We start from the raw sequence: 288,358 nt of genomic DNA, 5'->3' as shown, positions 1-288,358 counted from the left end.
CGCTCTCCATGCATCTCAATGGACCCTTTCACACTGAGTCCTGCAAGCAGCATCTTTGGAGCAGTTTTGGGCGCTGAAAAAAAACGCTCCAAAAACGCCCCTCTCCATTGAAATGAATTGAAAAGCGCTGTAAAAACGCCTTACCCTTTCACACCGAGGCATTGCAAAAACGCCCTAAAACGTTAGGGTCCTAGCGGTGCTTTACGAGGACATTGGGATTGCAGATGAGGCTTCACTCGAATAACACTCTAATAACGCTCGAAAAATGCTTGAATAACGCTTGAAAGACGCTTGGAAAGGGGCCTTAATCTGTTAGGTGTTGGTTATTTATTTTTTATTATTATTTTTTTTATTTACATTTTTCAAAATAGTATAAGAATGATGCGTGTCAACACACACAAAAAAAAACAAAAACAAAAAAAAATAATGAGTCATACATTAGCACATATTTTTATTGCAACTTCTTAAGTTCCCCTCTGATGTGATGTGTTCATCTTAAAAAAATAAATACAAATAAATTGCTATTACACAACAAAACAACAACAATAAAAACAAAAAAACAAAAGCCGTTTAAAAAAAAATATTTTTTGAAAATTATTTTTATTCAATTTTTTTAAATAGTTTAAGCATGACAAATGTCAAGTAAGTGACAAAAGAGAGAAAAAATACAAAACATAAGTGAGTCATAAAGTATTTTTATTGCAACTTCTAAAATTCCTCTCAGATGTGACGGGTTCATCTAAAAAAAAAAAAAAATATCTATTACACAAAAAAACAACAACAATAAAAACAAAAGCAGTTTCAATGCTTTTATTTCTAAAGTTCAGTCATATACAATAGGAAGTAGACCCAGGGTGTGTTTATCTTTCTAATAAAGAGTCAGAGATTTACTTTAATCTGTTAGGTGGTGAGAATTTTTTTTTTTTTTTTTTAAATTCCATTTATTTAAATTTTTTAAATAGTATAAGCATGACAGGTGTCAAGTAGCAACACACACACAAAAAAAGAGAAAGGCACAAAACATAAATGGGCCAGATTCACAGAAAAAGTACGCCGGAGTATCTGCTGATACTCCGGCGTACTTTCAAATTTGCCGCGTTGTATCTTTATTTGTAATTCACAAACCAAGATACGACGGATTTTGGCTAAGATCCGACAGGCTTACGGCTTCGTACGCCTTTGGATCTTAGGATGCAATACTTCGGAGACCGCTGGGTGGAGTTTGCGTCGTTTTCCGCGTGGGGTATGCAAATTAGCTGTTTACGGCGATCCACGAAGGTACGCGTGTTCGTCGCATTCTCTTACGTCGTCGCTAGTCGGTTTTTCCCGTCGCAAACGTAAGCCTGCTATTTCATGGCTTAGATTTAGACCAGCCATGTTAAAGTATGGCCGTCGTTCCCGTGTCGAATTTCAATTTTTTTTTTTTTGCGTAAGACGTCCGGGAATATGAAAGGACGTAACGCACGTCGCCGTTCAAAAAACACGTCGGGGCGCCGTAATTTCGCGCAAAGCACGTTGGGAAATTTCCTAACGGAGCATGCGCAGAACGTTCGGCGCGGGAGCGCGCCTAATTTAAATGGTACACGCCCCATTTGAATTAGGCGGGCTTGCGCCGGACGTCTTCACGTTACTCCGCCGCAAGTTTATACTCAAGTGCTTTGTGAATCAAGCACTTACAAGGAAAACTTGCGGCGGTGTAACGTAAGGACGATGCGTTAAGCCGCCGCATTTGTACCTGAACCTGGCCCTCAGAGATTTACTTTAATCTGTTAGGTGGTGAGAATTTTTTATTTTTTGTGAAAATTCCATTTATTTAAATTTTTAAAATAGTATAAGCATGACAGGTGTCAAGTAGCAACACACACACAAAAAAAGAGAAAGGCACAAAACATAAATGAGTCATTCATCAGCACACTATTTTTATAGCAAATTCTTAAGCTCCTCTCGGGTTTATCTTAAAAAAAATTGCAATTACACAAAAAAACTACAATTAAAACAAAAGCAGTTTCAATGCTTTTATTACTAAAGTTTAGCAATATACAATAGGGAGTAGATCCAGTGCATGTTTATTTTTCTAATAAAGAGTCAGAGTTTTACTTTAAAGCGGGAGTTCACCCAATTCGTTTTTTTTTTCTATATCCCCCGTAGCTCCCTGCTTGTTTTGTCTAGGGGAATCGGCTAGTTGTTTTAGAATATGAGCCGTACTTACCCGTTTTCGAGATGCGTCTTCTCCGTCGCTTCCGGGTATGGGTCTTCGGGAGCGGGCGTTCCTTCTTGATTGACAGTCTTCCGAGAGGCTTCCGACGGTCGCATCCATCCCGTCACTAGTAGCCGAAAGAAGACGAACGTCGGTGCGGCTCTATACTGCGCCTGCGCACCGACGTTCGGCTTCTTTCGGAAAATCGTGACGCGATGGATGCGACCGTCGGAAGCCTCTCGGAAGACTGTCAATCAAGAAGGAACGCCCAGTCCCGCAGCCCATACCCGGAAGCGGCGGAGAAGATGCATCTCGTAAACGGTGAGTACGGATCATATTTTAAAACAAATAGCCGATTCCCCTAGACAAAACGAGCATTAATCTAAGGGGAAAAAGTGCCCTCTAAGGCCCCATACTCACGAGCAAACATGTCTGCTGAAACTGGCCCGCAGGCCAGTTTCAGCAGACATGTTTGGTCGTGTGTGGGCGCGAGCGGGCCGAATTCCAGCAAACATTTGCCCGCCGGGCCTTTTCCCAGCAGACAAATATTCCTGGACTTGTTTTAAAACAGCCCGCTGGAATTCTGCCCGCTCGGACATGTACGGTCGTCAGTACAGACCTACCGTACATGTCCAGGCGCCCGCCGTCCCTCGCATGCGTCGAATGACTTCGACGCATGCGTGGAAGCATTTTAAAGGCGGGCCGCCCACATCGCCGCGTCATTGTCGCGGCGACACCGCGTCATCGACGCGGCGACACCGCGGACACGCCCCGCGTATTGTTTACGCGCGGACTTCTGTACGATGGTGTGTACAACCATCGTACAGAAGCCCTCTGGCAGACATGTATGGTGAAAACGGTCCGACGGACCGCTTTCACCATACATGTTTGTCCGTGTGTACCCGGCCTAAGGGTGAACCCCCGCTTTAATCTATTAGGTGGTGGTGAGTATTTATTTTATTTTATTTTATTTTTTTTTAAATTATTTTTATTTACATTTTCTAAATAGTTTAAGCATGACACATGACACATGTCAAGTAAACAAAAAAATAAAAAAAATAATAATAAATAAAAAAAATGATAAAAAACACAAAACATAAATTGAATCTGTTAGGTGGTGAGAATTTATTTTTCTATTTTTTTGAAAATTCCTTTTACTAAAAATAAAAAAATAGTAAAAGCATGACAGGTGTCAAGCAGCAACACAAAAAAAGAGAAAGACACAAAACATAAATGAGTCATACATCAGCACAGTATTTTTATAGCAAATTCTTAAGTTCCTTTCAGATGTGACGGGTTCATCTTAAAAAAAATAAAAATAAAAAAAAACATTGCTAATACACAAAAAAACAACAACAATAAAAGCAGTTTATTCTTCTAATAAAGAGTCAGGGTTTTACTTTAATCTGCTGGGTGGTGAGTATTTTGAAGTTCCTCTCGGATGTGATGGGTTCATCTGAAAGAAGAAGAAAAGAGACGATTACACACAACACACAACACGAACGTAAACAAAAGCTGTTTCAAAGTCGATGCCTTTATCCTACTACGCCGTGTAAAAACAATCCTCTTGGCATTCCTCCCGGGTTGTTATTGTAGTAATCAGCGTGAGGATGACTAATAAAATGATCACCCTGGTAAATAACACAGGAGGGCACTGGAGATGTGAAAACAGATCTTCCAGAAGAAATCTAGAACAGAAAAAAGTCCCCGAATATCCGCACAATGTACACCTGCTGGTCTGAAAGAACAACACTCTAATTAAAGCGGTGTTCCAGCTGATTTCTTTTTTTTTTTTTTAAGTCAGCAGCTACAAACACTGTAGCTGCTGACTTTTTATAACCTGTCCAGGGAGCCAGCGATGTCGCCCCCCCCGAGGGCCGTTCCGTCCATCGGATCGTGTGCCGGCACCGCCATTGTGACTAAGTGAAAAGACAGTGGAGCCTTGAGGCTTCACTCCCCTTTACCTACTGCGCATGCGCGAGTCGCGTGGCGGCTCCTGAATGGACGGCTGTCTTCTGGGACACACACAGTCAGTCACCAGCTCTCTGCCTTGCCGCCCTCACTGGATCGCTGGGCTGTGGAGGGGGCCTGCTCAGGCTCTCAGTGCTTTGCTGGGAGGCTGAGCCAGGTGCCGCTCCAGGCATGTGGGTGGATCCCGATCATATGGTCACAATCTTTTCCCAGCCTAGACCGGCTCTGTGATGTCAGCCGACAGCGGGCTTCAGCCTGCAGTCTCCTAAAAACGGGTCCAAGGAGTGAAGAATGAACTGCACTCTTGTGATCCACAGGAGAAGTACAGCCAAACGAGCTTCAGCTGTACTTCTCCTTTAAGGACCTTCGTCCTAAGGTTGTACTTAAGTTGATCCACCGATGTTGGATTTTTTGCATGCGATTATTGCCAGCGGATATAGCTGCTACAGTAATCAGTGTGTTCTGCCGGCAGGGAAAGCTCCCTGCCAGCAGAACACAATTGCGCTGCAGCAGGGATTCCTCCATCAACACTGACTGGTTGCAGGAAAGAAACTTGCATCATCTATGGCTTTGCTTAAATATCCCTTTCCTCCGAAGCCCGATCTGTGTACAGATCACACTTCAGAGGCTACTGAAAGGCTGTGAGGAGGCCTGTTTTACCCCAACAAACAGGACCATCTTTAATATTGATTGGACCCGGGGGAAACACTTTCTTGGGTCCCCCTGAATTCACTTATCAATTATTTGCTGGCTCAAGGGGCAGCTGCTTTGGGCCCCACAACAATGACTGGGCTTGGGGCAGCTGCCCTATTTGCCTGTGTTAAATAAGGCCCTGCCGTAGGCATTATATGTGGTTGCAGGGCGTTTGCAACGCTTCCCCATTTGCTTGAATGCATATCCTTTGTCAGACTTGCTGCCCGCCGATCGCTGCATGTTGGGTAAACGTTGCCACGGGGACAAAGCATCGCAACAGCGTCATGTAAGCACCCCCATCCGCTACCTCTTGCAGCTTAAAGTGGAACTTCACCCTCCAGGGCATGCTGCCTCCCATCCACCACTCCTCTCCTCCGCTGCAGCAATTGTCCTATTTTTATTTGGTGTAAAAACCACCTGGCCCACCCTCCTGTGCACATCACTCCTCGGGATGAATGGCATGCACTTTACCCGCATCGCCTCCTGGGATATGTACATTTCATATCTTAGGGGGGCATAGTCCTTCATTGGAAAAAGGCGGAGGGGGCGGGGCCAGGTGGTGCATCAATGGTGAAGCCATCAGCTTAAAGCGGTGGTTCACCCTAAAATCGACTTCCCCCTATTACACTGCCCCCCCGCATTACAATAGGATTATGCCTTTAATTTTTTTTTTGCTGCTGTACATACCTGGGTACAGCTATTCACCCGTGTCCTCCGGGTTGCGAGTCCCGCGGGAGTGGGCGTTCCTAACATGGCGGTGATTGACGTTTTGACTAAAAAATTAGCTCCCCCCCGTCGCGTAAGCCGCGTCACGACTGGCGAAAGGAGCCGAACTGCGATGCGCAGGCGCAGTATAGCGCCGACTCGCCGTTCGGCTCCTTCCGCCAATCACAGTGGTCAAATGATCGTAAAGTCTGTCCCGGCCCCAGGGAGTAAAGACTCCCTGGGGGCGGGAGTTTGCTTTAGATCTATAATAAGGATCTTATCTTATCTTATTGGGGAAAACACATCGCTCACTATTTGCTTTACAGTGGCCCAACTTTCATGGACGTCACCCGGGTGTTTATTTCCTCCGAGTGGCGGTGTTGCAATGTCACATTGCTTCTGTGTGTGTTTTTTTTTTCTGAATTCCTGTCTAATTATCTTGTGATTATGTGTGGTAATGGTTGCACAATGTGATACAAGGGAACACGGCACTTGGTGTTCCTGCTTAGGTGAAACAATTATTATAAGGACTCATTCTTGCTGGAGGTTACAGAGTTGCTGGAGTCCTTGGGAAGTTCAAACTTTCCCATCGCCGGCACTTAATATACCGGCTGTAACCGACGTAGGAAATAGTATTAGGGTTTCCAAATATTGTCCTTCTTCCTCCAATTCTTCTGTGCTCATCTCCTCTTCTCCCCTCTGGTCTTCTATTCTCATCTTCTCTTCTCCCCTCTGGTCTTCTATTCTCATCTTCTCTTCTCCCCTCTGGTCTTCTATTCTCATCTTCTCTTCTCCCCTCTGGTCTTCTATTCTCATCTTCTCTTCTCCCCTCTGATCTTCTATTCTCATCTCCTCTTCTCCCCTCTGGTCTTCTATTCTCATCTTCTCTTCTCCCCTCTGGTCTTCTATTCTCATCTTCTCTTCTCTTCTCCTCTCTGGTCAATTCTCATCTCCTCTTCTCCCCTCTGGTCTTCTATTCTCATCTTCTCTTCTCCCCTCTGGTCTATTCTCATCTTCTCTTCTCCCCTCTGGTCTTCTATTCTCATCCCCTTATCTCCCCTCTGGTCTTCTATTCTCATCTTCTCTTCTCTTCTCCTCTCTGGTCTATTCTCATCTTCTCTTCTCCCCTCTGGTCAATTCTCATCTCCTCTTCTCCCCTCTGGTCTTCTATTCTCATCTTCTCTTCTCCCCTCTGGTCTTCTATTCTCATCTTCTCTTCTCCCCTCTGATCTTCTATTCTCATCTCCTCTTCTCCCCTCTGGTCTATTCTCATCTTCTCTTCTCCCCTCGGGTCTATTCTCATCTTCTCTTCTCCCCTCTGGTCTTCTATTCTCATCTTATCTTCTCTTCTCCTCTCTGGTCAATTCTCATCTCCTCTTCTCCCCTCTGGTCTTCTATTCTCATCTTCTCTTCTCCCCTCTGGTCTATTCTCATCTTCTCTTCTCCCCTCTGGTCTTCTATTCTCATCCCCTTATCTCCCCTCTGGTCTTCTATTCTCATCTTCTCTTCTCTTCTCCTCTCTGGTCTATTCTCATCTTCTCTTCTCCCCTCTGGTCAATTCTCATCTCCTCTTCTCCCCTCTGGTCTTCTATTCTCATCTTCTCTTCTCCCCTCTGGTCTTCTATTCTCATCTCCTCTTCTCCCCTCTGGTCTTCTATTCTCATCTTCTCTTCTCTTCTCTTCTCCTCTCTGGTCAATTCTCATCTCCTCTTCTCCCCTCTGGTCTTCTATTCTCATCTTCTCTTCTCCCCCCAGGTCTATTCTCATATTCTCTTCTCCCCTCTGGTCTTCTATTCTCATCTCCTCTTCTCCCCTCTGGTCTATTCTCATCTTCTCTTCTCCCCTCGGGTCTATTCTCATCTTCTCTTCTCCCCTCTGGTCTTCTATTCTCATCTTCTCTTCTCTTCTCCTCTCTGGTCAATTCTCAACTCCTCTTCTCCCCTCTGGTCTTCTATTCTCATCTTCTCTTCTCCCCTCTGGTGTATTCTCATCTTCTCTTCTCCCCTCTGGTCTTCTATTCTCATCCCCTTATCTCCCCTCTGGTCTTCTATTCTCATCTTCTCTTCTCCTCTCTGGTCTATTCTCATATTCTCTTCTCCCCTCTGGTCAATTCTCATCTCCTCTTCTCCCCTCTGGTCAATTCTCATCTCCTCTTCTCACCTCTGGTCTTCTATTCTCATCTTCTCTTCTCCCCTCTGGTCTATTCTCATCTTCTCTTCTCCCCTCTGGTCTTCTATTCTCATCCCCTTATCTCCCCTCTGGTCTTCTATTCTCATCTTCTCTTTTCCTCTCTGGTCTATTCTCATCTTCTCTTCTCCCCTCTGGTCAATTCTCATCTCATCTTCTCCCCTCTGGTCTTCTATTCTCATCTTCTCTTCTCCACTCTGGTCTATTCTCATCTTCTCTTCTCCTCTCTGGTCTTCTATTCTCATCTTCTCTTCTGCCCTCTGGTCTCCTATTCTCATCTTCTCTTCTCCCCTCTGGTCTATTCTCATCTTCTCTTCTCCCCTCTGGTCTATTCTTAGATATTCTAAGATACCAGCAATACAGACCATTCACCAAGTAAATACAATGCGTTACAGAGTATGCAAGACACAAGTTACACAAACAGCAGTATAACCAGGATAGGAACATCAATCCAGATATATGAGAAAAATAAAGAATTGACGGAACTCAGCCAATGAACCCCCCCAACTCCGAGAGTGAGAAGAAAGGAGAGCAGGGGGAAAGAAGGGGAAAAGGGAGGAAGTGAGAAGAAGGGGGCGAGGGAAAGAGAGAGGAGGGACCACAACAAACCACAGTTAGAATGATCAGTGCTCAGTCCATGGCAACCAGGCCTTATCATACTTCCAAGGACAACCATGGCTGATGTACGTTAAGTTATACATGGGCAGAGCTGCGTTGACTTTGCTTTCCCAGGAGGACACAGAGGAGAGGATAGAGGAGGTCCACCTGCCTAAAATTTATTTTTAGGCAGAAGATATAGAAGATAGCTATAGAAGATACAGAAGATATAAAATTAGTAACTTGCTTTAATGGGACCGTTGCATCAATGACACCCAACAAAGCCAGTGTGGGTGTCACGGGGACCGAAAGCTCCAGGCGAACATTCAAGTCATCAAAAACACCCAACCAAAAGGGGAACAGAGCAGGGCACGTCCAAAACATATGCAGGAAAGTGCCCTGGTCCGTCCGGCACCGCGGGCACTGTGGGTCCCTATCAGGATAAATCCGGGGGAGAGGCGTTCTGGGGTAAAATAAACTCTGTGCAAAAATGTTGTCTGTACGAGCTTATCACCCGCAGAAATAACCAGTTTGGGAGCATGCTCCAAAAAATCCTCCCAGTCCTCCATCTCTAAAGCCGGTATATCCGACTTCCAGGAGTCCCAGAGCCTGTTCAGTTTGAGAGAATCAATGGGGAGTAACACACTATGGAGGGCAGAGAGAGGTTTTAGCAGGTCGCCACCGGACAAGAGGTTCTCCACCGGGTCCGACCTAAGTTCCAGAGGAGTGGGAAACTGGGCCCTAGCGGCGTGGCGGACAGAGCCAATCCTAGGCAGGGTGCATTGCACCCAGGCGCCTGCAGAGGTGGGGGCGCCAAACATCTGACAGACTCTCTAACAGAAGCCCTTTCTGTGTCCTTTTCCTGTATTTTGTTTATTGTTAAGAGATCATGTAAGGATCCCAGGTTAATGAAGACTTTGTGGGGGAGCATCTCTGTGGTTGAGTCATTGCCATAGAAACATTTGTAAAGGGGAGGAGTTAGTAACATGACGATGCCCATGTGGGGGCGCCAGAAATATTTCTGCACCCAGGCGCCTGTGACCCTAAGATCGGCCCTGGTAGCGGAGCTGGGCATACCGGAAAAACATCCAGCCAGGCAGCTCATAAGTTTGGGTCAGTTGCGAGAATGACAGCAGGGTGCCCGAAGGCATAATATCTTTCAAAGTCTTTATACCGAATCTTGCCCAGACCTGTGGGTCGGGTATGGACCGAAAGTGAGGTAGGTTAGGATTCCCCCATAAAGGTTGGGCCGGAGAACAGCACCCCTCCCGAAAAAAAAATCTACGGCGCACCGCCACCCACACCCTAAATGTCGCCCTGGTCGGGAAGGACTTGTTCTTGCTGGTAGTTAGAATCTTGAATATTTGCAAACAAAATTAAGGTTTCCTATTTAGAATAATAAGCTGCCAGGTTAGTAAAACAACGATATCGGGACTGATTCAATCATACAGTTTGTAGTGTACATAGATTTGCAAAACAATGCCCCCTTAAAGGAGAATTAACAAAAAAAAAAGGTTAATTAAATCCAGAAGGACTTTTCTTTACCACTACTATTCCTTTATATTGGCTTTTAAAATGTACAAATGCAGTCATTTGGAATTTGGATGAAAAGTTTAGCACTGAGAAACACTTTTTGAAAGATAAAGGGCCAGATCCACGAAGCAGTTACGCTGGCGTATCTATTGATGCGCCGCGTAACTTCTAGGATGCTCCGGCGTATCTTTGTTTTGTATCCACAAAACAAGATACGCCTGAATGGGGGCTAGATCCGACTGGCGTATGTCTTAGTACGCCGTCGGATCTAAGGTGCACATTTACGATGGCCGCTAGGTGGCGCTTCCGTCGATTTCCGCGTTGAGTATGCAAATTAGCTAGATACGCCAATCCACAAACGTACGTCCGGCCGGCAAATTTTTTTACGTCGTTTCCGTAAGGCTTTTTCCGGCGTAAAGTTACCCCTGGGTCTATGAGGCTTACGCAATGTTAAGTATGGACGTCGGGCCAGCGTTGAATTTTCCGTTGTTTGCGTAAAACGTTCGCGAATAGGGCTTTGCGTAGAATGACGTTCACGTCGAAAGCATTGGCTTGTTGCGGGTTAATTTCGAGCATGCGCACTGGGATACCCCCACGGGCAGCGCATGCGCCGTTAAAAAAAACCTTTGATTACGTCGGGTCAATAGGAATTACCATAAAACACGCCCCCATCTCATCCATTTGAATTGCGCGCCCCTACGCCGACACAGTTACACTACGCCGCCGTAACTTACGGCGCAAATTCTTTGAGGATACGGAAATTATGCTGTAAGTTACGGCGCGTAGTGTATCTGAGATACGCTACGCCGGACGTATAGATGCGCCGAGGTACGTAGATCTGACACAAAAAGTGCATTTTATGAGGGGGGAAGAGGGACATTGCTCCAAATCAGGGACAGTCCCTCAAAATCAGGGACAGTTGGGAGCTATGCTCCTGTTAAATTGTGTGAATGCATCAATGCAGTGCCTGTTATCTCAGCTTGGATTCATTGAATGGGTTTACCAAAAATGTAAATATTGCAGAATATACAGCCTCATGTTACATGACTAAGCTCCATTTCATGCTGAATAAACTACATTTTTAATGTATCTGAAATAGTAAACTATCATTAGATACATTTTTACTCCAAAAGCATTTTATGAAGATAAATTTAATAAAAATAAAAAAAAATTGCTTTAAGTAAACAAAAACTGATTTGTTTTATTTATTTTTAAAAAATCATTGATTTTTATGCAAAACAGATTGCAGCACCTTCTTCAATCTGCAGTCCTGTGAGCTGAACGTTGTTTTTGCTTTTCTTTTTTTGGTTCATTTTGGAAGGCGACATCTCGGTAGCGTGTGTTATGAAAAGGCTTGACCCAGTTAGTCGGATGAATCAGGAGAACCATTCGCTGACTCATGCTGCGTGACTCAGCTTTCTTCTGTCGTGCGGAGTCATTATTGGGGGCTGCGGGGATGAGATGTGATCCGTGCCGCGTGCGTGGCTCATGTGAGATAGACAACAGCACTCTCCCTTCGCCGACGTCACCGCGCCTTTGTCATCTTATCTCTCGTGCGACACATCGCAATCTGGAGCCTCCGCCTGATACCGGCCCTCCTGCTTTGTCAGGTTTTTTTTTTTTCTTTTATTATTCTATCAGACGCCTTCAATTCACAAAAATGACATCTCGCCGTGCCGCCTTTTCAGCGATTCCTAAAAACACTCCGCGGTCCATCGAACGAGTATTTACAATAACACAGAGGTGTCACACAATCCACATATTCTACAACTTTTGTCTGACGCTGTTTCTATGCCAGGGGTATTTAACCGTTTGCTGACCAGCCGCCGCAGTTTTACTGTGGCAGGTCGGCTCTGCTGGGCGAGAGCACGTAGATCTACGTCATCTTTGCAAGCAGCCAATAGGTGGTGCGCGCGCGCCGTCGGAGGCGCGCACACGCGCCCCCCGCTCGCCCATACCTCCCAACTTTCTGAGATGGGAATGAGGGACACCTATCAGCAAAAGTATGCAGGCATAGGACACACCCCTTGCCACGCCCCCTTAAAGGAGAATTGTACAAAATAAGATTGGTTAAACCCACAAGTGCTTTTTTTACCACCACTATTCCTTTATATTGGCTTTTGAAATTTACAAATGCAGCAATTTATATAGATCAGACCAAAATGAGGGACAACTGAGGAGAAGGAGGGACAGAGGGACATTGCTCCAAATCAGGGACAGTCCCTCGAAATCAGGGACAGTTGGGAGGTATGCGCTTGCCCCTGACTCCCGCGTGCGGGCGCGTTCGAGGCCGGGCACCCGCGATCGCTCGTTACAGAGCGAGGACCAGGAGCTGTGTGTGTAAACACACAGCTCCCGGTCCTGTCAGGGGGGAAATGACCTATCGTCTGTTCATACAATGTATGAACAGCGATTTGTCATTTCCCCCAGTCAGTCCCATCCCCCCTCCTACAGTTAGAACACACCCAGGGAACATACTTAACCCCTTCCTCTACCCCTAGTGTTAACCCCTTCCCTGCCAGTGGCATTTTTATAGTAATCAATGCATTTTTATAGCACTGATCACTATAAAAATGCCAATGGTCCCAAAAATGTGTCAAAAGTATCCGATGTGTCCGCCATAATGTCGCAGTTCCGAAAAAAATCGCTGATTGCCGCCATTACTAGTAAAAAAAAAATATTAATAAAAATGCCATAAAACTACCCCCTATTTTGTAGACGCTATAACTTTTGGGCAAGCCAATCAATAAACGCTTATTGCGATTTTTTTTAATGAAAAATAGGTAGAAGAATACGTATCGGCCTAAACTGAGAAAAAAAAAATATTTTTTTTATATATTTTTTGGGGATATTTATTATAGCAAAAAGTAAAAAATATTCATTTTTTTCCCCCAAAATTGTCGCTCTATTTTTGTTTATAGCGCAAAAAATAAAAACCGCAGAGGTGATCAAATACCACCAAAAGAAAGCTCTATTTGTGGGAAAAAAAGGACGCCAATTTTGTTTGGGAGCCACGTCGCACGACCGCGCAATTGTCAGTTAAAGCGACGCAGTGCCGAATCGCAAAAAAGGGGCACGGTCATTGAGCAGCAATATGGTCCGGGGCTGAAGTGGTTAAAGCTGAACTCCAGGCAGATATAAAGGACGTATTAATGCTGCTCTGTATTCGTTATCACTAGAGGTGAGCCGAACGTTCCTGGGTGTGAATCTGGGCAGGTTTGACTAAAAGTCGGGTGTCGAACCCGAACTGCGCGTTCAAAAATGGAACGCGCAAAAACGCGCACGCACATTCCGGTGTGAACCAGCCCCCCGACGTTAAACTGAACAGAAATTTTGACTTTGGCGCGGCGGTCTCGGTATTCTCTGCCTGACACAAGCAGTTTACCGATCGGCGTTAGTCATCGCCTGAGGTTACTGTAATCTTCCCACCAAGGAAAATACAGCTTAGCTGAGAAATTCTGCAGAAGGCTCCCCACCCATCCCCAACCTATATCCCCCCCCCTTCCAAATATTTAACGTGGGTGAAGAATGTGTCATTTGGCGTGGCTTGGCGCTATCCCAGCGAATGATAACCGCCGGCTGTCAGAATGAATTTATTGCGGCTCTGCGCGGCCGTAGAGAGCGGCTCTGCGCGTCATGTCCTGGCCGGTCTGTGTGTTTGACATCTGAATGATAACTCGCTTATCGTTTTTGCAGAGAGGGATTAAAAACGCTCCCAATCAAAGCCATATGATAGGCTGCAGGAGGCGTGGGATCGCTTTTCTTTTTTTCCCGCGTTCCCCTTTGTCCTTAGTTGGCCTCCGCTCAGGAGAAATGTATGAGTATCGCCTTTCTTTCAATGCCAGCGTAGAGGGAGTTTAAAAGTGCACAGGATGGGGAAAGCATTTTGGCACGCGCGCCCCTGAATATCTACGGAGAGTGGGAAGGCGGGATTTAACCCTTTTATGGCTCATTAACCAACAGGCCGAGCTCGTTATACTCAAGGCCGGCGAACAACAGCTGAAGTTTATTCTGCTTATATATAGTCTTTTCTAGTCTCCGCCCCCCCACCACTTCATCAACATGCGTTCTCATTACATACCTTCATTTACACACAGTGGCCCAGATTCAGTAAGATTTGCGCAGAAATTACAGAGGCACAGGGCAACGATTTTGCCCTGCGCCCCCGCAAATTTGCGCCACTGCCCTCGATTCACGGAGCAGTAGCTCCGTAAATTGCGAGGGCGCGCCGGCAAAATTGCCCGGCGTAAGCGCGCGCAATTTAAATGATCCCGCAGGGGGCGGGAATCATTTAAATTAGGCGCGTTTCTGCGCCGATCGTAAAGCGCATGCGCCGTCGGGAAACTTTCCCGACGTGCATTGCGGCAAATGACGTCGCAAGGACGTCATTTGCTTCAAAGTGAACGTGAATGGCGTCCAGCGCCATTCACGAATCACTTACGCAAACGACGTGAAATTCAAATTTCACGACGCGGGAACGGCGGGTATACTTTAGCATTGGCTGCCCCTACTATTAGAAGGGGCAGCCTTACGCTAAAGACGCCGTACGGAAACTCTGTAACTTGCGTACGCAGGGCCCGCGCAACATTGTGAATCGGTGTTAGTATGCAATTTGCATACTATACGCTGACCACAATGGGAACGCCCCCTAGCGGTCATCGCAAGAATGCAGCCTAAAATCTGCGTGGCATAAGAGCCTTATGCCACGCAGATTTTAGGCTGCAGTCGGCGTTACGATGTTCCTGAATCAGGAGCATTCGTAACGCCGGCGCAAGCCAGCAATTGCACTGCGTAACTATGGTTACGCAGGCGCAATTGCTCTCTGAATCCGGGCCAGTGATGTCATCACAGGTCTCTGTGCTTCTCTAAGCAATGCAAAATGTCAAACCCGGCAGAATATCGAAGCGACGTGGAATCAGCTGTTGCAGAAAGCCACACGCACTGCGCACCACGTCATCTGCGCATGCGCAGTGCTTCATCACAGTGATGTCATCACAGGGTCCCTGTGCTTCTCTAAACAATGCAGGTGTTCTGACAAAATGTCAAACCCGGCAGAATATCGAACCACATCACTTCCTGTGACGTGGAATCAGCTGTTGCAGAAAACCACAAGCAATGCGCAAGCGCACCACGGCGTCTGCGCATGCGCAGTGCTTCATCACAGTGATGTCATCACAGGGTCCCTGTGCTTCTCTAAACAATGCAGGTGTTCTGACAAAATGTCAAACCCGGCAGAATATCGAACCACATCACTTCCTGTGACGTGGAATCAGCTGTTGCAGAAAACCACAAGCAATGCGCAAGCGCACCACGGCGTCTGCGCATGCGCAGTGCGTCATCGCTGATGTCAGGACACTGCATATCAAATTTGTCGACCAACGGCCATCTTGCTACACCCCGCACTCGGCTGTACTGAGCAGGTGTTTCATCAGATTTGGCGACCCCTCAGAATTTCTAAACGCCATTGAGGTGCAAATGTGATGCGATTTGAGCCAAACAGAATGCAAGAATCAAATTGCACCGCAGTTACATTTTATAAAGAAAAAATCACAGTTTTTGATACATTGTAGACGACTGTTAAAAAAAAAGAATATTAAAATAAAATCCAGCTGCCCCGACTCTCGGCCATGAAGGCGTTAATAAGAAATTTCCTGCTGGTAAATCCGGAGATATCCTGGGGAAAAATGGAAACACATGGCAGCCGAAAACACATGGCTACGTTTTTTTCCCCGCGGAGCGTACGAGCGTTCCATGCGCTGCGGATTCCCCGTCCGACATCAAAGCCCACTGATTGGCACTGCTGGCTTATCACTGAGCCTCAGATAGTAAACACACAGAGCCAGCCAATGGCCTTTCCCCCGTCGCTGACAGACGAGCGCTCTTTGATGCCGCTACTGTGACTGTGATCACTGCCGCCACACCCGCATACTGTGCATACTCAGAGCCTGGCATCATACCATGGAACGGGAGGACGGGGAGGGAAGGCTGGCATCATCCCATAGAGCGGGAGGACAGGGAGGAAGGCTGGCATCCTCCCATAGAGCGGGAGGATGGGGAGGGAAGGCTGGCATCATACCATGAAGCGGGAGGACAGGGAGGGAAGGCTGGCATCATACCATAGAGCGGGAGGACAGGGAGGGAAGGCTGGCATCCTCCCATAGAGCAGGAGGACAGGGAGGAAAGGCTGGCATCATACCATGGAACGGGAGGACAGGGAGGGAAGGCTGGCATCATACCATGGAACGGGAGGACAGGGAGGGAAGGCTGGCATCATACCATGGAACAGGAGGACGGGGAGGGAAGGCTGGCATCATACCATGGAACGGGAGGACAGGGAAGGAAGGCTGGCATCATACCATGGAACGGGAGGACAGGGAGGGAAGGCTGGCATCATACCATGGAGCGGGAGGATGGGGACGGAAGGCTGGCATCATACCATAGAGCGGGAGGACAGGGAGGGAAGGCTGGCATCATACCATGGAATGGGAGGATGGGGAGGGAAGGCTGGCATCATACCATGGAACGGGAGGACGGGGAGGGAAGGCTGGCATCATACCATAGAGCAGGAGGACAGGGAGGGAAGGCTGGCATCATACCATGGTATGGGAGGACAGGGAGGGAAGGCTGGCATCATACCATGGAACAGGAGGACAGGGAGGGAAGGCTGGCATCATACCATGGAACGGGAGGACAGGGAGGGAAGGCTGGCATCATACCATGGAACGGGGGACAGGGAGGGAAGGCTGGCATCATACCATGGAACGGGAAAACAGGGAGGGAAGGCTGGCATCATACCATGGAACGGGAGGACGGGGAGGGAAGGCTGGCATCATACCATGGAAGGGGAGAACAGGGAGGGAAGGCTGGCATCATACCATGGAACGGGAGGGCAGGGAGGGAAGGCTGGCATCATACCATGGAACGGGAGGATGGGGAGGGAAGGCTGGCATCATACCATGGAACGGGAGGACGGGGAGGGAAGGCTGGCATCATACCATGGAACGGGAGGACAGGGAGGGAAGGCTGGCATCATACCATAGAGCGGGAGGATGGGGAGGGAAGGCTGGCATCATACCATGAAGCGGGAGGACAGGGAGGGAAGGCTGGCATCATACCATAGAGCGGGAGGACAGGGAGGGAAGGCTGGCATCCTCCCATAGAGCAGGAGGACAGGGAGGGAAGGCTGGCATCATACCATGGAATGGGAGGACAGGGAGGGAAGGCTGGCATCATACCATGGAACAGGAGGACAGGGAGGGAAGGCTGGCATCATACCATGGAACGGGAGGACAGGGAGGGAAGGCTGGCATCATACCATGGAACGGGGGACAGGGAGGGAAGGCTGGCATCATACCATGGAACGGGGGGACAGGGAGGGAAGGCTGGCATCATACCATGGAACGGGAGGAGGGAGGGAAGGCTGGCATCATACCATGGAGCGGGAGGACAGAGAGGGAAGGCTGGCATCATACCATGGATGGGGAGGACAGGGAGGGAAGGCTGGCATCATACCATGGAGCGGGAGGACAGGGAGGGAAGGCTGGCATCATACCATGGAACGGGAGGACAGGGAGGGAAGGCTGGAATCATACCATGGAACGGGAGGACAGGGTGGGAAGGCTGGCATCATACCATGGAGCGGGAGGACGGGGAGGGAAGGCTGGCATCATACCATGGAACGGGAGGACAGGGAGGGAAGGCTGGCATCATACCATGGAACGGGGGACAGGGAGGGAAGGCTGGCATCATACCATGGAACGGGGGGACAGGGAGGGAAGGCTGGCATCATACCATGGAACGGGAGGAGGGAGGGAAGGCTGGCATCATACCATGGAGCGGGAGGACAGGGAGGGAAGGCTGGCATCATACCATGGATGGGGAGGACAGGGAGGGAAGGCTGGCATCATACCATGGAGCGGGAGGACAGGGAGGGAAGGCTGGCATCATACCATGGAATGGGGGGACAGGGAGGGAAGGCTGGCATCATACCATGGAGCGGGAGGACAGAGAGGGAAGGCTGGCATCATACCATGGATGGGGAGGACAGGGAGGGAAGGCTGGCATCATACCATGGAGCGGGAGGACAGGGAGGGAAGGCTGGCATCATACCATGGAACGGGAGGACAGGGAGGGAAGGCTGGAATCATACCATGGAACGGGAGGACAGGGTGGGAAGGCTGGCATCATACCATGGAGCGGGAGGACGGGGAGGGAAGGCTGGCATCATACCATGGAACGGGAGGACAGGGAGGGAAGGCTGGCATCATACCATGGAACGGGGGACAGGGAGGGAAGGCTGGCATCATACCATGGAACGGGGGGACAGGGAGGGAAGGCTGGCATCATACCATGGAACGGGAGGAGGGAGGGAAGGCTGGCATCATACCATGGAGCGGGAGGACAGAGAGGGAAGGCTGGCATCATACCATGGATGGGGAGGACAGGGAGGGAAGGCTGGCATCATACCATGGAGCGGGAGGACAGGGAGGGAAGGCTGGCATCATACCATGGAACGGGAGGACAGGGAGGGAAGGCTGGAATCATACCATGGAACGGGAGGACAGGGAGGGAAGGCTGGAATCATACCATGGAACGGGAGGACGGGGAGGGAAGGCTGGCATCATACCATGGATGGGGAGGACAGGGAGGGAAGGCTGGCATCATACCATGGAGCGGGAGGACAGGGAGGGAAGGCTGGCATCATACCATGGAACGGGAGGACAGGGAGGGAAGGCTGGAATCATACCATGGAACGGGAGGACAGGGAGGGAAGGCTGGAATCATACCATGGAACGGGAGGACGGGGAGGGAAGGCTGGCATCATACCATGGAGCGGGAGGACAGGGAGGGAAGGCTGGCATCATACCATGGAACGGGAGGACAGGGAGGGAAGGCTGGAATCATACCATGGAACGGGAGGACAGGGAGGGAAGGCTGGAATCATACCATGGAACGGGAGGACAGGGAGGGAAGGCTGGAATCATACCATGGAGCGGGAGGACAGGGAGGGAAGGCTGGAATCATACCATGGAACGGGAGGACGGGGAGGGAAGGCTGGCATCATACCATGGAGCGGGAGGACAGGGAGGGAAGGCTGGCATCATACCATGGAACGGGAGGACAGGGAGGGAAGGCTGGAATCATACCATGGAACGGGAGGACAGGGAGGGAAGGCTGGAATCATACCATGGAACGGGAGGACGGGGAGGGAAGGCTGGCATCATACCATGGAACGGGAGGACAGGGTGGGAAGGCTGGCATCATACCATGGATGTGAAGGCATCAAAATCTCATAGAAGCTTTAACATGTTAATGTAATTTCAGAAGCCATTTTCGGGGGTTATTCACACAAACATCTCCATCAGTACTATGGGGATCGATGGGACCGCACACACCGCTGTGTACACATGTGCAGAAAGAAATAATATTTTTGTTTCCATTCGTTGTTTACATAAATGAGCTTAGATAAATTGGCTAAATTCGTTTTCAGAATTTGTTTAGTTTATTCCACTTCGAAACGATTCAAATTTTCTGAATTCAGTCGAAATGAATTCAATTCGGAAAAATTCGAATTGATTTAAATTCCATTAGTTGTTTTTTTCTCTTCTATTATTTTCTTTTCTTTTATATTCTATTCTATTGTTATAGTCTTTCTATTCTATTCTGTTGTTTTTCCTATTCTATTATTTACTTTTCTATTCTATTCTTTTCTATTCTATTTAAAATTCTTAAAAGTTTTTCGAATTTGTTTTGTTTATTCGAGTTTGAAATGATAAAAATGTTCTGAATTCAGTCAAATTGAACTCAATTCGACCAAATTCTGAAAATTCGAATTGATTTGTGCACTGACACTGACTGCACTGACACTGATTTCACTGACGGTACTAACTACACTGTACTGACACTGACTGTCCTGACAGTGACTGCACTGACACTGATTTCACTGACTGTACAAACCACACTGCACTGACACTGACTGCACTGATACTGACTGCACTGACACTGACTGTCCGGACACTGATTTCACTGACTGTACTAACCACATTGTACTGACACTGACTGCACTGACACTGATTTCACTAACTGTACTAACCACACTGCACTGATACTGACTGTACTGACAACGACTGTCCTGACACTGATTTCACTGACTGTACTAACCACACTGTACTGACTCTGACTGCACTGATACTGACTGCACTGACACTGACTGCACTGACTCTGACTGCACTGATACTGACTGCACTGACACTGACTGCACTGACACTGACTGCACTAATACTGACTGCACTGACACTGACTGTCCTGACACTGATTTCACAGACTGTACTAACCACATTGTACTGACACTGTCTGCACTGACACTGACTTCACTGACACTGATTGCACTGACTTTACTAACTACACTGCAGTGACACTGACTGTACTAACTACACTGTACTGACACTCACTGTCCTGACTGCACTGACACTGACTGTCCTGACACTGACTTCACTGACACTGATTTCACTGACTGTACTAACTACACTGTACTGATACTGACTGCACTGATACTAACTGTACTGACACTGATGGCACTGACTTTACTAACTACACTGTACTGACACTGACTATACTAACTACACTGTACTGACACTGACACTCACTGTCCTGACTGCACTGAAACTGACTGTACTAACTACACTGTACTGACACTGACACTCACTGTCCTGACACTGGTGGTACTAACTACACTGACTGCACAGACACTGATTGCACTGACTCTACTAACTACACTGCACTGACACTGACTGTCCTGACTGCACTGACACTGATGACTGTACCTGGACCAGCTGCAGAACATCACGGAGGAAATAAACAATTTCCAGCTCACACAGCAGAATGATAAGAGGCCGCAGATGTTCCGGAACAATTATCTGCATTTCTTATAATCTGGACTTCAAACAAAACCAAACTGGTGAATGATCCGGCCGAGACCCGGAACGCCTGAGACGGCTGACAACCTTTTTATACTGTTTCCAGGAATGCCCTTAGGGCCACGGAACATGTTGCCAGCAATACTTGAATCCGGACCTAAATAGTCACTCCGAATAATTTGAGTCTAAGATTCAGTTTCTTCACAAACATTAATTGGGTACAAAACCCAACGCGTTTCGGTGCCATCAGGACTTATAGAGACGTGGGGTCAAAATGTGAGGACCAGAGCGGTGATTGGTGGGAGCAAACCGGCTGCTGAACACATAGGCCCGGATTCACGTAGCACTTACACCGACGTATCCCGAGATACGCCGCGTAAGTGTAAATATGCGCCATCGTATTTATGCGCCGGACCCATAGAACTAGATACGCCTGAAAATAGGCTTCATCCGACCGACGTAACTTTCCTACTCCGGCGTATCGTGGGCGCATTTTTACGCTGGCCGCAAGGGACGCTCCCATTGATTTACGATTCGAATATGCAAATGGCTGAGATACGCCGATTCACGAACGTACTTGCACCAGGCTCAGTAATATACGCTGTTTACGTAAGTCGTACGTCCGGCGTAAAGTTAAGCCTCATAAAGCAGGGGTAAGTCATGTTAAGGTATGGACCAGGGAACAGCCGTCGTATTTTAAGTCGTTTATGTAGTAGTACGTGAATACGGCTGGGCGTAGGTTACGTTCACGTTGTAGGCAGTGATTCGACGTATCTTAGGGAGCATTTCCAACGTGATTCTGAGCATGCGCACTGGGATGCGTCCACGGGACGACGCATGCGCCGTTCGTTCGGCCCATCATTTGCATGGGGTCACGCTTCATTTAAATGGATCACGCCCACCTTCCACCTACTTTGAATTAGGCGGGCTTATGCCGACGAATTTACGTTACGCCGGCGCAACGTTGGGAGCAAGTGCTTTGTGAATACTGTGCTTGCCTCTCTGAGTTACGTTGGCGTAGCGCATATGAGATGCGCTACGCCGGCATAAAGATGCGCTCAGGTATGTGAATCCGGGCCTTAGTGTGTTGATGTGACCACAGACTATTTTTAATTACGTTTCTTCAAAAACATTAATTGGGTACAAAAGCCAACGCGTTTCAGACGTCGCCCCTTCATCAGGGCTTATGGGGTGAAAATGTGAGGACCAGAGCAGTGACTGGTGGGATCAAACCGGCTGCTGAACATTTCTATGTTGCTGCGATAACAGATTATTTTCAGAGGATAGGTCGCTGTTTGAGCCCTCACATTTAGAGCCCACATCTCCCTCAGCCCTGATGAAGGGGGTGACGTCTGGCCCCCGAAATGCGTTGTTCTTAATTGATATTTATAATAAGCTTCATTTCAGTCTCAATTATTTCAGTGTGGCAATCCTTTGGTGCCCAGGACCGACCTACCTACCATCCAGATGCCCCAAAGGGACGGGACATATTCTTCCCCCCACTGGCCACAGACTGGCTCCCCTAAAGTTTAAAGGACAGTAAACTGGCCCTTTGTGTAGAAAGTCTGGAGACCCCTTGTCTAGGCAATGTCAAGGATGGCTTCAGGGCCACCATCAGGGGTGTACAGGCAGTACACCTGTAAGGGACCCGGAAGCCCTCAGGGCCCCAGATGGCAACCCCCTTTTTTTAAAAAATATATATATATTTTTAATATATTTGTATTTTATTTTTTATTAAAGTGCCAATTTTTTTTTAGAGGTCCAGAGTTCCCCAGGGCCCCAGATGGCAACCCCCTTTTTTTATAATTTTTTTAATATATTTTTTTTATATTGTTATATATATATATATATATATATATATATATATATATATATATATATATATTATTATATATTATTATTATAATATTATATATATATTATTATTAAAGGGCCTCGATGGCAACCCCCTTTTTTTTATAAAAAAAAAATATTTTTTTAAATTATTTTATTTCTTTTTTTTTCTTATTCCTTTTTATATATATATTATTAAAGGGCTCAGAGGTCCCCAGGGCCCCATGTGGCAAACCCCCTTTTTTTTTAAATGTTTATTTATTTTTTTGTTTATATATTTTTTTATTTTTTTTAATTAAAGGGCCCAGAGGTCCCCAGGGCCCTGGATGGCAACCCTTTTCTTTTTTTTTTAATAAATGTTTATTTATTTTTTATATATATATATATATATATATATATATATATATATATATATATATATATATATGTATATTTTTTTTTTATTAAAGGGCCCAGAGGTCGCGGATGGCAACCCCCTTTTTTTTGTAATTTATTTTCATATAAAAAAAAATTATTAAAGGGCCCAGAGGTCCCCAGGGCCCCAAATGGAAACCCCCCCCTTTTAAAAACAAAAAAATATATTTTTTTTATATATTTTCTATTTCTTTTTTTCTTTTTATTAATATAATTTTCTTTCTTTGTCCTTTTTTTTTGTAAAGGGCCCCCCCGCTTCTCAATTCGCGGCAGTACCCCCCCCCCCCCCCCCCCCCGCTTCTCAATTTCAGGCGACAGCCATTTTTATAGCACTTTTTTCTGTGAAAATGACAATGGTCCCAAAAATGTGTCAAAATTGACCGAAGTGTCCGCCATAATGTCGCAGTCACGAAAAAAATCGCTGATCGCCGCCATTAGTAGTAAAAAAAAAATTATTGATAAAAATGCAATAAAACTCTCCCCTATTTTGAAAACGCTATAAATTTTGCGCAAACCAATCGATAAACGCTTATTGCGATTTTTTTTACCAAAAATATGTAGAAGAACTGAGGAAAACATGTTTTTTTATATAATTTTTGGGGGATATTTATTATAGCAAAAAGTAAAAAATATTGCATTTTTTTTTCAAAATTGTCGCTCTATTTTTTTTTATAGCGCAAAAACTAATAACCGCAGAGGTGATCAAATACCACCAAAAGAAAGCTCTATTTGTGGGGAAAAAAAGGACGCCAATTTTGTTTGGGAGCCACGTCGCACGACCGCGCAATTGTCAGTTAAAGCGATGCAGTGCCGAAATCGCAAAAAGGGGCACGGTCCTTTACCTGCATAATGGTCCGGGTCTTAAGTGGTTGAATAAAAAAATGTTGTGCCCGGAGTTCAGCTTTAATGATAGAAGGCGGAGCTTTCCTAAGAAATGACGTTTTGTGACAAGTCAGGAATTTACTAAAAGTTCCACTTTTTACTTTTCCCAGCATCGGTTTTGGGTGGAATGACCTTTGAGACCCCCCCCAACCCCACCCCCGGGGGGGCTGCCCCCTCTGCGTTCTTTCCCATAATCCCCTGTAACTGTCAATATTGAGTTAGTGGTTCCATACTGTGGGTTGGACTATTGAGATCAACTGCCCCCCCCCCCCCCGGGGGCCCCTGAAGATTTCCACTGTCCAGTCTGCGTGACGCGTCGCGGATTACACGAGGCCGGCCAGATCTGGATGAGATTGCGTCTTTATCACACTCCATGGTGTAAATATTAATCTTCATCCCATTATCCTGATCCTCTCTCAGCCCTGCTGGCAGGTCATGGCCTATCGCCTCCGCAGCCCATATTTCTATGAACTTTCTCCTGTATTGCGGGATAAAGTTCAGATCTGGCTCAGGATTCCTGTAAACTCCTCTGCATCAAAACATCATCAGCCCCCCCCCCCCCCCCCCCCCCGCGCCCTTTGATCTTGGACTGTACACAGGATTGTTTTCCTGCAGTTGTGAGATCTGGACTACTACGAGTCTCTGCATAGGGACATTTTTTTTAAATGGTTAAATTAGGTAATAAAATGTTTCTTTTTATAACACTCTCAGATAAAATAAAAAAAAAACATCTTGGCTGTGTTCACGAATGTCGGACACAGATCAGCCCCTGCTGCACCCACCCACTGTACAAAGTTTTAATGTACATTCTAACCATTGGAGAGACAGGAGACTGAGGAAATGCCTGCAGAAGACTGATGGCAAAGGACGGCTTTTTGATGATGAGGTGGAAGAACTTTTTTGAAAAATGATAGTTTTTTGTATACTGTACATGCGTGGAGTTTTTTCTTACAGAAGTGTAAAGTTACTGATTGGTCAATTTGAACACTCGGCCTCTGTTTACCAACTCCAAAGCTGGCCCTGATGTGTGGGGGGGGGGGGGGGGACTCTGATGAGGACCCTGCTGTAAGGAAGGGGCTCTGACAGGGACCCTGATGTAAGGGGGGGGGGCTCTTATGGGGACCCTGATGTAAGGGGAGGGGGACTCTGATGAGGACCCTGATGTAAGGGGACCTCTAATGGGGAGCTCTGACGGGGTCACGGATGTACGGGGGGGGGCTCTTATGGGGACCCTGATGAAAGGAGGGGGGGCTCTCATAGGGACCCTGTAGTTTTCTTAAGGGGAGAAAATTATTAGGACTTTGATGTAAGTGGGACCCCTGAGCAAATTTCTGATGAGGGGCTCTGATGTAAGTGGGGCTTTGTTGGGGTTCCTGATTTAAGGGGGTCTCTGATGTAAGTGGGACCCCCTAAGGGGGACCCTGATGTAAGTAGGGACTCTGATGGGGAACCAGATGTAAGGGGGGACACTGATGTAAATGGGAGCTCTGGCAGGGACCCTGATGTAAGAGGGGGGGGCTCTGATGGGGACCCTGATATAAGGGGTAAGGGGGATTCTGATAGGGACCCTGATGTAAATGGGAGCTCTGATGGGGACCCTGAGGCAAGGGGGGGGGGCACTAATGGGGACTGTGATCTAAGGGGGACTCTGATGGGGACCCTGATGTAAGGGGGACACTAATGGGGACCGTGATGTAAGGGGGACTCTGATGGGAACCCTGATGTAAGGGTGGGGGCTCTGATGGGGGACCCTGATATAAGGGGGGTTCTGATAGGGACTCTGATGTAAATGGGAGCTCTGACAGGGACCCTGATGTAAGGGAGGGGGGCTCTGATGGGGACCCTGATATAAGGGAGGTTCTGATAGGGACCCTGATGTAAATGGGAGCTCTGATGGGGACCCTGATGTAAGGGGGGCTCTGATGGGGACCCTGATGTAAGGGGGACTCTGATAGGGACCCTGATGAAAATGGGAGCTCTGATGGAGACCCTGATGTAAGAGGGGGGCTCTGAAGGGGACCTTGATGTAAGGGGGGACGCTGATGGGGACCCTGATGTAAGGGGGGCTCTGATAAGGACTCTGATGTAAATGAGAGCTTTAATGGGGACACTGATGTATGGGGGGGGGGCTCTGATAGGGACCCTGGTGTATGGGGGGGGGCTCTGATAGGGACCCTGGTGTATGGGGGGGGGGGCTCTGATGGGTACCCTGATGTAAATGGGAGCTCTGATAGGGACCCTGATGTAAGGAGGGGGGGCTCTGAAAGGGACCCCAATGTAAGTCTGAATTCTTCATTCATTTATAATTCATTAATTGATAAAACTGATTTTTCTTCCTGTGAATATTTGTATTTGTATTTTTACAGTTACATTACAATTTGGTACAAGAGGAAACATTAGAGCTTACAATCTAAAAATATACAATGTGTCCCTCGTACTGAAAATGTTTGGAGACCCCTTTACTATAGAATGTGTGTAGAATCTCCTTTATATTTACCATAAGTATATAAAAAGAGGACAGACCTAAACAATCCACTCAATGGCCCAGATTCAGGTAGATCCGCGCAATATTTGCGTGGGCAAAGGGCAACGATTTTTGCTCTGCGCCCACGCAAATATTTCGATTTGCCCGCGATTCACGGAGCAGTAGCTCCGTAAATTGCGTGGGCGCTATGCTAATTAGCCCTGCGTAAGGGCGCCTAATGTAAATGATCCCGCCGGGGGCGGGAATCATTTAAATTAGGCGCGCTCCCGCGCCGAGCGAACAGCGCATGCTCCGTCGGGAAACTTTCCCGACGTGCATTGCAGCAAATGACGTCGCAAGGACGTCATTTGCTTCTAAGTGAACGTGAATGGCGTCCAGCGCCATTCACGATTCACTTACGTAAACGACGTGAAATTTAAATTTCACGAGCGGGAAGGGCGGCTATACTTTAGCATTGGCTGCTCCTACTATTAGCAGGAGCAGCCTTACGCTAAAGTCGCCGTACGGAAACTCCGTACCTTGCGTGCGCAGGGCCCGATCACAATGGCCGCGCCCCCTAGCGGCCAACGCAAGAATGCAGCCTGAGATATGAAGGCATAAGGAGGCTTATGTCTGTCATATCCTAGGCTGCAGTCCGCGTAGCGATGTTCCTGAATCAGGGGCATTCGCTACGCGGGAGCAAAACAGCTATTGCGCCGCGCAACCTATGGTTGCGCGGGCGCAATAGCTTCTTGAATCTGGGCCAATGTGTGTCCAATGAGACAGGCCCGTGCACTACAGGTTGGCAGATCTATAGGAGATTGTACAGTGTATGGCGGATGGTACAGAGTTTTCCGTACAGTGTATGGCGTATGGTACAGAGTTTTCCGTACAGTGTACGGCCACCTTTAGGACATGTGATTTTCCCCCTCACTATGAAGCTTGCACAATCTATCTTTTTTCCGTATGAAGTGATGCGATCTCTCTGACCGTGAAATAGACCCGACGCTGACTGTCTGAAGCTGGGAGCTTATAGAATTTCCACCGTCTGCGTTCCTCCAGAATGACATTATCCATACAATTCATTCTCGGGGCAAACCGGGGAAGAAAGCGGAGAATGACAAGCAATGGAGATTTGTCTGGCTGTATATTGATCTCCGGGGGGGGGTGAGCTCCTCGGCTCAGGAATGGCGACTTTCCATCGCCACCGGCCCCGACCTCGATGGAAACAGCTGTTTCTGCTACAAAATCCTCTCCCCGACTCCCTGTAAGGTGGGTGATGTCAGCCGCAGACAGACATGAGACGGGAATGAGGGGAACATCTGGACTTCAAAGGACGTGGAAGTCCTCCATCAATACAACCGACCCTCCTTCACTTGTTACAATGTATCGCACATCACTGTATCTAATGAACGCTTGAATGTGTATCTAACATCAAATACGGGAATGAAACATATTGCAACAGCGACTTTACAAGGTTGTGCCATGTACAGGGTGCAGATTCCAGGCGTGTGCTATGTACAGGGTGCAGATTCCAGGCGTGTGCTATGTACAGGGTGCAGATTTCAGACGTGTGCTATGTACAGGGTGCAGATTCCAGGCGTGTGCTATGTACAGGGTGCAGATTCCAGGCGAGTGCTATGTACAGGGTGCAGATTTCAGACGTGTGCTATGTACAGGGTGCAGATTCCAGGCGTGTGCTATGTACAAGGTGCAGATTTCAGACGTGTGCTTTGTACAGGGTGCAGATTCCAGGCGTGTGCTATGTACAGGGTGCAGATTCCAGGCGTGTGCTATGTACAGGGTGCAGATTCCAGGCGTGTGCTATGTACAGGGTGCAGATTTTAGACGTGTGCTATGTACAGGGTGCAGATTCCAGGCGTGTGCTATGTACAGGGTGCAGATTCCAGGCGTGTGCTATGTACAGGGTGCAGATTTCAGACGTGTGCTATGTACAGGGTGCAGATTCCAGGCGTGTGCTATGTACAAGGTGCAGAATCCAGGCGTGTGCTTTGTACAGGGTGCAGAATCCAGGCGTGTGCTATGTACAGGGTGCAGAATCCAGGCGTGTACAACCCATGCGCACGCCTATGGTGGACACCTTGCTGATCCCTGATTCCAGGGGGGGGGGCGCTTGCCCCCCCTTGCCCCTATATGCAGACGCCCGTGTAAGAGGGCCCTGATCATCAGAGTTTACAATCTAATAGGATCTACATGATATCTCCTTCAGTTAGTGATGCTTTGTCTTTGTGACAGGCAGCCGAGTGAGTTGAAGAAGAGATTACAATCCCGTCTGTTGCTTTCAAAGAATATTTTTTTTCTTGCCAACATCGTCTTTAAGTGCAACATGGTATCGCCCAAGCGTTTGTCGGAAGGGGTGGCGGCTGTGAAGTGTTTTTCCCCGCACTGGACATAACAATCGCTGACGTGGAATCCGTCGTCTGTCTGGCTTGTGCCGAGCCGGCGTGTCGGTTTTACTAAAAATACGGAGAATTGAGCTGTCTTAATTCGAAAACCAGCGAGAGACTAAACATCTGTGAAAAGCCATGAAATGTAAGCCATTGTTTGGGTCTGGTAACCTTTCAGAGGGAGTGCGTCAGAATATAAACAGAATGAGGACATTTCCTGCCTGGGCCCAGGCGAGGCAAAACAAGCCGGGGAGGTATTGCGGGCCGATATCGGATCTGGGTTATGGTCAGTTCAGGTTATGGCCCCGATCCACATTTCATGGTGAAAAAAAAAATGTTTACACATATTTTATAAATCCTTATTATTCTCCGGCGTTCAGCTGGAATCAAACTTGTGCAATACACATGAAAACCGCATTTTTACCGCTTACTGCGGCACAAAAACCCTCACTGCCTATGTGTGCAGTGCCATACCGCTTAATGACCGCCCTATAGCAGTTTTACTGTTACAGGGTGGCAGCTGTGTGCCAGATCACATACACACTATGGCCCGGATTCAGATAGAACTTACGGCGGCGTATTTCCAGATACGCCGCCGTAATTTCAAATCTGCGCCATCATATCTTTACACCGATTCTCAAAGGCAGATACGTTGAAAAAATAGGCTTCCTCCACCGACGTAACTAGCATACGCCGGCGTATAATTGTGTGCAATTTTACGCTGGCCGCTAGGTAGCGCTTCCGTTAATTTCCGCCTTGAATATGCAAATTAGCGAGATACGCCGATTCAGAAACGTACGTCCGCCCGGCGCATTTTTTTACGTCGTTTACGTAAGGCTTTTTCCGGCGTAAAGGTACCCCTGCTCTATGAGGCGTAGCCAATGTTAAGTATGGACGTCAGGCCAGCGTCGAATTTTGCGTCGTTTGCGTAAGTCGTAGGCAATAGGGCTGTGCGTAAGTTACGTTCACGTCTAAAGCATTGACTATTTGCGGCATAATTTGGAGCATGCGCACTGGGATATTTTCACGGACGGCGCATGCGCCGTTCAATAAGAACGTTAATTACGTGGGGTCACGGCTAATTGGCATACAACACGCCCCCTACCAGCCTTTTTTGAATTAGGCGGGCTTACGCCGGCCAATATACGCTACGCCACCGTAACTTTAGGCGCAAGTTCTTTCTGAATACAGGACTTGCCTCTCAAAGTTACGGCGGCATAGCATATATGAGATACTCTGCGGCCGCCTAAAGATAGGCAGATGTTTCTGAATCCGGGCCATGAACTTTAATGGCATCCCAGTCTTAGTCCCCCAGGCATCCCCTCAACGAAAGAAAACAGCGGCTGCATTTGATGGGCACAGTGGCTTCAATTGATGGGCACAGTGGCTGCATATGATGGGCACAGTGGCTGCAATTTTTTGGGCACAGTGGCTGCAATTGTAGGGGAATAATACAACAAAAATCTCCTGCTCTCTGGTGTTTTCGCTAAAGGGTGATGTAGTCCAATCCTAGGGCAAGGTCTAGAGTCTTGCAGCCCTTCTCAGAACCATGGGCTTCACAATGCCCACAAGCAAAATGGAAAATGGCAAGATCGTTTTTTAAAAGTTAATATTTTATACGAAAACGGACAGGGGATGATTTACAGCGCCAAAGTGATTACTAAGATGTAATCTGGAACACCATTGAATAAACAGAAAGAAAAAAAGAAAACGATGGACCGCGGAACCTCTGCTTTAAACTCCTAGGTGACCACCTGCAATTGTAGGGGCACAGTGGCTGCATATGATAGGCACAGAGGCTGCATATGATGGGCGCAGTGGCTGAATTTCATGGTCACAGTGGCTGCATTTCATGGGCACAGAGGCTGCATATGATGGGCACATTGGCTACAATTGATGGGCACAGTGGCTGCATTTCATGGTCACAGTGGCTGCATTTCATGGGCACAGAGGCTGCATATGATGGGCACATTGGCTACAATTGATGAGCACAGTGGCTGCATTTCATGGGCACAGTAGCTGCAATTGATGGGCACAGTGGCTGCATATGATGGGCACAGTGGCTGCAATTGATGAGCACAGTGGCTGCATTTCATGGGCACAGTAGCTGCAATTGATGGCACAGTGGCTGCATATGATGGGCACAGTGGCTGCAATTAATGGGCACAGTGGCTGCATTTCATGGTCACAGTGGCTGCATATGATGGGCACAGTGGCTGCATATGATGTTTTTGTTTTAGTATTTTTCAGAATTTTTTAAATTGTCTTCTCCCCCTCCAATTTTGTTTTATCCCGGGGTTAATATGGGGGAGACGGCATCCAAATGTGATTTTCCATGAATCAATACTAAATCACTTTTTTATTTTGTATAATAAAGCATCTTATTTGTAGAACAAACTGCAAGTCTTGAATTCCATTATGGGACCTAAAGCCCCCCCTAGACCTGGGCTATATATCAATCTGTATAGACTGGTGGCCGCACGAGACGCGATAGCGGCACACCGCGCTGTCATGCATTATCGGGGCATTATACACTGCGTATTAAATTTCCTTTCCGGACAAATTCTACCTTTTGTACTGTGGAAAAAAATGCCGGCAGATGATTCCCTCGGAGGGTCTGTCTGTGATAATATAAAGCAGGTGGTGAGTTCTATATGTCAGGCCATACATCACAAAAGACGTCAATGTCAGGCGCACGAGTGGGGCCCAATGGAAAGAGGGGCTTTGTATCTTTCACAAGTATGAATGTTCCAATGCTCGCCTCTCCTATAAAAAAATACATAAATTCCAAACCGTCACAAAGGGGATCGGGGGATACACAGACGCTAACCCGGTGCCCTCCGCAGCGTACCGAAGCCGCCGACAACGGCAGAGGCGATTGGCTCCTCTCACGTCAGTGGCCTGGAGACGAGTAAGGGGTAGATGGTCCCCACCCGTCTCCATACCACTGTAGGGCGGAAGCAACGTCAATACGTCACTTCTGCCCAATGCTCTTAACCATCTAGGCAATTGACAAAAGACGGCCACAAGGTGTCTCTCAATTGCCGGGAGGACGTCTTTGGACGGTCTCCGCTCCCCAGCCACTGGGGGGGGGCGCGCGAGCGCCGCCGGCGACGCGCACGCCCCCTTCTCATAACTTGCTTCTGAGCAAGCGCGTTTTTTTCCCCCGTCGTTAAAGCCTATACACGACCATTTTTCACGTCGAGAAAAACGACGACGTGAAAAAATAGAGCAGGTTCTACATTTTTAATGCCCATTTTTCTCGACGAGAAAAATGATCTGGAGCAAACACACGATTGTTTTTAACGACCAATTAAAAAAAAAAAAAATTTTCTCATCATGAAAAACGGTCGCGTGCACACGGCTTCACAGTACAAGGGATGTTTACATTCCTTGTAATAGGAATAAAAGTGATCCATTTTTTTTTAAAAAAAACAGTGTCAAAATAAAAAAAATAAAGTAAAACAAATAAGAAAAAAAATATATATATATTTTTTTAAAGTGCCCCGTTCCGACGAGCTCGCGTGCAGAAGAGAATGCATACATGAGCAGCGTAAACAGAAACCACACACGTGAGGTATCGCCGCGATCGTTAGGGCGAGAGCAATCATTCTAGCCCTAGATCTCCTCTGTAACTCAAAACATGCAACCTGTAGAATTTTTTAAACGTTGCCTATGGAGATTTTTAAGGGTAAAAGTTTGTCGCCATCCCAACTTTGAAGAGTGACATGTTGGGTATCAATTTACTCTGTGTATCATTATCTTTTACAATATAAAAAAAAAAAAATTGGGCTAACTTTACTGTTGTCTTATTTTTTTATGAAAAAAAAAATTGTTTTATGAAAAAAAATGTTTTTTTTTTCCAAAAAAAGTGCGCTTGTAGGACAAAATGTATTGCAACGACCGCCATTTTATTCTCTAGGATGTTAGAAAAAAAATATATATATAATGTTTGGGGGTTCTAAGTAATTTTCTAGCAAAAAAAATGTTTTTAACTTGTAAACACCAAGCTATATGCATTGCTTGAAAGCAGAAAGTAGGGATCTGGAGTAGGAACAGAGAAGGGCTGGAGCTACAGAAGAGGTGTGAGGGCCACATGAAATGGCCTGGAGGGCTGGATTTGGCCCCTAGGCCTTGTGTTTGACACCTATGTTCTAATGCAGGGTCTCCAAACTTTTCAAACAAAGGGCCAGTTTGTTGTCCTTTTTGAGGCGGGCCGGATTGTGGCCAGCAAAGGCAGAAAATGGCCCAGGCCCAGCATTGGTGAAAATAAATATGGCCTTAGGGTCGGTGGTCAATAGGAGGAGGAGTAGTACCCCGTTAGTAGGAGGAATAGTATCCCCTTGGGGATATCGTGGAAGATATAGTGCCCCATTGTTGGTGTCAGTGGGAGTAATAGTGCCCCAAGGGCCGGATAAAAGGTAGCAAAGGGTCACATCTGGCCCTCGGGCCGCAATTTGGAGACCCCTGCTCTAATGCAATAGGCTGCGCACACCTATGCCTAAATTATTGATCATGCTTGTTGCATTTTAAGCATGCATAATCAGGTCATACAAAAAATACGATCGAATTAATGAACAATGGCCCGGATTCAAAGAGATCTGCGCTCTATTTGCAGAGGCGCAGGGCAACGATTTTGCCCTGCACCCCCGCAAATATTTTGCGCTGCCCTCGATTCACGGAGCAGTAGCTCCGTAAATTGCGAGGGCGCGCCGGCAAAATTGCCCGGCGTAAGCGTGCGCAATGTAAATGTTCCCGACGTGCATTGCGGCAAATGACGTCGCAAGGACGTCATTTGCTTCAAAGTGAACGTGAATGGCGTCCAGCGCCATTCACGTATCACTTACGCAAACGGCGTGAAATTCAAATTTCACGACGCGGGAACGGAGGGTATATTTTAGCATTGGCTGCCCCTACTATTAGAAGGGGCAGCCTTACACTAAAGACACCGTACGGAAACTCCGTAACTTGCGTACGCAGGGCCCGCGCAACATTGTGAATCGGCGTAAGTATGCAATTTGCATACTATACGCTGACCACAATGGGAGCGCCCCCTAGCGGTCAACGCAAGAATGCAGCCTAAAATCTGCGTGGCATAAGAGCCTTATGCCACGCAGATTTTAGGCTGCAGTCGGCGTAACGAGTTCTCTCAATCAGGAGAACTCGTTACGCCGGCGCAAGTCAGCAATTGCGCTGCGTAACTATGGTTACGCAGGCGCAATTGCTTACTGAATCGGGGCCAATGCATCTAAGTGCCCCGATCGATAATTTTCCACCCTTGCCAATCACCTTTTTTTATTTTTATTTGATCGAGTTTGATCGAGTCCAATCTAAATTGATAGGAAGGGAAGTTATCACTAATCAATTGTTTACCAATACGGATCGATCGAATGAAAAAACAAATCGAAGCGCGTATGGCCACCATTACATGGGTGAATAAGCCCGAAATGGCGTCACTGTTTGGCAACTATCAGTGACATCATTAGCATCCACTAATGCCACATAACTGTCGCCATACTTCAGCGCGCATTCCTCTGTCCCCTTTCGCCGTCTGTTTATGCGATCGCAGTGTAATAATATCCTTTCCTCGGGGCCCGGTGACTGATGTCAGGCCAGGAAGACGCAGCTGTTGGAGCCTTTGTTGTTTTATCATCCCCCCCCCCCCCAACAAGGGCAACTCTACTCCTTCTTTCCCCTGATAAATATCATCCAACAGGTGTACCCTGACCCCCCCCCTGCCAACCTTCCCCCCCCTGTGGCCCATGTCACCGTCACCCTCGGAGAGAGGCAGATGTCACCTCCCGCTCTGCCCACCCTCCCGCCGTGCAACAGTTTCATCATTGTTGACAAGACGCATCTCCCGGCCGTTGCATCATTTTGTTTTGGATGGCAGGTGGAGGAGGAGGGGTGCACCTGGACTCAGATCTGGGAACGTCCTCCCTGTTTTCTCGGCGCGGTGACAAACTCTGCGCTTATTTTGGATATGTAGTAAAAGCAGGTGGTTTATTTTTTTTTTTATTTTTTTTTTGGCAGCAGCTGCGTTTCAGGAGGGGGCCGTAGGCTGGAGCGAGGGATCTGAGCAGAGATTAGGCGCACCGAGGTGATCGAGACATTGCTAAAATGATTTTACCTTCAATTTCTAATTGCTTGGCAAGACAAATTTTATAGAATTTATATGATTATTGGTATTACCTGGAGCCCGGCTCTCCGGACATTTCAGTACGACGGACACATTTATTTATTTCAGGTACTTATATAGCGCTGTCAATTTACGCAGTGCTTTACATATACATTGTACATTCACATCAGTCCCTACCTTCAAGGAGCTTACACTCTAAGGTCCCTAACTTGCAATCATACATACAGACAGTGGCGGCTGGTGCTCAACATTTCTTTTTGGGGGGCGGGGGGGGGGGGCGCAAACAAACAAAAAAAAAAAAAAATCAATTGCAGCCTCACTGTGCCCATCAATTGTTGCCAATGTGCCATCAAACACAGCCACTGTGCCATCAATTGTCGCCACTGTGCCCATCAAACGCAGCCACTGTGCCATTAATTGTCTCCACTGTGCCATTATTTGTCGCCCCCTTGCCATTAATTGTCGCCACTGTGCCATCAAACGCAGCCACTGTGCCATCAAACACAGCCACTGTGCCATCAAACGCAGCCACTGTGCCATCAATTGTCACCAATTTGCCCATCAAACGCAGCCACTGTGCCATCAAATGCAGTCACTGTGCCATCAATTGTCGCCACCGTGCCATCAATTGTCACCTATGTGCCATCAAACGCAGCCACTGTGCCATTAATTGTCGCCGCTGTGCCATCAATTGTTGCCACTGTGCCATCAAACGCAGCCACTGTGCCATCAAACACAGCCACTGTGCCACCATCAATTGTCGCCACTGTGCCATCATACGCAGCCACTGTGCCATCAATTGTCACCACTGTGCCATCAAATGCAGCCACTGTGTCATTAATTGTCGCCACTGTGCATTGTTGCCACTGTGCCATTAATTGTCGCCACTGTGCCAATAATTGTTGCCACTGTGTCATCAAACACAGCCACTGTTTCATCAATTGTCGCCACCAGTTTTCCCCTTAGAATGCTGCCAGTAGTGGGCGGCAGCGGCGACAATGCATAGATTGCATCTATGTATTGTTGAGTGACGGGTGCAGGAGAGAGGGAGCGGCGCTCCTGCGCCCACTATGTGGGCACCGCCACTGCATACAGATACTAGGGCCAATTTAGACAGGATCCAATTAACCTACCAACATGTCTTTGGAGTGTGGGAGGAAACCGGAGTACCCGGAGGAAACCCACGCAGACACAGGGAGAACATGCAAACTCCAGGCAGGTAGTGTCTCACAAATCTCACAAAAGTCAGTACACCCCTCACACTTTTGTAAACATTTTATTATCTTTTCATGTGACAACACTGAGGAAATTACACTTTGCTACAATGTAAAGAAGTGAGTGTACAGCTTGTATAAAAGCGGAGGTTCCGCCAATTTTTTTTTTTAAAAAGCCAGCAGCTACAAATACTGCAGCTGCTGACTTTTAAAATATGGACACTTACCTGTCCAGGGTGTCCGCGATGTCGGCAGCCGAGGCCGAGCTATCGCTCCTCCCTCGGCTGCACCCGCCGCCATCCTCGGTGAGCGAATCGGGAAGTGAAGCGCTGCGGCCTTTACTGCCAGGTTCCCTACTGCGCATGCCCGAGTAGTGCGGCGCGCCGTCACTGGTCTCCGCTCTCTTCTGGGAACAGTGGCCCGGATTCAGAGAGAATTTACGCCTGCGTATCCATAGATACGCCGCGTAAATTCAAATCTGCGCCGGCGTATCTTCTTTCTGTATTCAGAAAGCAAGATACGCCGACATTAGCCTAAGATACGACTGGCATAAGTCTCTTACGCCGTCGTATCTTAGGGTGCATTCTCACGCTGGCCGCTAGGTGGCGCTCCCGTCGTTTTCAGCGTAGAGTATGCAAATTACCTATTTACACCGATTCACAAATGTACATGCGCCCTTCGGTAGTTTTTTTCGTAGTTTGCATAAGTCGTTTCCGTCGTAACGTTGCTCCTGCTATTAGGAGGCGCAGCCAATGTTAAGTATGGACGTCGTTCCCGCTTCGAAATTTGAATTTTTTACGTCGTTTGCGTAAGTCGTTCGCGAATAGGGCTGGACGTAATTTACGTTCACGCCGAAACCAATACGTCGTTGCGCCGTACTTGGGAGCAATGCACACTGGGATATGTACACGGACGGCTCATGCGCCGTCTGTACAAAACGTCAATCACGTCAGGTCATCATATATTTACATAAAACACGCCCCCTCATCCACATTTGAATTACACGCGCTTACGCTGGCCCCATTTACGCTACGCAGCCGCAACTTACGGAGCAAGTGCTTTGTGAATACAGCACTTGCTCCTGTAAGTTACGGCGGCGTAGCGTAAATACGATACGCTGTGCCGCCGTATAATTGCGCGCCCCTACCTGAATCTACCCCAGTGTGTTTCCCAGAACACAGCGGGGGGTGCGAGAAGGGGCGTGACAGTGGCAGGAGTGTATTGACGGAAGTGGGTGCAAATACCTGTCTTACACAGGTATCTGCACCCCCTCCCCAATGAAAGGTGCCAAATGTGACACCGGAGGGGGGAGGGTTCCGAAAAGCGGAAGTCCCATTTTTGGGTGGAACTCCACTTTAAGGCCCATACACATGATCTGACTTTTTGAAAACAAACTTCAAAATGAGCAGGTTTTTCAAAAAATCCGACCGTGTGTACGCTCCATCGGGCAAACTTTTCCGGTTTTCATCGGACAAAAGTTTGCTGTGCAAACGGACAAACTTTCCGGCAACAAAAGTCCTACGGAGCAAAGTCCCGCCGTGTGTACAAAAATCCATCGGACTTAAGTCCAAAGTACAAACACGCATGCTCAGAACCAATGCAAAAGATCAGACAACAATACAGAAGTCAACCAAAGGGTGGCGATAAAGAGCTGAAAAACCACCTGATTTTGGGAAAGTTTGCTGAAAAAGTCCTGCCGTGTGTATGCATACCAAGTTCACGCCCAACGCCCTTCGGACAAAAATCCACGGAAAAGTCAGATCGTGTGTATGAGGCTTAACAGTGTAAATTTGCTGTCCCCTCAAAATAACTCAACACACAGCCATTAATGTCTAAACCGCTGGCAACAAAAGTGAGTACACCCCTAAGTGAAAATGTCGAAATCCCCAAAAATTATTATAAGAAATACAATTGAAAATAACAATTTTAAAAAGTAAAAATATAAACTACTGACTCCGTCTACTGCTTAACTGACAGCAATTTCTGCCCTACTGACACCATCCACTGCTATATTGACACTGTGGGCCGGATTCAGAAAGAGATACGACGGCGTATCTCCTGATACGCCGTCGTATCTCTGCGTTCCGCCGGTCGTATCTATGCGACTGATTCAGAGAATCAGTTACGCATAGATATCCCTAAGATCCGACAGGTGTAAGTGTCTTACACCGTCGGATCTTAGGCTGCAATTCCAGGCTGGCCGCTAGGTGGCGCTTCCGTATTTTTACGTGAGGAATATGCAAATGAGGATTTACGCCGATTCAGAAACAAACGACCGCCCGGCGCTTTTTTTTTACGTCGTTTGCGTTCGGCTTTTTCCGGCGTATAGTTACCCCTGCTATATGAGGGGTAGCTAATGTTAAGTATGGCCGTCGTTCCCGCGCCGGGTTTTGGAATTTTACGTCGTTTGCATAAGTCGTTCGCGAATACGGCTATTGTGCGACGTCATTTAGAGCAATGTACACTGGGATATTTAACGGACAGCGCATGCGCCGTTCAAATAATACGTCAAAAACGCGGGGTCAAGTTAGATTTAAATAATACACGCCCCCAACATCCCCATTTGAATTACGCGGCCTTACGCCGCAACACATACGTTACGCCGCTGTAACTAAGGGCGCAAGTTCTTTCTAAATAAAGAACTTGCGCCCAAAGTTAGAGCGGCGTAACATATCGGAGATATGTTACGCGGGCCGGACAGATACGCTCAGGTATCTGAATCCGTCCCTGTCAGTATATATATATATATACACAACACATACACATGTGTCTTTGAGCTTTGGGGTGCACAGCCTAATGCAATAGACAGTCTGTGCGCACCGATGGGCTCAGTCCCTATGCTGAAGGCCCTTTCCTGGCCCTCTCTGTGTGGTCTGCACGTACATGTGCCGGTCTCGCTCGTGCGGTCCCGCCAAGAGAGGTGGGCGGGCCTATTGCCCACACACTGCGCTCTTTGATGGGTTGCAGCCATGTGCGAGGGACACATCGAGCCATTGAGTGATCTTCAGAGTGTCATGGGCCACCTCTGGATCGTTGCCCAGAACGTGTACAGAAGCCGTGATTACGGCGTAACATTCTGTTCCAGGCCAGGGGACGATAGGATTGGAAGATCTCGTGCTTTTCTTCCATGCTGAGCTCCATGCTGTAATCCTGCAGGCCTTTTGTGGAAACATTCCCGAACCGTATTTATCTCTCCTTCCATTAAATGAAGAATGCTGCCAGACCCTTGATGCTTTGGCTCCGGGGTCTTAAAGCTATACTCCAGGTAAAAAAGCTGAATAGACCATTAAAATACATACACATCATTTCCAAAAGTATTGGGACGCCTGCCTTTACACACACATGGACTTTAATGGCGTCCCAGTCTTAGTCTGTAGGGTTCAATACAGGGATGGACTGGGACAGAAATTTGGCCCTGGACTTCATCCAGACCGGCCCACTTTGACAGGTCTCTCCCATGGCGGCCGGACAACTCCCGCACCCCCCCCCCCCCATGCCACCAAAGCCCCCTCTCCCCCTTCACTAGCCACTAGCCATTCTACTTTATTAGAGTAGAAGGGCTGGTACTGCTCCCCTTATAGGCAGTACCAGTGGGGAAGCTGAAATGCCGAAACCGTATTTTTCCAAAAGCTGGAGGGCCTCCAGTTTGAAACCCCTGCTTTGGGGTCATCACAGAGGACAAGGGGGCACTCTTTACTTCTACAGGAAAAAAAAGATTTAGGCCCAGATTTTCGTAGAGCGGCTCATAGTTATGCCGGCGTAGCGTATCGAATATACTCTACGCCGACGTATAGCAGAGCGGCAAGCACAGTATTCACAAAGCACTCGCTCCCAACGTTGCGCTGGCGTAACGTAAATTCCTCGGCGTAAGCCCGCCTAATTCAAAGTAGGTGGAAGGTGGGCGTGATCCATTTAAATGAAGCGTGACCCCATGCAAATGATGGGCCGAACGAACGGCGCATGCGCCGTCCCGTGGACGCATCCCAGTACGCATGCGTCAGAATCACGTCGTAAATACTCCATAAGATACTTCGAATCACTGCCTACGACGTGACGTAACCTACACCCAGCCCTATTCACGAACTACTACGTAAACGACGTAAAATACGACGGCTGTTCCCTGGTCCATACCTTAACATGACTTACCCCTGCTTTATGAGGCTTAACTTTACGCCGGACGTACGACTTACGTAAACAGCGTATATTAATGCGCCGGGCGCAAGTACGTTTGTGAAACAGCGTATCTCACTCATTTGCATATGGGAATCGAATTTCCCATATGCCTCCAGCGTAAATATGCGCCCAATATACGCCGGCGTAGGCAAGTTACGTTGGTCGTAAGAAGCCTTTTTTCAGGCGTATCTAGTTCTATGGGCACAGCGCACAGATACGACGGCGCATCGTTACACTTATCTCGAGATACGTCGGCGTAAGTGCTACGTGAATCCGGGCCTTAATCTCCAAATACGGAAAGGTTTCTTCACAGTAAGAGCCATGAAAATGTGGAATAGACTCCCTCCAGAGGTGGTTCTGGCCAACTCAGAAGATTTCTTTTTTGTTTGTTTGTTTGTTTTTGTTTTTCCTTTTATTGGTTGAACTAGATGGACTTGTATCTTTTTTTCAGACTGACTACTATGTAACTATTTGTAACTAATAAATAGTAAATAGTAAAATCTAAATCTTTTTCGCTCAACATTCTTCTACAGAAAACCACCCTCATGTGAGCAAACCCCGAACAATGCAAATAAAGAAGAACCGCATTCCTGTGTACAACTCAACGAGTCCAACCAACGTGCTGGAATTTATTAACGCCTTGAGTGTAACATACCCAGCATACAAGAGGGGTTTCCATCTCCACAATATACAATACCCCTCAATTTTTTTTTTGCAAGGAGCAACGAGCCATAAAAAAGTGACTCGTCCAAGGATCGGGCCCTTCCTCATTATTGACCGAGCAGATAGCCGGGGCCTATAGATATGTTATCAGGTCATGGTTATGACATCAATAATTCCCAGGAATGCGGCGGATAACTTCAGAGGAGGGACCTTTCACCTACTTTATTTTGCATGACTCCACGTGGACTGTATGTTTGGACTGTTGCAACGCAATAATGCAAGAAAGCATTAAAGATGAACTCTGCTCCCCAATGTCCACCAGATCCCTCTGACCCTTCTGGACGGCTTCTTCTGGGTTTAGGATCTTCATCAGGACCATGTAATACACAACACAGTATGGAGTGAAGGGGTCCGGACTATGCAGGGCAGGACTTAGGGTGGTGGGGGCCCCTGAGCTTAATAATCGAAGGTGCCCCCTGGAGCAGAGAAGCTGTTACCGCCAACCGATCATAGTTGTTGAGGGGGGGGGGGCTGGATCCCGCGACCGACCTATCGAAGAGCGGGTGGGGGCTTGCAGTGCGCCAACCGATCATACTTCGCTGGACGGAGGGCGCGCCGCCTTCAGTAATTTTGGGGCCCCTTACACACCTGCATCAAAGTTGTTGAGCGGGGGGGGCTGGCAAGAATTACATCCATCCGCTGAAGTTGTTGAAGCGGGGGGGGGGGGGGGGCGAGGATTACATGCATCCGCCGAAGTTCTAAGTTGTTAAGCGAGGGGGCGGTGCCGCAATTGCTGCAAAAAACAGGGGATTGAGGCGAAATTGCAGGAAGGGATTGCCGCAAAATTTCGGGAGGGGATTGCCGCGAAATTGTGGGAGGGGGTTGCCGCGATTGCCGCAAACGGGGGGTTGCTGCGATTGGGCCCGGGGCCCCCTATTGGCCCAATGGTAAGTCCGGCCCTGGGACTATGTAATAGGTGAGAAACACATGGTGAGAAACAATAATACCCAGTGGGGGGGATGGGAGAACAGCAGTGCCCAGTGTGCGTGTGCAGGGCCATCTTAACAGCATCATGGGCCCCTGGGCAAAGTAATACAATGGAGCCACAATTTTTGCATCAGTACTGCCAATCTGTGCCGCCTATCAGTGCCCTTCAGTGCTGCCTATTCGTGCCCATCAGTGCTGCAAATCAGTGATGCCAATAAGTGCCACATATCAGTGCCCATCAGTACCGCCTATCAGTGCCGCCTATTCGTGCCCATCAGTACTGCTGATCAGTGCCCATCAGTACTGCCAATCAGTGCCGCCTATTCGTGCCCATCAGTACTGCAAATCAGTGATGCCTATCAGTGCTGCATATCAGTGCCGCCTCATCAGTGTCGATCAGTGAAGGAGAAAAATTACCTGTTTGCAAAATGTTATAACAGAAACTAACTTTATTTTAAATGTCTGTCTTTTTTCATTTGTTTAGCAAAAAATAAAAAAACTCAAAGTGTGACAGCGCTGAAAGCTGAAAACCGGCCTGGGCAGGAAGGGGGGTAAAAGTGTCCTGACACACAGTAAGAAACGGAGAAGTCAATCATTTCTCAGCTCTGCGTTTCCTTTGTGCGTTTCGCTGTCTGGTTCTTCATCAGAGGGACCTTTCCTCTTCTCTTCCACTTTCTGTCATTTCTCAGCGCGGAGGGCGTTTCCTTACGGAGGTGTGAAAAACACAAACATTCCGGGGGCGGGGCTTTGACAACGCAAACGCGCTCATCAATATCATTGGAAGAACCCCTGGGGGGTACCGCGCCCTTTTCCCGACACTGATCGCCATCTTCCGTATAACACCGGGTGCCAGGAGACACAATCCTGCCAATTGGTTACAAAAGAAATCTGCAGCTGCCAACATCTCCCTGCGGCGTTTCACGTCGCAGAGCAGAAAAGCGCCTGCGCATGTATCAATATCTGCATGCGATCGATCGATCATTTGATGCGAGCATCAAGAAGAATAAGGCTGCTTTCACACTCATGCAATTGTGCTGCGTTTTTACAGTGCTGGAAACGCAATCCCTTTAAATCCGATGGGACTCCTCCCACCGTTGCACGGCGGAAACATGTCAAAAACGCATCAAAAACGCACCCGTGTTGTATTGTTGGTACGGTTTTTTAGTCACATTTCCAGGTCTCACAGGTGCATGCTGGGTAATAGGCACATTTGCTTCGCTCAAAATTATGAAAAGTAAATTTTTAAGCCAGTAGGGGGAGCTCAGAGATCCTTTTCACATATTTACCAGGCCACTCTTAGCTGCTTTGCTCAAAATAGCGAAAGTACAATAAAATCATCAGATTTTCACAGAAATATCAGGGAAATTAAGCTCTCAATTTTCCTTAGCCCCCTAGGTTGTATGTCTCTTAGGGACTCCAGTGTCAAGATTCTCACCCACCTCTTCCCCAGAATTCAGAATACCCAGTAGGTGGAGCTCAAAGATCCTTTTCACATATTTCCAAACAATGGGCCAGATTCACAGCGGAGATACGACGGAGTATCTCTCAGAGTATCTATGCGACTGATTCATAGGTATACGCATAGACAGCCCTAAGATCCGACAGGTGTAATTGTTTTACACTGTCGGATCTTAAGATGCAATACCGCGGCCGCCGCTGGGGGGAGTTCGCGTCGTAAACCAGCGTGGGGTTTGCAAATTAGCAGTTACGGCGATCCACGGCGGTTTTTCGCGTTCGCTACGTCGCCGCTACTCTAGTTTCCCGTCGCAATTTTAGTCGTCGTTTGACCTGCCCTAACTTTACACAGCAATCGTATTGCTGTATAAAGTATGGCCGTCGTTTGCGTAACGCGTCCGTGAATACGGAAGTACGCTACGCGCGTCGCCGTTCGAAAAAATGACGTCACTTCGCGCAAAGCACAGCGGGAGTTACGAAACGGAGCATGCGCAGTAGGTCCAGCGCGGGAGCGCGCCTAATTTAAATTGTACCCGCCCATTCGATTTGGACCGCCTTGCGTCGGACGTATTTACGATACACCGCCGCAAGTTTCCATGTAAGTGCTTTGTGGATCGGGCACTAAAACTGAAAACTTGCGGCGGTGTAACGTAAACGGGTTACGTTACACCGCCGCAATTGTACGAGAATCTGGCCCAAAAAGCCACTTTTGGCTGCTATGCTCAATATAGCCAGTAGGTGGAGCTCTAAGATTCTTTTCACATAGTTACCAGGCCACTCTTAGCTGCTTTGCTCAAAATGGTGAAATGACACTAAAATCTGATTTTCACAGAAATATTAGGGAAATTAAGCTCTCAATTTTCCTTAGCCCCCCTAGGTTGTATGTCTCTTAGGGACTCCGTTGTCAAGATTCTCAACCACCTCTCCCGTACAATTCAGAATACCCAGTAGGTGGAGCTCTAAGATCCTTTTCACATATTTACAAGGCCACTCTTGTCTGCTATGCTCAATGTAGCCAGTAGGTGGCGCTCTAAGATCCTTTTCACACAGTTACCAGGCCACTCTTAGCTGCTTTGCTCAATATAGCCAGTAGGTGGAGCTCTAGGATCCTTTTCACATAATTACCAGGCCACTCTTAGCTGCTTTGCTCAAAATGGTGAAATGACACTAAAATCTGATTTTCACAGAAATATTAGGGAAATTAAGCTCTCAATTTTCCTTAGCCCCCCAGGTTGTATGTCTCTTAGGGACTCCGTTGTCAAGATCCCCACCCACCTCTCCCGTAGAATTCAGAATACCCAGTAGGTGGAGCTCTAAGATCCTTTTCACATATTTACAAGGCCACTCTTGGCTGCTATGCTCAATATAGCCAGTAGGTGGCGCTCTAGGATCCTTTTCACATGTTTACCAGGCCACTCTTAGCTGCTTTCCTCAAAATGGTGAAAGTACACAAAAATATTTCCGATTTTCATGGAAATGTTAGGGAAATGAGGCTCTCATGATCTTTGCTTAGCCCTGGGGTTCATGTCTTAGAGACTCCAATGTCAACCCCCCCCCCCTTTTCCACAGCATGCAGCCAATTAAAAGCCTCTACCCAATCAGTCTCAGAGGGTTGACCATCATTCGGCCGGCTGCATCTAATCACATTTTGGTTCTATATTTATTGATACTGCTCAGTTGCTGTAAATGTTTTTTTTTCTCTTATTTTTAATTTTATATTTTGACTTCTGTAGGGTTCCCCCGATCGGTGATACACTCTGCATGGAGGAGGTATACACTCTGCATGGAGGAGGAGGAGGTATCATAACTTTGCACTGGGATGAAACATTCCTCTTGTCGTTTTGTATATCACAGCACCACCCGGTGACAGCTGCTGGTAATGCGTTCTCCCTGGAATAAAATGAAAGCAGAAGCATAGCGGGAGCTGTTTACTTTTGAACTATCTGATTCTGACCTGCTTTCAGATCATCGCATACAATGTAACCAGGGGGTTGTCACTGACCACAGAAGGGGAATCAAGGTCTTGTTTACACGGCGTGGCAAAGTGACGGTAAAAAAAAATGGTGAATCCACGTTTTTACTGCCCCCCCCAACTAGGGTGACCACGTGTCCCGGATTGCCCGGGACAGTCCCGCATTTTGCAGGTCTGTCCCGGGCACCTTCTTTCCAGGACAATACAGTGTCCCGGAATGAAACTGACACAGCCCCCCCCCCCCCGGCCAATCTGATGCCCCCAAAAATGTCCGCCACATCACCGCTTTACTCACTGACAGTACTTGTCCTGGCCGGGAATACCTGGAGGAGCACAATCCCGCCCCCTGCTTGTGATTGGAGAAATCATAAATCCCGCCTCTTGTGTCCAATCACTGTACTGTGATTCGTTACAGCACAAGCTGATTTTTGGGAGGGGGGGGGGGGGGGGTGTCCCTGAATGGTAGTTTGGAAATGTGGTCACCCTATTCCCCAACTGGCCACCTAAAACATACCGTGGCATGCTGTGGCTTTAACATAGCTCCCAACTGTCCCTGATTTGGAGCAATGTCCCTCATTCCTCCTCATTTGGGGCACAATTCCTCCCAATGACACCAATGATGAGGCACAGTTTCTCCCAATGACGGGGCACAGTTTCTCCCAATGACACCAAAAATGGGGCACTATTCCTCCCAATGACACCCATGATGGGGCACAATTCCTCCCAATGACACCAATGATGGGGCACACTTTTCCCCAATGACACCAATGATGGGGCACACTTTTCCCCAATGACACCAATGATGGGGCACAATTCCTCCCAATGACACCAAAGATGGGGCACACTTTTCCCCAATGACACCAATGATGGGGCACAATTCCTCCCGATGACACCAATGGTGGGGCACAGTTTCTCCCAATGATTTGGCACAATTCCTCCCAATGACACCAATGATGGGGCATAATTTCTCCTGATGACACCAACAATGGGGCACAATTCCTCCCAATGACACCAATGATGGGGCACAATTCCTCCCAATGACAGGGCACAATTTCTCCCGATGACACCAATGATGGGGCACAATTCCTCCCAATGATGGGGCACAATTCCTCCCAATGACGCCAATGATGGGGCACAATTCCTCCCAATGATGGGGCACAATTCCTCCCAATGATGGGACACTATTCCTTCCAATGACATCAATGATGAGGCACAATTCCTCCCAATGACATCAATGATGAGGCACAGTTTCTCCCAATGACACCAATGATGGGGTACATTTCTCTTTCGTTCATAGACGGACACAGCATTCATTGACCTTAGGAAGAAGCATAACCCTAAGGTCAATGAAGGCTGTGTCCGTCTATGAACTCAGAGAAATGGATTTTACGGTGAGTACAAAAATCCTTTTTTTCCCCCAATGAAAGCAATGATGGGGCACAATTCCTCCTAAAGACACCAAAGATGGGGCACAATTCCTCCCAATGACACCAAAGATGGGGCACAATTCCTCCCAATGACGGGGCACAATTCCTCCCAATGACACCAATGATGGGGCACAATTTCTCCCGATGATACCAATGATGGGGCATAAATCCTCCCAAAAGCCAGCCCACTGCTTACATCAGGACTCTTGAGAGGAGTACTGAGAAAGAGGGCTGTGATGTTTTCAGGAAACCCTGTGCAGCCCCTTGCCGTCTCCACCCACCATCCATGATCTGCCTGCATTGCATAGAGGAGCACAGAGACGTGACGACATCATTGGGACTAAAATACATTTTTTTATGAAAACAGAACAATTTGTAAAAATAATCATTTGAATGTTGCTGAAAGGGAAAAAGTGGAAAGCAAAATATAAGCGAAAAATAATAATTTATCGAAATTCGGTCTCCACTGAGAACACAATTTTCTTTTAAAAACTTGAAAAACTGTTACGCAGGTAACAAAAAAAAATATGAGCACAACAGAGCGGCGATGCCATTGGTGCCCGCTGCCAAGCCGCCCGACGTCCAGGCTCCTCGGGGTGCCAAGACAATGACTGCGGAACGGAGAGGAGCATTCACAATTGTTCTCCTGGAAAAACAGAACGTTATGAGGGACGGCGCTCGCCGTATTTAGCAGCGCGGTATAATAGGCTTAGCGCCGAGAGGTGTCAGGGCGGGCGGCTCTCACTTTTTGGCCCTATCTGTTTTTTCCTCTCTCTCTTTTTTTATTGGCATATTTGAGTCTCCCTCCCCCCCCCCCGGGGATTACAGTCATGGATCTGGCGCCCTGTGAGTTGGCTTCACTAACAGTCACTTCCCAAAAACAACTCTCCTTTTCCCTTTGTTGTGCCGGAGAGAGCGGCGGAGGGAGGCAGCTGCCAAAACATTGCGTCCTGCATTGTACTGGGGGGGGGGGCGCCATTGTCAGGAGCGATAACGAAAACAAGTCACCCGGCCCCAGACACACTCCATGGAAGTGCCAATGAGGCTTTGTGACATTAAAGGGGACTTTCATATAATTCAACATGTCTAGAGGAGAGCAACAACAATGGTGAAAGGTCTGAGCTAGAAAATGTATCTCTCTTTAGAGCAGGGGTCTCCAAACTTTCTAAACAAAGGGCCAGATTACTGTCCTACTGACTTTAAGGGGCCGGACTGTGGCCATCGGGAGTACAAAATCCCCCATCATTGGTGTCATTGGACCTCATCATTGGTGTCATTGAGAGAAATTCTGCCCCATCACTGGGAGGAATTCTGCCCCATCATTGGGAGGAATTCTGCCCCATCATTGGGAGGAATTCTGCCCCATCATTGGTGTCATTGGGAGGAATTCTGCCCTATCATTGGGAGGAATTCTGCCCCATCATTGGGAGGAATTCTGCCCCATCATTGGGAGGAATTCTGCCCCATCATTGGGAGGAATTCTGCCCCATCATTGGTGTCATTGGGAGGAATTCTGCCCCATCATTGGTGTCATTGGGAGGAATTCTGCCCTATCATTGGGAGGAATTCTGCCCTATCATTGGTTTCATTGGGAGGAATTCTGCCCCATCATTGGGAGGAATTCTGCCCCATCATTGGTGTCATTGGGAGGAATTCTGCCCCATCAATGGGAGGAATTCTGCCCCATCATTGGGAGGAATTCTGCCCCATCATTGGTGTCATTGGGAGGAATTCTGCTCCATCATTGGGAGGAATTCTGCCCCATCATTGGGAGGAATTCTGCCCTATCATTGGTTTCATTGGGAGGAATTCTGCCCCATCATTGGTGTCATTGGGAGGAATTCTGCCCCATCAGTGGGAGGAATTCTGCCCCATCATTGGGAGGAATTCTGCCCCATCATTGGTGTCATTGGAAGGAATTCTGCCCCATCATTGGTTTCATTGGGAGGAATTCTGCCCCATCATTGGTGTCATTGGGAGGAATTCTGCCCTATCATTGGTTTCATTGGGAGGAATTCTGCCCCATCATTGGGAGGAATTCTGCCCCATCATTGGGAGGAATTCTGCCCCATCATTGGTGTCATTGGGAGGAATTCTGCCCTATCATTGGGAGGAATTCTGCCCTATCATTGGTTTCATTGGGAGGAATTCTGCCCCATCATTGGGAGGAATTCTGCCCCATCATTGGTGTCATTGGGAGGAATTCTGCCCCATCAATGGGAGGAATTCTGCCCCATCATTGGGAGGAATTCTGCCCCATCATTGGGAGGAATTCTGCCCCATCATTGGTGTCATTGGGAGGAATTCTGCCCTATCATTGGGAGGAATTCTGCCCCATCATTGGGAGGAATTCTGCCCCATCATTGGGAGGAATTCTGCCCCATCATTGGGAGGAATTCTGCCCCATCATTGGTGTCATTGGGAGGAATTCTGCCCCATCATTGGTGTCATTGGGAGGAATTCTGCCCCATCATTGGGAGGAATTCTGCCCTATCATTGGTTTCATTGGGAGGAATTCTGCCCCATCATTGGGAGGAATTCTGCCCCATCATTGGTGTCATTGGGAGGAATTCTGCCCCATCAATGGGAGGAATTCTGCCCCATCATTGGGAGGAATTCTGCCCCATCATTGGTGTCATTGGGAGGAATTCTGCTCCATCATTGGGAGGAATTCTGCCCCATCATTGGGAGGAATTCTGCCCTATCATTGGTTTCATTGGGAGGAATTCTGCCCCATCATTGGTGTCATTGGGAGGAATTCTGCCCCATCAGTGGGAGGAATTCTGCCCCATCAGTGGGAGGAATTCTGCCCCATCATTGGGAGGAATTCTGCCCCATCATTGGTGTCATTGGAAGGAATTCTGCCCCATCATTGGTTTCATTGGGAGGAATTCTGCCCCATCATTGGTGTCATTGGGAGGAATTCTGCCCTATCATTGGTTTCATTGGGAGGAATTCTGCCCCATCATTGGGAGGAATTCTGCCCCATCATTGGGAGGAATTCTGCCCCATCATTGGTGTCATTGGGAGGAATTCTGCCCTATCATTGGGAGGAATTCTGCCCTATCATTGGTTTCATTGGGAGGAATTCTGCCCCATCATTGGGAGGAATTCTGCCCCATCATTGGTGTCATTGGGAGGAATTCTGCCCCATCAATGGGAGGAATTCTGCCCCATCATTGGGAGGAATTCTGCCCCATCATTGGGAGGAATTCTGCCCCATCATTGGTGTCATTGGGAGGAATTCTGCCCTATCATTGGGAGGAATTCTGCCCCATCATTGGGAGGAATTCTGCCCCATCATTGGGAGGAATTCTGCCCCATCATTGGGAGGAATTCTGCCCCATCATTGGTGTCATTGGGAGGAATTCTGCCCCATCATTGGTGTCATTGGGAGGAATTCTGCCCTATCATTGGGAGGAATTCTGCCCTATCATTGGTTTCATTGGGAGGAATTCTGCCCCATCATTGGGAGGAATTCTGCCCCATCATTGGTGTCATTGGGAGGAATTCTGCCCCATCAATGGGAGGAATTCTGCCCCATCATTGGGAGGAATTCTGCCCCATCATTGGTGTCATTGGGAGGAATTCTGCTCCATCATTGGGAGGAATTCTGCCCCATCATTGGGAGGAATTCTGCCCTATCATTGGTTTCATTGGGAGGAATTCTGCCCCATCATTGGTGTCATTGGGAGGAATTCTGCCCTATCATTGGGAGGAATTCTGCCCCATCATTCGGAGGAATTCTGCCCCATCATTCGGAGGAATTCTGCCCAATCATTGATGTCATTGGGAGGAATTGTGCCCCATCATTGGGAAGAATTCTGCCCCATCATTGGTGCCAAGGAATAAAAAAGCACCCCAAGGGCCGAATAAAAGCAAGCAAAGGGCCACATCTGGCCCCCGGGCCGCAGTTTGGAGACCTCTGCTTTAGAGAGACTAAAGAATAAAACATTTAAGGAGAGACTACAGAATATCAGGAGAGACTACAGAATATCAGGAGAGACTACAGAATATCAGGAGAGACTACAGAATATCAGGAGAGACTGCAGGATAAAATGTATCAGGAGAGACTACATGATGTAATAGATCAGGAGAAACTACAGGATAAAATATAACAGGAGAGACTACAGGATATCAGGAGAGACTACAGGATAAAACATTTTAGGAGAGACTACAGGATAAAACGTATGAGGAGAGACGACAGGATATCAGGAGAGACTACAGGATAAAACGTATGAGGAGAGACGACAGGATATCAGGAGAGACTACAGGATAAAACGTATGAGGAGAGACGACAGGATATCAGGAGAGACTACAGGATAAAATATATCAGGAGAGACTACAGGATAAAATATATCAGGAGAGACTACAGGATAAAATATATCAGGAGAGACTACAGGATCAAATATAACAGGATAGACTACAGGTTATCAGGAAAAGACTACAGGAAGAAATGTATCAGGAGAGATTACAGGATAGTGGATGCTCTGGAGGGGTCCCACATGTTTCACACCGGCAGACATTTGGCATAAATCTGCCACAAATCTGTGAATTTCATACTGAGCCGACTGTCAGGTAGCTGCGTGCCACAGGTGCCATGGAGGGGTTTGATTCCCCCATCCCCCTCCTTATCTACGCCCTTGCAGCTCATCCCACTTATGTCACACCACAGTCATCTAACATAACTTTGTCAGAAATCTGTGCAATTCAAACTGAGCTTGGAGGATGAAATCTGAAGGCGATAAGATGCTTGTGAACATGATCGGTAGATTCACACACAGGGGCAGCTGAACTTGTACACAGATCTTGACTCGTCCTGGAGAATCAGAGCTGAACCACCCATCCTCTCTAATATCCTATCCCGGCCCTCACCTATTGGCTCGTTAATCTAACAGGTGACATATCTGACCAATTGGTAGCCTTGGGAGGTGGGACAAGACTGTACTATGTTCTGCCTTTGCAGAAAAAGTCAGGATTTGCTCGAAACCAGGAATTATGGGGCCCCTTCAGGCATGGGCCCCCTGGAGCAGAGAACCTGGAGGGGGGGGGGGCGGGGGGGGGGGTTCTGCCGCCTCAAATTGAGAAGTGGGGGGGCTGCCGCGGGGGGGTTGTGAATTGAGAAGCGGGGGGCTTCGGGTGCTGACGTAAAAAAAGAAGAAGGGGGGGTTGCCCTGGGGACCTCTGGGCCCCTTACAAAATTATATATATATATATAAAAAAAAATTATAAAAAAAGGGGGTAGCCATCTGGGGGGCCCTGGGGACCTCTGGGCCCTTTAATAAATTTTTTTTATAAAAAATATATATAAATAAAAAAAAAAGCCACACGGGCCTCTGGGGACCTCTGGGCCCTTTAATAAAAACAAAACAAAAAAAAATATATATAAAAAAAAAAGGGGGGGTTACCATCTGGGGCCCTGGGAACCTATGGGCCCTGTAATAAAAACAAAATAAATAAAAAATATGTAAAAAAAAAAAAAAAAAAAAAGGGGGGTTGCCATCTGGGGCCCTGGGGACCTCCGGGCCCCTTACAAAAAATATATATATATATATATATATATATATATATATATATTAAAAAATATAAAAAAAGGGGGGTAGCCATCTGGGGGCCCTTTAAAAAAAATTAATAAAAAAAAGGAATAAAAAATATATATAAATAATATAAAAAAAAAGCCACACAGGCCTCTGGGGACCTCTGGGCCCTTTAACCACTTGCTTACTGTGCACATATACCCCCCTCCTGCCCAGGTGAAATTTCAGCTTCCAGCACTGCGTCGCTTTAACTGACAATTGCGCGGTCGTGCGAATTGGCTCCCAAACAAAATTTGCGTCCTTTTTTCCCCCACAAATAGAGCTTTATATTAGTGGTATTTGATCACCTCTGCGGTTTTTATTTTTTGTGCTATAAACAAAAAAGAGCGACAATTTTGAAAAAAAATACAATATTTTTTACTTGTTGCTATAATAAATATCCCAATTTAAAAAAAAAAATGTCAGTCTAGGCCGATATGTATTCTTCTACATATTTTTGGTAAAAAAAAATCGCAATAAGCGACTGGTTTGCGCAAAAGTTATAGCGCCTACAAAATAGGGGACAGAATTATTATTTTTTTTTATTATTTTTTTACTAGTAATGGCGGCGATCTGCGATTTTTATTGCGACTGCGACATTATGGCGGACACATCGGACACTTTTGACACATTTTTGGCACCATTCACATTTATACAGCGATCAGTGCTATAAATATGCACTGTTGCTGTATAAATGTGACTGGCAGGGAAGGGGTTAACACTAGGGGGTGAGGAAGGGGTTAAATGTGTACCCTATATAGTGTTCTATCTGTGGGGGGAGGGGGGTGACTGGGGGAGGTGACCGATCTGTGTCCCTATGTACAAGAGACACAGATCGGTCTCCTCTCTCCCTGACGGGACGCTGTCATTGTGAGAGCCGGCAATGAGAAATGATCTCATATGTTTACATATGAGATCATCTCTCATTGGCCGCACAGATCGCCTACCAAACGGCCACTCCGATTGGCCGTTCACGGCGATCTGTGATTGGCTGTGTCCAAGGGACACGGCCAGCACAGAAGTTCCCCGCTGCGCGCTCGGGAGCGCGCACGGGGAACAAGGAAAGGGGCGGCCGTAAAAAGACAGCGTCCCAGAGAAGTAGAACCACCCTGCGGCCGTATATAGTTGTACGGCCGTCGGGAAGTGGTTAATAAAAACAAACAAAAATAAAATATATAAAAAAAAAATAATTTTATTTAAAAAAAAAGGGGGGGGGGTTACCATCTAGGACCCTGGGGACCTCTGGGCCCCTTACCGGTGTACTGCTCGAAACTTCAGCTTCCTTTATATTCGGATCTAGCGATGTTCCTGATCGCAGCCTCTGCGCCATTCTTTTTATGATGTGCTCGGGCTTGTAACAGTTTTACTGTAATCATAAAATAAAATAGTTTTTTTCCCACATAAGCCAAAGGTAAATATCTGTTCTCCATACAAGACACACATTTGGATTTTAGGCCGGAGTTAGTTGTTAAATGACAACATCCTGGGATTGGTGGCGCCGGGGTAAAGTGTCGTATTATCTGCGCTCAGACGCGGCGGCCTCTCCCTCGGAAGGGCTCTACTCCCTGCCCCAGTTTCTTTGCCAACGAAGACAGAAGCTGCTATTTCTGTATTGTGGAGTAACAAAGGAAACAAGATAATTGCTTGGCTCAGTGAATCCTTGAACCTCGACTTATTTTTAGATTTCATTCTGCGGCTTCCTAAAAATAATCACGCTGGAGATGAACTCCTGTGCAAGCAACTTGTAAGGAGACAAATATCGCAGCTTTACATTGTCTCCCTCTAGTGGAAACACTGAGAAACGCAGCGGCTGCCTCCACACTCCTGCCTTGCAGCACTGGGGTCCTTGGTTCAAATACCAATCAGAATACAGTCTGCATGGAGTTTGCATGTTCTTCCTGTGCTCGGGGGGGGGGGGGGGGTTCTTCCCAAACTCCAAAGAGGGTAGGTTAATTGGCTCCTGTATTAGCCCTATTATGTGTACGTATCAGGGCCGATCCGCCCTATAGGCTCACTATGCAAGCCGCTTAGGGCCCCCGCAAAGCTGCGGAGGGCCCCCCAAATTACTAGAGGCCCGCCTGATGAGTAGTCATTTTCGGCCCCTCACCCCACTTCTCAACTCACTGGCTGCATGGGAGAAGAGGTAAGAAGTCAGCAAGTGAGTGCGCACAGGGTGTGCCAGGTGTGCCTGGGCACACCCTAATCACCCAGTGCAGCACAGCTTCCCCTTACTGCCCTGGCCCCCCCCCATGCAGCGCTTCCGGCTTCCTACCTTTCTTCTACTACTGACTGACTGCTGCTGCGGGCACACACAAGGGGGTGTTTGAGAATGAGTGGGGGAAGGGGATGGTAAATATGTAATTTACCGGCCTCTTCCCCTTTCTGAATGAACACAGTGAGTGATCGGTACAATTGTGTTTGAGCTTCGGAATGCACACCCTAATGCAATAGGCTGCGCACACCTATGACTAAGAAAATGATCATATAGATCTGCGGTGGTATATTTTTTGGGGGTGTGGCAAACAATCCCCCCGGTCGGTTGGTCACCAGCCCCGCACTTACCCCCATAGCTCCCAACTGTCCCTGATTTGGAGGGACTGTCCCTGATTTGGAGCAATGTCCCTCTGTCCCTCATTCCTTCTCATTTGTCCCTATAAAGGAATAGTAGTGGTAAAAAAAAGCCCTTGTGGGTGTGATACATTTTTTGGGGTTAATTCTCCTTTAAGGGGGTGTGGCAGGGGGCGTGTCCTATGACTACATACGTTTTGTAGTAGGTGCCCCTCATTCCCATCTCAAAATGTTGGGAGGTATGCTTACCCCATCCATGTCGCGGACTCCTTTGGGCGGCTTCTCCTACTCCTGGTGCTTCACGTCGGCTTCCCCTGCGTCTTCTCCCTCCTCCTCCTCAGGGGCCAATAGGATCACTTTCCTCTCGGCCAGTCGGGTGACGGCTCACTTTCTGATTGGCCGGGAAGAGAATCAGGAAGACAATAGCGAGTATTCATTTGTTATTGTCACACAACTGGGTGGGCTCGGGGCACAGTGCTCTGCGCCCCGAGCCCACCCTTTTTTTAAGCCTATTAGAACCTCTAGGCTCTAGTCATGTGCTTCTAAAAAAAAAAAAAACATTGGAATCTATGCGTCCGGCGCCCCGCATTACGGGCCGTCACTGGTTTAGATGATCTGTACACAGAGGCATAATGGCTAGTACTTCTACCTTGTACCACTAGGGTCCTCAGATCCCAGCTAAGACACGATATGCATGGAGTTTGCATGTTCTCCTTGTGCTTGCGTGGATTTCCTCCCACATGCTAAAGACATACTGGTAGGTTAATTGGGCCCTGACCAAATTGGCCCTAGCACTGCAGACCTGCAGGGGTTGCCATAGCGACCCTGCCCATGTTCCAGCGGGCCTGTGCAGGCTTCTTGTGGTATTAGCTTTTGGCAGCAACCCATCAATCATGATCTACCCGTCGATTGCAGCCAGATGAGGGGTAGATCGTGTCCCTTCCTTGCCAACTCCCAGAATCTGGACAGGAGGCGTGGAGGGGGTGGCATTACCTGGAAACATTCCCCTCTATTTTTCTCCCGTAAGCTGGCTTCTCCTCCTCTACCCACTGCCGACATTCAGCTGCCGCAGGGGGAAAGTAGAGGGGATCAGTTTCAGTAAATGCCACCCCCGCCGCTACTCCTGTCCAGGTTCCCCTTCCTTCTTTTGCCTGACCCCCCCCCCATGTGCTCCCTTGGCCCCCCTCCCCACCTCCTTTATAATTCTCCCGGCTTCCCCTCCTCTCTTCTCCTCTCCCGCAGGCTGCTGCAGTAGGTCGTTTCAGGATGGAGAGCTGGGGAAGCATCCTGTATACATGACATTTACCGACCCTTCCTTTTCTGAATGAACATATACGTTACGCCGCTGTAACTTTGGGCGCAAGTTCTGTATTCAGAAAGAACTTGCGCCCTAAGTTACGGCGGCGTAACGTATGCGTTGCGGCGTAAGGCCGCGTAATTTAAATGGGGATGTTGGGGGCGTGTTTTAAATTTTGCTTGACCCCGCGTATTTGACGTTTTTTTTTTGTACGGCGCATGCGCCGTTCGTGAAAACATCCCAGTGGGCATGCTCTAAAATCCGCCGCAAAACGTCATTGCTTTCGACGTGAACGTAAATTACGTCCAGTTGTATTCGCAAACGACTTACGCAAACGACGTAAAAAAAATTCAAAACTCGGCGCGAACGACGGCCATACTTAACATAGGATACGCCGCACATACCCCTCCTATAGCAGGGGTAACTTTACGCCGGAAAAAGCCGAATGCAAACTACGTAAAAAAAAAAAGCCCCGGGCGGTCGTTCTTTTCAGAATCGACGTAAATAGTCATTTGCATATTCCTCGCGTGAACAAACGGAAGCGCCACCTAGCCGCCAGCGTAAATATGCAGCCTAAGATCCGACGGTGTAAGACACTTACACCTGCCGGATCTTAGGGATATCTATGCGTAACCTGATTCTATGAATCAGTTTTGCACAGAGTGGCCCCGATCCTCCTCTTCTGGGGTCCTACGGCAGCTCTCGTGGCTCCTCCCCGCAAGGGCTAAAGTTTGATGGAAGTCTGATCGTGTGTATGAGGCTTTACAGGATTTCTTGCTCTGTATTTGGCCCATCAACTCTGACCAGCTTCCCTGTCTCTGCTGAAGAAAAACATCCCCACCACATGATGCTGCCACCACCATGTTTCACGGTGGGGATGGTGTGTTCAGGGTGATGTGCAGTGTTATTTTTCCACCAATTAAATTTTGGTCTCATCTGACCAGAGCACCTTCTTCCACATGTTTGCTGTGTCCCCTCCCCCACATGGCTTCTCACAAACTGCAAACAGGACTTCTTATCACTCTTCCATAAAGGTCAGATTTGTGGAGAGACCACTAATAGTTGTCCTGTGGACAGATTCTCCCCCCTGAGCTGTGGATCTCTGCAGCTCCTCCAGAGTTACCACGGGCCTCTTGGCTGCTTCTCTGATGAATGCTCTCCTTGCCCGGCCCGGTCAGTTTAGGTGGACGGCCATGTCTTGGTAGGTTTGCAGTTGTGCCATACTCTTTCCATTTTCGGATGATGGATGATGGATTGAACAGAGCTCCGTGAGATCTTCAAAGCTAGGGATATTTTTTTATAACCTTACCCTGCTTTATACTTCTCCACAACTTTATCCCTGACCTGTCCGGTGTGTTCCTTGGGCCTTCATGATGCTGTTTGTTCACTAAGGTGCTCTAACAAACCTCTGAGGGCTCCACAGAACAGCTGTATTTATACTGAGATTAAATGACACACAGGTGGACTATATTTACTAATTAGGTGACTTCTGAAGGCAATTGGTTCCTCTAGATTTTAGTTGGGGGTATCAGAGTAACGGGGGCTGAATATAAATGTACCCCCCCCACACTTTTCACCTATTTATTCGTAAGAATAAAAAAAAAAACATTTATAATTTTCCTTCCACTTCACAATTGTGTGTCACTTTGTGAGGGTCTATCACATAAAATACATTTACGTTTTTGGTTGTGACATGACAAAACGTGGAGAATTTCAAGGGGTATGAATACTTTTTCAGGGCGCTGTCTATGTTGTGGGATCAGTTGAAGTTTCTGTAGATGATTTAGAAGTTCGTTGGATGACTTGTCGCTCGTCGCTCGCAGTCACGCAGTCTCCCGCTGTCTGGGCCCCGCTTGAAAAATAATCAAATAATCTGTACAGACCGTCTATGTTTTTGTTTTGATTCAATTCCGCCGCTCTACAGTCAGACTCCGCCCCCCCTCCCTCCGCGCTCCCAGTTTTACACCGCGCCGCGGCGTGACCGCCGGTGACCTCCTTCCTTTGTTCCATGGAATACCTCCACAGAAAAACATGTTGTTTGAATTCTTGGCAGACAATCCGACATTCCTCGGCAATGCTCTAATTGTTCTCCTTCTTGTCACTTCCCTCTCTTCTCCCCTCCTGTCTGCCGACTTCCTGTGGAAAAGGAAAGATTACAATACTATACTATGTGATACAATGTAATACTCTACAATACTATGTGATACAATGTAATACTCTACAATACTATGTGATACAATGTAATACTCTACAATACTATGTGATGATACAATGTAATACTCTACAATACTATGTGATACAATGTAATACTCTACAATACTATACTATGTGATACAATGTAATACTCTACAATACTATGTGATACAATGTAATACTCTACAATACTATGTGATACAATGTAATACTCTACAATACTATGTGATACAATGTAATACTCTACAATACTATGTGATACAATGTAATACTATACAATACTATGTGATACAATGTAATACTCTACAATACTATGTGATACAATGTAATACTCTACAATACTATGTGATACAATGTAATACTCTACAATACTATGTGATACAATGTAATACTCTACAATACTATGTGATGATACAATGTAATACTCTACAATACTATGTGATACAATGTAATACAATACTATGTGATACAATGTATTACTCTACAATACTATGTGATACAATGTAATACAATACAATACTATGTGATACAATGTAATACTCTACAATACTATGTGATGATACAATGTAATGCTCTACAATACTATGTGATACAATGTAATACTCTACAATACTATGTGATACAATGTAATACTCTACAATACTATGTGATACAATGTAATACTCTACAATACTATGTGATACAATGTAATACTCTACAATACACTGTGATACAATGTAATACTCTACAATACTATGTGATACAATGTAATACTCTACAATACTATGTGATACAATGTAATACTATACAATACTATGTGATACAATGTAATACTCTACAATACTATGTGATACAATGTAATACTCTACAATACTATGTGATACAATGTAATGCTCTACAATACTATGTGATACAATGTAATACTCTACAATACTATGTGATACAATGTAATACTCTACATTACTATGTGATACAATGTAATACTCTACAATACTATGTGATACAATGTAATACTCTACAATACTATGTGATACAATGTAATACTATACAATACTATGTGATGATACAATGTAATACTCTACAATACACTGTGATACAATGTAATACTCTACAATAATATGTGATACAATGTAATACTCTACAATACTATGTGATACAATGTAATACTCTACAATACTATGTGATACAATGTAATACTCTACAATACTATGTGATACAATGTAATACTCTACAATACTATGTGATACAATGTAATACTCTACAATACTATGTGATACAATGTAATACTCTACAATACTATGTGATACAATGTAATACTCTACAATACTATGTGATACAATGTAATACTCTACAATACTATGTGATACAATGTAATACTCTACAATACTATGTGATACAATGTAATGCTCTACAATACTATGTGATACAATGTAATACTCTACAATACTATGTGATACAATGTAATACTCTACAATACTATGTGATACAATGTAATACTCTACATTACTATGTGATACAATGTAATACTCTACAATACTATGTGATACAATGTAATACTCTACAATACTATGTGATACAATGTAATACTATACAATACTATGTGATGATACAATGTAATACTCTACACTACTATGTGATACAATGTAATACTCTACAATACTATGTGATACAATGTAATACTCTACAATACTATGTGATACAATGTAATACTCTACAATACTATGTGATACAATGTAATACTCTACAATACTATGTGATACAATGTAATACTCTACAATACTATGTGATACAATGTAATACTCTACAATACTATGTGATACAATGTAATACTGTACAATACTATGTGATACAATGTAATACTATACAATACTATGTGATACAATGTAATACTGTACAATACTATGTGATGATACAATGTGATACTCTACACTACTATGTGATACAATGTAATACTCTACAATACTATGTGATACAATGTAATACTCTACAATACTATGTGATACAATGTAATACTCTACAATACTATGTGATACAATGTAATACTATACAATACTATGTGATGATACAATGTAATACTATACAATACTATGTGATGATACAATGTAATACTCTACAATACTATGTGATACAATGTAATACTCTACAATACTATGTGATACAATGTAATACTCTACAATACTATGTGATACAATGTAATACTCTACAATACTATGTGATACAATGTAATACTCTACAATACTATGTGATACAATGTAATACTCTACAATACTATGTGATACAATGTAATACTCTACAATACTATGTGATACAATGTAATACTCTACAATACTATGTGATACAATGTAATACTCTACAATACTATGTGATACAATGTAATACTCTACAATACCAGTCACAGCTCCGCATTCATTAATACATCATTACTTTTATTTCTTCCTAGGTACCTGTATTGGACCTGGTATCCGCTCCCATCAATTGCAGCCTCTGTGCCCATCAAATGCAGCCACTGCATTCATCAAAGGCAGCCTCTGTGCCCATCAAATGCAGCCTCTGTGCCCATCAAATGCAGCTTCTGTGCCCATCAATTGCAGCCACTGTGCCCATCAAATGCAGCCACTGTGCCCATCAAATGCAGCCACTGTGCCCATCAAATGCAGCCACTGTGCCCATCAAATGCAGCCTCTGTGTTCATCAAATTCAGCCTCTGTGTTCATCAAATGCAGCCACTGTGCCCATCAAATGCAGCCACTGTGCCCATCAATTGCAGCCACTGTTCCAATCAAATGCAGCCACTGTGCCCATCAAATGCAGCCACTGTGCCCATCAAATGCAGCCACTGTGTTCATCATATGCAGCCACTGTACCCATAAATTGCTGCCACTGTGTCATCATATGCAGCTACTGTATCCATCAAATGCCGCCACTAATCCCTCACTCAGTAGAAACCCCCAGCTCTGCTGATCCCCCACTCAATAGTAACCCCCAGCTCTGCTGATCCCCCACTCAATAGTAACCCCCAGCTCTGCTGATCCCCCACTCAATTGTCAAACAGGCATTTTGGCCGCGTTTTTTCCACTCTCTGAACACCCAGCAATGTAATCTACAATGGATAATTGGGACAGCGGAGAGCAGAGCTGTTCACGTTTGAAAAACATGTAGGGTTTGCATCACTGCGCGGCAAAAATGAAGCTCTAAATTGTCATATTTTGTTACAATCGCCGGCTGCTGGAGGAAAATGATCTGCAAGGAGTACGGCCCCCGGGATGATCATCCCCCATAGAGGTATTTTGTCCAGTGGAGGTTTTATTGTTTCCATTTTTATTTAGTTCAGGTTGCACCTTTTTACTTTTATTTTTCCCTACATGTCTGTGTAGTACCCTTTTCGTTGTACCTTGCCTTGAAGGTTTACTTTTATTTTGTGCAAACAATGGGCCGGATTCACAGAGAGTGGGCGCACATTATGCCGCCGTAGCACAAATAATATACGCTATGCCGACGCAGCGCAGAGAGGCAAGCACTGAATTCACAAAGCCAGTGCTGCCAAAACTGCGCTGGGTTTCCTAGGCGTAAACCGGCGTAGATGGAAGTGGGCGTGAGCCATGCAAATGAGGCGTGACCCCATGCAAATGATGGGCTGAGTGTCAGACAGATACTTAAAACGAATGGAGCATGCGCCGTCCCGTGGACGCATCCCAGTGCGCATGCTCAGAATCACGTCGGAACAACTGCCTAAGATACGTCGGATCACTGCCTACGGCGTGAACGTAACTTACGCCTAGTCACATTTACGTCCAACGTAAACTACGTAAAATACGCCGGCTTGTGTTCCCTGGTGCAGCCCTTTGCATGGATGCTGCTGAGTTACACCTCCTTTATGGGGCATAACTTTATGCCGGACGTATAACTTTACGCGCACTGCGTCGGACGCATGTACGATCGTGAATCGCCGTATCTCCCTCTTTTGCATATTTGAATAGAAAATCAATGGGAGCGCCAAATACGTCCAGCGTAAATATGCGCCCACTCTACGCCGGCGTAGGCAAGTTACGTCGGTGGGATGAAGCCCTTTTTTTACGCGTATCTTAGTTTGTGAGTCCGGCGCAAAGATACGACGGCGCATATTTGCACTTACGCGGCGTATCTGGAGATACGTCGGTGCAAGTGCTTTGTGAATCCGGGCCTATGTATTGTACTGTACTGTTTATGTTCATCTGTTGTTATCTCAATAAAATTCTATTTGATTGAAAAAAAAAAAAGTGTATTGTATTTGTACTGTCCACCCTCAAGTTGTAAAGCGATGTGTAAACTGTTGGCGCTATATAAATCCTGTAGTATAATAATAATAAAAGGTGTTGATTTCAGGAAGAAGTGAGAGTTATTTATCTTGAGGACACATTTATTTTTTTCCATTAACTTTTTGTGATGACCTAGTTTAACTATAAACCATGTTGCAGTTCCGTCTGACCAGTTCTGGGATTGCCTGCTGATTGCCTACCCTCAGGTATTAACTGGAGATAATAACAAAAAAGTAATTATCTTGGGTGACAGTCACAGTGAAGTAGAATTATTGGCCTGGGGAGTGCCAGCATGTGCCTGTAGGCTAAACAGTTCCTATTGAAGTGTAGTACCCATTTTCTTCCACATGATGGCAGCAAAGAACCATTTATGTAGCCCTAATGTTAGCTATGATTTGATGTACAGTCTTATGTCGCGTACAGACGGTCGTTTTATGCGATGTAAAAAAACGAAGTTTTCTGTGAAGTAAAAAACGACGTTTTTGAAACTTAAATTTTCAAAAACGACGTTGCCTACACACCATCGTTTTTTCACAATGCTCTAGCAAAGCGAGGTTACGTTCACCACTTTTTTTCCATTGAAGCTTGCTTCATAAGTAGCTTCTGGGCATGCGCGGGTTCAAAAACGTTGTTTTAAACGTCGTTTTTTGCTACACACGGTCAATTTCTGTGACACAAAAAACAACGTTTTGAAAAACGACACATAAAATTGAAGCATGCTTCAATTTTTTTTGTAGTTTTTTACAAGACATAAATCAACGTTTTCCCCCACACACGGTCAATGAAATTGACGTTTTTAAAAACGTCGTTTTTTTACATCGCATAAAACGACCGTCTGTACGCGGCATTACTCTGTACCATCCATCCATCATCCACCCACCCCTCTCTCTATCCATCTTTCCAACATTCATCCATCCATATCCGATGCCGCGTACACACGATCATTTTTCGGCATGAAAAAAAACGACGTTTTAAAAAAATGTCATTTAAAATGATGGTGTGTGGGCTTCACGTCATTTTTCGGGTTCTGAAAAACGCCAATTTTTTTCGAACATGCTGCATTTTTTAACGACGTTTTAAAAAAATGTCGTTTTTCGGGCTGTAAAAAATTATCGCGTGTGGGCTAAAACGACGTTAAAAACCAGCGCATGCTCAGAAGCAAGTTATGAGACGGGAGCGCTCGTTCTGGTAAAACTACCATTTTTTTCAACATGCTGAAAAACAATACAATGTTTTGATGAGGTACGCGGCGCCCACTGTGCAAACTGTACTTGATCCTGGGAGAATATATTCGATAGGCTTCATTTAGACATGTTGTTGAAAAACAAAAGAAATAAAAAAATATCTAAAAAATAAATAAAAAAAAGGGGGGTTGCCATCTGGGGCCCTGTGGGCCTCCGGGCCCCTGGGAACCTCTGGAACCCTTAAAGGGGGTTGCCATCCGGGCCCCTTACAGGTGTACTGCCTGTACCCCCCTGATGGCGGCCCTGCATCTAACCTTACCCTTTTGATAAAACAATAAACATCACTGAAGCTAAAAGAATACAGGAAACTTTTCTGTTGGGAATGAATAAGCGAATGAGTGATCAGCTTAGATAGATGAGCCCAGCCCCCGAATGGCGCTGGACGTTGGGGTAGAATATTGGTAAGCAGCCACCCCCCCTCCCTCCCTGTCACCCCGAATGACGTTTCAGTACATCTTCCTCCTCCTTATTGTCCTCTTTTCATGTCTGATGGATCCGCAGGGATTTTAAAGACACAAAGCGTTGCAATTTACAATTTTCTCTTATCTCCCCGCCGACGTCCATCTCTGCGGCTTTTCTTGTCTCCTTTCTTTACTTAACATCAATTCAAAAGCGACGGGCGGATTGTACCGTCGCCGGCACAGAGCCCTCATTAACATAAGCCTCAGCGGAAAAATGAAACATTGTGATGTGTTAGCGAACGTTTCCATCAACGACTGATGGGAAACCGGCAACGCTCAGATCTGCTTGTGTCATCGGGTATATACCGACTCTCCTAGAGAGGAAACCTTTGGGATGTAACCCCCTTGTGACCGGAGAGCAAAGATCTGCACCCGGATTTGTGCCACATGTTGCAGCAGATCTATAGTAGTAGAAGATCTACTGGAAACCTTTTCAGTTTGAAGCAGAACAGTTTGTTTTGGATGGAGTGAAGAAAGAACAGAAAATGAACCCCCTGCCATGTTTTTATTGCTAGAAATAAGAAGACGTGTAACGTGCGTTAGACCAAAAATGAGTCCCAGAAAGCTTTAATCATTTATTGGATGGTTCAATACAACAGTCGACGCGTTTCATTGTCTTCGTCAGGACTGTCATGGATGTGCAGTAGTCTGTCAGCTTACCTGTTTCCATCTGTTCATTAGAGGCCTGACTCTGTTCTGGTTCCCTTTTTATCACTTCCTCTTCCTGTATGGCCCCACCCAGGCCATCCCAGGAAGTCTATATTAACTGTTGCACTACAGGTCTGCAGTGCTGTTCAACAGTGTTGCTTTGCTTAAGTTCCTGTCTGCAGTGTGCTACGATTACCTTCCTGTGTACCGTTTTTGGCCTGTCCATGACTTCTCCTGTTTGCCTGTGCCCCTGACCTTTTTGCCTGTCTCTTGGTTACCCCTGTCTGCCTGTTGCCCTGACCTCGGCCTACCCATCACTACCGTTTGTCCTGCCTGCTGCTTCCCCTCTCTCCCTGCGGAATGTGACCTAGGGGATCCCAGGGGTCGCGACCTGGATCCAGCTGCGGCGAAGGCCATCCTCACCACTAGAGGCTCTGGTGAACACAAAGCTGGGTCTTAGACTTCGCGCCCTGGGTGATCTTGGGTTCACGCTTCCTCTCTGATAGCAGCAGTCGGCTATAGGGTTCACTACCCTGAGGTGCATCCCTGACCCCAACGGGGTGCACTTGTCGCCTGGCTACGGGTGACCTGACAAGGACTTGGACATTAAATGTATACTTAAAGGGGTTGTAAAGGTACAATTTTTTTCCTTAAATAACTTCCTTTACCTTAGTGCAGTCCTCCTTCACTTACCTCATCCTTCCATTTTGCATTTAAATGTCTTTATTTCTTCTGAGAAATCCTCACTTCCTGTTCTTCTATCTGTAACTCCACACAGTAATGCAAGGCTTTCTCCCTGGTGTGGAGTGTCGTGCTCGCCCCCCTCCCTTGGACTACAGGAGAGTCAGGACGCCCACTAACACACAGCTCCTTTCTCTATCTGCAACGTAGAGAGTGTCCTGACTCTCCTGTACGGGGGCGCAGAAGCCGAGCAGAGACGAAAATAAGCCTGCAGTACCTCATTTGGCCTGATGTACGGGGGCGCAGGAGCCGAGAAAAGCCGAACATTGGCCTGCAGTACCTCATTTGGCCTGAGGTACGGGAGCGCAGGAAACTAGCCAAAGTGTCCTCGGACCTTTTCGGCCCTTTCGTCCGTTTTCGGTGCTCTCTGGCGCCCCCCCCCACCTCTGGCCACATTCGGTATTGCATGCCATAGAAGTCAATGCGGAACAAATGATTTTCCTTTCTATGGGGAAACTCGCTTTTATATGCGAGTGCTTTGGATTATGAGCCTTCTCCTGGAACGGATTGTACTCATAATCTGAGGTTCCACTGTACATTTTAAGGAAAGACTCCAGAAGGAGTGAAGGGGTGAGCATCTGGCAGTGGGGGGGGGGGGGGGATGGGGGGATGGGGGTTGCACCCGCCTGTAGTGTGTTAAATCGTTCTGCGTCTTGCTGCTTTTATTCTGTATGAATTCTCTTACGCACCGGCCTGACGAAACGATCGACGTTCCCATCCCAGCAATTTGCAGCCTGTTAGTAATTAGGAGGTGACAAAGGGAATAAAGAATACCAGGCTTATTATAGCGAATAGTAATAACGATCACGCCGCCATTGAATCGCGAGCCGCTGAGGAGTCGGTATTGATTGTACATTGCCGGCTTCTCAGGAATAACAGAGGAAAGTCTTCCCAGCGACATCTATTGTGCTTTTGCTTCCATTCCTTTCATAGAACTAGAAGCACCTCGTGTATTTAAAGGCCCCATCCCCCCCATGCACATGATGGGCGGAATCGGTAAGATTCCAAATCGCCGCAAAATGCCCGACGCGCGCTGGGGTGTAATCATTCTCTTCATGGCACCCCCCAAACGCAGTGCGATTTTTGCTGCGATCGTCCCGCGAGTTGCGCGGCAATCGTGGCAAAGCTCTAGTTTAAAATTTGCGCAAAGCCGCTCAAAAAAGGGTGCGGTTTGGGTGACAAACGTGCATAGGGCAGCCCATTCACTTTAATGCGCAATATGCGGAAACGTGTTATACCAATTGCCGACCAGTCGCAAATCCCCGTTCGTGCAGCCGAGCCAACCTGCCGCAGTGTACCGGTACGGCTGTCTCTTTATTGGCAATAGCAGGCGCGTGCGCTCCGCAGAGAGAGCCAGAACGGGGATTTGTCAATGTAAACAAACAGATCCCCGTTCTGACACGGGAGGAGAGAGAGATCGTCTGTTCCTAGTGATCAGGAACAGCGATCTCTCTCGACTCCCAGTCAGTCCCCTCCCCCCAGGGCCGCCATCAGGGGGGGTACAGGCAGTACACCTATAAGGGGCCCTGAACCCCCAGGGGCCTGGATGGCAACCCCCTTTTTTGTAAGGGGCCCGGTGGTCCCCAGGGCCCTGGATGGCAACCCCCCTTTTTTTTATATAATTTTTTTTTTTTTTATATATATATACTGTATATATATATATATATATATATATATATATTTTCTATTAAAGGGCCCAGAGATCCCCCGAGGCCTGGAGGTCCCCAGGGCTCCGGATGGCAACCCCCCCCTTTTTTTTATAAAAACAAAATGTAAAAAAAAATGTATATATATTTTTTTATTTCTTTTTTTTCGTTTTCCTTTTTATTAAAGGGACCAGAGGTCCCCAGGGCCCCGGACGGCAACCCCCCTTTTTTTTATGAAATTTTTTTTATATATATTTTTTTTCTTTCTTTTTTATTAAAGGGCCCAGAGGTCCCCAGGATGGCTACCCCCCTTTTTTTATGAATTTTTTTTATATATATATTTTTTTCTTTCTTTTTTTTTCTTTTTTTTTTTTTATTAAAGGGCCCAGAGGTCCCCAGCACCCTGGATGGCTACCCCCTTTTTTTTGTATATATTTTTTTTATTTCTTTTTTTTTTTGTAAGGGGCCCAGAGGTCCTCCCAGGGCAACCCCCCCAATTCGTGACACCCCCCACGCTTCTCAACTTTCTCAATTAGCGGCGGCACCCCCCCGCTTCTCAATTGCCGGCAGCCCCCCGCTTCTCAATTTGAGGTGGCACCCCCCCCCCCCGCCGGTTTTTCTCTGCTCCAGGCCCATGCCTGAAGCTGTGTAAGGGGCCCCATAATTCCATAATTCGGCCCTACTGGTGGTCACCTTAAGCAGCGGGAATTACCACTTTTAATTTATATTGCATGTAATGTTTTAATAATTGTACAATATCTTCAACATGTTGGATTTTTCTATGAATCTTTTTCTATAATGTTTCTATTTCGTAATAAAATTCCTTTACAAAAGTTAATTTTTTCAAAACTTTTTTCTCGGCTCCTGCGCCCCCGTACCTCTGGCCAATTCAGGTACTGCAGGCCTATTTTTGTCTCTGCTCGGCTTCTGCGCCCCCCGTACCTCAGGCCAAATGAGGTACTGCAGGCCTAATTTCAGCTCTGCTCGGCTTCTGCGCCCCCGTACCTCATGCCAAATGAGGTACTGCAGGCCTAATTTCGGCTCTGCTCGGCTTCTGCGCCCCCATACCTCTGGCCAAATGAGGTACTGCAGGCCTATTTTCGGCTCTGCTCGGCTTCTGCGCCCCCATACCTCTGGCCAAATGAGGTACTGCAGGCCTATTTTCGGCTCTGCTCGGCTTCTGCGCCCCCGTACCTCATGCCAAATGAGGTACTGCAGGCCTAATTTCAGCTCTGCTCGGCTTCTGCGCCCCCGTACCTCATGCCAAATGAGGTACTGCAGGCCTAATTTCGGCTCTGCTCGGCTTCTGCGCCCCCATACCTCTGGCCAAATGAGGTACTGCAGGCCTATTTTCGGCTCTGCTCGGCTTCTGCGCCCCCATACCTCTGGCCAAATGAGGTACTGCAGGCCTATTTTCGGCTCTGCTCGGCTTCTGCGCCCCCATACCTCAGGCCAAATGAGGTACTGCAGGCCTATTTTTGGCTCTGTTCGGCTTCTGCGCCCCCGTACCTCAGGCCAAATGTGGTACTGCAGGCCTATTTAGCTTGAATTACGCTCGTCTTGCGAGTCAACACTCGCAAACTGAGTCAGAATTAAAAAAAAAAAAAAGTTGCTCGCAAATCAAAACGCTCTCAAACCAAGTTACTCTTAAACCAAGGTTCCACTGTATTACTTTCAGTGATTATTCTGAGATATATTATGTTTGTATACTCAACATGGTGTGTCAGAGGGGCTGAGGTTCTTGAGAAGGTCCAGACAAAGAACAGAGGACCCATCCTACGGCGGTAGCGCTACGTAAGTGAAGTCTTTGCAGAGATGGAAAGAATTTGTCATCATTATCACAAGCTGTCTGTGGTAATAAAGAATGAGAGGATGCAACTTGCCTGACCCCCTCTCACAGATTCATAATTGAACTTAATTTTATTGCCGGTCCTCGATGGCGGTTCCCACCGCGGCTCCCGTCATAGCGCCTTAATTTATTGACGAGATTCTTCCCAGATAATCCTTCTCTCCGGGAGAGTCGTGTGAATCTCGACATTTCCTGTATATTCATAACAACATATGGCCGTCCGCACTGCCGCGCCGGATATCAGCCACCGAAAAGTGGACCCCCCCCCTGTGGTCAGATTCCATGTTTTATACTCCCGGGTCAGGTTGGGGAACGGAATGTGGAATGCGATTGGCTGCTTTTGTGGAAGAACGCTACTTCTGCTCTGCGCCCAATTCTGGCGGGACCCAGGGCTGCGTGTTGCATGTTCCTGTGCGATTCGGGGCCCCATTCACACCTGCAGGGCCGCCATAAAGAATTATGGGGCCCCTTACACAGCTTCAGGCATGGGCCCCCTGGAGAACTGAGGGGGGGGGGGGGAGTGGGTGGATGCTACTGTCTGAAATTGAGAAGCGGGGGGGGCTGCCGCAAATTGAGAAAAAAAAAGGGGGGTAGCCATCCGGGGGCCTTGGGAAAACTCTGGTCCCTTTAATAAAAAGAAAAATATATATATATATATATATATATATATATATATATATATTTTTTTTTTAAAAGGGGGGGCTGCCATCCGGGGCCCCGAGGACCTCTGGGCCCTTTAATAATAAAAAAAAAAAGAAAAAAAAAGAAACCTCTGGGCCCTTTAATAAAAAATAAATTAAAAAGAAATATATAAAAAAATAAAAATTTATAAAAAAGTAAAAAAAAGGGGGGGGGGGGTTGCCACATGGGGCCCTGGGGACCTCTGACCCCTTTAATAAATATATATATATATATATATATATATATATATATATATATATATATATATATATATATATATATATATATAAAATAAAAATAAAAATAAAAAAATAAAACAATATATAAAAAAAATTAAATTTTTTTATATAAAAAAAGGGGGATTGCCATCCGGGGCCCTGGGGACCTCTGGGCCCTTTAATAATAATAATAATAATAATAATAAAAAAAGAAAAAAAAAATATATATATATACACCTCTGGACCCTTTAATAAAAAATAAAATAAAAATATATAAAAAAAAAAGTTTGGATGTAGAGAAGAGAAGACTGCAGATAAACAGGTACACCTTTTGTAGAGGATTTGTTTCATCTCTGTGTATCACCGGAGGCCGGTCACTTCACTGGGTATATGGGAGGTTTTACAAACACTTTAACTTCCTTGTTCTAAAGAAAAGTATTTGTGTTGCCCAAAGCGACGGGTTAACCGCCAACCGCCGTTTTCCCAGCGCCGGGTCTGAGCGTGGAAAGGATCCAGCTGGAATCCGTCGCCGTCTTCTTGTTTAAAGCCTTCGCACGCCGGAAACAAACACACACTGCGGAAAATAAACTGGAAGCTTTATTGTAGTCTCCAGCTGTTACCCTTCCCATATCTAAGAAACGAAGTGTCCGAAAAGCGCACGTCTCTATAAAATGTGCGCCGCCCATCCGCCGTCACCGGAGCGTCAGAACAGCAGCGCGGCGTCCCAACATTTCTGGAACCGCCGGGAAAATGAAAGTGCCGGACCTTTCCCTTCAAAATGAAAGCTGTCAGGATAGATAGGACAGACAATCGTTTCCTTTGCAGGACAAGCACTCTGATAATAAAGGCGAATCAAGCCGCTTCCCCCAACATTCACCATTTCCCAAACCAACATTCACCATTTCCCAAACCAACATTCACCATTTCCCAAACCAACATTCACCATTTCCCAAACCAACATTCACCATTTCCCAAACCAACATTCACCATTTCCCAAACCGACATTCACCATTTCCCAAACCGACATTCACCATTTCCCAAACCAACATTCACCATTTCCCAAACCAACACTCACCATTTCCCAAACCGACATTCACCATTTCCCAAACCGACATTCACCATTTCCCAAACCAACATTCACCATTTCCCAAACCAACATTCACCATTTCCCAAACCAACATTCACCATTTCCCAAACCAACATTCACCATTTCCCAAACCAACATTCACCATTTCCCAAACCAACATTCACCATTTCCCAAACCAACATTCACCATTTCCCAAACCAACATTCACCATTTCCCAAACCAACATTCACCATTTCCCAAACCAACATTCACCATTTCCCAAACCAACATTCACCATTACCCAAACCAACATTCACCATTTCCCAAACCGACATTCACCATTTCCCAAACTAACATTCACCATTTCCCCAACCAACATTCACCATTTCCCAAACCGACATTCACCATTTCCCAAACTAACATTCACCATTTCCCCAACCAACATTCACCATTTCCCAAACCGACATTCACCATTATCCCTGAGGTCTTCCCATACAGGTTTGTAGGAAAACAAATCCCCCTCCTAGCACAAATCATACCCCCAAATTTCCCCTCTTATCACAAATTCCCCCCAGTCTTCCCTACTAGCACAACCCCCCCCCTTCCTAGCACATCCCCTCAAAATACCCCCCTTAGCTTAAATCCTTTCCCTCCCCAAGTCCCCCCTCCTAGAATAAATCCTTCATCCCTCAAATTAACCCTCTGAGCATAAATCCTCCCAAATTTCCCCTCCTAGCACAAATCATACCCCCCTAATTTCCCTTCCTATTACAAATCCCCCCCCCCCCAGGCATCCCTACCAACACAAATCCTCCCCTCAAAATCACCCCCCCCTCCCACCACCACAAATCCTGTCCCCCAATTTTGCCCCTTAAAACAAATCTTGTGTCACTTCCGTCCCCAAATTACTCTTCTCAGAACAAAAATCCCCTCCCCCTCAATCCTCCCCCCATACACATATCCCCCCCCCAACTTCATAGCGCTAATCTTCTTCTCCTCCCCCTTTCTAGCAAAAATACTCTCATACCCAGCATAAGTCCCCCCCCCCCCCTGCAATGCTCCCCCCTCAATCACACAGACCTCAGATGCAGCGCAGCAAATACCTGTGAGATGTCCTTCCTCCCAGGTTCTTCCCAGGCTCCTCCATGGCTCCTTCCAGGTTCTTCCCAGGCTCCTCCCAGGTGTTTCCCAGGCTCCTCCCTAGCTCCTCCCAGGTTCTTCCCAGGCTCCTCCCAGGTTTTTCCCAGGCTCCTCCCTAGCTCCTCCCAGATTCTTCCCAGGCTCCTCCCTAGCTCCTCCCAGGTTTTTCCCAGGCTCCTCCCAGGTTCTTCCCAGGCTCCTCCATGGCTCCTCCCAGGTTCTTCCCAGGCTCCTCCCAGGTTCTTCCCAGGCTCCTCCCTGGCTCCTCACAGGTTCTTCCCAGGTTCCTCTCTGGCTCCTCCCAGGTTCTTCCCAGGCTCCTCCCAGGTTCTTCCCAGGCTCCTCCCAGGTTCTTCCCAGGCTCCTCCCTGGCTCCTCCCAGGCTCCTCTTAGGTTCTTCCCAGGCTCCTCCCTGGCTCCTCCCAGGTTCCTCCCTGGCTCCTCCCAGACTCCTGAGGCGCGATCTCTGGGAGTTTTTCATCCAGGTTTCAGGAGGTACGTAAATTGCCGGAACCCATAGCAAAGGCAATAGTCAACCTTGGCCAGAGCTGAACAGTTTGTTCTTTTTTTCTACAGACACCACTTACCTGCAGAGGCAGTTTTTTCTTTGGGGGGGGGGGGGGGAAGGTGAACTATGCCTTTAAGCCACTGGCAGCTTTTTTATTTTATGTAGAAATAACCAACGAGCAAAATCAACTACCAACCAACCAAATCTTGTTTTATTGGCATGATTACAGTGAAATAAAATCGTATTGGTCGTTGTCACTTATTAGGGACGTTTATTTAGTCTTTCATTAGTAAAGCAGGGAGCAATGTGCAAACCAATCGTACGTCACCGTTCTTCGACCTGACCGCTCTGGACTGCCGAAAAACTCTTTCCTCTGATCTTAAATAGGCCACTTAAAGGGACAGTCCACACCAGAAGCAATGCTGCAGCTTTTTCCTACATTGATTGATAGAAAAGGCCACATAAACGGAAGCTGCCACCTATCAAATGTATGGCTTTGTATGTTCCTTTGCTCCCCCTACCTCCCTATATGTGCCCTCTTCCACCCTTCACTCACCTGACACCTTACAGAGGCGGCTCTTTAATTAGGCAAATTGGGACGGTCGCCTAAGGCCTCGCACTCACAGGGGCCTCGCGGCCGCCCAATTTGCCTCTGCTCAAAATTCATTATTATTAAGTTACTCCCGAAATTCGTTTCAATAAAAAATGCAATCGTCCGAAAATCCGAATGAATTAACCACTTGCCGACCCCCGCACACCTTTTTACGTCGACAGAATGACACGGCTGGCCGAATGGGCGTATATAGACGTTCCCTTTTCCGCCGCGTGGTCGCGGCCCTGTCGCAAGCTCCTAGCCCGCGGGACCCGTGGGCTCGATGTCCGCCGGGGTCCCCTAATCGGGTCACAGAGCTGAAGAACGGGGAGATGTCAGTGTAAACACAACGGGCTAGATTCAGGTAGGGAGCGCGTATTTGTGTGCGGACGTAGCGTATCCTATTTACGCTACGCCTCCGCAACTTTGACAGGCAAGTGCAGTATTCTCAAAGCACTTACTCCGAAAGTAAATTGGCCGGCGTAAGCCCGCCTAATTCAAATCTGGAAGAGGTGGGCGTGTTTTATTTAAATGTATTGTGACCCCACGTAAATGACGCTTTTTACGAACGGCGCATGCGCTGTCCGTGAACGTATCCCAGTGCGCATGCTCCAAATTAACCCGCAAAAATTCAATGCTTTTGACGTGAACGTAAATTCCGCACAGCCCTATTCGCGAACGACTTACGCAAACGACGTAATCGACGAAAAAATTCTATGCGGTCCCGACGTCCATACTTAACATTGGCTGCGCCTCATATAGCAGGGGTAACTTTACGACGGAAAAAGCCTTATGTAAACGGCGTATCTGTACTGCGACGGCCGGGCGTACGTTTGTGAATAGGCGTATCTAGCTGATTTACATATTCTAGGCGTAAATCAGCGTACACGCCCCTAGCGGCCAGCGTAAATATGCAGTTAAGATACGACGGCGTAGGAGACTTACGCCGGTCGTACCTTAGCAACATTTAAGCGTATCTCAGTTTGAGCATACGCTTAAAGTTGCGACGGCGCGGATTCGGACTTGCGACGGCGTAGGTCTTTCTGAATCCGGGCCAACATTTCCCCGTTCTTCCTAGTGACATGTCACTGATCGCCGGTTCCCTCTCATCGGGAACAGCGATCAGTGATGTGTCACTCGTAGCCACGCCCCTAACAGTTAGAATCACTCCCTAGGACACACTTAACCCCTTCAGCGCCCCCTACTGGTTAACCCCTTCCCTGCCAGTGTCATTTTTACAGCAACCAGTGCATTTTTATAGCACTGATCGCTGTAAAAATGACAATGACAATGGTCCCAAAATGGCTTTAAAAGTGTCAGATGTGTCCGCCACAATGTCGTAGTCACGATAAAAATTGCAGATCGCCCCCATTACTAGTAATGCCTCCCTAAATGTGCCCTTTTCCACCCTTCAGTCAAGGGTTGCCTTTCTGTATTTGGCTTTTCCACCTTTCACTCAAGAGTTACCTGACTAATTGTGCCCTTTTCCCTGCTTCACTGAACATTCTATTTAACATTGCATGTGGATACATGGCTTTTTTTTTAACAATTGGCTCAAGGGATGGCTCTCTGAATGTGCCCTTGTCCCCCCTTTAGCCATTGATGGCTCTCTGAATGTGCCCTTGTCCACCCTTTAGCCATTGATGGCTCTCAATAAGTGGCCTTTCCACCTTTCACTCATGGTTTGCCTCGCTTTACGTGCCCTTTACCACCCTTCACTCAAGTAAAACTTCATTTTACATTCTATTTATTGTTGCCTCTGGATACATGCCCTGTTCCAGGACTGACTCTCGAAATGTGCCCTTGTCTACCCTTCAATCAATGGATGCCTCTCCATATGCATTTCTTCCACCTTTCACCCAATGGTTGTCTTACTATATGTACATTTTTCTGCCCTTTATTTAAGTGAAGCTTCACTTTAAATTCACTTTAGGTTCTATTTAACATTGCCTTTGGATATGTGCCCTGTTCCACTAAAGGGGTGCCTCTCTAAATGTACCCTTGCCCATTATTTAGTCAAGGGATGTACAGTATGTGTACTGTCCACCTTTAGCCCAAGGGTTGCCTTGCCTTACCCCTTTCCACCCTTCACTCAAGTGAAGCTTCACTTTACATTCTATTTACCAAAGCCTTAGAATGTGTGCCCTGTTCCTCAATTCACTTAAGGGATGCCTCCTTAAATGTGCCCTTGTCCACTCTTCAGTCAAAGGATGTAATGTATGCGGCCTTTCTACATTTCACACAAAGTTTGCCTTACTATACGTACCTCTTTCCACCCTTCACTCAAGTGAAGCTTCACTTTACATTCTGTTTACCAATGACCCTGGATATGTGCCCTGTTCCACAATTCACTGCCTCTCTAAATGTGCCCCTGTCCACCTTTCAGTCAAATGATGCCTGTCTGTATGTGGCCCTTTCACCTTTCACTCAAAGGTTGACTTACTATATGTGTTCTGTTCCATAGTTCCATCAAGGGCTACCTCTCTAAGTGTGCCCTTGTCTACCCTTCAGTCAAGGGATGCCTGTCTGTATGTGGCCCTTTCACCTTTCACTCAAAGGTTGACTTACTATATGTGTTCTGTTCCACAGTTCCATCAAAGGTTACCTTTCTAAGTGTGCCCTTGTCCACCCTTCAGTCAAGGGATGCCTGTCTGTAGATGGCCCTTCCACAGTTCACTCAAAGGTTGACTTACTATATGTGTTCTGTTCCACGGATCAGTCAAGGGTTACCCTTCCAAGTGTGCCCATGTCCACCCTTCAGTCAAGGGATGCCTGTCTGTATGTGGCCCTTACACCTTTCACTCAAAGGTAGAACTACTATATGTGTTCTGTTCCACAGATCAGTCAAGGGCTACCTCTCTAGGTGTGTCCTTGTCCACCCTTCATTCAAGGGATGCCTGTCTGTAGGTGGCCCTTCCACCTTTCACTCAAAGGTTGACTTACTATATGTGTTCTGTTCCACAGTTCCATCAAAGGTTACCTTTCTAAGTGTGTCCTTGTCCACCCTTCAGTCAAGGGATGCCTGTCTGTAGGTGGCCCTTCCACCTTTCACTCAAAGGTTGACTTACTATATGTGTTCTGTTCCACAGATCAGTCAAGGGTTACCCTTCCAAGTGTGCCCTTGTCCACCCTTCAGTTACGGGATGCCTGTCTGTATGTGGCCTCTCCACCTTTCACTCAAAGGTAGAACTACTATATGTGTTCTGTTCCACAGATCAGTCAAGGGCTACCTTTCTAAGTGTGCCCTTGTCCACCCTTCAGTCAAGGGATGCCTGTCTGTATGTGGCCCTTCCACCTTTCACTCAAGTGAAGCTTCATTTTACATTCTATTTAACAATGCCCCTGAAAACGTGACCCTACTTGTGCCCTTTACCACTTTTCAAAAAAGCAATGCCTTCTAAACTGTTCCCGTTTCCAGCCATGTTCCTGTTAGTGAATTGGCAGCCTGCGTGGCGCACAACATGGGTTTCCAGGGCCCGTTCACATGTTAAGCTGTGAAGGGATCGGATCCCTCAGCCTCTGTCAAGTTCCCTTGCATTGTGTTATTTTTTTTTTGCACCGACATTGTCATTATATTGCCGACAAATACATCCTATTGTGCTTTAATGAGCCGACTATCTTCTACAGACGTACCACGTGGATGAAACGTACAGCGTACCATTCACAATGTCAGAACTGCATCCTTTGCGTGTTGCAGAAAACCTGGTGCAAATTGCCACTGGCTCTAATATGAATTGCCTCAATAAAATGGAAGGTTACATTTATTAGTTTTGTTTGTTTCTTTTTTTTTTTTTTTAAGAAAAGTGGAAGAATACATTGACTATCTGTAGTGGATTTAAAATATGTGCAAACTAACGCACAATTACTAAAGTGTCCCTAGGGAGGCTTATGCCTTTTATAGCCAGACTGAATATTTAGACACCACACTCTCTCTCTCTCTCTCTCTCTCTCTCTCTCTCTCTCTCTCTCTCTATATATATATATATATATATATATATATATATATATATATATATCTATATATATATATATATATATATATATCTATATCTATATATATATATATCTATATATATATATATATATATATATATATATATATATATATCTATATATATATCTATATATATATATATCTATATATATTCTTTTTAAAACTATAAAACAAATATTGTTGATATATTTTTTTTCTTTTTACAGTCCTAAATTTACAGTTCTTGGCTGCGGCGATGTTAAAATCAAATATATTATCCGTAGAAAAATACGGGTTCTTTAAGAAGTTCCTGTTTCTTTGATGTGTGTCCATTTTTATTAACTTGAAAGAACAAATTTCTGTCCTAGGATGATTCTTTGTCACATCGAGGCATGCGGTTCTACTCACTATAAAAACTTCTAGATTCTCGATTTGCCAGGTTTTGGACAAAAATCGACTCAACGGTGACTTCGAAAATTCACTGCAGCCGCCCCTACATACGGGGTACAGATCACCTGGATTATCCACCCTACATCGGATGGGTTGAATGGACTTGTGGCGAGCCAAGCCACAGAGGTAACATGGCAGTGCTTTAAAAATGGAGCTAGGCTATAGTTTTTTTGGGCTACAACCGATAGAATATACTGCTCCTCGATCATATAAAGGTTGAGAGTTGGAAAAATAAAAATAAAATTGTGCACTTGTATCCGCCATTAATCCCTCTGTCATAAGAGTCTTGTAACACCAGCTTCTAACCAGATAGGATCATTCCTTCACGGCATCTGTAAGACATCGGTCGGTCCCTTCGCTACACTCCAACTTTGCTTTCCTCCCCTTTTTGGGCTCTATCCAAGAGTTGTGTATCACTGTCCCCCCAGGAGCGGGGTCTACTTGCAACACTGAAACCACTCTCTTCTTCATCTTATTTTTCAAGACATTGCGGAATTTCTGGCGAGTGAAGGCATACACCAGAGGGTGGAAAATGGTTGTGCCGTAGGCCATGGTGATAAAGCAGATTCGCAGTTTTACCATGAAATCACTGGGCCCCAGACAGAGGATAAGTAGGTTCACAATAGATATGGGGGCCCAGCAGAGCAGGAAGGTGGTGATGATAATGAGAGACATCCTAAAGACACGTTTCTGGCGTTCTCTGCGATCCCGGTGGCGTTTCACTGCGCGCCTTAAGGCGATGATAACAGACACAGAAGCCTGTACCCTCATTGGCGGGTTTGGGCCAGCAGGAGGAGGAGCCAGTCTCTTGGTTTCCGCCATGGTGCTTTGGTCCGAAGATTTCCTTTTCTTCTTCTTCTTGGTTTTCCGACGTTGGCTCCTCTTAAAATGGTTGCCGATCCTAATGTTGAGGGCCTGAAGGATTTTGGAATAGGTGACCAGCATAACAGCCACCGCTGCAAAGAAGATGGGTATCTGGATGACAAGGTGGTAGTACATACCCACCCCTGTGTGATACTCATTGACACTTACGCAGAGTAAAGTCCGGTTCTGCCAGGTAGCAATGTGATCTGGGTCACCAAAAAATTCCACCTCGAAGAAAGGAATGAAGAAGACCATGAGCGAGACGAACCAGACACAGGACAGGAGTAGCACCATCCTGCTGGGGGTGAGAACCCGATTCGCGGGTCTCACGGAGATATCGTACCTGTCCAGACTGATGACAAGGACATTGATGGCTGTTGCGATGCTACTGAAGGTGACACAGGCCTCATGGAAGCAGCAAACCAGAGCTATGTTCTGCTCTAGAGGAATCAAGATGATGACTATTGTCAGTGGGACACAGATCACACAGATGATGACGTCCAAAACGTGAAGGTTCATGGTCACCATGTTGCTGACTGAATCCACAAGGTTGGACTGCATGCAGTAAAGCACGAGGACTGTCAAGTTGCTGCTAAAACCCAATACAATTTCCAACATGAGGAAGCTGGTGAGGGACACCTGGAAGCCCAGCGGGTACGGAAAGTACCAGCTGGCATCGGAACTAGATCCATCGTTAGTTTCCAAGATGGCGTCGTACATATCTGTCTCCTTGGCTGACACCATTCTGTCCTCTGCATAGTCCTAGGAATGAGGAATTTCTTCAGTACATTCCCCTGTAAGCAAAAGAAAATAAGTAAACCAATCAGTATATTGATAAATAACATCATTTCAAAAGTTTTCATTGCTATACCCTTCACCTCCCTGGTGGTATGATTATTTCAGATTTTAGGTGCTGAAAGCGGTACCATTATTTTGCAAGAAAATTTGTCGTTTTACATTGTAGACCTGTACCGTATTTATCGGCGTATACCACGCACTTTTTTGCCCTGAAAGTCAGGGCAAAATCGTGGTTGCGCGATATACGCCGATACCCGCTTCCCATGCCGAGTTTGAACCACTGCGCCGGCATATACCGAGGGCAGTACACTCGGGTATAGTCGGGCAGGCTCGGCTCCTCTCGCGGTCACATCCTGGACGTACAGGATGCACAGGACGTGACCGCGAGAGGAGCCGAGCCTGCCCGACTATACCCGAGTGTACTGCGTTTGGTATATGCCGGCGCAGTGGTTCAAACTCAGCGCGGGAAGCGGGGATCGAGCGGTTAGGACACCGCAGAAGGACGCCAGACCCGACGAGGCCGCCGATGGACGCCGCGCAAGACACCAAAACTGTAAGTACTAAAATGTTTTTTTTTACAGGAATGCGGGTACACTTTAGGGGTGCGTGCTATACGCCGGAGCGTGCAATACCCCGATAAATACGGTAATTCTTAGAAATAACTCACTTAAATCTGTCCAAACAATAGTCTAGTAGACATCCCGGGTATGATAAAGTTTGAAAAACAAAATCATAAATTATAATATAATAAATAACTATAAATAATTATAACAAATAATAATATAATTATAATAAAAGTTTATCCCGAGCCGCTGCTCTGCATATCCATTCACACACAGAGCTCTGGCTCCGCCACTTGATGGGGCAAACTGGCGGCAATTGATGGGGCACACTGGAGGCAATTGATGGGGCACACTGGCGGCAACTGATGGGGCAAACTGGCAGCTACTGATGGGGCAAACTGGAGGCCATTGATGGGGCACACTTGCGGCAATTAATGGTTACAGTAGCTGCATTTAATGGGCACAGTGGTGGCAATTTATGGGTACAGTGGCTGAGTTTGATGGCACAGTGGCTGCGTTTGATGGCACAGTGGCTGCGTTTGATGGCACAGTGGCTGCATTTGATGGGCACAGTGGGGCAATTGATGGGCACAGTGGCTGCAATTGATGTTTTTTTTTTTAGTTTGTTTGCGACCCCCCCCAACAAAAAATTTGAGCACCAGCCGCCACTGGACCCAAGGAAAAGACAATTGGGGCGGAAGGAGGGGACTGGGGTCCAGCTGTGGAATCTAAGTAAGCTTCTCCTTGAATTCTCTAATGCTGGGACTATAAACTTGTACTGAGAAGATCCAATAATAGGATGGTAAGGTGGTACTTTGAAGCGTTCTCCAACGCTCTGGCGTCTGAGCCTGCTGAGAGTGGGCGTCTTTTCGCTGTATCGTGCAAGGGAACAATACGCAGGAAGCCCACAGCGGCACGTGCTCCGGTGCTGGATCTTCTCATTAGCCGGAGCCGGTTTGGATTCAGAGCATGCCTCGCATGGAGAAGTCTGCGGCAAAGCTGGATGAATAGACAAACAAAGTGGATTTCAGGTGGGAATAATCTCTGGCACACGGTGAATCATCCCGCTGTATGACTGATGGCACGATGCAGCGCTCAATGTATATTGATGAGGAGGGGCTGAGATGAAAGGATGGGGGGGGGTGGAGGGGGGGGGAAGGGCCACGCAAGCCAACAAAAAGTTAAAGTAAATCTAAACCCCAAATGGAAATTTAATTTGCTAAAGCACTGCGTGTTATAAACAATCGCCTTTTTTATTTTAGAAAATACTGGATGGACATAAATACAAATCCTTTGGCAGGTGAAGCATTGAAAGGAGGTCGGCTCCACTTCAGATGTTTTTGTACATAGAAGGGAGGAGTGGAGTGCGCACAGCGAAGGGCTCTTGTATGGTGAAAGAACAGCGAAGTGCCGAGTTCAATAAGTAGAGTGATGGATTGCAGCTATGAACGCTGATGAAGTTCTAATAGAGAGACCCGACGTTTCATTACATCTCATTGTGCTGTGGATGGGGGAGATGGAGAAACGTATCACTGTGTGCTCTGCTAAGTGTACCTGTCAGAGAATTCCACTCCAAGGAAGGACCGGGGGCTTTAAAGTGACACTGATCACCAATGAAAGGAACATTCTTCCCAATGATCACCAATGTAAGGGACATTCTTCCCACTGATCACCAATGTAAGGAACATTCTTCCCACTGATCACCAATGTAAGGAACATTCTTCCCACTGACCACCAATGTAAGGAACATTCTTCCCACTGATCACCAATGTAAGGAACATTCTTCCCACTGATCACCAATGTAAGGAACATTCTTCTCACTGATCACCAATGTAAGGAACATTCTTCCCACTGATCACCAATGTAAGGGACATTCTTCTCACTGATCACCAATGTAAGGAACATTCTTCTCACTGATCACCAATGTAAGGGACATTCTTCCCACTGATCACCAATGTAAGGAACATTCTTCCCACTGATCACCAATGTAAGGAATATTCTTCCCACTGATCACCAATGTAAGGAACATTCTTCCCACTGATCACCAATGTAAGGAACATTCTTCCCACTGATCACCAATGTAAGGAACATTCTTCCCACTGATCACCAATGTAAGGGACATTCTTCTCACTGATCACCAATGTAAGGAACATTCTTCCCACTGATCACCAATGTAAGGAACATTCTTCCCACTGATCACCAATGTAAGGAATATTCTTCCCACTGATCACCAATGTAAGGAACATTCTTCTATTTTTATCAGAAGTTCCCCCGAGACCTGAACGTTACTGTCAGAGTTCCTTTGGGGTAAAAAGTGTGAGGAAGGATGTTTTAGCTCTATACACACATTAGGAAATGAGGATTTTGCAGAATCACTTGAGGAGTAAATGTGTATTCTGAAAATATAAAGCACTATCACAGTGGTTCTCAACCTGGGGTCGGGACCCCCTCGGGGGTCAATTGATGATTTGCCAGGGGTCACCAAATCCTGGGCTGTTCCTGAAGTCCTCACCACTCTCCCAGCCTTTTTGCGACTGCCCAGCAGGGCTGTTTATGGAGCCTGTGACCACCCAGCTGGACTGTTCCTGGAGCCCACGGCCACCGACCCAGCCTCTTTGCAGCCGCCCATTCAGTTCACGGCATGGCTGGGGGGCAGAGACTAGAGGTCCGCTGACAGGTGAGGATTGTGAGGTGGGAGGGGCTGGAAGAGACCCTATCTCCTGACTTCAGCATAGGTGGCACTGCTACGAGACACCACAAAGTTGGAGACACAGTGAGTAACACTACCTGTGGTCAATCACAGGTAGTGTTACTCACTGTGTCTCCGACTTTGTGGTGTCTCGTAGCAGTGCCACCTATGCTGAAGTCAGGAGATAGGGTCTCCTCCAGCCCCTCCCACCTTCATCAAGAGCACCTAAGTTGGCTGATCAGAACTCCCCCCACCACTGCCACTCATTCCACCCCCCCCCCCCCTTCAAGAAGTAAGAGAATGAATAAAAATAGAGAATACATGGAAGGGAGAGGAAAAGAGGGGGAGGAAAAAAGTAAAATGAGAGAAAGAATAAGAGAAAGAACAAGAAAGATGGCTAGAGAGAGGGATGGGGAAAAATAAATAAATAAATTAGGATAGAGAGGGATAAAAGGGCAAGAAAGGAGAAAAAAGAGAGAGTGGTACATTCTAAAATGTACCATAAGAGGTTTTAATACTGTACGAGTGGAAGGGACTCAGGGAGCGCTAAATGTCCATGGATTGGGGGTGCAAATTACTTGTCTTGCCTTGGGAGCTGACAACCCACGCTATGAAAAGAATTTTACTGTTAGGGGTCCCCACAACTTGGGAAATTTTATCAGGGGGCCACAGCACTAGAGAGGTTGAGAACCACTGCACTATCATAATCCCCGGGACTGATGAGGTCCCTGAGGTTTACTCTAAGGACCGCCGTTTTGAAATCTGTACTAAATGATTATCTTTCTGGTGACCCCGGGGTTACCCGACACACATAGAGAAGATGAACTCATTTCAATAAAATCGATTCTCTCTGCTGACTGAGGGGCCACGAGGGGCATCTACCGAGATCTGAGGGACCGTGTGATGCTCTTTGGTGATATTGTACACAGCGAGCATCACTCATTGACCAATCCAGTCATTCATTTATGCAGATAGACATCGTCTAGAAGATTTTGTTAGAATTTGAAAAATGAGAACAATAATAATAAAAAAAAATGGTTGCCATTAATAGATGTTTGTTTTGCAGCCTGTACATCTAGGCCCCGTTCACATCTGTACATCCTGTGATAGTGAAGGGAAATGCATGTTTCTGCCCAAAAGAATCTGGACAAACCAAGCGATGCCCATTACAAGAACCTCTATGACCAGAGTGATGCTCATTACAAGAACCTCTATGACCAGAGTGATGCCCATTACAAGAACCTCTATGACCAGAGTGATGCCCATTACAAGAACCTCTATGACCAGAGTGATGCCCATTACAAGAATCTCTATGACCAGAGTGATGCCCATTACAAGAACCTCTATGACCAGAGTGATGCCCATTACAAGAATCTCTATGACCAGAGTGATGCCCATTACAAGAACCTCTACGACCTCCAGAAATATTTATTACAAGAATCTCTAATGTGATGCCCATTACAAGAACCTCCATGACCCCCGTAGTGCCCATTACAAGAACCTCTATGACCCCAGTGATGCCCATTACAAGAACCTCTACGACCTCCAGAAATGTCCATTACAAGAATCTCTAATGTGATGCCCATTACAAGAACCTCCATGACCCCTGTGGTGCCCATTACAAGAACCTCTATGACCCCAGTGATGCCCATTACAAGAACCTCCATGACCCCAGTGATGCCCATTACAAGAACCTCCATGACCCCAGTGATGCCCATTACAAGAACCTCTATGACCCCAGTAATCTCCATTACAAGAATGCCCATTACAAGAACCTCTATGACCAGAGTGATGCCCATTACAAGAACCTCTACGACCTCCAGAAATGTCCATTACAAGAATCTCTAATGTGATGCCCATTACAAGAACCTCCATGACCCCTGTGTTGCCCATTACAAGAACCTCTATGACCCCAATGATGCCCATTACAAGAACCTCTACGAACTCCAGAAATGTCCATTACAAGAATCTCTAATGTGATGGCCATTACAAGAACCTCCATGACCCCAGTGATGCCCATTACAAGAACATCCATGACCCCAGTGATGCCCATTACAAGAACCTCCATGACCCCAGTGATGCCCATTACAAGAACCTCCATGACCCCAGTGATGCCCATTACAAGAACCTCTATGACCCCAGTAATCTCCATTACAAGAATGCCCATTACAAGAACCTTTACAACCAGAGTGATGCCCATTGCAAAAAAATCCATGACCCTCATGATGTCCATTACAAGAACCTATATGACCCCTGTGATGCACATTACATGAACCTCTACAACACGGGTGTCAAACTCAATTTCATTGTGGGACGCATCATCAGCATTAAGATTGCCCTGAAAAGGGCCGGTTGTATCTGTAAGATTAGATGTCCAGCGCATCCCCTCCCCTTACATTAGATGTCAAGAGCCCCCCCAACCATCAGAAGTTGAGTCCCCCACTCTCCCTTACATCACAGTGCACCCCCCTTTCCTTATGCTGCTGCTGGGAAGAAGCTGGATGCATTGCTTAAAAGCAAACAGTAGTGGTCTTGAGAGGAGGACCAGAGGAGGGCTGGAGCTCTCCTGCAGCTGCAGGAAAGGTGCGAGGGCCACATGATATGGCCTGGAGGGCCGTATTCAGCCCGCGGGCCTTGAGTTTGACACCTGTGCTCTACAACCTCCAGTAATGTCCACTACAAGAACCTCTAATTTGATGCCCATTACAAGAACCTCTATGACCCCAGTGATGCCCATTACAAGAACCTTTATTACCCCCATAATGCCAATTACAAGAACCTCTATAACCCTAGTAATGCCCATTACAAGAACCTCTACGCCCCTTCATAATACCCATTACAAGAACCTCTACGCCCCTTCATAATGCCCATTACAAGAACCTTTATGACTTAACTCCAGTGATGCCCATTACAAGAACTTCTAAGGCCCCTTTGATGCCCATTTTAAGGACCTCTATAATTTCCCCAGCGATGCTCATTACAAGAACCTCCATGACTCTTGCGGTGCCCACGGATCTTGAAGATGGCTTCCAAAAATCATATCAAAGCGATCGCATCACTGAAGTGAAATCGGAAATTTCAGTGTCATGCACCCTTCATCAGGCTTGTGATGAAGGCGTCCTCCCTAATGAAGGGGTCCTGCATGCCCCCCCCCCCTGAAACTGTATTGTGATCGCTCAATACATTTTTGGATGTTATCTTGAAGACCCTTAGTGTGCTTCAACATTTCAGAGCCACACAGGACCCCTTTGTCAGGCATGTGATGCCATCACATGCCTGATGAAGGGGTCCTGCGTGGCTCCAAGCGGGCACCATTGAATATAATGGGAATCTTAATGTTGAGTATTGATGTTCTTTGGTAAACTCACTTCAAATGAACGGGTCTAAATGGGGCCTTATAGTCCTGTGAGCAGGCCAGAGGTGAAGCAGAGACACCACGGAGGTGTCGCCCTCCTCCTATATGTTGTGATGGAACATGTGATCACAGGTACAGTGGAATCTCGGATTGCGGGTAACGTGGTTAACAAGCGTTTCGCAATACGAGCGCTGTATTTTTATAAATCCTAACTCGGTTTGCGAGTGTTGTCTCGCAAAATGAGCAGGATTCAAGCCAAAGCGGTGTGCAGTACCGCGTTTGATCTGAGGTGGGGGGGGGGACGCCGATCGGTGCCGTTCGGAAATGCTCAGAAAGACTGGGAAATACTCCGTTCCCGAGCATTTGCAAGGTTTGTCGAGGTCAGCCGAGCTGTCCTTGGGCCTTTCCGGGTGTCTCCAAAGCTCTCCGGCGCCCCCCCCCACCTCTGGCCACATGCGGTATTGCATGTCATAGAAGTCAATGAACAAATTATTTTCGTTTCCATTGACTTCAATGGGGAAACTCGCTTTGATATGTGAGTACTTTGCAGTGGCGTCACTAGGGTTGGTGTCACCCCCCCACCAACTATAGTCCCCCCTCAGTACAGACCCCCCCTCCCGCTGTACAGACCCCCCCATCAGTACAGACACCCCCCCCTAGTGCAGACCCCCCCAGCATTACAGACCCCCCTCAGTACAGACACCCTTCCCAGTGCAGACCCCCCAGCATTACAGACCCCCCTCAGTGCAGACCCCCCAGCAGTATAGATGCCCCCCCTTACATACCTCAGAACAGCGCTGACAGATATACACACACTGTGTGTCCCTCGAGCGCAGGCTCCTCCTCCACTGTGGATGTAAATAGAAAGGAGGAAGCGGCTTCGGTCCGCGCCACTGTGTACCGCTAATCAGGGCAGCGGTTGTGTTAGTGGTGCTGCTAGCCACGGGGTGTCACCCGGGTGCGGCCTGCCCCCCCGCGCACCCACCTGGTACTTTGGATTCCGAGCATTCTCCTGGAACGAATTATGCTCGTAATCTGAGGTTCCACTGTATGTGCCCCAGCCGTGTATTTAGCGGTTTGGTGGAAGCCACCTTGAAGGACGGCCTATCAGAGTGCACGCGGCTCTTCTGCAGCAGATAGAGAAATAAAAAGAGAGACGAAAAAGAAAATCTTCATCTCTTCCCTGAAGCAATTGGAAGTGACGTCTCGAGTGGCCCGCAGTTCAGCAAGGATTTCTATGAAGTGGTTGAGACGGCACATCTGTGAGCAGAACGGCAATCTGCATTACATCAACGCGACTTATTTCATTTCTGACATTTAACTCGATTCCTGCCAGACGAGACGCAAGAGCTCAGGAGACGCAATCACCAGCTTCTATTCCCTTTCATTTCATTGGCCCCCCTGCGGCTCTCCGGCGCAGGAAGAACACGAATTCTATGATGCCTGTTTTTTAAAGGGGTGTTCTCCTTTATTCCAAAAATGGACCCATCAGACCCTCGGTGTTCCGGCACAGAGACCCCTCCAGCGCCTTCCTGATCCTCCCTTAATTTGCTTTGCTGCTGGATCAAGAATTTGAATGTGAAACTTCTAAATAAAGGGCCAGATTCACAAAGAGATACGACGGTGTATCTACAGATACACCATCGTATCTCTGACTTACACTGGTCCTATCTATGCGCCTGATTCATAGAATCAGATACGCATAGATAGGACTAAGATCTGACAGTGTTACACTGTGTTACACTGTCGGATCTTTTTTTCAATTTAAAAATGGCGCCGGGGGCGTTCCCGCTGATTTACGATAAATAATATGTAAATCAGCGAGATACGCAAATTCACGAACCTACGCGGACCCGACGCAGTCTTCTTACGACGCTTCCGTAGCGGCTTTCCCGGCGTATACTTACCCCTTCTTTTATCAGGCGCAGCCAATGTTAAGTATAGCCGGCGTTCCCGCGTCGAATTTGAATTTTTTAACGTCGTTTGCGTAAGTCGTTCTCGAATACGGACGGACGTCGTTTACGTAAGCGTCGAAACCACTGACGTCCTAGCGACGTCAGCGGGAGCAATGCACGGCGGGAAAACTTCGCGGACGGCGCCTGCGCATTTAAATCGGTGCGGGCGCCGAATTCCGCCGGGGGATTTAGGATCCGCCGTCGCAAGTTTGGAGGTAAGTGGTTTGTGAATTTGCCACTTGCCTCCTAAACTTGCGGGAGCGGATCTTAATTCACGTAGATCGAGCGGATCTATAGATCCGCTGAGCTACGTGAATCTGGCACAAAGAGTGAGACCTGCATGCCTGCTTGCCTCCCTTGCGCTACGCCGACGTAACTTAGGAGGCAAGTGCTTTGTGAATACAGTACTTGCCTCACTATGTTACGTCGGCGTAGTGCAAATGGGATGCGCTACGCCAAACTAAAGATGTGCCGCTCTACCTGAATCCGGCTATATACTGTGTATATATATATATATATATATATATTAGCATAGACCCTAGAGATAAAATAAAATTGCGGTCGTTTTAATATTTTATGTCACACTGTAGTTGCGCAGCGGGCTTTCAAACGCAATTCTTTTGGATTTTTTTTTATTAATTAAAAACAAAAAAACAGTAAAATTAGCCCAATTTTTTTTGTATAATGTGAAAGATGATGGCTGTGTGTTGAGTTATTTTGAGGGGACAGCAAATTTACACTGTTATACAAGCTGTACACTCACTACACAACATTGTAGCAAAGTGTCATTTCCTCAGTGCTGTCACATGAAAAGATGGAATAAAAATGTGAGGGGTGTACTTACTTTTGTGAGATACTGTACACACACATATATATATATATATATATATATATATATATATATACCGTATTTATCGGCGTATATCACGCACTATTTTCCCCTTAAAATAAGGGGAAAATCGTGGGTGCGCAATATACGCCAATAGCCGCTTCCCACGCTCAGTTTGAAATCCTGCGCCGACATATACCGAGTGCAGTACACTCGGGTACATTCGGCTAGTCTCGGCTTCGCTCGTGCTCACGCATAAACGTCACAGAGCGTGAGCGCAAGCGAAGCCGAGCCTTCCAGAATGTACCCGAGTGTACTGCACTCGGTATATGTCGGCGGAGGCGTTCGAACTGAGCACGGGAAGTGGGGACTCGACTTGGGGCGCGCGCTGGAGAAGCCGGGAGGACACCATCGAGGCCACAGACGGACGCTGGACCGGACGATGGACGCTGGGAAGACACCAAAACTGTAAGTAATGAAATCATATAACTTTTTTTTTTACAGGAATTTCGGGGGGCAACTTTAGGGGTGCGCGGTATACGCGGGAGCGCGTTATACCGCGATAAATACGGTATATATATACATACACACACACACACATGTGAGTTTGAGCTTTGGGATGCACACCCTAAGGCAATAGGCAGCGCACACCTATGACTCGGTAACATAAATAGGTTTTGGCTTTAGATATACTTTAAGTAAAATCTGATGCCCCGTACACACGATCATTTTTCGGGTTGTAAAAAACAAAGTTTTTTAAAAATGTAATTTAAAACGATCGTGTGTGGGCTTCAGAGCATTTTTCGGGTTCTTATTTTTTTGGGTTGTAAAAAATGGTCGTGTGTGGGCTTTAACGACGTGAAAAAACCTGCGCATGCTCAGAAGCAAGTTATGAGACGGGAGCGCTCGTTCTGGTAAAACTACCGTTCATAATGGAGTAAGCACATTCATCACGCTGTAACAGACAGAAAAGAGCGAATCGTCTTTTACTAACACGGAATCAGCTAAAGCAGCCCCAAGGGTGGCGCCATCCGCATGGAACTTCCCCTTTAGAGCGCCGTCGTACGTGTTGTATGTCACAGCGCTTTGCTAGAGCATTTTTTTTTCATGATCGTGTGTAGGCAAGGCCGTTTTAATGATGAAGTTGAAAAAAACGTTTTTTTCTAGAGCCTGAAAAACGTATTTTTTTACAACCCGAAAAATGATCGTGTGTACGCGGCATGAGATTCAACATACTTGTATGTCATACCCAAAGATTGCCAAGAGGTGGCGCTGGTCATTTTCATTTGACAATCTTCTGAATGAAGCAATCATTGCAATGTAAATTGGGACCTTTATATGGATTAGCAGAAGATGCCAAAGGTTGGGGTGAAATTGTGCAGAAAAAGATTTGATGTACATGAAATAAATGAATGTCGCTACAAAGTTACATGGAATGAAGTAGCCATGATCTACAGTATAACGCCCTCTCTGCAAAGCTTTGTGGAGTTCATTTGTTTCTCTGTACCGGGGAATAGTTTTTGTTTTATACTTCCTTACTAAGTTACTATACTGATGTTTTATATAAAACTAACATTATTGCTATAACTTCCTTATTTTACAAATATTTAAGGCCCATTAGACTTATCCATAGCTCCCAACTGTCCCTGATTTCGAGGGACTGTCCCTGATTTGGAATAATGTCCCTCTGTCCCTCATTCTCCTCATTTGTCCCTCATTTTGGTCTCATCTGTATAGTTGTACATAGGGGTGCAACGGATCACAGTTGATCCGTGATCCGAACGGGTCACCCCCTTCGGATCGGAACACACTGTGATCCGCGGATTGCCACGGCTCTGGAGCTACAATGAAGCCGCGGCCTTTCCTAATGTTACGGCCGCGGCTCCGGAGCTAGGCCGAAGCCGCGGCCTTTCCTAATGTTATGGCCACGGCTTCGGCCTAGCTCCGGAGCCACGACCATACAGCTAGGAAAGGCTGCGGCTTCGGCCTAGCTCTGGAGCCGCAGGAATAACATTAGGAAAGCCCGCGGCTTCGGCCTAGCTCCGGAGCCGCGGCCATCTTGGTACACCCGGCGGCGGCCCTCCTCTGTTTACACTCGTGGGACACACCGCTCGGGGAGTGACTGTACTACCTGAGGGGGGGGGGTGTCTTGCCCGAGTGGGGGGGGAGTGTCTGTCGGTACTACCTGGAGGGGTGGGTCAATGTACTGAGAGGAGGGGGGGGGGGGTCTCTGTACTGAGAGGAGGGGGGTCTCTGTACTGAGAGGAGGGGGGGTCTCTGTACTGAGAGGAGGGGGGGGGTGTCTGCAACGAGGGGGTACTATAGTTGGTGTGGGGGGGGGGGGGGATGTGGATATTACAGTGGGGGAGATTTTTTTTTTGCTGATCCGAAAAATGATCCGATTCGTGACTCCTGATCCGAGGAACGATCCGAACCGTGAGTTTTTTGATCCGTTGCACCCCTAGTTGTACATAAAGTGCACTTTTTATCTATCAAAAAGTGTTTCCCAGCGCTAAACCTTTCATCTGATCAGAGGCGGCTCTTTAATTATGCAAATTAGGCAGTCGCCTAAGGCCTCGCGGCCCCCTAACTTACCCAATGCATTACCTAAGTTTTGAGCTGTGCACAGGCAGCGTTAAGAGCCCCGACTCAGGAACGGGGCTGCCAGCATCCCTAACAGCCATCGAATATCGGTGACCCCATCCCTTGTGACGTCAATGACCCAGCATGCCCTCAGTCAATGATGTCACAAGGGGGCGGGTTCACCAGGTGACATCACCGGGTGGCCCCTGCCCCTTAGTTATTAAAGAGCAGGATTTGGAGGCCGTCTTGTTAAGGGGGGCTTTTAGATTCCGATAAGCCCCCCTGCCCGAAGACCCCCCACAACCACCGGCCAGGGTTGTGTGGAAGAGGCTCTTGTCCTTGAATTATTTTTCCCATCATGGGTGTGAGTGTGGCCCCATGTCAAGTTTTGCCTAAGGCCTCACAAAGCCTAGAGCCGCCTCTGCATCTGATTTCTAAATTTCTGCATTTCTAAATTCCAAAAGCCAATATAAAGTGAGTGAATAACTTGTATGGCGCTGCAAATGCGAACTAAATCGCCTCAAGTGTTTCGCTCTGCCCACCGGAACTTCATCAGGACAGGTGACCAGCATCATTCAATCCACTTCTTCATATCCCAGGTCATCCTGGACCCACCCAAGGCTATGTCTGGGCGGTGAAAGGAGAAGTAGCACAGTGACCTGTGGTTGGGCCAGAGGAAGGGCTGTCTGTAGCGGGCTCGTCCCTGTGTGAACGTCGTCTACATGTTTCACTCTGCCCACCGGAACTTCATCAGGACAGGTGGCCAGCATCATTCAATCCACTTCTTCATATCCCAGGTCATCCTGGACCCGTCCAAGGCTATGTCTGGGCGGTGAAAGGAGAAGTAGCACAGTGACCTGTGGTTGGGCCAGAGGAAGGGCTGTCTGTAGCGGGCTCGTCCCTGTGTGAACGTCGTCTACATGTTTCGCTCTGCCCACCGGAACTTCATCAGGACAGGTGGCCAGCATCACTTAATCCACTTCTTCATATCCCAGGTCATCCTGGACCCACCCCAGGCTATGTGACAAGCTCATCTCCTTATCACTTTACTCTCTCCTCCTATCTGCATTCTTTTTGTCAGCACAAGAACTGATTGGCTCCCTGTGCTGCTTCTTCCTCTCACACTCCAGCTGTGCTATACAGGGATTCTGATACCAGGTCAGGTTCATGTACACACTGCATACTTTTTATAAATACACCTAATGACGTCTCAATGATTACAGAGCCGCGTTTATTATGAATCTGTCATGTCGGGTCCTTTGGAAGGATCACTAACACGCTTCGTTTTTTTTTCCGTTACCGTTTGTTTTTATTGGCTTAGCCAGACACTGTTTTCATCTCTCATCATTTTTCCTCCTTTAGGATATGAGGTCATATTTTCCACCTGGTGCTAAGCCTCTTTCTCTGGAGAGATAAGGCCGTCGCTTTCCCGCGTGGCGCGCGGCCCTCAGGGCACAACCTACAGTTTTCCAGCAATCTGCAGTAAATATGTAGATTTATTTCGCAATACTCTTCTGTTCTACGCTGGAGACGCGTCGTCTGATTTTTTTTTCCGTTCAGGAATAGAGATGATTATAGAAAAATTAATTCGGGGGGAATGTGATGGAAGTTTAGTGATCATTTTTTGCCCTTTTTTATTGTGCGTTTGTTTGTTTTTTTGTTACGTACCGTATTTATTGGGGTATAGCGCGCTCCCGCGTATAGCGCGCACCCCTAAAGTTGGCCAGAATTCCTGTGGAAAAATGGATTTTGTACTTACAGTTTTGGTGTCTTGCGCGGCGTCCATCGGCGGCCTCGTCGGGTCCGGCGTCCGTCTGCGGCTTCGGGTGTCCTCTTCGTCGGGTCCGGCGTCCTTCTGCGGCATCCTCCTCGCTCGTTTCCCGCTTTCCCGCGCTGAGTTTGAATACTGCCGCGCTCACGTCCTGTACGTCCAGGACGTTAGCGCGGGAGGAGCCGAGACTGCCCGACTATACACGAGTGTACTGCGCTCGGTATATGCCGGTGCAGTATTCAAACTCGGCGCGGGAAACCGGGTATCGGCGTATATCGCGCACCCACGATTTTGCCCTGATTTTCAGGGCAAAAAAGTGCGCGGTATACGCCGATAAATACGGTAATTAACCACTGAGCTCCGGAAGGTTTTACTGACTTTTATGACCAGGCCGTTTTTTTGCTATTCAGCGCTGCGCTACTTTAAATGGTAATTGCGCACTCATGTAACGTTGTACGCAAATTACATTTACCGTGCCTTGAAAAAGTATTCATACCCCTTGACATTCTCCACATGCTGTCAAGTTACAACCAAAAACGTAAATGTATTTTATTGGGATTTTATGTGATAGACCAACACAAAGTGGCACATCATTGTGAAGTGGAAGGAAAATGATAAATGGTTTTCATATTCTTTTACAAATAAATATGTGAAAAGTGTGAGGGCTGCATTTGTATTCAGCCCCATACCCCTAACTAAAATCTAGAGGAACCAATTGCCTTCAGAAGTCACCTATTAGTAAATAGAGTCCACCTGTGTGTAATTTAATCTCAGTATAAATACAGCTGTTCTGTGAAGCCCTCAGAGGTTTGTTAGAGAACCTTAGTGAACAAACAGCATCATGAAGGCCAAGGAACACACCAGACGGGTCAGGGATAAAGTTGTGGAGAAGTATAAAGCAGGGTTAGGTTATAAAAAAACAATCCCAAACTTTGAACATCTCACGGAGCTTCTGTTCAATCCATCATCCGAAAATGGAAAGAGTATGGCACAACTGACAACCTACCAAGACATGGCCGTCCACCTAAACTGACCAGGCCGGGTAAGGAGAGCATTCATCAGAGAAGCAGCCAAGAGGCCCATGGTAACTCTGGAGGAGCTGCAGAGATCCACAGCTCAGGGGGGAGAATCTGTCCACAGGACAACTATTAGTGGTCTCTCCACAAATCTGGCCTTTATGGAAGAGTGACAAGAAGGAAGACATTGGTGAAAGAAAGCCAATTTGTAGCCCACATTTATAATAGTGATCCCAACACCAAATGAGACTTGTAGTTCTTCCACCACAGCTGCTCAATGGAAAGGTGGCAACTCACCACAGGTGTTTGACCACTTTTTAGGGTAGGTGTAATTGCACATTTAAAATACCAAAAGGATTCCTACTGCCAACCACGGCATGAGTTTTGACACCCTGGCTCCACCCCTGACTCCACCCCCTTTACCCTGCCAATGTATACCCCACCTTTTTAATGAAACCCCCATCAATGCAGCCTCACCAGCGCCTATCAATGCAGCCCCACCAGCGCCCATCAATGCAGCCTAACCAGTGCCCATCAAATGTAGCCTCACCGGCTCCCATCAAATGCAGCCTACCAGCCCCCATCAAATGCAGCCTACCAGCGCCCATCAAAGGCAGCCTCATCAGCGCCCATCAAATGCAGCCTCACCAGCGCCCATCAAATTCAGCTTCATCAGCGCCCATCAATGCAGCCTCACCAGCGCCCATCAAATGCAGCATCACCAGCTTCCATCAATGAATGTTTGCTTGCTTTCATTCATGCTGGAGTCGAAACAATGGAACCAATGGCCCCCCCGCACAAAGCTAAGGCAAAAAAATTTACTCTGACAGGACTCCCGTTACCCACTCCCAAAAAAAGGGTAATGAGGGGGGGCGTGCGTAACGTCGGTTTTTCCCGTCGCAAAGTTAAGCAATCTTTTTCATTGCTTAACTTTACACAAGCCATGTTAAAGTATGGCCGTCGTTCCCGCGTCAAATGGAAAAAATATTTTTTTTGGCGTAAGTACGGCACGTCGCCATTCACAAACACGTCGGGCCGCCGTAAATTCGCGCAAAGCATGTCGGGAAATTTACGAACGGAGCATGCGCAGAACGTTCAGCGCGGGAGCGCGCCTAATTTAAATGGTACACGCCCCATTTGAATTAGGCGGGCTTGCGCCGGACGTGTTTACGATACACCGCCGCAAGTTTACAGGTAAGTGCTTTGTGAATCAGGCACTTACGCTGAAAACTTGCGGCGGTGTAACGTAAACGGGATACGTTACGCTGCGGCGCAGGTACCTGAATCTGGCCCACTGTTTTTACACCTATATGTTTTTAGCGCCACCTTCTATTTTTATTTCAGCAATATAATGTTTGCTTTTGGGTTTAATACTCCAGTAATGCATAGAAAAATAAGAACACTGCAATTGGCTGATGCCCCATTTCCTTTTTCGGGAATTTTTTTTTTCTTATTTTTACTCGCGTTCTACAAATACGATTTTCTGTATTTCCAGGTCGGTTTGTAGCTTTTATGTCGGAGCGAAAGAAAAAGAGCGGGATTTTCAGGACACGCAAAGCAAGTCGAGCAAAAAATAGATCTGCCCAATGTCCTAAGTCGCTCTTGAGCATGCAAAATGTTCATCAGCTCGGAGTCTGCGGCGATCGAATGACCTATATTCCAGTACGGCGTGCTGTTCACTTACAGCCGGGGTTGGCGCAGAGGAGAAGCGACACCAAAAAAAAATCCCCAAGGGGGAAAGGACCAGCGCGCCGGATTCAGATGTATTATTATGTTTAATTATTTGTATTCATTTTTAATTACATTTTGTTTTTTATTATTGTCATTTACCATGGGGGGGGGGGGGGGGATAGTTTTTGCGCTGGATATTTTGTGCAGAGGAGAAGCGGTCGCCCCCCCCCCCCCCCGCCAGGGTTAGTCAAAGTCAGAGGCAGCGGTGGCTTTCCTCCCCCATTGGGGTTAATATCTTCTCCGCACAATGTGTGCCGAGTCTGTGAACCGTGATTCAACATTGATGCCCCTTGTGCCAGGCTGGGTACATCGCCGCCCCCCCCCCCCCTCCAATTGGTGGGTGACTAATCATACTTGCCGCCGGCTGCTTATGCTCACTATGCCGAATTTTCCTCCTCAGTTCCCTAAACATAATGGCCCAGATTCTCGCAAATGCCTCACTGTGCCCATGCCTCACTGTGCCCATGCCTCACTGTGTCCATGCCTCACGGTGCCCAAGCCTCACTGTGCCCTTGACTAGACTGACGTTTAACATGGGAGTCTATGGAAGGGGTGCCCGCCTTTGAAAAATGCCTCATTTGCATACATTTTGTCAGATTTCCGGGGCTTGAGAAAAACCTGACCTTTAAAAGCGACAAATATTGTGTACTGTGAGCAAAGCCGTATGTCACCGCAAAGAAAACCCCGCTGTAGTCTTGCCTTGACTCTGGTAGAAATTCATATAATGTATCTTGTCCATACAAGAAGAACAGCTGAAGAGGGCAGGAGGAGTGGCCCGGCCGCGCTCCGCACATTTATTGTGAAGGCAAAGCGACCATCTGGCACTAAGACTTCTGTTCTGCGCTCGGGATTACTGTCATCCGTCTGCACACACCTGACAGCGGCAGGCGAGGATCGCTGGGAAATCACCCCTCCTGTTGTTGGTCTATTTATACAGATTTGCTGATCGAAAATATTAACACATAGGTGTCCATCCTGACCAACACTGCATGCCTGGAAAATACTGGAGAGCCAATACATTGGTATCGTTTATAACAGTGGTCTCCAAATGCGGCCCATGGGGCACTGTCTGTATGCGGCCCATGGGGCACTGTCTGTATGCAGCCCATGGGGCACAGTCTGTATGCGGCCAATGGGGCACTGTCTGTATGCCGCACATGGGGCACTGTCTGTATGCGGCCCATGGGGTACTGTCTGTATGCGGCCCATGGGGCACTGTCTGTATGCGGCCCATGGGGCACTGTCTGTATGCGGCCCATGGGGTACTGTCTGTATGCGGCCCATGGGGCACTGTCTGTATGCGGCCCATGGGGCACTGTCTGTATGCGGCCCATGGGGCACTGTCTGTATGCGGCCCATGGGGTACTGTCTGTATGCGGCCCATGGGGCACTGTCTGTATGCGGCCCATGGGGCACTGTCTGTATGCGGCCCATGGGGTACTGTCTGTATGCGGCCCATGGGGCACTGACTGTATGCGGCCCATGGGGCACTGTTCCTTATACTGATACGGGGGACTATTCCTTCCAATGACACCAATGAATGGGGAACTATTCCTCTCACTGACAAGTGTAATCTCTTCTCTCCTGACGCACGATAATAAGCGGGGTAGGGGGGCACTTACAGGTGTAATGCAAAAAAAAAAAAATGGGAGGGGGGCCGGCCAGGTCTGGAAGGGGCCCATGGGGAACTGTCTGTATGAGGCCCTTGATGCACTGTCTGTATGCGGCCCATGGGGCACTGTCTGTATGCGGCCCATGGGGCACTGTCTGTATGCGGCCCATGGGGTACTGTCTGTATGCGGCCCATGGGGTACTGTCTGTATGCGGCCCATGGGGTACTGTCTGTATGCGGCCCATGGGGCACTGTCTGTATGCGGTCCTTGGGGCACTGTCTGTATGCGGTGCTTGGGGCACTGTCTGTATGCAGCCCATGGGGTACTGTCTGTATGCGGCCCATGGGGCACTGTCTGTATGCGGCCCATGGGGCACTGTCTGTATGCGGCCCTTGGGGCACTGTCTGTATGCGGGCCCATGGGGCACTGTCTGTATGCGGCCCTTGGGGTACTGCCTGTATGCGGCCCATGGCGCACTGTCTGTATGCGGCCCATGGGGCACTGTCTGTATGCGGCCTATGGGGTACTGTCTGTATGCGGCCCATGGGGTACTGTCTGTATGCGGCCCATGGGGCACTGTCTGTATGCGGCCCATGGGGAACTGTCTGTATGCGGCCCATGGGGCACTGTCTGTATGCGTCCCATGGGGCACTGTCTGTATGCGGCATATGGGGCACTGTCTGTATGCGGCCCATGGGGCACTGTCTGTATGCGGCCCATGGCGCACTGTCTGTATGCAGCCCATGGCGCACTGTCTGTATGCAGCCCATGGGGCACTGTCTGTATGCAGCCCATGGCGCACTGTCTGTATGCAGCCCATGGGGCACTGTCTGTATGCAGCCCATGGCGCACTGTCTGTATGCGGCATATGGGGAACTGTCTGTATGCGGCCCATGGGGCACTGTCTGTATATGGCCCATGGGGAACTGTCTGTATGCGGCCCATGGGGCATTGTCTGTATGCGGCCCATGGGGCACTGTTCCTTATACTGATACGGGGGACTATTCCTTCCAATGACACCAATGATGGGGAACTATTCTTTCCGCTGACACCAATGAAGGGGCCCTATTCCTCTCACTGACAAGTGTAATCTCTTCTCTCCTGACGCACGATAATAAGCGGGGGTAGGGGGGCACTTACAGGTGTAATGCAAAAAAAAATGGGAGGGGGGCCGGCCAGGCCTGGAAGGGGCCCTGGGAACCATTGGGCCCCTTACAGGTGTAATGCAAAAAAAAAAACCCGGAGGGGGGCCAGCCGGGCCCCTTATAGGTGTAATGCCTGTACCCCCTGATGGCAGCACTGAGCGTACAGGTACGTTGCTTTGCCTGCCCGTGCCATTCTGCCGACGTGTATCTATGTTTGGCAGTTGGCAAGTGGTTAAAAAGAAAAAATGATGTTTCTTTTTATATTTTTTCACACATAATAGCAATATTTGGTGTTTTTATTATAAACCCGTCTGGGGACAGATTCTTGTCATTTCATAACTGCCATCCCAGATACAACCCCCCCCCCCCCCCTAGAATAATACGGGGCTTTTACTTCTCTCCGCGGTCGGAGAAATGAACATTTTATGAAAAGACCTTTTGATGTCCCATAAGCCTTCCTGTCATTTATTCTCCTCCATGGAGAAGGAATACATATAGAAAACATGCATTTATTTTCATGTCTTTTCTTATGAAAAAGAATGAGCAATTTGGCGAATAGCCGGGGGCATCGCACGCGCTCCTCGGTGCACGCTGCGCACTTCCTATATCTCTGCGAAGAAACAATTTCTGCTTCTGATTTTAAGCCCGGATTAGACCTGACCTAAATTTCTCTGGCACTCCAAAGGCGAGAGACGCACTTGGGTTTGGTGCGTTAGACGGTTTGCATCTCCGTGTATCGTTCTCAAGAAATGCTCTGGCATGGATAAACAAAAGAGCGAGCGCAAAAATACACGCCATATTGGGGAGTTATTGTAGGATGACCATATTGGGGGGCGATAACTTTTTGAATGAATTTGAATACATTTTTTTTTAACAGTTTATATGTCTGTTCTATCTATATATATATATTTTTTTTTTTTTGGTGTATAAATTATGTATTTAACTGGTTGAGGACCGCCGCAGGACGATATACGTCGACAAAATGGCACGGCTGGGCACAAGGGCGTACATGTTTGTCCCCCTTAAGATCCCAGCCGTGGGTCGCGAGCGCAGCGACTGGGATCTTAAAGGGGACGAACATGTACGCCCTTGTGCCCAGCCGTGCCATTTTGTCGACGTCCTCAACCGTTTAAATACAGTGACCCCGATTCAGATCAATTTTCGTATCTATCGGCGGGCGTATCGTATCTCAGATACACTACGCCGCCGTAACTTAGGGCGCAAGTTTCGTATTCAGAAAGAACTCGTGCCCTAAGTTACGGCGGCGTAGTGTAAATGTGTCAGCGTAAGCCCGCCTAATTCAAATGTGGATGATGTGGGCGTGTTTTATTTAAATTACTTGTGACCCCACGTAATTGACGTTTCTTACGAACGGCGCAAGTGTGAAAGGGGCCTAAGCGTATAATGCCAAATCCACAGTGACCAATAGGAATCTTTCTTTCACTTGTCTGCTGATAACAAAGTGGACTCCAGTTGCTCATTGGTGTATACTGCACTCAGCAATTGTATCACTTGGCGTCTTTCCCACTCATTGGCTAAGCCCGGGTATTTCTTACAGATGTTACAGTAAAAGGGGCGCATCCAACTCACTGTGTGTGCTTCAGCTTTTGCTGGGTGTCTGGCTCTTCCTGATTGGCTGTATAGGGGATTGCTGTTGTTTAGGCCTGGGGCACGTCTGCAGCTCCATCACTGGGCCTGAGCAGAACCCATGTTGTGGCTCCTAATTGCCCCTGTGCAGAAAGAAACAAAAGAACATCAGACGATGTCAGTTCTGAACAGTGCAGATATCTGGAGATCATTGGATGAGCAAGCATGGATTTTGGACGTGTGCAATTCGTTTCGTTCTAATTTTTTGGACGCCGGAGCCGATGTGTGCGGCCGCAGTGTCCGCCGGCAACCCGCGATCGCTCCTCAGAGAGCCAGAACGGGAATCTGTCAATCAATGTAAACAGACAGATCCCCGTTCTGTCAGGGAAGTAGAGAGAGATCTGCTGTTCCTAGTGATCAGGAACAGCATTCTCTCTCCTCCTCCAGTCAGTCCCCTCCCCCCACAGTTAGAATCACCTCCCAAGGGAACACATTTAACCCCTTGATCGCTCACCTAGTGTTAACCCCTTCCCTGTCAGTGCCATTTATACAGTAATCAGTGGCTATTTTTTAGCTCTGATCGCTGTATAAATGTCAGTGATCCCAATAAAGTGTCAAAAGTGTCCGATGTGTCCACCACAATGTCGCAGTCCTGCTAAAAATCACTGCCATTACTAGTAAAAAAAAATATAAGAAAAATGGCATCTATCCCCTATTTTGTAGACGCTATGGCCCAGATTCTCAAAGACTTACGACGGCGTATCTCCAGATACGCCGTCGTAAGTTCGAATGGCCGCCGTCGTATCTATGCGCCTGATTCATAGAATCAGTTACGCATAGATTTGGCCAAGATACGAGCGGCGTAAGTCTCCTACGCCGTCGTATCTTGGGGTGCATATTTACGCTGGCCGCTAGGTGGCGCTTCCGTTGATTTCCGCGTTGAATATGTAAATGAGCAAGATATGCCGATTCACGAAAGTACGTACGCCCGTCGCAATTAGTTACGCCGTTTACGTAAGACATACACCGGCATAAAGATAAAGCTGGTCTCTAGGTGGCGCAGCCCATGCAAGGTATGGACGTTGGAACAAGCGTATATCTTTTTACGTTGTTTACGTAAGTAGTACGTGAATGGGGCTGTACGTAGGTTACGTTCACGTCACAGGCATTGAGCCGGCGTATTTTTGGGCGTAAATACGACGTTATACTGAGTGCCGTTCGTTCGGCCATGCATGTACATGGGGTCACGCTTAATTTAAATACAACACGCCCACGACCTGCCTACTTTAAATTACGCGCACTTACGCCGGCCGATTTACGCTACCCCGCCATAAATTAGGACGCAAGTGCTTTGTGAATACAGCACTTGCCTCTCTAAGTAGCGGCGGCGTAGCGTAAATAAGATACGCTACGCCCGCACAACGTTATGCCGCCCTACGTGAATCTAGGCCTATAACTTTTGCGCTAACCAATCAATATAATTGATTGAGATTTTTTTTTCTTTACCAAAAACATGTAGAAGAATACATATTGGCCTAAACTGATGAAGAAATATTTTTTTTAATTTTTTGGAGGGATATTTTTATAGCAAAAAGTAAAAAAAAATAAAAAAATTTCTTCAAAATTTTCGCTTTTTTTTATTTATAGCACAACAAATAAGCAGAGGTGATCAAATACCACCAAAAGAAAGCTCTATTTGTGGGGAAAAAAGGACGCCAATTTTGTTTGGGTGCCACGTCGCACAAGCGTGCAATTGTCAGTTAAATTGACGCAGTGCCGAATCGCAAAAAATGGCCTGGTCAGGAAGGGGGTAAATCCTTCTGGGGCTGAAGTGGTTACGTTTATTTTCTATCTGAGGGGAGGAGCTAGTTAAATACCGGGCCTTGCAATTTCATGGAAGGTCGACTCTAATGTTTTTGGGACCCCACTTCAAAGTCAGAATTTTGTCCGATTCCATCCATAACTAGCCGTATGATAAATATAATAAATTGTATATCTCGGTATAAAGAGAACATCTTTGCCCCTTCAGAATGCGTCACGCAGAATGTTGCATGCGTTCTCTGCAGAATCTGGCAATCAGTCAAACGCATTTCTTTTAGAACATCACCGGGGACTCCACCAGCTTTCATGTGAAGATAAAAGGAAGAAAACTGAATGGTTATTAAGCCGTAAATCCAGGCGGGGCCGTCGTATGACTAGGACAGAGGAGGCGTTTAATTAATGCCACCGCCGGGTGAAAAAGGCATCTTTTGGTCATTACTGTAAAACTTGAAGATTTCTACTTTTTTATTTTCTCAGAAAAATCCTGCCTTAGGCCCGGTTCGCATCTAATGTTTTTTTTTTTTTTTGCAGAAACACACTAGAGTCCATATAACATGGTTTCCCATGGGACACGTTCACATCTATGCGTTTTTGGAAATGGTCAGTGACTTAAACGCAAAAACGCTGCATTTTTGGTTCAATCGACTTCAATGGAGAAGCTGCAGAAAAGCATTTAGTGCATTTTTTTGCCAAAAGCCCTAAATATATATATAAAAACAACTGACCCCTTGTGTATAGATTTCAATGTATTTTATAAAATTGTCCCAGTATCGAAAATGATACCCTTAGCACTTGTCTTCTGCACATACTGCCCACTGTCCTACCCTCCATACCCCTCTCCTGCACATACTGCCCACTGTCATACCCTCCATACCCCTCTCCTGCACATACTGCCCACTGTCCTACCCTCCATACCCCTCTCCTGCACATACTGCCCACTGTCATACCCTCCATACCCCTCTCCTCCACATACTGCCCACTGTCATACCCACCATACCCCTCTCCTGCACATACTGCCCACTGTCATACCCTCCACACTCCTCTCCTGCACATACTGCCCACTGTCATACCCTCCATACCCCTCTCCTGCACATACTGCCCACTGTCATACCCTCCACACTCCTCTCCTGCACATACTGCCCACTGTCATACCTCCATACCCCTCTCCTGCACATACTGCCCACTGTCATACCCTCCATACCCCTCTCCTGGACATACTGCCCACTGTCATACCCACCATACCCCTCTCCTGCACATACTGCCCACTGTCATACCCTCCATACCCCTCTCCTGCACTTACTACCCACTGTCATACCCTCCATACCCCTCTCCTGCACATACTGCCCACTGTCATACCCTCCATACCCCTCTCCTGCACATACTGCCCACTGTCCTACCCTCCATACCCCTCTCCTGCACTTACTGCCCACTGTCATACCCTCCATACCCCTCTCCTGCACTTACTGCCCACTGTCATACCCTCCATACCCCTCTCCTGCACTTACTGCCCACTGTCATACCCTCCATACCCCTCTCCTGCACACACTGCCCACTGTCATACTCTCCATACCCCTCTCCTGCACATACCCTCACATACGCCTGTCGTACCCTTCACACTTCCCCCCCCCCTACAATACTCCTCCTGTTCACATACTGCCCACTCTCATACCCACCATACGCCTTATCCTGCACATACTGCCCACTGTCATACCCTCCACAATATTCTCCTGCACATACTGCCCACTGTGATACCCTCCACACTACTCTCCTGCACATACTGTCCACTGTCATACCCACCATACCCCTCTCCTGCACATACTGCCCACTGTAATGCCTTCCAAACTCCTCTCCTGCACATACTGCCCACTGTCATACCCAACATACTCTCTCTCATGCACATACTGCCTACTGTCATACCCTCCATACTCCTCTCTTGCAAATACTGCCCACTGTCATACCCAACATACTTTCTCTCCTGTACATACTGTCTACTGTCATACCCTCCATACTCCTCTTCTGAACATACTGCCTACTGTCATACCCTCCATACTCCTCTCTTACACATACTGCCAGGGATGGACCATTGGCCATTGGGACAATAGGGAGTTTCCCGGTGGGCCGATGGCTCAGTGGGCCAGCTTTAGTGACAGCGGACCGCCGCCCCTCTCCGCTCCTCTGTCTCTCCCTCCCCACAGAGCTCACCTTCTCTCCCTCCCCGCAGCGCTCACCAACGGGGGCGGAACAGAGAATCAGGGGGAGGACCAAAGGAGCAGGGGGGACGACAGAGGAGCAGGGGGGAGGGGACAGACAGCTGACTCAACAGCTATGGCCTGGGAGTTTCTCACTTCTGCCTAAACTTTCCCCCGGGTGAAATAATGTCTAACTTCCCCACTGGTACTGCCTATAAGAGTACCAGTACCAACCGTTCTTCTCTAATAAAGTAGAATGGCTAGTGGCTAGTGAAGGGGGAGAGGGGGCTTGGGTGGCCTGGGGGGGGGGGGTTGTTGGGTTGCGGGAGTTGTCCGGCCGCCATAAGAGAGACATATCAAAGTGGGCCAGTCTGGATGAAGTCCAGGGCCAAATTTTTGTCCCAGTCCAGCACTGCATACTGCCCACTGTCATACCCAACATACTCTCTCTCCTGCACATACTGCCCACTGTCATACCCTCTACACTACTCTCTAGCTCATACTGCCCACTGTCATACCCTCCACACTCCTCTCCTGCACATACTGCCCACTGTCATACCCTCCACACTCCTCTCCTGCACATACTGCCTACTGTCATACCCTCCACACTACTCTCTAGCTCATACTGCCCACTGTCATACCCTCCACACTCCTCTCCTGCACATACTGCCCACTGTCATACCTTCCACACTCCTCTCCAGCACATACTGCCTATTGTCATACTCTCCATACTCCTCTCATGTACATACTGCCCACTGTCATACCCTCCACACTCCTCTTCTGCACATACTGCCTACTGTCATACCCTCCACACTCTCTCTCCTGCACATACTGCCCACTGTCATACCCTCCACACTCCTCTCCTGCACATACTGCCCACTGTCATGCCCTCCATACTCCTCTCATGTACATACTGCCCACTGTCATACCCTCCACACTCCTCTCCTGCACATACTGCCTACTGTCATACCCTCCACACTCCTCTCCTGCACATACTGCCCACTGTCATACCCTCCACACTCCTCTCCTGCACATACTGCCCACTGTCATACCCTCCACACTCCTCTCCTGCACATACTGCTTGTTCTCATACACACTGCACTCACATCTTACCAACACTTCTTCAACAATGTATTATCGCCAACCTTGCCTGTTCTGTAATTGGTACTCTTTTGGTAGTTCACCTATAGGAAAAAAGGGCCAGATTCACAAAGGGGATACGACGGCGTTTCTCCTGATACGCCGTCGTATCTCTGTTTCTATCTATGCGACTGATTCATAGAACCAGTTACGCATAGATATCCATAAAATCCGACAGGTGTAATTGTTTTACACTGTCAGATCTTAGGATGCAGTACCGCGGCCGCCGCTGGGGGGAGTTTGCGTCGTAAACCAGCGTTGGGTATGCAAATTAGGAGTTACGGCGATCCACGATGGATTTTCGCGATCGCTACGTCGCCGCTAGTCTAGTTTTCCGTTGCAAATTTAGTTGTCGTTTTGGGTGCCCTAACTTTAGTCAGCAATCGTATTGCTGTCTAAAGTATGGCCGTCGTTCCCGCATCGAAATTTAAAATTTAACGTCGTTTGCGTAACACGTCCGGGAATACGGAAGTACGCTACGCGCGTCGCCATTCGAAAAAATTACGTCACGGTGCGCAAAGCACGACGGGAATTGCGAAACAGAGCATGCGCAGTAGGTCTGGCACGGGAGCGCGCCTAATTTAAATGGCACACGGCCATTTGAATTGGCCCGCCTTGCGCCGGAGGCCGCCGGCGTAGTTTTCACCGCAAGTGCTTTGTGAATCAGGCACTTGCGATGAAAACTTGCGGCGGTGTAACGATACGTTACGCCGCCGCGATTCTACGTGAATCTGGCCCAAAACACCCATAGTAAGCAGTATGGCAGGTGTGTTTTATTCCTCCTGCTTTGACTCTGATAATGAATTTCATCAAAATCTCACAGTTTTCGCTGAAAATGTGGCCAATACCTGAACCCAAAATTGTACTCATGCCTAGTCAGAGAAGAGTCCACTAGACTTACCTGAAGGTTTAGACACATTCATAGGTCTGGAGAGCAGATTCTGGGGAGGAGGAAGCTGGGTGAAAGGCTGTGTATCGGTGCACACGGTAGACATGGAGGAGATCCCACCTTCCGACACCCATCAGCCGGCAATGGAGACATGGGACAGACCCGTAGGACGGCCAATGAACTTGTGAGCCTGCAAAACAGAGAACCCGGCGTTAGGAGACGTGGGATGGCTTGCCAACATCGCAGGTTGGTGCTTTCAGCAAATTCTGCATTGTGTTTGTGATATTTACATAGCGTGGCGCGTATAATCACCGCATACAATATTTATGAAGCCTGTTCTAGCTCCATGAAGATACCAGCTTGCCTCATAATGTGATTGGAATGGCTCATAATAAGCAGAATGATGTGGGGTTTTTTTTTCTTTCTCATAAATATCAGTCGATTTTGAAAATAGAAGCTTTGAAAAGCACACCGCTTGCTCTGGACTGATAGATACGGGATATCGCTGCTTTTGAATTTAATGCCAGAATGAGTTCTTTTACAAAGGTGGAGAATGAGTGAGCAGTGCAGGCTAAACCTTGTTCCGGCCTTTGGGCTGCTTCCGCCCTGATAGTCTCAAAAGAGGGCATACAGTAAGTAGAAAGCTTTAAGGTGAGCGTGAGGAGATCCTAATGCAAAACTTCATGATACGGCAATTTTAGTCCAGGTAATCCCCCGAAACGCGTTGGTCTATCCTAATACTATCAATACAAATTTGATATACACTGCTTTTGTTCTCCCCTTCCCCCTTTTTAAAAGGGTGTTTATGCCTCCATCTTTAGCATTTTTTTTAATAAGAATACATTTTTTATATTTTATATATATATATATATATATATATATAAAAAATATAATTCATTTCTCTCTCCCTATATATATATATATATATATATATATATATATATATAGTATATCTATAGATATATATATCTATATAGATAATAGATAGATAGAAAATATCTCTCTCTCTCTCTCTCTCTCTATATATATATATATATATATATATATATATATATATATATATATATATATTGATATTGATATTGATATATATATATATATATATATATATATATATATATATATATATATATATATATATATATATATCTATATTGAGATATATATATATATATATATATATATATAGATATAGATATAGATATAGATATAGATATATATATATATATATATATATATTTTTTTTATTTTTTTTTATTTTACATGGTAAGAATTATGCATGTTTTTTTTTGTAGATTTATATGTATTTTTATTATTGGGCGCTTTATGATGATAACAAGCTATTTTTAATTTGTTGTTTCTCTGTGTTATTATTTTATTATTATTATTACATTATATAAATATATATATATATATATATATATATATATATATATATATATATATATATATATATATATATATATATATATATATATATATATATTTATTTAGTTATATTTATTAATGTATGCATTTATTTATGTATTTGTGTATTATGTTTAAATATATGCTTAAATATGTTTAAATATAATAAACTAAGATAGATGTGTATATATATATATATATATATATATATACACACACACATAAACACATCTATCTTATTTTATTATATTTAAACATAATACAACAAATACATATATAAATGCATACATTATTAAATATAATAAAATAATATAATAATAAAAATATAACAAACTATTCAAGCATATGAAGCAAAAAAAAAAAAAAAAAAATATATATATATATATATATATATATATATACAGTATATATATATATATATATATATATATATATATATATATATATATATATATATATATATACATAGGTGTGCGCAGCCTATTACATTAGGTGTAAAAGCTCAAACACACATGCGTATATATATATATATATATATATATATATATATATATATATATATATATATATATATATATATATGGGGCAGTTGGGCAATGGACAGTGTCAGTAGAACAGTGGATGGTGGCAGTGGGCAGGGACTGTTGTCAGTAGTTTCTTTTTATTATTTTTTTATTATTACTTTTTTTTACAATATTCTTTTACAATAACTTTTTTCTGGTTGCTACCCCTAGGAGGTGAGGGGAGGCAGAGGAGAGGAGGAAAACTATTACATCTCCTTTAATAAATATGAAAGTGAATAGGATCTGAGGAATAGAGAAGCCAAAAAAAAGGCCAGTCATTAGCACTGATGTAAAAAAAAGTAAAATGTAAAAAAAGAGATGGATGAAAAACAACTCAGCAAAATGCTCCAAGAGGCAGGAAAACACAAACTGTGAACGTTCTCCGTAGTGTGGGAACTTCCCTGCAAGCTGCCAAGACGATGCCGCTTGTTTGATGTATATTGAATCGTAATTAGCAAAGTCGTGAACGCGGTTCCCCAGACAAAACTGGTGAAAGAACTGCTCTAATTTATAGCATTCCCACTAATCCATTCTGTTTTTTTTTTCTAAGTGGGAATTCCTTTATTACTCCTAATGGGGTTAAGCTTTTAAGCAGAAGGGTTTCAGACCACAGCCAATCAAAATGCAGCTGTTATGTTTCTATTCACTGTTCAAATTTCGGAATTTTCAGAAATTCAGGGCCAGATCCACGAAGCGTGGCGCTTCTCTCCGTCCGGCGTAGTGTATCTCAGATACACTACGCCGCCGTAACTTACTTTTTTTTTTTGTATCCTCAAAGATTTCCCGCCGTAAGTTACGGCGGCGTAGTGTAACTTAGGCGGCGTAAGGGCGCGCAATTCAAATGGCTGTGATGGGGGCGTGTTTTATGTTAATACGTCGTGACCCGACGTAAATTACGTTTTTTTTTAAACGGCGCACGCGCCGTCCGTGGTGGTATCCCAGTGCGCATGCTCGAAATTAAACCGGAACAAGCCAATGCTTACGACGGTGACGTCATTCCACGCAAAGCCCTATTCGCGAACGACTTACGCAAGCGACGTAACATTTTCAAAATTCGACGCGGGAACGACGGCCATACTTAACATGGGATACGCCTAATATAGCAGGGGTAACTATACGCCGGAAAAAGCCGAACGCAAACGACCGAAAAAATGCTCCGGCCGGACGTACTTTCGTGGATCGCCGTATCTAGCTAATTTGCATACTCGACGCGGAATTCGATGGAAACGCCACCTAGCGACCAGCGTAAATATGCACCTACGATCCGACGGCGTACTAAGACGTACGCCTGTCGGATCGAGCCCAGATTCCGTCGTATCTTGTTTTGTGGATACAAAACAGAGATACGACGGGGGAACTTTGAAATTACGCCGCGTATCCATAGATACGCCGGCGTAATTCGTTTGAGGATTCGTTTTGTATGGAACTCCGAAGGAGAAAAAAAACATGCATGCTCAGAATCAATCCGACGCATGCTCGGAAGCATTGAACTTCATTTTTTCTCGGCTCGTCGTAGTGTTGTACGTCACCGCGTTCTTGGCGGTCGAAATTTAGTGTGACCGTGTGTATGCAAGACAGGCTTGAACGGAATTCCGTCTGAAAAATCCGTCTGAGTTTATCCCGATGGAAATTCCGATCGCGTGTACGGGGCATTAGCTTATTTTGTTCCCGCAATTTTTTTTCTCATTTAGAAGCAGGGGGGTAGATTCAGTAACAATTACACATTTTTTACGTAGGCGCAGGGCACCGTTTTCGCCCTGCGCCCCCGCAAATTGACTGCGCTACCCGCGATTCACGGAGCAGTAGCTCCGTAAATTGCGTGTGCGCTCTTTAAAATTGCCTGGCGTAAGCGTGCGCAATTTAAATGATACTGTAGGGGGCGGGAATCATTTAAATTAGGCGCGTTCCCGCGCCGATCGTAGAGCGCATGCTCCGTCTGGAAACTTTCCCGACGTGCATTGCAGCAAATGACGTCTCAAGGACGTCATTTGCTTCAAAGTGAACGTGAATGGCGTCCAGCGCCATTCACGAATCACTTACGCAAACTACGTAAAGTTCAAATTTTGCGACGCGGGAAACGACGGGAATACGTAACAGGGGCAGCCTTACGCGAAAACCGCCGTACGCAAACGACGTAAACTGCGTACGCAGGGCTCGCGTAACGTTGTGAATCGGCGTTAGTATGCAATTTGCATACTATACGCTGAGCACAACGGGAACGCCACCTAGCGGCCATCGCAAGAATGCAGCCTAAGATATGCGGGCATAAGAGCCTTATGCCACGCATATCTTAGGCTGCAGTCGGCGTAACGAGGTTCCTGAATCAGGAGCATTCGTTACGCTGGCGCAAGTAAGCAATTGCTCTCTGAATCCGGGCCAGGATTAGTATAATTCTTAACCAAGATTAGTATTTGCGGCGGAGTTTTTATTTACACACTTGTCCCACGATGCAAGCTTGTATTAACAATTAGGTTTTATATGAAATTATTTTGTCTCTTGCAGCCATTTAATCTTAATTCCGTAGCATGCTGCGAGCCGCGCCTGGGCTTAATGCACCGATGAGAGAAAGAGAGGCAAGGATGGCAAGGTAATTAAATTACAAACAAAATATAAGAAAGATAAAGACTGTAATGAAAGTGTTCCAGTGAATAATTCCTTCTGCTTACAGATCTCGCCATATTAATCAGTCTGGGAGGTGAACGCAGTACATTACGGCTTAATACAGGAAGGGAAAAACATATGTTTTCGCCTATAACTGACGCGTTTCATCTCAGGAAGCTGGGGGTATAGGGTGGGGTGGAAGGGGTGTGTTGGAGTGGCCATAGATGGATATAGACAGTACTTTCTGGAGAACTACCAGTCCAGAAAATAATACTTTTTGGCCAACATTCTGCTTTAGTAGAATTTATCGGCGACCGGTCCATTAGGGGTGTAGGGGCACCGCCCCCCTAATCCATAAACCCAACCCCTAATCTACATGCAGAGCGCAGGGGCACTGCCCACTAATCCATGAGCCAGGCCCCTAATCTACATGCAGGGCGCAGGGGCACCACCCCCTAATCCATGAGCCCGCGCCTAATCTACATGCAGAGCGCAGGGGCACTGTTCACTAATCTATGAGCCCAGCCCCTAATCTACATGCAGGGTGCAGGGGCACCGTCCCCCTAATCCATGAGCCCGGCCCCTAATCTACATGCAGAGCGCAGGGGCACTGCCCACTAATCCATGAGCCCGCCCCTAATCTACATGCAGGGTGCAGGGGCACCGTCCCCCTAATCCATGAGCCCGGCCCCTAATCTACATGCAGAGCGCAGGGGCACTGCCCACTAATCCATGAGCCCGCCCCTAATCTACATGCAGGGTGCAGGGGCACCGTCCCCCTAATCCATGAGCCCGGTCCCTAATCTACATGCAGAGTGCAGGGGCACCGTCCCCCTAATCCATGAGCCCAGCACCTAATCTACATGCAGGGCACAGGGGCACCTCCCCCCAATCCATGAGCCCAGCCCCTAATCTACATGCAGAGCGCAGGGGCACTGTTCACGAATCCATGAGCCTGGCCCATAATCTACATGCAGGGCGCAGGGGCACCGTCCCCCTAATTCATGAGCCCAGCACCTAATCTACATGCAGAGCGCAGGGGCACTGGCCACTAATACATGAGCCCGCCCCTAATCTACATGCAGGGTGCAGGGGCGCCGACCCCCAATCCATGAGCCCAGCCCCTAATCTGCATGCAGGGCACAGGGGCGCCGCCCCCCCAATCCATGAGCCCAGCCCCTAATCTACATGCAGGGCGCAGGGGCACCACCCCCCCAATCCATGCGCCTGCCCCTAATCTACATGCAGAGCGCAGGGGCACAGTCCCCCTAATTCATGAGCCCGGCCCCTAATCTACAATTAATATTTGCTATTATCTTCCTGCTATGTAACAATAAAACTCTATAATGTAACCATATAACTATATAACTATGTAACCATATAACTATGTAACTATATAACTCTATAATGTAACTATATAACTATATAACTATGTAACCATATAACTATGTAACTATAAAACTCTATAATGTAACCATATAACAATGTAACATATAGTTATGTGATTGGTCTGTGATATGATGGTGTGATTGGCTCTCCCTCATGACTCTCTCGGCCACTAATCTCAGACAGGGAGCCGCCCAATGGAAAGATGGAAGTTCTGCGTTCTAATGAGCAGGAAAGTAATTTGCTGCTTTGAATGAAGAGCGAGCGCAGCGCATTGTACTCAGCGAAGCACAGAGCAGGGCGCTGGTCCCGGCTCCCACCCACAATTCCCTGCACACTAATTACGCCTCGGCCGGCTTCCATGAGGCCGCGTTCATTAATTGGTTTCGGGGGCGCCGGCACGTCGGGGACAAGGTCAGCGGCTGGCTGGAGCGGCTGATTTCGCCGTTTAACGCGCTGGATGCGAAGCAGCGGCCTTTTGTTTCCGCCGGCGTCGGGCGGGTGGATTCGGCGGGAATGATTAGTGATCGGGTTGTGGGAAGGAAGATTAATGGGAGTTTTTGGCTTTTTAAAACCATTGGGCCCGGCGGTAACCTTGTCACCGCCGGAGGGGCGGGGCTCCGTACCGCGCCGATGATTCAGGATCAGAGCGCCCTTTATGAAGGTGAACCTGACTTCTCTTCTGTACTTTTCAGAAGATTTCACATTCTAAAGGACACCCAGCAATGATACATGTTGTCATGGTAAGGTGCATGCATGCACTCCCAGGTATTTATTACCCACAGACTCTAGGAAGACGGCACCCTCTTTGTTCAGGCGTCATCCAGGGTCACCGTCTACTTCCTGAACTGAGATGGAAACAGTCATTTAAATCCTGAAGCCTGGGCAGTTGTGTTCACAAATGTTAGACACAGATCAGCCCCAGCTGCAGTGACTTGCTACAAAGATACAATGTAGCGGTCTGAGGCGTGCGCCCGCGACCCGGTCCGAAGCTCCGTGACCGGGACAGCTTCCCCGTTCTTCACTGTGGCGGCGGCATTGATCGTGTGATCCCTTTTATAGGGATACACAATCGATGACGTCACACCTACAGCCACACCCCCCTACAGTTGTAAACACAAATGAGGTCACACATAACCCCTTCAGCGCCCCCTAGTGGTTAACTCCCAAACTGCAATTGTCATTTTCACAGTAAACAATGCATTTTTTGCTGTGAAAATGACAATAGTCCCAACAATGTGTCAAAATTGTCCGAAGTGTCCGCCATAATGTCGCAGTCACGAAAAAAATCGCTGATCGCCGCCATTAGTAGTAAAAAAATAAATAAATAATAAAAATGCAATAAAACTATCCCCTATGTTGTAAACGCTATGGGCCAGATTCACATCTGAAATACACCGGCGTATCTACTTATACGCCGGCGTATTTTCAAATTTGCCGCGTCGTATCTTTAGTTTGAATTCTCAAACCAAGATACGACGGCTTTTGGCTTCGATCCGACAGGAGTACGGCTTCGTACGCCTTCGGATCGTAGGTGTAATACTTTGGCGCTGGGTGGAGTTCGCTTCGTTTTCCGCGTCGGGTATGCTAATTAGCTGTTTACGGCCATCCACGAAGGTACGCGCGTTCGTCGCATTCTCTTACGTCGTCGCTAGTCGGCTTTTCCCGGCATATAGTTACGGCTGCTATTTCATGGCTTATATTTAGACTTGCCATGTTAAAGTATGGCCGTCGTTCCCGCGTCAAATTAACATTTTTTTTTTTTTGCGTAAGTCGTCCGTGAATAGGAAAGGACGTAGCGCACGTCGCCGTTAAAAAAATTACGTCGGTGCGACGTCATTTCGCGCAAAGCACGGCGGGAAATTTCAAAATGGAGCATGCGCAGTACGTTCGGCACGGGAACGCGCCTAATTTAAATGATACACGCCCCATTTGAATTAGGCGGGCTTGCGCCGGACGGATTTACGCTACGCCGCCGCAAGTTTACAGGCAAGTGCATTGTGAATCAAGCACTTCCCCGTAAAACTTGCGGCGGTGTAACGTAAATGTGATACGTTACGCCGCCGCGGATTTACGCAATTCTACCTGAATCTGGCCCTATAAATTTTGCGCAAACCAACCGATAAACGCTAATTGCGATTTTTTTTTTAACCAAAAATAGGTAGAAGAATACGTATCGGCCTAAACTGAGGACATTTTTTTTCAAAATTGTCGCTCTATGTTTGTTTATAGCGCACAAGTAAAAACCGCAGAGCTGATCAAATACCACCAAAAGAAAGCTCTATTTGTGGGAAAAAAAGGACGCCAATTTTGTTTGGGAGCCACGTCGCACGACCGCGCAATTGTCAGTTAAAGCGACGCAGCGCCGAATCGCAAAACCTGGCCGGGTCCTTTTGCTGCCTAAAGGTCCGGGTCTTAAGTGGTTAAACAGCGACAGCGCTGAAAACTGAAAATTGGCTTGGGCAGGAAGGGGCGTAAGTGCCCGGTATGGAAGTGGTTAAATAAATAATAATAATAAAAAAAAAACCTTGGTTATAAAGGGGTTAAATCCCGGACTCTACTTGTGTTAGGCACCCGGCGCGGCACAACTGACCCCAAATCTCTCGCTAATAAGTCGGCACTTATGTATTACCAATGTGATTACAGTACTTTGTATGGCAGATAGGATGTGCGTGAAATGAAACATTACCCTTCCTCCTGGAAGATTACAAGTGGTCAAAGAAAAGTTAATCTGGCGTGGCGCTTTCTGCGCAACTACTTTATTACATTAATTAGTTTAAAGGCTCCGAGTCGCCTCCTGTACTGGGCTTAATGGGCGCATGTAAAGCCTCACGCGCGATCGGATTTTCTGCGGACAAAGCGTAGGACTTTTGTTCCGAAGGGCGTTGGCCAGGAACTTGTCTTGCGTACAAACGGCAAAGAATTGTCAGGCCAACAAACACAAAACTGTGGCTCAGATTCTCATATCTGGGCGTAAAACTGCGGCAGCGTAACGTATGTCATTTACGTTACGCCGCCGCAAGTTTTACAGGCAAGTGCTTTATTCACAAAGAACTTGCCTGCAAAGTTGCGGCGGCGTAGCGTAAATCCCCCGGCGCAAGCCTGCCTAATTCCCGGGTAGGGGGCGTGGATCATTTAAATTAGGCGCGTTCCCGCGCCGAACGTACTGCGCATGCGACGTCCCTAAAATTTCCCGACGTGCATTGCGCTAAATGACGTCGCAAAGACGTCATTGGTTTCGACGTGAACGTAAATGGCGTCCAGCCCCATTTACGACTTACGCAAACAACGTACATTTTTAAATTTCGACGCAGGAACGACGGCCATACTTAACATTGGTTGCCCCTCATATAGCAGGGGCAACTTTACGCGTCGCAAATCTAACTAAAAACTTCGTATTTTCACTGCGTCGACCGCGCGTACGTTTGGGAATTCGTGTATTTTGCTAATTTGCATACTCGACGGGGAAAACGACGGAGGCGACACCTAGCGGCGAAAAAAAAAAATTGCATTTAAGATCCGACAGCGTAAGAGCCTTACGCCTGTCGGATCTAATGGTTATCTATGCGTAACTGATTCTAAGAATCAGTCGCATAGATACGACGGCCCAGATTGGGACTTACGACGGCGCACATTGCGTTGCGCCGTCGTAAGCCCTTTGAGAATCTGGGCCTGTGTGTTTTTTCAGCTCTTTAGCGCCACCCTTTGGGCAACTTCTGCTAATGTTGTGTTATGGTGAGCATTGCTTCTGAGCATGCGTGTTTGTTCTTTGGAGTGTACACACGATCGGAAAATCCGACAACACGCATTTGTTGTCGGAAAATTTTAAAGCTTGCTGTCCCACCTTTGTTGGCGGAAAATCCGACAACAGTTGTCCGATGGAGCGTACGGACGGTTGGATTTTCCGACAACGGCCCGTCATCACACAATTCCCGTCGGAAAATCCGATCGTGTGTACGAGGCTTGAGATTAGCATGGTCAGGGCCTGGCGGGGAAACTGGCTGACCAAGAGGACTGTCCACACAGAAACGGTTCAACCCAGCAAGGGCAGAAGAGAACCAATCACTATCAAAGCTAAACTACAGGCACAAAAAGGATGTGAACAAGGCATCTCCCTGTCCTGCCTAGTGACAGGACACTGATCGTCTGCTCCCTCTCATCGGGAGCAGTGATCAGTGTTGTGTCACTGCTAGCCCATCCCCCCACACAGTTAGAATCACTCCCTAGGATTCACTTAACCCCTTCATCGCCCCCTAGTGGTTAACCCCTTCCCTGCCAGTGTCATTTACACAGTAATCGGTGCATTCTTCCTAGTGACAGGACACTGATCACAGCTCCCTGTCATCGGGAGCAGTGATCAGTGTCGTGACACACGTAGCCACACCCCCTACAGTTAGAAGCACTCCCTAGGACACACTTAACCCCTTCATCGCCCCCCTAGTGGTTAACCCCTTCCCTGCCAGTGTCATTTACACAGTAATCAGTGCATTTTTATAGCACTGATCGCTGTATAAATGTGAAGGGTCTCAAAATAGTATCACAAGTGTCCGATGTGTCCGCCATAATGTCGCAGTCACAATAAAAATCGCTGATCGCCGCCATTACTAGTAAAAAAAAAAAAATATGAATAAAAATGCCATAAAACTATCCCCTATTTTGTAGACGTTATAACTTTTGCGCAAAGCAATCAATAAAACGCTTCCTGCGATTTTTTTTTTTTTTACGAAAAAATATGTAGAAGAATACGTATCGGCCTAAACTGAGGAAAAAAAAGTTTTTTTATATATTTTTGGGGGGATATTTATTATAGTAAAAAGTTCAAAATATATATATTTTTTTCAAAATTGTCGCTCTATTTTTGTTTATAGCGCAAAAAATAAAAACCGCAGAGGTGATCAAATACCACCAAAAGAAAGCTCTATTTGTGGGGGAAAAAGGACGTCAGTTTTGTTCGGGTGCATCGTCGCACGACCGCGCAATTGTCAGTTAAAGCGGTGCAGTGCCAAATCGCAAATCTCTGGTAAGGAAGGGGGGTAAATTCTTCCCGGGGCTGAAGTGGTTAAGATACCCCGCAGACCGAAGGCCTGGCGGCTGTGGGCTTAGTTAGTGTTATCTTTCATTATCTCAGCTGTCGAGGCCCTGCTGTGCATTGTGGGTAATATAAACGTATCAGCCGATGACGGCGAGATCTAATAGCGGACGGGCAGAAATCTCTGCAGGTGCCTTCCGCGTAACGAAAGAGCTTCCGTAAACACAAACAGGAAGGTATCCGGAGAGGAGCAACTAAGTGGTGCCAGCTGAGCAGAGATGAAACGCGTAGGAAGAGCGGAGGTAAAATGACGCAAAGCCTTCAATCATACGAATTAAGAGAAATTTAGATTAATCTACGGAATGTATTTGCAGAGCGTTCCTTGCTTCCTCTGGATACGTCTCTGGTCTACGCAAATCTCTTCTATACATTCTAGTGACATCGCTCGCTAGGCTTATAAATACAACCATAGGATGGAGTGCCGGTGACTTGTCGTTAAGGTTCCCCTATCGAGATGGTTCCTGTAAAGACTGCGCAGGCGCAATCCTTGCCGACGGAAATCTCCGAACCTTGGCCGGCATCCAGGCTCATTCCTTAACATCCCCGTGGATTGGAGGTTAAAAAAAAGAGCCAGGAGGCCGAGCGAGCGAAGCGACTGGCCACTTTCCTCAAATTGGCATCCATTGCGGGCACTGATTGGCATCCATTATTTCTGTCATCCCTGGTGGTCTAGTGTGTTTTGCATCCCTGGTGGTCTAGTGGCATCCCTGGTGGTCCAGTGTGGGCATCCTGGGGGGGCTGTGATGATAATCGATCAGCACAAACCCCCCCTGTCAGAGGAGCAGCCAATCGGTTCTCCTCTACTCGCGTCTGACAGACGCGAGTGAGGAAAAGCCGATTACCGGCTTTTCCTGTTTACATCGTGATCAGCCATGATTGGACACGGCTGATCACGTGGTAAAGAGTCTCCGTCGGAGACTCTTTACCTAGATCGGTGTTGCGGGGTGTCAGACTGACATCCTGCAACAACGATCGGCGGATGACGTCATATGACGTCCACTCAGGATATTGAAACCACTTTGCCGACGTCAATCTGCAATTGGTGGGCGGTAAGTGGTTAAATACCATTTGTTGGGCACTGTCATTGAATTATTTGAATATATGAGTTGAGAACAGTTTGATAAGCCCTCCCACAACTGCTAACGTGAACAAGCCCTGTCTCCACACCCCTGATGAAGAGAGAACCGATTTAGGGCCGAAACACGTTGTATCGTGTTTATCATTAAATACCATTTGTTGGGTACTGTCATTGAATTATATGGACATATGAGTTGAGAACAGTTTGATAAGCACTTCCACACCCGCTAATGTGAACAAGCCCTGTCTCCACACCCCTGATGAAGAGAGAACAGATTTAGGGCTGAAACACGTTGTATCATGTTTATCATTAAATACCATTTCTTGGGTTCCTGTCATTGAATTATATGAATATATGAGTTGAGAACAGTTTGATAAGCCCTTCCACAACCATTGGTGTGAACAAGCCCTGTCTCTAAACCCCTGATGAAGGAAGAACTTATTTAGGGCTGAAACATGTTGTATCATGTTTATCATTAAATACCATTTGTTGGGCACTGTCATTGAATTATATGGACATATGAGTTGAGAACAGTTTGATAAGCCCTTCCACACCCGCTAATGTGAACAAGCCTTGTCTCTAAACCCCTGATGAAGGGAGAACTTATTTAGGGCCGAAACACGTTGTATCATGTTTATCATTAAATACCAATTCTTGAGTACTGTCATTGAATTATATGGACATATGAGTTGAGAACAGTTTGATAAGCCCTTCCATACCCGCTAATGTGAACAAGTACTTTCTCTAAACCCCTGATGAAGGGAGAATGTATTTGGGCCGAAACGCATTGAACTATATGGAGAAATGAATTGTGAACAGCTTGATTAGCCTTTTCCAAAGGCTGCTCTGTTCTAAACATTACAGATAAGGAATAAAGCTTTTCTGAATTCCTTCCAGGACAAACTATAATTTCTGCTTCCTGTATAGAGACCCTGCAGCCCGGTGGCTCCCCACCCGCCCGTCACCCGCCCGTCACCCGCTCTTCACCCGCCCGTCACCCGCTCTTCACCCGCCCGCCATCCAACCCACCTCAATGACAACTGCAAACGAGAACTTTTCAAGAGCACTTGTAAAGAATGTAAAGACGTGAAGGACCCCAATCAATAATCTCCCAGTTCCGGGGATCTAAGGGCCCCTTTGTGATCAGCGCGGTGCGTGTGCCGCGGCGGCCCTAACCGGAGAATTAGTAACCGTACGGCGCAATCAGCAGCGCTTATGCTTTCATCTCGGCTCACTTCTCCTCCGAGGCTCGCAGGCAGCTGGAAACTTGTGTGGGTGTGGGGGAGGGAGGCGCTGCTTGTGTACCGGAGATGATAAGTACGTGTCAATTGTAGTACGCATTTTATGTCACCGCGACGTCTCCCCCCAACGCGCGCCTGCTTTTCCCAAGGCTCTTTTATGCTCTTTTTTCATTACATGGAACAATTTGTAACTTTATTTATTTATTTTTTATGTTTCAGCTTTGTGTGTTCCGTGCCTTTTTATTAGGCGTATACTGCGGTATTAACCACTTTGCCTGCCGGGCACTTTCACCCCCTTCCTGCCCAGGCCGATCTTCAGCTTTCAGCGCTGTCGCAATCTGAATGACAATTGCGCGGTCGTGTGACACTGTACACAAACAAACATTTTATCTTTTTTTTATTTTCACACAAATACAACTTTAATGACCAATAATTAACAAAAAAAATGGGCGGCACCATAGCTGAGAACTGGTCAAAGCTGATCCTTTCCACTCTTCCCCATCCCAACCCCACTGCCGCTTCTGCGTCCCTTTGCTCCAGTGTTCCTCAACCCTACTAAGAGCAGCTCGGTAAGTTCTTCCAAAATCTTCTTATCCCCAACAATAGAAGAAAAACGAAAGGCTGAAGTCTCTGCACCAAGCTAGGGAGGGTTGCAGAGAGACCACTGCTTCCACACACAGAAAAGAGCGAGATATACCTGCCAATATTTCCAACTAGGGTTGAGTGGAGTGATAACAGCAAGGGGCACAAGTAGTGCTGACTTCAGAGCTATAGGCCTGGCTCAGCAATGAAGTGCCAGACCTCTGCAGAGCAGTGTTGCCAACCGTCCGTATTTTTACGGACAGTCCGTAAAAACGGGCACTTTTTTCCCCCCGTTCGTAAATGTCTGTAGTTGCGGGAATGTGCCAGTAAAAATAGCCGAGATCGGTTCGGCTTGGAACTGCGCATGGAGATTGGAGGCAGGGGGTGATTGGAGGCAGGGGGTGATGGTGGCTGCGGTGGCACCGCAAAGGTGGATGGAGGCAGGGGGTGTTAGTGGCAACGCAGAGGGTGGAGGATGGAGACAGGGGTTGTTGGTTGCACCGCAGAGGGGGATGGAGGCAGGGGGCCTGGGGGAGATTGGAGGCAGGGGGTGATTGGAGGCAGGGAGTGTTTGTGGCACCGCAGTGGGGGATGGTGGCACCGCAGAGGGTGGGGATAGAGACAGGGGTTGTTGGTGGCACCGCAGTGGGGGATGGTGGCACCGCAGAGGGTGGGGATAGAGACAGGGGTTGTTGGTGGCACCACAGAGGGGGATGGAGGCAGGGGACAATGGAGGCAGGGGGTGATTGGAGGCAGGGGGCCTTGGGGAGATTGGAGGCAGGGGGAGATTGTGGCACCGCAGAGGGGGGTGAAGGCTGGTGGTGTTGGTGGCAGAGGGGGATGGAGGCAGGGGGTGATGTGACTGAATAATTTGCCCTTATTATATCGAAAATAACAAAAATGTGTTTTTTTACCTTAATATCTACCTTAAATCTCATTCCTTTTTGCCTAGTGTACTTGTTTGTAGCCTAAATATTGGAATTTGCACCTAAAAATGTAATTTAGTAACTTTTGTGAAATGCCAGTAAAAACGTGGCTGCGCCAGTAAATTTCAGGTGTCGTGCCAGTAAATTTCAATCTGGTAGGTTGGCAACACTGCTGCAGAGAGACCACTGCTTCCACACAGAGAGCAAAGGTCTTTCCCTGCAGGATGCTGGCAGAGGGAAGGCTTTTCTACTCAGGATGTGGCTACTTACTAAAGAAAGCAAACTGTAAGACTTGGCACAACTTTTTTTTTCTTTTTTTTATAGCATGGAATGCATTTCGATGATTTAAACTGAGAGTTCAATTGGGCATTAAAAAGGCAATTATTCCCTTTTACCAAATCCATCAGTTGAAGAAATTATTTATATTATATATTCCTCAATGTTGCCAAAATAAGAAATGTAACCCCCAGCACAGGGTCTAATGGCGTTTTGGCGAGCTTCCTGCCGCGCCGCCGATGACCTTGCAGTGATAATATACAATGAGCCGCGTTGTCTGTTCCAATCACAATGTAATTTCCATATCATACAGTTCCTGGAACTGACCTTCCCGCTGGTCTTAATAAACAGCCTCAGGTCCTATAAAAGCCCCGTAGAGTGATCTACAACCGAGTGATCTCAATCCTCCTACAAGCACAGTGCCCGGGGGGGACATTCATCGTGGGGTAAATTCAGATAGATCAGCGGATCTTTAGATCCGCGTAATCTATCTTATTTACGATCCGCCAGCGCAAGTTTTTGAGGCAAGTGCTGTATTCAGAAAGCACATGGGTCAGATTCAGATAGAGATACGACGGCGTATCTCCTGATACGCCGTCGTATCTCTGAGTTCCGTCAGATCTATGCGGCTGATTCATAGAATCAGGTTCCGCATAGATCTCCCTAAGATTCGACAGGTGTAAGTGTCTTACACCGTCGGATCTTAGGCTGCAATCTCCCGCTGGCCGCTAGGTGGCGTTTCGTTTTTTGTACGCGACGAATATGCAAATGAGGAGATACGCCGATTCGGAAACGAACGCCCGCCCGTCGCTTTTTTTTTTTACGTCGTTTGCGTTCGGCTTTTTCCGGCGGATAGTTACCCCTGCTATATGCGGCGTATCCTTTGTTAAGTATGGCCGTCGTTCCCGCACCGAGTTTTGAATTTTTTTACGTCGTTAGCGTAAGTCGTTCGCCAATACGGATGGACGTAATTTACGTACACATCGAAACCAATGACGTCCTAGCGACGTCAATTGGAGCAATGCGCGCTGGGAAATTTAGCCGGCGGCGCATGCGCAGTACGATCGGCGCGGGGACGCGCCTGATTTAAATAGTAAACTCCCCCTAGCCGCGGAATTTGAATTCCGCCAGGGGATTTATGATCCGCCGGCGCAACTATGAAAAACCCTCATTCAGTGCTATATACCGGAGTGTGCATACTCACAAAGCCACTAAAGCATTCGTTTTGTGTAGAGTGAAATATACCTGATTGATCCTGCCAAGGCTGTGGATAAGGGGGTAGTTCAGGGCCCTGGCCAGCAGGGGGGGTGGGGGGCCCAGAGGCTGGCATTTTTCTGAAGCCAGGAGCCCCTCCCCTGAGCAGCAGTAAATCTTTAGTCTGTCAGCAGATCGGCCTCTACAAATTAGTGCCTAAAATGGGGAGAAATTGAGCATGTGCAGAGCAGGATGAGGCAGCGTATTACTGTATAGGCACTTATTTTTAATGTTTTACATAGCTATACCTGCAAAAGGAGCCAGCCTGAAGTGATTTAGCAAAAAGTCCAATAGAAAAAAAAAAAATGAATTCTGGAGGTGGGAGAATCGCCTCCTGAACGCCTGTATGAAAAACACTTTTTTGTATTGCCAAAAACCTGCATAGCGAAATATAAAGCTACTTTTTATAATAAAGTTCTTTCTCTTCCAATGCCCAAAGCCAACTTGATCCCTATCTTCCAGAAAAGATCTCATAAGTGTACTTTGCTTCTAGCTGACTCTCCACACAGCGACAAGGGTACCGCGCTTTGTGCCGCCATGCAGGGGCGGACTGACAACTCATGGGGGCCCCGGGCAATAGAAGATTATGGGGCCCCCGGGCTTACAGATGGCCACCACGCCAGGAGGCAGTGCAGAGGCGGAGCAGCTAAAATCTCTGGATTTTCACATCAAAAGCATGTCGGTTTCGGACATATTAGGGACAGATGTAAAAAAAAACACAGATTTTTACATATCGGGCCGGATTCAGATACTTGCGGCGGCGTATCGTAAATCCCCCGGCGAAATTCAAATTCCGTGGCTAGGGGGCGTCTACAATTTAAATCAGGCGCGTCCCCGCTCCGATCGAACAGCGCATGCACCGTCCGCAAATTTTTCCAGCGTGCATTGCTCCAAATGACGTCGCTAGGACGTCCTTGGTTTCGGCGTGAGCGTAACTTGCGTCCAGCTCTTTTCTGAATCGACTTACGCAAACGACGTAAAAATTCAAAACTCGGCGTGGGAACGATGGCCATACTTAACATAGGATACCCCTCACATAGCAGGGGTAACTATACGCCGGAAAAAGCCGAACGCAAGCGACGTAAAAAAAAAGCGACGGGCGGGCGTTCGTTTCTGAATCGGCGGAAATCCTCATTTGCATATTGTCGTGTGTAAAAAACGAAACACCACCTAGCGGCCGGCCTGGAATTGCAGCCTAAGATCCGACGGTGTAAGTCACTTACACCTGTCGGATCTTAGGGAGATCTATGCGGAACTGATTCTCTGAATCAGGCACATAGATACGACGGACGGAACTCAGAGATACGACGGCGTATCAGGAGATACACCGTTGTATCTCTATCTGAATCCGGGTCACTGTCCCTGGTTTTACTGAGCCTGGCAACACTGATGGGGCCCCCTAGTGGCATGGGGCCCTCGGGCAGTGCCCAAGTGACTCAATGGTCAGTCCGCCCTCCGCCGCCATGTCACCAGCAGAAGGAAAGTGTTTTTGTTCCATCCTGTCCTCGAGCCTCTCTGCCTCGTGTCGTATGCTTAGAAGCTCTCAAAATGGACATCTGCGGCAAGATCGGAAAATACACGACCGTCTAATGGAATACCAGGAAGAGTCACGAGGATGCACTTTATACATTAAGGAATATGACATTTAGATTAGTGTGTAACTAGAATGTTCGGGATTTCAGTGGAGGAGTTCAGTCCTAGACGTGGGTTAGGCAACCTTTTGAGCCGAGTGTGCTGTAAACGTTTGTGAGAAATTGAGAGCACCTGACAGGGCTGCCATTAGAAATCATGGGGCCCCTCGTACACACCCTACTTGACAAAGCCCCCCGATCCTCCCAACTGTCTGCCTATACACTTTAACATCTTTCAGTGTCTCCCACAACCTTTCAGACACCCATCATACCTCCAAACTTTAGAACTTGAGAAAGAGGGACCCCTGACCTCGAGAAGGACCGTCGCTGCAAAAAGTGAACATGGTTTGATTACTCTGAATATTGGACAAGGCGTAATTGAGCTTACTTGTATACACCACACGCATTTAGCCCAATCCTTGTACACACAAAATACTCCTTAATTGCAGCGGCACAAATAAGAGTCTTACAGACACACATAAACCTCAGCACAAAGGAAAACTATTTTAAATTGAAACTCTTCCGTTACTCCTCCTAGTGGCTCCCAAGAGGGCCTCTATCTTGTGTAATGGCAGCAATGTTTTTTTATGGAGATAAAACTCTGAGCCTATTTAGCTCCTTCCCTGACCCTATGGGGTCCCTTTGGCAGGGTAAATCATGTTTGGGGGTCTTTTTGACTTTGGGTAGAGCATTTTGGCTCCTCAGATCATGGCAGCTGTTAAATGGAGGGAGCTAAGCTCTTGGGATGAAGGGGTAACTTTCCATGGCAGCTACGAAGTAAAGGAAACTGAGCTCTGGGGTGGAATTGGTTACATTAATTGGGGGGTTTACTAGATGGCCTGGGAGCCAGTGTCAGGTCCTTAGAGTCTCCTACAATAGATAAGAGTCTTACAGACACACATAAACCTCAGCACAAAGGAGAACTATTTCAAATTGAAACTTTTCCATTACTCCTCCTAGTGGCCCCCAAGAGGGCCTCTATCTTGTGTAATGGCAGCAATGCTTTTTTATTAAGATAAAACTCTGAGCCTATTTAGCTCCTTCCCTGACCCTATGGGGTCCATTTGGCAGGGTAAATCATGTTTGGGGGTCTTTTTGACCTTGGGTAGAGCATTTTGTTTCCTTAGATCGTGGCAGCTGTTGAGTGGAGGGAGCTAAGCTCTTGGGATGAAGGGGTAACTTTCCATGGCAGCTACGAAGTAAAGGAAACTGAGCTTTGAGGTGGAATTGGTTATATTATTTGGGGGGCTACTAGATGACCTGGGGGCCAGTGTCAGGTCCTTAGACTCTCCTGCAATAGATCTCAGCTGTATGCAGTGAAACTTGGACTGGAAAGGATGTGTGTATGTCAGAGAAGAGTGTTGGGAAAGACTAGGGCAGTGGTTCTCAACCACTAGGCCATGGCCCCCTGCTGGTCTGTGGCCTCCCTCCTCCCAGGCCTCCAGCAAGCTGAAGATTCCCTAACCAGCTCTCATAGTGCCACCAAAACATCCCATAGTGGCCTTCAGTGTCCCTCAACCTCTCACACTGCCGCAGGCCCTCTAAGAGCCCTCAGTTCCCACAGTGCCTGTCAACCTACCACAGTGTTTCCCCGCTCCCCCTGTTTAGCCCCCTACCTTGCTGCAGAACCTGTGACACCCAGTGACACCACAGTGACACCCAGCCCCCCGGAATGCCCTTCCCTCCCAGTAGTGTCCTGCAATGCCCTCCAGTCAGAAACCCCAATCTTTCACAGGTTTCCCCCAGCTCCCTCTAGAAGCTTCATCTCCTATAGCACAGGTGTCAAACACAAGGCCCGCGGGCCGAATCCGGCCCTCCAGGTCATTTTATGTGGCCCTCGCACCTCTTCTGCAGCTGCAGGAGAGCTCCAGCCCTCCTCTGGTCCTCCTTCTACTTTCTACTTTTAAGCAATGAATCCTTCTTCTTCCCAGCAGCAACATAAGGTAAGGGGGGTTCACTGTGATGTAAGGGAGAGGGGGGGTTTTAACCTCTGATGGTGGGGTGGCTCTTGACATCTAATGTAAGGGGAGGGACATCTAATCTTACAGATACAACCGGCCCTTTTGAGGACAATCATAATGCCGATGCGGCCCACAATGAAATTGAGTTTGACACCCCTGTCCTACAGGGTCAACAAGTGTGCTGCACAGTCCCTTAACCCCCTCTAGAACCTTCCTCCACCACAGTGACACCCAGCCCCATCCAAAGCCTTCCAGAGTTTCAACACATATTTTGTATTCAAATAGAATAGAGGAGTACAATGGCCAACCATGGCATACAAACTTTGGTAGACTCTCTAATTCCTCGTTTCCACTGAGCGGATCGGTTCGGTTCGGTTCGCTATTTTGGGTGTTTCCATTATGAAAGTGTGCCATAAACCCGAACCGTACCGGACCATTCTGGGTCCTGCTTCAGATGTGGGGCCATAGAAAATGGAACGGTTCCATTAGGGCGGAGATGCAATACATTCCACTGATTGGTGGACACGCTAGGCCTTTTTTCTAAATCCTGTATGGTCCCCGACGGTCCGATTTGCAGTGGAAACGCTCACCAGAATAGACCGGACCATTCTAAACCGTTCCAAACTTACTGACCCGAACCGTTCCGTTCAGTGGAAACAAGGCATAAGTAAGCCTCATGAAATGTATTCATCTTATTACTCTTGATGGCCAACAATATGTAGAAAAGTTCCATCTCTGAAACTCACGGAAAAGAACCGGAACGCGGCACATCAGATTACATGTGAGCATAGCTGTGATGCAAACCCTGCGTCACGTTAGTCTCAGTATTCTGCGGTCTCCGCTGCGGTCCCGCGTCACTCATCACAGAGACGGACATCAAGCTACAAATAGAAACAGTTTTGTTTACAACAAACGACGTTGGATGCGATCATTATGTGGCGTCACACAATGGGGGCGACATTGGAAATGAATGTCTAATGTGCAATTTAGCGGGATGACTGTCTCGTGTTACTATTGTTGGGCCATTTCCAAGGTATTAATTATTAGGCTTAATGGCAAGTAATTCTTTATAGCGAGCTCGGAGCGCGGTGACGGGCGCTTCAGCCATGACGGATGAAACCTGACACTGAAAGGAATGCGGCATAATGAACAGCCCGCTGCTCTTTGGCTGATGAAGAAGTAAAAAGTCCCAGCATGCTTTGCGGGCGACTGAATCTGCAGGTGGGGGTCCAGCATCGCGATTCTCTGAAATCCACTTCAATGGCATTTTGCAGGGTAGGATATTTTAAATGTTTTTAATCCAATTGTAAGGTGTATGACGGTGAAAACGTTTTTCTTTCTTTTTCAGTTTCGGAGTTAACCACTTCAGCCCCCTGGAAGAATTTACCCCCTTCCTGACCAGAGCACTTTTTGTGATTCGGCACTGCGTCGCTTTAACTGACAATTGCACGGTCGTGCGACGTAGCACCCAAACAAAATTGACGTCCTTTTTCCCCCACAAATCTCTTCTGATGGGGGCCGTTCTCTTGTGATGGGGGCTGTTCTCTTGTGATAGGGGCCGTTCTCTTCTGATGGGGGCTGTTCTTTTGTGATGGGGGCCGTTCTCTTGTGATGGGGGCTGTTCACTTGTGATGGGGCTGTTCTCTTGTGATGGGGGCCGTTCTCTTGTGATGGGGGCCGTTCTCTTGTGATGGGGGCCGTTCTCTTGTGATGGGGCTGTTCTCTTGTGATGGGGGCTGTTCTCTTGTGATGGGGGCCGTTCTCTTGTGATAGGGGCCGTTCTCTTGTGATGGGGGCCGTTCTCTTGTGATGGGGGCCGTTCTCTTGTGATAGGGGCCGTTCTCTTGTGATGGGGGCCGTTCTCTTGTGATGGGGGCCGTTCACTTGTGATAGGGGCCGTTCTCTTGTGATGGGGGCCATTCTCTTGTGATAGGGGCCGTTCTCTTGTGATATGGGCCATTCTCTTGTGATGGGGGCCATTCTCTTGTGATAGGGGCCGTTCTCTTGTGATGGGGGCCGTTCTCTTGTGATGGGGGCCGTTCTCTTGTGATCGGGACCATTATCTTGTGATCGGGACCGTTCTCTTGTGATGGGGCCATTCTCTTGTGACAGGGGGCCGTTTTCTTGTGATGGGGGCTGTTCTCTTGAGACGGGGGCCATTCTCTTGTGATGGGGGCCGTTCTCTTGTGATGGGGGCCGTTCTCTTGTGATGGGGGCCGTTCTCTTGTGATGGGGGCCGTTCTCTTGTGACGGGGGCCATTCTCTTGTGACGGGGGCCATTCTCTTGTGACGGGGGCCATTCTCTTGTGATGGGGGCTGTTCTCTTGTGACGGGGCCATTCTCTTGTGATGGGGGCCGTTCTCTTGTGATGGGGGCCGTTCTCTTATGATGGGGGCCGTTCTCTTGTGATGGGGGCCGTTCTCTTGTGATGGGGCTGTTCTCGTGACGGGGCCCATTCTCTTGTGATGGGAGCCGTTCTCTTGTGATGGGGGCTGTTCTCTTGTGATGGGGGCCATTCTCTTGTGATAGGGGCCGTTCTCTTGTGATGGGGGGCCGTTCTCTTGTGATGGGGGCCATTCTCTTGTGACAGGGGGACCGTTCTCTTGTGATGGGGGCCGTTCTCTTGTGATAGGGGCCATTCTCTTGTGACAGGGGGACCGTTCTCTTGTGATGGGGGCCGTTCTCTTGTGATGGGGGCCATTCTCTTGTGACAGGGGGACCGTTCTCTTGTGATGGGGGCCGTTCTCTTGTGATAGGGGCCGTTCTCTTGTGATAGGGGCCGTTCTCTTGTGATGGGGCTGTTCTCTTGTGACGGGAGCCATTCTCTTGTGATGGGAGCCGTTCTCTTGTGATGGGGGCCGTTCTCTTGTGATGGGGGCCATTCTCTTGTGATGGGGGCCGTTCTCTTGTGATGGGGCCTGTTCTCTTGTGATGGGGGCTGTTCTCTTGTGACGGGGGCCGTTCTCTTGTGATGGGGCTGTTCTCTTGTGACGGGAGCCATTCTCTTGTGATGGGAGCCGTTCTCTTGTGATAGGGGCCATTCTCTTGTGATGGGGGCCGTTCTCTTGTGATGGGGCCTGTTCTCTTGTGATGGGGGCTGTTCTCTTGTGACGGGGGCCGTTCTCTTGTGATGGGGCCGTTCTCTTGTGATAGGGGCCATTCTCTTGTAATGGGAGCCGTTCTCTTGTGATAGGGGCCGTTCTCTTGTGATGGGGCTGTTCTCTTGTGACGGGAGCCATTCTCTTGTGATGGGAGCCGTTCTCTTGTGATAGGGGCCATTCTCTTGTGATGGGGGCCGTTCTCTTGTGATGGGGCCTGTTCTCTTGTGATGGGGGCTGTTCTCTTGTGACGGGGGCCGTTCTCTTGTGATGGGGCCGTTCTCTTGTGATAGGGGCCATTCTCTTGTGATGGGGGCCGTTCTCTTGTGATGGGGACTGTTCTCTTGTGATGGGGGCCGTTCTCTTGTGATGGGGGCCGTTCTCTTGTGATGGGGCCTGTTCTCTTGTGATGGGGGCTGTTCTCTTGTGACGGGGGCCGTTCTCTTGTGATGGGGCTGTTCTCTTGTGACGGGGGCCATTCTCTTGTGATGGGGCTGTTCTCTTGTGACGGGGGCCATTCTCTTGTGATGGGGGCCGTTCTCTTGTGATGGGGGCCGTTCTCTTGTGTCCTCGCCGTACCGGAGAATTAGGATCAGGCTAACACACCAATATTTTGCTCATTAACAGATGATGGCCTTGTGCGGAGTTCCCTCCCGCTGAACGTGTGGCAGGCTGGGAAACTGCCGGTCGGGGGTCTGGGATGAACTAGTAATGAGCAACAGCGGGGGTCAAATGTAGGCAATTAAACTCTGCGAGCACGTGAATTCGGAGGCTGCAGCCCCGGCGCATGCGATGCTGACTCTCATTTACAAACCAGCAGACCGTGGCGCAGAGACGCATTGTGCATATTAAAGACCAGAGTGCGCTATTTTGAATCTGGCCAAGCGACTAAAGAAACAGGTAAAATACATGTACAGTACAGGAGGTGCTTTACCTGCACTATATATATATATATATATATATATATATATATACACACAGGGCTTTTTGTCAGCAGGAAAGTGGGGAAATGCAGTTTAGGTCTGGAGACATGCTTGGCCAGTCCATCACCTTTACCCTCAGCTTCTATAGCATGGCAGTGGTCGTCCTGGAGGTGTGTTTGGGGGTCGTTATCATGTTGGAATACTGCCCTGCGGTCCAGTCTCTGAAGGGAGGGGATCATGCTCTGCTTCAGTATGTCACAGTACATGTTGGCATTCATGGTTCCCTCAATGATCTGTAGCTCCCCAGTGCCGGCAGCACTCATGCAGCCCCAGACCATGACACTCCCACCACCATGCTGGACTGTAGGCAAGACACACTTGTCTTTGTCCTCCTCACCTTGTTGCCGCCACACACGCCTGACACCATCTGATTCAAATAAGTTTATCTTGGTCTCATCAGATCACAAGACATGGTTCCAGTAATCCATGTCCTTAGTCTGCTTGTCTTCAGCAAACTGTTTGGCGGCTTTCTTGTGCATCATCTTTAGAAGAGGCTTTCTTCTGGGACGACATCCATGAAGAACAATTTGATGCAGTGTGCGGCGTATGGTTTGAGCACTAACAGGCTGACCCCCACCCCTTCAACCTCTGCAGCAATGCTGGCAGCACTCATACGTCTATTTCACAAAAAAGAAAACCCCTGGATCTGACGCTGAGCATGTGCACTTAACTTCTTTGGTGGACCATGGCGAGGCCTGTTCTGAGGGGAACCTCTCCTGTTTTACCGCTGTATGGTCTTGGCCACCATGCTGCAGCTCAGTTTCAGGGTCTTGGCAATCTTCTTATAGCCTAGGCCATCTTTATGTAGAGCAACAATTCTTTTTTTCAGATCCTCAGAGAGTTCTTTGCCATGAGGTGCCATGTTAAACTTCCAGTGATCAATATAAGAGAGTGAGAGCGTTGACACCAGATTTAACACACCTGCTCCCCATTCACACCTGAGACCTTGTAACACTAACGAATCACAAGACATTTTGGAGGGAAAATGACTAATTGGGCCCAATTTGGACATTTTCACTTAGGGGTGTACTCACTTTCGTTGCCAGCGGTTTAGACATTGATGGCTGTGTGTTGAGTTATTTTGAAGGGACAGCAAATTTACACCGTTATACAAGCTGTACACTCACTACACAACATTGTAGCAAAGTGTCATTTCTTCAGTGTTGTCACATGAAAAGATAGAATAAAATATTTACAAAAATGTGAGGGGTGTACTCACTTTTGTGAGATACTGTTTATACAGTGGAACCTTGGATTACGAGCATAATCTGTTCCAGGAGAATGCTCGTAATCCAAAGCACTCACATATCAACATGAGATTCCCCATAGAAGTCAATGGAAATTAAAATAATTTGTTTCTCATTGACTTCTATGGCCTGCAATACCGCATGTGACCAGAGGTGGGGGGGGGGGGGGTGCCCGGGAGCCTTGTAAATACTCGGGGACAGCTTGGCTGAACTCGGAAAGGCTCAGGAACGGAGTATTTCCCAACGGCTTCACTCAGCTCCCATCGGCTCCGGCGCCACCGTACCTCTGGCCAAATGCGGTACTGCACACCGCTGTGGCTTGAATCCTGCTTGCAAACCGAGTCTGCATTTTAAAAAAAATAATCGTACTGCGAAACGCTCGTTAACCGCGTTACTCGCAATCCGAGGTTTCGCTGTATATATATATATATATATATATATATATATACACACACTACATATATTTATATATAAAATACAGAAACAATAATCATCTTGCTGAACCCTCCCATACATTTGGTCTGTTAATACATGGGGGAGGCACCAGCCACGTCTCGGCGCCCCCCGTACCTTCAGGCAGGTAAAGTGTTGATGCTGGTTGGGGCAGAAGGCCGAGCTGCATCATTCCGCCTCAGTTGGGGGAAGACGTCTCTTTCCATCCATCTTCCCGTCTCACACATACACATGATCAATCTGGAGCATCAACATGGATCAGAGGAAATCAGATGTACACTTTGGGGACGTTTGCCGGAGTCGTACAGAGATACGGAAAAGTGAAGAGGCGGACGGCTGCTAGGGGCCCGGCGCTGCACCCAGAATAGGCATTACACATGGCTGGATCTGCACAATCAATCTCCATTATGCCAGAGGTGCCTTTACCTCACCCCACACATCCTTCCTTGTAAATGCTTCAGTCCCTGCACTGAGGAGCGCCGCGCATCAATGAGGCTGAAAGTCAAAATCTGTCTTGTATCACAGCAGTCCTTAGTCCGGTGCAATCATAAAAGTCCAACTAAAAATGACCTCGGAGTCCTTCCTTTAATCACACAAATTAGTTTTTTTCTTACACAAAAAAGCTTTTTTTTTTTTAAAAGGCATTATAAACCTTCCTACCTGTACCATGTGTTCTTCATCTGTATAAGATGTGCATTGATCATGTAGTTTCATGGTGTCATTTATTGCCCTGTATGCACATCCTATAGTAGAGTAAATGATTACATTCCTGTGTCAGAAGTTTCTGTTCGTATTCAAACATGCACAGATTAATGTATGACCTCTGTCTGTAGTGTGAGAACTAACACTTCCTGTGAAGAAACTACTTGTCCCACACTTCCTGAATCTCTCAGTCTAGTGCTCTGCAGGTGAGAGATATACAGTAATCAGATCTGATATAGACACAAGCAGGCAGAGCAATGACGGAAAGAGATGTGTTTTCATCACATTAACACTATATTCGGCCAGGCTCGGCTTCTCATGCATAAACGTCACAGAGCGTGACTACGGGTGAAGCCGAGCCTCGGTATATTGCGGCGCAGGCATTCAAACTTAGGCGCGGGAAGCGGGTATCGGCATATATCGCGCACCCACGATTTTGCCCTGAATTTCAGGGCAAAAAAGTGCGCGATAAATGCCGATAAATACGGTATATACTGTTATACATTTTTCTTATAGAAAACTTGTAGTTAATGTTATATGCTGATTGCAGTAGTTCCTCCATTTACTTGATTTTATTACTGACTAATTACCCAATTCTTGGCAAGATTCTCTTGCCGGCCGAGTGTACACACAGGCCATTCAAAAGAACCGCCGTTCTCTTTAATGGCACAAACGCGGTGAAGTCATCGAGTTCGAAGAGCATGCGCTCGTCACATTCGATGCCGTCGCCGCCATCTTGCTTCACCCTACCTATTCCTTGGAAGCTACCGCGCATGCGTCAAAGTCATTTCGAGCATGCGCGGATTTCCATGGAGAGGTACGTATACACACTTTTGGGTTTCTCGGCAGGAAAACACTGCCGAGAATCTCACGACGAGAAAACAGAGAGCAGGTTCTCTATTTTTCACGTCGAGATTCTGGGCAGTTTTCTTGACCAGTAACCTCAAAGCCTCGTACACACGCTCGGTTTACTCGGCAAGAAAGCTCTGCCAGCAGTTTTCTTGCCAAGAAAACCGTGCGTGTGTACGAGGCTTTAGTGAAGGTTCTGGTTCTCTTATTTTCCTTTAGGTTTAGTGCAATACCCTGCTTGGGGGGGGGGCATTTTCCCATAACCTCCCCTCAAAATAGGGCAGGGCTCGACAAATCCCGGGTGCCAGGTCGCCATGGCGACTAGAAATAGTGTCCTGGCGCCATCTGGTGGTGAGCCGTTGGTATTACAAGTTATTACCACCAGATGTGAGCTGGCGCCATCTGGTGGTGGCCGTTGGTATTTCAAGTTAAGCATTACAAGTTAAACAGCAATTCTAATGTAATTTTTCACTATTTTCACTGCCATCTTGTTCCCTCTAATTAGAACCCCCAAACATTATATATAATTTTTATCCTAACACCCTAGAGAATAAGGAGACAAGTAAATAATGCGCATAGGTACACATAAACCTTGGGTGTCAGATACAGCATAAACACAGCATGGTAATAAAAATCAGAATGTGACAGTTTTGGATAAACTGATCAAGAAGTCTGTGTTAAAAATTGAGATGGGTAAAATACTTCCAGGGCTGCCATCAGAGGGGAACAGAGACCATGTTCCAATTTCTAGAAAAAAGGCAAGGAGAGAGGCGCCTCTGGGTGTAGTAGCTTAAAAACAATTTAATGGTTAAAAAACAAATACATGTGGTTGTTGCACTCACATTTGAGCAGTATGGAACAGGCACGTAAAGGTTTCTTTTAGGCTGGGTGAGCAGTCATCCGAGGAGGTAAGTTCCTTTTCCAGTCAGAGGGAGCGCTGTGCGGGGAGGTCACTATTTCATCCGAAGGATGGCATCCATGGGGATGTAGATGGTTCTCAACCCGAGGTCTGGAGCGCACGTGGAAGGCTGGCGAGGGCGGATGACGTCACTGGTATGCGACGCGTTTCAGAGTCTCAAAAACAGCTGATGGATTTTGCTGCTTACACTCCTTTCTCAAGCATGCTTGAGAAAGGAGTGTAAGCAGCAAAATCCATCAGCTGTTTTTGAGACTCTGAAACGCGTCGCATACCAGTGACGTCATCCGCCCTCGCCAGCCTTCCACGTGCGCTCCAGACCTCGGGTTGAGAACCATCTACATCCCCATGGATGCCATCCTTCGGATGAAATAGTGACCTCCCCGCACAGCGCTCCCTCTGACTGGAAAAGGAACTTACCTCCTCGGATGACTGCTCACCCAGCCTAAAAGAAACCTTTACGTGCCTGTTCCATACTGCTCAAATGTGAGTGCAACAACCACATGTATTTGTTTTTTAACCATTAAATTGTTTTTAAGCTACTACACCCAGAGGCGCCTCTCTCCTTGCCTTTTTTTTTACCCTAGAGAATAAAATGGCGATCGTTGCAATACTTTCTGTCACGCCGTATTTGCGCAGCAGCCTTACAAGCGCACTTTTTTGGGAAAAAATGTTATTAAAAAATAAGACAACAGTAAAGTTATCCCCATTTTTTTTAATATTATGAAAGATAATGTTACGCCGAGTAAATTCATACCCAACATGTCACGCTTCAAAATTGCGTCCGCTCGTGGAATGCCGACAAACTTTTACCCTTTAAAATCTTCATAGGCGACGTTTAAAAAAATCTACAGGTTGCATGTTTTGAGTTACAGAGAAGGTCTAGGGCTAGAATTATTGCTCTCGCTCTACCAATCGCGGCGATACCTCACATGTGTGGTTTGAACACCGTTTACATATGCGGGCGCTGCTCACATATGTGTTCGCTTCTGCGCGCAAGCTCGTCGGGACGGGGGGCGTTTTCTGGCTCCTAACTTTTTTAGCTGGCTCCTAGATTCCAAGCAAATTTGTCAAACCCTGAATTAGGGCTTCACTTGCTTGGCCAGTTTAGCTGCTAGGCGGAGTTCCACTTTTATACCACCTAGCCAAACAGAGAATACGATCCTGTAAATAAGCGGCGGATCAATATTCTACAAGCATTGCCGGCTATAATTGGATTGTTTGACACTGACAGGCAGTGACTGATGACGGGGCACATTAATATTTGCAGGTGCGTTGTTCGTCACCCGATTCCACAGATTACCGCCATAGCACAAAAAAAAGAAAGATCATTTTTTTTTTTTTTTCGTTTTAAGGAAAGTTTGAATCATTTGCGGCTTTTGTGTCCCAGAAAGCAATTCTAATGTAATTTTGACTTTTTATTGTCTTCCCTCTAAATTTAGGTCAGTGATGTCATGAATTAATTTTCTATTATGTCTTCCAAATTACTTTTGCAGGGAAGGGATTTCAGAGAAGCAGCAGGGGAGAGGGTGACAACGTTACTGCTCATTATTTTAGACGTCTGTGCAGCAAGACCAATGTGTTCTGAAGGCTTTGACGTGAGACCACAGCTTTCATTGAATATATACTGTATTGAATATATATATATATGTATAGTACTGTGCAGGTGTAAAGAAATGCTGTAAAGTAAGAAAGCTTTTAAAAATATATATAAAAAAAATCTATTTTTATCAATTTACAAAATACAATGTAAGCAAACGGAAGAAAAATCTAAATCAAATTAATATTTGGTGTGACCGCACTTTTAGGTAGATTTAGTAAGAGTGAGGCCTCGTACACACGACAGAGTTTCTCGGCAGAATTCGGCGAGAAACTCGGTCAGAGCCTGATTCTGCCGAGAAACTCTGTCGTCTGTACACTTTCGGCCCGATGGAGCCGCCGAGGAACTCGTCGAGAAAATAGAGAACATGTTCTCTATTTTCTCGTTGTTCTATGGAAGCTCTCGGCCCGCCGAGCTCCTCGGCGGCTTCAGGGCTGAACTCGCCGAGGAACTCGACGTGTTTGGCACGTCGAGTTCCTCGGCCGTGTGTACGAGGCCTTAGGCCGACTTATCAGTAGATAAGCCGGCCTAACTCAGAATCTACGCCGACTTATGTTTAAGCGTATGCTCAAACAGAGATACGCTTAAACATATCTAAGCAATTTTTCGGATGGCCATTAGGTGGCACTTCCATTGCGGTCGGCGTAGAATATGTAAATGAGTAGATACGCTGATTCACGAACGTACGCCCGGCCGCCGCAGTCGATTTACGCCGTTTCCGTAAGGCCTTAGGCGGCCTAAAGTTATTCCACCTATGAGGTGGAATAACAATGTTAAGGTATGGCCGCCGTTCCTGCCGCGAGGTTCGAATTTTTTACGCCGTTTGCGTAAGTCGTCCGCGAATCGGGAGTTACGTCGTTTACGTCCACGTCAAAATCAATAGGCCCGTACGGCGTACTTAGCCGCAATGCGCACTGGGAAATGTAGGCGCCCTGCGCATGTGCAGTACCCAAAAAACATCAAAAACGTGAGGTCAAGCCTCATTACCATTAAACATGCCCCCCTCCAACCCATTTGAATTAGGCGCCCTTACGCCCGCCGCGTTTACACTACGCCGCCCTAAGTAAGGAGGCAAGTACTTTGTGAATCATGTACTTGATTCTCTTACTTAAGGAAGCGTAGTGTAAACACGCTAGGCTACGCCGCCGCAAATTAGCGCGCCCCTACCTAAATCTACCCATTTGGCTTCAAACTAACATCAGTTCTTAGGCTCGATTCATACCTATGCATGTTGCTTTTGAGCGTTTTTGCAATGCTTTTTGCGGTGCTTGCTGTGTTTTTTGATGTGCGTTTTTACCGCGATTTGCGTTTTGCATTTTTTTTTTTTTGCCAGGAATATTTTTTTTTTACATTTCCTTTAACAACCAGCTATAAACAGGTAAAAAAAACGCAAATCGCGGCACTTGCGTTTTTGGATGCGATTCCATTGAATTCTATTGCATGCAAAACGCTGCTTTTTGCAGGAAAAAAAGTCCCTGACCCTTTCCAAAAACGCAGAGGCACAAAAAAGCATTGATGTGAACATGTTCCCTAGGAAACCATGTTAAAAAATTTCCCTGCATTCCTGCAAAATGCATCAAAAAAAGCATTAGTGTGAATGGAGTCTACTTGCACAAAGTCAGGGATTCTGTAGGATTAGAGTCAAATGTATGATTAATCAATTATAATAAGCAGGAGCTAATGATCGTCAATTTCATATGTAGGTTGAAACATACTCAATAACTTAAACAGAAACAGCTGTGTAGGAGGCATAAACCTGGGTAAGGAACAGGCAAACTCTGCTATTAAGGTGAGGTTGTGGTAGACCGTTTTATGTCACAGGTCATACACCATGGCAAGACTGAACACAGCAACAAGACACAAGCAGTGGCGGGCGTTCCATCAGGAGCGCAGGGACACTGCCCCGTTAATCCATGCGCCCCGGTCCCTAATCTCCATGCAGGGCGCTGGATGCATGGATTTCAATTTTATTTTGAAGCACATGATTAGAGCATGAGGCTCTAATTGGCTTAAAAAAAGGCTGGGCTTGGGGCACAGAGCACTGCACCCTAAACCTTCCCATTTTTGTGATGTAAATATTTGCTAATGTCTTCCCGCTTTTCTTCCTGGCCCATAAGAAAGCGGGTCCAGAGACTAGATTGGCCTGGGAGTCTTAGGACTTTCAGGTTTCAGGACCCACTTCCTGTTCGGCCGGGAGGAGAAGCATTGGCCCCCGGCTCTTCCCTCGGCAAGTTGGAACAAGGAGCAGTGGCAGCAACAGATGCTTCAAGGAGCCCTATTGCGGATCCAGCACCACCTTGTAATCAGAAGGTAAGGCCACAGATCGCCACACCCCCCCCCCCCCAAAATATTGAGCACCAGCCGCCACTGAACACAATGTATTTGTACTGCATCAGCAAGGTCTCTCCCAGGCAAATAATTCAAAGCAGATGTGCTGTTAAAGTTATTTTGAAAAAGTATAAAGAAACGGGCAACGCTAAGAACCGTAGACTTAGTGGTCGGCCAAGGAAGCTTAATGCAGCCGATGAAAGACACGTTATGTTATTTCCCTTCAACGTCAGAAGATGTCCAGCAGACCCATCGGCACAGAACTGGGGGAAACCAGTGGGACCCAGGTATACCCATCTACTGTCCGGAGAAGTCTGGCCAGAAGTGGAAACGACCTGGAAACAAGTCGGCCGCCAACCTGGAAAAAACTCCTCAACATCATGCTAATGTCTGCCCTCACCAACCCAACTTAAACTTATCTCAATGGTATGCTACCAATTTTCACAATCTGCTTTTTTTCTTTGCATCCGTCGCAATGTAGCGTGGAAAGGGGAATAAACCTCTCCTACGGTAAAATACATACGTGCATACATGCGATGCATACTAGCCTATTATGCCTTTACTTTGCAGGGAAGAAGAAAGGAAGAAAAACCAACCAGGGTTTACTTCCCCTTTAACCACTGTCTACCTGACACCGCACTGGGACTATTCCAATTGACCAGTTTAGAGTCAAACAGTTCTTGTATTTGTGTATGTGAGTAAATATATATCTTGCCATATCTGTTTCAAACTAGCTACGACTAAGGCTATTGCCGAAACGCGTCAGTATTATTGTTTTATTGTTACTCTGATGTACCAATAAACGACACTTCAAGGATTACAGTCTTCCCGGCTGTTCTTACTACCAGTGTGTTCTGAGACATGATTGGGAGTCCTAAGACTTCTCTGGCCAATCAGGTCTCAGGAACTGCTTCCTGATTGGCCGGGTGGGGAATCAGGAAGACGATAGCCAATTTTAAGTCGCTATTGTCACACAAGTGGATGGACTCGGGGCCCAGAGCTCTGCGCCCTGAGCCCACCCATTATTGAAGCCAATTAGAGCATCAGGCTCTAATCACATGGCTTCATTAATATTCACAATTGTCTTCCTGATTCGTCTCCCGGCCAATCAAGAAGACAATAGTGAATACTAATTCGCTATTGTCACACAAGTAAGTGGGCTGGGAGCGCCGTATTCTGTGCCCCAAGCCCAATTAGAGCCTCAAGCTCTAATAACGTGCTTCGAAAATAAATAAAAAAAACTTTGAAATACATGCGTCCAGTGTAGGGTGCCCACCTGTCCCGGATTGCCCGGGACTGTCCCGCAATTGACATGTCTGTCCCGGGTCCCGGGCACCTTCAGTCTGGGACAATACAATGTCCTGGAATGAAATGGAGAACACAGCCACCCCTACTAACTAATCAATACATTTCCGGAACTGGTTGCTAGAGTCGGTGCTGCCTGGCATCTTGCAACCAGTGACAATTTACTCTCAGACAGTTAGAGCGAGGCCTGTGCCTAGTGCAGCACTGCTGTCCCCACCCACCTTGGCATCTCCTCCTTCTCCGGCACCCAGCGGCAAGCAGCAGGGACTGGTGTGATCTTCACTCTCCAGATAGTGACACCACTCCTTTCCTTCTACGCACGTGGCTCATGCAGAGGGAGTGAGAGCAGCACTGCATCTGGTGGCAGGCTATGGGTGGCAAGCGGCACTGCATCTGGTGGCAAGTGGCACATTCACCTGACAAATAACCCACGCCAAATTCCCCATCAACCCCGAGACTACACCCCCCTCATTTTTTTGGGGGGGGGAAGGTGAGAGAGGGGGTGTGTCCCTGAATGGCAGTTTGGAAATGTGGCCACCCTAGTCCAGTGCCCTGCATGTAGAGTAGGACCCGGGGTGCATGGATTAGGGGGTCGGCCCCTGTGCCCCGTATGGACAGGGCACTAATGGAACAGTCACCAACATAAATTTAAGTACCCTGCCGGGGATGTCTGTAATCTGACCTCAAGCTCTGTGCATACTTCTGGGAAAGGAGGGGAGCCAATTACAGGAGCATGAGAATTCTGGGCAAATTCCGTCTACAAAAATCTGGATGAGCTTTGTGTATTTGTTCCAGATCTGTGCAGTAATCCAGTGTGAGACTTCCTGTAATAAAGACCGCTCACTGCTGCTCTCTCTCCTTGTGCAGGGTGACTGGTCTTGTCTCCGCCCCCTCCTGTAGTTTTCTGCAGGCTGTTTGTAGTGGGTGGAACCTGCTGGGCCCCTCCTACAGATCTGTCCCTCCGTGTGCAGGGAGACTGGTCTTGCCCAGTGCTCTGCTGCTCCCCCCCCCCGCCGCGCCTACCCTTTATTGAAGCCAATTAGAGCCTCAGGCCCTAATCACATGTTTCAACAAAAAACATTGGAATCCATGCATCCGGCGCCTTGTATGTAGATTAGGGGGATGAACATATGGATTAGGGGGGCATCACGCCCCGTATGGAGGGGCCGCCACTGTTAGCGCAGATCTTCTTTAAGGATAATATAAAGAGTGATGCTGGAAGGTGGGGGGGGAGGGGGGGTGACAAGTCTAAATCATTTAATTTCATATCTAATGAATGTTTAAGTCATTGTGAACTGCAGAAGTTTTGTAATTTAATGGCTGCTGGTTCTGTTGAATATGACCCGCGCCGCGTCTATTGTCCGCGACGGCCAGCCCAAACGCCTTATCGCAGAAGCTACAATCTATGAAATTGTTGCGAGGAAAAGCCGTTTTGGAAGTAATTGCAGCACCTCTGTCTTATTGTTCTCAATCCCTTTTCTGTGTGCCGCAGGAGATTGGAGCGCAGAGCTGGGACATTGCTCGTCTAAGTAACAAAAATATCCTTTTCAGGCCACGTCTGAGCCGTGATTAATGACTTGCTTACAATGCCTACGCGTTTTGGAGAAGTGCTGATGCGCCGCGCTTATTACCCAACTATTGTACGCGGCTTGATGAGCACAGAATGTTTTTTCTTTAATTCAAACGTTCAAGGTGTGTGTTGAGACAAAAAAAATAAAAAAGTTATTCAGGGCATATCTCCAAAACGGACACATTTCCCATATTTTATCACTTTGAAAATGCAGTAACAGAGACGTAACAAGAACCTTCAGAGCCCCGACCACTGGGGCCCTTTCCTCTGGTACCGGGGCCTTTCCTACCGATCCCGGTGGGCCTCAGTGGCGGCTGGTGCTCCAAATTTTTGGGGGGGCGCAAATGATGTCATGCCATCAAACACAGCCACTGTGCCATCAATTATCACCACTGTGCCATGCCATCAAATGCAGTCACTATGCCATCAATTGGCACCACTGTGCCATGCCAAACGCAGTCACTGTGCCATGCCATCAAACGCAGCCACTGTGCCATGCCAACAAACACAGCCACTGTGCCATCAATTGTCACCACTGTGCCATGCCATCAAACGCAGCCACTGTGCCCCTCAATTGTCGCCACTGTGCCAAATGTCGCCACTGTGCCAATTGTCACCACTGTGCCCTTTAATTTTCTCCACTGTGCCCTTTAATTGTCGCCACTGATGGCAACTCCTGCATCTCTGGGCATAGCACCCCCTGTGTCACCTCCAGGGGGCTTTCTGCACTTAGCTTAGCGGGAACGACGTCCATACTTAACATTGGGTGCGCCTCATAGAAGCAGGAACAACGTTACGCCGAAAAAGCCTTACGCAAACGACGTAAACAACTACCGCCGGGCGCACGTACGTTTGTGAATCGGCGTAACTAGGTAATTTGCATACTCTACGCCGAAAACAACGGAAGCGCCCCTAGCGGCCAACGTAAGAATTCACACAATTATATGCTGCCGTATTCAAGTTACGTTGGCGGAGGAAGCCGATTTTTTCGACGTATCTGTCTTGGAGAATCGGCGTAAAGATACGCCAGCGCAGATTTGAAATTACGGCGGCGTATCTGGAGATACGCCGCCGTAATTGCTACCTGAATCTAGCCCTCTGAGATTTATTGACTCTGTAATGTTAGAGTCCCATCTCTGTCCTCACCAACCTTAAAATGATGTTGCCGTCCTTTCCACATGGTCTACGTTCAGTTTCTTGGCTGAAGTCCATTAAGATGAAGCATGTTGCCGATGGAGATTGGGGGGGGAGGGGGGAAGCTAGGACATAGACTGTCCTTACTCATAGGGCAGACAACAGCAGCACCTCAGAGGGAATTTGACAAGATTTATGGGTTTCCTCCGAGCATTTCAGTGTTGACTCTTCATTCATGTCCTCCTCGCAGGTCGGAATGGCTCATCTTATCCATCATGTTGGCAGCAGCTCTAATAACCCAACTTCATAAGAGGTGACTGTTGATCAGAGTTGCCTCTTAAAGGAATCTTCCGTGAGAAAAACACGGAGGTTGTCTCCTGAAAATGTTACTTGCCTGGCTGTCATGCTGCTCTTCTTGCATCACGACTTTGAATTACGGACTTAGGATAAATATGCAGGTTCTGACTTTTCGATGACTTTCAAGATTTACATACTTGTCCTTCATAAGTGACTCGGCAACTACTGAAACCTAAACAGCCAGGCAACTATCATTTTCGGAGAATGGCACCCACCCCGCCATATTGCTCTCATGATGGGTTTCCTTCAATAACAGTATATGATGAGATGTCACCCACCTACAAGGCATATACGTTAGGTTCATTGTAGCTGCTGTCTATCTCTGAAGGAAGCCAAACCCCAGGTGGGAAGAGGGTAGGGGCCAGTGGCGGCGCGTCCATAGAGGGCGCAGGAGCGCCGCCCCCTCTCTCCTGCACCCATCAATTAACAATAGATAGATTCATGCATTGCATCCCCCTTTGAATTCCGCCGGGGGATTTACGATACGCCGCCGCAACTTTAGAGGCAAGTGCTTATTGAATCAAGCACTTGCCTCAAAAACTTGCGCCGGCGTAACGTAAATCAGAAAGATCCACTGACCTATCTGAATCTGGCCCTCTGTTTTTACTGAGGCTGGCAACCCTGATGGGGCCCCCTAGTGGCATGGGGCCCTCGGGCAGTGCCCGAATGGTCAGTCCGCCCCTGCCCACAGTTATTACCTTTAGTTCCACTTGACCCTCCTTTCTAAATTGTAAGCTCTAACGGGCCCTCTGATTCCTCTTATTTGTATTGTAATTGTACTGTCTGCCCCCCATGTTGTAAAGCGCTGCGCAAACTGTTGGCGCTATATAAATCCTGTATAATAATAATAGTATACATGTGTATGTGAGGTAGGGAGGGACCTTAGATTGTAAGCTCCTTGACACCAGAAACTGATAGGAAAGTACAATGTGTAAAGCGCGGTATAAAGTGTTGGCACGATATGAATAAATTAATCTCTCCACTATGAGTGTTCCAGCAGTAAGGGGCCGTGTGATCCCCCAGCCTGTGTATACATCCTCCATGCGTTTCCCCCCGTAGATCGGCTTCCGTCGTCTCCCGCAGAGCGCGCTCACAATGACTTCATGGCGTCTATTGTTTTTAGGAGGAAATTGCGTAAGCGAATAGGGTATTCTTCAGACGCGGCGAGCGCGCCTCCATTGTGCGGCCTGTCAGACAGCCCCAGATGCACATTGTGCGGAAGAGAGGAAAATTAGAGAATAAAAACAATGTTTCCTATTATTAAAGCCGAATCTGCGGCGGCTGGTTGGTAAACAGATCTCGGGAGAGATAATGAGCTTAATTAATTTCTGATTGATGATTGTGCTCCTGGATATTATCACAGGCTGAGAGAATCTCAACCAATCAGTCATTTCCACTTCATTATATTATATATTATACGCTCGTTTTACTACATGATGTAAGATTTACCCCTCCAGCTGTTGCGGAACTACAAGTCCCATCATGCCTCTGCCTGTGGGAGTCTCATGCTTGTAACTATCAGCCTTGCAATGCCTCATGGGACTTGTAGTTTTGTAACAGCTGGAGGGCCGCCATTTAGAGACACCTGGTTTAGAATGTTTGGAGACCCCTGCTGTAGATGATATAACGTTCACATGAACCAATCAATTTACGCTTTTTGGGATTTTTTTTTTTTTTTTATACCAAAAATATGTATCAGAATACATATTGGCCTAAATTTATGAAGAAATTCGATTTTTTTATTTTTTTGTAGCAGAATGTAAAATATATATATATATATTTTTTTTTTAATTGATGTTTTTTTTTAATTGTAGCGCAAAAAAATAAAAAACACAGTGATGAACAAACACCACCAAAATAAATCTTTATCTGTGGGAAAAAAGGGGTCATCAATTTTTTTTTTTTTGGGCTACAGCATCACACAACCGCGCAATTGTCAGTTAAAGTAATGCAGCGCCGTATTGCGAAAAATGGCCTGGTCGTGAAGGGGGGTAAATCTTTTCGGAGATCAAGTGAATTGATATGAATTTTGAAAGTGAATTGCATATTATTTATTAGACATGTGCATTAGTTTTCGTCTGAATTTCTGTTTTTTTCGTTATCGTTTTAACCACTTAAGGACCGCCTCCTGCACATATACGTCGGCAGAATGGCACGGCTGGGCACATGTACGTACAGGTACGTGCTGTGCTATTGTCCAGCCGTGGGTTGCGACCCGGTCTGAAGCTCCGTGGCCGCGGGACCCGCGGACCCGATCGCCGCTGGAGTCCCGCGATCGGTCCCCGGAGCTGAAGAACGGGGAGAGCCGTGTGTAAACACAGTTTCCCCGTTCTTCACTGTGGCGGCGGCATCGATCGTGTGTTCCCTTTTATAGGGGGAAACAATCAATGACGTCACACCTACAGCCACACCCCCCTACAGTTGTAAACACACATGAGGTCACACATAACTCCTTCAGCGCCCCCTTCTGGTTAACTCCCAAACTGCAATTGACATTTCCACAGTAAACAATGCAGTTTTATAGCATTTTTTGCTGTGAAAATGCCAATGGTCCCAAAAATGTGTCAAAAGTGTCCGAAAAAAACGATGATCGCCGCCATTAGTAGTAAAAAAAAAAGAATTAATAAAAATGCAGTAAAACTATCCCCTATTTTGTAAACGCTATAAATTTTGCGCAAACCAACGGATAAACGCTTATTGCGATTTTTTTTTACCAAAAATAGGTAGAAGAATACATATTGGCCTAAACTGAGGAAAAAAAATGTTTTTTTTATATATTTTTTGGGGGATATTTATTATAGAAAAAAGTAAAAAATATTGAATTTTTTTCAAAATTGTCGCTCTATTTTTGTTTATAGCGCAAAAAAATAAAAACCGCAGAGGTGATCAAATACCACCAAAAGAAAGCTCTATTTGTGGGGAAAAAAGGATGCCAATTTTGTTTGGGAGCCACGTCGCACGAGCGCGCAATTGTCTGTTAAAGCGACGCAGTGCCGAATTGTAAAAACGCCTTTGGGCATTTAGCAGCATATTGGTCCGGGGCTTAAGTGGTTAAATTGATGAATTCAACAGAAGCTTTTTTGATGTTGAAAATAATGAATGAATTTTGATGGCCCCTTTTCCACTCATTCCCGATGCTTCGAGAAAACGTGGAAAATAAGTCCCTGACATCTGTAGCGGAGAACCGAGCCCGAAGCCTCTCATCACATAACCCGGCCAATAGCCCTCTAGTGTAAAATTCCTGAACCGGTGAGCTGTTGAACCTTTTTTTTTTGGGTGGATTATTATTTTTTTCTCTTTTAATGGAAGACGGAGGATGAGAGTCTCTCTTGTTGATTCTCAAGCCTGCCAGCAGTATAAAAATACAGTCCGAGACAAATCCTTGGGCACCTGTTATGTCTGGAAGGAAGTGAATGGTTTCATTAAGTGTTGGTATCTCCAGTATCTAGAAGCAATAAATACGAGGGGCCAAAGCGCCGTTTTATGGGCGAGAAGATAAACAAGCGTATTAAACTTACAAGGACGAACACGTTTAATTCCATGCATTTTTAAAGGCCAGATGATAATAAAAAAAAAAACACAGTTGTCTTTCTACCTCGTGTCTCTATTTTTACCCCTGCGCCGTCTTCCAGGACCATAGATATATTTTATAACATCTGCTCGGTGCCGCTGTTCCGTGTGACGGGGCATTGTAAATGTAGACAATTACACAATACATGGTGTGGTCTGGATTCCTTATCTATAATGGCTGATCCTGTATACTGGAAGTCTGCCAGAACCATTCGCCGCTCCTTCTGATTTTATACTCAGCTCAGGAAACGATCGTGCGTCTTTAGACACGGTACAGGCACTGACCTACAACTTTTACAGCTGAAACTGACCACCCAACACGGACCTCTTTGGAGGTTCACTAGGGTTATCCTGAGATAAGGCCAACTATGGGATACTGTAGGTTTCTTAGAGCCTAAATATCCACGACCGCGCAATTGTCAGTTAAAGGGGTTGTAAAGTTTCCATTTTGTTCACCTTAAGGTGAAAAAACATCCCCCAGCCCCCCCCCCCTTACTTACCTGAGCCCTCAAAAGTCCAGCGGCGTGAACGCGCTGGCTTCTCGGCCCTTTATTGGATAGATTGATAGCAGCGCAGCCACTGGCTCGTGCAGCTGTCAATCAACTCCAATGACGAGAGGGCCGGGGGCAGTGTTGCCAACCTATCAGATTGAAATTTACTGGCACGACACCCGAAATTTACTGGCGCAGCCACGTTTTTACTGGCATTTCACAAAATTACATTTTTAGGTGCAAATTTCAGTATTTAGGCTACAAACAAGTACGCTAGGCAAATAGCAATGTGATTTAAGGTAGATTAAGGTAAAAAAAACATATTTTTGCTATTTTCGATATAAAATCAGGGCAAATTATTTAGTCACATCACCCCCTGCCTCCATCCCCCTCTGCCACCAACACCCCCTGCCTTCATCCCCCTCTGCGGTGCCACAATCACCCCGGCCTCCAATCTCCCCCTGCCTCCAATCACCCCCGGCCTCCAATCTCCCCCTGCCTCCAATCACCCCCTGCCTCCAATCACCCCCTGCCTCCAATCTCCCCCAGGCCCCCTGCCTCCAATCACCCCCTGCCTCCATCTTCCTTTGCGGCGCCACCAACAACCCCTGTCTCCATCCCCCACCCTCTGTGGTGCAACCATCTCCCTCTGCGGTGCCACCAACACCCCCTGCCTCCAATCACCCCCTGCCACTAACACCCTCTGCCTCCAATCTCCCCCAGGCCCCCTGCCTCCAATCACCCCCTGCCTCCATCGTCCCCTGCCTCCACCCCCCTCTGCGGTGCCACCAACACCCCCTGCCTCCTACCCCCTGCCACTAACACCCCCTGCCTCCAATTTCCCCCAGGCCCCCTGCCTCCAATCACCCCCTGCCTCCATCCCCCTCTGTGGTGCCACCAACACCCCCTGCCTCCAATCACTCCCTGCCACTAACTCCCCCTGCCTCCATTGCCCCCTGCCTCCATCCCCCTCTTGCTTTGCCACCGCAGCCACCATCACCCCCTGCCTCCAATCTCCCCCTGCCTCCAATAACCCCCTGCCTCCATCGGATGCCCCTCTGCCACCATCACCTGATGTCACTGTCGGCTGGGCTGTCTGTCACTCTGTCCGTCCCCGACTCCCCTGTGAACTTTCTATTGCCTGGATGCAGCAGGCTCCTGCATTCCGCTGCCGCGTGCTGCTCAGCCTCCGAGTCCTGACTCCTGCTCCAGTGCTGTGCTCCTCCGGCCTTCTGGTTAGTTACAGATTTAAAATTCTAGCGCGCGCGCGCCTGGCGGGATGTCCTAATACATCACTCGCCGGGCGCTGCGCGGCACAGCCTCTGAAATCCGCCCCCCGACGACCGAATACAGCATATGCTCGGCAAGCTCCGGAACTGCGCAAACGCAGTTCCAAGCCGAACCGACCTTGGCTATTTTTACTGGCACATTCTCGCAACCACTGACATTTACGGACGGGGAAAAAGGTGCCCTTTTTTACCAACTGTCCGTAAAAATACGGACGGTTGGCAACACTGGCCGGGGGGCGGGACCGAGTCCTGTAGTTGGCGACTATGGACGCCGAATACAGGACTCGCGAGCGTGCCTGCAAGGTAACCCCCTTGAGAATGCACTTTCCAGGGGGGTTAGCTGAGGCCAGGAGGAGCCGAGACACCCGCCGTGGGACCCCAGAATTAGAGAATCGGGGCTACTTTGTGCAAAACGAGCTGCACAGTGAAGGTAAATATGACATGTTTGTTATTTTTTTTATTCAAACCTTTAGTAACCCTTTAAAGTAACGCAAAAAGCAAAAAAATGGCCTGGTCATGAAGGGGGGGGGGTAAATCTTCTGGAGGTCAGGTGGGTAAAGGTGTTCCCCATGTAAAAATATAAATGGCATGGAGTCACCCCAAAACGCCATACCAAACCTTCACCTGAGCATACAGCCTGGCTGGCCAGAAATGGTTGCACCCCCATTCATGAACCATATGAGTCAACATGAGGTAGGTACCTTGTTGGGGATACTTATCCCTATTATACAGGTTCTTTTTAATTCAGTCTAAAAGAACTTTGCGGATAAACAGCCTTTATTTATATTTTTCCCGTACCGCTTACAAGCAGCATCGAGAGGCGCGATGAACACCAGCTGCTGTATCAGCTTTTACTTTCACTCCCATGAAAAAGGCGCCATGGGATCCATACAATGCAACGCTCAGCCGCGCACATTGTCTAGCGAGGAGTCCATTGCTCCCGAAGAATAAGAAGCTTTATTCTGACAAATACTCATCTTTTCCATTTGCGGTGTCTAGGGTCCTCCTACGATGGTGTACATTAGAATGGATCCCGCCATCATCTTTCACCGACGATGCAAATATCAGTCCTAAGCAAAACCGCGGAGCGCCGAGCCTAGAAATATAACCATAACGTACTCCGTGACGTCTTTATTGCTCGGCTATAGGATTAGTTGCCTGGAGTAAAGAGGAGGCCGGCCTGGGACATAAATAATACATGGCTGCAAATACTCGGAAATGTAAGACGCGTTTTCTGCCGCGCCGGAGTCAACTAGTCAATGAAGGTAAATGGGAATGGAAGAGTAATCGCCAGCTAAGCGTGGTGGAAGAGGCTGTCTGGTCACGACTGGGAAGACTTAAACGCATAAACAAAAATGGCACCCAGAGAGGCTGGAAGGGGCAACTGCTGAACAGAAATGTAGGTATTTATAGCAGTGGCGGCTGGTGCTCAAATTATTTTGGGGGGCCGCAGACAAATTCTGAAAAAAGAACCATCAAATGCAGCCTCAGGTGCCCATCAAATCCAGCCACTGTGCCCATCAAATCCAGCCACTGTGCCCATCAAATCCAGCCACTGTGCCCATCAAACGCCGACACTGTGCCCAATCAAATGCCGCCACTGTGCCCATCAAACGCCGCCACTGTGCCCATCAAACGCTGCCACTGTGCCATAAAACACTGCCACTGTGCCATCAAACGCCCCCACTGTGCCATCAATGCAGCCACTGTGCCCATCAAACGTTGCCACTGTGCCATCAGTGGACGTGTCAGTAGGGCAGGGGATGGTGTCAGTAGCACAGTGGACCCTGTCAGTAGGGCAGAGGGTGGTGTAAAAAAAAAAAACATCATTTGCAGCCTCAATGTGCCCATCATATGCAGCCACTGTAGCTAAGCGCGGTTGAAGAGGCCGTCTGGTCACAACTGGGAAGACTCAAATGCAAAAACAAAAATGGCGGCCAGAGAGACTGGAAGGAGCAACTGCTGAACAGAAATGTATTTCTAACAGTGGCGGCTGGTGCTCAATATTTTTTTGTGGGGGGGGGGTACAAACAAACTAAAGAATTCTGAAAAAAAAACATAAATTGCAGCCTCACTGTGCCCATCAAACGCAGCCACTGTGCCATCAAACGCAGCCACTCTGTCCATCAAAAGTTTCCACTGTGCCATCAGTGGATGGTGTCAGTAGGGCAATGGATGGTGTCAGTAGCACAGTGGACCGTCTCAGTAGGGCAGAGGGCGGTGTAAAAAAAAAACATTATTTGCAGCCTCACTGTGCCCAGCAAATGCAACCACTGTACCATCAAACGCTGCCATTGTGCCCATCAAACGTTGCCACTGTGCCATCAAACGTTGCCACTGTGCCATCAAACGTTGCCACTGTGCCATCAGTGAACGGTGTCAGTAGGGCAGAGGGCAGTGTCAGTAGAGCAGTGTCAGTAGGGCAAAGGACAGTGTCAGTAGAGCAGAGGACGGTGTCAGTACGGCAGAGGATGGTGTCAGGGCAAAGGACAGTGTCAGTAGAGCAGAGGACGGTGTCAGTACGGCAGAGGATGGTGTCTGTACGGCAGAGGATGGTGTCAGTACGGCAGAGGATGGTGTCAGGGCAGAGGACGGTGTCAGTAGAGCAGAGGACCGCCTCAGTACGGCAGAGGACGGTGTCAGTAGGGAGTAGGATGGTGTCAGTAGCACAGTGGGTGGTGTCAGTAGGGCAGAGGACGGTGTCAGTAGGGCAGAGGACGGTGTCAGAAGAGCAGAGGACGGTGTCAGTAGGGCAAAGGATGGTGTCAGTAGGGAGTAGGATGGTGTCAGTAGCACAGTGGATGGTGTCAGGGCAGAGGACGGTGTCAGTAGAGCAGAGGACGGTGTCAGTAGCACAATGGACCGCGTCAGTACGGTAGAGGACGGTGTCAGGGCAGAGGATGGTGTTAGTAGGGAGTAGGATGGTGTCAGTAGAGCAGTGGATGGTGTCAGTAGAGCAGTGGACGGTGTCAGTAGGGAGTAGGATGGTGTCAGTAGGGAGTAGGATGGTGTCAGTAGCACAGTGGATGGTGTCAGGGCAGAGGACGGTGTCAGTAGGGAGTAGGATGGTGTCAGTAGGGAGTAGGATGGTGTCAGTAGCACAGTGGATGGTGTCAGGGCAGAGGACGGTGTCAGTAGGGAGTAGGATGGTGTCAGTAGGGTAGAGGACGTTGTCAGTAGGGAAGGGAACAGTGGCAGTAGGACAGTAGATAGTGCCAGTAGTTTTTTAATAATTTAATTTAACCTAATTTTATTATTATTTTTTGCAATTTTTTTTCCAGGGGTTAGGCAAGGAAGATTCACGGTCTACATGTCACCTACCCGTGATTGGTGGGTAGATAATGATCAGCCCTGGATTAGGGTGTGCCCAGGCACCTGGCACACCCTATACGCATGCCTATGCCTGCTAGAAAGTGCAAAAAGTATGGCTGGGGCGACTTTTAAAAACCTGCGGCGCCAAACCCCACGGTACTGCGGCTCCATGCAGTTTGGTGGACGCAACACACACGTGCATTTGTAAGGTGCATTAGGGATGCCATTTCCAATGAATGGAGGCCGCACACTCCTAACAAGGGTAGTGCATTCCCACCGGAAATGGAAATGCGCGTTTCCCGCACCGCAATCGGTGCGAACGGGGCCCTTAGGCTGGCCAGGGGTCGCTAGCAGGGCTCGGTGGTGTAAGAGTTAAAGATGCGTTACTTGGGGAAGGGTACAGTATCCGCGTCTTCTATGTGATCAATAAGAGGACGGGAAGAAGGATTGATTGGAAGACGGATGGATCGGCTGGCCGGGTAATGTGATCTTATGCGCACGTCCTTCATTAAGTAAATGTATTTGCATTGAGCAGCACGGCGTGTTCCTGTCACTCAGCTCTCTGTACATGGAGGGAGGGGGGGGATGGAATTCAAGCGTCGTATTATATTCGCCATCTGGGCGGTCCGGATCGGCAATCCTCGCTTATTGAGTTCTATAGCACGTTCCAGCCAGCAGGAAGGCCCTGTCACCACGGGCGCCGCCAGGAATAGGCACAAGGAAGAGAGAGACCGGCACTATGCGACACTGCATGGCGAACGCGGAACCGTCCTTTAACCACTTCACATCCGGGGCCAATTCTGGCACTTCACTCCTACATGTAAAAATCATAATTGTTTTGCTAGAAAATTACATAGAACCCCCAAACGTTATGTATGTTTTTATTAGCAGAGACCCTAGAGAATACAATGGCGGTCATTGCAACTTTTTATATTGCACAGTATTTGCGCAGCAATTTTTCCAACACACGGTTTTTTTTGGGGGGGGGGGGGGACAGTTTCATGCTTTAAAAAAAAAAAATATTAAAAGTTATCCCAATTTTTTTGCATAACATGAAAGATGAAGTTACGCCGAGTAAATAGATACCCAACACTCATGCTTCACACGCTCGTGAAATGGCGCAAAATTCAGTACTTAAAAATCCTCATGGGCGACACTTTAATTTTTTTTACTGTTCACATGTTTTGAGTTATAGAAGAGGTCTGGGGCTAGAATTATTGCTCTCGCTCTAACGTTCGCGGCGACACCTCACATGTGCGGTTTGAACACTGTTTTCATGTGTGGGCGGGACTTACGTATGCGTTCGCTTCTGCGTGCGAGCTCACAGGGACAGGGGCACTTTCAATTTTTTTTTTTTTGTTGTTAATTTTACTTAAATTTTTTTAGTTTGACACTTTAAAAAAAGAAAAAAAAATTGATCACTTTTATTCCTATGACAAGAAATGTAAACAACCCCGGTAATAGGAATATGACATGACAGGACCTCTTTACAGTGAGATATGGGGGGGGTCAATAAGACCCCACATCTCACCACTGATGTGATACAGTGTCTTGTCATGAGGTCATTTACAAGGGCGTGTTTAGGGGCGGGGCAGGGTAGGGGTTGGGTGGGGCAAATGGCAGACGAATAACTCTCAAGGCCTGACCAGTAGCTCAGGACTTGAAGTTTTGAGCCCTGGACTATGGGATATGTAGTGCGCATGGAGCACTGTACATGACCGCAACTAACATGCACCGCTCGGTCCAAACAAGTGGAGGTGGGGAGGGAAAAAGGAGAGGTTCGGGAGCTCACTGAGGACATTACAAGGAGGCAGAAAAACGCAGTAGGAAAGGATTTCATGAAAAAAGAGATTGCAGGGCCAGTAGAAGGATGTGTGTGGATTATTGTTTAGTGTCACTTTAACCACTTAAGGACCCCCTATCGACGATATACGTCGGCAGAATGGCACGGCTGGGCACATCCAGGTACATGTACGTGGCTCTTTAAGCCCAGCTGTGGGGTCGCATGCGCGCACCACAGGTGCGCGCACGCGACCCCGTCCGAAGCTCCGTGGCCGCGGGAGTCCCGCGATCGGTCCCCGGAGCTGAAGAACGGGGAGAGCTGTTAGTAAACACACCTTCCCCGTTCTTCACTGTGGCGGCGTCATAGATCGTGTGATTCCTTTTATATGGAATCACAATCGATGACGTCACACCTACAGCCACACCCCCCTACAGTTGTAAACACAAATGAGGTCACACACAACCACTTCAGCGCCCCCTTGTGGTTAACTCCCAAACTGCAATTGTCATTTTCACAGTAAACAATGCATTTTAAATGCATTTCTTGCTGTGAAAATGACAATGGTCCGAAAAATGTGTCAAAATTGTCCGAAGTGTCCGCCATAATGTCGCAGTCACGAAAAAAATCGCTGATCGCCGGCATTAGTAGTAAAAAAAAAAAAAATTATAAAAATGCAAGAAAACTATCCCCTTTTTTGTAAACGCTATAAATTTTTCCAAAAATAGGTAGAAGAATACGTATCGGCCTAAACTGAGGGAAAAAAAAATGTTTTATATATTTTTGGGGGATATTTATTGTAGCAAAAAGTAAAAAATATTGATTTTTTTTCAAAATTGTCGCTCTATTTTTGTTTATAGCGCAAAAAAATAAAAACCGCAGAGGTGATCAAATACCACCAAAAGAAAGCTCTATTTGTGGGAAATAAACGATGCCAATTTTGTCTGAGAGCCACGTCGCACGACCGCGCAATTGTCAGTTAAAGCGACGCAGTGCCAAATCGCAAAAGCTGGCCGGGTCCTTTAGCTGCCTAAAGGTCCGGGTCGTAAGTTGTTAAGCTCACAACTCGGTGTAGAAATCATAAATCAGCAGCGGGATGATTCACCGGCATCCACAAATAAACATGAAACTTCTCCCCTTCCTACCACTTCTGTCTATGTAGCAGAATGAAGAGTTCCTTCCATCGGCCGCCATCCAACAATTACACCCGACCGCGGCAGACGTCACCGCCGCCAATCACCCCACATTATCTGAAGTCATTAAGATCTGCTCTAATTAACATGTCGCTCTACAGCCCGCTTGGCGCGCGCTAAGCGGGTCAGACCCGCGGGCTCCTCTTGCAGCTCAGGGGGGTCAATGGCGTCAATGTCAGTCTGTGACTTAAAAGTGTATCAAAATCCAAAACCGAAAATGTGACATATTGCAGTTTACAGTCATTAAATGTGATGGCTGCATTTGTTTTCTTTTTTTTTTCACCACTTCCTGTTCTAAGGTGACAACGCTCGCTCACTGTGCTGAACCTATAGAGGTGCAGCTTTGTCAGCTTCCTGATCTGTACTACGAACATCTCCATTACCTTAGGAGGAGGGGTTGTATCGTTCAGAGAAGATGGCTGGGAAAGCTGGTAACATTGTTTGAGATTTAAAGTGTTACTAAACCCAGGAGCCTGCATTCACTATACAGTGAAACCTTGGATTACGAGTATAATCCGTTCCAGGAGAATGCTTGTAATCCAAAGCACTCTCATATCAAAGCGAGTTTCCCCATAGAAGTCAATGGAAACTAAAATAATTTGTTCCACATTGACTTATACGGCATGCAATACCGCATGTGGCCAGAGGTGGGGGGGGGGCGCCGGAGAGACTCAGAAATACTCAGAGATCGTTCGTCTGCCCTCGGAAACACTCGGGAACGGAGTACTTCCGAGTGTTCGGCGCCCCCTCACCTCTGGCCAAATGCGGTACTGCACACCGCAGAGGCTTGAATCCTTTTTTGATTTGCGAAACAACACTCCAAGTCAGGATTTTAAAAATAATAATAACTGGTATTGCGAAACGCTCGTTAACCGCGTTACTCGCAATCCGAGGTTCCACTATATCTGGTCCCCCACAGTACACCGAACATGGAAATGCAATTATTTTAGTAAATAAAAACTGCTCAATACCTTTTCTCATCAGCAGTGTATAGCAGTCTTGTGACTTCTATCAGTGTCTGGTCAAAGCTTGTAGGAGGAGTTTTCATTCTCCTCTGACTGTCCTATGAGGCTGCAGGACCCTTGACCCTCTGTCTGGACAGTGCTGATTGGCCCTCTGCTGATCATATGCACTCTCCCATGAAAACCTCTAGCAGTACACACCAAACTGAGCATGTGCAGAGTGACTCCTAATGCTCTGTCTTACCAGGAGATGGATAGGGGACAGTGGAAGAAGCGGAGGATCAGAGAAGGCAGGATCAAACAGCCTTTTTACACAATGTGGGTCACGAGTACATTTTTTCCCAGGGGTGAAAACGCATGTAAAACTTATTATGCGGTGCATCACATTGTTAACCACTTGCCGACCGTATGACTTAGCTATACGGCAGCCAAGAGGCGCGCCTGCGCCGGATCATGTAGCTACGTGATCTAACACTTCTGGGTCTGGGGCGTGCATGCGTGCCGCCTGAGGCTCAGTCCCGCCTTAATCACACACAGCGGGAGCCCAGCAGCACTCACCGATTCTTCAGTACACAGGCAGAATGCCAATCTGCATATGTAAACGCGGCAGATCGCCATTCTGCCAGTAGGGAAGGCATGGATCCTGTGTTCCTGCAAAGCAAGGACACGGATCTCTGCCTTCCCTTAGTAGGGATGAGCTTCGTGTTGAACCCATGTTCGACTGTTTGTCGAATTACGAACGTTATGGGTGGCGTGTCACGGCCCATAATTCACTGCGGCATCGCAGTGCATTGCTGGCTGATAATTGGCCAAGCATGCACTATGACCCACATGCTTGGCCAATCACAGCTTGCAAAAAACGGAGAGCCAAAATTGGGTGGCTTTGGCTAATTATGGCTCAGGGGGTTTAGTAAACACCCCACACTATATAAGACCGCCTGGAAGTCGGCCTTTTGTAGTGTGTTGGTGGTTTGGTGGAATCACGTAGAATGGCGTATCTTTGTGCGGGCGTAACGTATCCTATTTACGTTACACCTCCGCAACTTTTACAGGCAAGTGCCGTATTCTCAAACGAAAGTTGCGGCGGCGTAGCGTAAATAGGCCGGCGTAAGCCCGCCTAATTCAAATGTGGTAGATGTGGGCGTGTGTTATGTAAATATTATGTGACCCCACATAAATGACGCTTTTTACGAACGGCGCATGCGCCGTCTGTGAAAGTATCCCAGTGCGCATGCTCCAAATTTACCCGCAAGAAGCCAATGCTTTTGACGTTAACGTAAATGACGCCCAGCCCTATTCGCGAACGACTTACGCAAACGACGTAAAATTTTCTAAATTCGACGCAGAAACAACGTCTATACTTAACATTGGTACGCCGCATGTACGCCTCATATAGCAAGGGTAACTTTACGCCGGGAAAAGCCTATCGGGAAACGGCGTATCTGTACTGCGTCGGCCGGGCGTACGTTCGTGAATTTGCGTATCTAGCTGATTTACATATTTCTAGGCGTAAATCAGCGTACACGCCACTAGCGGCCAGCGTAAATATGCAGTTAAGATACGACGGCGTAAGAGATTTACGCCGGTCGGATCTAATACAAATCTATGCGTAACTGATTCTAAGAATCAGGCGCATAGATACGACGGCTCAGACTCTGGAGATACGCCGGCGTAACTCGTATGAGAATCCGGGCCAGAGAATTACAGTGTGTAGAGGATATATATGCATCCCCGGTGTTGTATATATATTTATACTCTGTATTGAGTTTAGCTAGATCCGCTCTTCCTAAGATACTTTCAAAATTGTCGCTCTATTTTTGTTTATAGCGCAAAAAATAAAAAACGCAGAGGTGATCACATACCACCAAAAGAAAGCTCTATTTGTGGGGAAAAAAGGACGTCAATTTTGTTTGGGAGCAACGTCGCACGACCGTGCAATTGTCAGTTAAAGCGACGCAGTGCCGAATCGCAAAAAAAGTGGCCTGGGTCATTTGGCAGCCAAATCCTCCGGGGCTGAAGTGGTTAAGCAACACATTAAAAAACGCATAACGTGTTTTACAACTAGTGAGACTGGGCCCTACTGGTTGATTCTATAGAACAGAAACGCAAATAAATAATCGCAAAATTAGGGTTTGTCTGGTGCCAGATTAGTTGATTTTTTTATTTATTGGATGTGTTTTATAGCAGAAAGTAAAAAAAATATATATGGGCTAGATTCACATACCTTTAGGTGGGGGTAGCGTATCTCCTATACGCTACGCCGCCATAACTTTGAGAGGCGAGTATGGTATTTTCAAAGATTTTGCAGCTGAAGTTACGGTGGCGTAGCGCATTAAGGCCGGCGTAAGCCCGCCTAATTCAAATGTTGAAGCTGTGGGCGTGTTTTATGTATATTAGGTGTGACCCCCACGTAAATGACGTTTTGATCGTACGGCGCATGCGCCGTCCGTGGACGTATCCCAGTGCGCATGCTCCAAATGACGTCGGCAAATCGTCAATGCTTTCGACGTGAACGTAAATTACGGCCAGCCCCATTCACGGACGAGTTACGCAAACAACGTAAAATTTGAAAAATTCGACGCGGTTCCGACGTCCATACTTAATATTGGCTGCGCCATCTTTTTGGTGGTTTATCTTTACGCCTGAAAACCCCTTATGTGAACGGCGTATCTTTACTGCGACGGCCGGGCGTACGTTCGTGAATAGGCGTATCTAGCTGATTTACATATTCTAGGCGTAAATCAGCGTACACGCCCCTAGCGGCCAGCGTAAATATGCAGTTAAGATACGACGGTGTAGGAGACTTACGCCGGCCGTATCTTAGTAACATTTAAGCGTATCTCAGTTTGAGCATGCGCTTAAAGTTGCGACGGCGCGGTTTCGGACTTACGACGGCGTATCTACTGATAAGCCCGTCGTAAGTCTACCTGAATCTGGCCCATATATATTTATTTTCAAATTGTTGGTCTTTTTTTTTGTTTATTGCACAAAAAAAACCTTATTGGATATGTTTTATAGCAGAAAGTAAAATATATATATATATTTTTCAAAATAGTCACTCTTTTTTTTGTTTATTGCGCAAAAAAATAAAAACCGCAGAGGTGATCAAATACCACTAAATTAAAGCTCTTTTTTGGGGGGGGGGGGCATCAATTTTACAGCGTTGCATGACAATTGTCACTTAAAGAAACGCTGTGCCATATCGCAAAAAAAAGGCCTGGTCGCGAAGGGGTTAAGCAACGCATTAAAACCGCATAACGCGTTTTACAGCACACAAGTGTGAATGGACCCTAAGCCCCCTTTCACACTTGTAGGACTTCAAAGTCGCGCGATTTTACTGCGATTTTGCGGCCGCGATTTTACCGCGATTCGCGGCCACGATTTCAATGAATGCCTGTGTAAGTGGCATCAAAATCGGACCAAAGTAGTGCAAGGACTACTTTGAAGTAGGCACAACTCATGATAAAAATCACAGATCGCAAATCACAGATCGCAAATCGCAGATCGCGGCCATTACTAGTAAAAAAAAATGCCATAAAACTATTCCCTATTTTGTAGACGCTATAACTTTTGAGAAAACCAATCAATAAACACTTATTGCGATTTTTTTTTTACCAAGAATATTTAGAAGAATACGTATCGGCCTAAACTGAGGAAATTTTTTTATTTTTATTTTTTTATATATTTTTGTGGGATATTTATTATAGCAAAAAGTAAAAAATATTGCTTTTTTTTCAAAATTGTCGCTCTATTTTTGTTTATAGCGCAAAAAATAAAAACCGCAGAGGTGATCAAATACCACCAAAAGAAAGCTCTATTTTTTGGGGGGGAAATCAATTTTACAGCGTTGCATGACAATTGTCACTTAAAGAAATGCAGTGCCATATCGCAAAAAAATTACCTGGTCGTGAAGGGGTTAAGCAACGCATTAAAACCGCATAACGCGTTTTACAGCACACAAGTGTGAATGGACCCTAACGGTTGAATCTTTACAACAGAAACGCAAAAAATAAAATAAATAACCGTAAAATTATCTAGTCTAATTCTCTTCTGGCGCCAGATTTGTCGCACTCCTTCGCGGGCTAACAAAGCGAAAAGCCGCACACGTTCAAACTTCCCGGCGCGTTCGCCGCTCAAGGTAAAAGGGTGACCTTGCCTGCCTGCTCAGTCATCAGCTTTCCGCAGATAATTCATCGGCTCTCCTGACCCGCGTTACGATAATGCGGGGAGGTCTGGTAGAAAATATTCGCGCAGCCATCACACCGGCTGCCAGGAATAGAGAGGGGTCAGTGTCGGAGAGATCGGAGACTGCAGCATTGTGTTGTGATGTTTCCAGGAATGAGAAAAAAAAAAAAGATTGTCTTCCAGGATTTTTTTTTTCTCCTCTCCCCTCCTCTAATTTCACTCAAGGGCACCTGAAGGGCAATTTCTCAAGCTGTCCCTTTCGCTGTCTCCGCACATCGCCTGCCGTCATTAGGATGCACTGCGGCACAGGCCTTTTACCTCTCTGGCTCCCGGTTCTAACGAAGGCAAAGGATGTGAAGTGACTAGGAATGAATCCGGGGGGGATGGGGGGGATGGAAAAGAGAAAGATGTTTCTGGACTGCGGGGCAATCATCAAAGGGAAACAGCATGTATTCCATTATGAAATCAGGGTGATTTTTTTTATTTTTATGGTAAGAGGACCCCCAGGCAACAAAATTAATCAGCCGGTGCAATGCAGGGAGAGCCGCAGCTGTGCTAAAGTTGGAAAAGCCAATGATTGCCTGCTGCCATATTTAGTGGGTTTCGCATTGGCGCTTCTGAGTGAGAGATCTGCAGCCTCTCGTTGCATGATTCTCTGCTGTTCAGCCACCCTCCTTTCACCCTCACAGGTGTCGCTGAATGACCTCATGTTCTATGGTGGCTTCATAGTTCTAGGCAGGGCCGGGACCAGGGGCGGACTGACCATTTGGGCACTCGGGCACTGCCCGAGGGCCCTATGCCACTAGGGGGCCCCATGAGGGTTGCCAGCCTCAGTAAAACCAGGGACAGTATGTAAAAATCTGTGTTTTTAAAAAAATCCCAAGATTATAACTGCCCCGAATCTCCAGTACCCTTTCAGTGTGTGTGTGTGTATTCTGTGTGTATATACTGTGTATGTGTATTCTGTGTGTGTATACTGTGTATGTATACTGTGTGTGTGTGTGTATACTGTGTATGTATACTGTGTATGTATACTATGTGTGTGTGCGTGTGTGTATACTGTGTGACCCCATAATCTATTGCCTGGGGCCCCATAATCTCCTATTGTCCGGGGGCCCCATAATCTAAAATTCCCCGGGGGTCCCATAATCTCCTATTGCCCGGGGGCACAATAATCTCCTATTGTTCGGGGGCCCCATAATCTCCTATTGCCCGGGGACCCCATGAGTTGTCAGTCCGCCCCTGGTCGGGGCAATAGGTGGGCTGGAGGGGAAGCTGCCCCGGGCACTGTGGTATCATGTGAGGTGGGGGGGGGTGCAAGAACAAGGGGTGGCTGCCCCAGGCACTGTGGTATCATGTGAGGTGGGGAGCGCCAGGACAAGGGGTGGGAAGAGGGTGGCTGCCCCGGGCATTGTGGTATCATGTGAGGTGGGGGCCGCCAGAACAAGGGGTGGCTGCTCCGGGCACTGTGGTATCATGTGAGGTGGGGAGCGCCAGGACAAGGGGTGGGAAGAGGGTGGCTGCCCCGGGCATTGTGGTATCATGTGAGGTGGGGGCCGCCAGAACAAGGGGTTAGAGTCTGTAAAAGACTTGAGACTGCGGCGGAGGTTTACCTTCCAGCAGGACAATGACCCTAAATATACAGCCGGAGCTACAATGGAATGGTTTAGATAAAAGCCTATTCATGTGTTAGAACGGCCCAGTCACAGTCCAGACCTAAATCCCATTGAGAATCTGTGGCAAGACTTGAAAATTGCTGATCACAGACGCTCTCCATCCAATCTGACAGAACTTGAGATATTTTGCAAAGAAGAAGAATGGGCAGAAATATCCCTCTAGATGTGCAAAGCTGGTAGAGACACCCCCAAAAAGACTTGTAGAGAAAGGGGGTTCTACAAAGTGAGGGGCGCCATACAAATGTACCCCACACCTTTTTTTTATAAATTCTTTATTTATTTAACTTTTTTCCATATATCAAAACAGTATCATATCAAAAATGAATTCATACTACATAACACACCAGTTATATATATATTTTTCTTATTTTTTTTTTTCTTATCTTAATCTTAGGGCCAGATTCACAAAGAGTTACGTCGGCGTATCAGTAGATACGCCGTCGTAAGTCAGAATCTGCGCTGTCGTATATTTAAGCGTATTCTGGAAACCAGATACGCTTAAATTAGGCTAAGATACGAGCGGCGTAAGTCTCCTACGCCGTCGTATCTTAGGGTGCATATTTACGCTGGCCGCTAGGTGGCGCTTCCGTTGTTTTCCGCGTCGAATATGCAAATGAGCCAGATACAAACGTACGTACGCCCGTCGCAATTAGTTACGCAGTTTACGTAAGACATACGCCGGCGTAAAGATAAAGCTGCTCTCTAGGTGGCGCAGCCCATGCAAAGTATGGACGTCGGAACAAGCGTATCTTTTTACGTCGTTTGCGTTAGTCGTACGCGAATAGGGATGTGCGTAAGTTATGTTCACGTCGTAGGCAGTGTTCGACGTATCTTAGGCATTCTATCCGACGCATGCGCACTGGGATACGTCCACGGACGACGCATGCGCCGTACGTTCAAAACGTCAATTACGTGGGGTCATGCTTTATTAACATAAAACACTCCCACGGTCCCACCTCTTCCCAATTTGAATTAGGTGCGCTTACGCCGGCACATTTACGCTACACCGCCGTAACTTAGGACGCAAGTGCTTTGTGAATACAGCACTTGCCTCTCTAACTTGCGGCGGCGTAGCGTAAATACGATACGCTACGCCGGCTCAAACATACGCCGCCCTACGTGAATCGAGGCCTTAGTTAACATTAATTATCTACACCACACTTTTCACATATTTATTTGTAAAAAAAATGTTGACAACCATTTATCATTTTCCTTTCACTTCACAATTATGCGCCACTTTGTGTTGGTCTCTCACATAAAATCCCAATAAAATACATTTTACGTTTTTGGTCGTAACATGACGAAATGTGGGAAATGTCGAGGGGTATGAATACTTTTTCAAGGCACTGTATGTGAATTGAGAATTAGAGCCAGAGAGCAGGCTTGATGGGAAAATGTCATGCATGGTTGGCGTCTTGGTACCCAATAACTCCTAGCCATGGAAAGGGTTAATTGGTTTTTAAAGGGTTTTTGGTTTCCTTACTAAAAATAGAATACGTTGTCTATAAAAAAAAAAAATAAAAAAAAAACTCTCAAACAATAAAATTGATCGGTCCCGATCCAGAGGCAGCTTGTCAGCGCACAGAGCAGTTTACGTCAAGCTGCAGCCCATGATGTGTGAACTTCCCTCAGGCAGAGTTCTATATCCATTCCAATGTCCCAGAGCTTACAGAAGATTTTCCTAACAGACTGACACTTCACTGTCACAGCCCCCGAGACCCGAGTGACACCGCGCCCCGGACACACAGCCTTCACCGACAAGCAACATATATATATACTTCATGGGCCAGATCCACAAAGAAGTTACGTCGGCGTATCTATTGATACGCCGCATAACTTCTAGGATGCTCCGGCGTATCTTTGTTTTGTATCCACAAACCAAGATACGCCTGAATGGGGGCTAGATCCAAATGACGTACGTCTTAGTACGTTGTCGGATCTTAGGTGAATATTTACGCTGGCCGCTAGGTGGCACTTCCGTTGATTTCCGCGTAGAGTATGCAAATTAGCTAGATACGCCGATTCTCAGAACGTACGTCCGGCCGGCGCATTTTTTTACGTCGTTTACGTAAGGCTTTTTTCGGCGTAACGTTACCCCTGCCTCTATGAGGCGTACGCAATGTTAAGTATGGACGTCGGGCCAGCGTCGAAATTTCCGTCGCTTACGTCGTTTGTGTAAAACGTTTGCGAATAGGGCTTTGCGTAAGTTACGTTACGTAAGAAAGCATTGACTATTTGCGACGTGATTTCGAGCATGCGCACTTGATATATGGAAAAAAGTAAAATAAATAAAGAATTAAAAAAAATAAAAAAAAAGGTGTATGGCGCCCCTCACTTTGTAGAACCCCCTTTCTCTACAAGTCTTTTTGGGGATGTCTCTACCCCACGGACGGCGCATGCGCCGTTCATAAAAAACGTCATTTACGTGGGGTCAAGTAAAAACACGCCCACATCTTTGTCATTTGAATTCCGCGCCCTTACGCCGACACATTTACACTTACGCCGCCGTAACTTACGGCGCAAATTCTATGTGGATAAGGAACCTCCGCACTAGATTACGGCGGCGTAGTGTACCTGAGATACGCTACGCCCGCTTATATTTACGCCGAGGTACGTGGATCTGGCCCCCTCTCACAAAAGTGAGTACACCCCTCACATTTTTGTAAATATTTTCTTCTATCTTTTCATGTGACAACACTGAAGAAATGACACTTTGCTACAATGTTGTGTAGTGAGTGTACCGCTTGTATAACAGTGTAAATTTGCTGTCCTCTCAAAATAACTCAACGCACAGCCATTAATGTCTAAACTGCTGGTAACAAAAGTGAGTACACCCCTAAGTGAAAATTTCCAAATTGGGCCCAATTAGCCATTTTCCCTCCCCAATGTCATGTGACTCGTTAGTGTTACAAGGTCTCAGGTGTGAATGGGGAGCAGGTGTGTTAAATTTGGTGTTATCGCTCTCACTCTCTCATACTGATCACTGGAAGTACAACATGGCACCTCATGGCAAAGAACTCTCTGAGGATCTGAAAAAAAAGAATTGTTGCTCTACGTAAAGATGGCCTAGGCTATAAGAAGATTGCCAATACCCTGAAACTGAGCTGCAGCACGGTGGCCAAGACCATACAGCGGTATAACAGGACGGGTTCCACTCAGGACAGGCCTCACAATGGCTGATCAAAGAAGTTGAGGTCACATGCTCAGCGTCATATCCAGAGGTTGTCTTTGGGAAATAGACGTATGAGTGCTGCCAGCATTGCTGCAGAGGTTGAAGGGGTGGGTGGTCAGCCTGTCAGTGCTCATACCATACGCCGCACACTGCATCAAATTGGTCTTCATGGATGTCGTCCCAGAAGGAAGCCTCTTCTAAAGATGATGCACAAGAAAGCCCGCAAACAGTTTACTGAAGACAAGCAGACTAAGGAAATTACTGGAACCATGTACTGTGGTCTGATGAGACCAAGATAAAGTTATTTGGTGTCAGATGGTGTCAGGCGCTTGTGGCGGCAACCAGGTAAGGGGTACAAAGACAAGTGTGTCTTGCCTACAGTCAGGCATGGTGGTGGGAGTGTCATGGTCTGGGGCTGCATGAGTGCTGCCGGCACTGGGGGGCTACAGATCATTGAGGGGACCATGAATGCCAACATGTACTGTGACATACTGAAGTAGAACATGATCCCCTCCCTTCAGAGACTGGGACGCAGGGCAGTATTCCAACATGATAACGACCCCAAACACACCTCCAGGACGACCACTGCCTTGCTAAAGAAGCTGAGGGTAAAGGTGATGGACCGGCCAAGCATGTCTCCAGACCTAAACCCTATTGATCATCTATCTAGGCAACTGTGAGGCGTATCTGATTCTATCCGACGGCCCGCATTCGGAGTTACGACGGCGTATCTGGAGATACGCCGTTGTAACTTCTTTCTGAATCCGGGCCTAAGTTTATCTGCGTGTAAAGGCAGGTGTCCCAATACTTTTGACAATATAGTTTAGAAGTTGATTGCAGATTTCCCTATTTAATATTACCGCCCCCCCCCCCCCATTCTTCTAATGAACACCTCCAGCCGCTCTCGCATTATATTAATGTTTTGCGTCGCACTAGTTAATACTTTCACAACTGTTTGATGTTTAAACGATTACTCGTCGCTCACTAATATCCCCAGGCGGCGTCTTCGCCATGCCGAGAAAATGTTTGGCTACAGAAAAGAAAAAGATTACTTTTCACAAATGAGAATGCTAAATACAGAGATATTTTCCTCTTTTCTCTCAAATCACCTTCTGTGTAATTTTATGGAAATGTTGATCGGCATTATTCAAAAAACGATAGACTCTCCGCAGGAGGCGCCATTTAAATACGTGAATACAAGTATCATTGAATGAGGGTTTTTGTTAGCGCCCGCCTTAGCCAGCAATCTCCCCCCCACGGCAGTCGGAGCCTGGCACGGGACTTTTGATCTCGCTGACAACTGGGAAGCCTGCCGAAGCGTCCGTGGATGACTTGGGATGGAGCGCGGGGCGCCTGTACGCCCGGGCTAGCTGAGCAACCGAATTCGTCTTTTCAGATGCAGCTGGCACGCTGCCTGGGCACCTTTCTGTGCCAACGGGCAAGCTTTAGAGGCGGCCTGCGACCAGTAAGGACCCAGGTGTGCATTGCTGCCTGTCGGCGTTAGCAAACTCGCTTGAGATTGGCTGCGGCTTTTATCTTTGCATCCTGAGTTTTAGGTTGGATGAGAAGGTAGAACTGCAGTCGCCTCTCCAGGAGACGCGGAGCTTTGCAGATTTAATAGACGTAAGTGAAGGTGCTCTGTCTGGCCCATATTCTCTCTAAATGTCCGCGGGCGGCGCGTAAGGCATTTACACTCCGCCGCCCCAAACTACAGGAGCAAGTGCTGTATTCCCCAAACACTTGCTCCGTAGTTTGGGGCGGCGGAGTGTAAATGGCCCGGCGTAGCCACGCGTATCTTCAAGGGGGCGGCTTCTATTCAAATTAAGCGCGCCCCCGATTCTAAGTAACTGTGCATGCGCCGGGCTTAAAAAAGCCCAGTGCGCATGCTCCAGTTCTCGGCCGAAAACGTCAATGACGCCGACGTGTGCGTCATTGACGTAAAGTCGTGTTCAAGAACGACTTAGGGAAACGACGTAGCCGACGGAAAAACACGACGCGGACCCGACGCTATCCGTAACATGGCCTACGTGGCACATGCGGAAACTTACTCCTCATATAGCAGGAGTAAGTTTCCGCTTACGCAAACGACGTTAGCGACGGGTACGCGACGCGAAATCGTTCGGGAATCGGCGTAGCAGGCTCATTTGCATAAACAAATGAGACCTTCAAGTAAATGCCATCTAGCGGCGGGCGGCGTAATTACATTTAAGATCCGACAGTGTAAGTGACTTACACATGGCGGATCTTAAGTGTATCTATGCGAAAATGATTCTAAGAATCAGTCGCATAGATACACTGGCCAAAAAAGAGAGATACGATGGAGTATCCTGAGATACTCCATCGTAACTTCTCTCAGAATATGGCCCTCTGTCTTCAACAGAGAACCGGGCCAAAGGGTGGGCAGGAGAGGATAGTGCCCTGGGCACTGTATCATGTGGGGGGGGGGGGCGTGAGGAAATTGGGGGGAGCGCATTTATGTTGGGAGGGGGAATTTTGGGGGCAGCAGGGGGTAAGAATTTTTCTAGGAGGCGGAAATTAGTGGGATGTGCTATGAAAGGTGGAATGGGGTGGTTGTGTTTTTAGGGGGATTGGGGGAGGAGGATTTGTGTTAAAAATTTTGTTTTTCGGGTAGTAAAAAATTATCGTGTGTGGGCTAAAACGACGTTTTAAACCCGCGCATGCTCAGAAGCAAGTTATGAGATGGGAGCGCTCGTTTAGGTAAAACTACCGTTCATAATGGAGTAAGCACATTCATCACGCTGTAACAGACAGAAAAGCGCGAATCGTCTTTTACTAACACGGAATCAGCTAAAGAAGCCCCAAGGCGAATAGAACTTCCCCTTTGTACTGACGTAGTACGTGTTGTACGTCACCGCGCTTTTTTCATAATTTTTTAAAAACAATGGTGTGTGGGCAACGTAGTTTTTAATGATGAAGTTGGAAAAACAACGTTTTTTTTTCATGCCGAAAAATGATCGTGTGTACGCGGCATAAGACTTTTTCAGCCATTGTCGTCTGTGCTAATTGACCCTGCGATTGGATGAAGGAGTTCTGTGTTGATATGTAAGATAATGTGTATTGTAGTTAGGGAGTTAGGAGACAGCCAGGCTAGGAACTCAAGCGTCATCTAGGCTGTCAAAAGGGATTAGTTAATGAGCTCATGTTAATTAGGTTTCTGGTCACAGGTGTATTTCCAGAGTAAAACTAGCACTAACTCCACTTTTGACTGTGTATAAAACTTGTATTGCTTTCAATAAAGATATATTCCTGCTTGACCCCCAAGACAGAGCTTCCCCTCGTATTTGGGGGATAATTATTCGTATGGGTTTCTTGTTCGGCTAGTTGGAGGGTTCGGTCTGCCTTTGTGTTCGGTAATGGAATGTCCTAAATGACTTTAACCCCTTTTTATACTTAGGGTGTCGTTACAGAGGGGAAGGGGGGATTTGTTATAGTAGCGATGATCAGGGGAGAGGAATTTGTGCTAGGAGGGGAAATGTGGGGGGGGGGTGGAGAAGGATTTTGGCTAGGAGGGGGGATTGGGGGGGGGGTTGTGCTGTGAGTTTTTTTTGCAGGGGGGGATTTGAAGAGAGAGAGAATTTCAGCTTGGAGGGGGGGATGGGTGGCAAAGATTTGTGCTGGGAGGGGGCATTTCAGTCGAGAGGGAATTTATGCTTAAGAGGTAAGCATTCTGACATATACTGTTCATACATTTGGGGGGGGGGGGGGGTAGCGCAGCTTGTGGTGTTTGCCCTAGGCTCTAGATGACCTTGTCTCTACACCATCCTAGATAACCTACAAGCTATGTTTTATTACAATGTATAAAAAAGTGATACAAAAACAAAGAACATGGTTAAAAATACAGGCCCGGATCCAGAAAGGAGATACGACGGCGTATCTCCGGATACGCCGTCGTAACTCTGAGTTGCGGGGTCGTATCTATGCGCCTGATTCATAGAATCAGTTACGCATAGATTTCCCTAAGATCCGACCGGCGTAAGTGTCTTACACCGTCGTATCTTAGGCTGCATATTTCCGCTGGCCGCTAGGTGGCGCTTCCGTATATTTACGAGATGAATATGCTAATTAGGTAGATACACCGATTCAGAAACGTACGTCCGCCCGGCGCATTTTTTTACGTCGTTTACGTTAGGCTTTTTCCGGCGTAAAGTTACCCCTGCTATTTTAGGGGTATCCTATGTTAAGTATGGACGTCGTTCCCGCGTCGAGTTTTGAAAATTTTACGGCGTTTGCGTAAGTCGTTCGCGAATAGGGCTGTACGTAAGTTACGTTCACGTCTAAAGCAATGACGATTTGCGGCGTAATTTCGAGCATGCGCACTGGGATTATTTCACGAACGGCGCATGCACCGTTCGTAAAAAGGTAAAATATGCGGGGTCACTATTCATTTAAATAAAACACGCCCACATCATCCCCATTTGAATTAGGCGGGCTTACGCCGCTACTCAGACGTTACGCCGCCGTAACTTAGGGCGCAAGTTCTTTCTGAATACGGAACTTGCGCCCTATTTTCCGGCGGCGTAACGTATCTGAGATACGTTACGCCCGCCAAAAGATACACCAATGTATCTGAATCCGGGCCACAGAGTTTATGTATATATCCAGTTGGATGGTATTTGGCATCTAGAACCAACGCGTTTCGCTAAAGACTCACTAAAGGATCTACGCCTTTTCTATATACAATAAATAGAACAGAGTGAACTAAACAAACATGTTTTTTTTTTATATCTATACAAAATTGTTTTGATTTCTATTTTGAACTGAATGGGTTATCATGGGTTATCATTTACAACCCCTTTAAGGCAGCCCATGCAATGCGTTGGGATGCCATTCACAATAAATGGCACCGCAACGCACCATACATAGAGGAGGTGCCTTGCCATGTGTTGTGGCAAAGTCCATTTTAGTGCATGGTGCCACAACGCACAAGTATGAATGGACCCCCCCTCCCCCATGGAGAATATGTCATGCATTGTACATAGAAGCATTGACAGCACTCCCTCTCGCTCACGGGAGCTCACTATCTACGGCCGCCATTACCGCCATGGCACATCGAAGAACTAAAGCCCTTTGCACAGGAATGTCAGGCTGTGACTGTTGGCTGAGAATTTCCAGCAGCGTGTAATTAATTAAGGTTACAATTCTTTAATTAAAGTAGATGATGACGGGCGATACACGGAAGTGTTCTCATCAAACTGATTGATGGCTTTTAGAGCGAAAGCTGACGGTTTTATGAATAAATGACACAATGAATGGCGTTCAGGCTCAGAACTGTACAGGAGAGATTTGGGCTCCGTGTCACCAGCTAAACGGGGTCCAGCCGAAGGGCGTACGACTGCCAGTCCGTCTTTGTGTCATTTAGATATGTAAATACATTTGATCAGTGTAAGTAATACATTTCACTTTTTAAAGCCCAACTCCAGATTTGTTTTTGTTTTTTTGTTTTTTTTATAGCTTTGAGAAGAGTTTAAAACAATTTTTTAGAGTGTTTTTATAACCTAATTTCCTGTCCATGTGTCACCAGAACAAGAAATTAGGGTAGCGTGACCCAGGGGAGGGCTGGCACGGGGGGCAGGGTGGAAATCTCCCCCCCCCCCCCGGGCTGGTGACACTATGCACAGCCACCGGCCACCACTACCAAATGCTTTTTTTGCAGAGCACAAATATGCCTGCTGGAGCTCTTTTAACACAGGGCACGGCCGCTGCTCACCTCCCACTGTGCAGCCGTGCCTGTGTCAGCTCCAAGGTAGATGGCTGCAGAGTTGAGCTATGTCTCGTCTCACACATAGCTCAGCCTCAGCGCACACCAGCGCTGACATCCCCTTCTCTCTCTGCACAGACACGAGAAGAGACAGAGCTCATCTGCTCCTCCTCCTTCTGAGTCTGCCCTGCCCACACTTCCCGGGCATGTGTGGGCACTGGACAGGAAGTTTGAACCGAAAAAAGCATCAGACAGGCCTGCCTGCACCTCAGCCTCCATCCTGGTAAGCTCACCCTCTGTAGTCTCTCCTGCCTCCCAGTGTATAAAAAGGGGTGCTCTGTGGACTTTGTTAAAGGGGAGGGGGGCAGGCTTTGGTGAGCAGAGAACCTCTTTACACAATAGTCCACAGCATGCACCCTTAAATCAAGTTTCCCAGAACACCCCTTACATCAGATCTGATGTATGTGGGGTCTGTGCGGACTCAGATGTGATGGGAAGGGGACCTCTGACATGATAGAAGGATATCTGATATGATGGGGGACCCTTTGATGTGATGGGAGGACATCTGGTGTGATGGGAGGACCTCTTGTGTGATGGGGGAACGTCTGGTGTGATGGGGGGACCTCTGATGTGATAGGAGGACTTCTGATGTGATGGGGAACCTCTGATGAGATGGGAGGGGGACCTCTGACATGATGGAAGGACCTTTGATGTGATGGGGGACCCTTTGATGTAATGGGAGGACCTATGGTGTGATGGGTGTGATGGGAGACCCTCTGATGTGACGAGGGGGAAATCTGGTGTGATGGGGGGATCTCTGGTGTGATGGGGGGACCTCTGGTGTGATGGGGGACCCTTTGACCTCTGGTGTGATGGGGGACCCTTTGACCTCTGGTGTGATGTGAAGTTAATTACATCAGGGTGGTTATGTGCATTGCCCCTGCCTCAGGTTTTCCATTGATAAGTAAAATGTAGATTTTTTTTTAACATTTTAGACTGATGCCGCGTACACACGGTCGTTTTTTGTCTTGTAAAAAAACGTTGTTTTTTCTCATGAAAAAAAACAACGTTTTTCAAACTTCATTTTAAAAAACGACGTTGCCTACACACCATCGTTTTTTCAAAATGCTCTAGCAAAGCGTGGTTACGTTCAGCACGTACGGCGGCACTCTGTTCCATTCAAGCTCGCGTCATAACTTGTTTCTGAGCATGCGCGGGTTTAAAAACGTTGTTTTAGCCCACACACGATCATTTTAAATGACACAAAAAACGACATTTTGAAAAACGACATAAAAAATTTAAGCATGTTCGAATTTTTTTTTTGGTTGTTTTTCAGAAGACAAAAAACAACGTTTTGCCCACACACGGTAATTTTAAATGACGTTTTTTAAAACGTCGTTTTTATTCCATAAAAACGACCGTGTGTACGCGGCATGAGATGCCTCAAGATTTTTCATTTTTTAAAGGGTGCCCTGAAGGAAAAAGGTTAAGAAACTCTGATCTATTCAACCAATCAAGAGAGAGCAAATTTAAGAAGTGAATTGTTAGGGTGTGCATCCACTTTAATCTAACAATCTATGTCGGCATCTCTTGGCGCGGTCCTCAGGTGTGTTGCTGCACAATACCTGCCCACGTTCTCTACAATGGGGTAATAGATACGGAATTATTGGAAGACCTCGCATTTTCAGCAGATAACAAGAATTCCTTCTCGGAGTCGGGCGGGTTGTGCTCAGACGGCCCCAGCTGTATAGGGATGTTTATTACAACAAGAGTAAAACGTTGATAAGAAAGTACAATGGCTGAAGCCTCCTTGCCTTATCTAACCATTCTCCCTTTCTCTGGAATACCCCAGTGGTATTACAGGCTAATGGGTTGAGCGTCTGCATTGTGCGCTAACCTCAGACCGCTTAACAAGCGCATTATGTACACCCCTCGCATTTACAGGTAGTACGTGAGGGTATCATACACACACTACGCGTTTCGCTATCAGAAATTCTCAGACTGTGTGTACCCATTAATACATTGCAGGACATGCTAGAATACAAAAAACATATAATCTCAAGAAAGTTAAATTTCCCAACCTTTTCACGTCCATTAAACCTAAAACACACACAGTTTAATTGACATTGTCCCTTCTATTTCTGTATAAGGATGATGGCAATGTCATTATTTTACCTTTAAAAAAAACATCTACGTGCCTTTTTCCCTTTTTCCTTATCAATTTACAGCGGTCACATGACCCAGCTATAAACTATTTATGACTTTCAGATGGAGCGGAATCTGTCAAGCCGATCCACCTGCTCAGCGGGGGTATCTTAACGCTGATCTCTGCTGAGCAGGCGGATGACAGGTCCATGTCTGCTCCGCTATGCAGAGATGACACAGACACAGCCCGCTGTTCTCTATGGGGCGGTGGTATTAAATGGGACTGCCTGTCCATTTCCATCTGATCTGCCAGACAGATGGGGAACAGATCCTCATCCATTTGTTTTTAGTGGACCGGATTGGATGCGGGTGGGTGTCAGCGGACACATGTCCACTTCGCATTGGAATCCAAAAAACAGTCCCTCCGCATGGGAATCCATGCACCGGTGTCCTGAAAGGGGCCAGACGCATGGATGGGGTGCGGTGATGGATGCAGCTCAGCATGACAGGACAGAGTATACAGCTCAGCATCACAGGACAGAGTATACAGCTCAGCATCACAGGACAGAGTATACAGCTCAGCATCACAGGACAGAGTATACAGCTCAACATCACAGGACAGAGTATACAGCTCAGCATCACAGGACAGAGTATACAGCTTAGCTTCACAGGACAGAGTCTACAACTCAACATCACGGGACAGAGTCTACAGCTCCAGCATCACAGGACAGAGTATTCAATCCCAGCATCACGGGACAGAGTTTACAACCCCAGCATCACAGAACAGAGTATACAACCCCAGCATCACAGAACAGAGTATACAGCCCCAGCATCACAGGACAAAGTATACAGCTTCAGCATCACAGGACAGAGTATACAGCTTCAGCATCACAGGACAGAGTATACAGCTCAGCATCACAGGACAGAGTATACAGCCCCAGCATCACAGAACAGAGTATACAACCCCAGCATCACAGAACAGAGTATACAGCCCCAGCATCACAGGACAGAGTTTACAGCTCAACATCACGGGACAGAGTCTACAGCTCAGCATCACGGGACAGAGTATACAACCCCAGCATCACGGGATAGAGTATACAACCCCAGTATCATGGGACAGAGTATACAACCCCAGCATCACAGGACAGAGTATACAGCTCAACATCACAGGACAGAGTATACAGCTCAAAATCACAGGACAGAGTATTCAATCCCAGCATCACGGGACAGAGTTTACAACCCCAGCATCACAGAACAGAGTATACAACCCCAGCATCACAGAACAGAGTATACAGCCCCAGCATCACAGGACAAAGTATACAGCTTCAGCATCACAGGACTGAGTATACAGCTCAGCATCACAGGACAGAGTTTACAGCTCAACATCACAGGACAGAGTCTACAGCTCAGCATCACGGGACAGAGTATACAACCCCAGCATCACGGGACAGAGTATACAACCCCAGTATCACGGGACAGAGTATACAACCCCAGCATCACAGGACAGAGTATACAACCCCAGCATCACAGGACAGAGTATACAGCTCAACATCACAGGACAGAGTATACAGCTCAAAATCACAGGACAGAGTATACAGCTCAACATCACAGGACAGAGTATACAACCCCAGCATCACGGGACAGAGTATACAGCTCAGCATGACAGGACAGGGCCAAAGGTGTCCCAGGCCGCTAAAGTGTTCAGGTTTGACTTGAAGAAAAGGTATCAACCCTGGATTGGAGTGTTCTGGTGGGGGGGGGGGGGGCGTCCCCTGTGAAAACACAATAGCTCAGAGGGGAAGATTGCTGGACTAACCTTGCATGGTTAGTACAGTGGCTCCGACCACTTTAGGCGCGAATGGGGTTAAGATGGAATCTTTCCCAAAGTAGGTGCTACTTGGGGCTCTCTATGGGACTTCTGAGGCACTGGTCATGTGATCCTAGCTAAAGGGGGAGGCAGAGCTATTAACTGGTCACCCAACCAATGCCTTGGCACTCGGCCACATGACTGCCTTCAGAAGGAGCTCAAAACATCAGCTTCTTCATGAAAAGATGACAACTTCTAAAAATATTTCTTATGACTTATTATTTACGCAAATCTTCTATCATCTACTGAGGATGAGGGTGGGGCGCTCTAATTATCTGGTCCACATTAACTGGTGCATTAAGCTGTTTGGCTGCATCCGTTCTGTCATTTAAAGAATGCCTACAGACAATTAAACACGACATAGTTTCAGATTTAAAAAGAAATGTTTCGCAATTTTTATGAATAATACATATAATTCTTGTTTTTTCACGTTTGTCAGCGGCTGATTGTGAAAGGAGGGGCCGAGTGACACCCAGAGAGCTGGAAAAAAAATAGCTGGACAACATGGACTGTATAATTTTCATCTTTTTTTTTTTTTGCTCAACAATTAAAACATCTAAATAAGCAAAGCAGCTGATGTGGAACAGTAAGAAGATGACGCCAGAATTCAATTACACGGAGCTGTCATCGCACTTGAGAGCACTAACAAGAGACGGAATAATGAGATCCTTATTGGCCAATAATTCAACTTTACACTTCACTCCAGATTGAATGGTGAGCCCATTGATAATAATTATACCACTTTAAAAAAAACACAAATTGTTCCTCTGCTTTGGAAAGGAAAAGAACAGCTGCTATACTATATAAACAACGCAATCATACAACAGGTATTGTCAGGTTGGAGGACCTGCTGTATTTTTGTTTTAACTGTTCATAAATTTAAGTAGGATGTAGGCCTCCCATCAAAAAAAGCATGTGTTGCAGCACTTAACCACTTAAGACCCGGACCTTTATGCAGGTAAATGACCTGGCCAGTTTTTGCGATTCGGCACTGCGTCGCTTTAACTGACAATTGCGCGGTCGTGCGATGTGGCTCCCAAACAAAATTGGCGTCCTTTTTTTCCCACAAATAGAGCTTTCTTTTGGTGGTATTTGATCACCTCTGCGGTTTTTATTTTTTGCGCTATAAACAACAATAGAGCGACAATTTAGAAAAAAATGCAATATTTTTTACTTTTTGCTATAATAAATATCCCCCAAAGGAGCTGAAGGAGCAAATCCTCATTTGCTGTAGCACTTTCGCCAAAATTGCTTCGTCAGGGCTTATGAGGGAATATACAGCACACATCTAAGAAGAAACAACATCATTTAGAACATATTCATGCATATTACATGTAACCAACATCATTTGTAATCGTTTGCAAGAAACACCGCAGGACATGACAGCACCCGCATCAAACACCCTGGGCGGACGCTGGAGCATCAAAAATGGGCACCAGGGGGCCATCTATGTATATGCAGGATAGCTAAATACCAATAGAGAACGTATAGGTGTGAGACAACTCACAAGTATATGGTATATATGGAGGCTTTTGTGGAATATAATGAGAATACCTACTTAGGTATCCTGCTTATCTGAAGAGGGAGATCCAGATTTATTGTATATTACTTCGATGTTTGGTTTCTTGATGGTTGAGTTCAGGTTTTCAGGATACATTTCTATACAAATACATAGTGCAAGTAGGTATCCTCATTATACTTCACAAAAAGCCTCTATAGATACCATGGCCCAGATCCACAAAGATCTGCCTATCTTTAGGCAGGCGTAGCGCATCTCAGATAGACTACGCCGCCATAACTTAGAGCGTATTTTCCGTATCCAGAAAGAATTTGCGCCGTAAGTTACGGCGGCGTAGTGTAAATGTGTCGGCGTAAGGGCGCGGAATTCAAATGGCTAAGATGTGGGCGTGTTTTATGTCAATACATCTTGACCCCATGTAAATGACGTTTTTTTGGAACGGCGCATGTGCCGTCCGTGGGGGTATCCCAGTGCGCATGCTCGAAATCACGTCGCAAATAGTCAATGCTTTCGACGTGAACGTAATTTACGCAAAGCCCTATTCGCGAACGTTTTACGCAAACAACGGAAAATTTGACGCGGTCCCGACGTCCATACTTAACATTGCGTACGCCTCATAGACCCAGGGGTAAAGTTATGCCGAAAAAAGCCTTACGTAAACGACGTAAAAAAATGCGCTGGGCGGACGTACGTTCGAGGATCGGCGTATCTACCTAATTTGCATATTCCTCGCGTAAATCTACGGAAGCGCCACCTAGCGGCCAGCGTAAATATGCACCTAAGGTCCGACGGCGTACTAAGACGTACGTCAGTCGGATCGAGCCCACATTCAGTCGTATCTTGTTTTGTGGATGCAAAACAAAGATATGACGGGGCATCTTAGAACTTACGCGGCGTATCAATAGATACGCCGGCGTAAGTTCTTTGTGGATCTGGGCCCATATATATATAAACTGTATGTATATATATATATATATATATATATATATATATATATATATATATATATATATATATATATATATATATAGTTTTTTCACACCTACTGTTTCGCTATTGGTATTTAGCTATCCTGCATACATAGACAGTCCCCTGGTAGTCATTTTTGATGCTCCAGGGAGTTTGATGCTGGTGCTGTCTTGTGCTGCGATGGGTCTTGCATGACAAGCAAATGATTACAAATGATGTTGGTTACATGTAATATGTATCAATAGGTTCTAAATTATGTTGTTTCTGTATAATGCTCGTAAGCGTTGACAAAGCAAATTTGGCGAAACGCGTCGGCACATGAGGATTTGCTCTTTCAGCACTAAATTTCATTGTGGAATCCATCAACACTATTTGGTTTTGTTTTTGTCATTTTTAATCTTTTTTGTTTTCCAATAATTTGTATTCAGATCATTTTAACAAGTACAATATCAGCATTTGCCGTTGTAATTGGAAGTAATTTTACATCAACAAATTGTTGAAGGTTCATTTGCATTACTGATAAACCTATATGCACGTGGGACTTAATATAGCATCATCTACCTATTAGGTTTATCCATATGCTGCTCTCCTGATTTGCTCTACAGACATCTCCCACTCTCCTCATTTCCATTACAGAGAGGGAATATGTTTTGTAACGCAGAGAAGATAGCAAGAAATGCAAATAACACATGTGTGAGATTTCAGTTCAATATCCAGGAAGCTAAAAGGACACTAGTTTTCTAGTAGGATCAATAGGTATTTTTCTGTAGTTGAAGAAAAAGCTCAAAAAAGGAAATCTAATGGAGCCTCCTCACCCAATGATTGGTAACCTGCAATATGTAAAATTTTTGGTTTTGGGCTTGAAATTTATTTAAAGCGGAGTGCCACCCAAAGATGGAACTTCCACTTTTCGGAACCCCTTCCTCCCTCCGGTGTCACATTTGGCACCTTTCAGGGGGGAGGGGGGTGTAGATACCTGTTTATCGACTCCCGCAGGAGTCACACTCCTTCGCGTCACCCCCCCCCCCGCTGTTTTCTGAGAAACACACTGTTCCCGGGAGAGAGCGGGGACCAGTGACGGCGTGCCGCGCTACTCGCGCATGCGCAGTAGGGAACCGGGCAGTGAAGCCGCAAGGCTTCACTTCCTGTTTCCCTCACCGAGCATGGCGGCGGCAGCATCCGAGGACCGAGCGATTGCTCGTCCTCGTTTTCCAACTTTGCGGACATGCTGGACAGGTAAGTGTACATTTTTTAAAAGTCAGCAGCTGCAGTATTTGTAGCTGCTGGCTTTAAAAAAAAAATTCGGGGGGTCCTCTGCTTTAATCATAAGTGTATCTGTACTTGGTTTTCTCTTAGTCCCCCTGCAAGTCCCACGAATATCTGGTAACTCTACCAATGAAGTCCACCTACTGCAGCTTCCTGTGACGGTGTGGCCACGATGCTGCACTGCTCCTGAATTCAGAGCAGAGTTGTCACTCTTATGTAGGCTGTGTGTTGGAAAGCCCCTTAGTGTCCAGTTTGTTAAGCCAGTTTCCGGACATAAAGGGGGCCTCAGCTTTGCAGAGACCATAAGACCCTTGTAATTGACCACCACCAATCCTATCTCGAACTGGTTGCTCCAGGGATTTACCTATCTATAAGCTGAACATATAAGTAACACTCAACCTTCCTCCCTGTTGTAAGTTTTTTTTGCTACGCCCGGCTGTCTGTAGCTTTTAAACCATTACATTCACTTCACAGGCCACCAAATTATGTACGGCATTACACACAGGCAAGGTTTCTTTTCTTCAGCCTATTTACTGAACGGCTCCTTTGGAACATGTCTGAACTACGAGAGTCTGAGTTTTGTTCATGTAGCGAAATAACTGCTCAGTAAATAAGTTGAAAAGAAACCTTGCCTCCGTGTAATGCTGTACGTAATTTAGCCGCCTGTGAAGTAAATGTAATTGCTTAAAGGCTGCAGGCAGCCGGGCACTGGATGGTAAAATGTCAAAACTCAGGCTCACCTATTTCAGTCATGTAATGTGATCGAACTCAGTAGAGAAGGCAATTATGCTCAGATTGGTTAGCGGCAAAAGGAAGCCAAACCGTCAAAGATCCTGATGGTTAGACACCATAAAACCCGATATCAGCCGGAACGTGAAAAAATTAACGAGGGTCATAAATTCTTCGATAGATGACTGATTTATTTTCCAATTAATCTCTTGCGCTAGGAATAATTAATCATTTATTTGCAAAAGAATACAAGAGCGGGTTACACAACTCAGTAGTACATTCCATACAGATGGTACAGTTCTTTCCAAAGATTAAGTAGATCACAGTTCCCAAATAAATGGTTATTCGTCCATACCTATGTAGTAACTTACAGGTCGCAGCATCAGGTGCTAAAAGAGGGAATAAACTTCTGCTGTAGAGCTGTAGGTTCCAAGTCATGGGTGCCTAACCCCTTCCAAGCCTTAGGCCTCACCAAGTAACACCCTCCAAGAAGGTAAACACTCTACACCCATGTTCTGCATCTTGGCTCCTACACTCTTATCTCTAGTCATCTTAGGTCTATTCTTAGGACCTGCATCATGGGTCATTTTAGGGCTCATATTTGGACCTACAGTACATCTTAGGTCATTTTAGGTCTAATCTGAGACCTACATCTGGGGTAATTTTAGGCCTCTTCTCATGTCTCATCTTATGACCTACATCTTAGGACCTACATCTTAGGACCTACATCTTAGGCCATTTTAGATCTCAATTAGGACCTACATTTTAGGTAATTTTAGATCTCATCTTAGGACCCACATCTTAGGTCATTTTAGATCTCATCTTAGGACCTACATCTGAAGCCTTGTACACACGACCGAGGAACTCGACGGGCGAAACACATCGTTTTCCTCGTCGAGTTCCTTGATAGGCTGTCGAGAAACTCGACAAGCCAAATTTCTCCATTCCCGTCAAGGAAATAGAGAACATGCTCTCTTTTTGGCTCGTCAAGTTTCGCGACAGTTTCCTCAACGAAAATGTACACACGACCGGTTTCCTCGGCAAAAAAATATCTCCAAGCAAGTTTCTTGCTGTTTTTTGCTGAGAAACTCGGCCTTGTGTACGAGGCCTTAGACATTTTAGGTCTCATTTGAAGACCTACATATTAGGTAATTTTAGATTTCATCTTAGGACCTACATCTTAGGCAATTATAGATTTCATGTTAGGCCCATCATCTTAGGTAATTATAAATTTTATCTTAGGACCTACATCTTAGGTAATTATAGATGTCATGTTAGGCCCATCATCTTAGGTAATTTTAGATTTCATCTTAGGACCTACATCTTAGGTAATTATAGATTTCATCTTAGGACCTACATCTTAGGCCATTTTAGATCTCATATTAGGACCTACATCATAGGTCATTTTAGATTTCATCTTAGGACCTACATCTCAGGTAATTATAGATTTCATCTTAGGACCTACATCTTAAGCAATTATAGATTTCATGTTAGGCCCATCATCTTAGGTAATTATAGATTTTATCTTAGGACCTACATCTTAGGCAATTATAGATTTCATGTTAGGCCCATAATCTTAGGTAATTATAGATTTTATCTTAGGACCTACATCTTAGGTAATTATAGATTTCATCTTAGGACCTACATCTTAGGCCATTTTAGATCTCATATTAGGACCTACATCTTAGGTCATTTTAGATTTCATCTTAGGACCTACATCTTAGGTAAATATAGATTTCATCTTAGGACCTATATCTTAGGTCATTTTAGGTTTCATCTTAGGACCCACATCTTAGGTCATTTTAGGTTTCATCTTAGGACCCACATCTTAGGTCATTTTAGGTCTCATCTTAGGACCCACATCTTAGGTCATTTTAGGTCTCATCTTAGGACCTACATCTTAGGTCATTTTAGGTCTCATCTTAGGACTCGCATCTTAGGTCATTTTAGGATTCATCTTTGGACCTACATCTTAGATCATTTTAGGTCTCATCTTAGGACGACCTACATCTTAGGTCATTTTAGGTTTCATCTTTGGACCCACATCTTAGGTCATTTTAGGTCTCATCCTAGGTCCTATGGTAGGACCTGTATCTCAAGTCCTACACTCATCTTAGGTCCACACACGCAATCTCCATCCTACATCTTGGTCCATTAATTAATCCAACTCTCTCAATAAAACTGGATACACATACTGTAAGTGGAATTTTGTTTCAAAGTTCATAAAGAAATTGTCCTTCAGAAAATTCTTCCTTGCCATCACTGAGTCAACTAATTTACAGTAGTTCGAAAGACATTAACATTTTGTCCAGACCTGCTATTTGAATAGAATCCCAAATGTATAAAACAGGATTCATTTTAAAATGTTTGATTTTTCCTGAGCAAAAACCACATTCACAGTTAGTATTCTGTTCGCATGAGAAAAGCCTTCTATTTCTAATTTTCTCAACATTGCAGTTGAAATTGTCTGTCAATTTAACCACACTAACCATTAAAAAATCTAATTAACATTTTAAAATTGATCTTTTAAAGAAATGTTACTAGTGTGTATCCACCATTACTTCTCCAAGACTATATGTATAGACCCCAAATCTGTCTCCACCTAGTATTTGGGTAAAAAACCCAAGAAGCACATTATGAGAACTTTACAGAAAATTAGAGTAAGCAATTTCAGTACAGGAAGGTAAGGCTGGAGTTGTTGGAATGTGAAATATGCCACTTTATTATGTACACCTTGCTAGTACCGGGTTGGACCCCCTTTTGCCTTCAGAACTACCTTAATTCTTAGTGGCATAGATTCAACAAGGTGTTGTAAATATTCCTAAGAGATTTTTGTCCATAGTGACATGATAGCATCATGCAGTTGCTGCAGATTTGTCCGTTGCAAAACCATGATGTGAATCTTAAAATTCCACCGCATCCCAAAGGTGCTCTATCGCATTGAGATGTGGTGAGTGTGGCGGCCATTGAAGTCCAGTGACCTCATTGTCCAGGGGTGAGCTCTGATGAAGAGGCCTCTGCTGCCTAATATACGCTACACCGAAGCAGCGCAGAGAGGCAAGCATCGAATTCACAAATCACTTGCCTCCCAAACTGCGCTGGGTTCCCTCGGCGTAAGCCGTCGTAGGTGGAAGTGGGCGTGAGCTATGCTAATGAGGCGTGACCCCATGCAAATGATGGGCCGAGTGATATACAAGTACTTAAAACGAACGGCGCATGCACCGTCCCGTGGACGTATCCCAGTGCGCATGCTCAGAATCACGTCGGAACTACTCCCTAACATACGACGGATCACTGCCTACGACGTGAACGTAACCTACACCCAGCCCTATTCACGTACTACGTAAACGACGTAAAATACGACGGCTGTGTTCCCTGGTCCATACGTTTGCATGAGTTACGCCTCATATATAGGGAATAACTTTACGCCGGGCGTACGACTTACGTAAACCGCGTATATTATGCGCCGGGCGCAAGTACGTTCGTGAATCGACGTATCTCCCTCATTTGCATATGTGAATAGGAAATCAATGGGAGCACCACCTACGTCCAGCGTAAATATGCGCCCATGATACGCCGGCGTAGGAAAGTTACGTCGGTCGGATGAAGCCTATTTTCAGGCGTATCTTGGTTTCAAAGTCCGGCGCAGAGATACGACGGCGCATATTTACACTTACGTGGCGTATCTGTAGATACGTCGGCGTAAGTGCTTTGTGAATCCGGGCCTATATATATATAAAATATGAGTAAATTTGAGAACCCCTTTAATAGACAAAGACTGAAATCTCGCGGATTGACACGTTCCTCCTGTAGTTGGAGTAAGGCACAGGCTCCTTCCCACGCAATCTCTGTAGACTCTCTCCCTGCACGTCACTTTACTTTTCTCTCTGTCTTCGTATTGCAAGTGTCACTCTCCGAGTCTACACCGGTTTAGATGTTTGACACATCCTGGCCGATTAAAATGCATGTGTTCCTTGCCACCCAGGCTTCGGCAAGCCAAGTGCACAAGCACGGCCGACCCTCGCTGTGTGATGGCTCAGCTCAGTGCTTCATATCAGCCCATGTGTATTCCAAGAGTCGGCTCTACACACACACTCTTGACAATCATTTCACAAGCTGTCCAATTAGAGCCGGCTCCATTAATAATTGCTTATTCTAGGTGAGAGCGAGGACGAGGAAAGGAAAACACAGTTGTACAAGCTGGATGGGAAATCAGCACCTTTAATAATAAAGCGTCGCATTCTAAGCATAACAAAGGCAAAAAAAAAGACAAATGGCGCTAATTTTAAGTAAGAAAAAAAGACTAAATTTAGTTAAACACTTAATGGATCTGTCCAATAAATATAAATGCATATATTCAGGGCCTATTTAGGACTTATGCGTAATAATAACGCATAATCTGCAGTGTGCCACGTTAAAAAGTTGTATTTTTAGTACATTAAGGGGGCCGCCAGCCATATCAAAATCAACTTTGTGCAGCATGCCTTGATGCACAATAAAACTTTGCATTAATGCCATGCATTATGTCAATGGGTCCTCGGGGTGGATAACGTATTAAACCTCCAAACAGTCTCTTCCATGTCTTTTTCTTAAAGAAAAATTATACAGGTCAGTCAAACAGAAAAACTTGACACCCAAGGTTGGCATAGGCTGATGCTGCTACATCCAGTTTTGCCGTTCCACCCATGCACGGCCAATTTTTTTCAACGGCGGGCCAGACACAGCAAGGTGTTTTTTCACCTTAATGCTATGCATTAAATGCATAGGATGCATTAAGGTGAAAAAACACCAAGATTTACAACTCCACCATTCCTGGTAACAAGCGCACTCTACCAGGGACATGTCTACCTGGGCTGACATATAGGGGGTGGATTTACTAACGGTAAACAGACTGTGCACCAGGGCCGATCCTAGGGTCACAGACGCCTGGGTTCAGAAATATTTCTGGCGCCCCCCACATGGGCGTGGTCATCTTACTAACTCCTCCCCTTTACAAATGTTTCTATGGCTACGACAAACACAGAGATGCACCCCTAAGAAGTCTTCATTAGTGTCCCCCATCAGAGCCCCCCACATCAGGTGTCCCCATAGATCAGTACTTGACTACTTGTCCAATAGATCCCTGTAGCTCGGGCGCGCTGAGAGCAGAAGAACATTACAGGGGGGCGGGGCATATGTGGTATCTTTGGTTACTAGGAGGGTGGCACTTGTAGAGCATTTCTGGGAGTGTATGGGATGATTGGTAGCAGCTCCGGCCAACCCAGAAGCCTCTCATCACACCGCCTATGGGAGAAGAGCTGACACACACAGAGGGGGTGGGGCAGACAGGAGACTGCTCCATGCGCACTGGACAGAATTAATTAGTGGAGCCTAGTATCTGAACATGTTCCGGTACTAGGCTCCGCTGTGGTACCCAGCCCGGATTCCGGGTATGCGCTCTTGTCAGTTGCCAGCAGAGAGAGCAAGCGGGATGGGGAACCCCAGCACCATCTACATGCGCTCCGCCTCTGGACACAGATAAACCCTAGGCCCAAAGTCACCCCCCCAGACTAGGGTGCACCCTCAAGGACCACCGGCAGTCTGTTCAGCACTCCATCTTCCACCGATTGCCCCTGCTGGCATGACTTATTTTTTTCTCAGAGAATAGGTGCAGGAACTCCTCCTTTCTGAGTCACCCCTTGACTCCGCCACCTACCCACCTCCAAGAACTGTTCCTTGGTTCCACCTCCTACCCACCTCCCAGCACCACCCCTTTTAGAAAATACAGAAGTATAATTTTATAGTGCTACGTATTTTGTATGGAATTTGTTAATGATAACAAGAAAAGCAGTAAAATGGATTTAGCAACAATGGACACCCCAGTTTCAATACACTCCCAACAGCCAGCATCAAAAGACCCTCCAGCATCCAGCAACAATACTAGACCCCTCCCTCCAGCAATGATTGACCCCCTGCAACATAAGACCCACCCCAGCAACAATACAACCCCCACTGGCAACAACAGACCTCCACAGCAACAATCCCCCCCCCCCCCCCGCAAAAATAAGTCCCCTACTGCAACAGTAGATTCCCCAGTAGCCAGCAATAATAAACCCCCCCAGCAGCCAGCAACAAAGACCTCCAGCACCCCTTGCTATTACATATATTCAGTTCTGAAGGTGCCGAAACTGCGTTCCCCCGCGTTTCCGCTGGAAAAAAAAGCCCTGCTTGTGCCTATTTATGATAGGCCTACCCCCTTCCAGCCTATTTGCTGGGGATTGGTTAAGGCCCTCATGAACATGCCAAGCAGCTCCTCCTAGCCTCCACCCACTACATCTGGAAGCTTCTCCAAAGTTAAAAAAAACAGGAGGAGGCACCAGAGAAACTGCTTGCTGAGTCATCCAGCCTCAGAGTCGAGTCCCTCAACCCTGACCCAGATTCAACCCAGGCCAAATCAATTTACCTACACTATTAAACCTATACTGTATACATCTAGCACACTAGTTAGAGGGTGCTACACTTCACTTTGCAAAGAATACTCAATTACATGCCAGGGAAAAAAAAATACAGCATTTTTTATTGCACATGATTGGATGATGGAAGCCAGCAGAGCTTCTACTCATTTACTAACCTCTGGAGCAACGACACTCTGCAAAGTGCACCGTCTATTTGACTTTAGTAAATCAACCACATAGTACTAGGAACCCACCATCTTTTCCACCCAACATCTTTACAGTGCTGACTATAATTTGATTTTCCTCTCCAGACAATGCATTATGGGCTTAGCCTGGCATTGCTCCTTATCTGCAAATGAACGAAATGACAGACAAGAGACAGAATCTTTCAGCGAGCGCACAAATCTTAAACTGCCTAATGAATAATTTTACAACGCGGACTCTGCGGGGTAGGAACACAGTGCGCACTCAAAGTAGGTCATCTTTAATTCCTGAAAGATCAAAAGATATTTCTGAAGACTGAATACACTAAACAGGAACACAAAGTCTCTGTGTACCACCTCTTCATGGAGAAGTACAAGGCGAATCCATACTTCAAGAATGGTTTGCCTCCAACCTTCTGTAGCGGAAAGAAAGTAACAATTTGTTGTGCCTCTGATTTGTGATACGCCATGTTATCAGAGTTTCCCGCTATCCATATTTTAGGGACAGCCTGTACAGATAAGGTCTAATTCAAGTTTACAGCATGTCAGGCTCATTTTCTCTATATTTTATCCCATTAAAGTTGCTGCAGTTATCCGGTAGATTTACTTACTTACCCCTTGCCTTAACCCCTGCAGCAATGCTGGCAGCACTCATATTTTCTATTTCCCAAAGACAACCTCTGGATATGACGCTGAGCACGTGCACTCAACTTCTTTGGTGGACCATGGCGAGGCCTGTTCTGAGTGGAACCTGTCCTGTTATACCGCTGTATGGTCTTGGCCACCGTGCTGCAGCTCAGTTTCAGGGTCTTGGTAATCTTCTTATAGCCTAGGCCAGGGGTCTTCACACTTTCTAGTAGAGTGGATATGTGAAATTAACGAAATACAATATATGGAAAGACAGATCAGAGAAGAAGGATATATAAATAGTCAAATGCCAGTAAAATGGCAAAAATCTGATGAATTTCGGCTCTCAGAAGGAATGAAACAATATATATAAAGGAAAAATTAGGGGAAAACATTTAGGGGACAAATAAAAGAAGTGGAAGAGGGGAGGAGTGTTTTTTTTTTTTTTTAATGGGTATTGTGATGAGTGTATGTGGAGGATGATGGAAATGGGTGGGGACGAATGCTGAAGGGTATTGTGTTTTAACCACTTAAGGACCACCTAACGCCGATATACGTCGGCAGAATGGCACGGTGCACGCCCGCGACCCGGTCCGAAGCTCTGGGACCCGCGGACCCCTGATTGCCTGCCGGAGTCCCGCGAACGGTCACCGGGGCTGAAGAACGGGGAGAGGTGTGTGTAAACACTGTGGCGCTGTCATTGATCGTCTGTTCCCTGATATAGGGAAAGGCGATCAATGATGTCACACGTCCAGCCCCGCCCCCGTACAGTTAGAAACACATATGAGGTCACACTTAACCCCTTCAGCGCCCTTCAGGATGAGGTAAGTGAAGGAGGACTGCACTAAGGTAAAGGAAGCTATTTAGTTTTTTTTTTTTTTTACCTTTACAGCCCCTTTAGAAACGCTTTAAATTCTTGCACACACTCAGATACTTGCTGAAAAAATAGATCAGACGGCACGTTTCAGGCATCATCCCTTTTTCACGTTTCATCCCCATACCACGCAGTCACAATGCATTGAGAGGCGTAGATTCTGAACACGGCTCACTATAAAAATATGACCCCCTTGTACTGTACAGAAGGATGCTGGCTGTGCAACTTTAATAATACGACCGCTGCGTCTCTGTGCTGAACGCGCGGATCACAACCGTTGCATTTTTAAACATCTCCTGTCGAGTAACAAGCAAGAAGCGCTGTAGCCGCGTCACGTATTCCCAGCACCTGGCACCCCGGGTTACACATGATAACATTTAAAACCTGGGAATTATCCGTGTCTTCATTCTCTGCTCCCAACACGTCGTCTTTCCTTGCCTTTTTTTTTTCTCCCCCAAGATGCGGTGAGAAGACATGTGTCAAGTCCTTATTATGAGCAGCCGCAAAGGGAATCTGTAACCATGGGAGCCCGCTTAGAGATTCTTCCATTGAAAGAGTCAGAACTCCCCATATCCCTAATGAGATTTTATTTTACATATATTTCAAGAACAGCCAGGATTTTATCCCGTCGTCTCTTCGAAAGAGGGGAAAAAAATAATAATAAAGAGGCACTCCTCCTTTTAAAAAAAAAAAAAAAAGTTGTGGCAACCCTTTGTGCTTTCACTTAAGAACCCCCTGGTGGTATTTAAAGTGGAGGTTCACCCTAAAAACATGTATATAACATTACATTCTGCATACTTCCAACATTTACAGTATGCTGTTTGTTTTTTGCTGTACATACCGTATTATTGCTATTTTCCACCCGGCTTCCGGGTTCTCACTCCCGCGGGAGTAGCCGTTCCTATGCAGAGGCGCAGTGTCATGTGGGACTTCGCCCAGATGATTGACGTCTTGAGAAAAACTTCCCCCTGGCGGAAAAGGCGCGTCACGAGTTTCCGAAAGTAGCCGAACTGCGAGTCGGCTCTATACGGCACCTGCGCAGTCAGCTCTACACGGCTCCTAGCCGTATATCGCTGTATAGACCAGACTCGCAGTTTGGCTACTCTCGGAAACTCGTGACGTGCCCTTATCCGCCGGGGGGGGGGAGTTTTTCTCAAGACGTCAATCATCTGGGCGAAGTCCCACATGACACTGCGCCTCTGCATAGGAACGCCTACTCCCGCGAGAGTGAGCACCCGGAAGCCGGGTGGAAAATAGCAATAATACGGTATGTACAGCAAAAAACTCCCAAAAAACAGCATACTGTAAATGTTGGAAGTATGCAGAATGTAATGTTATATACATGTTTTTAGGGTGAACCTCCGCTTTAATCACCATTGGGATTTTTTTTTTTTTTTACCAAACAAACGAATAAAGACCGGAAATTTTGAAAAAAATAAATACCTTTTCATAGTTTGCTCTAAATTTTTAGGGTTTTGCCAATCTTCTTATAGACTAGGCCAGGGATCTTCAAACTACGGCCCTCCAGCTGTTGCAGAACTACAAGTCTCACGAGGCATTGTAAAACTCTGACATTCACAGACATGACTAGGCATGATGGTAATTGTAGTTCCTGAACAACTGGAGGGCCATAGTTTGAGGACCCCTGGCCTAGGCCATATTTATATAGGGCAGGGGTTTCAAGCTCGATTTCATTGCGGGCCGCATCAGCATTATAATTGGCCTCTAAAGGGCCGGTTGTATCTGTAAGATTAGATGTCCAACCATTCTTTTTTTTCAGATGATGGAAAAGGAAAATCTCTCCATTCATAAAGGATGCATCGGAACCCAAAAGGGAACCCTACGCGTTTCAACTCGCTGGGTCTTCATCAGGGAGTTCTTTTGAAAAATGCAATGAATAGATTCTACAAAATAAATATCAATTTATAACATAAAGTAGGAGGAAATACACACATACAACCTGTCATCTGTGCAAATATAACTCATGATATGTGGATTAGAAGACAGACATTTCCAGATAGTCCAAATGACCAGAGAACAATTCAAGGGATAATAACCGGATGTGTAATAAAAAAATACCTCAACTCCATTAGTAGCGATGTGCACACACAGCCAAGACCAAAGCCTGTGCCCTTAAGCCCCTCCCCCACTCCTCCTTCAGGGGAGTTGATAGACAGAGGTTCTTGAGACTTGCTTATTATGGTGTTCCCCTTTAAAAGCAATGAAAGCCAATATATATTTGTATTTGTTTATTTATTAAAAAAAAAAAAAAGCATTACCATGATTAATTTAGGGATTATAGGACCTTGTGGGGCTAGGAAAGGTTTTTTTTTCTCCTTAGTGGCGAAATTGGCTGCAGTTTCTTTGTCGTAGAAGGGGGAGGGGGTTGTTTTGCCTCCATAACTGCCGCAGTGTGTGAGTGTGAATTTGATGGACATATGTCTTTTTTTCTCAACCTTGTTACCTTTATTATTTGTGATAGCATGGCCCTTATTATCGAATCATGTGTGCTACGGGAGCAGGATGGTGGTAATGGAGCTCAGTCACGGAGGGTCACTTTTGATGTACACTCTAATTGGGACCCTTAGCAATGTCTCTATATACCCGCCTGATTATCAACAATTTTTGTAAGCTTTCAGCTAGAAAAATACCAGTGACATCTGTGACAGCCGACCGATTCAATTTTGGCCTTGTCAATTCTTCTGAAATTTTAATTTCATTACAAGAACCCGGCAACTCTAATGAGGAGATGACCAGGGAGATTTGTGAATTGCCATAGAAACTGCACTTTCCCAGCTAAAATGCCACACATTTTAATCAGAAGGAGATAATGTCTGTTTCCTTCTTCATCTGTTTCCTTCTTCATTCACTTCCTTCCTACCTTCCCTCTTTCTTTCCCTCGTTCCTTCTTCATTCACTTCCTTCCTACCTTCCCTCTTTCCTTCTTCATTCACTTCCTTCCTACCTAACCTCTTTCCTTCTTCGTTCACTTCCTTCCTACCTTCCCTCTTTCCTTCTTCATTCACTTCCTTCCTACCTAACCTCTTTCCTTCTTCATTCACTTCCTTCCTACCTTCCCTCTTTCCTTCTTCATTCACTTCCTTCCTACCTTCCCTCTTTCCTTCTTCATTCACTTCCTTCCTACCTTCCCTCTTTCCTTCTTCATTCACTTCCTTCCTACCTTCCCTCTTTCCTTCTTCATTCACTTCCTTCCTACCTTCCCTCTTCCCTTCTTCATTCACTTCCTTCTTCCTGCAAATTCAACAATAATATTTCCTTTCTCCTTCCTTCCCTTCCCTTCTTCATTCCCTCTCCATTTCTTCCACCCTTCCTTTCTTCCTGCATACTTAGCAAGTAATATTTCATTTCTCCTCCCTTCCCATTCTTCTTTCTTTCTTTCTTTCTTTCTTTTTTTCTTTCCTTCTTTATTCCTTAATTCCAGAAAGATAATTCTTATTTCCTTCCTTTTTACCCTCTTCCAATCCTGCCACCTTTCCCTCTTTTCCCCAATTCGAAGAGATGCTTCCTTTCTCTTATCTTTTGCAAAGCCTCCCCTCCTTCCTTCCTTCCTTCTTTTCTCCACTATATTATGTCCTTTCATTCCTTCCTTCCTTCCTTCCTTCCTCCCTTCCTAACAGATATTATTTTATTTGCACCAACTTTTCTTACCTCCTTTCCATCTTTTTTCCAATCCCAAGAGATACTATCTCCTTCCTTCTTTTTTTGTTTTAATTTATTCTTAGCCAACTTCCTCTTCCTTTTATCCTCCCTTCCTTCCTTCATTGCTTCCTTCCTCCCTCCATTGCTTCCTCCTTTCTTGCCTTTCTGTCATCTTCCTTTCTTTTATCCTTCTTCCTTTCCTTCCTCCAATCTCTTCCATCCTTTCCTTCCTGCATTCTTTCTTACTTTTCTCTCATCTTCCCCTCCTTTTATCCTTCCTCCTTTCTGTCCTCCAATCTTCTCCCTCCCGTCCTTTCCTTTCTTCCTTCCTTCCTTCATTCCCAACAGATATTATTTATTTGCACCAATCTTTTTGATGAATTCCATTATCTAATCATCTGCAAGCAAAAATGCAGTATTTTAGTTTTTTTTTTCTTGCACATGATTGGGTATTCTTTGTAAAGTGAAGCTTTACCTAATTTACTAAGCTCTGGAGCAACTGCACTTGCAGAGGGTGACTGCACTTGTAAAAGTGCACAGTCTATTTGCCTTCAGTAAATTAACCCAATAGTGTCAGTGTATAGGAAGCTGTTGTAGGGGGATTAGGTTAGGAGACTATGCTTTAATTCCCCCCCTTCATTGGGGTATTCTTCAAAATCTGGGTTACCCAATCTTTTGAGCAAGATTTTCCGAACCCTTGGCAAACTCAACCAGAACAGATTCTTCCATCACTCATTATGACAATGAAATTGCACAGTCATTGGCCCCTCCTTGGACGTCTTTGCTTATAAATATTAGAGCTGTAAAACCTCCCTTCCTTATGTTACATTCGTTAGATCAAAAAAACAGACGGAACGGTTAATCTGGCTCCAATATAAAATAAAAATGAAAGATGAACAGAACAGGTAGTCAATTCTTTTTTCTAGGAAAGTGCGTTGCCCTTCCGAGTCTAATTAATGGCTGTGTTTTAGCTCGGCACAGCCTCCGGGGAGCGAGGTGGGAAGAGCGAGAGCTTATCACATCTTCAAAGAAAGATTTTTATTTCTGTCCTGAGATTTGAGAATAGAACTACACATGTAGACGTCGTTCAGCCAGATCTGCTGTGTGTGAGGGGCTGGGGGACGTGACACCATGGCCTTTCTTACAGATACAAGATTAGACCACCATGTCAGGGATATGGGAACCCGAGCATACAGGGGCACTAGGGATGTGGCCAAACAACATCAAAGGAAACAACGAAGCGTGATTGGGATATGAAGATTGCACTGCGATCATATTTAAAATATTATGACTGAGATGCCTCTAATAATAGAAGGTCTCCAGATTGAAACGTGGCATTCAAAGAGAACCAGGCAGGCTTCAGCTGATCCTTTTCTCTCCTCTCCTCCCCTCTCTCCCTTCTCTCCCCCTTCTCTTTTTTCTCTCCTATCATCCCTTGATGGGCGCTGATAGGCTGCATTGATGGGCGCTGGTGAGGCTGCATTTGATGGGCACTTTATTAAAAAGGTGGGGTATACATGGGCAGGGCAAATGGGGTGGGGTCAGGGGTGGAGCCAGGAGGGGCAGCAAAATAAGGTTTTGCCTAGGGTGTCAAAAATCCTTGCACCAGCCCTGGTCTTACCTTCCCTTCTCCTCTCTTCCTCTTCTCTTTTCCTTTCCATTCCTTTCTTCCCTTTTCCTCTCCTCCCTTATTTTACCCTCTCTTCTCTTCCCATCTCCTCTCCTCTCCTCTTCCTCCCCTCTCTTTTCTCTTCTCCTCCCTTCTCTTCTCCTCCCCTCCCCTCCCTTCTTTTCCCCTCTCTTCTCTTCCCTTCTCCTCTCCTCTCTCCCCTCCTCTTCCTCCCCTCTCTTTTCTCTTCTCCTCCCTTCTCTTCTCCTCCCCTCCCTTCTTTTCTCCTCTCTTCTCTTCTCCTCTCCTCTACCTCCCCTCTCCTCCCTTTTCTTCCATCACTCATTATGACAATGAATTTGCACAGTCATCGGTCCCTCCTTGGACGTCTTTGCTTATAAATATTAGAGCTGTAAAACCTCCCTGACTTATGTTACATTTGTTAGATCTTCTCCTCTTCTCCCCTCCCTTCTCCTCTCCTCCTCTCTTCCCTTCCATTCTATTCTCTTTTCTTCTCAAGTATGCTGGCATCCCAATGCATGCCGTAGAATACCATAGCTCCCAACTGTCCCTGATTTCGAGTGACTGTCCCTGATTTGGAGCAATGTCCCTCTGTCCCTCTTTCCTCCTCATTTGTTCCTCATTTTGGTCTGATCTATATAGATGTATATAAAATGCACTTTTTATCTATCAAAAAGTGTTTTCCAGAGCTAAACCTTTCATCTGATTTCTAAATTGCTGCATTTAAAATTGTAAATGTAAATTTCAAAAGCCAATATAAAGGAATAGTAGAGGTAAAAAAGCACTTGTGGGTTTAACCAACCTTGTTTTTTGTGTACGATTCTCCTTTAAGAGGGCGTGGCAAGGGGTGTGTCCCATGCCTACATACTTTTGCTGATAGGTGTCCCTAGTTCCCATCTTAAAAAGTTGGGAGGTATGGAATAGGTGTACCACCCTGTGCCCATTTTCTGCTCCCTTGCTCTGGTTGTCCAAAGTTGCCATGGAGGGTGCACTGCACATGCATGGCCAATTTCTTGCTATCTAGCAACTACAAGGTAGTTATACGTGCATGGTGTGTTTTTGGTGTCAGCTGTGGACGAATGGGGTGGAGAGTAAAGATGTTGGAGCACAGTTTGACAGCAGTAGCTGTCAGAGCAGACATGATGCTGCCCCCTGCTGGTTGCCACCCAGTTATCCAGGGCTTGCATGCAGTGAGGAGTATCCTGGGCAGCTTCCCTCCCTGCCCACCCCTTGTCCTGGCCCTGTGCACTCCTCTAGTTTTGATGCACCTGGAATGTATGTAGCTGATTTAATCAGGGTTCAATTGGGCTTTAAAGCCCAAATGGTGACTTATGAACTGTCAAAAAATACAACAGCGGAGTTTAGCAAAATATGAAAAGAAAACTATAAAAAATGAAGATTCTCTGTTAGAAGACCAGGAAGACCTTGGCCTGACGCCGAACGTTCCTTCTTCTCTGTCTATCTCGCCATAGCGCTCTGTTTGTTATCACTTAAACCTTGTTTGGCGACTGCCAGCATGTCCTGGGTGGACCCGGCCGCCACACTTGATCAGCCCAAGACTATTTAGCAGAGAAACAATTTTAAAATGTGTAATTAAGACTCACACAGCTGTGCCCAGTGCAGATGGGATTATGTAACCCGATCGCCTGATGAGTGTCAACTCCTTCTGCGCTAAAGTGGCATCTGACATCTCAACTATAAGAATGTATGGAAGAGTTGCAGAGACAAAAACTTTTAAAGGGAACCTGCTGTGCCAAAAATCTTTTTTTTTAAGATGCAGACTCTATGGGGTTGATTTACTAAAGGCAAATGGACTGCGCACTTTGCAGAGTGCAGTTCCACGCTGCAGGTGCACTTGCTTCGGGGCTTAGTAAATGAGCAGAAGTTCTTCTGACTTCCATCATCCAATCATGTGCAAGCAAAAATGCTAGTGTGCTAGATGTATACAGTATAGGTTTGATAGTGTAGGTAAATTGATTTGGCCTGGGTTGAATCTGGGTCAGAAAGATATTGTTTTACTAAGCAGTGTGTTTACTTTCATAGATAACCTTATATCACTGTGCTTATTAGAGTCGTAATAGATTAGCTAATTATAGGGATAGACAAGTTAATACATATGCAAACAAGGGAATTCGTAACCATCTTTCGGAAGAATAGATATACAGGTATATATAATTTATTTAGTGTATAATATTGCATCAATTACTGCTATTGCGAATTGGATGTGGAATTTTGCATATTCCTATTTTCTTGAGAAATAAATGAAAGATATTGTTTTACTAAGCAGTGTGTTTACTTTCATAGATAACCTTATATCACTGTGCTTATTAGAGTCTTAATAGATTAGCTAATTATAGGGATAGACAAGTTAATACATATGCAAACAAGGGAATCCGTAACCATCTTTCAGAAGAATAGATATACAGGTATATATAATTTATTTAGTGTATAATATTGCATCAATTACTTCAATATGCAAGACAAGTTCCTGGGTAACGCCCTTCGGACAAAAGTCTAAAGCTTTGTCTGCGTAAAATCCGATTGTGTGTACGAGGTATAAGGCTGGATTCACACTATCGCCGCATGCGGCTCACAGCAGGGGTTCGGTGCGTTCTGGTCCACCGTTTCAGGTCCGATTTCAGCCCGAATTTTGGGTTGAATTCAGACCTGAAACGAACCAGAAGACGCACAGGACCCCGGTGCAAACTCACAGTGGAGATATGTGAACCGGTTCCATAGAGAGCTGGTCAAAATCTCCTGCTATTGCAAATTGGATGTGGAATTGTGCATATTCCTATTTTCTTGGGAAATAAATGAAAGATATTGTTTTACTAAGCAGTGTGTTTACTTTCATAGATAACCTTATACCACTGTGCTTATTAGAGTCTTAATAGATTAGCTAATTATAGGGATAGACAAGTTAATACATATGCAATAGAGGGAATCCGTAACCATATCTCGGAAGAATAGATATACAGGTATATATAATTTATTTAGTGTATAATATTGCATCAATTACTTCAATATGCTAGACAACTTCCTGGGTAACGCCCTTCGGACAAAAGTCTAAAGCTTTGTCTGCGTAAAATCCGATTGTGTGTACGAGGCTTAAGGCTGGGTTCTCACTATCGCCGCATGCGGCTCACAGCATGCTTAGGGATTACATAGACCTTATTAATTTTTCACTGTACTTCTTCATTACAAGCTGCTTTTTTTTTGGCTGGGTATAGTAAAATACATAAAGCATAATGACAAATGCGGCCACTGCACATCATCTGCGTCTTCTTTATTGGGTGCCGTTTGCTCGCCTTACTTGGAGATCGATGATGGATTTTTTTCTCTGAGGCAAAAGACTAAACTGAAAATATCAGCGAATAATCCAGCTCTGTCTCTTCCTTTCTGGGTGAGCTGCTGAGTCAATACAGCCGATCACCTTTTCCTCTAGGACAATAATAAGCCTGGACCTATCTGTGGAAGGCTGCCAAGCTTGCTGCAGATAGGAAAGATAGAAGGCAGTCAAGCTTGCTGAGGATAGAGAGAAGGCAGCTGAACTTGCTGTGGGTAGGGGTAATGGAAAGCAGTTAAGCTTGCTCCATATACAAGGCAGTTGCATTTGCTGTGGATAGGGTTAATGGAAGGCAACTAAGCTTGCTGTGGATCCAGGTAATAGAACGCAGTCAAGCTTGCTGCAGATATGGGTAATGGAAGGCAGTGAAGCTTACTGTAGATATGGGTAACCGAGGGCAGTCAAGCTTGCAGCAGATAGGGGTAATAGAAAGCAGTTGAGCTTGCTGTGGATAAAGGTAATGGAAGGTAACTTAGTTTGCTGTGGATAGGGGTAGCTTTACTGTCACAATGTAGAGTATAAGATTTCCAATCATCTGTGCCCAGTCTTGCCACAAAGAGTTAACCCAGCTCTGAGCAATCCTCTTTTCTTTTTTCAGTGAGATGAACGGAGAAAACTTTTGTCCGTTCTTCCCCCTTGCTGTGAATGACGGTTATTTACATATCTCATGCACTAGCCTGAGACAGGCATTATTTTTTCATTCCCACCCCCACTCCTTTACTGAAGTCATGTGGTTACTTTTCTGGATTTTGACTGGATGTTGAGCTTGCTGCAGATATAGGTAAAAAGAAGACAGTCAAATTTGCTGCAGATAGGGGTAAGAGAAGGAAGTCAAGCTTGCTGCAGAGGTAATAGATGGCAGGGGTAACGGCATAGGGGTAACATATAGGGATCTGAGCTTGCTGTAGATATGGGGTAATAAAAGGAGGTCAAGCTTCCTTCAGGTAGGAGTAATGGAAGACAGTTCAGCTTCCTGTTGATAGGGGTAGTAGAAGGAATTCAAGCTTGCTGCAGAGGTAATAGATGGAAGTCAAGCTTGCTTCTGGTAGGAGTAATGAAAGATAGTTGCGCTTTCTGTTGATAGTGGTAATAGAAGGCAGCTGAGCTTGCTGCAGATAGGGATAATAGAAGGAAGTCAAGCTTGCTGCAGAGGTTATAGAAGGCAGTTAAGCTTGCTGCAGAAAGAGGTAATAGAAGGAAGTCAAGCTTGCTACAGGTAGGAGTAATGAAAGACAGTCAAGCTTCCTGTTGATAGGGGTAATAGAAGGCAGCTAAGCTTGCTGTTAATACAGAAAATAGAAAGCAGCCAAGCTTGCTGTTGATAGGGGTAATGGAAGGCAGCCAAGCTTGCTGTAGATAGGGGTAATGGAAGGCAGCCAAGCTTGCTGTAGATAGGGGTAATGGAAGGAAGCCAAGCTTGCTGTAGATAGGGGTAATGGAAGGCAGCCAAGCTTGCTGTAGATAGGGGTAATGGAAGGCAGCCAAGCTTGCTGTAGATAGGGGTAATGGAAGGCAGCCAAGCTTGCTGTGGATAGGGGTAATGGAAGGCAGCCAAGCTTGCTGTGGATAGGGGTAATGGAAGGCAGCCAAGCTTGCTGTGGACAGGGGTAATAATGATCCCGTGCAGAGCAAGGAATGCAGGAAACACTTCTACACCATTACAGGGCTTAAAGGGGCTGTAAAGGTTTGTTTTCTATTTTCTAAATAGGTTCCGTGCATTGTTGGTTCACTTACCTTTTCCTTCCATTTCCCTTCTAAATGTTTTTTTCTTTGTCTGAATATTTTACTTCCTGTTCCTCCTCAGTAAGCTTGCCCCCATCATCTGAGCCGTTCTGGCTGGGGGATAGTCAGCGTGCTCGCCCCCTCCCTTGGGACTACATCCCTGCGGGTGTTCACAGCGTCTCCCCGGAAAGGGATGTAGTCCCAAGCGAGGGGGCGAGCACGCTGACTAACCCCCAGCCAGAACGGCTCGGATGATGGGGCAAGCTTACTGAGGAAGAACAGGAAGTGAAAAATTCAGACAAAGAAAAAAAACATTTAGAAAAGAAATCGAAGGAAAAGGTAAGTGACCCAACAATGCACTAGCTTAAAGGAACCTATTTAGAAAATAAAAAAACAGACCTTTTACAACCCCTTTAAAGATCAGATTATTACAATAATTCTAACTCCTAACTGAATGACATTAAAGTCGAACTTTGGGGAAACAAATATTATCCACCCGTGCAATGGGGCTGGTCCTGCACTGCAAGCATTAAATACTCATTTATACCAAAGGGGCAGGAAAAGCGGTATTACTTATTTGATCCTCTGGATGGGCCTTCCACCCGTTCCAGATGCCGGATTCTCATGCAGCCTAGTATACTTGAGGCCTAAGCTGTTTCATTACAATAAAGGAGAACGTCCTATTGATGACAAAACGCGTCTGGGTGGACGTGCAGTGACGTCACCACTCTAAGGGGGAAGGGCTCCTAAAGTTTGCCGGCCGGCATTTTCGTTTATACGCTGTTTCTAAACCGTTGTTTGTAAGTACGCTTACGTTTTTTAATAAATGCCATTTTTATATATGGAATTATGCTATGGTGCACCTTCTTTGTCATTCTAAAAATCTGATGAGCCTGAGATCGTGCCTGGTGTTTTCCCTGGGACCTGTCTCCCCCTGTATTCCTAAGAAGTCCGCAAAGGCCGCGGATGGGCTATAGCCGACTGCATAGAAAGCTTGCCCTCTGGTAAGCGGCCTTACATTTTCGGTGAAGGGATCACTTTAGTTATACAATGCCTGTCACTTTGGGTGGTGTGAGTTTCCAGGACCTTATATCTGCATGAACTTCACAGTCATCTGGAGACATATGCTGATTGTTGCATTCTATGGACTTGATTTATACCATACCCTGAATGAAATTTATTTACTTATTTATTTCGAATCTTTTGGCGCCGCTTTGGCCCAGATTCTCAAAAGAGATACGACGGCGCATCTCCAGATACGCCGTCGTATCTCTGCCTAGCGCCGTTGTATCTATGCGACTGATTCTTAGAATCAGTTACGCATAGACATCCCTTAGATCCGACAGGCCTAAGTCTCTTACGCCGTCAGATCTTAACTGCAATTTTTTTTTTGCCCGCTAGGTGGCGCTTCCGTTGATTTCCCCGTTGAGTATGCAAATTAGCTAGATATGCGAATTCCCGAACGTACGCGCAGCCGACGCAGTAAAGTTACGATGTTTACGTTAGGCTTTTCCCGGCGTAAAGTTGCCCCTGGGTCTATGAGGCGCAGTCAATGTTAAGTATGGCCGTCGTTCCCGCGTCGAAAATTAAAAAAATGACGTCGTTTGCGTAAGTCGTCCGTGAATGGTGCTGGACGTAATTTACGTCCACGTCAAAACCAATGACGTCCTTGCGACGTCATTTAGAGCAATGCACGCTGGGATTTTTTAGGGACGGCGCATGCGCAGTTTGTTCGGCGCGGGGATGCGCTTCATTTAAATTATACACGCCCCCTACCCACCAAATTTGAATTCCGCCGGGTGATTTACGTTACGCCGCCGCAACTTTACACGCAAGTGCTTTGTGAATAAAGCACTTGCCTGAAAAACTTGCGGCAGCGTAACGTAAATCAGATACATTACGCCCGCCCTAATTTATGCCATTCTACGAGAATCTGGACCTCTGTTTCTATGTAAATAAAGAACATTCATTTGTATGCAGCATTCCTTTAGACCCTTCTTCTTGTATTTGGTGTTGTGCGTCTTCGCCCTCCCGATACACGCTGCAGTCTTGGTAATTTTCTCTTTTTCATTTTTACCAAGGCAACTGCAAGCGAAGTCCTAACAGACCGAGGAGGATGAGTTCACACGAGGACAGACATTAGCCTACTTCCACACATCATCACCTCCTAAAGGTGGAAAAATATTGAGAGGACAGAAAGGATGGGAATACAATACACAGCATGGGAGACGGGATGCAATTACTGCTCCTTAAGGAACGCATGTCTAACGTACGAGCATCAAAATCACATAAGCCGCTAAAATCATTCGAAAATATAAAAGAAAACCAACGTCATCAAGACAAAGAACTACACATACAGATACAATACAAAAGCAGGAGTTGTCTTTCGCTGCCCAAGGATCTACCGTATATTTACATCCAACCGTTTCTGAGTTTGTTTCTGTTACCACAATGGCAGGCATAAGGCATAGGATGCATTAAGGTGAAAAAACATTTACCTTTACAACCCCTTTAATTCTACAGTATGACAGAAGGCTCAGCCTAGTCAGTTCAGAATAGGACATGACATAGATGACTTCTGGGATTCTGTTTAAAGCGGTTCTCCACCCTAAAGTGGAGTCCCGCTGATCGGAACCCTCCCCCCTCCGGTGTCACATTTGACACCTTTCAGGGGGGAGGGGGGTGCAGAAACCTGTCTAAAGATAGGTATTTGCACCCACTTCCGGCCACACGCTACGGGCAAAAGACGGGCATTCCGTCACATCCCGTCTGTCGCCCGTTGTGTGCTGGGAACACTCGGCTCCCAGCACACAGCGTGTGAGCCAATCGGCGGGCGCAGCGCGACTCGCGCATGCGCCGTAGGGAACCGGGCAGTGAAGCCGCAGCGCTTCACTTCCTGGTTCCCTCAGCGTGAGGGAGCGATCGCTCGTGCTCTGCTGTGATCGGCGCTGGACTCCAGGACAGGTAAGTGTCCTAATATTAAAAGTCAGCAGCTGCAGTATTTGTAGCTGCTGGCTTTTAATATTTTGTTCCCATGGCACATCCGCTTTAAATACCAGGACAGTCCCCCCAGGACCTTGAACAGTTGGGGTACATGCATGGCCTCAAGGCAAGAAGGTATCAGGCGCTAAAAAAAATTGTGTCCATGACCTGCCCTGAAGCCGCACTGTGACAATGGGTGTGTTGATACGTAAGCAGAGGTTTTGAATCCAAAGCAACCTAATTATAACAACTTCAAATATTTGTTGGTAATAAAACTCTAGAAAGAAAAAAACAGAGCAAGGAAAACAAAGTTATTCTCCATACTAGACACTGAGTGGATGAAAGTCAGAACGTGGTGGGTTGCTATGGGAGACACAGATCCCTGTCTTCTAATGACCTTCTGTCTGGAGGCTGCAGGGGACATATCAGGGGACAGCAGTGACAGAAGTAAGTAGATAAATCCCGGGGAAAGGAACGGGTTCAGGTAATCAGGTTCTGGTGTCAGGTCTCATCTGAGTACGGCAATAATGAGTTCATTATGAAATTCCCAGAGCAGAAGATGAGCTGCTGTAAACTTCCTACTGGCCCCATAGCAACGGCAACCAGCGCTGACATGGAGAACGGAAACGGAGTGCTAAACACATCTATGCTGTACTTTTTTTTTAGTAATGGTTTAAAAATATAATTTTTATATATATTTAATTTACATATTTACAGAATATATATATATATATATATATATATATATATATATATTCTTTATATATTCTTTCCCTCCTCTATTTCACCCTTAATTTGTTGGCCGCTGAGCACCCATTCTGCCAATCAATGCTCCTTTCATCTCTCAATCACTGAGCCCACGCTCTGTCACTGTTCCTCTTACCTGTCAATCGCTAAACACACATCATGTCATTGCTCCTCCCACCTGTCAATCAACAAACTCACTTCCTGTCATGAATCCCCTCACCTGTCAATTACTGAGCTCACTTCCTGTCATTAATCTCCTCACCTGTCAATGACTAAACTCAAATCCTATCATTATTCAATTAAATGAGCACACATCATGTCATTGCTCCTCCCAACTGTCAATCATGAACTCACTTCCTGTCATTAATCCCCTCACCTGTCCATTACTGACCTCACATCCTGTCATTGTTCATCTTACCTGTCAATCGCTAAGCACACTTCCTGTCATTAATCTCCTTACCTGTCAATTACTAAACTCACATCCTATCACTAATCCCCCCACCTGTCAATTAACTGAGCTCACATTCCTGTAATTTTTTCCCTCGTCATTAAATTAACTGAGCACACATCATGTCATTGCTCCTCTCACCTGTCAATCAATGAAATCACTTCCTGTCATTAATCCCCTCACCTGTCAATCAATGAAATCACTTCCTGTCATTAATCCCCTCACCTGTCAATCAATGAAATCACTTCCTGTCATTAATCCCCTCACCTGTCAATAAATGAAATCACTTCCTGTCATTAATCTCCTCACTTGTCAATCAATGAAATCACTTCCTGTCATTAATCCCCTCACCTGTCAATCAATTAAATCACTTCCTGTCATTAATCCCCTCACCTGTCAATCAATGAAATCACTTCCTGTCATTAATCCTCTCACCTGTCAATCAATGAAATCACTTCCTGTCATTAATCCCCTCACCTGTCAATCAATGAAATCACTTCCTGTCATTGCTCCTCTTACCTGTCAATCAATGAAATCACTTCCTGTCATTAATCCCCTCACCTGTCAATCAATGAAATCACTTCCTGTCATTAATCCCCTCACTTGTTATTTACTAAACTCACATCCTGTCATTAATCCCCTCTCCCTCCAAAAACTGACCTCACATCCTGTCATTAATTCCCTCACCTGTTAACAATCACTAAGCACATCCTGTCAAAATTCGCCTCACATGTCAATTACTGACCTTGCATCCTGTCATAATCTCCTCACCTGTCAATTAGCTTACTTCCTGTCATTGCTCCTTTTAATCGTCTATTAATGAACTCATGTTTTGTCAGTAATCCCCCACCTGTCAATCACTGAGCTCACATCCTGTCATTAATCCCCTCACCTGTCAATTACTCACCTCAGATCCTGTCATTAAAGGGGTTGTAAAGGTACAATTTTGTTTCCCCCCAAATAGCTTCCTTTTATCTTAGTGCAGTCCTCCTTCACTTACCTCATCCTTCCATTTTGCTTTTAAATGTCCTTATTTCTTCTGAGAAATCCTCACTTCCTGTTCTTCTGTCTGTAACTCCACACAGTAATGCAAGGCTTTCTCCCTGGTGTGGTGTGTCATGCTCGCCCCCTCCCTTGGACTACAGGGGAGTCAGGACACTCTCTACATTGCAGATAGAGAAAGGAGCTGTGTGTTAGTGGGCGTCCTGACTCTCCTGTAGTCCAAGGGAGGGGGGCGAGCACGACACTCCACACCAGGGAGAAAGCCTTGCATTACTGTGTGGAGTTACAGACAGAAGAACAGGAAGTGAGGATTTCTCAGAAGAAATAAGGACATTTAAAAGCAAAATCGAAGGATGAGGTAAGTCAGGGGTGCCCAACCTTTTGAAGGGCGAGGGCCACTTAAGAGACTTGGTAGCCGGTCGTGGGCCACAATGAGCGAAGCGGGTGGATGGCATGTCCGTGTCTGCTCTGCATATGCAGAGCAGACATGGACATAACACAGCCCACGATGCTTTTTAGCGGATCGTATTGGAGGTAGAACACAAGGCGGTTTATGTCTGCCACTACTTAGAGGTGAAAGGAGGGTCCAATTGGTCAGACTGTCGAACTGACCATCTGAAAGGGGCCCAAGGCTGCTTTCATACTGCGCTGTGGTTTACCCGCACAGCGGGTGCAACACAGTGTACCTTTTGGCTTTCCTGCACTTTGCAATAGACTTCTATTATATTCTGCAGGTTTGGTGCACTTTCAGAAAGCTCACCAAACTCGCAGGTAATAACAGAAGTCTATGGCTCAGTGCAGGTAACCCGCAGGTAAACTGCTCTGCACCTGCGGATCAGTTTGAAAGCATGCCCATATATACACTGTGATTTTAGTAATAAACTGACCTTTAATAACATTATTCTATTCCATCCCAGAGCAGGAGGTGGTAGGCCACATTAGAGGGCTCCGTGGGCCACTCCGTGGGCCACTAAGGTAAAGGAAGCTATTTTGGAAAAAAAATTGTACCTTTACAACCTGTAACGGTCAGGGGTTAACACCGTTTACGATCTTCCATTCCACCAACCATGACAGCTTATCCGACACTCCAACCATCCAGCAGACAGGACCCCAGCAGACAGGACCCATTCCATTCCCCAGAAAGACGAGACACACACAGCTCTCTCTCTGGTTCAAAAACGAATGAATGCTTTAATGGTAACTCAGCCTTGTTATATACAGTTACAAGCATGCTACAGTAATCACATGGACAATGAAACTCTCCACCCAAAACATCACACAATGGATGCTTAACGAGTTCCCCCCCTCAATCCACATCCCAGACAGACATTCTGGCACCGCATCTAGAAGAGTTAATTACTATAGCTGACAAGTCACATTCCACATCTATTATCAATAGTATATTCACACAAAATAGTGTCATTAGCATACACAATGAAAGATCTTAGGAGCAGACCTAATTAACACAATGGACAACAGAATGCAATCACAGCAAGCCCCAGCCAGGTGGACTTAATTAGCATCTCAACAGTCTATGTTGCACATTGAATGAATCACACTCTATTGACCTGTTGAGGTCAGAATAAACCACTTGTAATTTTCTAAGATCTCCTGCAATACATGAATTATCATTAATGTCCCATCTCATGTAATCCGAGATATCAGTTCTCAGTCATCCTATGCCCCTAAAAGACATAGGATGACCCTAGACCCAAGAGTCATTAGTGAAGCTGGCACAAGAGTACCCCGCATCCTTCAAAAGTCTCTGTGTATCACGGGCCATTCCGTTACACAACCCATTTAATCCTCTCACCTGTCAGTCACTGAGCTCACATCCTGTCATTAATCCTCTGACCTGTCAGTCACTGAGCACACACTTAAACAGCCCATGGAGGATTTTTTTTTTTAAATGGTTAGATTCCCCTCTCCATGCTCCTGATGTGGATGGGGTTTTCCTTCCCACTGATCTATTGTATTCTGACATTGGGACAGACTTCCCCACCGTCAGAATACACTGATCAGCAGTGCAAGCGATAGTCTGCAGCACTGATCGAGTGTGGAAAATCCAACAGGGTGGTTGTAAAGTCGATCGATAGACCACCCTGCCCATACATGGATTGAAATTCAGACGGTTCCTGCTGAACCAATTGAATTTTCGATCCATGTATGGCCAGCTTTAATCGTTGCTTCCCTCCCCTGTCGGTCACTGAACACGCGTCCTGTTATTCTTGCCTCAGGCAATATTATGATCCATCATAGGAGAGGAGAGAATATGCTGCATTCTATGGAGGAAAGTGTGTCACACACAAACTTCTATAGGATCATATGACATAGAACCTGTTCATTCTGGGCCAGATTCTCAAAAGAATTACGCCGGTGTATCTACATATACACCGGCGTAATTCGAAAATCCGAAAACCCCGTATTCTCAAAACAAGATACGCCGGAATTAGGCAAGGATCCGACTGGTGTAAGTCACTTACACCGTCGGATCCTAAATGCAATACTACGCTGGTCGCTAGGTGGCTTTTATGTCGATTTCAGCATCGCATATGCAAATGAGCCGATACGCCGATTCCCGAAAGTTTTTGCGCCGCTTCGCCGTAGTTTAAGTCGTTTCCGTAAGCTATATGAGGGGTAACCTTACGTCGGTCCCCTGTATGCCATGGTAACTTATGGCTGTCGGGACAGCGTCGGGTTTTTCCGTCGTTTACGTAACTCATCGCGAAGAGGGCTGTGCGTTAATTACGTTCACGTCGAAACCAATGTATTTGCGGCGTACTACGGAGCATGCGCACTGGGCTACGTTTAAGGCCGGCGCATGCGCAGTTCGTTCGGCACGGGGGCGCGCTTAATTTAAATACAAGCCGCCCCCTTTGAATTACGTGGGGATACGGCGGGCCATTTACACCACGCCGCCGCAAATTACGGAGCAAGTGCTTTGAGAATACGGCACTTGCTCCACTAAGTTGCGGCGGCGTAGTGTAAATAGCTTACGCTACGCCGGAATCTACGTGAATCTGGCCCTCTGAGTTTATTTCTCCTTCAGTGCAATGCACTTCAATAAAATGCAGCATAATGCTGTTAGGAACTGCCAGTTTAAAAAAAAAAAATATTCCACGACTCCTATATGGTCCCTATTCATTGTTGGCAATATACTGCCATCATATCACATGTTTAGCATTTTTTTTGTGGACTGAATTGGAACTTTCCTAAAAGAAAAATAATATACACATTTAATTGCACTACAGATAAGGATTCAGTATAAATACAAATAACGTTTAGCAGAGTTCTGCAAGACATGCCACCATGGCGCACACTGCCGGCTGCTGGAGCTGGCCTATTGTGAGTCCCTCCAGGGCGGCGTCAAAGGCCAAACTGGCAGATAAAATAGTAAGGAAACAAGCGTATCCAGGTTTCCATCACAGCCGCCTGTCAGGTATGAAACCCCAACCATCCCTGCTGTGCTAGAGAATGGATACTATGGTGACTGGAGGAGATCTTTCCTCGTCTCTACTTGGCAGTGTTGTCCTAATCAGTGAAATCAAGTCTATGTCATCCATTCTGGAGTGCGCACCCCGCTGAGCTGCGATAATGCGACTACAAGACGTCAGCCAATCTCCGCACTGCACCGTCCAACGGTCATTAGGACTCACCTAGGAGAAGTGTTCTAAAGGAAGAGGAACTCGTCATTTTTATCTGCTTGCAGTGAAATGTATACAGCAAAAAAATATATTAAAGGGAACCAACTGGGATTATACAAGAATTTGAAAAGGACAGAATTCAAAATAAATATATATATATATATATATATATATATATATATATATATATATACACTGGGCTAGATTCAGGATAGATTTGGGCGGGCGTAGCGTATCTCAGATACACTACGCCGCCGTAAGTTAGAGCAGCAGGTCCTTTTTTTACAAAGAAGTTGCGCTGTAACTTACGGCGGCGCAGTGTAACTGGGCCGGCGTAAGCCCGCCTAATTCAAAATAGGCTGGTTGGGGGCGTGTTCTATGCAAAATACTAGTGACCCCACGTATTTGACGTTTCTAACGAATGGCGCATGCGCCGTCCGTGGACGTATCCTAGTGCGCATGCTCCAAATGACGTCGGCAAATCGTCATGCTTTCGACGTAAATTACGGCCAGCCCCATTCACGGACGAGTTACGCAAACGACGTAAAATTTGAAAAATTTGACGCGGTTCCGACGTCCATACTTAACATTGGCTGCGCCATCTTTTTGGTGGTTTATCGTTACTCCTGAAAACCCCTTACGTAAACAGCGTATCTTTACTGCTACAGCCGGGCGTATGTTTGTGAATAGGCGTATCTTGCTGATTTACATATTCTAGGCGTAAATCAGCGTACACGCCCCTAGGGGCCAGCATAAATATGCAGTTAAGATACAACGGCGTAGGAGACTTACGACGGTCGTATCTTAGCAACATCTAGGCCCCGTACACACAAGGGGATCTCCACTGGAAACGGTCCGCCGGACCGTTTCCAGCGAAGATTCCTCCTCCGGATTTTGATCCGATGGCTTGTACACACCATCTGATCAAAATCCGCGCGGAATACATCCGCGGTGACGTGTCGCGCCGTCGCCGCGATGATGACACGGCGACGTGCGCGACGCTGGAAGGTAAGTACTTCCACGCATGCGTCGAATCATTACGACGCATGCGAGGGAGGGGAGCGGACGGATTGATCGGTGAGTCTGTACAGACGACCGGATCAATCCGCTGGACTGGATTCAAGCGGATAGATTTCTTAGCATGCTAAGAAATTTTTATCCGCTTGAAATCCGTCGGCTGGATTTTTATCCGCCGATAAATGTCTGCTCGGGCCTACACACGACCGGATCTATCTGCTGGAACTGATCTGCGGATAAATCCCAGCGGATAGATCCGGTCGTGTGTACGAGGCCCTAAGCGTATCTCAGTTTGAGCATATACTTAAAGTTGCGACGGCGCGGATTCGGACTTACGACGGCGTATCTACTGATACGCCCGTCGTAAGTCTTTATGAATCTGGCCCACTGTATATATAGTTAGTCACGATGAAAAAAGACACAAGTCCATCCAGTTCAACCAAAAAAAAAAATAATATCGTACAATCCCATATACCCAATTCTATACCCACAGTTGATCCAGAGGAAGGCAAAAAACCCCAACAGAGCATGATCCAATTTGCTTCAGCAGGAGAAAAAATTCCTTCCTGATCCCCCGAGAGGCAATCGGATTTTCCCTGTCAGTACCCAGTTATATTACGTACATTTAGGAAATAATCCAGGCCTTTTTTAAAGCAATCTACTGAGCTGGCCAGAACCACCTCTGGAGGGAGTCTATTCCACATTTTCACAGCTCTTACTGTGAAGAAACCTTTCCGTATTTGGAGGTGAAATCTTTTTTCCTTTAGACGTAAAGAGTGCCCCCTTGTCCTTTGTGCTGACCGTAAAGTGAATAACTCAACACCAAGTTCACTATATGGACCCCTTATATATTTGTACATGTTGATGATATCCCCCCTTAAAGCGGAGCTCCACCCTAAAGTGGAACTTTCGCTCATCGGAACCCTCCCGTCTTAGACAGGTATTTGCACCCACTTCCGGGAACACACTCTGCGGGTAGTGCATCACTGGCTCCCAGAACACAGCGGGGACCAGTGAAGACCGCGCAGCGCGACTCGCGCATGCACAATAGGGAATCGGGCAGTGAAGCCGCAATGCTTCACTTCCTGATTCCCTCACCGAGGATGGCAGTGGGGGCAGCGAGAGACGAGCCGTTGCTCGTCTTCTGCTGCCGACGTCGCTGGACTCCAGGACAGGTAAGTGTCCATTTATTAAAAGTCAGCAGCTGCAGTGTTTGTAGATGCTGGTTTTTAATATTTTTTTTTACGGTGGAGCTCCGCTTTAATCTCCTCTTCTCAAGAGAGAATAAATTCAGTTCCTCTAATCTTCCCTCATAGCTGAGCTCCTCCATGCCTCTTATCAGTTTGGTTGCCTTTCTCTTCACTTTCTCCAGTTCCCCGATATCCTTTTTGAGAACTGGAGCCCAAAACTGAACTGCATATTCCAGATGAGGTCTTACTGATGATTTGTACAGGGGGGGGCAAAATATATATATTATATACACACACTTGCCTGCCTTTACATGTACATGAAATTGAACCGCTTCCGGACCTCCCCATGTACTTTTACTGCAGGGGTGGCCCGGGTGCTCACGTACCTGTACGTGATTCTGTGCACGCAGTTTAAGGGGGGGGGGGGATTGGTGCTTTTTTTGTTGCAGCACAATGCAAAGGACCTCAGTACATTGCAGCAATCATGTTATACATACATTGGGGTACCACTAACAACGAAAGGCACCACAGTGAATCAAGGCATGTACTGCGTGGTTACCACAATGGAAATGATGTAAATGGGCCCAATGTAGTGAATCAACAGAAAGATAATAGACAAAAGGTAGGAAAGTCCAATGCAAACCCAAGTGGGCAGAAAGAGGTCCACAGTGCAATTAGGCACAGAAGGACATCCACAAAAAGCTTCCTAAAAGTAATACTGTATGCGTATTTCATTCAACACAAGTTTCCATATTAAATAAAAAAATGTGTATTTAGAAAAAAAAAAAAAAAAAAAAATCACTGGTTATACACATGGTGCTCATTGTAATTATAGCCTCTCGGTAGCCCAGCGTCCTTGGAAATATTCTTAAAACCTCACCAGCTACGTAATTGTGATTGGGCGTCTCATATCATTGTTAATCTAAAGGCAGTATGAGATTAATTCACTTTATACAATCGGGCAGCCTCGGAGAACACTGTAACCTTATTACTATTTAATATTCGATACTACCGAGAAATTAAACCATTTGTCAAGCACTTCAAGGTTTACTATTAATAATGTTTTAGCTATTATTTTTTTATTGAAATATCCCTTTCTTCTTGGAGAGCTTTTATTAAAAATTGTTATCTGGAATAAAATTTCTGAGCAGAAATTTATTATACCGATCTAAAGGCTCAACCATATTTTAGGCACCTCTGTCTGTTCCAATTGCAAAGGGCAGGGACTCTGTAAATTGCAATACTGCCACAAAAAATGTCTAGTGTGTATATGTATATATATATATATATATACACATGGGCATCCGCTCCATAGGGCAAGGGGGGGCAATTGACCCCCCCTGGAAAATCGAGAAGGTGTTAAAGAGTCTAGCGGCAGTGGGCTGTCTGAGCGGTCTCGGCCGGATGTCACACAGGCACAGCGAGCAGAGTGAAGCTGCCTCCCCCTCCGGTATTTATGTGTACACAGGGGGAGGGAACCTGCTGTGCCTGTGCCGCACTGATGGCTGATCTGAGGTACTGAATGGGATGGGGGGAGGGGGGTCCGTCTGTGCTGAAGGGGGGTCTGTGCTGAATGGAGGGGTCTGTGCGGAACGGGGGCGTCTGTGCTGTAGGGGGGTCCATCTGTGCTGAATGGAGGGGTCTGTGCTGAAGGGGGGTCCATCTGTGCTGAATGGAGGGGTCTGTGCTAAGGGGGGGTCTGTACCTTCTCTAGGCTATATTTATTTGGGCATGGAGTGAAGCTGAATTTGCTCAAGAGCTATTTCACACTGCCAGATGACTGCGTTATTGGTAAAGCCCCACTAAAAAGCGGCGCTTTACCATCGTTTTAGCTGCGCTATTCGGCCACTAGCGGGGCTTTTTAACCCCCATTAGCGTTTTAAGAAAGGGTTAAATGCGACTGTATATCACCGCTGCCGAAGCGCCCCCCTCTGAAAAAAATTCAGTGGACGCCCATGTATATACAGTACCGTATATACTCGAGTATAAGCCGAGTTTTTCAGCAAATTTTTTGTGCTGAAAATGCCCTCCTCGGCTTATACTCGAGTCACCTTTATGCGCTGGATTTTCCGGACTTTGGGGACCCGGTACCGGCCCGGTGCACCTACGGCCGGGAAGCACCGATTTTTCAAACCCAGGCACCCCTTCCATAGACTGCCATGTTAAACAGTCATTTCTTTGGTAAATTGTACTACCAGGAGATGGATTGGGGACTGTGGAAGAAGGGGAGGATCAGAGAAGGCAGGATTGAACAGCATTTTTACACAATGCGGAGGATTAACCCTTTAGGTTCCACAGTGAGTATAACATTTACTGCATATACATACTGATTTTACTGCTGTTAGTAACACATAAAATAATATTCCTATTCTCCAAAAAGAATCCATACATAATAATACGCTTTAATCCATTTACACGATTCTATTAAGGCCCAGGACAATTTTTTACACCTATAAAGACATCTTAGCCCGATTCTCTTTGCCGTTTTGCTCCTCCCAATGAGTGCCGCCACCAGTTACTTTAATAAAAAGTCTGCCCAGTATATTCCAGCCGTTCAAGTGAACCAGAATGCTTCTCATTTGCTTCCCATATTAGGAATACTAAAGAGATAAGAATTAATCGAAGGCACCATTTAAGTGAAGCATGAAAGGAGCCGAACGCCAGGCCTGGGAAATTGCCAAATTCCCGATACCCGCGTGTGAAATCTTCCCGGCTGCAATAGAGGTCAGCCACCTATAGCAAAGCAATTTCTGAAATGTTAACGGCAATTCTTTAGAGAAGGTTTTTAAATGCGGCTCTGCATGCCTGGCGAGCGTCTGAGAGGTAAGGAGCCGCATTCCCTGAAATCTTAATAAGAAAAGCTGCCGCTCTTCTGTCACAGGAGAAAACAAAATAGTTGAAAAAGATTTTCCAGGCAACTTAGCGAGGCGCAGGGGTAAGTGCAAAGAGCAAAGATGGCAGCCAGGGTGCCGTAACTCACGCCGACCAATAAGATTTAAGGAAAAAGACTATTGATTTGCACAAGTTACCATTTAAAAAGTACTATTCCACCTCAGTGGCGGCTGGTGGTATATATTTTAGGGGGGCAAACAATGCACTCGTCACCCCGTCACAGGCCCGTACTTACCCCACCTATGATGCAGGCACTGCTTCCCTCCCGGCGACGGGCGGCGGCTTACCCTGTGTCTCCTTCTCTGCATCATGGCAGACGTGCGTCTCCTTGCTCCTCCTCCTAGGCCAATAGGAACGCTACTCCTTTCGGCCAATCGGGAAACGAATCTTAGGACATGCCTCCTGATTGGCCGGGAGGAGAATAAGTGTGACAATAGCAATATTAATTCGCTATTGACACAACTGGGTGGGCTCGGGGCGCAGTGGTCTGCGCCCCGAGCCCACCCTTTTTTGAAGACTATTAGAGCCTCTGGATCTAATCACGTGCTTTAAAGAAAAAAAAAAAAACATTGAAATCCATGCGTCTGGCTCCCTGTATGTAGATTAGGGGGCTGGACCACCACTGTTCCACCTCCTGTTCCAAAAAACAATAATGAGCACCAAATAATCCCCTCAACTCCTCTCCCTCTCTCTCAGCCCCTCCCTCTCTCTCAACCCCACGTATCTCTCTCTCTCAGCCCCCCTCTCTCTGAGCCTGCTCTCCCTGTCAGTCCCCCTCTCTCTCTCTCACCCACCTCTCTCTGTCAACCACCCTCTCTCAGCCCCCTCCCTCTCTCTCTCTATCTCAGCCATCCTCTCTGTCAGCCCCCCTTTCTCTCAGTCACTCTCTCTGTCAGCCCCCCCCCCCTCAGCCATCCTCTCTGTCAGCCCCCCTTTCTCTCAGCCACTCTCTCTGTCAGCCCCCCTTTCTCTCTCAGCCACCCTTTCTGTCAGTCCCACTCTCTCTCAACCACCCTCTATCTCTCAGCCTCCCCCCCTCTCTCTCTCAGTTACCCTCTCTGTCAGCCCCCCCTCTTTCAGCCACCCTCTATCTTTCAGCCTCCTCCCCCTCTCTCTCAGCCATCCTCTCTGTCAGACCCCCCCTCTCAGCCACCCTCTGTCAGCCCCCCTCTCTCTCAGCCCCCCTCACTCTGAGCCCCTCTCTCTCTCAGCCTCCCATCTCTCTGTCAGTTGCCTCCTCTCTCTCAGCCCCCCTCTCTCAGCAGCCCCTTTCTCTCTCTCAGCCCAACTTCTCTCTCTCTCTTACTTAGCCCCCCTCACCTGTTTGAAGCAGAAACACTGCAAATACCACCATGACCACTTCAAATCAAGTGGTCATGGTGGTTAGAGTGTTCCTTTAATATCTCTCAGAAGCAGTAAACCTCTGTATACTTATTCCATTTCATTAGGTCATCCTCTAGTTGTGATAAATTGGTAGCGGGGGGGGGGGGGGGGCACAGAGAGCCACCTCCCTGAAATTATTTTTTTGCAGGTTGGGCTGTCTGATATTTGTGATCCTGCACTTCGGGGTAGGCGACACGTGAATGCACGCCAACCAGCGGCTCGCTCACGCTGTGATTACACACTGTGGGAGCTGTTTAGCAGGTAATGCGGACTCGATGTCCGCCGGCACCCACCGATCATTCGGTACTGAGGCAGATTGCTGTTCGGTCAGTAAGGGAGGCATGGATCCTGTGTTCCCCTGAGCAAAGCAGGGACAAAAATCGATGTATTCCCCTAGTAAAAGCACCTCCCACACTGTACAAAAACACTGGCTAGGCTCACAGTTAACCCTTTGGTCGCTCCTGATGATAACCCCTTCCTAGCCAGTGTCATTAGTACAGTGACAGTGCATACTTTTAGCACTGATCACTGTATTAGTGCCTAAACGAAGAGAAAACACACCGCTCCAGGCTACACACGGGTTCAATCAAGTGCCAGGTGCACACCTCGGCTCACCACTGTCCACAGCAGATAGATATCGACACAGTGGTAGCACACTGGATTCTTCGATTCCTTGGTGAATGTTTTATTGTCAAAAGCCAGACAAGTGACAGGGGACGCAGTTAACGCATTTCACAAGATATGTCTTGCTTGATCACAACTGTCATTTAGTGTCTGGCGCAATATCACAGTCCCGTTATAAGCCACTGATCGCTACAATTACTAGTAAAAAAGAAAAAAATAATAAAACATTCCATAAATATATCCCATAGTTTATGTACTAGAACTTTTGCGTAAACCAAGCAATATACGCCTATTGGGATTTTTTTTTTTATACCAAAAACATGTAGCAGAATACATATTGGCCAAAATTGATAAATAAATGAGGTTTTTTTTTTTTTTAATGAATATGTTTTATAGCAGGAAGTAAAAAAAAAATTTTTTTCAAAATTGTTGCTCTTTTTTTTTATTATAGAGCAAAAAATAAAAACGCAGAGGTTTTCAAAAGAAAGCTCCAAAAAGGACATACATTTTACTTAGCTACAGGATCTCACGACCATGCAATTGTCAGTTAAAGTAACGTGGTGCCTGGTCAGGAATGGGGGGGGGTTAAGTCTTTCGGAGCTGAATTGGTTAAAAAAAATAACTGAACTTTTAATATCACTTTAATAAGATAGCAATCATAGCCCCTATTTTTTAAAGGGAGGTCACTAACAACCAGTGGCGGCTGGTGCTCAAAATTTTTGGGGGGGCGCAAACTGAAAAATTCAGGAAAAAAAAAACATCAATTGCACCCTCACTGTGCCCATCAAAAACAGCCACTGTACTAAATGCAGCCACTGTGCTATCAAACGCAGCCACTGTGCCCATCAAAGGCTGCCACTGTGCCCCGAGGACTGCCACTGTGCCCATTAAACGCTGCCACTGTGCCCATCAAACGCAGCCACTGTGCCCATCAAATGCTGCCACTGTGCCCCGAGGACTGCCACTGTGCCCATTAAACGCTGCCACTGTGCTCATCAAACGCAACCACTGTGCCCATCAAACGCAGCCACTTTGCCCATCAAACGCTGCCACTGTGCCCCGAGTGCTGCCACTGTGCCCATCAAACGCAGCCACTGTGCCCATCAAACGCAGCCACTGTGACCATCAAACGCAGCCACTTTGCCCATCAAACGCAGCCACTGTGCCCATCAAACGCAGCCACTTTGCCCATCAAACTCTGCCACTGTGCCCCAAGTGTTGCCACTGTGCCCCCCCCCGCCTGCTGGCCATCTGCCCGGCCCTTATCTTGTCTCGGGTGGGCAGCGGGTGATGGCGGCAGGCGGCGAGCGGTGTTCTCCATTCCTTCTTCTCTTCCCGCACCGCCGACCCTCTCCTGTGATTGGACGCCTAGGCGTCCAATCACAGCGCCTGTCCTTTCAGCCAATCAGGTGACAGGTAACACAGACCCGGTGCACTTGATTGGCTGAGAGGCTGGTCAGTGTTAGCAAAGCAGAATTCCTTCCCTTTACTAACACACAGCTGAGTGAATAGCGAACGCATAGTGTTGCGCCCGCTATTCACATTTTTGGACGCCTATTAGAGCCAATTGCTCTAATCAGGTGCTTCCAAAAACCACCCTCGTCACTGTTATTCAGGCGCCCGGCGCTCGAAAAGGGGCCGGGCACCTGAATGGGGGTGTCAACTGTGACCATAGATAGATTCATGCAATGCATGAATCTATTTATGGTAATTAGAGCGGTGACAGGAGAGAGGGGGCGGCGCTCCGGCGCCCTTTATGGATGCACCACCGCTGCTAACAACCCTCTCACTCAAGGATCTTCAAACTACGGCCCTCCAGCTGTTGTGGAACTACACATCCCATGAGGCATTGCAAGACGCTGACATTCACAGACATGACTAGGCATGATGGGAATTGTAGTTCCTGAAGAACTGGAGGGCCGTAGTTTGAGGACCCATGCTCTTACTGGTCCTTCCAGGTTTGCTGGTCATACGGTAGTCGAAAGTCTATGCAGTGCATTATAACTGCTCTGCACACATTTTTAACCTGCTGGGTTCTCCTAGTAGCAGCAAACGCCAACCTAATGCCTAGCCAGAAGGAACCAAGAAAACCTTTCAGATGGTGCCACATCTCTCTCTGCACATCACGCATCCATCAGGCCCCTCGTTATGCAATTCCTCCTTCTTCTTTTTTTTTTTACAAGGCATCCATCAGCCTGAGAGATAATATAACATATACTATTTTATAAATTCTTTCTGAGCATTTTGTTGCCATGGAAACGTTACAAAGAAGAGTTAAGAATTCAGATACTGTCAGTCACTTTGATGGAACTCATTGAAACACGGTGATGCAAGTTGTACTTTGAAGCAGGGAGAAATGTCTCAGGTATCTCTTCTAAAAGATGCAGCTCATAAAATTCATGTGTAGCCTGGCAGGCATGTCGGTGCAGACCAGAGCAGCTTTCCAATGGATACCTTTGTGGCAACTTTAGATGCCGGGGGCAACATGACAGTTCTGCCTTTGTGAACTTTAAAGACCAATAAGCAGATATCGCCTGAAGCATTGCTTGAAGGAGAAGTGCACTAGATGAACCCCTCTTTTTGGATTAGGGGGTTCCAGCACTGCAGCCTCCATCAATCTCTTTGGCTTTCGAAAATGTAACCCTTAGACCCCTACCCTACTACAGGACTCAGCCAGTGGCGGCTGGTGCTCAAAATTTTTGGGGGGGCGCAAACGGAAAAAAAAAAACAATTGCAGCCTCACTGTGCCCATCAAATGCAGCCACTGTGCCATCAATTGTCACCACTGTGCATGCCATCAAACGCAGCCACTGTGCCATCAATTGTCACCACTGTGCCATGCCATCAAACGCAGCCACTGTGCCATCAATTGTCACCACTGTGCCATGCCATCAAACGCAGTCACTGTGCCCATCGATTGTCGTCACTGTGCCAATTGTCGCCACTGTGCCCTTTAATTATCACCACTGTGCCCTTTAATTGTCGCCACTGTGCCCTTTAATTGTCGCCACTGTGCCCTTTAATTGTCGCCACTGTGCCCTTTAATTGTCACCACTGTGCCCTTTAATTGTCGCCACTGTGCCAATTGATGCCACTGTGCCCTTTAATTGTCGCCACTGTGCCCTTTGATTGTCACCACTGCGCCCTTTAATTGTCTCCACTGTGCCAATTGATGCCACTGTGCCCTTTAATTGTCACCACTGTGCCCATTGTCGCCACTGTGCCCATTGATGCCACTGTGCCCATTGTCGCCACTGTGCCCATTGTCGCCGTTGTGCCCTATAAAATGTCCCTCCCCCCGCCCGGCACTTACCTTTCTGGGGGTCAGCCATCCTCCTTCCACGTCCCTCGATGTCTGCTCCCGCCCTCGATGACGCTTCAGCCAATCAGGTTACCGGTAACCAGAACCGGTGAACCTGATTGGCTGAGACGCCTGTCAGTCTTATCCAAGGAACGCACCGCCGTTATTCAGGTGGCCGGCGCTCACCATCCGACCATCTGAATAGTGGGCGGCGAAAATACATAGATTCATGCAATGCATGAATCTATGTATTTCAGTGGCGGTGCAAGAGCCAGAGGGGGGGGGGGCCCTCCGGCGCCCTCTATGGACGAACCGCCACTGGACTCAGCACTGTCGTAAGGGTGTGAGGAGGAAACCACAGTGCAAGGGTCACAGTCATCCGACACTCCTGGAAGTGTTGAATGACGAGGAGTCCTACAGGGGCTTCAGTGCGGCAACAGAAAGAGAAGACATGGGACACCATGAGGGTGAGTACTACACTCACTACCTGTGCACAAAAGGGCTTTAGCAGTAAGGCCACTTAACCACAGTCAAAAGTCAAAAGACGTTGGGAAGAAGACCCTGTTGTTCTGAGCAGACGTCATATGACGTCTCGCCTTTACAAGCCACTAGGGCGCGCGCACGCCCGTCGCGTCACCGGGGACCCGATGCGCGTGCCCGGCGGCTGCGATGGCTGCCGGGCACCCGCGATTGCCCAGTAACTGAGCAGGACCGTGGATCTAGCAGGGGTAACTTCACGCCGGAAAAAGCCTAACGTAAACGACGTAAAAAAATGCGCCGGGCGGCCGTACGTTTCTGAATCGGCGTATCTACCTAATTTGCATATTCCTTGCGTAAATCTACGGAAGCGGCACCTAGCGGCCATTGTAAATATGCAACTAAGATACGACGGCGTAAGAGACTTACGCCAGTCGGATCTTAGCAAAATTCCGGCGTATCTTGTTTTCTGAATACAGAAAAAAGATACGCCGGAGCATCCTAGAAGTTACTATTGATACGCCAGCGTAACTTCTTTCTGAATCTACCCCATTGTGTTTTTTTTTTTCAAACGTGTCCCTCTTCTTTTGTTTATAGCGCAAGAAATAAAAACCGCAGAGGTGATCAAATACCACCAAAAGAAAGCTCTATTTGTGGGGAAAAAATTATAAAAATTTAATTTGGGTGCAGCGTTGCATGACCGGGCAATTGTCATTCAAAGTGTGACAGCGCTGAAAGCTGAACATTGGTCTGGGCAGGAAGGGGGTGAAAGTGCCCAGCAGGCAAGTGGTTAAAGCAGAAAATCCGCTGAAGTAAGCATTATCAGCTCAGTGTGTCTCACACACATCAAGGCCAGCAATTAATATAAAAAAAAAAAAGGCACCCGAGCGGCATGCAAATTCAGCCGCCTGGCATTGCCCTTAGGTAACACGTCCTTTCCTTCAATATACATTTCTGATAAAAGAAATTCTAAATTGACTCCCAACCAATTAGCCCCCTTTGAGGACTTAACGCCTATCAGCGTAATAAGGGTTAATTTTTTCCCCCAGTCGATATTACTCGGCGGGACCAGACACACTAGTTAGGCCGGATAAATTTGTCAGGAGTGACCTTCAGAAAAGGACATTCAAGGGCATGAGCAAGGAAGACTCTGACAGCTTCCCTTTTACGAGGAAGAACTGTAGCGGGGTTAGACGATCGCCCGGCTTGTAATACATCCTGAACCTTTGCCTGGCGCTTTTAATGCTCTCTAATGGCGTAATGCGGCTCTGACATCGGCGGGAATCAAATCAATTACATAAATTGTCAGCCTTTTCGAGGTTCACAAGCTTCCGGGCTGATTACTTGTCAAAATGTCATGTGTCCAATTAGCTCCCATGACTATCCGACAGGCAGACCTTGATGTCCATATTGATGCAAGGTTGGCAGCACATGTGTCGTCGTCCCCCCAGCTCACGAGAGTGGAAGACGGCACAGCCGGTGTGTTATTACTCCCGAGAGCAGGGAGGGAAGAGGAAAGGCTTGTCATGTAAAAACCACTAATTGCACTGAAAACCCAATTACCTCCTCACCATATCAGCGGAGCTTTCCGAGTGCTCGCCGTACGCTGATCAAGGGTACCTACACCCAGACGCAGCCTTTCCCAAACGTTTAACCCCAGAGGAACTCTAAAAACAATTCGGAGGTCTTAGAGAACCCCTGGAAAAATTCATTCATAGGGGGTCAGTGGGAGCAATTCTCCTTACATGGGTGGTCATTGGGAGGAATTTCCCTTACACTGGTGGTCATTGGTGGTCAGTGGAAAGAATGCTTCCTGGCCCTTACATTAGTGATCAGTGGGAAGAATCCTCCTTACACTGATGGTCAGTGGGAACAATTTTCTTTACATTGGTGGTCATTGAGAAGAATGCTCCTTACATTGGTGATCAGTGGAAAGAATGTTCCTTACATTGGTGATCAGTGGGAAGAATGTCCCTTACATTGGTGATCAGTGGAAAGAATGTTCCTTACATTGGTGATCAGTGGGAAGAATGTTCCTTACATTGGTGATCAGTGGGAAGAATGTTCCTTACATTGGTGATCAGTGGGAAGAATGTTCCTTACATTGGTGATCAGTGAGAAGAATGTTCCTTACATTGGTGGTCAGTGAGAAGAATGTTCCTTACATTGGTGATCAGTGGGAAGAATGTCCCTTACATTGGTGATCAGTGGGAAGAATGTTCCTTACATTGGTGGTCAGTGAGAAGAATGTTCCTTACATTGGTGATCAGTGGGAAGAATGTTCCTTACATTGGTGATCAGTGGGAAGAATGTTCCTTACATTGGTGATCAGTGGGAAGAATGCTCCTTACATTGGTGATCAGTGGGAAGAATGTCCCTTACATTGGTGATCAGTGGGAAGAATGTTCCTTACATTGGTGATCAGTGGGAAGAATGTTCCTTACATTGGTGGTCAGTGAGAAGAATGTTCCTTACATTGGTGATCAGTGGGAAGAATACTCCTTACATTGGTGATCAGTGGGAAGAATGTTCCTTACATTGGTGATCAGTGGGAAGAATGATCCTTACATTGGTGATCAGTGAGAAGAATGTTCCTTACATTGGTGATCAGTGGGAAGAATGTCCCTTACATTGGTGATCAGTGAGAAGAATGTCCCTTACATTGGTGATCAGTGGGAAGAATGTCCCTTACATTGGTGATCAGTGAGAAGAATGCTCCTTACATTGGTGATCAGTGAGAAGAATGTAAAAGGAAGGGGGTGCCTGTCATAGGCCTCCCTTTCTAGATGGGATCACTGCGGCAGTATTGGTTATTAGGTAGTTTAATGGAGCTGCTGTATAGTGAGTTAAGCTGGCTGGGGTCAGGCAGCGGTCAGGGGGTTATACAAAGGACAGGGAATAGGACAGCAGTGGTAAATTAGTAGTTAACTGAGGCAGGTTTGATTTATTTCAGGTGTGTCAGGTAAGCTCAGGTGGGCTCAGGAGGTAGCCAGCTATTGGGTCAGAAGGGTCAGGTGATACTAGGAAGGTTCTGGAGTCAGCCTGGAAGCGTATTTATTGGTCCAGTCTGGCCTGGGTCGGTGCCAGCCTGATTCCAGAACGACAGGAGAAGCTCCCCGTGGGTCCCGCAGCTATTTTTCCCTCAAGATGGATGCATTGCTGAGACAGCTATTGGACAAGGCCGAAGCAGATGGTGGCGAAGCATGGCTGCGACAGTGTCTCTCCCTACCTGGTCCTCGGTTGCTGGAGGATGGCGAAATAGACGATCCGGTCCCGGGTGCCAGCGGTGTATGCAGCCCACAGCGTCTTTCGGGTATGCTGTATTCGGAGGAGGAGTCCGCGGAGCCCTGGTCCACTGATGTCGCGAGAGCGGAAGAAATCTCGTCTGAAGCGACGGTGGGTCGGAGACAGAGCAAGAGGAAGCGCGGGCCGAAGTTGATGGACAGCCCCGCTCCGCCCATGTTGGGTGGCGTGGGGCACGGTGAGCCATTTTTCCCTGACAGGTCCCAGCGCGGTGTCGCTATGCCCGCAGTAGGTGGAAGAGGCCGGGCGGCGCGCGGAGCGGCAGCAGCAGGAGCGGGAGGAGGACCTTCTTCTTGTCAGCAGGGGAAGTCAAGCCAGAAGCACAGCGCGCCGAGGAGCAAGGGGAGAGGAAGAGGGGGAGCAGCAGCAGCCCCACAGCCAGCGTCTCAGCCAGCAGCCAGCCCTATCACTGTGATGTGTTCATCTCCTTCAGCAGCCCCTGGAGCAAACCGTGCTCAGGGGCTGGCAGGTGAGTCCATTACTGGAGCTCAGTTTACTAGCTTGTCTGCTTCATTAGAGCAACTGATAGCATTGATTAGGGGGCACACAGATCCTCAGCAGGAGGGGTCGGGTGGCTATCCCCCCAACGCAGCAGGGGTCTGGGCAGCAGTTTCTGCAGACACCAAGGCTACACCCCTTTCTCCCCCTATTACTGTACAAATTGCTCCTGATAACATAAATGCTCTTGAAAAGTTGTCAAAAGAATGTATGCCCTGTCTGCTTTCTCCTCTGGGTTTTCACGTCACAAACACGCTGAAGGAAAAAATCTGGAGGGGGGAGTTTATGGATTTAAATCTGATCCTCCCTCCATCCAGGGATTTTTATAAGTATGAGAAGAAGGAGGAGAGAGCAGAAGAGGAGAGGCGCAAACCCATTATTAAGTCCTTTTACAGCTGGTTGCAAGCTTTTATGATTTATTCAAGTATTTTGTGTGAAAAATTCCCAGAGAAAAGTTGTTTGTTATTCCAACATGTTGATATAATATTGGAAGCTTATAGGAGTTTTTCTGGGTTTGCTTGGCTTACGTATGACGAGGCCTTTAGGCAGAAACTGGCGGTGCAACCATCCCTTAGCTGGGGTGCAAAGGATGTTGGTTTGTGGTTAAATTTATTTTTACCACAAAGGCAGCCAATTTCTCGCACTACAAATACAGTTTCTTCAGCAGTGGCAACCCCTTCAGGTTACAAAAAGGGGTTGTGCTTTGCATTTAATGACTCTCAATGCAAATGGTTGAACTCCTGCAAGTTCAAGCACGAGTGTGCTTTTTGCGCAGGGGCTCACCCAGTAGCCAAATGCTTTCGTAAATTGCAGTCTCACCCGAAGGAGGGCTTTTCAAAAAGCAACTTCTCCAGTGATACTGGAAAAAATGCTTCCATGGCTGCAGGCGTACCCAGACAAGCAGAAGGCTCGCTTGTTAACTGAGGGCTTTTCGGTAGGTTTTAGTTTACCAGCTTTTAACGGGTCAGGATGCTGCATAGTGGAGAATCTACAGTCGGTCAGAACCGCACCTCACCTGGTAAAAGCGAAATTGCTAAAAGAGGTAAAAGCTGGAAGGATGGAGGGTCCTTTTGAGCTACCCCCATTTAAAAATTTCAGGATTTCTCCTTTGGGCCTGGATCCAAAGAAGGAGCCTATGGAGTATAGGTTAATACACCATCTGTCATTCCCGGTGGGTGCTTCCCTTAACGACCAGATTGATGCCACCTTGTCATCAGTATCCTATACCTCATTTGATGCTGCGGTGGATATGATTGGCCGTTTGGGTAAACATGCGCTGCTAGCCAAGGCAGATATCAAATCTGCTTTTAGGCTTCTTCCTTTAAATCCAATTTGTTTCAATTCATTAGGAATTCATTTCGAGAACCAATTTTATTTTGACAAAAGCTTGCCAATGGGCTGTTCATTATCTTGTTTTTATTTTGAAACCTTTTCAACTTTTTTGGAGTGGGTGGTGAGGGAAGTGTCCGGATCGGCTTGTCTAATCCATTATTTGGATGACTTCTTGTTCTTAGGGCCAGCAGATTCGGACTCCTGTTTGAGGTTATTGGAAGCCTTTCAATTGGTCTGTAAATATTTTGGTATTCCCCTGGCGGAGGGCAAGACAATTCTTCCCACAACCTGTTTAGATTTTTTGGGTATTACACTGGATTCGGTTGCCATGGAGTTTAGACTCCCTGAGGATAAAATTTATGGCCTGTCTCAACTTCTTCAGATGTTTATGAGGAAGAGTAAGGTCACGCTACGAGAGATGCAGACATTGCTAGGTCAATTGGCATTTGCCACCCGGGTGTTACCCATGGGCAGAGTTTTCTCTAGGCGACTGTACTCAGCGATTTCGGGCCTGAAGAATCCGTCTGCGCATGTTAGGGTATCAGCAGAAATCAAGAAAGATTTGTTGGTATGGATAAAATTTTTAGAGCATTACAACGGGAAAACGATGTGGCAGCAAGAGTTTGTCCCGGATAGTGATTTCATGTTTCAGACGGACGCAGCCGGGTCGGTGGGCTTCGGGGCAGTATGGGGACCCCATTGGTGCGCAGAATGTTGGCCAGACAGGTGGGTGGTAAATGGTTTTTGTAAAAACATAGTTTTATTAGAACTGTTCCCTGTGGTAGTAGCTTTGGAAATTTGGGGCCCCTTGTTTGCTAACAAAAGGATATTAGTAAGCACAGACAATAAAGGGGTGGCGTTTGCAGTGAACAGCCTGTCATCCAAATCTCAGCTAGTAGTGGTCTTTTTAAGACATTTAGTGTTTCTTTGTTTAAGATGGAATGTATGGATAAAAGCGAGGTATGTTCCGGGAAAAAATAACGAGATCGCCGACTCTCTTTCTCGTCGACAGATGGATCGTTTTTTCAAACTTCTACCAGTGGCAGAGAAGGTTGGGGTGCCCCCCCCCTTTGCATTTATGGGACCTAATCTGATCTGTCAGAACATTAGGAGTTCGGTGGCCCCTTCGACGTGGAGGAATTATGTTTCTTCCTGGTTATTATGGGTGTCGTTTCTAAATTCAATACAATTATCTGTGTCTGATCATTCAGAACAGGTAATTCTGTCTTTTTTACACTCATTGATTATGAAAAAATATTCTTGGTCCCACATTAATAAAACCCTATCGGGTATATCCTTTTTTCTTCGACTCTATAATTTACCGGCATGTCATGATTTTTTTTCTGTCAAACGTGTGCTTAAGGGTTACAGAAGAAGTGGGGCTACGCAGGATAATAGGTCACCCATCACTCCGGACATTCTGTCCCGGATTTGTGGGGCAACCTCGTCGATTTGTTTTTCGGGTTACGAATCTATTTTATTTTCTTCCATTTTTTCGTTAGCATTTTTTGGAGCATTCCGTCTATCAGAAATTTCTCCCTTCTTCAGGAGCTAAGGGCGCGGGCATCTTAATGTCCGAGGTCATGGTTCTACAGAATGAGTTAAGGGTCTTTGTGAGATCTAGCAAAACCGACCCTTTGGGTATGGGAGCATGGGTCAAGTTAGGCAGATGTCGAGTCAGGAACATTTGCCCAGTATCAGCGCTACAAGCTTACTTAGAAATCCGCCCCCCATTGGCAAAACTTTTGTTCGTTCACGAAAATGGAGCTCCGGTGTCAATGTATCAATTTTCTGCCGTGTTAAGAAAAATCGTTGTGTTTCTTCAGTTGGAGCATTTGAGGATAACTACACACTCATTTAGAATCGGGGCTGCCACAGAAGCAGCAAGGTTGGGGTTGGAGGAAGGTACCATCAAGAAAATTGGGAGATGGAGGTCAAATGCGTACAAAAGTTATATACGCCCGTGTTAATCTGTTATTTTTATTACAGGATATCAGCGCTCTGTTTGGATAATAGGGCACTCTTTTATTTTTTGGGCTCAGAAGCGAGCAGCAGAAAGAGTTTATTTGGAGAATTTAGGTTTGGATCCCTCAATCTTTCGTGTATTTTGGTATGGACGTAGGGGGATGTTATGGGGTGATTTGTTATTTGAGTTGAGTAGGTTATACTCTTTATATTCCGCCCCGGATATTTTAATTATTCACGTTGGAGGGAACGACATCGGGAAAACGAAGACTTTTGAGTTACTGTCAGAAATGAAGGAGACATTCAGGTTTCTGAGACGGTCTTCCCCAAATTCAGTCCTGATATTCTCAGAAATAATACCAAGATTACGTTGGTCAGAGTCAATGGTTTTTAAACCATTGGAAAAAGTACGGAAACGCATCAACAGAGCGATGGAAAAATTCCTCGCTCCAGAGCTGGGGTTTTCCTTTCGCCATTTGGAGTTAGAGGGAGGAGTGCAAGGTTTATATAGGAGTGATGGGGTTCACCTAGCAGAGATCGGTTTGGACATTTTTAACATGGGATTGCAAACATGCATAGAGACGGCCGCGGTCTGGGGGGGGTGGGGACAGAAGGGCGGCAAGTAGCGCCCTTCTGTCGGTTGGGAGATTTAAGTCATGTTGTATGGTTAATGATGGATCAGCCCGAGTCTCAAGTGGCTGGGCTGGGTAAGGTTGGTATTAAAGTGGTTTTCAAAAAATTAAAGTGTTAAACAAAGTTGAATCAACAGTTTTTATTAAACCAGTGGACCAGGCCGTGGCCAATATATTCCAAAAATGTTATTGTTCGTGCGTGTCAGAATGGTCATATATGTTGTGTAATATATGGACTAACATTTAATAAACAAATTATAGGTTTTTTCCTGGGTCTTGTGGTCTTTATTTTCTCTATGCATGTTTGGGTGTTTTTTCTCTGGGTCAAAAATTGGTGCATGTGATCCCATGTAAAAGGAAGGGGGTGCCTGTCATAGGCCTCCCTTTCTAGATGGGATCACTGCGGCAGTATTGGTTATTAGGTAGTTTAATGGAGCTGCTGTATAGTGAGTTAAGCTGGCTGGGGTCAGGCAGCGGTCAGGGGGTTATACAAAGGACAGGGAATAGGACAGCAGTGGTAAATTAGTAGTTAACTGAGGCAGGTTTGATTTATTTCAGGTGTGTCAGGTAAGCTCAGGTGGGCTCAGGAGGTAGCCAGCTATTGGGTCAGAAGGGTCAGGTGATACTAGGAAGGTTCTGGAGTCAGCCTGGAAGCGTATTTATTGGTCCAGTCTGGCCTGGGTCGGTGCCAGCCTGATTCCAGAACGACAGGAGAAGCTCCCCGCCCTACCCCCCCCTTTTTTCTTTTTCTTTCCCGTCGCGGCCGGTTCACGTGGTGGCTCACTCTGAGTGTAGTTCCTCGGAGGGGAGATTTAAGTCATGTTGTATGGTTAATGATGGATCAGCCCGAGTCTCAAGTGGCTGGGCTGGGTAAGGTTGGTATTAAAGTGGTTTTCAAAAAATTAAAGTGTTAAACAAAGTTGAATCAACAGTTTTTATTAAACCAGTGGACCAGGCCGTGGCCAATATATTCCAAAAATGTTATTGTTCGTGCGTGTCAGAATGGTCATATATGTTGTGTAATATATGGACTAACATTTAATAAACAAATTATAGGTTTTTTCCTGGGTCTTGTGGTCTTTATTTTCTCTATGCATGTTTGGGTGTTTTTTCTCTGGGTCAAAAATTGGTGCATGTGATCCCATGTTCCTTACATTGGTGGTCAGTGGGAAGAATGTCCCTTACATTGGTGATCAGTGAGAAGAATGTTCCTTACATTGGTGATCAGTGAGAAGAATGTTCCTTACATTGGTGATCAGTGAGAAGAATGTCCCTTACATTGGTGATCAGTGAGAAGAATGTCCCTTACATTGGTGATCAGTGAGAAGAATGTTCCTTACATTGGTGATCAGTGGGAAGAATGTTCCTTACATTGGTGATCAGTGAGAAGAATGTTCCTTACATTGGTGATCAGTGAGAAGAATGTTCCTTACATTGGTGATCAGTGAGAAGAATGTCCCTTACATTGGTGATCAGTGGGAAGAATGTCCCTTACATTGGTGATCAGTGAGAAGAATGTCCCTTACATTGGTGATCAGTGGGAAGAATGCTCCTTACATTGGTGATCAGTGAGAAGAATGTCCCTTACATTGGTGATCAGTGAGAAGAATGTCCCTTACATTGGTGATCAGTGGGAAGAATGTCCCTTACATTGGTGATCAGTGAGAAGAATGTCCCTTACATTGGTGATCAGTGGGAAGAATGTCCCTTACATTGGTGATCAGTGAGAAGAATGTCCCTTACATTGGTGATCAGTGAGAAGAATGCTCCTTACATTGGTGATCAGTGGGAAGAATGCTCCTTACATTGGTGATCAGTGGGAAGAATGTTCCTTACATTGGTGATCAGTGAGAAGAATGTTCCTTACATTGGTGATCAGTGAGAAGAATGTCCCTTACATTGGTGATCAGTGAGAAGAATGTCCCTTACATTGGTGATCAGTGGGAAGAATGTTCCTTACATTGGTGATCAGTGGGAAGAATGTTCCTTACATTGGTGATCAGTGGGAAGAATGTTCCTTACATTGGTGATCAGTGAGAAGAATGTTCCTTACATTGGTGATCAGTGAGAAGAATGTTCCTTACATTGGTGATCAGTGGGAAGAATGTTCCTTACATTGGTGATCAGTGAGAAGAATGTCCCTTACATTGGTGATCAGTGGGAAGAATGTCCCTTACATTGGTGATCAGTGGGAAGAATGTTCCTTACATTGGTGATCAGTGAGAAGAATGTTCCTTACATTGGTGATCAGTGGGAAGAATGTCCCTTACATTGGTGGTCTGTGGGAAGAATGTCCCTTACATTGGTGGTCTGTGGTCAGATGTATTGTACTGCCTAGAATAACATTATTTTCTTTCCCATTGGAATACATTTACGCACTCGCCTTTGAAGTTTAAAACTGAAGGTACATTTGGCCTCTAAATAATACTTAATGGAATTCAGAGCTGCATTCATTTGTGTCATTTATATCTCCCCGGAGTGCATGTTTAAAATAAAACTAAAGAGGGAAACACATAAAGGGATTAAAATAATGTGCAGTCATAGCATGGCCACTTACCATCCACAGAAAGCACAGAGGGACCAACCTGTTGAAGAACCACAAGTCCCAGCATACCCGGGCAGTCACCATGCTGAAACCTCCAGCTCTTCAGACTCCAGAGAGCGGCGGATTATCACAGCCCACGCTATCAGAAGATTCAGATGCCAAACACATCCAGCAGAATAATCTATTCCTCTGAGAGATAAAAGAGGAAAATCTGCTATCGCCTTTCTCAAAGGACATCCACTTGTCAAAGATTCCGTCCGCCTGATAATAACTACATCACCCCTCAGGCGCTGGAGGGGTCCGCGGCAACGATGGACTCCTGTATTCAAAGGGGGGGCCGCCGCCACCGCCCCCCGTCGCTTGTTATCTGAAAATCCTCACCGCTTACAGCCGGGAAAGTTCATTTTGTCTGTATCAATCAAAAGCTTCTTGTGACCGATAAAGGTAAAGATGGCTGATTTGTAAAACAATCCGCCAATCGTCTTAAAGGTCTATGGACGGCAAATGAGGCGATGGCGCGATTCAATAAACGACAGCATTACTTAAAGGATAAGTTCACCGCATATTTTCTACGTTCCAGCTCCCCTACGTACCATTATACCACCAATGTACCGTATTTTCCGGCGTATAAGACGACTTTCTGGATGCAAAAAAATGCATCCAAAGTCGGGGGGGTCGTCTTATACGCCGGTGACAGTCTCCGTCTGCTGCGGGAGTCCATGATTTGAAAGCCGCGCCTTCTTCTCAGACTGTCCTGTGATAGGCGGAACGGAACACACATTTTCCCAGCAGCGCCTCTGTTCTGTGTTCCTCCTATCACGGATGCCTTCTCATCCTCGGACGAGAGGACGTCCGTGATAGGCGGAACACAGAACAGAGGCGCTGCTGGGAAAATTTGTGTTCCGCCTATCACAGGACAGTCTGAGAAGAAGGCGCGGCTTTCAAATCATGGACGCTCGCAGCAGACGGAGACTGTCACCGGCCTGGAAGCCAGAAGCTGCAAAACGTGAGTGATGGCACAGTGGGGGTAAGTGATGGCACAGCGGGGGCAAGTGATGGCACAGTGGGGGCAAGTGATGGCACTGTGGGGGCAAGTGATGGCACAGTGGGGGCATGTAATGTAATGGCACAGTGGGGCATGTAATGTAATGGCACAGTGAGGCATGTAATGTAATGGCACAGTGAGGCATGTAATGTAATGGCACAGTGAGGCATGTAATGTAATGGCACAGTGGGGCATGTAATGTAATGGCACAGTGAGGCATGTAATGTAATGGCACAGTGGGGCATGTAATGTAATGGCACAGTGGGGCATGTAATGTAATGGCACAGTGAGGCATGTAATGTAATGGCACAGTGGGGCATGTAATGTAATGGCACAGTGAGGCATGTAATGTAATGGCACAGTGGGGCATGTAATGTAATGGCACAGTGGGGCATGTATTGTAATGGCACAGTGAGGCATGTAATGTAATGGCACAGTGGGGCATGTAATGTAATGGCACAGTGGGGCATGTAATGTAATGGCACAGTGAGGCATGTAATGTAATGGCACAGTGGGGCATGTAATGTAATGGCACAGTGAGGCATGTAATGTAATGGCACAGTGAGGCATGTAATGTAATGGCACATGGGGCATGTAATGTAATGGCACAGTGAGGCATGTAATGTAATGGCACAGTGGGGCATGTAATGTAATGGCACAGTGGGGCATGTAATGTAATGGCACAGTGGGGCATGTAATGTAATGGCACAGTGGGGGCATGTAATGGCACAGTGGGGCATGTAATGTAATGGCACAGTGAGGCATGTAATGTAATGGCACAGTGGGGCATGTAATGTAATGGCACAGTGAGGCATGTAAAAATTCAGAACATGCTCTAAATTTTCACGTCGTTTTTAACGTCGTAAAAAATGGTCGTGTGTGGGCTTTAACGTAAAAAATGCACATGCTCAGAAGCTAGTTATGAGACGGGAGCGCTCGTTCTGGTAAAACAAGCGTTCATAATGGAGTAAGCACATTCATCACGCTGTAACAGACAGAAAAGCGCGAACCGTCTTTTACTAACACAAACTCAGCTAAAGCAGCCCAAAGGGTGGCGCCATCTGCATGGAACTTCCCCTTTATAGTGCCGTCGTACATGTTGTACGTCACCGCGCTTTGCTAGAGCAGTTTTTTTTTCACGATCGTGTGTAGGCAAGGCCGGCTTAACAATAATCGGGTTGAAAAAAACTTCGTTTTTTCTAGACCATTAAAAATGGTTGTGTGTACGCGGCATCAGACATTGCCCCATAATAGGAATGGCGCACATTCATGTGTGATTACTTGCTAACTACCTGTTATACAAAAGGTGGACACCTTATTATCCGTGTAGCGATCAGGCGCAGTTTTAGCGCTGTGACCGAGCTACCAAAAAAAAAAAAAACGCCGCTGTGCTCCTGCAGCTAGAATTACAACCCGTGTTACAAAAAGACAGAAATCCTCGCTTTATCTTTGATCCCCTCCCCCCACCGTTCACAGAACCACCAGCCGAGCTATGCGTAAAGACCATTAGATCGCGGCATCAGAATCCGCCTCGCCATACGCATAATAAGGCGACAGAAGATAGAGCATCGATCGGCTGCGAATCCATCAATTAGGTTTAACTTAGCCTAATGACACAGCAAAGCGTCCTACTGACACCATCCAGTGCGCTCAAAGGGCGGAACACAGAAATGAAACGACCAAATCCCGAGCGCCGCCACATTGGCGCTTCTGGAACTCTCAAAATTCTTTCTTTCTTCTGAATTGTTTTTTGAAAATTGCAAATTTTTTCGCTTAGGAATATTCCTCACAAGGACCCCAGAAAGCCGATCGGCGTTTTTATTTTTTAGATTTGTTTAATCAAATAAATGCCAACGCTTACCTTCAATCAGTGATGAAAAATGTTCTCTTAATTAGATATCATGTTAAAAAAAAGAAAGACAAAAGTATAGGCGTTAAAAATGAAGTCCCCCTAAAAATTATATTTGCCCCACCCCCCCCACCCCCCAGATATGCTAATTTGGTTTCAGTGCTTAAAAGCACCAAACCGGGGGGCTCAAAACTTTTCAGTATGAGACGCACATCATACATCTCACAAAAAATGTGGAAAAAATTAATCTTTTTTTTATAAATCAATGAAAAAGATTTAAATGAATGAATGCACAAGAAATGTTATATATATATATATATATATATATATATATATACACACATTTTAATAATCCTCGGGCCTCTGTGATAGGCGGAACACTGAACACAGTGCCTCCTGGGAAGCTGAGTGTTCCGCCTATCACGGAACAGAAGACGTAGGAGGCGCAGCTTTTGAAAAACAGACGGCCGCGATTCTGCATGTCTTAGGATAAGGTAAGGGATCATCAAGTCACAGTCAGGCATGTCATGGGGCACAGTGAGTTTGGCATGTAATGGGGCACAGTGAGTCTGGCATGTAGTGGCACAGTGAGGCATGTAATGGGGCACAGTGAGTCTGGCATGTAATGGGGCACAGTGAGTCTGGCATGTAATGGGGCACAGTGAGTCTGGCATGTAGTGGCACAGTGAGGCATGTAATGGGGCACAGTGAGTCTGGCATGTAATGGGGCACAGTGAGTCTGGCATGTAATGGGGCACAGTGAGGCATGTAGTGGCACAGTGAGGCATGTAATGGGGCACAGTGAGTCTGGCATGTAATGGGGCACAGGGAGTCTGGCATGTAGTGGCACAGTGAGGCATGTAATGGGGCACAGTGAGTCTGGCATGTAATGGGGCACAGTGAGTCTGGCATGTAATAGGGCAGAGGGAGTCTGGCATGTAATGGGGCACAGTGAGGCATGTAGTGGCACAGTCTGGCATGTAATGGTGGCACAGTGAGGCGAGGCATGACTAGTAGGAAGGGGGTAGTCTTATACGGCGAGTATATCCCAAAACCAACATTTTAGCTGGAAAATTAGGGGGTCGTCTTCTACGCCCAGTCGTCTTATACGCCGGCAAATACGGTAATTGGAACTGACTCTGAGAACCCCCCGACACACATTGTCAGATACGGCATCTTCTAAGTCGTTTCTCAGCAGTTGGACGTTGCCCATACCCCCAACTTTTTGAGATGGGGATGAGGGACACCTATCGGCAAAAGTATGCAGGCATAGGACACACCCCTCGCCACGCCCCCTTAAAGGAGAATTGGTTAAAACCACTTTTTTTTACCACTTCTATTCCTTTATATTGGCTTTTGGAATTTACAAATTCAGCAATTTAGAAATCGGATGAAAGGTTTAGCGCTGGGAAAGACTTTTTGAAAGATAAAAAGTGCATTTTGTATACAACTCTATAGATCAGATCAAAATGAGGGACAAATGAGAAGGAATGAGGGACAGAGGGACATTGCTCCAAATCAGGGACAGTCCCTGGAAATCCGGGACAGTTGGGAGCTATGCGTTGCCTGAACTGTTTCCCGGCTGGGTGTTTGGAGTAGAGAGGGGGAAATGCAATCTTCTCTGAAGTGAACAAAGTGAAGAAATTCATTCCGCAAGCACGTTTTCCATCATGCACCATCTGGCTGGCGATTCGATAGACCAGATGCGGCTCACGGGAAGATATGTTGAAGATTTGCTGCCCCCAATCTCACCAGGGCAGACACTGCTTTTCTGAGCTCAATCAGCGGGAGATATGGACCAAGGGGGGGCAGGATCAGTGTCAGCAGTACTGATCAGTACACATTGGGGGCCCCTTATCACTCAACCCTCTCCTGCCCCTCCAGACCTTTTCATTCCCTGTGTGGGGGTTAGTCAGCCACACGGACAGGACAAATCTTTTAGGGGGGGGGCCGTATCAGAGAGATGTTTGTTTTGTAGATTTTCAGCTCTTTCCCAACGCCTGGAAAGGATTCTGATAGAATTATCGAGAATTACCGGCTCCAGTGGCGGCTGGTGCTCCATTTTTTTGGGGGGGGCGCAAACAACCATCCCCCCCAACGTCACTCGCAGACAATGCAACCTGCAGAGGGATAGATTGGATAGGACAGAGATAGATAGAGAGATAGATAGAGAGATAGATAGATAGAGAGATAGATAGATAGATAGATAGATAGATAATAAAATAGATAGATAGATAGATAGACCGATAAATTGATAGATAGATAGATGAATTGATGGATAGATAGATAGATAGATAGATAGATAGATAGATAGATAGATAGATAGATAGATAGATAGATAGATAGATAGATAGATAGATAGATAGATAGATAGATAGGCAGATAGATAGATAGATAGATAGATAGATAGATAGATAGATAGATAGATAGATAGATAGATAGATAGATAGATAATTAGATAGATAGGCAGATAGATAGATAGATAATTAGATAGATAGGCAGATAGATAGATAGATAGATAGATAGATAGATAGATAGATAGATAGATAGAAACGTCTTGCCTGCAGAATTGGCATGACGCTTCAATGATGCTTTAATACTGCACTGTGCCCGGCGCCCGGAGCCCGCCCCAAACACTTAAAGAACCTTTTTTTTCTTCTTATTTTGTTAGTGGCTTTGGGGTGGGGGGGCGGCGCCCAGGCGCCCAGGCGCCCCCTATGGACGGGCCGCCACTGACCGGCTCCATCGCTGCTTTCCTCTCTGGATCTATTCACCTATTCATCGCATTTTAGGCAGCCCCCGCGTTTTACATGCGTGTTACATATACTGTATATTACATGCACTGCCATACCTTTAAGACTGCGACATACAAACCTGCAGAGGCAGAGATCTACCTGGACAATAGAGATGGGCCGAACAACCCCCCCCCCCCCTCCCCGGTTCGGTTTGTGCCGGAAATCTCAAACATTGCAAAAGTTCAGAACCTTTTAGAAGGCTTATAAGCAAGGTATTGGCCATAAAAAGAGGGGTATGGGGGGTCCGGGGGCATTTGCCCTGCGGGGGACATGTGATAGTGCAAATAAAAACTTTTAAAAAAGATCGTTTTTTAAAGAGCAGTGATTTTAATGATAGTTAATGTGGTACTAAAGGCTTGAATTATTTTATTTTTTTGCACAGTGTGGCCCCCGAACGCCGTCTTCTGGGGTCCCTCGGCGGCTCTCTCGGCTTTCCATTTCTTTTTTAGAGACATTTTAGTACTGAAAAGTTTGGATCCCCATTGACTTCAATGGGGTTCGGGGTCAAGTTCGGGTCCCGAACCCGGACTTTTTTCTGAAGTACGGCCGAACCCGAACATCCAGGTGTCCGCTCAACTCTAGTCAGGACAGTAAGAACCAAGGGCCAAATGTGGCCTCCAGGCCACAGGACATGCACCAAGGGTCTATCCTACTGTGAAAAAAATGACAGTTGGAATCTGGGTGATGCTCACCGTTGATCAGTGCCTGGCACACGCTACATGAGACTGCTAGAGATTAGTGTCATTACTTGCAAAGGGCCACACAGCAAGTACCAAAGGGGCACATGTGGCCCCCAGGCCATGGGATAGGTACCAAGGATATATCCCACAGTGAAAAAAATTACAGTTGGAATCCTGGTGACATTAGCGGTTGATCAGTGCTGGGGAAATGCTATATGCCAGAGATCTGTGGCATTTTTTGCAAAGCGCGACAAAGCAAATACCAAAGGGCCACATGTGGCCCCCGGGACACAGGACAGGCACCAAGGGTCTATCCTACAGTGAAAAAAAATGACAGTTGGAATCTGGGTAATGCTCACAGATGATAATCAGTGATGGGGACATGCTACAAGAGATTTCTAGAGATCAGTGTCATAACATGCAAAGGATCCCACAGCAAGAACCAAAGGGCCAAAGTGGCCCCGCCGCGCCACAGGACAGGCACCAAGGGTCTGTCCTACAGTAAAAAAAAAATCACAGTTGGAATCTGGGTAACATGATGGTTGATCAGGGCCTGGCACACGCTACATGAGTTTGCTAGAGATCAGCACAGCAAGTACCAAAGGCCCAAATGTGTCTCCCAGGTCGCAAGTTGGGCACACGGACTCTATCCAAGAGTTTAAAAAAATGACAGTTGGAATCCGGGTGACAGTGACAGTTGATCACCTTATCTTTGTCTACCAGGATGGCAGTGTCAGTTCTCCGGCTCTAGAGCAACCCTCCAAGCTTGTTAAGGTTCAGGATCACATTATGTGAGTGGACACAGACAGCGGCTGTTGAGCCTTTCGCCGTGCGCCTTTCAAGCGACGCTTCCTGCCTTTCAACTGACAAGCCTCTGAACATGCTATGAATTATACATACGTGCATATTCCTATCAATTATGCATATAAATTACATAATGATAAAAGTGACTGTGGTAGAAGAGAGCCTCCCTGTCAGGGAGAAGAGATATCGCCACACCGTTCCAGCCTTTTGATTCCTGTGGATATTTCTGCAGTGCTCACGGGTTCTACTAGATCTCCCAATAGATGTAGATTGTGATACCACCTCACATAACCAGGGCCTGGGTGAGGGGGAAGGGGGGGCAGCTGCCCCTGTGGCAGTGCTTTCATGGGAGGAGGGTGCCACATGGTCAGCTGCCCTTTATTTGGCGCTATTCACGGTCAGGCAGAGAACTCACAGCAGGTGGTCCCACAAAGTTATGCACATGAAACCCAAATGGCAAACCTGGGCCTGCACAATGGCACCAAGGGCTCTATTACATGGGAGGGCAGGTGATAAAAGCAAGGGGTTGAGACACTTTTTTTACCTCCTCTTTACCACCCACTTAAAGGGGAGTTCCAGACTTTTTTTAAGTTTATTAAAAGTCAGCAGCTACAAAAAGTGTAGCTGCTGGCTTTTAATAAACAGACACTTACCTGCTCCACGGCTCCAGCTCCTCGCCGGCCGGGGCTCCGCTCCTCGCAGCAGACAGTGGGGTGGATAGCTGATGCTTTTTTTGACGCGTTTCGCACTGGGGTGTCAGCGCTTAGTCTAAGTGCTGACACCCATGTGCGAAACGCGTCAGCTATCCACCCCACTGTCTGCTGTGACTTGTAGTGCTGTTTCCATTTTTTACTATTAAAGGCAACATTTTAAGAATTTTGTGGAAGTGCGGCTGTCCAATCTTTTTCTCCAGTCTTCGCTCCGTGCATTGCCTGCACCCATGCTTCTGAGAGGACACTGATTGCTGAGTGCACTCACCTGGAGCGGCAGTTTCCCTTTTCTTTACTAATGGGATGGGGATCTGCTTAGTGGGATTACTAACGAGCTGGGGATCTGCTGAGTGGGGGTACTAATGAGCTGGGGATCTGCTAAGTGGAGGTACTAATGAGCTGGGAATCTGCTAAGTGGAAGTACTAATGAGCTGGGGATCTGCTAAGTGAGGGTACTAATGAGCTTGGGATCTGCTGAGTGGGATTATTAACGAGCTGGGGATCTGTTGAGTTGGGATCTGGGGATCTGCTAAGTGAGGGTACTAATGAGCTTGGGATCTGCTGAGTGGGATTATTAACAAGCTGGGGATCTGTTGAGTTGGGGTACTAATGAGCTGGGAATCTGCTGAGTGGAGGTACTAATGAGCTGGGAATCTGCTAAGTGGAAGTACTAATGATATGGGGATCTGCTGAGTGGGATTACTAACGAGCTGAGGATCTGTTGAGTTGGGGTATTATTGAGCTGGGGATCTGCTGAGTGGAGGTACTGATGAGATGGGGATCTGCTGAGTGGGGGTACCAATGAGCTGGGGATCTGCTGAGTGGGGGTAACAATGAGCTGGGGATCTGCTGAGTGAGGGTACCAATGAGCTGGAGATCTGCTGAGTGGGGGTATTATTGAGCTGGGGTTCTGCTGAGTGGAGGTACTGATGAGATGGGGATCTGCTGAGTGGGGGTAACAATGAGCTGGGGATCTGCTGAGTGGGGGTAACAATGAGCTGGGGATCTGCTGAGTGGGGGTAACAGTGAGCTGGGGATTTGCTAAATGGGAGTACTAAGGAACTGGGGATCTGATCAGTGGGGTAATACTGAGCTGAGGTTCTACTAGGCCCAAATAGAAAATCAACACACGCACAGGGCATATGCCTGGTCTACATGGCATGTTTCTCCATATTAAGGGACTACAGGATGAGTAAAATGTGGGCATGGGACCACATGATGGTATTAAAATACAAGGGCACTCCAGTGCCAGGACAAGGTCCTTTAGCACCCAAGACAAAAAGCCCCCCCCCCAAACATGAGCTGTGAACTTTAGTACTTTAGAAGCACAGGTTGCAGGTCTTGCCCTTCTTGCACCCCTTTCCTGCTAAAGCACCCAAGGTAGCATCCTCATCGGCCCGGCCCGAGGGCAATCTTTCTCTAAAGAACATTTGGCATTTGGATGGCCCTCAACATTTCCAGACTACGCTGATGTAAAAGTATCTGCATCTTTCAAAATGTCAACAAGTGTGAGGCGGCAGAAAAAAAAAAAACCCATTGAGCGAACGTCTGAGCATTCGAATCCACTCGGCTGACGTCATGATGCCAAGCTAAGGAGTGCTCTTCAGCTGGTCTGTCTGAGAGCGAAGCACTAGAGGGTGCAGGTGTCCCTGGCAGGCGGCTTAGTTGTGCCGCGGCACGAATCTTCAACGCAAATGAACACACAAATTAAAATGATTGTACCTTAGGAGTGAGAGGCATTTATTGAATGCCGTAGACGAGCTGGAGGCTGATTTACGGATTGGCAGCGGCCGCGGCGGGTTCTCAAGGTTTACCCAGAACAATTGTCATTTTTAGCGGCGTGACGAGCAAAGATTGAGACCACCACGTTAGTGAATAGGTCTCAAAAGTGAAGGGCTTGCAAGCTCACCCGCCACAAAACTATCATCAATCTTCCTTGAAAGTAAATCCCTCCATCACACTTTCCACAGACCAGTGGCAGCTGGTGCTCAAATTTTTTTGGGGGGGGCGCAACCAAACTGAGAAAAAAAAAACATCAACATGGGAGCGACGTCACAACGTCACTTCCGGTTTACTCGCACCGGTTTTAAAAAAATACACAGTATTCAGAATCGCCGTTTTCGGTGATCTGAATACTTTGAAGTGCAAAGGAGGGATTGGGGTCTTTTAGAGCCGCAATCCCTCCATAAAGAGTACCTGTCACCACGCCGTCGTATCTTAGGGTGCATTCTCACGCTGGCCGCTAGGTGGCGCTCCCGCCGTTTTCGGCGGAGAGTATGCAAATTACCTAGATACGTCGATTCACAAACGTACGTGCGCCCGGCGTTCGTTTTTTACGTCGTTTGCGTAAGGCTTTTTCGGCGTAACGTTGTGCCTGCTTCTATGAGGCGCACTCAATGTTAAGTATGGACGTCGTTCCCGCTTCGATCTTTGAATTTTTTACGTCGTTTGCGTAAGTCGTTCGCGAATAGGGCTGGACGTAATTTACGTTCAAGTCGAAACCAATGACGTCCTTGCAACGTCATTTGGAGCAATGCACACTGGGATATGTACACGGACGGTGCATGCGGCGTTCGTACAAAACGTCAATCACGTCAGGTCAACACACATTAACATAAAACACGCCCCCCCCTTACACATTTGAATTACGCGGGCTTACGCCGGCCCCATTTACGCTACGCCACCGCAACTTACGGAGCAAGTGCTTTGTGAATACTGCACTTGCTCCTGTAAGTTGCGGCGGCATAGCGTAAATACGCTACGCTGCGCCGCCGTTAGATTGCGCGCCCCTACCTGAATCTAGCCCCATGTGTTGCTCAGACTGTGAACGTGTGCGGTGTGCTGGGAGGCATGAAGCAGCTAATCCATAAAATAAAACATGTTTATTAGCTGGGCATGAACCGGCCCTCTCCTTTTCTTCCCAAGCTCCAGCTCCTCCCGTGTACACGAGCCTCTAAATTTTGTCCACAGACGCGCGTTTTCTAACGGCGCAGCCGGTAAGTGTTGAGCGCCTACTTTAACCTTGGAAAGTCACCTAACGCTTGGCTGTGTCCCTCCTGCCGTGCGTGAAACTACAGTTGTTCCATCTCAGAATATACCGCAGCATTGGATGCAATTAAAATACCATTAGCATTTACAATTCAGCTTCCACCGCTTACTAGTTGAGTTTTTCTGGAGTGTAACGGGCTCCGAGCGCCAACGCAAAAGACTGCAATCGTTACCCAGCCGTTGACCTCTAAATCATCAGCAGAGAAATGTTTGCTCAGAGCTGCAGCTGACGTACCCTTGTGCCTTGGTGACAGCTGAAAAATGTAATGTAACAAACACAAGCTGTCATTACCATGGTCAGCGGGTAAATAGGAAGCTTGTTTCAGGAGCTTGCAATTAAGTTAGCATTATTTGGGCTTTATAAACGCAGTGGAGCTCAGTGGACCTTGCCAAATGCTCCTTCAGTCTAATGTAGCATTTTTTTTTGTCCCAGAGGAACCATTGGAAGACTTTTCAAGTCTCATGCCGCGTACACAGGATCGGACATTCCGACAACAAAACCGTGGATTTTTTTCCGACGGATTGTTGTCTCAAACTTGTCTTGCACACACACGGTCACACAAATGTTGTCGGAAACTCCGAACGTCAAGAACGCAGTGACTTACAACACCACGACGAGCAGAGAAACATTAAGTTCAATGATTCCGAGCATGCGTCGAATTGATTCCGAGCACACGTAGGATTTTTGTGCATCGGAATTGCATTACAGTCGATCGGAATTTCCGACAAGAACTTTTGTTGTCGGAAAAATCGAGAACCAGCTCTCAAACATTTGTTGTGGGAAATTCCGACAGCAAATGTCCGATGGAGCCTACACACGGTCGGAAAATCTGACCAAAAGCTCACATCGAAAATTTGTACGCGGCATTAGGGAACTCCGTCTAAACCAGTTCATTGGAGGTCAGTTAATAAAATGCTCCTCACATTGGTGGTCAATTGGTAGAATGCTCCTTATATTGGTGTTCTGTGGGAAGAATGTTCCTTACATTGGTAGTCAGTAGGACGAATGTTGCTTACATTGGTGGTCAGTGGAAAGAATTCTCTTTACATTGGTGGTCAGTGGAAAGAATTCTGCTTACATCGGTGGCCAGTGGGAAGAATGCTCCTTACATTGGTGATCAGTGAGAAGAATGTTCCTTACATTGGTGGTCAGTGGGAAGAATGTCCCTTACATCAGTTGCCAGTGGGAAGAATGCTTCTTACATTGGTGGCCAGTGGGAAGAATGCTTCTTACATTGGTGATCAGTGAGAAGAATGTTCCTTACATTGGTGGCCAGTGGGAAGAATGTTCCTTACATTGGTGATCAGTGAGAAGAATGTTCCTTACATTGGTGATCAGTGAGAAGAATGTTCCTTACATTGGTGATCAGTGGGAAGAATGCTCCTTACATTGGTGGCCAGTGGGAAGAATGCTCCTTACATTGGTGGCCAGTGGGAAGAATGCTCCTTACATCGGTGGCCAGTGGGAAGAATGCACACCCTTTCAGTGGTGGCCAGAATGCCAGCTGGTACAGACAAGACAACTAAAAGTATCATTGTGTCAGTCAGCTGGTCCTGCCAAGTTTAGTTGGCCCCAAAGAATTAGCACCATCAGATGGGAGGTCGATCAACCTCTGGAGTAACCCTAAGGTTCCACAAAACCATGGCTGAGAATGGCTGGTCTAATATAGTTTTACATTTCATGAAGGACTATTTTTGTCAACCCAACATGGAACTTGGTGGTCTCTTTCTCTCCCGATCTACTTGGATACAGGATGGGAGGGGTGGGAAAAGTTGTATAATGCCCTCTCCATGCCTGGTTGTGTGGGCATTTTATAGACAGCTTCTATTGATCCCAAATATCCAAATGGCTAAATGTAATAAATTTGACCTTGATTGTATGGACAGGTCTGTAAATATAGTCATATGTGGCACACTTCCATGTTGACTGGAAAGTCCAATGCAACAATGCAAGATTGGGAGGTGTAGGGCGTCCTTTTGGGTGAAATCTGGACATGGCCAAATTGTTGGAAAGATTCCAAGAAAAGGGGCCTTCTCTTTACCTATGTCATTAAGACAATGAAAGATTGGAAAGATTCCAAGTAAAGGGGCCTTCTCTTTACCTATCTCATTAAGACAAGGGAAGATTGGAAAGATTCCAAGTAAAGGGGCCTTCTCTTTACCTATCTCATTAAGACAAGGGAAGATTGGAAAGATTCCAAGTAAAGGGGCCTTCTCTTTACCTATCTCATTAAGACAAGTGAAGATTGGAAAGATTCCAAGAAAAGGGGCCGTCTCTTTACCTATATCATTAAGACAAGTGAAGATTGGAAAGATTCCAAGTAAAGGGGCCTTCTCATTACCTATCTCATTAAGACAGGGGAAGATTGAAAAGAATCCAAGTAAAGGGGGCTTCTCTTTACCTATCTCATTAAGACAAGGGAAGGTTGGAAAGACTCCAAGTAAAGGGGCCTTCTCGTTACCTATTTCATTAAGACAAGGGAAGATTGGAAGGATTCCAAGTAAAGGGGCCTTCTCTTTACCTATCTCATGAAGACAAGTGAAGATTGGAAAGATTCCAAGTAAAGGGGCCTTCTCTTTACCTATCTTATTAGGACAATGGAAGATTGGAAAGATTCCAAGTAAAGGGGCCTTCTCTTTACCTATCTTATTAGGACAATGGAAGATTGGAAAGATTCCAAGTAAAGGGGCCTTCTCTTTACCTATCTCATTAAGACAAGTGAAGATTGGAAAGATTCCAAGTAAAGGGGCCTTCTCGTTACCTATTTCATTAAGACGAGGGAAGATTGGAAGGGTTCCAAGTAAAGGGGCCTTCTCTTTACCTATCTCATTAAAGGAACCACCCAGAAACTTCATCCACGTATCAGCCAAGTCAACCATGCAACAGGTCCTGTTGGATTGATGGCCAGTGCCTCAGTATTTATCAATTGTGCTAGGACTTCTATTTATCTATGGCCATTGATACACCACATCCCCTTAAAACACACCCACAGTGCTGCTCTGCATCTTAGGGGCTCTGAGCCCAGCTGCATTATGTGATACCAGAGGGACATCATATAAGGAACTAGCAATGTGATTTAAGGCCACCCTTCTCCATCTAGTTATCACCATCAACCAGACCACAAAGCCATCTGTGGGGTATGGCTGTGATGATATCAAACGTGGTTATACCTGATTGTATGGCACTATACCTGGATTATGAAGGTGACATTTCCTTAGCCGCTACAAAATTGTTGAACAAATTTCAAATTTTTAAAGCTGCTCGTTCATTATGTAATTTCACCAACACCCAAGCAGATTTCATCATCACCTGTGATCAAAAGATAGTAAACAATTTAAACCCTGAGCCTAATTAGCACAATTTTTTTTAGCAGCATCTATCTAAGAAAATAAAAAAAAAAAGAATCTTTTAGAGCTCTGGAAAGTTTCTATCTGTAGAACAAATGGTACTTTCGAAAAAGCAACCATAGAGAATTGAGTCATGAGATACCATTCCGGAGAGATGCTTTGCAAATCTTTCTAGAATAAGCCGTGGTCAGTTCTGTCCTAAAAAAATGAAATTCATTGGAATTTAAGTAAAATCTAGTGCCAGTTTTATAAATGTTTCTACCAGGTCAGTAAACTTTTATCTTGGGTTTGGTTACCTGAGTTAAGGTCTCATATAACACCCTGCTGTTGTGGGATTGCTACAATAGACAACCTAAACTGCATTTTATCTATCTATATATCTATCTTCTTCTCTACATGTGATAACATGCCTATCTATCTATCTATCTATCTATCTATCTATCTATCTATCTATCTATCTGTTGTCTTTGACTCTATCTATGTTTTTATCTACTTATTGTCTTTGAATCTATCTATCTATCTATCTATCTTTATTGTTTTTTTAATCTATTTATGGTATTTTAGCGTATGTATCTGGAGTATCTATCTATCTATCTATCTATCTATCTTTATTGTTTTTTAATCTATGTATGGTCTTTGAGTCCATAAATCTAGAGTATTTTTCTATCTACAGTATCTATCTATCTATCTATCTATCTATCTATCTATCTATCTATCTATCTATTTATCTATCTATCTGTTGTCTTTGACTCTCTTTCTTTTTAACTATGTATTGTCTTTTAATCTATCTATCTATCCATCTATCTATCTTTATTGTTTTTTATTCTATGCATGGTCTTTAAATCTATGTATCTGGAGTATGTATCTATCTACAGTATCTATCTATCTATCTATCTATCTATCTATCTATCTATCTATCTATCTATCTATCTATCTATCTATCTATCTATCTAGTGTTTTTATCTATTCATGGTCTGAGTCTCTCTATCTAGAGTATTTATCCATCTACAGTATCTATCTATCTATCTATCTATCTATCTATCTATCTATCTATCTATCTATCTATCTATCTATCTATCTATCTATCTATCCATCTAAATATAATGTACCCCACATTATGAACACACAGTTTGGTATCAGTAACACAATCACTGTCACTACACAAGCTAGAAGTGAGCCCAAAAATCATTCCAAAATGATGTCCTTACCAAGACAACCTTTTTTCATGCTGATCAGTAAAATTTCAATCAGAATTTGAGCAAACTCCCCACCAATATCCATAAGGTTCCACAACTTAACCACCTAGGAAGCAATGACCAGCATATGAAAACCAAATGATCAGACAAGATTTCATATCCTCCGAGGGTTCCTGGGCAATGTAACATCATATAAATATTAATCAGGAGGAGTCCAGGTCATTATTGCTCTAATTATTATTATTATAATAATTATTAATAAATTGGAGATTATTATTTCGGAGGAAGTATACAGGGAGCAGGTTTGGTTATTTTGGTTGCTCTCGGTACAGGCAAAGTGAAGCCCAGGCGCCCCTGACCATATGCAGCATCCATCTACTTATGCATGACAGTCCAGCACTCAAGACGGCAATCTCTCCACTGCTAATGTTATCACTTGTGGAAAACGACAGTCCGCAGCCCAGGATCCTTTTCTCAAAACACTGAGAAGCCAAATTACAGAAATATCGCCCCAGCCGTCCAATTAGCGCTTCTTCACGCCCGATGACCCATCCAAAGTCATTTCAGGTCCTCCCCGCCGTATAGGGAGGCTTTCTACACACATTGCATTTTTTTTGCATACAACAATTCAACTGTTATTTCTTACAGCATATCAACTGTTTTTTCTTACAGCAATTCAACTGTTATTTCTTACAGCATATCAACTGTTTTTTCTTACAGCAATTCAACTGTTATTTCTTACAGCATATCAACTGCTATTTCTTACAGCATATCAACTGTTATTTCTTACAGCATATCAACTGTTATTTCTTACAGCATATCAACTGTTTTTTCTTACAGCATATCAACTGTTATTTCTTGCAGCATATCAACTGTTATTTCTTGCAGCTCCCTGCAATCACCAGCTGCGGAGAAACAAGGAGACGGCCACACAATACACTGAGCCCCCCCAACGCTGCAGAGGCAAGGGGAGGGGGGGGGGGACACAACCACAGGCCAGTCGATTAAGGTCAGTTGCAGGGCAGCTGCGGGCGCTCGGTGATGCAACCTAAACAATGCATCTTAGATAACACCTGGCAGCCAAGGGGTTAAATGCATGGCACTAAAGGGGTGATGTGTACCTGGAGGGTTTTCCCAGCGATGCTGTAATAATTTATAGCTAATGATAGAGGAGTAAAGAGGCATGCGGGACTTACCCTTTGGGGGCAGCTTGGTGGGCTGCTGTGCAGGAACTTTATTGGCCCCCAGGGATGGCCAGCTGTTCCTGAGTGGCAGGGGGGCTCTCCAGGACCCGGGTCTTCGCTGGCATGGTAGTAGTAGGATCCTTGCTTGCTGAGATGGGATTTTTTTTTTTGGATGAGTGCTTCCAGTTTTTTATTTATTTTTTTGTTTTTTCTTTTTATCACCCCCTCCTTCTATTTGTACTGATAGCTCCTGATCCAGCTGCAGCCTGGGATGAGGATGCTTCTGAATGCTGCAGGTGTATGTGTGAGTGTGCTGCAGCCTCCAATTCCCTCCTTCTCTCTCCCTGTCTCCTTCCCTCTGTTCTTCCCACTACTGCCCTCCCTCTCTCTCCCATTCCATGCCGTCTATTCCCCGACTCCCCCCCCCCCCCCCCCCCGCCACTGCCTACTACTCTCACTGCATCACCCCCTACACACACATATACTCCTATACACAAACATAAATATTCCCTCTCCCATGCATACACAATGCAGACGCACCAGACTTGCACAGCACACAAACACAGAGATTTCTTCCTCCAAAAACACACACTGCATGCTCAGGAGCATCCCCATTTCTCTTCGCTCACTATATACTGTATATATATCATACGCCAACATAAATATGTGTGCTCTCTCTCTCCCATATGTATTGGTATAGTAGGCACTCACACACAAAATTACAGGTTTGCCCATCAATAAACATACTGTACATACCCCCTGCGACAACCAATGACCATATACCCCCTGCGACAACCAATGACCATACGTATCTCACCAGTCTGGCTCCAAAAAATTAAATCTGATTGTTTTGTACTTTGGATTATCTTTTTGAATTGTTGTCAAGAGCTTAAGTATTAGTAAAATCCCTCTCTTTATCTATTTCTGCTTCTCTCTGTCTTTTCCCCTCTCTTACCCTCAGGGATGGACTGGCCATTGGGACTACAGGGAGTTTCCCGGTGGGCCAGTGGCTCAGTGGACCGGCTTCAGTGGCAGTGGACCGCCGCAACCCTCCGCTCCTCTGTCTCTACCTTCCCGCAGCGCTTACCTCCTCTCCCTCCCCGCAGCGCTTACCTGGGGGGAACAAAGAAGCAGGGGGATGACCAGAGGAGCAGGGGGGACGACAGAGGAGCATGGGGGAGGGGACAGACAGCTGACTCAACAGCTATGGCCTGGGAATTTCTCACTTCTGCCTAATCTTGTCCCATAAGGGGGGGCACCGAACTGATTCTTTGCCCCGGGTGAAATAATGTCTAGCTTCCCCACTGGTACTGCCTATAAGAGTACCAGTACCAGCCGTTCTACTCTTATAAAGTAGTGGCTAGTGGCTAGTGAACAGGGAGAGGGGGCTTGGGTGGTTGGGGGGTGTGGGAGTTGTCCGGCCGCCATGGGAGAGATCTGTCAAAGTGGGCCAGTCTGGATGAAGTCCAGGGCCAAATTTTTGTCCCAGTCCAGCCCTGCTTACCCTCCATCCTTGCTATTTGTCTCTACTCCCCCTTACTGTCTCTTTCCCTTTTTTTCGCTTCCTAATTCCTATCTACTTATCTCTTTATATTTTGCTCTCTCTGTTGCCCCTCTCCTTTTCTTTTTCTTTTTTTTCTTTTTTTTTTATATCAGGAAACCGGTCCCAACGGACCACAGAAACAGTAACAAAACATCACAATAAAGAATTAAACAAGGCATTTGTGTGCAACATACAGAGTATCCAGTACAATAGTGACATTATAATATCCTCAGGTATACACTCCCCTGAATGTGTGACAAGATAACACGGGGAGAAACGTGTGTCTCCCCCCACATCATCTCCCTGGACACGACCCACTGCCTCGTCTTACAGGTCGGTCCAGTGTGGCCCGGAGGGCCCGGCGCCCCGTGTTTTAAATTTTTTAAAGAGTAGGTAGCAGATCCAGAGCATAAAGGAAAGGTAGAAGACTGTGCCCAGGGGCACATAGGGGCACATAGAAGGTGCCCCTCTCCTTTTCTAACCCCCCTTTCCTCATTTGTCTGTCTCCTTCCCTGCTTTTCTCTTTTTGTCCCTTTCTCCTTTTTACGCCCTACCCCAATCTCTCTTAGATCGAATTCACTCTTCCTCTCTCTCTCTCCCTTTCCCGCTTTCACTCTTCTTCTTCCTCTTCCTCTCGCTCTCCCTTTCCCGCTTTCCTCTTCTTCTCTCTCTCTCTACCTTTCCCGCTCTCACTCTTCCTCTCTCTCTCTCCCTTTCCCGCTTTCACTCTTCTTCTCTCTCTCTCTACCTTTCCCGCTCTCACTTTTCCTCTCTCTCTCCCTTTCCCGCTTTCACTCTTCTTCTTATCTCTCTCTCTACCTTTCCCGCTCTCACTCTTCCTCTCTTTCTCCCTTTCCCGCTTTCACTCTTCTTATCTCTCTCTCTAACTTTCCCGCTCTCACTCTTCCTCTCTCTCTCCCTTTCCCGCTTTCACTCTTCTTCCCTCTCTCTCTCTACCTTTCCCGCTCTTACTCTTCCTCTCTCTCTCCCTTTCCCGCTTTCTCTCTTCTTCTTCTTCTTCTCTCTCTCACTCTCTCTACCTTTCCCGCTCTCAATCTTCCTCTCTCTCTCCCTTTCCCGCTTTCACTCTTCTCTCTCTCTCTACCTTTCCCGCTCTCACTCTTCCTCTCTCTCTCCCTTTCCCGCTTTCACTCTTCTTCTCTCTCTCTCTCCCTTTCCCGCTCTCACTCTTCTTCTTATCTCTCTCTCTACCTTTCCCGCTCTCACTCTTCCTCTCTTTCTCCCTTTCCCGCTTTCACTCTTCTTATCTCTCTCTCTAACTTTCCCGCTCTCACTCTTCCTCTCTCTCTCCCTTTCCCGCTTTCACTCTTCTTCCCTCTCTCTCTCTACCTTTCCCGCTCTTACTCTTCCTCTCTCTCTCCCTTTCCCGCTTTCTCTCTCTTCTTCTTCTTCTTCTCTCTCTCTCTCTCTCTCTACCTTTCCCGCTCTCAATCTTCCTCTCTCTCTCCCTTTACCGCTTTCACTCTTCTCTCTCTCTCTACCTTTCCCGCTCTTACTCTTCCTCTCTCTCTCCCTTTCCCGCTTTCTCTCTTCTTCTTCTTCTTCTTCTTCTTCTCTCTCTCTCTCTCTCTACCTTTCCCGCTCTCAATCTTCCTCTCTCTCTCTCTCTCCCTTTCCGGCTTTCCTCTTCTTCTTATCTCTTTCTCTACCTTTCCCGCTCTCACTCTTCCTCTCTCTCTTCCCTTCCCGCTTTCACTCTTCTACTTCTCTCTCTACAATTCCGGGACAGTCCAGCATTTTGCAGGTCTGTCCCGGGCACATTCATTCCAGGACAATACAGGTCTCCCCCCGGGCCAATCTGATGCCCCCAAAAAAGGCCGCCACATCACCGCTTTACTCACTGACAGTACTTGTCCTGGCCGGGAATTCCTGGAGGAGCACAATCCCCACCCCCTGCTTGTGATTGGAGAAATCATAAATCCCGCCTCTTGTGTACAATCACTGTGCTGTGATTCGTTACAGCACTAGCTGATTTTTGGGAAGGGAGGGTGTCCCTGAATGGTAGTTTGGAAATGTGGTCACCCTAGCTGCTGGTAGGGCAGCCATCACAAATTTTGGGGCCCATTACACAGCTTTAGGCAGGGCCCCCTGGAGCAGAGAGCCAGGGGGGGGCTCACCGCTCTCTCTCCTGTCAAGAGATGATAAGCGTGGGGGGGGGGGTTGTGGTAACAAAAGTGTCATCTCTTCTCTCTGCCGCAGGGAGGTGGGCCGGGCCCCTGCCACGAGTTGCTAAAGGTGGGGGGGGTCAGACGAAATGTTTTATTTTTTTTAAAAACAGGGGAGGGGGGCCCTGCCGCGAGTTTCTAAAGGTGGGGGGGGGGGTCAAACGAAAAAAGAAAAAAACGGGGGGCCACTGGGACCATCGGGCCCCTTACAGATGTAATGCCTGTACCCCCCTGATGGCGGCCCTGGCTGTTGGATTTGCTACATTTCACATACAGCTAGACCACACACACGTTCCCCTGACACACAAATATGAATATTTCCTTTCCCTAACACACACATAGCAAACATTAATATTTCCCTTCTAAAACATAAACATTAAATAATCCTTGTCCATTCACACGCACACATAAACGCTCCCTTTTCCAGATACACGGAAAACAAATAGAAGATTGTGGAGTGTAGTGGGTGCAAGTTAATTCTTGGCAGCCGATTAGAAAACATAATCATTAAATATTTAAAATTAAATATATACAATAAATGAAATACATAAAATTAAATACAATAATAAATATATCATTAAATGCAATAAATACATAAACCATTAAATAACATAAAAACATAAACATTAAATAGTCCTCGTCCGCTCCCACATTCACACGCACACATAAACGCTCCCTTTTCCAGATACACGCAACAAATAGAAGAGTGTGAAGTGTAGGGGGTGCAGGTTAGACAGCCAATTAGAAAACTTCGGGCCAGATCCACGTACATGCGCCTATCTTTAGGCCAGCATAGCGTATCTCAGAAACGCTACACCGCCGTAACTTAGAAAGGAGAGTACTGTATTCACAAAGAAGTTACGCCTTTAGTTACAGCGGCGTAGCGTATATCGGGCGGCGTAAGCCCGCCTAATTCAAAAGAGGCTGGTTGGGGGCGTGTTCTATGCTAACTAATCGTGACCCCATGTATTTGACGTTTTTTACGAAGGGCGCATGCGCCGTCCGTGAAAGAATCCAAGTGCGCATGCTCCAAATTACGCCGCAAATCGTCAATGCTTTAGACGTGAACGGAACTTGCGCACAGCCCTATTCGCGAACGACTTACGCAAACGACGTAAAACGTAAAAAATTGGACGGTGGCCCGACGTCCATACTTAACATTGGCTACGCCTCATATAGCAGGGGTAACTTTACGCCGGAAAAAGCCTAACGTAAACGGCGTAAAAAAATGCGCCAGGCGTACGTACGTTTGTGAATCGGCGTATCTACCTAATTTGCATATTCCTCACGTAAATCTACGGAAGCGCCACCTAGCGGCCAGCGTAAATATGCAACTAAGATACGACGGCGTAAGAGGTTTACGCCAGTCGGATCTTAGCTAAATTCCGGCGTATCTTGTTTTCTGAATACAGAAAGAAGATACGTCGGAGCATCCTAGAAGTTACGCGGCGTATCAATAGATACGCCAGCGTAACTTCTTTGTGGATCTGGCCCATAATTTTTTTAATTAAATACCTAAAATTAAATATATAAAATAAATTAAATACATTATTAAACACATAATCAAATGCAATAAATACATAAACCATTAAATAACATAAACATGAAATAATCCTTGTCTGGGTGCAAGTAAATTTTTGTCAGCCAATCAGAAAGCAGCTTTCAGGGGCTTAATGTACCTATAGACATGAGATGAATGTTAAATATGAGCACACAATTGATTATTGGTATGTGTGTGGTGTATCAATGAAGGACGTTGGCCACATTATACAAGAGTATTCCAGAGGGAAGCTTTGTTTATGGCTTGCAAGGCTATTGCTATTAGATGGATGAACCCATCCCCCTCTCACTGGATCTCAATGAAAGTTGTTAATCCGGGCCACCGGCGGGGTACATGCATTACACCTGTAAGGGGCCCGATGGTCCCCATCTGACACCCCCACCTTTAGAAACTCGTGGCAGATCCCCCCACCCCCCAGTTTTTTTTTTTCCGTCTGACCCCCTCACCTTTAGCAACTCACGGCAGGGGCTCGAAACCCCCCCCCCCATTTTTTTTTGTCTGACTCTAGCAACTCGCAGCAGGAGAGAAAAGAGAAGATCACAATCCCTGGGTCTCTCAGTCCAGTGCTCTGCAGGTGAGAGCTAAACAGTAATTAGATCTGACACAGACACAAGGGTTATGGGGATGAGACCCTTTTCCTCATCAACACGGGGACAGGGAGCTTCCCCCCTCCATGTTGAGTGCCATGTGACCTAGTATGGTTCAGGAGGAAGGAGGGGGCGCTTCCAGAATACTGCCCAATTCTTAACCACTTGTCTACCGCCCGCCATCATATGACCCTCTCATGAGCGGACGTCTTCGTTCTGGGCGGACGTCATATGACGTTGCGCCTTCCCGAGCCACTAGGGGGCCCGCCGCGTCACTGGGAACCCGATGAGCGTGCCCGCCGGCCGCGATGTCCGCCGGGCACCCACAATTGCCCAGTAACTGAGCAGGACCGTGGATCTGTGTTTGTAAACACAGAGATCCACGTCCTGTCAGGGAGAGGAGAGGGAGAGGAGAGGAGGGAATTTAAACTGGGATAGTTGGCAAGTATGAGGCAGCTGCTTTGGGCCCCACAACAATGACAGGGCCCAGGGAAGCTGCCCCTTTTGCCCTGCCTTAAAGACGGCCCTGTATAGGGTATATAATTACGGTAAGTAATGCCCAGACTTTAGATAATCACCGCAATGATGAGGTATAATGTGCGCTAACTACAAAAATGAATTCCCTTTCCCTTTAATGTGTTGTAGGAAGGAAATCTGTCAGTGGCAGTTGTGTGCGGTGCTGCTGGATGACAGTTGGGTGGCAGATGTTGTCTTGTATGCTGGCGGTTGAAAAAATTCATAATTTGTGGATAACCAATATTTTTTCTATGTCTGCAGATGCCTTTATAATTAAAAATAGAATAGGACTGAACAGAATAGGAGATGACAGGACAGGGGAGTATGAGAGAGAATAGGATATGATAAGATAGAACATACTCGGAATAGGATAGGTTTATGAAAGATTGGACAAGATAGACCAGGATGGAACAAGTCAGTACAAAACATGGCAGATAATTACAGGAAATCTGAGGACAGGACAGACTAGGATATGACAGGAATAGACAGGAGACATCATGACAGAATAGCATACAACAGGATAGGAAAAATAGACTCGAACAGAATAGGACATATGACTGGATATCAGAAGATAGGACAGAGCAAGGCTGGATAGGCTAAGACAGGACAGGAAAGGACTTGATAGAACAATACAAAATAGGCTATGATAGGATTGAACAGGAAAAGGATAGGACAGGACACTGAAGGACAGGACAGGGCAGAATAGGATAAGCTAAGACAGAAAGGATAGGACAAGGCAGAACAGGATAAGATAAGACAGAAAGAATAGGACAGGGCAGAATAGGATAAGATAAGACAGAAAGGATAGTTAAGATAAGACAGAAAGGATAGGATAAGATAAGACAGAAAGGATAGGACAAGGCAGAACAGGATAATATAAGGCAGAAAGGATAGGACAGGACAGAATAGGATAAGATAAGACAGAAAGGATAGGATAAGATAAGACAGAAAGGATAGGACAAGGCAGAACAGTATAATATAAGGCAGAAAGGATAGGACAGGACAGAATAGGATAAGATAAGACAGAAAGGATAGGATAAGATAAGACAGAAAGGATAGGACAAGGCAGAAAGTATAGGACAGGGCAGACTAGGATAAGATAAAACAGAAAAGATAGGACAGGGTACAATAGGATAAGATAAAATAGAAAGGCTAGGACAAGGCAGAACAGGATACGATAAGACAGAAAGGATAGGACAAGGCAGAACAGGATAAGATAAGACAGAAAGGATACGACAGAGCAAAATAGGATAAGACAAAACCGAGAGGATAGGACAAGGCAGTTATCTGTTATTTTATTCCTCAGTCCATTGAAGATCGCACTCGCTGGCTGTGAATCTTACGATCGTTCCTGAATGACTGGAGTGTTCCCCTGACAGCGCGCTATTCTGGGAGTGGATTGATGCCGTTTGCACACTTATTTAGTGACTGGCGAGTGGCGAGTGGCGAGGTGTCTGTCATTTCCTGGTGACAGGACAGGGGAAGGGAACACATTTCCCCGTCTCCCTCCTGATCCGCCCGGATTTTATTCCATGTCAGATTATTATTCTCTCACCATTAATGTTATGTGCAGCCGATCACATAAGTGAGTAGAGACCTCGATCGATGCATCTTCCTGAATATAAACTCCCTCCGCAAAATACACTCCATTACCAAAAGTATTGGGACGCCTGCCCTTACACGCACATGAACTTTAGTGGCATCCCAGTCTTAGTCTGTAGGGTTCAATATTGAGTTGGCCCCGCCCTTTGCAGCTATAACAGCTTCAACTCTTCTGAGAAGGCCGTCCACAAGGTTTAGGAGTGTGTCTATGGGAACGTTTGACCGTTCTTCCAGAAGAGCATTTGTGAGGTCAGGGCACTGATGTTGGACGAGAATCGCAATCTGCGCATGCTCAGAATCAAGTCGACGCATGCTTGGAAGCATTGAACTTCGTTTTTTTCAGCACGTCCTTGTGTTTTACGTGCGTTCTGACACGATCAATTATCAATTATATAACTTATGGTGTGTAGGCGTGATGGATCCTCAGTCAGCTTCATTGGTTAACCTAAGACAACAGTCCTTCAGACCGTTGTCCTCTGGTTAACCTATCGTGTGTACGAGGCTTTACTGTATCCCCTAGGTGGGGCCCCTTCTGACCTTATTTTTGGTTTAGGGGGTTAGGCATAGGCAGCGCCACTACCCCCAATTTCAACACTTTTACTAAGGGGTTAATGTGTTCCCTAGGGAGTGATTCTTACTGTGGGGGGAGGGGACTGACTGGGGGAGGTGACCGATGGTTATCCCTATGTCCCTAACAGGACGTGGATCTCTCTGTTTACACACACAGATCCACGGTCCTGCCCAGTTACTGGGCAATCGCAGGTGCCTGGCGGACATCAAGCCCTAGTGGTTCTGGAAGGCGCAACGTCATATGACGTCCGCCCAGAACAACAGGCTCTTCGTCCCCCCGTCATTTGACGGCGGGCGGTAGAGAACCAGTTAAAGTTCATGGGCCGGATTCAGATAGCTGAGCGTATTTATCTGGCCGGAGTAACGTATCTTAGATACGTTACACCACGCTGTAACTTTGGGAGCAAGTTCCGTATTCAGAAAGAAGTTGCGCCCTAAGTTACGGCGGCGTAACATATGTGGGCCGGCGTATGGGGATGTTGGGGGCGTGTTTTATTTGAATTTGCTTTGACCCCGCGTATTTTAAGTTTTCCGCCGCAAAACGTCATTGCTTTCGACGTGAGCGTAAATTACGTCCAGCCCTATTCGCGAACGACTTACGCAAACAACGTAAAATTTCATAACTCGGCGCAGGAACGACGGCCATACTTAACATTAGCTACGCCTCATATAGCAGGGGTAACTATACGCCGAAAAAAGCTGAACGTAAACGACGTAAAAAAATGCGCCGGCCGGACGTACGTTTCAGAATCGCCGTATCTACCTAATTAGCATATTCCTCACATAAACATACGGAAGCGCCACCTAGCGGCCAGCCTGAAATTGCAGCCTAAGATACGACGTTTTTTTCAACCCGATCATTAAAACGGCCTTGCCTACACACGATCGTGAAAAAAAAAAATCTCCAGCAAAGCGCGGTGACCTACAACACGTACGACGGCACTATAAAGGGGAAGTTCCATTCGGATGGCGCCACCCTTGGGGCTGCTTTTGCTGATTCCGTGTTAGTAAAAGACGATTCGTGCTTTTCTGATTACAGCGTGATGAATGGTTTTACTCCATTATAAACGGTGGTTTTACCAGAACGAGCGCTCCCATCTCATAACTTGCTTCTGAGCATGCGTGTTTTTTTCACGTCCTTAAAGCCCACACACGATCATTTTTAACGACGTAAAAAAAAAACGACAACGTTAAAAACGACGTGAAAAATTAGAGCACGTTCGAAATTTTTAATGCCCATTTTTTACATCGTGAAACATGCTCTGGAGCCCACACACGATCGTTTTTAACGACAAAAAAACGACAACCCGAAAAACGGTCGTGTGTACGCCGCATATGATTCACTCAGTTGCCAAATCCTTGACCTACCCTAAGGGGAAGGAGAGCCGGCAGTGTCATCAGCCAGCGTAATTATTAATGAAGGCTCCAGAAGAGACCTGAATGTTACGGAAAACAATCAATAATAGGATTGTTTGCTGTCAGCCTATTACTTGAGACTTCGATTAGCCCAAAAAAGATGTGTCGGTTCTTCCTCGTTAGCTGTCAATCTTCATCGGCTTGCAGCGGACTGCGGATCTTCTACAGCGTGCCACCAGCTTGAAGGCGGATTATCCAGCAGCATGACACCATGGAGGAGAGATTCTGGTCCACGGAAAGCGCCAGCAGGAAAAAATCCACTCTATTAGGTAGATTCAGGTAGCTTGGCTTAAACTTGCGGCGGCGTAGCTTAGCGTGTTTAGGCTACGCCGCCTTAAGTTAGCTAAGCAAGTACATGATTCACAATGTACTTGCCTGCTAAGATACGGCGGTGTAGCCTAAAGCAGGCGGGCGTAAGGGCGCGTAATTCAAATGTCTGTAAGGGGGCGTGTTTTATGTTAATGGGGCTTGACCTGACGTTTTTGACGTTTTTTACTAACTGCGCATGCGCCGGGCGCCTACATTTCCCAGTGTGCATTGCGGCTAAGTACGCCGCACGGGCCTATTGATTTTGACGTGGACGTAAACGACGTAAATCCCGATTCACGGACGACTTACGCAAACGAACGGCGGCTATACTTTAACATTGGCTACGCCACCTAGGGGGCATCTTTAACTTTGGGCGGCCTATCTCTTACGTAAACGGCGTAAAAGTACTGCGTCGGCCGGGCGTACGTTCGTGAATAGGCGTATCTACTAATTTGCATATTCTACGCCGACCGCAATGGAAGCGCCACCTAGCGGCCATCCGAAATATTGCAACCTAAGATAGGACGGCGCAAGCCGTCGTATCTTAGATATGTTTAAGCGTATCTCTGTTTGAGCATACACTTAAACATAAGTCGGCGTAGATTCTGAGTTAGGCCGGCTTATCTACTGATAAGCCGGCCTAACTCATTCTGAATCTACCTACGTGTTTGTACTGCGTACCAATCGGGCATGAGAATTGGAATGCAAATTGATTTCGGAGACACGGCCTACTAGGTGGCTTTCAGGGGGGGGCTAGGCCAGGGGGCAGGGTGGCAATTGCCTCCCAAGCCACCCGGACTTATGGCCAGCAGCCGCTGCCCGCTACCATTTTTTTATTCTGGTCTAGGAAATTGGGCCGGGGGCATGGCCTCGGCGGCCGACCACTAGCTGTTACATTCTGGGAGTTGTAGTCCACGCTCACGCTCAAGCTCCCGGTGGGTGGAAAACAGAGCAGTGCAGAGGAAACTACAACTCTTCTTGGAAGCAGGGTGTGCCAGGGAGTCGGGACGCAGGGCTGGGTGCTGGCTGCAACTTGACCCCAGGACCAGAAGCATTACCCCCCCCCAGGAGGCCGTGGCGTGCAAGGACCTGCTGAGATCACTGTGGTGAGAGACCCTGACACCCATAGCTGACCCCCCCCCCCCCCTATACACCCCATGTAACCTGCCCCAGTGATCAGGCTGCATTGATGGGCACTGGAGTTGGCTGCACTGGTGAGGCAGCACTGAAAAAACAGATGGGCCATGGATGGTGAGCTGATTCGGCGGTTTAATGGGCCAATTGACTGAACCTGTCCCCCAGGCCTAAGGCTGCCAGCCCTCCCCTGGTGGCATTAGGTGCTCATAGTGATTGTTTCTCCAGCCAAATTCTATATCATACATGGATTGAAAGTCAGCAGGGACCAGCCAAATTTTCATCCATGTATGGGCATCCTGGTTGTACAGAGGTTAATCTACTGATTGGAATCGCTGATTACCTTGGCCCTGAAAAAGCGGTTGTGTCTGTGAAATGCGTTGGCACTGTCTGCTCGATGATGTTGTCGAATACGTGGCCTTGGATATCTGTACAGGCAATGGGAAGGTGATTTTTACATCTCTGGAGGACATAAAATACTTTTGTTTAATGTGATAGGCGGAACACTGAACACAGTGGCCCAGATTCAGTAAGAATCTGCGCCTTTCTTACGCAGGCACAGGGCAGCGTTTTTGCCCTGCGCCCGCGCAAATTTTCTGCGCTGCCCGCGATTCACGGAGCAGAAGCTCAGTAAATTGCGGGGGCGCTGTGTTAACTTGCCCGGCGTAAGGGCGCCTAATGTAAATGATCCCGCCGGGGGCGGGAATCATTTAAATTAGGCGCGCTCCCGCGCCGAGCGTAGAGCGCATGCTCCGTCGGGAAACTTTCCCGACGTGCATTGCGGCAAATGACGTTGCAAGGACGTCATTTGCTTCAAAGTGAACGTGAATGGCGTCCAGCGCCATTCACGATCCACTTACGCAAACAACGTAAAATTTGAACGTCGCGACGCGGGAACGTGGCCATCCTATAGCATTGACTGCGCCTGCTATTAGGATGTGTAACGCTACGCGAAACCCGACGTACGCAAATTACGTGATTTGCGTACGCGGGGCCCGCGCAAGTTTGTGAATCGGTGTTAGTATGCAATTTGCATACTATACACAGATCACAATGGGAGTGCCCCCCTAGCGGTTTTCGCTAGAATGCAGCCTAAAATCTGCGTGGCATAAGAGCCTTATGCCGCGCATATTTTAGGCTGCAGTCGGCGTAGCGATGTTCCTGAATCAGGAGCATTCGCTACGCCGGAGCAAGTAAGCAATTGCGCCGTGTAACCTATGGTTACACGGGCGCAATTGCTTCTTGAATCTGGCCCAGTGTCTCCTGGGAAGCTGAGTGTTCCGCCTATCACGAAACAGCATGAGGAGGAGGCGCGGCTTTTGAAAAATGGACGGCCGCGGTCTGACAGATTCTGTATGTCAGGGATAAGGGATCGTCGAGGCATGCAGTGACATAGTGAGGAATGTAATGGTGGCACAGTGAGGCATGTAATGGTGCACAGTGAGGCATGTAATGGTGGCACAGTGAGGCATGTAATGGTGCACAGTGAGGCATGTAATGATGCACAGTGAGGCATGTAATGGTGCACAGTGAGGCATGTAATGGTGCACAGTGAGGCATGTAATGGTGCACAGTGAGGCATGTAATGATGCACAGTGAGGCATGTAATGATGCACAGTGAGGCATGTAATGGTGCACAGTGAGGCATGTAATGATGCACAGTGAGGCATGTAATGGTGCACAGTGAGGCATGTAATGGGGCACAGTGAGGCATGTAATGGTGCACAGTGAGGCATGTAATGGTGGCACAGTGAGGCGTGTAATGGTGGCACAGTGAGGAATGTAATGGTGCACAGTGAGGCATGTAATGGTGGCACAGTGAGGCATGTAATGGGGCACAGTGAGGCATGTAATGGTGCACAGTGAGGCATGTAATGGTGGCACAGTGAGGCATGTAATGGTGGCACAGTGAGGCATGTAATAGTGGCACAGTGAGGCATGTAATGGTGCACAGTGAGGCATGTAATGGTGCACAGTGAGGCATGTAATGGTGCACGGTGAGGCATGTAATGGTGCACAGCGAGGCATGTAATGGTGGCACATTGAGGCATATAATGGTGGCACAGTGAGGCATGTAATGGTGCACAGTGAGGCATGTAATGGTGGCACATTGAGGCATGTAATGGTGGCACAGTGAGGCATGTAATGGTGCACAGTGAGGCATGTAATGGTGCACAGTGAGGCATGTAATGGTGCACAGTGAGGCATGTAATGGTGGCACATTGAGGCATGTAATGGCACAGTGAGGCATGTAATGTTGCACAGTGAGGCATGTAATGGTGGCACAGTCTGGCATGTAATGGTGCACAGTCTGGCATGTAATGGCACAGTCTGGCATGTAATGGTGGCACAGTCAGGCATGTAATGGCACAGTCTGGCATGTAATAGTGGCACAGTGAGGCATGTAATGGCACAGTCTGGCATGTAATGGTGGCACAGTCAGGCATGTAATGGTGGCACAGTCTGGCATGTAATAGTGGCACAGTGAGGCATGTAATGGCACAGTCTGGCATGTAATGGTGGCACAGTGAGGCATGTAATGGCACAGTGAGGTGAGGCGAGGCATGACTAGTAGGAAGGGGGTCGTCTTATACGGCGAGTATATCCCAAAACCAACATTCTAGCTGGAAAATTAGGGGGTCGTCTTATACGCCGGCAAATACGGTATATATATGAAATTTACAATGTATCTTTTGCACTTTTTATCTTCATTCTTAATTTGTATTTTTCTATTCTTTACAGCCATTGTGTATTGTCGGCTTCCCTGCGGTTGTGATATCTGCGATGTACGACACACCTGCACGCAAGCGGCGGCGGCAATGCGAGAGTTAATCCCATTCCCTTCCTCGTCTTTCCTTCCTTAGATTGTTGTCTCCACGCAACTCCCCGTTAGCCAAACTCCTGGGGGATTCTGGGAAATACATTAATTAGTTGATTTGTAAGTGATGATGGTAGTAAAAGAAGAAAGGATGAGGACAGAGCGGTCTGGTGTAATACGGAGTCAGCGGGATATCACATTTTCTCCCATAATCCGGGTTCTCCTATATCACCACCATGTGACTTTACACATTTGCCCGGACTGTCGCCGCAATGCGCCTTAACCCTTTCGCCGCCGCACCAGCTTCATGTCCGACGTCTCAAGGTTAAACGTCCGCTTCCGACCGCAATGTTTTTTTTGAACAGAAAGTCGAGGCCTATGTACAGTACACACAGGATGTGACAGATGATGGATAATCCAATAGATCCCCTACAGTATTGACGTAATCTGCGCACGCCCTTTTTTGTCGATGAAATTAAAAAGGAACTTCGCTTTCATGAAGGTTATTTTTTTTTTTTTTTTAAAGAACAAGCTGCTGCAAATCATTAAGCAAACCCAATTGACTTCATAGCTATCCATATCTTGCTCAGCAAAGCAGTGAAGGTTAGCCAGGTAGACATGATTATATTAGCAGAACAGTGAAACCTTGGACTGCGAGAAACGCGGTTAACCACTTAAGACCAAAATGCAGGTAAAAGACCAGGCCCCTTTTTGCGATTAGGCACTGCGTCGCTTTAACTGACAATTGCGCGGTCGTGCGACGTGGCTCCCAAACAAAATTGACGTCTTTTTTCCCCCCACAAATAGAGCTTTCTTTTGGTGGTATTTGATCACCTCTGCGTTTTTTTTTTTTTGCGTTATAAACAAAAATAGAGCGTACTTTCAAATTTGCCGCGTCGTATCTTTATTTGTAATTCACAAACAAAGATACGACGGCATTTGGCTAAGATCCGACAGGCGTGCGGCTTCGGATCTTAGGATGCAATACTTTGGCGCCCGCTGGGGGGAGTTTGCGTCGTTTTCCGCGTCCGGTATGCTAATTAGCTGTTTACGGCGATCCATGAAGGTACGCTCGTTCGTCGCATTCTCTTACGTCGTCGCTAGTCGGCTTTTCCCGTCGTAAAGTTGCGATTGCTATTTAGGTGGTGTAAAATTAGACAGCCCATGTTAAAGTATGGCCGTCGTTCCCGCGTCGAATTTAAATTTTTTTTTTTTTTGCGGAAGTCGACCGGGAATACGAAAGTACGTAACGCACGTCGCCGTTCAAAACATTACGTCGGGGCGACGTCATTTCGCGCAAAGCACGGCGGGAAATTTTAAAACGGAGCATGCGCAGTACGTTCGGCGCGGGAACGAGCCTAATTTAAATGGTACACGCCCCATTTGAATTAGGCGGGCTTGCGCCGGACGGCTTTACGCTACGCCGCCGCAAGTTTACAGGTAAGTGCTTTGTGAATCAAGCACTTACGCTGAAAACTTGCGGCGGAGTAACGTAAACGGGATACGTTACGCCGCCGTAATTCAACATGAATCTAGCCCATGAACTTTAATGGCCTCCCAGTCTTAGTCCGTAGGGTTCAATATTGAGTTGGCCCCGCCCTTTACAGCTATAACAGCTTCACCTCTTCTGGGAAGGCCGTCCACAAGGTTTAGGAGGGTGTCTATGGGAATGTTTGACCGTTCTTCCAGAAGAGCATTTGTGAGGTCAGGCACTGATGTTGGACAAGAAGGCCTTGTAAATTGCTTGTATTGCAAAACGCTCGTAAACCGCGTTACTCGCAATCCGAGGTTCCACTGTATAGTGTATGTGCGGCATTGGGGCATTAACCACTTCCCGACCTCCTCATGTACATTTACGTTGGCAGAATGGCACGGACAGGCACATCAACGTACCTGTACGTGCCTGCCTAGACGTGGGTGGGGGGTCCGATCGGGACCCCCCCCCGGTACATGCGGAGGTCGTGTCCGCTCAGGGAGCGATCCGGGACGACGGCGCGGCTATTTGTTTATAGCCGCTCCGTCGCGATCGCTCCCCGGAGCTGAAGAACGGGGAGAGTTGTGTGTAAACACGGCTTCCCCGTGCTTCACTGTGGCGGCGCATCGATCGAGTGATCCCTTTTATAGGGGAGACTCGATCGATGGTGTCAGTCCTACAGCCACACCCCCCTACACTAGTAAACACATACACAGTGATCCCTAAATGTTACAGCGCCCCCTGTGTTTAACTCCCAAACTGCAACTGTCATTTTTACAATAAAGAATGCAATTTAAATGCATTTTTTGCTGTGAAAATGACAATGGTCCCAAAAATGTGTCAAAATTGTCCGAAGTGTCCGCCATAATGTCGCAGTCACGAAAAAAATCGCTGATCGCCGCCATTACTAGTAAAAAAAATAAAAAAAATAAAAATGCAAAAAAACTATCCCCTATTTTGTAAACGCTATAAATTTTGCGCAAACCAACCGATAAACGATTATTGCGATTTTTTTTTACCAAAAATAGGTAGAAGAATACGTATCAGCCTAAACTGAGGGGGAAAAAAATGTTATATATGTTTTTGGGGGATATTTATTACAGCAAAAGGTAAAAAATATTGAATTTTTTTTTAAATTGTCGCTCTATTTTTGTTTATAGCTCAAAAAAAAAAAAACGCAGAGGTGATCAAATACCACCAAAAGAAAGCTCTATTTGTGGGGAAAAAAGGACGCCAATTTTGTTTGGGAGCCACGTCGCACGACCGCGCAATTGTCTGTTAAAGCGACGCAGTCCCGAACTGTAAAAACCCCTTGGGTCTTTAGCCAGCATATTGGTCTGGGGCTTAAGTGGTTAAAGCCCACCCTTGTGTCACCACACATATGTTCTAGGTGATCGTAAAATATAAATCTGATCCTTGTCCCGCCGGCATCAATAAAAATGTGTCTCTTTGGAAGTCTCTACATGAACTCCGCAGTCACATGACCTGACAGTAAATAGGAGCGCCATGTACACTTACAAATGTCACCTTCACCAGTAATTTGATGCGTCCAACACAATTATTTCAACTTAATTCCTTTTTTTTTTTATCAAGTTAAGGTCACCTCTTCCCCAGAATTTTTTTTTTTTTTTTTTTTTTTTTATAGAATCCATCAGTAATTTCCCTGCTCTGTGTTTTCCCAGCCTTGATGAATATGCGCTATAAGAAAAAGATTAATTAATTCGTTCGAGAATTAAATGCGGCATGAAATGACTCTTTTTTTCCACGACCCTTCATCAATTAATTGGAGTTATAGAACTCGTAGGTGCGCTGAGCGTGGAGGACGGACGGGGGCGCCACGCAGGTGGAGGTGGACGGAGCTAAGGTGGCATCCTGTAGAGGGCAGCGTAGAGCAACTGTGCGCCCTTCCAAACCATTTAAAGGGGTTGTAAAGGTATAATTATTTTCCCCTAAATAGCTTCCTTTACCTTAGTGTAGTCCTCCTTCACTTACCTCATCCTTCCATTTTGCTTTTAAATGTCCTTATTTCTTCTGAGAAATCCTCACTTCCTGTTCTTCTGTCTGTAACTCCACACAGTAATGCGAGTCTTTCTCCCTGGTGTGGAGTGTCGTGCTCGCCCCCCTTCCTTGGACTACATGAGAGTCAGGACACCCCCTAACACACAGCTCCTTTCTCTATCTGCAACGTAGAGAGCGTCCTGACTCTCCTGTAGTCGACCTTTAGCCTCTTCTGGCTATTTAAATTGCCTTGTTCATTTTTTCCGTGCCTTCGCCTTGGTCAAACATATGTGGAGATTCTCTACTGTGTTCCTGTTGAAGACTTGCCTGGCTGTCCCTTCTGGTTCCTGATTCTGACTACGCTGATATCTGGCTTCCTGATTTACTGGCTTTACTGGGGGGAAGGAACACCTTCTCAACGTGTTTTGCACACCATTGAGCTAATATGGTCACATGACCATAAAATAATATTTGTGTTTTTTCACCTTAATGCATCCTATGCATTAAAGGGGTTGTAAAGGTAAAAAATGTTTTCCCTAAATATCTTCCTTTACCTTAGTGCAGTCCTCCTTCACTTACCTCATCCTTCCATTTTGCTTTTAAATGTCCTTATTTCTTCTGAGAAATCCTCACTTCCTGTTCTTCTGTCTGTAACCCCACACAGTAATGCGAGGCTTTGTCCCTGGTGTGGAGTGTCGTGCTCGCCCCCTCCCTTGGACTGCAGGAGAGTCAGGACGCCCACTAACACACAGCTCCTTTCTCTATCTGCAACGTAGAGAGTTAACTACTTGCCGACCAGCCGCTGCAGTTATACAGCGGCAGGTCGGCTCCCCTGCGCGAGAGCCCGTAGCTATACGTCGGCTCTAATCGGCCACTCGTCCCTGACTCCCGTGCGCGTTACAGATTGCTTGTTACAGAGCGAGGACCGGGAGCTGTGTGTTTCCCGGTCCTTTCAGGGGAGAAATGCCTGACCAATGTATGAACAGCGATCAGTCATTTCCCCTAGTGAGGCCACCCCCCTACAGTTAGAACACACCCAGAGAACATACTTAACTCCTTCCCCGCCCCCTAGTGTTAACCCCTTCCCTGCCAGTGGCATTTTTATAGTAATCCAATGCATTTTTATAGCACTGATCGCTATAAAAATGCCAATGGTCCCAAAAATGTGTCAAACGTGTCTGAAGTGTCCGCCATAATGTCGCAGTACTGAAAAAAAAATCGCTGATCGCTGCCATTACTAGTAAAAAAAAAATATTACAAAAAATGCCATAAAACTACCTCCTATTTTGTAAACGCTATAACTTTTGCGCAAACCAATCAATAAATGTTAACAAAAATATGTAGAAGAATACGTATCGGCCTAAACTGAGGAAAAAAAATGTTTTTTTATATATTTTTGGGGGATATTTATTATAGCAAAAAGTAAAAAAAAAAATGTCAAAATTGTCGCTTTATTTTTGTTTCTAGCGCAAAAACTAAAAACCGCAGAGGTGATCAAATACCAGCAAAAGAAAGCTCTATTTGTGTGAAAAAAAGGACGCCAATTTTGTTTGGGAGCCATGACGCACGACCGCGCAATTGTCAGTTAAAGCGACGCAGTGCCGAATCGCAAAAAGTGCTCTGGTCTTTGACCAGCAATATGGTCCGGGGGTTAAGTGGTTAACACAATCTATCAGAAACAAACTATTGAAAGCAATGATTTTAATCGATCGGTATTACAAGTGATTGTCTGACACCAGTGTAGAAATGTGTTCGATCAATTAAAAACGATCAATAAAATTCCGCCGTGCCCAACTGACCTGCCAATCTACGAAATTGATCCAAAAGCTCACAAAATCAATTGACCAGAGGGTTTTTCGTGGTTTACGAATCTTATTCAGTTTGGTAGTTTTATGGTGGAACTGGAACAGTTCTGCATACAACTGTACTTTTGTAATCGAGCGACTGTTCAGGAAGGAAGGTACCATCAGAAGCAAGTAAAAGATTGTTCGATGCGCGATACACGCAATGATCATATGGATCTATCTACTTTCCTATGATTGGAATATCTCCCAATCATATATTATATATTACCCTGAGGAAGTCACGAGGAGGGACGAAACTAGTAGGAGGGACCTGAGGGGCTGACGTGCAAGGAAGTAACCAGGAAAGTTTGTTTGGTGTGACGGGCGGAGGGAACCCTGCTAACCGGAGCTGCAGATAGGGTTGCCACCATTTCATCGAGCCAAACCCGAACACTTTAGCAATTTTTTTTGCAGTTTACACTAAAGGATTGTAAAAGACCTGGGACACCTTTGGGTGCCCCAGTAATTGTAGTATTTCACCGCATGTAGCATCCGTAATTAACAGTGGGTGTGGCCAAATTGTGTTATTAATGGGAGAAGCTTAAGGAGCGTAGTTAAATGAAACAAGGTCAGTCTGTCCCCCAATACATCCCCCCCCTGGGTCAGTCTGTCCTCCAGTATAATCCCTCTTTGGTCAGTCTGTCCCCCAGTACATCCCCCCAGGTCCATCTGTCCCCCAGTATAATCCCCCCAGGTCTGTCTGTCCCCCAGTATAATCCCCCCAGGTCAGTCTATCTCCCAGTATAATCCCCCCAGGTCAGTCTGTCCCCCAGTATAATCCCCCCAGACCAGTCTGTTCCCCAGTATAATCTCTCTTTGGTCAGTCTGTCCCCCAGAACATCCCCCAAGTCAGTCTGTCCCCCAGTATAATCTTTCCCTAGGTCAGTCTGTCCCCCAGTATAATCCCTCCAGGTCAGTCTGTCCCCCAGTATAATCCCCCCAGGTCAGTCTATCCCCCAGTATAATCCTCCCCAGGTCAGTCTATCCCCCAGTATAATCCCCCCAGGTCAGTCTATCACCCAGTATAATCCCTCCAGGTCAGTCTGTCCCCCAGTATAATCCCCCCAGGTCAGTCTATCCCCCAGTATAATCCTCCCCAGGTCAGTCTATCCCCCAGTATAATCCCCCCAGGTCAGTCTATCACCCAGTATAATCCCCCAGGTCAGTCTATCCCCCAGTATAATCCTCCCCAGGTCAGTCTATCCCCCAGTATAATCCCCCCAGGTCAGTCTGTCCCCCAGTATAATCCCCCAGGTCAGTCTATCCCCCAGTATAATCCTCCCCGGGTCAGTCTATCCCCCAGTATAATCCCCCCAGGTCAGTCTGTCCCCCAGTATAATCCCCCCAGGTCAGTCTATCCCCCAGTATAATCCCCCCAGGTCAGTCTATCCCCCAGTATAATCCCCCCATGTCAGTCTGTCCTCCAGTATAATCCCTCTTTGATCAGTCTGTCCCCCAGTATAATCTTTTCCAGGTCAGTCTGTCCCCCAGTATAATCCCCCCAGGTCAGTCTATCCCCCAGTATAATCCCCTCCAGGTCAGTCTATCCCCCAGTATAATCCCCCCAGGTCAGTCTGTCCCCCAGTATAATCCCCCCAAGTCAGTCTGTCCCCCAGTATAATCCCTCCAGGTCAGTTTATCCCCCCAGTATAACCCCCCCCCCCCGGTTCATCTGTCCCCCAGTATAATCTTTTCCAGGTCAGTCTGTCCCCCAGTATAATCCCCCCAGGTCAGTCTGTCCCCCAGTATAATCCCCCCCAGGCCAGTCTGTACCCCAGTTAAAGCGCCTCCCCCCACCAATATAATTAAAGCACTGGTAGCTGACAGGAGGGGAGAGGGGGATAGGAGGACTGGTGCTGCAGAGCTGCCACTGATGTGCCTGGGTTTCAGATGGACTGAAACACGGACACGGGATCTAAAACTCGGAGGTGGTAACCCTAGCTGCACTTTTTTTTTTTCATCTGACACCCCCACCTTTAGGCTGCAGAATAAATTTGGAGCCAATCACAGGCCTCCCTGATGGAATGACATGATGGAGAAATATCTGCCTGTATCTCTCAGCATTGAGGACACCATTGATCCTGAACAAAGTCATACATACATGCGGAGGTAAATGCGGATGCAAAACAGCATTAGTAGTTACACAAGAGTAAGTTTGTACAGCCATGCATTCCTATGGCTAGCTTTACCAGCCGCCTGCGGCTCCCTGGGAATTTTCTGCAAGAAGACATCCGCACCTCCAAACGTCCTTGTGCGTGAACACCAATCATTTTCTTCTGCGATGATTAAAGACACTCACCCACACATTACCACCTCACTCAGCAATGTGCTAATTTCATCCAGTAAATATTGTCACTGTGCTAAATCCTAATCTCAATTAATTTCAAGTTCTACGCAAGCCTGACATGTCACAATATTTGGCTTTTTCCGGCGTATAGGTAAAGCTGCTGTTATGAGGCGTTCTCAATTTTAAGTATGGCCGTCCTTCCCGCGTAGAAATTTGAAATTTTTATGTCGTTTGCGTAAGTCGTTCGCGAACAGGGATTTGCGTAGAATGACGTCACCGTCGTGAGCTTTGGCTTGTTCCAGGTTAATTTCGAGCATCCGCACTGGGATACCCCCACGGAACGGCGCATGCGCAGTTTAAAAAAAACGTTGTTTACGTCGGGTCACAACGTATTTACATAAAACACGCCCCCATCACAGAGATTTGAATGCCGCGCCATTAGGCCGCCAAAGATACACTACGCCGACGTAACTTACGGCGCAGATTCTTTGAGGATTCGGGAAAAAAACGGTAAGTTACGGCGGCGTAGTGTATCTTAGATACGCTACGCCCGGCGCAATAATGCGCTGCTGTACGTGGATCTACCCCTTAGTATTATTTATATTAGTGTTATGTATTTTTTTTATACGGTATTAATTGCATTTAATTGTTATTGCTTATTATTATTTATGTTGCCCTTATTTTTTTTTATTGCATCTATTTTTGGATAACTTTTTATTGAATTTATTTTATTATTACTTATTATTATTTATATTGTTTTTATTTATTTATTTTTATTTTATTTTTTTGTTTATTGCATCTATTTTTTTTTAATAACTGAATATTATTTATAATATTTATTGCCCGTTTATTGTTGTTACGTAGTATTAATTATAATACCACTATTTATTTCTTTTTATCTAATTTTTCTTATTTATAATACATTTTACAATATATGGGGCAGATCCACGTAGATCGGCGCTTCTCTCCGCCGGGCATAGCGTATCTAAGATACACTACGCCGCCGTAACTTATTATTATTTTTTTAATCCTCAAAGAATTCGCGCCGTAACTTACAGCGGTGTAGTGTATCTTTGGCGGCGTAAGGGAGCGGAATTCAAATGGATGTGATGGGGGCGTGTTTTATGTAAATACGTCGTGACCCGACGTAAACAAAGTTTTTTTTGAACGGCGCATGCGCCGTCCGTGGGGCTATCCCTGTGCGCATGCTCGAAAATAAACCGGAACAAGCCAATGCTTCCGACGGTGACGTCATTCTACGCGAATCCCTATTCGCGAACGACTTACGCAAACAACGTAAAAAATTCAAAATTCAACGCGGGAACGACGGCCATACCTAACATTGAGTACGCCTCATAAAAGCAGGGGTAACTATACGCCGGAAAAAGCCGAACGCAAACGACGTAAAAAGATGCGCCGGCCGGACGTACGTTCGCGGATCGCCGTAACTAGCTAATTTGCATACTTGACGCGGAATTCGACGGAAACGACACCTAGCGGCCGGCGGGAAAAAATGCATCTACGATCCGACGGCGTACTAAGACGTACGCCTGTCGGATCGATCCGAGATGCAGTCGTATCTTGTTTTGTAGATACAAAACAAAGATACGACGCGGGAAATTTAAAATTACGCGGCGTATCAATAGATACGCCGGCGTAATTCTTTTGTGGATCTGCCCCAATATTTTTAGTCCTAAAGGTGAAGGAATTTTTTTTTTTTTTTTTCATCTCATTGGCATTGTCCTATTAAATAGAATTTCCCTTTAAGTTGTTCTAACTCATCCAGCGACTAGCGGCAATGCCTTGTAAGGGAGGATTATGGCGCTGTAGACAAGATCGTATTCATCCATGCAGCCAGCCAATCACTGTCCAGGACCGGTCTCTTTAGCCGTGCCACCAAGCCTAGGTTTTGGCACACAGATCTGTCTGACGTTCGGAGATTTTCTTCTGCCTTTTCGTCGCCTTTCTGGATGCTCAGAGACCTGATTTTTCTAATAAACAGCTGAAAAAAAAATCATAAAAATTCCTGACTGGACGCCGAAGAATTGTTCATTCCAGAAAGCGCTAATCTCCGGCAATCTGTCTGCTCCGAACTAAGCGCCTCCGTCAGTAAAACACCAGACTCGTGTCTCAGATAATGCTGCCAGCTAGCGATATGGCTGCTGCAAGAGCTTCGCTGAATCCCAGCCAAGAAAAAAAAGCTTGCTGCAGTAGGCCATCGGTGACAGGTCCACTTTAGCCACTTAAAGGGGTTGTACATTTATTTTATTTTTAAAACAAACAGTGACCCTGATCCACCTGTTCTAGGGTCCCACGGCGGCTCTCGTGGCTTCTCCCTGCAATAGATAACCCCCTCTGGGAAGCTCTTTCCTGAGGGGGTTACCTTGCGGGCGCGCTCCCGTGTCATACATTCAGCGTCAATAGCCGCCGATAGGGTTGCCACCTTTTCTTTGAGCCAAACTCGAACACTTTAGCGGCACAGGGCACGGTTTTTTTCATAGTATACACAATCGGATAATAAAAGACCTGGGGCACCTTTGGGTGCCTCAAGGACAGTGGTATTGCAGCGCGCTTTCGGCAAACAGTGGGTGTGGCCAAATGGCTCTTGCTGACATCGTGGCTCTCCCTCAGTGATGCCAAACCTGCCCCCAGACAGCGGCCCGCATCTCCTGAATGGCAACAGATTTTTGTGTGACTACCTCAGTTACTTGGGGAGCCACAGCCCAGTCTAAATAATGTGTCCGGGTTTCAGGCAGACTGAAACCCGGATACAAGATCCCAAACCCGAACTGCCTGGGTGAATCCTGGACAGGTGGCAACCCTAGCCGCCGAGTGTATGACTCGGCCCTGCTCCCCCCGGCACCCGCGTCATTGGATTTGAGCGGAAGCCAATGGCTGCACTGCTATCAATCTATCCAATAAAGAGCAGAGAAGCCGTGGAGAGAGCGGCAAGGGGCTCAGGTAAGTAAAGTGGGGGAGGGGGCGAAAAGTGCAAGGTTTTTTTCACCTTAACCACTTAAGGACCGCCTCCTGCACATTTACGTCCTGTGCTAGTACCCGCGACCCGGTCCGAAGCTCTGTGACCAGGACCGCGGGACCCATGGACCCAATCGCCACTGGAGTCCCCCGATCGGTCCCCGGAGCTGAAGAACGGGGAGAGCAGTGTGTAAACACAGCTTCCCCGTTCTTCACTGTGGCGCCGTCATTGATCGTGTGTTCCCTTTTATAGGGAGACACAATCGATGATGTCACACCTACAGCCACACCCCCCTACAGTTAGAAACACAGATGAGGTCACACTTACCCCTCCAGCGCCCCCTTGTGGTTAACTCCCAAACTGCAATTGTCATTTTCACAGTAAACAATGCATTTCAAATGCATTTTTTTGCTGTGAAAATGACAATGGTCCCAAAAATGTGTCAAAATTGTCCGAAGTGTCCGCCATAAAGTCGCAGTCACAAAAAAAATCGCTGTTTGCTGCCATTGGTAGTAAAAAAAAAAAATAATAATAATAAAAATGCAATTAAACTATCCCCTATTTTGTAAACGCTATACATTTTGCGCAAACCAACCGATGAACGTTTAATGCGATTTTTTTTTTACCAAAAATAGGTAGAAGAATACGTATCGGCCTAAACTGAGGAAAATATTTTTTTTTTATATATATTTTTGGGGGATATTTATTATAGCAAATAGTAAAAAATATAGTCCAAGGGAGGGGGCGAGCACGACACTCCACACCAGGGAGAAAGCCTCGCATTACTGTGTGGAGTTACAGACAGAAGAACAGGAAGTGAGGATTTCTCAGAAGAAATAAGGACATTTAAAAGCAAAATGGAAGGATGAGGTAAGTGAAGGAGGACTGCACTAAGGTAAAGGGAGCTATTTAGGGAAAATATTTTTTACCTTTACAACCCCTTTAATGCATAGGATGCATTAAGGTGAAAAAACACAAAGGTTTAATATTATTATTTTTTGGTCATGTGATCATATTAGCTCAATGGTGTGCAGAACACGTTGAGAAGGTGTCAGGGAAGCTAGTAGACCAGACTGTGTGACTGCATAGAGGAGACCAGAAACCCATATAAGTGAAAGAAAAAGGTATTTATTAAAAAGGTGACAAACAAGTGAAAACAACCAGTGCACAACCCACAACAAATAATATATACAAATGCAGGGGAGATACCATAACAAGCCAGGCTGAGGTCATACACCAGGGGATACCAGCAGGATGGGGGACAAGGAGCCAGACGGACAAGGAGAGCAAGGATGGATAGGCTGCGGGGCAGGGATCCAAAGGAAACCAGGATGCAGAAGGGACAGGTCCAGGAAGGGCTTTGGGATAAGGGTCAGATCGTATCAAGTTGAGTCAGAAGCAGGCTCAGGGTAGATAGATACCAAGGCGAGGTGATCTTGTACTCGCCGGGTATAAGGCTGGGTTCACACTACTACACTACTTTGATCCTACTTTGCTCTGCTACATTGGTCCTACATCCATCCTACTTTCATGAACAGGATACTACTTTGGTCCGACTTCAATGATATTCAATGGGCCTGAAGTAGGATCAATATAGGACCAAAAGTAGTACAGGGAGCATTTTCAAAGTCGGACCGACTTGTGTAGGACCAGTTAAGACGCTCTCATAGGGAAACATTGAACACAGAGCAAAGTAGGATGAAAGTAGTGTAGTAGTGTGAACCCAGCCTGAGTAGAGGTGTCAGTGATTAGGTTCAAGTCACACCTGAGCGCAGCAAGAGCCGTGCGCTCCACACTGCCAGGATCCATCCGCTGGTGGAGACCAGTACTGCGTCCCAAAGGTGATATAACACCAGCAGGGAGAAGTTCTCCTGACAGTTCCAAACTGCCAGGAGACACCTGCTGGTGAAACGCAGTACTGCGATCAAAACAATAATAATAAATATCACCAGCGGATAGAACCTTTCCTGACAGAAGGTGTTCCTTCCCCCAGTAAAACCAGGAAGCCAGAGATCAGCGTAGTCAGGATCAGGAACCAGAAGGGACAGCCAGGCAAGTCTTCAACAGGAACACAGTAGAGAATCTCCAGATATCTTTGACCAAGGCGAAGGCATGGAAAAAATGAACCAGGCAGTTTAAATAGCCAGAAGGGGCTAAAGGTCGACTACAGGAGAGTCAGGACGCTCTCTCTACGTTGCAGATAGAGAAAGGAGCTGTGTGTTAGTGGGCGTCCTGACTCTCCTGTAGTCCAAGGGAGGGGGCGAGCATGACACTCCACACCGGGGAGAAAGCCTTGCATTACTGTGTGGAGTTACAGACAGAAGAACAGGAAGTGAGGATTTCTCAGAAGAAATAAGGACATTTAAAAGCAAAATGGAAGGATGAGGTAAGTGAAGGAGGACTGCACTAAGGTAAAGGAAGATATTTAGGAAAATAAAATTGTACCTTTACAACCCCTTTAAGTGGTTAAAAACACTTTTACAGAACGCAGGGGATTGGAGGAAACCATTGGACCAGAACCTGAGGCCTGGCTGATGGGAGAAACGCGTTGATGACACAGATACATTCCCTCAGTGTAATGGGCAGCCGTTCAAAGGAGCAATAAAGAGACAACAACAGAAGGGAAGATTTTTCTAAATGCACAACACCAGAATTTGGCGTTCCAGAGCCATTCATCAGCGCCGGGGACAGCATGTGAAATGTTTATGTGTTGCGCCGGCTCCGCTGGCTTTTGTGCGATTCTCATGCTGCTAATTGAATGCTGTTAAGGATGAAGATTCAACGACTGGAGCCAAATGTGTTTGACTTGAATAGCGGGTAATAGCGGCGGTGGAATCCATCATTGTTCAGCCACTGACGCTCACGTTTATGCTGCAATCCCTCTCAATTACCCAGGGGAAGTCCCGGCGGAGGTCTTTTTCTGCGCGGGTTGGAACAGAGCGAACAATATGAAATGCGTGGCTCGTGTCAATACACGTTTTTTTTTTGCCTAATTGTTTCCTCCAAAGCACATAATGGCTCAATTCTGAGTGAAGGATTTATAGTGTGCAACCCCTCCCCCATCCCCAGTGAGTCTGTAATAAAAAATAAAGACAAAATAAAATTGTTTATAAAAGTCAGTAAAAACAATTAACCACTTAAGGACCGAGCCTGTTTTTCAGCCGGATTCAGATAGGTTAGCGGATCTTTAGATCCGCGTAACCTATCTGATTTACGATCCGCCGCCGCAAGTTTTTGAGGCGAGTGCTTTATTCAGAAAGCACTTACCTCAAAACTTGCGGCGGAGTATCGTAAATCCCCCGGCGGAATTCAAATTTCGCGACTAGGGGGAGTGTACTATTTAAATCAGGCGCGTCCCCCCGCCGATCCAACAGCGCATGCGCCGTCCGCAAATTTTCCCAGCATGCATTGCTCCAAATGACGTCAAATGACGTCGCAAGGACGTCATTGGTTTCGACGTTAACGTAAATTACGTCCGGCCGTATTCGCGAATGACTTACGCGAACTGCGTAAAAAATTCAAAACTCAGCGCGGGAACGCTATAGCAGGGGTAACTTTCCGCCGGAAAAAGCCGAACGCAAACAACGTAAAAAAAAAAGCGCCGGGCGGTCGTTCGTTTCTGAATCGGTGTAAATGCTCATTTGCATATTCGACGCGTAAAAAACACGGAAGCGCCACCTAGCGGCCGGCCTGGAATTGCAGCCTAAGATCCGACGGTGTAAGTCACTTACACCTGTCGGATCTTAGGGATATCTATGCGTAACTGATTTTATGAATCAGGCGCATAGATACGACGGCCGGACTCAGAGATACGACGGCGTATCAGGAGATACGCCGCCGTATCTCGTATCTGAATCCGGGCCATTGTTTACAAGTTTAAAACAGGTTTTTTTTTGCTTGAAAATGACTTAGAACCCCCAAACAATATTTATATATTTTTTACTAACACCCTAGAGAATAAAATGGCGGTCATTGCGGTCACAGCCGACGCGTTTCGCACTGGACTAGTGCTTATTCATGGCTCATGAATAAGCACTAGTCCAGTGCGAAACGCGTCGGCTGTTCCCCTGTTCCATTGCTGTTACCCTGGGAAGTGATGTATTTGCTGTTTGTTTGAATAAAAGACAACCTTTTTGGTCATTGGAGTGCGGCCATCCAATCCTTTCTTCGTATCCTAATAGAAAAAAGCATTACAGGTCCTCTTAAATATGAGATCTGGGGTCAAAAAGACCTCACATATTTAGACTAAAATGCAATAAAAAATTTAATTAAAAAATTGTCATTTGAAAAAATGACAACAAAAAAATGTGCCTTTTAGACGCACGGGCCGAAGTGACGTTTTGAGGTCGCTTCCGCCCTGCTATGCTATGGAGACGGGTGGGGGTCATCTTGCCCTCACTCGTATCCATGGCAAGCGGCAAGAAGGACCCGATCGCCTCCGGCTCCGGTAAGCGGTGGAGGGCGCGGGAGAGAGGGGCCCCTCTCCCACTGCCAATAACGGTGATCTTGCGGCGAATCCGACGCAAAGACCACCATTATCGTTTAGAGGACCAGCCGCGGAAAATATGGATATCTCGGTTCTGGCAGCAGTGTCACTGACCTACATACACTGACCTACCTGCACTGCTGGTAGCAACCTACATACACTGACCTACCTGACCTACATACATTGACGGTGGTGACCTACATACACTGACCTACCTGCACTGACGGTAGTTACCTACATACACTGACCTACCTACACTGACCTACCTGACATACACTGACCTACTTACACTGACCTACCTGACATACACTGACCTACTTACACTAACCTACCTGACATACACTGACCTACCTGACATTTACATACACATTATTACACTGTCTGACGGTTTTGACCTACCACAGCTCAGCGGTGTCACAGCAGCAGGCAGTCATTCCGTCAGAGAGCCGAGGAGCCTGGCTGGAGGGGAGGAGAGCCAAGGAGCCTTGAGGAGAGGAGAGCTGCTTGCGGCCCGCCTGAGCGCCGAGCAGGGATGTGGCGCCGGTGCGGCGGCCGTATTGTAATTCCCGCCTTCTGGAGCCAGTGCAGCGCCTATGATGGACGTCACACGTCAGCGGTCGCAGCATTGGACCAGTGAGACCAGTGAGACGTCCATCGTCCAGACGTACAGGCTCCAGAAGGCGGGACCTGCTATGGAACTCGGCCGCACTCAACTACATTCGGCGGCGTCCAGGATCAGAACGATCCCAGCGTTTGCCACTCGCTTGGCGGCTCGGGGCTAATAATGCAGTCCTGCCACCGTGAGACTCGGGGCTTTACGAGATCACATTCAGGGCTTCAGCCACGGCTAGCCCCCCCCTCCCGACGCCCCTGGTTTAGCTAGCTAACACAAGCAATAGCACTGCCCATCATTACAAAATACGCCCCCTTCTGTAGGCATCCGCCCCTCACATGCGCCCATTATGAAGAAATCCGCCCCTTGCAGACTTGCACGAGCATCGGGAGTGTGTGACACAATGACGACTATTGTGCGCAGGCGCCGTCTACAGCTGATCGTAAATTACGATGTTTGGAAGCTTTCCATGGCTCCGTACTGCGCAAGCGCTGCGCATGCGCAGTACCGGGCGGGCATTGTTCGTCAGGGGGCATTTCTCATCAGAACACTGGCATTTCACCATAGGACTGTATGAAAAACTTTTATTTTGGATAGTGTAGCACCCTCTAGTGTCGAGTGCTAGGTGTGCATAGTTAGTTTTTGTAATGTAGGAAAATTTTGCCTGGCTGAGAGCCAGGCCTTGGTTGAATCTGGGTCTGGGTAAGTGACTCAGGAAGGCTGGATGGTATGCTTTGTTCATATTTCATGTCTGAGGTTTAAAACTGCTAGTGCCATCACCTCTTGGTAAAGCACTCTCTGCTTTATCTTGTGAGAGTTCTACAACTTCTGGAGCGAATCAGACTTCTGTTCTTTCCTTGCATTACACGGTGACGGGTTTATTCAGCGTGATAGCGGGGACAAAGGTCGATCGATCGATGATCCTCGCTTGCAGGGTTAAACTCCCGACGAGTCGTACGCAGTTCCTTCGCCGTATCTCCTGACTCTCCGGTGAAGGTTTATGAACTGCGGCTGCTGATAAGACTCTGCGGCAATGTTGCGTCCCTCCAGGCGGGAGTCCTGCTGCAGATTAGAATTCGGCAATTAGGGGAAAACCAGATATGCAAATGTTTTGTGTCAGGCGCACGGGAAACACAAGCACAGAGATAAGGACGGGGCTACAAGCATGACTTCCAACGGTCGCCGCATCTCTCCTCCTCCTCCTCCGCGGCGAGGGATTTTCAGCACAAACTGGATTAGGAGGCTTATGGAAAAAAATATATATTTCCACAGAAGCATCAGTCTGCTGATGATATGGCTGCAGGGCGTGAAACGTTACATTAACTATTTTATACCCAATGTTCAGCCATCTACTCGGTGACCATGGGCCAGATTCACGTAGATCAGCGGATCTATAGATCCGCTCGATCTACGTGATTTAAGATCCGCTCCCGCAAGTTTGAGAGGCAAGTGGCTAATTCACAAAACACTTACCTCCAAACTTGCGGCGGCGGATCCTAAATCCCCCGGCGGAATTCAAATTCCGCGGCTAGGGGGAGTGTACTATTTAAATCAGGCGCGTTCCCGCGCCGATTTAAAAGCGCATGCGCCGTCCGGGGAATTTCCCGGCGTGCATTGCTCCCACTGACGTCGCTAGGACGTCAGTGGTTTCGACTCTTACGTAAACGACGTCCATCCGTATTCTAGAACGACTTACGCAAACGACGTTAAAAAATTCAAATTCGACGCGGGAACGCCGGCTATACTTAACATTGGCTGCGCCTGATAAAAGCAGGGGTAAGTATACGACGGGTACGCCGCTACGGAAACGTCGTAAGAAGACTGCGTCGGGTCCGCGTACGTTCGTGAATTTGCGTATCTCGCTGATTTACATATTATTCAAGGTAAATCAGCGGGAACGCCCCCGGCGCCATTTTTAAATTGAAAAAAAGATCCGACAGTGTAACACAGTTACACCTGTCAGATCTTAGCCCTATCTATGCGTATCTGATTCTATGAATCAGGCGCATAGATAGGACCAGTGTAAGTCAGAGATACGACGGTGTATCTGTAGATACACCGTCGTATCTCTTTGTGAATCTGGCCCTAAGACTGTGACAGGCAAGATGGGTGCCTACATGAATCATTCACAATAATAGCAATAATAGCACCAACGTTGGGGGAAACAGGCCACTAGCATGTCTTTTGGGGGGGAAGGTTGCTGTCAGGCTGATTTGTGTTTAAAGTTACACCTACCAGCAGATATATTTTTGTCTATGCATGTTAAGTAATGTGTAATTGTGCTACTTCCAGGTATCGGAGATACGTTACGCCGGAATAAAGATGCGCGCATCTTTCTGAATCCGGCCCAATGATTGTAACGGTATGGCCCGTGGGACCCAGAGGAGCTTGAAGGATGTGGGGTACTCCTGTGTCAGCTTCACCAATGACTCTTGTGTCTCGGGTCATCCTATGTCCACTAGGGGCATAGGATGACTGAGAACTGATATCATGGATTACATGAGATGGGACAGTAATGATAATTCATGTATTGCAGGATATCTTGAAATATTACAAGTTGTTCATTCTGAACACAACAGGTCAATAGAGTGTCTCCTTCAATGTGGAACATAGACTGTTAAGATGTTAATTGATGTTATTCACCTCCAGCTACCTGGCTGTAATGATAAAAGCTTGCTGTGATTGCATTCTATTGTCTATTGTGTTAAAGCGGGAGTTCACCCAATTATATATTTTTTTCCCTTTTCCCCTTAGATTCATGCTTGTTTTGTCTAGGGGAATCGGCTAGTTGTTTTAAAATATGAGCTGTACTTACCGTTTTCGAGATGCATCTTCTCCGTCGCTTCCGGGTATGGGTCTTCGGGAGCGGGCGTTCCTGCTTGATTGACAGTCTTCCGAGAGGCTTACGACGGTCGCATCCATCGCGTCACTAGTAGCCGAAAGAAGCCGAACGTCGGTGCGGCTCTATACTGCGCCTGCGCCTGCGCACCGACTTTCGGCTTCTTTCGGAAAATCGTGACGCGATGGATGCGACCGTCGGAAGCCGCTCGGAAGACTGTCAATCAAATAGGAACGCCCAGTCCCGCAGCCCATACCCGGAAGCGACGGAGAAGATGCATCTCGTAAACGGTAAGTACTGCTCATATTATAAAACCACTAGCCGATTCCCCTAGACAAAACGAGCATCAATCTAAGGGGAAAAAGGGTCATGTGCGGGTGAACCTCCGCTTTAATTAAGCCTGGCTCCTAAGATATTTCATGGTGCAATGCTAACTAACCCTGTATTGTGCGATGCTAACTAACCCTGTATTGTGCGAAAGTTCTATTGATGCTAATATATGTTGTGAGTTAACACACTCTAAAGGTCAGACGTCTGACTTATGTTCACTAAAGGAATGTGTATTGTGTAGCAGGTGAGAATAGCTTATCGCAGAGTCAGAAAGTCTGTCTAAGATGTGGATTGAGGGGGACTCGTTAGCACCCATTGTGTGATATTGTGGGTGGAGTGTGTCATTGTCCCTTTGATTTCTGCAGCATGCTTTCTAACTGTATATAAGAAACCTGAGTTTACCATTAAAGTGTCATTCTGTTTGGAACCAGAGGTCAGAGCTTGTGTCTCGTTATTCTGGGGGAAATCCAATGGGTCCTGTCTGCTGGATTGTGGAGTGTCGGAAGCTGTCTTGGGTTGGTGGAATGGAATATCGTAACGGCGTTAACCCCTGACCGCTACAATGATATTGAGTTTAAGAATTTTATTGGTACAAATATTTAAAATCCGTGTAAAATTAAAACATGATGCATACAAGGAAGTAGGACATACCGTATTTATCGGCGTATACCGCACACTTTTTTGCCCTGAAAATCAGGGCAAAATCGTGGGTGCGCAGTATACGCCGATACCCGCTTTCCCGCGCCGAGTTTGAATACTGCGCCGGCATATACCGAGCGCAGTCCATTCGGGTATAGTCGGGCAGTCTCGACTCCTTCCGCGCTCACGTCCTGGACGTACAGGACGTCAGCGCGAGAGTTGCCGAGCCTGCCCAACAATACACGAGTGTACTGCGCTCTGTATATGTTGGCGCAGTATTCAAACTCGGTGCGGGAAACGAGCGGGGAGGATGCCGCAGAAGGACACCGGACCCGACGAAGAGGACACCTGAAGCCGCAGACGGACGCCGGACCCGACGAGGCTGCCGATGGACGCCGCACAAGACACCAAAACTGTAAGTACAAAAAAACTTTTTTCCACAGGAATCCGTTGCAACTTTAGGGGTGCGCGCTATAGGCGGGAGCGCGCTATACCCCAATAAATACGGTACATGTCAAGGTCAAACAAAAGCATATGACGTCATTCCTCAAGAAAGCAATACTACAACACAACAATATTCCTACGCGTTTCAACTATGCGTTATGTTATATGTTTTAATTATTATTATTTTTTTTACAAGAAAATATATGTTTTAATATTACATGGTTTTCAAATATTTGTACCAATAAAATTCTTAAACTCAATATCATTGTCTCCATTTCTAAGAGTCCTTTGGTGCCTCCAAAGTCCCGACCTGACAATGTCTATTTAATACCTTTGTTAATCGAATAAAGGAATATTCGATTTTTCAACGTCCTTCTTGAAAAAAAAAAGTTGCCACTGACTTTTGAATTTTCTGTGGATTTGATTCATTAAGCCAGCTGCTGGCATGCATGGCCCATTGGTAGCTGGCAGCCAGCTGGGTAGTGTACTGATGCCTTTGTCTTTCTCTGTGCACCCACACAATGCAGTTCTGCACTGCTGCACAATATAATCACACAGTGCTGGGTAAATAAGTTGGCTAAATGCAAGAAGCTGATGAAAAAAAACTTTTCTCCCGTTGGATTAAAAAAAAAAGTATATATATATATATATATATATATATATATATATACACATAGACATAGCTACACAGTCCTTTAACCCTTTCACGCCGAGCGTACGCATATATGCGTCCTCGGCTTTCAGGGGTTGTACCGGGATGATGCCTGCAGCCGCAGGCATCATCCCGGTACCGTTGTTTAGAGCGGGCGATCGGCTTTCCAAACATAACAACCGATGCGGCTAAAAGCCGCTCGGTTGTTATGCCGGAGGAGCGGGAGGGGACATCCCCCCCCTCCCGCCGCCTCTCGCCGCTCTGACCGGGCCTCCCGTCCCACCGGGAGACCCGATCCACGATCCGGCGCCTCCAGCGTCTCGGCGCGCTCTGAAACAATCTGTATCTGTAGATACACCGTCGTATCTCTTTGTGAATCTGGCCCTAAGACTGTGACAGGCAAGATGGGTGCCTACATGAATCATTCACAATAATAGCAATAATAGCACCAACGTTGGGGGAAACAGGCCACTAGCATGTCTTTTGGGGGGGAAGGTTGCTGTCAGGCTGATTTGTGTTTAAAGTTACACCTACCAGCAGATATATTTTTGTCTATGCATGTTAAGTAATGTGTAATTGTGCTACTTCCAGGTATCGGAGATACGTTACGCCGGAATAAAGATGCGCGCATCTTTCTGAATCCGGCCCAATGATTGTAACGGTATGGCCCGTGGGACCCAGAGGAGCTTGAAGGATGTGGGGTACTCCTGTGTCAGCTTCACCAATGACTCTTGTGTCTCGGGTCATCCTATGTCCACTAGGGGCATAGGATGACTGAGAACTGATATCATGGATTACATGAGATGGGACAGTAATGATAATTCATGTATTGCAGGATATCTTGAAATATTACAAGTTGTTCATTCTGAACACAACAGGTCAATAGAGTGTCTCCTTCAATGTGGAACATAGACTGTTAAGATGTTAATTGATGTTATTCACCTCCAGCTACCTGGCTGTAATGATAAAAGCTTGCTGTGATTGCATTCTATTGTCTATTGTGTTAAAGCGGGAGTTCACCCAATTATATATTTTTTTCCCTTTTCCCCTTAGATTCATGCTTGTTTTGTCTAGGGGAATCAGCTAGTTGTTTTAAAATATGAGCTGTACTTACCGTTTTCGAGATGCATCTTCTCCGTCGCTTCCGGGTATGGGTCTTCGGGAGCGGGCGTTCCTGCTTGATTGACAGTCTTCCGAGAGGCTTACGACGGTCGCATCCATCGCGTCACTAGTAGCCGAAAGAAGCCGAACGTCGGTGCGGCTCTATACTGCGCCTGCGCCTGCGCACCGACTTTCGGCTTCTTTCGGAAAATCGTGACGCGATGGATGCGACCGTCGGAAGCCGCTCGGAAGACTGTCAATCAAATAGGAACGCCCAGTCCCGCAGCCCATACCCGGAAGCGACGGAGAAGATGCATCTCGTAAACGGTAAGTACTGCTCATATTATAAAACCACTAGCCGATTCCCCTAGACAAAACGAGCATCAATCTAAGGGGAAAAAGGGTCATGTGCGGGTGAACCTCCGCTTTAATTAAGCCTGGCTCCTAAGATATTTCATGGTGCAATGCTAACTAACCCTGTATTGTGCGAAAGTTCTATTGATGCTAATATGTGTTGTGAGTTAACACACTCTAAAGGTCAGACGTCTGACTTATGTTCACTAAAGGAATGTGTATTGTGTAGCAGGTGAGAATAGCTTATCGCAGAGTCAGAAAGTCTGTCTAAGATGTGGATTGAGGGGGACTCGTTAGCACCCATTGTGTGATATTGTGGGTGGAGTGTGTCATTGTCCCTTTGATTTCTGCAGCATGCTTTCTAACTGTATATAAGAAACCTGAGTTTACCATTAAAGTGTCATTCTGTTTGGAACCAGAGGTCAGAGCTTGTGTCTCGTTATTCTGGGGGAAATCCAATGGGTCCTGTCTGCTGGATTGTGGAGTGTCGGAAGCTGTCTTGGGTTGGTGGAATGGAATATCGTAACGGCGTTAACCCCTGACCGCTACAATGATATTGAGTTTAAGAATTTTATTGGTACAAATATTTAAAATCCGTGTAAAATTAAAACATGATGCATACAAGGAAGTAGGACATACCGTATTTATCGGCGTATACCGCACACTTTTTTGCCCTGAAAATCAGGGCAAAATCGTGGGTGCGCAGTATACGCCGATACCCCGCTTTCCCGCGCCGAGTTTGAATACTGCGCCGGCATATACCGAGCGCAGTCCATTCGGGTATAGTCGGGCAGTCTCGACTCCTTCCGCGCTCACGTCCTGGACGTACAGGACGTCAGCGCGAGAGTTGCCGAGCCTGCCCAACAATACACGAGTGTACTGCGCTCTGTATATGTTGGCGCAGTATTCAAACTCGGTGCGGGAAACGAGCGGGGAGGATGCCGCAGAAGGACGCCGGACCCGACGAAGAGGACACCTGAAGCCGCAGACGGACGCCGGACCCGACGAGGCTGCCGATGGACGCCGCACAAGACACCAAAACTGTAAGTACAAAAAAACTTTTTTCCACAGGAATCCGTTGCAACTTTAGGGGTGCGCGCTATAGGCGGGAGCGCGCTATACCCCAATAAATACGGTACATGTCAAGGTCAAACAAAAGCATATGACGTCATTCCTCAAGAAAGCAATACTACAACACAACAATATTCCTACGCGTTTCAACTATGCGTTATGTTATATGTTTTAATTATTATTATTTTTTTTACAAGAAAATATATGTTTTAATATTACATGGTTTTCAAATATTTGTACCAATAAAATTCTTAAACTCAATATCATTGTCTCCATTTCTAAGAGTCCTTTGGTGCCTCCAAAGTCCCGACCTGACAATGTCTATTTAATACCTTTGTTAATCGAATAAAGGAATATTCGATTTTTCAACGTCCTTCTTGAAAAAAAAAAGTTGCCACTGACTTTTGAATTTTCTGTGGATTTGATTCATTAAGCCAGCTGCTGGCATGCATGGCCCATTGGTAGCTGGCAGCCAGCTGGGTAGTGTACTGATGCCTTTGTCTTTCTCTGTGCACCCACACAATGCAGTTCTGCACTGCTGCACAATATAATCACACAGTGCTGGGTAAATAAGTTGGCTAAATGCAAGAAGCTGATGAAAAAAAACTTTTCTCCCGTTGGATTAAAAAAAAAAGTATATATATATATATATATATATATATATACACATAGACATAGCTACACAGTCCTTTAACCCTTTCACGCCGAGCGTACGCATATATGCGTCCTCGGCTTTCAGGGGTTGTACCGGGATGATGCCTGCAGCCGCAGGCATCATCCCGGTACCGTTGTTTAGAGCGGGCGATCGGCTTTCCAAACATAACAACCGATGCGGCTAAAAGCCGCTCGGTTGTTATGCCGGAGGAGCGGGAGGGGACATCCCCCCCCTCCCGCCGCCTCTCGCCGCTCTGACCGGGCCTCCCGTCCCACCGGGAGACCCGATCCACGATCCGGCGCCTCCAGCGTCTCGGCGCGCTCTGAAACAAAGCCGTAAACGGCTTTGATTCAGTGTGCGCATTGAAACCACGGAAGCGGCGTCATGACGTCACTTCCGGGTTTCTCGGCTGCCAATGGCGCCGGATTTAAAAAAGTACACAGTATTCAGAATCGCCGTTTTCGGCGATCTGAATACTTTGAAGTGCAAAGGAGGGCTCGGAGGTCTTTTAGACCCCGATCCCTCCATAAAGAGTACCTGTCACGACCTATTGCTGTCACAAGGGATGTTTACATTCCTTGTGACAGCAATAAAAGTGATCAAAATGTAAAAAAAAAAAAAAAAAAAAATGTAATATTAGAAAAAATAAATAAATAAATAAGAAAACAAAAAAAAAAATTTTTTAAAGCGCCCCCCTCCCCGCGAGCTTGCGCAGCAAAGAAAGCGCATACGGAAGTCGCGCCCGCATATGAAAACGGTGTTCAAATAACACATGTGAGGTATCGCCGCGATCGTAAGAGCGAGAGCAATAATTATAGCACTAGGCCTACTCTGTAACTCTAACCTGGTAACCGTAAAAAAAGTTTAAAGCGTCGCCTATGGAGATTTTTAGTTACCGTAGTTTGTCGCCATTCCACGAGTGCGTGCAATTATAAAGCGTGTCATGCTTGGTATCTATTTACTCGGCATAACATCATCTTTCACATTATGCAAAAAAATTGGGCTAATTTTACTTTTTCATTTTTTTAAAATTCATGAAAGTAAATTTTTCCCAAAAAGTTGTGTTTAAAACACCGCCGCACAAATACCGTATGACATAAAATATTGCAACAATCGCCATTTTATTCTCTAGATTCTCTGCTAAAAATATATATATAATGTTTGGGGGTTCTAAGTAATTTTCTAGCCAAAAATATGGATTTTAACTTGTAAACACCAAATGTCATACATAGGCATAGGCATGAAAGGGTTAATATGAGCAAAGTGAACACAGCAGGCATACTGTATGTTCATTCAAAGTATTTAAAGATAGTGTATGCAGAGACTGGCGCCCTCTTGTGGTCTGTTGGGTTATGAATGCACTTGGATTCTGAAGGTATAATGGAGACTGTAGTTGCATATGCTTTTGGTAAAGTTCTTTGAAGCTGACCACCAGGGGTCAAGTCCTGGGGAAAAAAGTGTGGGAACTCCCATCCAAGATCCACTCCCCCACAAAAAAAAAAAAAAAAATGAGACGCTTATATGCATAATTACTAAACCGCATGTTTGTTTGTTTGTTTTTTCGATCCACTGTACCTTAGTAATCCTTTATGTTACTGGCCGCGAGTTCTTTCAAAATCCCACGATAACTCGCGGCACACCTCTGCAATGTCTCCTGGGAACAATGACAAAAGCTCCCAGGAGACATTGCAGCATTGAGGAAGTGACGGAATCAGGGATGGACTGGCCATTGGGACTACAGGGAGTTTCCCGGTGGGCCGATGGCTCAGTGGGCCGGCTTCAGTGACAGCGGACTGCTGCCCCCTCCACTCCTCTGTCTCTCCCTTCCCGCAGCACTCACCTGGGGGGGAACAAAGAAGCAGTGGGGACGACAGAGGAGCATGGGGGAGGGGACAGACAGCTGACTCAACAGCTATGGCCTGGGAGTTTCTCACTTCTGCCTAATCTTGTCCCATAAGGGGGGGGGGGGCACCAAACTGATTCTTTGCCCCGGGTGAAATAATGTCTAGCTTCCCTACTGGTACTGCCTATAAGAGTACCAGTACCAGCTGTTCTACTCTAATAAAGTAGAATGGCTAGTGGCTAGTGAAGGGGGAGAGGGGGCTTGGGTGGCCGGGGGGGTGTGGGAGTTGTCCGGCCGCCATGGGAGAGACCTGTCATAGTGGGCCAGTCTGGATGAAGTCCAGGGCCAAATTTCTGTCCCAGTCCATCCCTGGACGGAATACCCGCACACTACCGGATGAATCCATATACAGGAAGCGGCCAGTAACATAAAGGATTACTAAGGTTCGCCTGCCCCTGACAGTGACTCGAGCTGGGCATCGCCGCTTAGTGAAGGATTGGCTCGGGCGGCTCGGCTGCTCTAGTCCTGCAAAGGGAACCGAGTTCCTGCTGTGAAAAAAGTGCAGGAACTCCGTTCCCACGTGTTCCCGCAGGACTTGAGCCCTGCTGACTACACATCTTACAAATACAATCTGACACAAGATCCTGTGATGTACCTTGTGCAATTGCACCTAAGCAGTTTTTTTTTTTACCTTTCCACTACTAAAATAAATGAGGCAAAGAAAAAAAACCAATAATAATAAAAAATAAAGTGGAAATGTTTGTATCTGAACATCTTACATATGCTAGAAAAAAAATATAATGTTGAAAATTAAAGTGTTACTAAACCCATGTCCCTGCATTCACTATATCTGGTCTCCCACAGTACACAGAACATGAACATACAATTAGTTTAGTAAATATGAACTGCTAAATACCTTTTCTCCTCAGCAGTATATAGCAGTCTTGTGACTTCTATCAGTGTCTGGTTAAAGCTTGTAGGAGGAGTTTTTATTCTCCTCGGACTGTCCTATGCACCATGGTTGGTATCAATGGAAGGGAGAGTGCCCCATGGTTGGTATTAATGGAAGAAATATTGCCCCATCGGTGGTGTCAGTGGGAGGAATAATGCCCCATCATTGGTCTTAGCAGGAGGAGTAGTGCCCCATTGATGGGGTCAATGGGAGGAATGGTGATTCATCATTTTTGTCAGTTGGATGAATAGTGTCCCAAGGGCCAGATAGAGGCAAGGAAAGGGCCGCATCTGGCCCCTGGGCCACATTTTGGGGACCCCTGGATTAAAGTAAAGTATAATACTTAAACTCCAAGGCCTGGATTCAGAAAGCAGTTATGACGGCGTATCTCCAGATACGCCGTCTTAACTCTGAGTGCGGGCCATCGCAACTCGGCGCCTGAATCATAAAATCAGATACGCCTCACAGTTGCCTAGATACGAGCGGCGTAAGTCTCCTACGCCATCTTATCTTAGGGTGCAATATTTACGTTGACCGCTAGGGGCACTTCCCAAGACTTCCGTGTCGAATATGCAAATTAGGTGGATAGGCCGATTCAGAAACGTACATCCGTACGTCCGCCCATTTTTTTACGTCGTTTACGTAAGGCTTTTTCTGGCGTAAAGTTACCCCTGCTATATGAGGAGTAGCCAATGTTAAGTATGGACGTCGGGCCAGCGTCAAATTTTCCGTCGATTACGTTGTTTGCGTAAGTCGTTCGCGAATAGGGCTTTGCGTAAGTTACGTTCACGTCAAAACCAATGAGGCTTTGCGGCGTAATTTGGAGCATGCGCACTGGGATACGTCCACGGACGGCGCATGCGCCGTTCGTAAAAAGCGTCATTTATGAGTAATTAACATAAAACACGCCCACCTCCTCCACATTTGAATTAGGCGGGCTTACACCGGCCCAGTTACACTACGCCGCCGTAACTTACAGCGCAAGTTCTTTCTGAATACGGGACCTGCCGCTGTAAGTTACGGCAGCGTAGTGTATCTGAGATACGCTACGCCCGCCGAAAGATACGCAAATGTATCTGAATCCGGGCCCAAATATTCTGCAGCAGTTGATAGCTAATATGGTACGAGACTGCACCACGTAATATAGGCACAGAGGGGGGTGTGATGGGTTTGCACATTTGTTCTTTAATATATAACATCTTCTTGTAAACTTGTGACAAGTTCAATTAAAGAGTTAAATTGCTCCCTTGATACCGTCTTCTTGTTTTTCCTTTGATTCTAATCCTTCTTATACAAGTCACTTGAGGGATTTTTATGGGATATTTTTCGACTATTTATTTCAGAAAACGATCTTATCAGAGCGGAAGCATTTTGCGGCATCAACCTACGATGGTATCACGCTCCACAGAATGAACGAGGACTGGGGTGTTTTATGAAGACAGACCGTTGAGGTTTATGTAGATCTTCAAGTTGATCTAAATTGTCAAAATGTTCATCTACCAGATGGGTCTTTTTTTTCTTCAAACGTCCATTGTGATGTTAGCGATATATTGATGGTAGGCTATAATCTGCAATCTGACTGCAATGACAGGCAGCCACAAACCCTCTGCAGATCCTGATGGGTCTTATCAGGGCTCCCTTTGCCTGAGCAACCAAGGCTTACCTTAAACTGATGGTGGCCCCAGGGGCGTTGCTAGGTGGAAAAAAGACCAAGGGCCTCATCCCGAAGTCTGAGCCCGGCAACCAATGGGGTTGTGTGGAGGGGGGTGCTGTGGTGTTGTGTAGAGGGGGGGCATTGTGGTGTGGAGGGGGGGTGGTGGGGTTGTGTGGAGGAAGAGGGGCGGTGGTGTAGTGTGGAGGGGGGGCGATGGGGTTGTGTGGAGGAGGGGTGGCGGTGGGGTTGTGTGGATGAGGGGGGGCAGTGGTGTTGTGTAGAGTGGGGGCGGTGTTGTGTGGAGGGGGGGTGGTGGGGTTGTGTGGAGGAGGGGGGCTGTGTTGTGTGGAGGAGGGGCGGTGTTGTGTGAAGGGGGGCGGTGGGGTTGTGTGAAGGAGGGGGGCTGTGTTGCGTGGAGGGGGCGGTGGGGTTGTGTGGAGGAGGGGGGGCGGTGGTGTTGTGTAGAGTGGGGGCGGTGTTGTGTGGAGGGGGGGTGGTGGGGTTGTGTGGAGGAGGGGGGCTGTGTTGTGTGGAGGGGGGGCGGTGGGGTTGTGTGGAGTGGGGAGGGGCACCGCAAAGTATCAGTTTCTGTATCGGGAGCAGGGGCCTCATCCCGAAGTCTGAGTCCGGCAACCAATGGGGTTGTGTGGAGGGGGGGGCTGTGGTGTTGTGTAGAGGGGGGGGCGGTGTGGTGTGGAGGGGGGTGGTGGGGTTGTGTGGAGGAAGGGAGGCGGTGGTGTTGTGTGGAGGGGGGGCGATGGGGTTGTGTGGAGCATGGGGGGGTGGTGGGGTTGTGTGGAGGAGGGGGGCGGTGGTGTTGTGTAGAGTGGGGGCAGTGTTGTGTGAAGGGGGCGGTGGGGTTGTGTGAAAGAGGGGGGCTGTGTTGTGTGGAGGGGGGCGGTGGGGTTGTGTGGAGGAGGGGGGGTGGTTGTGTTGTCTAGAGTGGGGGCGGTGTTGTGTGGAGGGGGGGTGGTGGGGTTGTGTGAAGGAGGGGGGCTGTGTTGTGTGGAGGAGGGGGGGGCGGTGGGGTTGTGTGGAGGAGGGGCGGTGTTGTGTGGAGGGGGGGTGGTGAGGTTGTGTGGAGGAGGGGGGCTGTGTTGTGTGGAGGGGGTGGCGGTGGGGTTGTGTGGAGGGGGCAGTGGGGAGGGGCACCGCAAAGTATCAGTTTCTGTATCGGGAGCATGTTCACGTGTGTTTGAGTACTCATGAAAATACTCAGTATCGGTGCATCCCTATTATTTACAGAAAATTATATTTATTACACAGGGTACAACTCAGGGGCGGACTGGGTCGGGGGGCAGGGGGAAATGGCCCCCTGGCCACTCTGATGCCCCGTAAAAAGGCTGCACTGCTTCCGCCACAGACATGCCTAAAAGCTTCCTGGTGAAGAGGAGTAAAAAGTCCCCGCCAGTGTCCTACCGAGTGAGGGATGAGGACAGGGTGCAGGTCATTCCCCGGCATCGATGGTGTACGCTGTGTCCGAGTAGTAGGCCCCACCAGATGACTCTCCTCCCCTGGCCAGCCCTGACTGACCGGCTCCAGCTTCCTCCTGCAGCCCCTGGCCGGCCAGATCGGGAACCCAAAGCTACATTCAGCTGTCAGTGGGAAACCCCACTGACAGCTGATGACTCATCGTTTGTTAAGGACATGGCGACCAGCTTCCCGGGGCCCCTCCTTAGCAACCAGCTATATACAGTGGGGTAGATTCAGGTACATTTGCGAATTTTTTACGGAGGCGCAGGGCAACGTTTTTGCCCTGCGCCCCCGCAAATTTTCTGTGCTACCCGCGATTCACGGAGCAGTAGCTCCGTAAATTGCGTGGGCACTCCGGCAAAATGCCCGGCGTAAGCGCGCGCAATTTAAATTATCCCGTAGGGGGCGTGGATCATTTA

General features: G+C 46.7%; 2 protein-coding genes and 1 long non-coding RNA gene across 3 annotated transcripts; all 3 read right to left on the bottom strand.

Annotated features, from left to right (window-relative positions):
* Positions 1-7,722: 7,722 nt before the first annotated feature.
* LOC120946174 (octapeptide-repeat protein T2-like) lies at positions 7,723-8,121 on the bottom strand. The gene has a single exon (XM_040360995.1). The coding sequence runs from the start codon at positions 8,119-8,121 to the stop codon at positions 7,723-7,725; it is 399 nt and encodes a 132-aa protein (XP_040216929.1).
* A 68,956-nt stretch (positions 8,122-77,077) lies between these two features.
* LOC120945061 lies at positions 77,078-89,079 on the bottom strand. Its single transcript, XR_005750535.1, has 2 exons — positions 89,048-89,079; positions 77,078-77,480 (listed from the first exon to the last, which is right to left on the bottom strand). It is a non-coding gene; the product is annotated as an uncharacterized LOC120945061 (long non-coding RNA).
* LOC120945060 (G-protein coupled receptor 22-like) lies at positions 77,659-244,395 on the bottom strand. The gene is made up of 4 exons (XM_040358914.1): positions 244,024-244,395; positions 106,506-106,683; positions 100,458-100,597; positions 77,659-79,613 (listed from the first exon to the last, which is right to left on the bottom strand). The coding sequence occupies exon 4, from the start codon at positions 79,561-79,563 to the stop codon at positions 78,271-78,273; it is 1,293 nt and encodes a 430-aa protein (XP_040214848.1). The 5' UTR covers positions 79,564-79,613; positions 100,458-100,597; positions 106,506-106,683; positions 244,024-244,395; the 3' UTR covers positions 77,659-78,270.
* Positions 244,396-288,358: the final 43,963 nt, after the last annotated feature.

This window comes from Rana temporaria, chromosome 7 (genome assembly GCF_905171775.1).
Source record: "Rana temporaria chromosome 7, aRanTem1.1, whole genome shotgun sequence".
Classification (NCBI taxonomy): domain Eukaryota; kingdom Metazoa; phylum Chordata; class Amphibia; order Anura; family Ranidae; genus Rana; species Rana temporaria.
This window is presented reverse-complemented; position numbering and strand designations above follow the sequence as displayed.

What these genes read in the sequence shown, in the direction of transcription:
- LOC120946174 (XM_040360995.1), bottom strand. Translation starts at nt 8,121, where the DNA reads ATGGTCTGTATTGCTGGTATCTTAGAATATCTAAGAATAGACCAGAGG.
- LOC120945060 (XM_040358914.1), bottom strand. Translation starts at nt 79,563, where the DNA reads ATGGTGTCAGCCAAGGAGACAGATATGTACGACGCCATCTTGGAAACT.